At 42.4% G+C, this 274,078-nt stretch overlaps 2 protein-coding genes and 2 non-coding genes across 5 annotated transcripts; 1 reads left to right on the top strand and 3 right to left on the bottom strand.

Annotated features, from left to right (window-relative positions):
- Positions 1-19,636: 19,636 nt before the first annotated feature.
- Positions 19,637-37,423, bottom strand: ECHDC3 (enoyl-CoA hydratase domain containing 3). The gene is made up of 5 exons (XM_068987212.1): positions 37,158-37,423; positions 31,797-31,918; positions 30,280-30,377; positions 26,569-26,769; positions 19,637-23,243 (listed from the first exon to the last, which is right to left on the bottom strand). Exons 1-5 carry the CDS (start codon positions 37,325-37,327, stop codon positions 22,932-22,934), a joined length of 903 nt encoding a protein of 300 aa, XP_068843313.1. The 5' UTR covers positions 37,328-37,423; the 3' UTR covers positions 19,637-22,931.
- A 33,203-nt stretch (positions 37,424-70,626) lies between these two features.
- On the bottom strand, positions 70,627-70,730 carry LOC138091950 (U6 spliceosomal RNA). The gene has a single exon (XR_011145975.1). It is a non-coding gene; the product is annotated as a U6 spliceosomal RNA (small nuclear RNA).
- A 51,432-nt stretch (positions 70,731-122,162) lies between these two features.
- Positions 122,163-122,234, bottom strand: TRNAW-CCA (transfer RNA tryptophan (anticodon CCA)). The gene has a single exon. It is a non-coding gene; the product is annotated as a tRNA-Trp (tRNA).
- A 47,213-nt stretch (positions 122,235-169,447) lies between these two features.
- USP6NL (USP6 N-terminal like) lies at positions 169,448-268,936 on the top strand. 2 transcript variants are annotated; one of them, XM_068987286.1, is made up of 14 exons: positions 169,448-169,520; positions 217,300-217,367; positions 219,153-219,235; positions 226,826-226,865; positions 240,277-240,357; positions 246,243-246,350; positions 250,224-250,333; positions 252,450-252,498; positions 254,129-254,249; positions 257,333-257,427; positions 258,113-258,178; positions 258,272-258,371; positions 261,137-261,289; positions 267,064-268,936. In XM_068987286.1, exons 1-14 carry the CDS (start codon positions 169,448-169,450, stop codon positions 268,419-268,421), a joined length of 2,505 nt encoding a protein of 834 aa, XP_068843387.1. In that variant the 3' UTR covers positions 268,422-268,936. The 2 variants fall into 2 exon arrangements, with proteins under 2 accessions (XP_068843387.1, XP_068843388.1); XM_068987287.1 differs by lacking the exon at positions 169,448-169,520 and adding an exon at positions 213,460-213,511.
- The last annotated feature ends 5,142 nt before the right edge of the window (positions 268,937-274,078 follow it).

The following is a 274,078-nucleotide window of genomic DNA, read 5'->3' as shown; positions in this document are numbered from 1 at the left end:
CACTTTGGGGACCGCCAGCTATTTCTACTCTTTAGGCTTCCCTGGATAAAGAAGGAAAAAATTGAAAAGAAAAAAAGATATGGACTGTGGGATACAAAACTGAGTTTAAAAATTGAACAAAATCTTCAATGTGGCATCCCCAGGTGGAGTCTTATGTCTTACTCATTCTCAGATATTGACTCCTCTCTTTTTCTACTTTAGTCCCTTAAAGCAATCAACAGAGACTTCCTTGTGGTCTAGTGGCTAAGACTTCACACTCCCAGTGCAGACAGCCCGGGTTCAATCCCTGGTCAGAGAACGAGATCCCTTGTGCCACCACTAAAGGTTTTGAATGCCACAACTAAAGCCTTCCTATGCCACAGCTAAGACCTGGTACAGCCAAATTAACTAATTAATTTAAAAAAAAACCAACATCAACAAAAAAGAAAAAAAAAAAACAACATCAAAACATAACTGAACATGGGCCAGTATTGGAGATTTTCCTGTTGAGTGGGCTCAATTCTTTACCCAAAAGTGAGTTATTTCACTACTTAGTGCCTTGATTTTCCATGTGCAGAACTGTTGGTCATGCTAGCCGTTGTCTCCTTGCTCAAAACACCATCAGGGACATTCAAGCTGAAAAAAAGATTTAGGTTCTCAGTAAATATTTGTTAAATCTTTTGCTCCAACATACTTACTGGAAGTGAGAAATACAGTGACCTGAGACTTACATTCCCCTTTTTAATTTTTTAACTTGAAGGAAACTACTTATTGTTTTTTATGGAAAAAAATTCATTTGGCTCATTAAATTGTTATGATTTTCTTTTTAATAATAGGTCTGTAATAGAAATTTCCTCCAAATTGTGGAAAGTATGGCTTCTCATTGCCCTATAATTTTGATAATTATAGCTAACAGCTGCTCATTTAGTTGGCATCATTTGGGAGAACTGAGACTTACCTCTTTATTGTCCTCACTATAATAGTTCATGTTTTGATAGAATCTCTTCAAAATCCATTAAATATCCTTTTATCTTCCTAAACATTGTCCGCTAGATATATAATTCAGTGCTACTGAGTCATCTGGGTCGCTTTGCACCATCTCCCCCATCCCGTTACCAGGCAACAGTCGGGCAGTTGAGGGGGCGAGGGGGGGGGTACCATTAGTAGTCCTGTTCAGCCATTGGTCTGGCACCAGAGTGGGCCCCTCCCCCAAGCAACCAACTGTCAACGAGCGACCGTTAGTGGTCTCGCTCAGCCATTGGTCAGCACCGTAATGGCCCCTCCCCCAAGCAAGCAACTGTCTGTGAGCTACCGTTAGCGGTCCAGCTCAGCACAGGGTCGTCAGGTGGGAGAGTGAGGTAAGAGGCGGATCCTGGCCCTCTCCCAGGGACCCTCCAGATCATCTGGCCTCCGGCTGGCAGATGAACTGAGGGGCCCAGGAAACAGGTTGGGGGCCGTGTCCTGCAGGCTCCAGAGCCCTCAGCAGGTGCCACCCACTGGCCAGGCCCAGGCCTTGAGGGGACCGTCTCCCCACCTCTGCAACCTCATGGCAGCGGCCGTCTGCCGGGGTCACCGTCTGCGGGACCTGCCCTTCCTTCGCCTGCCATACAGGCAGCCTGAGGGGCCTGAGCACTGGTCGCATCCTGCGCCCCTGGTTTTCTCAGTGATGACGGCTGGACGGGGTCTGGAGACCTGGCCCTGAGGGAGCCGCCAGCTGAGATCTGCCCCTCTCAGCCAGGACTGGACCTCAGAGGGTGACGGTTGTCCCTGGGGACAGTGTCCTTTCTTGTCAGAACAGAGAATAATATTCACTTGGTGGAGGTTTATAGGAGCATCATTCCCTGACCATGACCTGACCTCAGGAACACAGGCTCTGCCACCAAAATGTTGGCAACAACTCACTAGCCCCTCCCTCCCCTTCCCTAGAAAAGGGCTTTGCTGAGAGTTCCCACGGAGTTTGGGGTTTTGGGGGGCTTGAGCCATCCGTCTCCTCGCGTGGCCCTGCAGTAAACCTTTCTCTGCTCCAAACGCTTTGGTGGTGTTTGGCCTCACTGTGCATTGGGTACACAGACTGGTGTTTCGGTAACAGATACAGCTTAGAAGTGTCATTCCTTCAGGTTGTCATACCATTCCTGTCACACTGAGGTATAATCGGAGTGTCACTGGTGAGCCACTGTGTTGGTCATTTTGCTCTTGTGGGTGGTCATGTTTTCAGGACTCTTGGGTCAACTTGGTGCCATTGCCTATTTTTGTCAATCTATCTGCTTTGAGTGCTCTGGGCTGGGAGCAGACATGAATTTTGCTAGAATATGTCTACAGTTGGATAAACTTACTCTGACCTACATGGGTCGGGAGCACTTCGGTGAAAGGGGACAGTGGACATTTGTGAACACCATCCCAGCTTGCATCACTGCCTTTTCAGTCCTTGAGTTCTTTTTTAAAAAATTTTATTGACGTATATTTGATTTACAATGTTGTGTCAACTTCTGCTGTACAGCACAGTGATTCAGCTGTGCAAATATGTATAGATATAGATATACACACACACACGCATATACATTCTTTTTCATATTCTTTTCTGTTATGGTTTATCATAGGATATTGACTATAGTTCCCTGTGCTATACAAGTAGAACCTTGTTGTTTAGTCATTTTACATGTAATAGTTTGCTTCTACCAACCCCAAAAACCCAATCTATCCCTCCCCTTCCTTGCCAACCACGAGTTTGTTCTCTATGTCTGTGAGTTCGTTTCTGCTTCATAGATGGGTTCATTTGTGTTATATTTTAGATCCCACATATAAGTAATATATCATATGGTATTTGTCTTTCTCTTTCTGACTTACTTCACTTTGCATGATAATCTCTAGATCAAGCCATATGGCTGCAAATGGTGGTACTATTTCATTCTTTTTTTGGCTGAGTAATATTCCACTGTATATATGTACCACATTTTCTTCATCCATTTCTCTGTGGATGGACATTTAGGTTGCTTTCATGTCTTGTCTATTATGAATAGTGCTGCTATGAACATCGGGGTACATGTATGTGCTTATGAATTTTTAAAATTGGGACTTTATATGATAAATTTCCTTATTGTTTAAGCCACTCTGAGTCAGCCTTTCTGGTATTTACGTCAAAGAGAGTTCTAACTGACTGATAATAGAAAAGAATTTAGTACGTAAACATGACAGAAAATCTATGTTGTTACTTTAGAAGATATCACAGGTACACTTCGTGGAAGTACATGGATGTGCATGGAAGTACATGGATATTCTTGGATATATTCTTTAAATTGTACATATGCATTATGTGCATTTTTGTATATATGACCTTTCACTATCAGAGAGAAAATAGTTAATATCATTATCCACCCAAGCAGCCAGAATAACCAATAGCATTCATTCAAAAAATATTTATTGAATGTCTATTATTTGTCAGATACATTCTAAGTCTTGGGGATATGGTTAGGGAACAAGAGAAAAATCCCCATTCAAACCCAGAGGATCTATAGGAATGTCAGGGAATGATATGTGCTATGAAGGAAAGTAAAGAAGGTTAAGGGAGGCACAAAGAAGTGCTGTTATTTTAGGCAGTGTGGCTGGGAAGTTCTCTCTGATGAGGTAACGTATGAACAGAGACCTGAAGAAGTGAGGGTGAGCCTTGCAGATACTGGGGGATTCAGAAAGAGCTCTCCATGCATGGGAGCAGTGTGTGCAAAGGTCCTGGGGTAGGAGTGAGCTCAGAGCACTCTGGACACAGCATGGAGACAGGTGGGCTGGAGTGCAGGGAGTAGAGAAGTGGGCATCAGTAAAGGAATCCAGGGACTTCCCTGGTGGTCTAGTGGTTAGGACTCTGCAATTCCACTGCAGGAGAAAGGGGTTCGATCCCTGGTCAGAGAAATAAGATCTCTCATGCCACGTGGTATGCCTCCGCCCCTGCAAAAACAAAAGGCAGCCAGGAAACCCAGCAATGACAAGGACTTTGATTACCTCAGAGAGAGATGGGGTCTGTTGGGAGGATTATGAAGGAATATTAGGACCCAAATCAGCATTCAAAAAAATTACTGTTGGGATTTGAGGCAAACAGTCTGTAGAGACTAAGGACATGGGGGCTCTGACGCTGTGGGCTCTGACGCTGCTTGCTTCAGCAGACTTCTAAATAGCAAAAAGCACTGACCTGAAAGAGAAGAACACACAGGTCATTGCATTTATTTTTTGTCCCCAAAGTCATTCTGCAGGATACCCTTCCCCCTGACAACTAGGGAGCCTGTAAACACAGCAGGAGTGGTGCCTGTGACTTTGCAGAATGTGGGAGTGCCTGCCCTGGGTGTTGGGTAACCTCTGACCTGGAGGCAGCCCTGGGCAGCCAAAGCAGCAGTGAGCACGAAATTCATGGTTCTGCTGGACCCCTGGGCTCTGGTTCTCTTCTGTCCAACACATCTGTAGTTTAGCCCGTGGGCTGGTTCTATGTAACATGGTTTCAAATGAATATTTAACATAATGTTCTAGGAGTTGAAATTTAAAATGCTCACTTAACCTAACCAGATTTCTTCTACGTTTTCCAAAAGGGAGAGGGCAAAGAGAAGAGATTTGAAAGAGCATTAATAACTCTCCAGATGATCTCTGAATACTCCTTCTATGGAAGGATTAAAGGTTTCTTTGAGGCAACAAGCCAAAATGCCCCCCTATGGTGCTGCATTCAAATTAATGAGATAAGCCTCCTGTTTTAGTTTCCTGTCTTGGGTTATAATTGCTGCTGCAGCCTCACTCATCATTTCCTGCAGGTTTTCCTTCTCTGGCTGTGATAAATATTAATGTCTTTAATTTTTCATTCCTCCCTTGGGCCTGGAATTCTGTGAAAAGTGAGATTTTCTTGTTCTTGAGGCTTTTTCAGCGATGAGCAATTTTCATTTTCTGTAACAGATTCTCTTAGGTTAGTTTTAAATTTAGACCTGCACTTTGGTTTTCTTTGACTGTTTTAAAAAAGACTGAGAAGCCTATCACAGCCAGAGCTGAATTCAAGGATTTGAAGCTCATCATAGTTTCTTTTTCACTTTTTTCTCTTGAGAGTCCTTCACCTGGGTTGTCAGTTCCCTGTGATTCTAGACAGCGTTCTGTTTGTATAGGAGCATGTCCTTTACTTTGCCCAGATACAAATGTCATATCTTTCATCAGGTTTTCAAAACATTCTTACTAAAATAAATTTAAAACATTCAGAATCCCTGCTTAATTAACCATTCTGGGGAGTATTGCTTTGGGCAAATCTAGTGACTAATCCTTGAGATACGTGGAAGCAAACATAATCGTATCTTCTAGAGACTGTAGGGAAAGGCTCTCTCCTCCCTTAAGAACCACAGGGCATTTGAATTAAAGATGACTTCCACTTCCCCACTCCTTCTGCACTGCACAGATGCAGAAATGGATTTCTCAGATCTCACAGCTCTAAAGCAGCAGAGCTGGGATGTGGGATTCTGTTTATCACCAGAAGCAAGGTGACACCCTAGCACTCCGCCTCCCAAACTCTTCTTTATTTGGACACACTAGTTTATTCCCTCCAATGTTGGCAATTTCATTCCAAGTACCTAAGTAACATTTAGTAATGGACAAGAAACCTAACAAACCACACAAAGGGTCTGAATGTCCTAAACCTGAGAAATTATTTCTTAAAAAAAAATTATTTATTTGGTCATGCCGGGTCTTAGTTGCAGCACTCAGCATCCTCAATCTTCACGGCAGCGTCAGGGTCTTTAGTTGTGGCATCTGGCCTCTTAATTGCAGCATAGGGCATCTAGTTTCCTGACCAGGGATCGAAACTGTCTGTGCTCCCTACAAAGGAAGCACTGAGTCTTAACTGCTGGATTGCCAAGGAAGTCCTAGAAATCATTTCTTGTCCTTTGCAGCCTTCAGAAAATAGCCCTGTGCTTATCACGGGCTCCAGCCATTGCATTGTTGGTTATCTCTTTGTATCCATGTTCCCCATCTCCCCTGGGATTTGGGGGGCCCTGAAGATAAGGACCTTATTATGAACGCTTTTCTGTCCGAGAAGATGTGGCACACAGGCTTGAGCACTGTTTGTACATTCCATTGCACGTTTAAGGCCTTGTCTAGGTTTTCACTCTGGATCATTATTCTTAAGCTCAGTGCCTTCAAGGGTGGGGCAGATAATGAAGCACAAGCGTAGAACCACACTGACGCTGGAAACAACAGAAAACCAGGACATTCTTGCTGCATCACAAACATTTGAGAAAATACTTCTGAGGTCAGACTTCCAACTATTATGGCATGAAAAGGTCAGTAAATCCTCCCTTCCGCAAACAGCATGAAACTGGACAAAAAACTGGGAAGCATTTACTCATGAAAAATAAATAGAGCTTCGGGCAAGAACAGCAGGGTCTGCAGCCTCTGTGTCTGCCTCCATCCAAGCCCTCTTCCCAGTTCTGGTAGAAATTTTATCAGCAAGGGATTGACCAGAAAAAAAGGCCAAGTTCACTGCCAAAGGGTCAAATCAAAGTTGGGCAATGGGTAGAAACCTGCAGCATTGACAATAACAGGAGAAACTGGCAGGAGACAAATGGGGAAAACTCCCATCTCTGCAAGTTGGAGAATGTCTCCTGATTGGGGTAGGTGGTGAGCGAGCTACAAATTTAACAGAAAATCATGGAATGGGAGAGCCAAAGGGTTGAAAAGGACTCCCCACACATCCCTGCCGGCTGGGAAACTGTGCATGTGTGCAGGAGGGACCCGAGAGAGCCCAGCAGAACGTGGATGCTATTGCTCCAGAGCCTCCCACAGAGCCTGAAACATAGGAAGTGCTCCATGCGTGTCGAATCCGTGAGTGCTCATTGCCATATGCAGTATAGCTGTGAGTTGCTATAATTACTTTTCAGAACAATACAGGGTATAAATAAGTATATTAATTAAAAGCTGTATTATTAAATAACATATGTTGGGAGAGGGCTCAGGAGAAAAGACCCATTAAAGATGTGGGAGCAAATCCAGGGAGAAGCGATGGACATGGTAACAAAGCATTTGCTCACCTGGAAAAGCTCTTTTCCTGACACCCTAAATACACAGGCCTGACTCTTGGTGCTTTTCTCAGTGCAGGCTGGCTCCTTCATGTTGTTGAAATCTTGCTTGGGAGGAAAAAAAAAATGTGATGTGCTTAACACAGTGTTGCAATGAGAAAATTCAGTATAAGTGTTCGGTTGTTAGGAATGGTATAATAAAGTCTTAAAGACATTTCTGCCTTGATCCAGATTTCATGGCTCCATATCATTTTGCCAGGAATGATAAAGACCCAAATATTAAGATACCTCCTCCATTGCCAGCTTTTGCTTTGTAACTTCCCTCAGTTCAGTTCAGTTCAGTCGCTCAGTCGTGTCCGACTCTTTGCGACCCCATGAATCGCAGCATGCCAGGCCTCCCTGTCCATCACCATCTCCCAGAGTTCACTCAAACTCACGTCCATCAAGTGGGTGATGCCATCCAGCCATCTCATCCTCTGTCATCCCCTTCTCCTCCTGCCCCCAATCCCTTCCAGCATCAGAGTCTTTTCCAATGAGTCAACTCTTCGCATGAGGTGGCCAAAGTACTGGAGTTTCAGCTTTAGCATCATTCCTTCCAAAGAACACCCAGGGCTGATCTCCTTTAGAATGGACTGGTTGGATCTCCTTGCAGTCCCTAGGGAACACAATAAAGCCCAGTAGACCAGAGGTTTGCTCGGAATTTGGGGCTGATTCAGCCTGGTTCTTGGGCAGAAGACTGGCTCCATGTGTGCCTGGGGCTTGTGAGACCAAGAAAGACCTTCTCTTGAGACTGGAACAGGGCCCAGAAATATGTGAACATTTGGGTGTGTTGGGCTGGCATGAGTGACTGATGACCCCCAAAGACACCCCACTTCCCTCCTCAGGGTACAGTGGCTTGTATTTACAAGGAGGCAATGAACCCCTAGGAGAAGAGACACCCAGCAAATATCGGGTGGAAAGCATCCAGCCAGGTTCCTAAAGTGCAGTCCTAAAGTGCAGATATTGGGTGCTTCATCCTACCATACTCAGGTTCCCAAGAGGTACCCCAGGAGGCCAGCAACAACACTATATTTGTACCACCAGCCCTTCCAGTGAACCACCAAGATGCTTCTTGGCCCTGAGGGGCTAGCCCCTTCCTTCTGAGGAGTGAGGTCATGTGACGGGTGGTTACAGAGTAGCAGGGGTATATACAACAGTAAACCACCACTCAGTGTCTGTGGGCTCCAGGGAGAGGAGTTTTCATTTTGATTTTCTTCCACTGCTCTTGAAGCCTAGCCAGGATCTAACCTCATTCCTCTGTACACAATTCTGGGTTTCAGATAGCTAAAGTTGGGGACCTCCTACAATATTGTGCTCAGAAAGTGGAAAGGAGGGACTTTGCTGGAGATCCACTAATTAGGACTCCACATTTTCGTTGCAGGAGGTATGGGTTCAGACCTTGTCATGGAACTAACATCTCACATGCCACATGGTGAGGCCAAAAAAAATAAATAAAAATAAACTCAAGTAAGCATCTAACAAAAAAGTGGAAGGGATAAGTAAAGAGGTCAACAGACACATTTTCTCACTGGCAGTAAAATTCTCTGAGAGGATGCCAAGGGCAATATAAACCCAGCCCGACCAAGAAATCAAAGCATCATTTAAAAAGCAAACAAGCTTCACGGGCAAGGATTTCTACTCCCTTGTTAAAGGCAACTTTAGGACTAGACAAAACAAACAGTAGTGGAGGTGGGTTATTAAATGCAAACTTGTGTTGCTGTACAGAAATATTTTTTACTTGATCACTAGGTCTGTCTGTCTCCCCCTCTTGATATTCTGTATAAGGATCAATGGAGGAACTTGTTAAAATTGCAAATACCTGCATTCCTCCAAACCCTGAGGTTCTGCTTCAGCAGGTCTGGTATGAAACATTCCAGGTGATTCTAATATGCATGGCCCTAGGAGGAAATTCTGACAATCATTGATGATTGTTTCTGAGCTACCAAAGTGAAGACAGCTTTAATCCACTCTTGGACACTCTAACAAGGAGGACCCCTCATACTTCTTTTGATTTCCTGCAGTGCCTCTCTCTACAAACTTTTATTAGGTGCATAGTAGTTCTCTAATAAAAAATAATTATTTTTGTTATACAGCATCATGTTATATAATGCTGACTTTAAACATGCTGAATCCAATGCCTTTTGTATGTAGCAATCTAGTTTTCCCAATTAGGCTTCCCTGGTGGCTCAAATGGTAAAGAATCTGCCTGCAATGCAGGAGACCTGATTTCAATCTCTGGGTTGGGAAGATCCCATGGAGAAGGGAATGGCAACCCGCTCCAGTATTCTTGCCTGGAGGATTCTATGAACAGAGGAGCCTGATGGGCTACAGTCTTTAGAGTTGCAAAAAATCAGACACAACGAAGCAACTTAGCAGGAGCAGCAAGCCAATACTATCCTGTTTTGATGGCTGTTGCTTGTAGTATAGTTTGAAATCAAGAAGCATGATGCCTCCAGCTTTGTTCTTCTTGTCATGCTTGCTTTGGCTATTTGGAATCTTTCTTGGTTCTATACAAATGTTAGGATTATTCTATTTCTGTGAACAATGCCATTGGAATTTTGATAGGGATTGTATTAAAGCTCAAGGTGGCTTTGGGTAGTATTAACAATATTAGTTAATATGGGCATATTAACAATATTAGTTCTTCTAATCCGTGAGCATGGAATATCCTTCCATTTATTTGTAGCATCTTCAGTTTCTTTCATCAGTATCTTCTAGTTTTCGGGGTACAGGTCTTTCACCATCAAGGGGAATTTTCGAGTTCCCATGCTTCATCCTTGTTTCCCCACCTCTTCATTCTCTTTCTCTGTTAAGAATTCTTTCTCCTTGACCTTTCTTCCTTTTGTAATCCTTTCACTAATTGTAAAGAGCTCTCCAAGCAAAGCCAGAAACTGCTGAACCAAGATAAGAAGCCTTCTCCTCCTTGCCAAGAGCTCACTCATTCATTCACTCATTCATTTGTTAATTCCACAAATAATGGTTGAGTGCCTACTTTATGCCAGACTTGTCCTTAAAATGAGAGGTACAGAGGTGAAGAAGACAGGCAAGGTGACTGCTCTCATGAAACTGATAATTGTAGTGCAAGAAAATAGACAAGAGAGGGAGTAAGAGCAGAGGAAAGAAAGAAAATCAGAGTTGTAACTGCGGAGAAGACAAAGTGAGATGGTGGATGGTGTGACCAGAGGACTCCAGACTGGGTGGTTAGGGAAGAGTCATCTCAGATTAAACATCTGAGAAGCATCTCAATGTCAAGCAATCATTATGCTAATATCAGAAAGATGTGCGTTCAGCCAACAGGGACTATGTGCTCAGGGAGTTTAAGATGAGACCAAATGAAATACAATTAATGGTATAACTTTGTGCCCCACTAAGTACATTTTCAAAAAATCTTATTTCTCTTTTTCATATCTCCATTAAAATGGACTATTCAGAATCATAGCCAACTGTGGAGAAATGGAGCTTAGCGAGTAAGAGAGCCTACTAAGAAACGTTAGCCACTGAACAGAATAATCAGTTCTGATAGATTTTCTTCCACAGTAATTAATTTGCCACCCTTCCTAGGTGGGAATCCTGCCTTTTCTTGTTCTCAGAGTAGAAAAGAACAAACCCAAGCCCAACCCAAAACATCCCATCTCACTCCAAACAGCTCCAGCCGTGAAAGGAGAGATTGCCATCAGGGTACAAGGTCATTAAATTCTGTAGTGATTGGAGCAAAGGAACAGAGAAGAGGTGAAGTTTTTGGCAAGAATGCTCCAGGAACTACACCCTTCCTCCTTTGTTGTTTAGAGCAAACTTGCAATAGAATACTAAAGATATACGTTATAAATTGTTTGACCAATACACCAGCTGCGGACTGGATTGTCACTCCCAAATTCATGTGAAGTCCCAAACCCCTCATGTGACTGAATTGGAGATGGGGGCCTTCAAGGTGGTGATTGAGGTTAGAGGGGGTCATAAGAGTGGAGCCCTGATTCCATGGGCCTGGTGCCCTTATAAGCAGAGGAAGAAACACCAGAGATCTCTCTCTGCCACGTGAGGACTCAAGGAGAAGGCAGCCATCTGTAAGTCAAGAGAAGCACTCGCCAGGACCGGACTGTGCTTGCTCCTTGACCTTGGACTTCCAGCCTCTAGAACTCTAAGAAAATAAATTTCCATTGTTTAAGCATCCTAGTCCATGGTATTGGGTTGGCAAAAAAGTTTATTCAGGTTTTTTTTCTGTTATGGAAATATTTTGTGATGCTGCCTGAGCAGACTAAGACATCACTCATCTCCCACTGGTACAGAGATGGTGCGTAAAAAGGGTGGGGGAACAGGATTCCCCCAGCCCTGCTCCAGGGCTGGAAAAGTATCTAATGAGATCACAGTGCCTCAAATTTAAAAATATATAGATCATTTTCATTACTTGTAACTAATGTAGCATTTAAAGTGAAAGTTTAATAATTAAAATATTTTTTCATTTACAGCAAGCTATTTGAAATGTTCGTTGAGTGAATAAATGAATATGAAAATGATACCATAATATGACCCCACAATAGATAAGACCTGTACGTTTACATTTTTCTGCCGGTATTAAGGTCAGCTTTATGTTGGACCAAGACTGGACCTGTATTAAGCAGGTGTGTAGCAAGAGCAGAGCCCAGTGTTGGGGTGCAGGATGACTTTAGGGACCCCAAGCACTTTAGGCTTGATGGGCTCCTTCCTCCATGAAAAAAATTTAAAATTATATTTTATGATGACATTCTTCTGATTTTAGAAGAAATGAACATGAAAACATTTTTTGTGAGCTGGTTAAAGTATCGTGCGCCCTGACAGAGGTTCTTTCTCTGCACCTGGAGTCTTGAGTCCTGTTTCCGTCACTTCTTAGCTGTGAGATTTGGGAACATGCCCTTGACATCCTTATCTATAAAAATGAGAAAAAGGAAGGTGTAACAATATGGAGAAAAATCTTTGTTAGCAGGAAATTTGTTTGATGGAGGGGTTCTTGGATAAGGGTCTCAGAATGGGGTACCCTGGAGGGGTCATGTTGCCTCGTGAGGAGTGTGGAGTGAGCTGGAGCCAAAGACAGAAGACTCTGCCCCTCCTCCACCAGGCCTGGCCAAGGAACTTCGGGCTCAAGGACAGAAACGTTAAAGCCAGAGTCTTCGGAAGAGGCTTATCTTTATCTACTCAGGTCATCCTCAACAATATTCCCATTTCCCTTAATGCTTTCTGAGCACTGAATCTATGTTGGGAGAGAGAAGGGTGCTGAGCTCTGCTCTGAGGGCCTGGGTCTAGCACAGAAGCAGCTTCCCTCTTCCCCTGCCTCGAGTTAAGTGGGAAGCTCTTGGCCCAGTGGCTGAGAGCTCTCAGTACACACTAACCTCTGATGTGAGCAGCCCAAGGCAGGCATGAAAACACGGTTCTGGCCTCATTTGCAGCATCAGTACTATGTTTAGCTAATAAACTAACTGGCCAGATGATTGTCCAGAGCAGAGCTTGTCAGTTCAATTGGCAGTGCTCTTGTCTCTCCGTTCGGCCCAGAAGACATTTGGCAAAGTCTGGAGACAAAATCGGTTGTCACAGCTGCCCAGGGAGGGTGCTATGGGCATTGAGCAGACAGAAGCTGCACTGCACAGACAGCTCCATGACAAAGCCTCATCTGGCCCTGAATGTCCACAGTACTGAACTTGAGAACCCTGATATGAGGCCTTTCCTCTGATGGCCACCCAGAATGAAAAATCAGGGAGCAGTCTTTATAGCATACTCTGAGGTCAGCTTTTTCATACTGTTCATGGGGTTCTCAAGGCAAGAATACTGAAGTGGTTTGCCATTCCCTTCTCCAGTGGACCACATTCTGTCAGACCTCTCCACCACGACCCGGCCATCTTGCGTGGCCCCACATGGCATGGCTTAGTTTCACTGAGTTAGACAAGGCTGTGGCCCATCTCAGCAGTGGCCACAGGACTGGAAATGGTCAGTTTTCATTCCAATCCCAAAGAAAGGCAATGCCAAAGAATGCTCAAACTACCACACAATTGCATTCATCTCACACGCTAGTAAAGTAATGCTCAAAATTCTCTAAGCCAGTCTTCAGCAATATGTGAACTGTGAACGTCCAGATGTTCAAGCTGGTTTTAGAAAAGGCAGAGGAACCAGAAATCAAATTGCCAACATCCGCTGGATCATGGAAAAAGCAAGAGAGTTCCAGAAAAATATCTATTTCTGCTTTATTGACTATGCCAAAGCCTTTGACTGTGTGGATCACAATAAACTGTGGAAAATTCTTCAAGAGATGGGAATACCAGACCACCTGACCTGCCTCTTGAGAAATCTGTATGCAGGTCAGGAAGCAACAGTTAGAACTGGACATGGAACAACAGACTGGTTCCAAAGAGGAAAAGGAGTTTGTCAAGGCTGTATATTGTCACCCTGCTTGTTGAAGTTACATGCAGAGTACATCATGAGAAATGCTGGGCTGGAAGAACCACAAGCTGGAATCAAGATTGCTGGGAGAAATATCAACAACCTCAGATATGCAGATGACACCACCATTATGGCAGAAAGTGAAGAGGAACTAAAAAGCCTCTTGATGAAAGTGAAAGAGGAGAGTGAAAGAGCTGGCTTAAAGCTCAACATTCAGAAAACTAAGATCATGGCATCTGGTCCTGTCACTTCCTGGCAAATAGATGGGAAAACAGTGGAACCAGTGGCTGACTATTTTTAGGGGCTCCAAAATCACTGCAGATGGTGATTGCAGCCATGAAATTAAAAGATGCTTACTCCTTGGAAGGAAAGTTATAAGCAACCTAGACAGCATAGTAAAAAGCAGAGACATTACTTTGTCAAAAAAGGTCCGTCTAGTCAAGGCTATGGTTTTTCCAGTAGTCATGTATGGATGTAACAGTTGGACTATAAAGAAAGCTGAGCACTAAAGAATTGATGCTTTTGAACTGTGGTGTTGGAGAAGACTCTTGAGAGTCCCTTGGACTGCAAGGAGATCCAACCAGTCCATCCTAAAGGAGATCAGTCCTTGGTGTTCACTGGAAGGACTGATGTTGAAGATGGAAACTCCAACACTTTGGCCACCTGATGCGAAGAGCTGACTCATTTGAAAAGACCCTGATGCTGGGAAAGATTGAGGGCAGGAGGAGAAGGGGATGACAGAGGATGAGATGGTTGGATGGCATCACCGACTCAATGGACATGAGTTTGGGTAAACTCTGGGAGTTGGTGATGGACAGGGAGGCCTGGCATGCTGCAGTTCATGGTGTCGCAAAGAGTCGGACACGACTGAGCAACTGAACTGAACTGATGAGGTCAGCTATTTTTTATATTTATGAGCTTTTTCCTCTCCACTGCCTCATAACATCCGACAAACTTACTAGTATTAAACCTGCTAAATATGCTTTTTAGTCTCGGGATTTGGAAGCATATGTGATTTTTCAGTCCAGGTAACCTGATCCTGGAGAAGGAAAGGGCAACCCACTCCAGTATACTTGTCTGGGAAATCCCATAGAAAGAGGAGCCTGGCAAGCTATAGTCTATGGGGTCGAAAGAGTCAGACACAATTTAGCAACTAAACAACAAACCTAGCTGCATTTCAATTCAGTTCAGTTCAGTTCAGTTCGTTGCTCAGTCCTGCCTGACTCTTTGCAACCCCATGGACTGCAGCATGCCAGAAGGTATACTGTCCATCACCAATTCCTGGAGCTTGCTCAAACTCATGTCCATTGAGTCGGTGATGCCATCCAACCATATCATTCTCTGTCATCCCCTTCTCCTCCTGCCTTCAATCTTTCCCAGCATCAGGGTCTTTTCCAATGAGTCTGCCCTTCATATCAGGTGGCCAAAGCATTGGAGCTTCAGTTTCAGTATCAGCCCTTCCAATGAATATTCAGAACTGATTTCCTTTAAGATCGATTGGTTTGATCTCCCTACAGCCCAGGGGACTCTCTAGAGTCTTCTCCAACACCACAGTTCAAAAGCATCAACTCTTCGGCGTTCAGCCTTCTTTATGGTCCAACTCTCACATCCACACATGACTACTGGCAAAACCATAGCTTAGACTAGATGGACCTTTATCCGCAGAGTAATATTGCTGCTTTTTAATATGTTGTCTAGGCTTGTTATAGCTTTTCTTCCAAGGAGCAAGAGTCTTTTAATTTCATGGCTGCAGTCACCATCTGCAGTGATTTTGGAGCCCCCAAAAATAAAGTCTGTCACTGTTTCCACTGTTTCCCCGTCTATTTGCCATGAAGTGATGGGGCCGGATGCCATGATCTTAGTTTTCTGAATGTTGAGCTTTAAGCCAGCTCTTTCACTCTCCTCTTTCACTTTCATCAAGAGGCTTTTTAGTTCCTCTTCACTTTCTGCCATAAGGGTGGTGTCATCTGCATATCTGAGGTTATTGATATTTCTCCCAGCAATCTTGATTCTAGCTTATGAGTCATCCAGCCCGGCATTTTGCATCATGTACTCTGCATAGAAGTTAAATAAGCAGGGTGACAATATACAGCCTTGACATACTCCTTTCCCAATTTGGAACCTGTCCATTGTTCCATGTCTGGTTCTAACTGTTGTTTCTTGACCTGTATACAGATTTCTCAGGAGGCAAGTAAGGCTCTATCTAGGTCTGGCTCTAGGTGAATGATCACCCATTGTGGTCATCTGGGTCATTAAGTTCTTTTTTGTATAGTTATTCTGTGTATTCTTACCACCTCTTCTTAATATCTTCTGCTTCTGTTAGGTCCATACCATTTCTGTCCTTTATTGTGCCCATTTTTGCATGAAAATTTCCCTCTAATTTTCTTGAAGAGATCTCTAGTCTTTCCTGTTCTATTGTTTTCATCTATTTCTTTGTATTGATTACTTAGGAAGGCTTTCTTATTTCTCATTGCTATTCTTTGGAACTCTGCATTCAGATGGGTATATCTTTCCTTTTCTCCTTTTGTCTTTCATTTTTCTTCTTTTCTCTGCTATTTGTAAGGCTTCCTCAGACAGCCATTTTGCCTTTATGCATTTCTTTTTCTTGGGGATGGTCTTGATCCCTGCCTCCTGTACAATGTCAGGAACTTCCGTCCATAGTTCTTCAGGCACTCTGTCTATCAGATCTAATTCCTTGAATCTATTTGTCACTTCCACTGTATAATCATAAGGGATTTGATTTAGGTCATACCTGAATGGTCTAGTGGTTTACCCTACTTTCTTCAATTTAAGTCTGAATTTGGTAATGAGTTCATGATCTGAGCCACAGTCAGCTCCCAGTCTTGTTTTTGCTGACTGTATAGAGCTTCTCCATCTTTGGCTGCGAAGATATAATCAATCTTATTTTGGTGTTGACCATCTGGTGATGTCCATGTGTAGAGTCATCTCTTGTGTTGTTGGAAGAGGGTGTTTGCTATGACCAGTGCGTTCTCTTGGCAAAACTCTTGTTAGCCTTTGCCCTGCTTCATTCTGCATTCCAAGGCCAAATTTGCCTATTACTTCAGGTATCTCTTGACTTCCTGCTTTTGCATTCCAGTCCCCTATCATGAAAAAAAATATCTTTTTTTGGTGTTAGTTCTAGAAGGTCTTGTAGGTCTCAATAGAACTTCATGGCTGCATTTAGGCCACTGAGATTTCTATCTAGAGCTAAGCTACCACTGCCCTCTTCTGGAGACATTTGGAACTGCCACTTTAAGTGCTGAGACTAAGAGAGTAATTCAACAGTGGTCTTGCGCCCGGTGATCACACCAGGACTCCCTCCCTTTACTGGATTCTTGGAACTCTCTTCGCCCCTCCCTTGGGCTGGCATCTCAGCCTGGGTTTTCTCAAAAAGCAGAGCCTGAGCCCAGGTCTGCATGGAGGTAGTTATTTTGGAAAGTGATCCTTCGGAACCTCAGGGAAAGACATCCAAGGGGGTTGTTGTGAGATGAGAGAATTTGTGCTTGCTTGTCATTGCCCGCCCTGGTCCTGGGTGCAGGGCTCCCGAGACTCTTGGGATATCCTGGGAGACAGCAGCGGTTTCTGTTCTGAGAATGGGACTCTGGGATCCACTTCAGCACAGTCAGGGGTTGGCTGGGAGGAGCAGGGATAGGGCGGGCAGCACAAGATTGGCCATAACGGCTATGAAAGCTGGGCCATGAGTGCCAGGGTAGTTTATCACTCATCCTCTTGATTTTTCCCTATGTTTGAAATTGTTCATAATAATTTAAAAATCCTGTTGGGGGTAAAAATAGTCATCCAGGGCAGATTTATGTATCTGATGGTAGGGAAGATGGAGGAGGGTATATGAAGGCTGACATCCATACTGATGAATGACAAGAGCCTCAGATGTTCCCAGATGCTTTCCTGAAGCATTGCTGTGTGCAGACAGTGCATGTCAGGGGCAAGATAAACAGTCCGTTAAGGAAACTAGACACCTTGCACCAATACCGGCTGGTTCCAGACTTTTCCAAGGCAGAACTTGTCATTCATGGTGAGATCTTGTCGTCTCTGAGAAGTGAATCCTAGTGATCATTTCACCAGCAAGTTCTCTGTAGTTCATTTTAAAAAGAAACAGAGAATCAGACCTGAAATATGTCTTTAAAGGGATGGGGAGCACCACGCTGGAAGCTGGCTGGTTGTCTGAAGTCAGTGCCAGAGCCCCAGGGTGGCTGTCAGCCCAGAGGAGTATTTAAGTGGGATTATCTGAGCTCCTTGCTGCTGCAAGGATGGATGTTTTCTAAGTGGAACCTCTTCTCACAGTGATCAGGCGAGTCTCCGAGTAAAATCGTGATCACAAAGAACATCACCAGGCCCATAATGAGAAGCTGTTGACAGAAAAATCACTCTGACATTCATCAAGACGCCAATAAATGTCAAGGGAGGGACTAGAGACACCGCAGATCATAAATTCTTTCTCCAGGGGCCTCTAGAGCAGAGTTTGGGGATGAAACTCTTGCATTGCCTTTCTCCTGAATGGTGCTAAGGAAACTTCCAGAAAGTTTGGAACATTTATTGGGCAGTTCACCCTGATGGTCTGGAGGAGACGTCACTAGGAGGGGCACCCCAACTTTTGGTCAGAGCATCCTGTGTTGGGTACCAAGACTGGCTAGGTCTGTATCTCTTTAGTCATTTAGACTTTGTCTGTGTGATGTCACAGTTTGTAAGGTAGCTGGGTGCTGAGATCCCTCCTGACTCGAAATGCTAAAGCTTCACATAGAAGGATCCATCTGCTCATGAATAAGTCAGAATTTATTTTTCCTCTTGATTCCTGTAGTACTTACTGCCTGTGGTGTTCATTTGGCAACCGTCCTGATGGCCTCATTGTAAGATGTGTTCTGTGGCTAAATCCTGTTTCTACCTTTTTTGTGAGGGGAGGGGATGTTCTTTACCTCTTGCCAACTAACCATAAGTTTTTCTCTCTCTGTTTTATCACCAGAAATGTAAGCATTTGGAGGCCAAAACACGTGTCAGCTGTGCTTTAAAGAAAGAAAATGGACTTTTCGGAATCCCCTGGATCTGATTTCATCCAATGTGACTCCTGAATACTAACCTACACAGAAACTCTATAAAGCTTTCCTGGACATACAGAGAAAACATGGATTTCATTCACATTCTGTTCAAGTGCTTAACTTTGCAAAACTGATTTAGAAAATATGGTCTGAGAATTTTCAAGAAATTTCTCATGTCTCTATCTTGAGCTTGGATGGGGTTGGGGGGAACTGTGCCCTGCCTACATTGAAGTGGACCCAGCAAATCTCATGGGAGATCTGCTCCGTGCTGGGCAACGTCCAGGCTCTGAGAAATAAGTGACAAACACGACTGGTGTGGCCTGCAGTGCTGGAGCGCAGGGGGCATGATACGCTAGACTGTGAGTTAAAATAACAATTCAGCGTGCTTCCTGCACAAGAGTGTCTACAGAGTGATGGGATGTCGCCTCCACCTAAACGCCTGTACAAGGGGTGGAACCCCTGCATTTCAGACTCAACCCTGCTGGCTGTGTGATGACAGGCACGTCACCTAGTACCTTTGTGTTTTAGTTTCTTTTCTGTAGAATAAGGTTCATAAAGCCTAGTGCACAGAGATTTTGTGAGGATTTATGTATTAACATCCATAAAAATGCTTCAAATGGTGCCTGCCATAGAGCAATCACTTCATCAATCAAAGCTCTGGTAAGCTTTAAATCACAGGACACTTTGACCCACACATTCCCCCGCCTCTTTCTAAATTCCTAGAAATTTCTTAAAGTAGTAAGTACCACCTCGATACAAAATTTGGTAAGGTATATATTGAAAACATAGAACATAGAAGCGAGAGACTTCTTAAATGTGTAGACAAATACCTGCAAATTGGTTTTTGGGTCAAAGCTGAGACATCATTATTAAATCAATGGGGACTTCAGAACATCCATGGTGGGAACATGAACCCCACAACGCTGGAGTCACCCAGCCCCTAGTCTTCCTCCCTGCCTTGCCTGTGGCAACAGCCATCTCCTTCTCCCCCAGGGAGCCAGAGAGGGCCAGGCCATCCCATCAAGACACCCTACAGGTCCATGATAGCCTGCCAGTTTCTCTGGAGGCCTCTGTGTGGAACCTGAAAGATACATTTGGGGCTCCAGACTATGAAAGAAAACCCTTGCATGACTGAAATTTCACAAATTTATTAATGGTATAGGTCAACTTCAACCAACCCTGGCCTCTTGATGACTGCAAGGAAAGAATACTCATTCATTAATCAAATATTTAAAAACAATTTAAAAGCTTAGTGCAGTGGGTTTGCAGAAAGCAGAGAGGAAAGGTTGGGGGCCCCTAGACAAAACTAAGCTTCCCTGGTGGATTAGTCGGTAAAGAATCTGCCTGCAATGTAGGAGACCCAGGTTCAATCCCTGGGTTGGGAAGATCCCCTGGAGAGGGAAATGGCAATCCACTCCAGTATTCTTCCCTGGGGAAATCTCATGGACACGGGACAGAGGAGGCTGGCATGCCATAGTCCATGAGGTTGCAAGAGTCTGACATGACTTAGTGACTAAACCACCACCAGACAAAACTAGGGTGATTGCCAGTTTCGATAGAGCTCTGCCCACCGTGCTAGCCCGACACCTTTAAAAGGTTCAGGTGTGGCTCCCAAGAACGGAGGATCTGTGATGGAGTTCTTGTTCTCCAGGGTAATCAGGTGTTTTCACTCTTCACCACTTCCAGGAAAAAATCTAGCTTGTCCATTTGTAGAAGACCATTTTCTTTGGGCAAAGCTACCTGTTTTCCGGCCTTGTTTCAAGTTTCCAATCCAGTGCTGCAGAATCCACAATGTCACAACCAGGAGGACAAAAGGGTCCACGCGGCATTTTTACAGAAGGGGACCTGGGCGCTGAAAGAGGCCCCGTCACCCGCACCGTCACACGGCTGGTTAGTGGCAAACCTGGGACTTGAACCTGGTGTTCTTCGAGGTCAAACCTGTGCTTTCCTCGGAATTCCCTTGGTAAGTAAGCAAAGCTGTATTGCTGCGGCTTAGCAGTTTCTGATTGGTTTCCTTTGAGTGCGTCGGTCGTCTGTCTCTTTTGACTGGAACAGCGATCTTTTGGGGGAGAAGAGAACACGTACCGTGTCAGGGGCAGGGGATCCACAGTCAGCTAGATGCTGGTTCGACTGTGGCCACTGCCTTCACTGCTCTGAGCCTTCACCTACCAGGGCAGCACAGAGAGCTCCTTCCTAGGTTAGCCTGGCTCAGCGTATCTGGCGGGTCTCCGCACAGTCGCTGCGGTGAAATTACGCATCCGCGCTGTTTTCTCGGGGGCTCAGGCCGGGCGGGAGCAGATGCCCCTTTCACTGACTTTCCAGCCCCGTCCCCTCCCGGCGCGGGGACCCCTGAGCTCAGAGAAGCTCCCTGAGCAGCGGATGGTGCAGAAGGAAAGGTGAACACACGCTTTCCAAAAGCGGTCGTCGTGTGTGCCAACCAGAGAGCTTTCATTCGCTGTCCCAGTGGAAGGAAGTAGAGATGCAAATTAACCCCCAATTTATATCTGCCTTGGGGATGAATTATGTGACACTGGTGGTTGGGTAGCAGGTTTTATTCCAGGATTATTTTCCGCTCTGACGATTATTAGGATTTATAGTGCGTCCCCCGAGGGCACTTCAGCTCACAGGCTGGGAAGCCAGCCTGGAGGCCTGAGAATTTCCTGGTTGGAAGCTATTGTGCAGCGCGTACAGAAACTGGAAAGGCAGCTTTTGGTTTTCACTGGGACGTGGGAGAAAGTTTTGCTCTCTTCACTGTGGGGTCTGAGATGGCCGCACAATGACCCCCACGGCGGGCAACCCGAAGGCGGCGTTATTAGTGAGCAGATCATCACGGCCAGTCCTTCACAGCCTGGTCTGGAATATCAGCCCGTTGTTTGTCAGATTCCTAGTAAAACAACAAAACGGCACTGGTGGTTTGCCAATAGTAAAATCCCACGTCGCCGGTGAGCTTGCAAAGTCCTCCAGCAGGGGGCGTGCTTGATCCAGCTCTGGGTTCTGAAAGGCTGCCCGGAGGCAGTTAAGTCCGCAGGCCCGCCTCACTGCAGCCCAGGCTCCCCCACAAGGTGGGCAGCCTGGGGAGGGCACCCACAGCTTTATCAGCAGACAGAGCCTGGGGCACTCACTCTACCAAGTCTCCACCACTCGTCTGCAAGCTGGAGGTGATGGTGGCCCTGCTCAGCGTGGTTCTGGTGGGGACTGAATGAGGACGTATAGGGGTCTGGCATGTACTGGTGGTGGCTCTGATGATCTCTCTTCATCTGAGGAACATTCTTAGTAACAAGCTTCTCCTTTCCAAGAAAACACTCTGTCACCTTTCTAGACTCTGGCAAGAAAAAAAAAAAAAATCCAATCTCAACAGAAACCCACTAGGAGACTGCCCTTCCAGGGGCTGCTTGCCCCACTGGCTTAGAATGAGAACCAGTTGGTGGAGCCTCAAGGTTCTGTTTTTCATACTAATTATACTTACGGCCACTCAACGGGTAGGTTTAAAAAAAAAAAAAAATCAGCCCCAGGCATGACCAGAGGTCTAGGACATTTCTGGAACCTAAATGGACCAGAAGCCAGAAAGTAAGATGTTCAGGTCCTAAACCATCTTTGGGGAACTCAGACACTTGAAGCTAGTCTGGATTCTTTGCTGGAAGCTGAGCAGAGCTTGGGAATGCTTCGGAGTAGATGATTCTTCGTGGGTACGATGTGTGTTCTGTGTCCCTCCTTCCCTTCTGCAATGCTCGAATTCTCAGTCCAGAGTCCAGGGCCCCAGTACCGGGACCTTCATTACAGAAGCACCAGGCACCGGCTAGATGTCCATTAGCACAGGCATCAAAGAAAGAGCTAACTGATCTTCTCTCAGCAGCTTACAGTTTGGTTGGGAACATAAAATGATTAGTCTCACTAAATAGGTAATCTTTCAAAGACCCCAAAGAGTATCCCAAAGCCACAGGTGTGATTATTTTTCAAAAGAACGAAGATTTTCAGAGTGAAGGGTATCTTGGTGGAGATTTGAAATGCTTCACCTGATGAAGGCAAACAGCAACACGTCCACCTTGGGGGATACTTTCTGGTAAGAGACAGGCTGAAATCCTTCCTTCCTGCCTCCGTTTACGGCACCTTCTCCCCTGCGGGGCGTCCTCTCACCTAAGGTCCCAGGAGGAGCATCACGGGTGGGCTTTCTCACACAGCCAGCTCAGCTGAGGTGCGCACGGCCCTTCTGCTGACACTGCTGCCCGAATCTCCAGGTCACCCCTCCCCCGAGGAGTCGTGGCTCCTAACACAGACCATGTTCACTGAGACCATCACTAATGCTGGAAAAGCAGACTGACAGCTACAGTCGCAAGGCAGCGGCGGTGGTTGGGGGTTGGAAGGCTGAGCATGGGGTGGTGGGGTCCTGAGCACTGCCCACTGGGCTCACGGCCCCCAGTTCCTCTGATAAGGCTGCTCAGTGTGACCAGATGGGCTTCCTCTTCTGGAGGAAGGCCTTGACCCCCTCCTGGCCATCCGGCAGGCCCAGGTTGTCCACCATGGTCTGGGAGGTGAGGTGGTAGGCAGTCCTGAGGTCCTGGGCCAGCTGCCGGTAGAAGGCGGCTTTGCCCAGTGACAGCACCGGCCGGCTCTGTGAGGCCACCTTCCTCGCAATCCTCATGGTCTCCTCCTCCAGCCTCTCCTCTGGCACCACCCTGCTCAGCAGCCCGTGAAGCAGGGCCTCTTGGGCTGAGATGGGCTCCCCAGTGAAGAGCATCTCTAAGGCCACCTGCGGGGAGATGGGGCTGTTACCAAGTCGTCCTGCAACCTGGGCCCCACCTGCTCCTGTTCACTCTCCTGACAGCCTCGGCCCAGTTACCTCCTCCTCAGACACTATGTCGCCCATCACCCCTAAGGTCCTCCGTCCCCAGACTCTGGCAGGGATGGCATCTGCAAGTGCCCAGATGAGGGGGACCCTCCTCATCTCCTTCCGGTCACATGTCATTGCAAATCAGACCCCAGCACCATTCCTCTTTCAGGCTGCATTTTCCTCCTTTGCACTTTCACACTTAATATATATTTTACATTTGTTTATTGTATTACCTCCTTTGTTGGCATGTGAACCTCTCTAGGTCAGAGACTTCTTTTTTCACTGCACCAGAAGAGTACCTTGTACATAGTAGACAGCTTATAGGATATTTATTGGTGAGTGTTTTTTTTCCCCCGACTGTGCCAGGTCTTAGTTGCGGCATACTGGGTTTAGTTCCCTGACCAGGAATCCAATCCAGGCCCCCTGTATTGGGAGCTTGAAGTCTTAACCACTGGACCACCAGGGAAGTCTCTTGGTGAGTGAATTAAGGAATAGACGGATCGAGGCAAACAGAGTACAGACAGGCGATGCTACAGTCCTTCAGAGGCCAGGTCAGAAGGGGACACAGCTTCCACGGAGACCCCCATTCCCCAACTCTCTGGTGATTTGCACACGGGCTGGGTAGCTGGGCTGTCACTTAACACTCTCCAGCGTGCAGGTTCTGATTAACTAGACGATTAGAACTCAGATTCCCCAGATACACAGAGCTCCGACTGTGTGGATAAACACGGGGAAGCGCGTGTTCCCACACGGAGACATGGCTGGTCTGGGAAGCGGGGGCTCTGGTCTCTCACCGTGCTGTCGGAGCCCATGGTACCCACTATTTGAGGGGCTGGGAGAGGCCAGCTCTGGGGGAGGGAGCACCCGCACCAAGAAGGTTGTTTATAAGGTGCAATGAAGATGCATGTTGAAGTCACGCCGGGGGCGGGGGCACTTTGCACGTGGGGTAAATGATTCACGCCCAGTTTCAGTCTGTTTGGTTCAGTCTGGTTGGCACACGAGAGCTCCTCGCCACGGATGCTGGTCCGGTGGACAAAAGGCGGCAGCCGCCTCACAGCCGGGCAGTTCCCTACGACGACCAGCAGAGGGCACTGGCGAAACACGCCTGCTGCCGCAGCCAGCGTGAAAAGGGCGGAGCTTCCGGGCTGGGCCGGTGTGCAGAGGCACCCGCTAGGTTTGAGAAGGTTTTGCTTCCCGGCGGATGTTTACCGGGATGCGCCCCGTCACCGGTATAGTCGGTGGCCGCTGTAACAATATGTCCCCGAGGGGTGCAGGCAAGTATCGACCAGGCAGGTGTGTCTGGGTCAAGTTTAGATCTCTATGACTCCCTGGTTTTCCTCTTAGAGGGGCCACGACCCAGGTGAAGTTTAAGCCACTTGGTTCGGTTCCCTGGGAATTTAAGGCCTGTTTTTGTCGCATTTTTCCCTCCTTCTTTCTTCTGAAAAACGAATTTAAAGGTTGACACATATGATCAACCTGTAAGTTTCCAGGACTCAATTGCAAGTCTTGATTTTAAGAGATTTTAAGCCTTGTTTTGAGAAAGAATACAGTCTTAGCTTGGAGAAGGAAAGGGCAACCCACTCTAGTATTCTTACCTTGAGAAGTCCCATGGACAGAGGAGCCTGGCAGGCTACAGCCCATGGGGTCGGCAAAAGAGTTTGTTATGACTGAATAACTAAACAGCAGCAGATTCTTATCTGGACAGTAAGGGCTGATTTAAAGGTATCAAAGGCCTCAACATAGAACCTTCCAGAATGTCAGGGGTTGAAACTGAGCAGTGGCAGGTTGGCCAAGCAGACAGCCACCATCTTTAATGTGCAAAAGGCCTGGAGATGAGATTTGATTGGCAATTATAACAATTATAAAATTGTTCATAAGCTCTGACAATATCTTTGTGATGTGTTTTAATTTAAGGTCCTGGCGCTGAATAGGGACTTAAGTATTTATTGAATATATAACACTTAAGGTAAATGTGTATCCTGGTGGGATCTAGACACCCCCTGAATCTGAGGATACTGGAGCAAGCTGTTGTGTTCTGAGGGTCACCTTCTCTTACGTGGAGCCCACATCCAGCTGGTTTTCATGGTGTGGGTGTTTGTAGGTACCTGTGATCAGAATTTTCTAACAAACCTATTTCTGTAAAAGCTAATGAGGAGGCACATGGAAGGCAAGCATGTGCCCCTGAACTTGGTCCCTCGGCCTGATTTCCCTTGGGTCTCATTTCTTTTGTGCCTCAGGCTATAAGCAACTGCTGATTTTCTTAGTTGATGCTAAAATGGAAAATATATTCTAGAAAGCAGTTTAGGTTCCCCACCTGCTATGAATCTGCATGCATGCATGCTAAGTCAATTCAGTCATGTCTGACTCTGCGATCCTATGGACTATAGCCTGCCAGGCTCCTCTGTCCATGGGATTCTCCAGGAAAGAATACTGGAGTGGGTTGCCGTGCGCTCCTCTAGGGGATTTTTCCTGACCCAAGGATCAAACGAAGGATCTCTTACCTCTCCTGCACTGGCACGCACATTCTTTAAAACTAGTGCCACCTGGAAAGCCCTATGAATTGACCCTCCTTTAAAAACAGATTTTCAATTGAGAATGAGGATGTATTTTTCTAGAACGAGGAAACCACCAGTTTTTACTTGAGATATTCAGTAAACACTCTCTTACAATGTTATAGGAAGGAGGAAACCTTTGTGAAGAAAGTGGACTTCACTCAGGTCAATGATGGCAGAACAGCTCTGGGCACGTTCAACACACCATGTGCAGGACGTTCCTCCAGCCACTACAAAAGTGACACACTCAATGTATCAGCTCCTTTCAAAGCATTCTGGAGCAAGACGGATTGTCAGCACACAGGAAGCCAGTGACACAGTGTCCTAGCCTCTTATACTGGCATATGTCACCATGCTATGACAGCTCATAGGCAGCCTTTCTGTGCCATAAAACTGTGTCTCAATTGCATTTCACATGAGTGCAAAAGATGTTTGCCTTTATGAAAACAAAGCAAATCTGGAAACTTAACCAGCTGTACTGAGGAGCAGGCAAGAGTGAAAAACAGTGATTTACAAACTGACAGCTACAGGGATAACCTGTAACAAGACATTAGCACATTAGCCAGCTCTGCTTTGGGCAGAATGTCCTGACTCACACTGTACTTTCAACAACGAAGCTCTGGAACTGACCCTCACAGGCACTCACGTCGCGGCTGGAGGAGGGGTGGGGGGAAGGGACAGGGAGTTGTTACCTTTCTCGGCACTGCTCTCCCCAAGGCCACTGCGGGGGTGGAGCAGAAGAGCCCTATGTTCACGCCCGGTGTGGCAAAGGAAGACTTGTCACTTGCCACGGCAATGTCACAGCTGGCAACCAGCTGACACCCAGCTGCAGTGGCCAGGCCATTCACCATGGCGATGATGGGGACTGGGTGGTTCTGGATCAGCATCATGACCTGAGGAGCAAACACACCTGCTTCACTTCCATCCAAAAGTGAGGTGGATGTCAAAGCTTGTTATTTTATGTGATTTTACTGTTCAGAGCCCATTTCAAATGCATAAGTGTATCAGATTCTATGACCAAGGAGAATAAGTTGCATGAAATCTCAACTGTGAATCAGACTGTATGATTTGGTCTCCTTGAGATCCAGGAGGAAGGAACCAGGACTCCAAGGCTCCCCAGGCAAGTGACTCCCTAAGGCCATCAGACCCAAGAGAGTGGGGCTGTGGGGTCTGAGCAGTTTCTGTCTGACTCCAGGCCCCTAGTCTGACCCTGAGCATGACTTCAGTGAGGGTGCTGTCCCCTGGACCACTCTGCTCACAACCTCCCTAGAGAAGACAGTTGAGTGACTGTGGGAAACAAGTAGCTCTGTTCCAATGGTGGCGGCGTGGAGCTCTCATGTTAAAAGCTGGGAGGCAACTTCCTTACTGATTACTTCTCCAGTTGCCACTGTGATTCTTTCTCACTTCTACTAAGATGGGGGGAACATCCTACTGTCATCAAAGTAAAATTCCAAAGTACACAGAGAGGGGAGCTGGAAACTGGCTCGCGTGAGACCCCTGCCTTCAAATCTCCCGAACTTTAACTCATTTTTGCAGCTTATGAAATAACTTGGCTAATTTCTCCATCTTTTCCCTGACATGCTTAACTGATTGTGTTGCTATGGTAACTTCAGTGGCAAAATGTTTGCCCTTCAATCCTGGCTGGAGGGAGAGGAGCAGGGACTCTGGGTTGACTTCCCAGCAGCCACTCCAAGGAAAATGACCTTCATGGGTTCCCAGGTTTTGCCTAAGGAACTCACCTTTTGTGTTCATGAACATTTGGCACTTGTCAGCTTTATTCTAAAATGACCAATTGTATATTTGGGGATATGATATCATATTCTTGACTTCAAGGGGGTCACCTTTTGAGATTCTGGTAAATACTAATGGCCCTCCTCCAGAGGAATGCACATATATACCCCCACCCTAAATTGCTGGTGGGTTTAGGGGGTTTGTGCCTATAGGTAGGGTGGGGATGGTGGGGACTATGGTAGCCAGGAGGCTGCATAAGAGCTTCTGAGGTCTGACTGCAAAGACAGAAAAGGCTGTTTCAGCTCTGCGTGTCATGTGTTGCCTGATCAACTGAGGGTGTGAAAAGTCCATTGGCTGTGACGGGCAGCACAGTCTGTCTCCCGCCTTTCGTCTAAGAAGGCCTGAGATTTCACACGAGCTGGTGAGTGATAACTTAGGCAATCCAGTAGATCGCTAACATTAAAAGTATCCTACCCTGACCAAGTGTTTCTTCTCCTCCTCAATTTGCCCCATTCTTGATGTGTAAGTAATTAACCCTCGTGTGGCACTTCGGTTCAGTGACGAATCTACTGTAAAATTCAGATGCGGAACCAGTCCACGGATCTTCCTTCCTTTCCACCATCCCCTCTTCTTGTGCATGCTTAGTTGTTCAGTTGTCTAACTCTTTATGACCCCATGGACTGTAGCCCACCAGGCTTCTCTGTCCATGGGGATTCTCCAGGTAAGAATACTGGAGTGGGTTGCCATGCCCTCCTCCAGGGGATCTTCCCAACCCAGGGATCAAACCCAGGACTCCCACATTGCAGGCGGATTCTTTACCGTCTGAGCCACCAGGGAAGCCCTCACCTCTTCTCATGCAGGAACAAAATAAGGAAGTATTGGCCTCATTCTGTGCCAATCTGCCTGCTGGTAACACTTGCAAACTGAAATCTTGCACAAGTTCATGGTGCTCAGACTTATCAGGACGATTTTATTTTCTTAGACAAAGTCTTAAAGAAGTCAATACACTTCAACTTCTCTTTTACTATGTCAGGACAAGGTCCTGTCTGTGTCTTTTTCAGTGATCGGGGGCATCCATATGGTAGAAGCTTCCAAGAAACCTCGCCTTTGTCCTCCGAAGAAGCTCGGCTCCCCTGTGGCCTTTTGCTGTTTAAGATCTCAGTTCATGAAGGTATCACAGCAAAGTGACAAAAGCAGGCCATTTAGGGGAAGATGGAAGGGCTCTGCTGGTTCTCTTTGCTGATTTTCTATTTGGCCAAACATATCAGTAGGAAATTAACTTTTAAAAGCACCAAGTCGTAGCAAACAAACAGCAGAATGTCCCATAAACATTATTAATGTGAAACGAAAGACCAGGTCTTGGCTCTGACTTGCTTCCATCTCTATGAAGTCAAGTCAATCACTTTTCAGGTTTGTCCCTCCACAAAACGAAAACTATGATCTCCTTAGGGGTTTCTGGAAGGGCAAGGAAAACAAGAACGTATCCCAGTCACCTTCCCCTTCCCCTCTCTGATGTTCACTTCTGTCTGGTCTACATTAAAGGTCCCCTCAAGTATTTGTTGCATCATTAATGACCAAAGAAATGAATGAATAAGTAAATGTATGAAGGAGAAATTAGGTGAAGTACTCCTAGGGTTCAGGTTATGAAACTGCTTTATACATCTTCTTTCTCAAGTCGATTTCCAGTTTTCAGGTCGGCTGGAAATTCTCTTTTCCCTCTGTTTCCCTCAGTATCTTGCAGGTATACATACAGCAGGCGCTCAGGAGATGCTCATTAAATGGACAGTGCGTTACCTAAGGTGGATTCTATGTTTCTGATTACCCGGTTGATCTGACACATGTATAAGTCATCCCCAGTTTTGTTCTTCCTCCGATAGGTTGTTGATGTTGTTTAGTCACTAAGTTGTGTCCCACTCTTTGCGACCCTGTGGACTGTAGCCCGCCAGGCTCCTCTATCAATGGGATTTTCCAGGCAAGAATACCGGAATGGGTTGCCATTTCCTTCTCCAGGGCATCCTCCCCACCCAGGGTTTGAACCAGCATCTCTTGCATTGGCAGGCAGATTCTTTACCACTGAGCCACCAGGGAACCCCCTTCCTCCTCTATATCTGTTGTCAATTTCCCTTCTTAATGTGGTTAAAGAGACAGAAAAAGGGAGAAGAGGAAAAATGAAGAGGTTAATTTTCCTACTTGGAGGCAGTGATTATAAAGGTTAGTTGAAAGAAGGGTTTGGAAATAATTTTTAAAATCATTATTGTTATGAATGCTCTCTTTCCCGTTGACAGAATTGTTTTAGTTTAAAACTTTAAAAATTGTAATAATCTTAGGTCCTTCTTTTCTAAAAAAGGTACAGTTCTACTCTCTATTTCTTACTTAAGACGTGGATACCAAGATGTATCCTGTAAGGCAGGGATGGCAACTCTTAGTAGCAATGTGTGTTTTCCTTTCTTTGGCCCACTGCATGATCAAATGCTAACCACAGTCACTTCTGAAAAGTTGAAACCAAATATTTGCTTGGAGGAAGGGTTCACCAGTGACCACAGAGTTTTCAGTAGTTCTGCAGTGGTGACATATCATAGCTTAGATACTTATCTGTAAACTAGAAGCCTAATTCAGTATTTAATACAGTTATCACTCTCAGGCTTGCAATGTTGACCATCACTCTGGCTTACCTCAGAACAAGTTTGAAATACTTCTGCATGATAATCTCGGCCTTGTTCGTCCGTCAGTTCCTTTAAATCATGTCCAGAAGAAAATACAGGCCCTTCAGCTGCAACATTTCCAGTTGAGAAAAGAAAAAACAAAGATGTAAACAGCCAGAGCTGGGACAGTCACTTACCTGTCCAGTGAATAAATGCAGGGAGTGATCGAATTGATGCTCTGGACACTTAGAGAAAGTTGTTTCTTTTCTGTTTTATATTTCTTTCACTATGGAAACAGCTTTAGAGAAAGTTAATGGCCTGATTTTGATAAGAATAATTCAAGCTAGCTGGAAGAGCTATAGCCAGTATTTTATGATGACCGCACAAGGGGAGGGCTCTCAAAAGGTCCCTGGTGGAAACCAGTGAAAATACGCATTATGAAAAGGAGAAGCCTTGGTAACCAACTGAGCTCAGCAACCAGCCATCTTCAGAGTTGTTCCTTTGGTCTCAGCTTTGTTTTTTGAGACTTGGCCTGGCCTGAGTGTATCAACTCACCCAGGGCCACAGAAATCCACCAGAGCCTTTGGCAGCATCCCTATCTATTAGTCTACCCCAAGGGCTGCAATCAGGAAGGTCAGGAGATGAAGAGAATGCCTTTGTTTTATAAACTAGGGACTTGAGGAGGTGGTTTAATTGTCGTTGTCATTAACAACAACAGCAAAATGTGATCCCATGATGAGCTGGTAACATTTTACATTTCCTCTGATCACGGCAATTGTGACAGGAAGTGCTGTTCCCTTTAAGCAAGCCAAGGAACAGTGTCATTTGGAAGTGAGCTGCCTTCAACGTATCTGGGTTACAGCAGTCAGAGGACTGCTGATCTCTACCAGCTGTATTTCTTTTTTCTTCACCACATAAAACAGTTGAAAATGTATATTCAACGACTTATAGAAGGTCACATTCTCCAGAAACACTGATCCTTAATTAAAGAAATACAAAAGCATCACAGAGCAGTTTCCATATTACTCGTCTGCGGCTGCTTTAAAATACTGATGTTGTTATTATTTATACCACCACCATCATTACCAGCTCATCTGCTAAAAATTCTTACTGGAAAAAAGAGCAAGGAAAGAACTGGGCAAAATCTGGCACACGTTCTGGCACCACTGAAGAAGGCTGTACATCTCAGCTGAGAGCCTGGCAAGAGTCGGAAGACAAACCCACCGTCTGTCCTAACAGCCTGGTCCTAGCCGACCAGGCAGTCTACCAAAAGGATTGGCGATTAAACCCATCGCATAGGGCCCACAAGGACATCAGTTCTCAGCATAGCCTCGTGTGGCAATGTTCAGTATCCACCAAAAATGGAAACACATACTTTTACTGCACAGTAATGTTTGCTATAATTTCCACAGCAGATAGTGTCAGGACCAAGGTTCCTGCCATGTACAATTTTAGGAGCTTCAAATTAATGCCCTAGTTAACTACAGAAATTTGAGACACCTCTTCTGGGTTCTGCAGAATGCTGAGGATGGACATTTCATCAATACCTGAAATGATAATGACCTTCAGATCCTGGCTTTCAGCTTCATGAAGTATGTCGCTCTGGAGAGATTTCAGCATGGCCAATGACAGCGCATTTCTTCTCTTTGGATCACTCAAGATGATGCTCCTGCAAAGAACATTTTATAATTACTGGGTTGGGTGCCAGTCAAAACAAATGAGGACCCCTGCAGCAATTTGGGAGTTGTTTTTTTTTTTTCTTTTAACTTTGTACTATGCATTGAGGTATGGCCAGTTAGCAAAGTTGTGGCAGTTTCAGGTGAACAGGGAAGGGACTCAGCCATACATATACATGTAATCCATTCTTCCCCAGCCCCTCCCATCCAGGCTGCCATATAACATTGAGTGGAGTTTCATGTGCTATATAGTAGGTCCTTGCTGGTTATCCATTTTAAATATAGCAGTGTGCACATGCTCATCCCCGATTCCCTAACTATCCCTTCCTCCTAACAACCATAAGTTCATTTTCTAAGTCTGTGAGGCTCTTTCTGTTTTGTAGTTAAGTTCTTTTGTATCATTTCCTTTTAAATTCCTCATATAAAGGATGGCATATGATATTTCTCCTTCTCTGACTTACTTCACTCAGTATGACACTTTCTAGGTCCATCCATGTTGCTGCAAATGGCATTATCTCATTCTTTTTAATGGCTGAGGAGTATTCCATTATATATATATGTATATGCCGCACATCTTCTTTACCATTCTTGTCGATGGACACTTAGGCTGCTTCCATGTCTTGGCTATTGTGAACAGTGCTGCGATGAACACTGGAGTGCATGTAACCTTTCGAATCGTGTTTTCTCCGATATATGCCCAGGAGTGGGATTGCAGGTCATATGGTAGTTCTATTTTTTTTTTTAAGGAACCTCCATACTGTTCTCCATAGTGACTGCACCAATTTACATTCCAACCAGCAATGTAGGAGGGGTTGGGGACCTATTTTTAAAACCCTGGAAAAGAGAGCTGTGGGCACTCAGAGGAGAGGGTTTGTTAACTCTCTGGAGTGACAGCTCAGTCAAAACAAGGGGACTACCTGAAATGTGGGGGCTTTTTTGCCCTTGCTCTTGAGTTGTTTCCCTTTTTTTCCCCGTCTGTCTCGGAACTATTACTGCCACCTCCACAGAAAGGGCAAGGCGCAGAAGTTTCAACACAATCACCACCCAGGCTGAGTGGCTGCATGGAGCGTAAGACAGGTGGGGGCTGGAGGAGGCCGACATGCAGTGCCACCTTTAACCTGCTTCTTTCCATTGTTCTTCAGAACGAATAGGTGGAAAAGGAGCCAGGAATGAAAACACGCCCCCCGAATCTCCTCCCCACAACACCATGGAAGAGGCAGCCGAGGTGCAGACGCCAGCCGACATGTGCATCTCCCTACCTTTCCTGTAGTGACACTGTGTCAGCCAGCAAAATCATTCCTGCTGTCTGAGAACGGGGTGCTACGTGCAGAACCGTTGCAGCAAGAGGGTCTCCCGGCCATGTTGTCCCTCAAAAACCAGCGTTCAAAGGCTTGCTTGCTGTTTTACGGTTCTCCATGAGCTGGTGGGAATAACCTGGCTTGTCACCTTGCTGCCTGCACGCAGAAATGTCTTGTGTTTGCTCTTCTAAGGGACGGTCAGCAAGCTAGACGCCAGGTGATTGTTGTGTGTTTTGTTTCCCAGCTGTCTCCGGCTGTGTTTTTCTGCCTTCCTCATTCTGTATCTGGTATTTCCACTGCGGTGTGTGTCACCTGGCATCCTCCTTAAATAGCCTCTGTGCCTCTGTTTTCTGGGAAACCCATCGATGACTGAATTTATTTTGGAGCATTAAGAATAACCATTTTCTCCAGAATGCCACTTTGGTTTTGCTGCCATCTTTAGGTGGTTGTGATAGTCATCATTTGGTTTCTCATACTCTCTCCTAAGCACAGAAATGACTCATAGCTGATATGCTGACAGCCCCAGAAACCTATATTCTGGCGGTGGTGGAGACTGCTGATAAACCTTCCAGTAAAATAATTAGTGTGCTCACTGTGACAAACCTAAAAAGCTGCCCTCCCATCGGTGACATAGGCTTAAATTAAATCCTAAGGCCTTGGGCAAAATTGTGTAAAAAGATGCCAGTCCTCAGATGCCCGTGGTTTGCTGTGTGTCCCATTAATCCTTTGGCCTGAGCGTCACACACCCTGTCAGTGTGCTCTGAATTGCGAGTTTGCTCTTCAGCCCCGTATCACCAGCCTTCTGTTCCTGCCATTCCACTAAGGCTGTTGCCACCAAGAATCCCGATTGCCAAAACTAAACCCAACGCTGCTGTGATCCCACCTGCCTTCTGGAAGCACGTTACTCCTCTCTCGTTTTTTTGGTGCTTCTCTGGCCACTCCTTCTTGACTTTGGGGATGGGCTCCTCACCCTCTGCTCACCTCTAGATGCCACAATCCTCAGGATTCTCTTCCTGTTCCATACACTCCTCCCAGGCAACTTCCCAGTGGCCTTAGCATCAGCTACACCTCTGTGCTGACCATGCCCAATCTTCGCCTCAGTTCAAACCTCTGAGCTCCAGACCCACAAGTTCACTAGCATGGCTTCTGGACTCTCCCGCCAAGGTGCCCCTTAAGCCTCCTTTTCCCAGTGACCAAACAGACCCCCTGTCTTTGCTTATCTCAGAAAGCCATCCTGGATTGCTGTTCAACGGGTTATTGAGACCCGATTGCTCCGTTCCATGTCAAAGGTCATCAAACCCAGTGGGTAACACCTCCTGAGAATCTCGCTGGTCTGAATTCCCCAGCAGCTACCTTGTCTTGCACCTGGAGCTTTAACACCACCCCTTTCGAAAGGGGATCTCCTTTACAGTGAGGTCACCACCAGGGCAGGTGATAAAAATGTAAACTTTCCATTTACAAGGCAAGAGATGGTCCCTGTATATGCTTCAGTGAGCTGCCTGGAGTCTATCCCGTTGTCTTAAACCACTCACAGGTCTGTGGGGCAAGACGCTGCCAGGCTCCCATGCGGAGGAGACACTCAACATGTATCTGTTGGTTGAATTCATGACCAAAAAGAGCACTTCTATTTTGCAAGGCCAGTTCCACCAATTGCTGTGGATTTTCACCTCGTCTAGTTTCCTGGCATCTCTTTTAAACCCAAGTGGTGAGCACCCTGGAATGGCTCAGCAGGAGTGGGGGCAGCTTTGGAGGCAGATGGGCCTTTCACTGTCAGCCCTCCTGCCTCCTAGTTGTGTGGCCTCCGGCAGGCCGTCCTCTGAACTCATTTCCTCACTGTCAAGCAGGGATGACGTGATCTATAACACCTGGTGGCTGTAGGGAGGGTTGGGGGTGAGGAGCGTGCAGCACCGAGCACAGCACCACACTCAGCACTGGCCCTCACAGGAGGCAGCACAGGGGCGGCTGTTGAAAGGGACACTTCAGTGAGTGGCTGCAGCTCACCCCTCAGTGCCTGACATCGTTCTGCTTTAGTGCTGGCTTGCTTCCCTCCTACTAAACCATTCCTGACATCCTCCTTTCTTATTTATGTATATTTTACCTCTGGAGAATCGGGGAGCCTCCCCAGTGATTCAGTGGTAAAGAAACCACCTGCATTGCAGGAGACATCGGAGATGTGGGTTTGGTCCCTGGGTTGGCAAGATCCTGTGGAGGAGGAAATGGCAACCCACTCCAGTATTCTTGCCCAGAGAATCCCATGGGCAGAGGAGCCTGATGGCCTACAGCCTATGGGGTCACAGAGTCGGACACGACTGAGCAACTGAAAACACATACACACACACTGGAGAATCAACAACATCTTCTGTCATCTGGCTGCCGTGCCAAATGGGCAGATTTGAAGAAACAGAGTTTTTTAAGGGCCCTACTTCACCCGTAAAAATGGGCAAGTAGGGCCCCTGCCCTGGCCCTGCACTTTGGAGAACTCTGCTCCGATGGGCCCCCTTCCAGCGGTACCCCTCCTGGCGAGCAAGGAGTCCAGTGGGATGTTGAGATGTGTGCACCTGGAAATCACCACACCCTTCCACACCCCACTGCAAGTCACCTGAAACCCTGGAATTCCATGGCTTTGCAGTGGGCACCCTAAGGCCTACGGGGTGGCTGTGAGCAGCTGAGTGTAGGGGGTGAAGGAGTGGACAGACTGTGGGCATGCTGCACAGGATGTCTGGGACCTGTGTGCCAAGACCCTGACAGAGCATCAGGATGGAGTGGGGGAGAGGTGAGGAGTGCCAGGGCAGGGTGGGAAGCACAGAACAAAGCTGCAGGCCAAGAGTGCTCTCCACTGCTTTGGGGGAGCTCCTCGGAGCCTGAGGACTCAAACAGCCTTCCAAGTCTTGGGCTTCACTGCTGGCTCAGCTGGTAAAGAAACCTTGCCCTCTAATGCAGTAGACACAAGAGATGTGGGTTCAATCCCTGGGTAGGGAAGATCCCCTGGAGAAGTAAGTGGCAACCTACTACAGTATTCTTGCATGCAAAAGTCTATGGACAAAGGAGCCTGCTGGGTTACAGCCCATAGGGCGGCAAAAAATCAGGCAATTCAGCACTGTGCACTCGCACACACCAGATTTTAGGACTGCCTACTTGTCAGGACAGAAGGAAATATATTGACCTATCTTGCAGTTTGCTTGATTTGTAAGGTCTAAATACTCAAGACATGTCAGGTAGGCCTCCCTCTGCACTCGTGCTTGGGCCAGGCAGTCGTCAAGGTGAGGCCTGGATGGAGCTGAAGGCCTTCTGCCTTTACCACTCCACAGTCCAGTTTCAAGTGTGCGCCCAGGTATGTTTTTGTAAAAGGGGTTTAGGCTTGTTGAGCCAAAGGGCAGAGCTCAGTACAGTGTGTCCTTCGTCCTATTTATTTACCGCCCACGTGGGCACTTCTGGCTGCGGGCCAAGGAGCAGCTCGGCTAAGCCTGACTGCGCCTTGGAGCCACGTCACGTTTGTGAGGCCCAGAGCCCTCTATGAAGGGCTTTCTCAAAGGCACAGCAGCGGAGGGGCCTCCCATATGGCTGCCCACGCTGAGTCCAAATGCGAGGTCGACTCGGTCTGGGGTTTAGGAGCAGTGCTGGCACCGTCGCAGGCAGCCCCACTTAAATCCTCGGTGTGAATCCTGCAGGGTCCCAGAGGCCACTGAGACCAGCCAAGGGACCTCTGTAAACGCCGCATCCGCGGATTCTTTTCACGTCGGACACTCCCGCCGAACAGATGGACTGCGATGGATAAACTGGGCTCTGCGGCGGGCGGAGCTGACCACCGACGGAGCCGCTCTGGACTCTGCGTGGGGTGGCACGGTTGGCAGCCGGCCTCCTGCGCCCCTCTCTCTTCCTGGGTCCCGCCGGCCACCCCCCGGGGAACAGCCCCGCACCCAGGCGGGCCGCTGACCTGATGCCGTCCCGCTGCCGCACGATGGTGGGTCGCGGCCCCGGCTCCGGCCGCCCGATCCCGGCCGGCCCCCCGCTGCAGAAGCCGGTGGTGAGTGGAGCCCACGGACCGCGCTGGAGCCAGCCCGACCCCTTCGCTCCCAAGGCCCGCAGGCCCGCGGTCGCAGCCATGGCGGCTAGAGACGCGCCGGAATCGGACGCTGCTGAGCTCGACGCCGGGGCCCGCGGGCTCTGGGCCCTCCGATGGGCCTGGGTGCCGGCCGGGCCGCTGCGCCTCGATCGCTCCAGGCCGCGGGCAAAACTGGATCCGGGACCCCGGGCCCAAGCTGGGACCCGACTCTTCTCCCCAGTCCTTTCCCCTCCGCCCCGCCCCGCCCCTCCCCGTCCAGCGCTGGGGCCGCGAGTCCTCCGGGTGCGCCCCGAGGCTCCGCCCGCGTAACACCGCCCCTGGCGCCGCGTCCGCCCTTGCCCCGCCCCTTGCCCTTGGCGCCCCGCCCCCGAAATCCCTACCTCGCCTATGACCCCGCCCCTCGTGTCGCCCCGCCCCCGAGGCCCTGGCGCCCTGCCCCCGGAGGACTTGAGAGGTCGGGCCTGGGGTGAACAACTCAAAACCTGCAGGCGCGCTCTGAGGTTTGTTTGCCTTAGCAAGGTCAGATGAAGGGGTTTAAAGGAGGCGAGGCGTGGGCTGGCTTGTTCCCTTTTGCTACAACATCAAGAACGTGGTGGTTTGCCTAGATCAGAAGAAAAATGAGCGCCATCAGGAAGCGAATGATGTGAGCTACAGGACGCTGCTTTTTTTTTTTACAAACTGTTTCATCCTACTCATCCTATCCCGGGCCTTGCAGGTGGTCCCAGGTCACTACAGGACCTGTGTCCCACTCGGGCACTGGCTTTTGAATGCTCTGTGTCTTCTCTTATGGAAAACCTGTGGGATCTAATTTGTATCCAGTGTTTTTTCAGTGCACCAAGGAGGGTGCATTTCAATGCTTCTAGGCCTTTGGCTAACATCACGAGTAGTATGGGGGCTTCCCAAGGTGACACAGGGGTAAAGAATCCGCCTGCCAATGCAGGAGATGCAGTTTAGACGTGGGTTGGATCCCTGGGTTGGGAGGATCCCCTGGAGGAGGGCCGGCAACCCACTTCAGTATTTTTGCCTGGAGAATCCCATGGACAGAGGAGCCTGGCAGGCTACAGTCCATAGGGTCACAAAGAGTCGGACATAACTGAGCGAGGGAGCACACACACAAGGAAGGAGAGGGAGGCCCTTTCCAGGCTCCAGGTGTCTGGCACCAGACAGCAGTCCTGTGGCTGAAAGCTCAAGTGTGATGAGTCCCGGTGTCACTGTGGTCTTTCCTGTGGTCATGTATGGATGTGAGAGTTGGACTGTGAAGAAAGCTGAGCACCAAAGAATTGATGCTTTTGAACTGCGGTGTTGGAAAGGACTCTTGAGAGTCCCTTGGACTGCAAGGAGATCCAATCAGTCCATTCTGAAGGAGATCAGTCCTGGGGGTTCTTTGGAAGGACTGATGCTAAAGCTGAAACTCCAGTACTTTGGCCACCTCATGCGAAGAGTTGACTCATTGGGAAAGACTCTGATGCTGGGAGGGATTGGGGGCAGGAGGAGAAGGGATCGACAGAGGATGAGATGGCTGGATAGCATCACTGACTCGATGGATGTGAGTCTGGGTGAACTCCGGGAGTTGGTGATGGACAGGGAGGCCTGGCATGCTGCAATTCATGGGGTTGCAAAGAGTCGGACACGACTGAGCGACTGAACTAAACTGAACTGAACTGTATTCACTGAATTCACAGAGTCTGGAGATTTGCATGACCCTTGGAAGGGAAGGTCTGGCCCTCAAGATTCCTCCCTAGTCTGTAGAACGACCCCTCCCCTTACAGCGCCCCCACCCCCACCCCCAGCAACACACACATAAGGAGCTTTCACACTGAAATTTTGCAAGGATCACAATTATACAAAGACATCCTCAAGTAGGGCCACTGAACTTTCACAGAGATAGGCTGGATTCCTTTGAGTGCTGCTGCTAAGTTGCTTCAGTCGTGTCCGACTCTGTGCGACCCCATAGACGGCAGCCCACCAGGCTTCCCCGTCCCTGGGATTCTCCAGGCAAGAACACTGGAGTGGGTTGTCATTTTCTTCTCCAATGCATGAAAGTGAAAAGTGAAAGTGAAGTCACTCAGTGAGGCTCCCTTTAATTCTCAGCTTCATGATTGCTCAGAACGCTTCTGTACAGAATAATATTTTGAAATATCAATTGAGATCTCTACCAACAGCAACTTTACTTCATCTCTTTGGTCCTTGTTCCATTCAGGTAGAACTCAGACACACAAGGGCAATTCTTGGCTTTTGATTTGTAAAAGCCCAGCCCTTGGAAGTCGGAAAGAACAGGCATGATATTGGTTGATTTGGGAGGCCACTGATGAATCAAAACAAGTCTCCAATTTGAGACCAGATTAAGATCCCCTAGGTTTGAGGGCAAGGATAGGGCAAGTAGGACTTGTAGGAAAAACCAGAAGATGGTAACTGGCTTTCTGTGGGATCCTTGAAAAAGGAAGCCTCCTGGAGGAGAAGTGGGAAAAAGACTTTGAGAACTGTAAAAAAAAAAAAAGAAAAGAAAGAAAATTTGTTTAAACATAGTAACTCAACTATGCTTCAATAAAATATATATATTAAGAAAAAAATTTTTTAATTTAACAACAGTCGCTCTATACAAAGCCCTGATTCCTAGCCAGTGCGTGCACTTGGTCCTTTACCTATGACATCTCAAGATCACTTATGAGACAGGTACCATTAACCTAGTTCAGAGGTTTTGCAGCCCTGCTCGCACTCAGCAGAGCAGTCACAAAGTTGGGACTGGGAGCTGGAGGTCACCTGAAGGATGGGCTGTGAGGGAGGTCTCCGTGCTCATCTAAATTCCTATGCCTGCTCTCCCGTCCCTTTCATGTCTCCTTCCTCCCCTCATGTCTTTTGGAGCCTCTAGCCCTGGTTTTGGGGAAGTGGCGCTGGACAGCCATTGTGTTATTCATGCAGGAGTCAGTATCACTTGCTGAAATGCTCGTCCATCCTTAAGCAGTGCAAGAATCTTTTCTGTCAGGCTGTTTCTCCGGGCCTCCTCTGCCTCTCATTAATTTTAGTAGGGGCTGCCTGTCTTTCTTCTCTCTTGTTCAGTGCCCTTCTAATCTATTTTTCCACCCGGGCCTTCTCCCTGACACAATTTGATTTCCAGGCTGCTAACGGGCTTCTTTCTGGCTTTGATTTATGTGCGCCGTGCCTGTGCTACATGTCTTTGCCGAACGGATGTGTCTTCGCTACCTTTTTACAGTCCCTTTAAAGACCCACCGATGCTTGGCAGAACGTCGCAGAAATAATACAGAATAAAAGACAGTTCTGGGGAGCCTGGTGTCTCTGGCTTGATGTTGGAATGAGGGAAGGTTTAGAACTCCTCAGGGTACAGGGAAAGAAAAGTGAAGGGCAGATTTTCAGCTGCCTAAGGAGCAGTTTTTGAACTTCTTTTATTTTATTGATTTCAGCCTTTCGAAGATAGGCATGAACTGACACGGTTCAGAGTACAACGTGGAAGATCTGGGGCTTAGTTTCAGCGGAGATTCCTCTGGCACCTGACTGATGCCCTGCTCTAGCTTTTCTCCCTCATTCTCCCCCAATTTGTTCATCCTCCCCCCGCCCCCCAAAAAAGTCATGGGAGGATCAAGCACCCGCAAACCAGACACATTTCAGACGTTCATCATTTCACACAGCTGCAGATGGTTTTCAGTGCCCCAGCTTTATTTTATATTTTATTTATAATCCACCAGTCATTGTCCAAATGCCTTTTGCAAACCTAAAACTTCTTCATAGAGATCCATGCCCCAAGCTGGGTAAAAATTAATTTAGAAACGAAGTGGGATGGGGAGCATGGATGAAATGAGCTTCCTTTATCCCCATTTAATTTAGTACAAATTCTTGAGTTTGCTCTGATGCCTTAACCCAATGAACTCAGTAATTTCAGGTAAAAGTTATGGAAAAGTGGTACAAACATACGAAGAGGATGTATGGATGATGTTTTGAGTGAGCTTGCCAAGTTAAAGGGTTCTATTAGTCGACTTGACAGAGACCTTTTGGATGGCTAAGATTCACTTAGGAGGGGCACGTTGAATGTTTGCTCCATTAAATGGCGCAACAGAAAGAGCCACGCAGCTCAACACTGTTCTGGTCCCTGAACAGAGCATTGCAGGGGCGGGAACCACTGGTTCCTGTCCTTCCCACCTTCTGCAACTGCGTCACACCTCCCAATAATTAGTCCTGCAACAGCAGAGGAGGTTAAGAGGAGTCAGTACTTTAAAAAGAAAGGAAGAGCAGTGGATATCCTGGCACGCAACAGGTTAGCCTCCGGTCAGATGGAACATTCCGCCGTGCAGAGTGGTCTGCTGCCGAATGATCCCAGATCGCTTCAGCAGCAGCGATTTAATCGAGTGTTTAAGGGGCGGGAGGACGGAGGCAGGTTTGCTTGACTGGAAGTGGAGCCCCTCTATTTCTCTACCTACTGAGTGGTGATAATAGCGCCACCTACATCACAAGCGGGTGAATACGTGTGACAAACTTAGACCCCTGTCTGGCATCTGGCTAGTGCCCTATACCTCTTTGCGGTTGTCACCTTCCATGATACACATGTAATGTATGCGTGTACATATATGTGTAGTATGAGCTGGCACAACTCAATGCTTGGCTGCTATTTATTTATTTTCAACAAAAATTTACTGAGGTAAAAGGCCAAGGTTATGAGGACATAAACCAAAAAGATTCTAGTTCAGTTGTCCACATGCTCATAAATTAGGGGGACATGAACCTAGAGACAATAATTTGCATATGATAATAGTACAGACTTCAGTGGATACTTATGCAAATATGAAAGTGCCTATAGAAAGATCTACATACATTTGAGAGGTTGTTAAGGAAGGTTTCCTGGAGAAGGGAGCATATGAACTAAGCCTTAAAGATGAAGAATCAAAGCCCCAAAGAAGAAACGTGGCTATGAAGCCACACGATTGAACAGCAGAAGATGCGGAAATAAAACACTGCAATTGCAGAGCTTACAAACGGTGTGGGAGGGCCAGCAGGTGAAGCTGATTCCTCTGGCGTTTTTGCAGGGAGATTGGGTCCTTACAGAGTAAAAATCTCAAGAGGATGGGTGTGAGCCAGCCCCCCATTTGGCAGCCTTCTGAGTCTGCGTCCGTCCATATGGTAAGCCCTGTGCAGAGCTGAGCGGCTCTAAGGCTCTTGGTCTCCTTTTTTAATTGACATGTAACATTATATTCGTTTTAAATGTGCAACATAATGGTTCAGTGTTTGTATATATTGCAAAAAGATCACCACAATAAGTCTAGTTAACATCCATCACCACAAATAGTTACAGCCTCTTCTTGTGATGAGAACTTTAAGATTTACTCTCTTAGCAACTTTCAAATATATAATATATTATTGCTAACTATACTCACCATGCTGCAGATTACATCCCCATGACTTATTTAGCTTATAACTGGACGTTTGTGCAGGGTGATCACCTGCACCCATTTCACCCACCCTTCAGTCTCTGCCTCTGTAACCATCAATCTGCTCTTTGTGAGTCCGTTTTTTGTTTTTAAAGATTTCAAATGTAAGTGAGATCATACAGCACTTGTCTTTTTCTGTTTGACTTATTTCACTTAGCAGGACGCCCTCAAGCTCCTTCCATGTTGTTGTGAATGGCAAGATTTCCTACTTTTATGGCCAAGTAATATTCCATTACATGTGTGCACCATATTTTCTTGATCCACTTATCCGTGATGGACACTTAGGTTGTCTCCATGTTTGGGCTATTGTGAGTAATGCCTGAAATGCACGTAAGGGGTGCAGGTATCTTTCAGATTTAGTACTTTCATTTCTTTTGGATAAATACCCCAAATACAATTGCTGGATCATATGGTAATTCTATTTTTCATTTTTTGAGGGGATACCATTCTGTTTTCCATAGTGGTCGCACCAATTTATATTTTCATCGGCAGTGCACAAGCATTCCTTTTTCTCCACATTCTTGCCAAAATTTGTTATTTCTTGTCTTTTTGATAATAGCCTTTCTAACAAGTGTGAAGCTGTGGTTTTGATTTGCATTTCCCTGATGGTTTAGTGATGTTGAGCATCTTCTTGTGTATATGCTGCGGCCATCTGTATGTCTTCTTTGGAAAAATGTCTGTTTATATCCTCTGCTCATTTTTTGATTGGGTCTTTGTTTTGCTGTTGAGTTGTATGACTTTTATATTTTGGATCCCTTTATCAGATATATGGTTTGCACACCTTCTCTCTCATTCAGTAGGTTGCCTTTTCACTTTGTTGATCGTTTCATTTGCTAGGCAGAAGTTTTCCAGTTTGACGTAGTCCCGCTTGTTTATTTTTGCTTTCCTTGCTTTTGCTTTTGGTGTTGCTGCTGCTGCTAAGTTGCTTCAGTTGTGTCCAACTCTGTGCGACCCCATAGACAGCAGCCCACCAGGTTCCTCCGTCCCTGGGATCCTCCAGGCAAAAACACTGGAGTGGGTTGCCATTTCCTTCTCCAATGCATGGAAAAGTGAAAGTGAAGTCGCTCAGTCGTGTCCGACTCTTAGCGACCTTATGGACTGCAGCCTACCAGGCTCCTCCATCCGTGGGATTTTTCAGGCAAGAGTACTGGAGTGGGGTGCCACTGCCTTCTCTGAGGCTTTTGGTGTTAAATCCCCCTAATTGTTTGCCAAGACTGAGGTCAGGAAGCTTACTGACTGCATTTTCTTTTAGGAGTTTTATGGTTTCAGGTCTTATGTTCAAGTCTTTAATCCATTTTGAGCTGTGGTTATTTTTATAGGCCACAATGTAATTCTATTTCAAAGTAGGTGAGAGTGATTTTTGGTAACTTAACGTGCATCTGTATTTCACTTTTAGGCAGAGCTACCTTGGGCAGCTTTCTCTTCTCAAACCCCTCACCCTGCCCACAGTGATACCCTGACTGGTCCTCCGGCACCCTACACCCCGTCTGCCTCACCCTCCCACATAGGGGCATCATCCCATGCTCCAAGTGAGACAGTTTCGTCAGAGGTTAGAGAATCACAGTCTATCGTGAACCCACAGCCTCCGGCCTCACTTCTCACTCCTTTCTGGACATCTCCCCAAAGTTGAGAGGCCCCAGTCCAAACTCATCCTCTGCCCTCACTCGATCACACTTCTTCCCTTTATTCCTGCACAGATCCAAAGCTTTCGTGTCTCTTTGAAGGCTTTGAGTGGCTCCTTGCTTCTTTTTGGCCAGCGTGTGGGATCCTTGTTTTCTGACCAGGGATTGAACCTGTGCTCTCTGCATTGGAAACATTTGTCACTTTTTACCTCTTTTTTTCAGGTTTCTGTGTGTCTGATTTTCTTTATGAACCATGAGTCTCTTGAGGGCACGATCTGTGTTCTGATCATCTGTGTATATGCCTCCATGATGTTTCAGTCTAAGTAAAGTAAAAAAAATATGGATTATGATTCAAAGTGACTGATTTTTCAGACCTTAAATGTTAGTTCCCTCTAGAGACACGTGGGGGCGCCTTAACCAAGCAAAACAACGTGAACTCTTGGATTCCTTTCTAAACTATTTTATATTTATTTTTATTCAAGTATAGTTGATTTACAATTTTGTGTTAATTTCTGCTATAGAGCAAAGTGATTCAGATATATGTGCACATGTATTCCATAATTGCTGGAAAAGACCGTGATGCTGGGAAAGGTTGAAGGCAGGAGGAGAAGGGGACGACAGAGGATGAGATGGTTGGATGGCAACACGGACTCGATGGACATGAGTTTGAGCAACCTCCAGGAGTTGGTGATGGACAAGGAAAACTGGCGTGCTGCAGTCTATGGGGTCGCAAAGACCAGGACACGACTGAGCGACTGAATTGATATGCACGTGTTCATTTTTTAAAATATTCTTTTTCATTATGGCTTCTCATAGGATATTGAATATAGTTTTCTGTGTTACACAATAGGACCCTGTTATTATTATTATTATTATCCATTCTCTAAATAATAGTTTGCATCTGCTAATCCCATACTCCCAGTCCATCCCACCACCACTACCCCTTGGCAACCAAAAGTATGTTCTCTGTACCCATAATTCGGTGTTTCTAAACTATTTGATAAAGAAAGCTGAGTGCCAAAGAATTGATGCTTTTGAACTGTGGTGTTGGAGAAGATTCTTGGGAGTCCCTTGGACTGCAAGGAGATCAAATCAGTCAATCCTAAAGGAAATCAGTCCCGAATATCCATTGGAAGGACTGATGCTGAAACTCCAATCCTTTGGCCACCTGATGCGAAGAACTGGCTCCTTGGAAAAGATCCTGATGCTGGAAAAGATTAAAGGTGGGAGGAGAAGGGGACGACAGAGGATGAGATGGTTGGATGGTATCACTGACTTGATGGACATGAGTTTGAGCAAGCTCCGGGTGTTGGTGATAGACACGGAGGCCTGGCGTGCTGCAGTCCGTGGGGTTGCAAAAAGTCGGACATGACTGAGCAACTGAATTGAACTGAAAATATTTGATAGATGATGGAGCCTCTTCTGAATTCTGTCTCACTGATCATCATTTTGACTGAATGTGGATGACAAGAAAGAAATGTAAGAAATGATTTAGTGGGAAAAACCAGAGAGTTAATACATCAAATCCAAAGGTTGCATCTGGTCAGAGAGACAAGGCAAAACATAGCACCTGCTTCTCTGAATGAGGGGCCCTGTGATCACAGACTGTGGATATGACATTGATATCATGGACCTCCAAGTAAAGAAGGACTGGGGGTTGTGTTATGGAATGAATTGCGCCCTCTAGAAATTCCTATGTGGAAGCCCCAACTCCCAGTGGGGTGGTATTGGGAAATGGGGAACTGCAAAGGTGCTTAGGTTCACATGAGGTCACAAGGGAGGAGCCTCATGGTGGGATCTCTGCCCTTGAAAGAAAGAGGCCAGAGCTGTCTGCTAGATTGCTGGCCATGCTGGCCCGCTGATCTCCAACTTCCAGCCTCCAGAACTGTAGGAAAAGAAGTCTGCTGTTTAACCCCCTAGTCTACAATGTTTTGCAGGGCATCCCAGGCTGATGCAGGCAGACTACGTGAATGGGAGGGGCTGCCTTTCAAGCTCTTTTTCTTGTCAAGGAAAAATTGATAGATAAGAAAATGCTGAAACACAAGTCAGGATTAAACAATGAGATTTCAAGCCCCTATCAGATCCTCTGATTGTATTTACTTAAAGTATATGTGGTGTTTTGATACTTATCGTATGTGTCATAAAGAAGCGCTGTTAGCCTTTTCTTTCCTAACAGGCATATTGGTGTCAAATCTCTTTCATTAGTTTGTTTAGACCAGAATTTTATTTTGATTAATATTTTTGAATGTAAACCTTCCCATTCTTTTTTTTTTTTTTTGGTGGTGCTGTGCATCTTGTGGGATATTAGCTCTCCTACCAGGGATCAGACCCAGGCCACCTGCAGTGGAAGCTTGGAGTTCTAACAACTGGACCACCAGGGAACTCCCAGAGCTTTCCATTCTTTCTATTGGGACATTGGGCGGGAAATGGGCTCTGAGAGCTTTGTTACCTGTTTTCTTTCTTTCTTTTTTTTTTTTTTTTGCTATTGTCCTAAATGTGCAAAGCATTAATTATAATTGATCAAGGGTTGTCTATACAACAATAGCCATAGAAACTGCCACCCAGGGCACTTGAAAGGCCTGGATTTACAAGCATCAGACCATCGCTTTCCTGATTCCTCCTCACTACCCTGCTCTACTGTTCAGTTCAGTCACTCAGTTGTGTCCAACTCTGCGACCCCATGGATTGCAGCACACCAGACCTCCCTGTCCATCACCAACTCCTGGAGTCTACCCAAACTCATGTCCATTGAGTCAGTGATGCCATCCAACCACCTCATCCTCTGTCATCCCCTTCTCCGCCTGCCCTCAATCTTTCCCAGCATCAGGGTCTTTTCAAATGAGTCGGCTATTTGCATCAGGTGGCCAAAGTATTGGAGTTTCAGCTTCAACATCAGTCCTTCCAATGAACACCAAGACTGATCTCCTTTAGGATGGACTGCTTGGATCTCCTTGCAGTCCAAGGGACTCTCAAGTGTTTTCTCCAACACCACAGTTCAAAAGCATCGCTTCCTCAGTGCTCAGCTTTCTTTATAGTCCAACTCTCACATCCATACATGACTACTGGAAAAACCATAGCCTTGACTAGACAGACCTTTGTTGGCAAAGTGATGTCTCTGCTTTTTACTATGCTGTCTAGGTTGGTCATAACTTTTCTTCCAAGGAGTTAGCGTCTTTTAATTTCATGGCTGCAATCACCATCTGCAGTGATTTTGGGGCCCAGAAAAATAAAGTCAGCCACTGTTTCCCCATCTATTTGCCATGAAGTGATGGGACCAGATGTCATGATCTTAGTTTTCTGAATATTGAGCTTTAAGCCAACTTTTTCACTCTCCTCTTTCACTTTCATCAAGAGGCTCTTTAGTTCTTCTTCACTTTCTGCCCTAATGGTGGTGTCATCTGCATATCTGAGGTTTTTGATATTTCTCCCAGCAATCTTGATTCCAGCTTGTGCTTTATCCAGCCCAGCGTTTCTCATGATGTACTCTGCATATAAGTTAAATAAGCAGGGTTGTGCTACTGTAAAGACTTCATATTTTTAAAATTTACATGTTTGTTTATTTGGATGCACTGAATCTGAATAAGATGGATATGTTGGTAGAGTTCAAAGGTCCAATTTAAGGTGGTTTTCAAGCTGAAATGGGGCTTCCCCAATGGCTCAGCAGGTAAAGAATCTGCCTGTAATGCAGGAGACACAGTAGATCAGATTCGATCCCTGGGTCAGGAAGATCCCCTGAAGAAGGAAATGGCAAGCCAGTCCAGTATTCTTCCCTGGAAAATCCCGTGGATGGAGGAGCCTGACAGGCTACAGTCCAAAGGGTTTCAAAGAGTCAAAGATGACTGAGCAATTAAGCAGACATAAGCTGAAGTAGAAAGCCCTCCTTTCTGTCCTCCAGCCCTCCTCCGCACTCCTTCCACCCTCCCCAATGGGCTGGGCTATTGAGTGCCTGTCTCTGTGTGTGGGTGTCTGTGTATAATTACACTCTGCACAAAGACGGGGCTGAGTGTCACATCTCGGTCAACCGGGTGTAGCCATGATAACATAAGTGTCTTCTCCCTCATCCTTCTCCTTGGGAATCATAGGAATCTCAGGGAAGGCTCTGAACTTCCGTATGCATGGACATGCTGAGGGGGTACTGAACCCATGATCACTAGATCTTCAGAAGTAGAGAGGTCCAGAGTATAGCTACATCACAGATCTTTTCTAAATATATATATTTTATAACATATCATATAAACAGAATAATACAGTGTAATGTTTTACAACCTGCTTTTCCCCCTAATAAATTATAAATACTTACATGACACTGAATATTCTACAAATGGCTTGAATGGCAGGCAGCAGGCTATTTTATTCTATTTTTTTAAAAATGTGCTGCCATAAACCCATCTATTTGTTTGTTTATTTTATTAGGGGTATAGTTGTTTTTCCAATGTTGTGTTAGTTTTTGCTGTCCAACAAAGTCAATCAGGTATTTGTAGACATATATCCCCTTCCTCTTGGACCTCCCTCCCATACCCCGCCATCCCACCCCTCTAGGTCATCACAGAGCACTGAGTTGAGCTCCCTGCACTATATAGCAGCTTCCCACTGGCTATCTGTTTATACAACAGCATGCTATTTTATAATACTGCCTTACCATAATTTATTTAACCATTCAGCTCTTAACCGACATTTAAATTGTTCCTAATTTTTAATATGATAAGTAATATCACAATGAGCAACCTTTTGCATAAGTTTTTCTGCACAGCTCTGGTATTTCTCTAGGATGAATTGCTAGAAGCAGAGTTGCTTGGACTGAAGGATAAGAACATATCTGATGGCCTCTGGTACTTGTTGCAAAATTGTCCTCCAAAAGTTTGGTTCCTCTGGTCTCAACTATTTTAAAGAGAAAAGGTATAGGACCTAGGATCAGACTTAGTAATTATCTATCAATATGGTTTTCCTTGTAGCTCAGCTGATAAAGAATCTGCCTGCAATGTAGGCGATCCCAGTTCGATTCCTGGGTTGGGAAGATCCCCTGGAGAAGGGATAGGGTACCTACTCCAGTATTCTTGGGCCTCCCTGGTGGCTCAGCTAGTGAAGAATCTGCCCGCAATGCAGGAGAGATCCCTGGGTTGGGAAGATCCCTTGGAGAAAGAAACGACTACCAACTCCAGTATTCTGGCCTAGAGAATTCCATGGACTCGCAAAGAGTCGGACATGACTGAGTGACCTTCACTTTCATTGATATGGTTCATTTTCTTCAGGGAGATTAAAATCCCCATTGGATGCCTCACACGTACGTGTACATGCAGCCATGTCTGTTGAACAGTTGTTCGGATAAAGACTTCCTTTGCATTTACGACAATGGAGGGAAATGCGGACGTGATGTGGCTGGGCAAAGGGTGCACAAGGAAATCTCAGGATCACTGCAGCTCTGCGATGTTTCTTAACAGTTCCAGGCAGTTCACAGATTGATTAGCAAAAACTCCAGAGAAAGACCCAAATGTTAAGACTTTGAGTTTAGATTACCATTGATTTAAGAAACAGAAGTTTACAAAATGCCCATTTCCATAAGTAGGGTATCGCAGTAAGTCATGCCCCTTTGGAGCAAAAGTGGGGTGGTCCTCCTGGCCCACCGAGCATCCTCTCCCCTGTCCTCAACTCATGAGAAAGGAGTCTCCTTCTCCTTGTCTGCACTCCCCTAGACACGAAGGAAATGCCTCTGACATCCTGCAGTCAGATATTGTTTTTTGTTTAGTCGCTCAGCTGTGTCCGACTCTTTGCAACCCCATGAACTGTATAGCCTGCCAGGCTCCTCTGTCCATGGGATTCTCTAGCAAGAATACTGAAATGGGTTGCCATTTCCTCCTGCAGTGGATCTTCCCAGCCCAGGGATCGAACCTGCGTCTCCTGCTTGGCAGGCAGATTCTTTATCACTGAATCACCTGGGAAGCACTGCAGTCAGATGGGCCCCTTTGATTTTCTTCTGTTTTGTAAGAATGTTGCTCACATCCACCTATTGCCTTCTGTCCTTATGCCCCCTCCCCTTGCTGACTTCCGTCACCCCATTATTGACAGCGGCTCCCATTGTTCTCAGCCTGGTGTAAAAGGAAAGAAAGAACTGAGTCAGGAATCAAGACATCCAGGTTCTACTGATCCTTGTCTACTCATCTCTCAAATGAAAGCCTGAAGCTAATTAGGATTGTTTAAGAAAACCCAGAGCTAGACTGACTCTGGTTAAAGCAGCAAAACCATATTTTATTGAGGATTATTGCAACAGAGAAGAAAGACCTGAATATAGAATCAGACAAATCCAGCATTTGCAGTGGGAGTGGGTGGGGTAGGTGGATGGAAAATTCCTAAGAAAAAACATTAGGGGAAGGGGGGATTCTGACTAACCTGGCCCAACAGGATTCTTGCTGAGGGCAGGCTAGGATGATCAGATATTGCCAGGGGGTGGTAGAGGATGAGGAACCCAATCAGATGTTGAGGGCCATCACATATGGAGGGTTGGGAGTCTAGCTAAACCAAATTAGCAGTTTTCTTGCTAAAGCAGACAACCCAGAGATGAAGACAGAAGTCCTAAAAGTGAGGCCTGGAAAAGTTCAGGGAGCCTGTGTAGGGTTTTATCAAGAAGAGATCTTTGTCAGGATATTTTCAAACAGTCCTGAGAAGCCCCAGGGGTTCTGAGGAGGGGCCTTAGGATTGTGGCTTGCAAGAGGGTGGGGCTGAAGGCCGGACAGACCAGCCTCACCGCCAGCCCAGCAGTTTCGCTCTTACCTTGCTGATCTGTTGGGCTCTAGCCAAAACTCCTCTGTTTGTGTTGTCAGAAGAACCCTTTCTCCAAACTTAGAAAAACATTAAACCAGAAGGTGTGTGAAGACCCTTCCAGACACACATTTATAGGATTTGAAGTCAGCCTCCAGCCATTTAAGCACTTTTCTTCCTAACAGACATCTCAGGGAACTTTGTATGAAAGGGAGGGAGGCTTTTTATGAGTTACAGAAACTCAGAATGCTCAGAGTACCCCTTCCTTCTGTCAGCAGCATCTCCTTCAAGGACACACCTTTCTTAAGCACATTAACACAACCAGCCCCAAAACATCTGAGCGTGTCTCTCCCACTTCCCAGAGATGAGTATTCTTCGTTGCTCCTGACTTGCATTTTAGGGCATCCGTCCTCTGTGGGAGGCCCTGATTATTCATCCATTTCCATAACATATGCTGTAGTATGATTAGAGCCTGTCCTGCAGAAGAGGAAACTGGGGCACAGAAGGAGTGAACAACTGACCTCAAATAGCACGGATTGTCTCTCAGGGGGAGAAAATCAGGGCTGGCGCTTCCCCAAATCAGTTCCCTTCCTACTAAATGCCACCCTGCTTATTTCTCTTTTCTGATCTCTTGATGGCACCCAGAGTGCTTCTCTGTTTTGCTTTTATTCGTCTGGGAAGCCAGCCCATCACAGTTTGGTTGCAGCACATAAGGAGGCAGCCTCTCGGCTTGGAGGGCAGGGCTCAGAGCTGAAAGACACACCTCCTTGGCACGCTTGGGTGAGTGACACCTTTCCTGTGCAGTTGGGTCAAAGGAGATGGTTAGTGGGGTCTGGCCACGTTGCTCCACCTTTACCCCTTTTTTTTGTTGCCATGGGGACAGTCGTGGGCTGCGGTAAGAGGATATCACAGAATAATCTGGAGGCAATCTAGCTCTTGATTGCATCTCAAATAACATTTAAACTCATCATCGTCAGTCATGACCTAAAAGTCCAGTCATTTGCAAGAGTTTTTCTTTTTTAAGTTAATAGATTTTACAGTTCCAAAAGTTTAACTTTCAATCAAGAGGGAAAGCCCAAAGAGCTCAACAAAGGTTTTATTGTAAGAACACCCCCAAAGGTTTCCATTTTGTGGCACACAGAGAAAACAGTAATACCGTATTTGTACAGTATACTGGGCAAAGCCGCCGGCCACCAACTCAGGGTGACCAACTCAAGGTAGACCCACTCAGTCTGCTTTGCAGTCCGACTGACCACCTAGAGGCTGAAGGGATCCACATCTTATCCCACCTGTAAAGAAAAGAATATTGCCTGTCATTCAAATTCTATAAGGATCAAGCCATCAGCCACTGTAGGGCACCCTGGGAGGAACTGAGGATGGAAAAGCCCAGAAGGCATTCTGTGCTTGGGAGACGCGTCCTAGATGGTTGAGGTGCATATCCAAGGAAAAATTTCAGTAACCTCGGACTTTTGCATCTTCCCATATACAGAAAAGCACTAGAATCATTAACTTGAGATATCTGGTTGTGTGTGTATGTGTGCGCGCACGCGATTAGCAGTAATCTTTTACCAGGATGTGTGCTTGACTATACGTATTTCCCAGCCAGAAAAAAATTGTATACATCCTGGCTGCTTACCTATCTCTACAGAGCAGTTCCTCAGAGCTATCTGAGAGGCTTGTCTCCTGGGCTATAGTCCTCAGTAAGGTCCCCAAACAAAACTTAACTCACAGCCTCTACACTGTGCATTTTTCTCTCAGCTGATGCACCCATCCTGGTTACTACTCAGCACAGGGAAGCTCTGCCAGATAAACAAGAGTTGGGGAAAATCACACTAATATTTCCCATAAAAATAGACATAAAAATTACATTAAGACAGGAAGGAAGGGAGTGAGAACCTGATGTGGATACCCTGAATGGGACTTTCTCTGGGGAGGGAGGATGGTCTTGAAGGTACTGGAAATAAATTTTTAAATCTTCAAGATAGGACCATGGAGGGATACCACCCCATACCCACTAAGATGGCTACTATATAAAATAAAATAACAAGTGTTGATGAGAATGTGGAGGAATTGGAACCACTGTACACTGTTGGTGGGAATGTAAAATGATGGAACCAGTATGGAAAACAGTATGGAAGTTCCTCAAAAAGTTAAAATAGAGCTACCCTATGATCCAGCAATTATATTTCTGGAAGTACACGCAGAAGAATTGTGAGCAGAGACTTGAAGAGTTATTTGTATACCACATTCATAGCAGCATTATTCATAATAGCCAAAATGTGGTAACAAACCAAGTGTCCTTTGGCAGATAAATGGATGAGCAAGACGTCTTATGTATATTCAGCGCAATATTTTTCAGCCTTAAAAAGGAAAAAAAATTATGGCATATGCTATAACATGGATGGACATAATGTCCTCAAAAGGACATTATGCAAAGTAAAATAAGCTAGTTCCTAAAAGACAAACACTGCACAATTCCACTTATAAGAGGCAACTGCTGCTGCTACTGCTAAGTCGCTTCAGTCGTGTCCGACTCTGTGCGACCCCTAGACGGCAGCCCACCAGGCTCTCCCGTCCCTGGGATTCTCCAGGCAAGAGCACTGGAGTGGGCTGCCATTTCCTTCTCCAGTGCATGAAAGTGAAAAGTGAAAGTGAAGTCACTCAGTCGTGTCCATACTCCTAGCAACCCCAAGGACTGCAGCCTAACAGGCTCCTCCGTCCATGGGAGTTTCCAGGCAAGAGTACTGGAGTGGGGTGCCACTGCCTTCTCCGATAAGAGGTGCCAAGAGTAGTCAAATTCATAGAGACAGAAAGTAGCATGAAGGTTGCCAGGGCTGGGGAAGGAGGTGAGAGAACAGGTTGTTTTTAAAGGGTGCTGAGTTTCAATTTTGCGACAGGAAAAGAGTTCTGGGATGAATAGTTTCAAAACAATATGTGCTTAATTCCACTGAACTGTACACTTAGAAATGGTTAATAACCTTTTCCAAGAATATTCTTTTTTAATTTTAATTTTTTGGCTGTGTGGTATGTGGGATCCTAGTTCCCCAATCAGGGATCAAACTCATGCCCCCTGCATTGGAAGCACAGAGTCTTAACCACTAGACCTCCAGGGAAGTCCCTAAGATAGTCAATTTTATGTTACATGTATTTCAGGACAACTTAAGAAAAAAATCAACAAGTGGGATTAAAAAAAAAAAATCAAGATAGATTTTGGGAGGATCTCAAAGAGAAAGGGCTTGTGTCTTAATTTTCTAGAAAAGCACCAGAAGGCTACAAGTCTTGGAGAGGAGTCACTTTGCTAAAGCAAGTGACATCTCTGCAGAGGCTCATAGGACAGAAGGTGGCCCCCTCACTATCCCCCTACATCTTCTGACCAAAGGAGAAGCCAGGGAAGGAAACTTGATCTGACTGACTCAGAGTGATGGGGGTGTCATTGAATTGTCTCAGGCTGCTCTGAATTGACTGGATCAATTTCTGCCAGCAAGACACAAATCAGGTTATAGATATATAGAGAGCACATCCTTCCACATTTGAGGTCATGACCCTAAACTCACAATCCAAACAAAGAACAACACATGCCATGAGAAAATAAGACAGCGGCTGAATTTGCCCCAGAGCCCTCAGTCATCTGACCTTGACCTTGATGGTATCCATCATATCCTTTCCTTCATGGGGTCCTACCCACATGAGCTTCCTTAGTAGATGTGACCGGAGGCCCAAGGAAAATTATCATTTGGGTCCCCCCACGGGTACAAAAAGAACCCTTGTCCATTTTACAGAGTCCAAGAGTTTTAGCTGTGTCTGTGATTGGTCCTGGTAGAAAACTTTAGCTTTTGTGAACTCCTGTCAGACCATAGTAGCAAATCTTTTAAAGATTATGTTTGAATGTTTTATTATAACCGGTGTGCGCTAAACATCCCCAGGCGATCAGGCCTCATATACATTCACGTCTGTACAACCACATGGCTGTGTTTTTATCTTGCTTACCTAGAAGAACTTCTTTCCTAGGGTTTCCTCCTGAAGCATTTCTGGGGCTTTCCAAGGACACTGACATGTTCTGTGAATCCACACTGGTGCTCCCTGCCCCGGGGCCCGTGCAGGACTCTGAGGTGGGACAACTGCCACCACGGCTCCCTCCTCTTTCTGTGCAAGTTTCTGGAACAAGGAATTCCCTTCAGCTCCCACCCAAGGTGGGCGTGAGCTCTTCCCATGCCCCTCTCCTGCAAAGTGAAAGCTCAAGTCAGGTTGTCACTTTGGCAAGACTTTTATTTTATAAATTAATTTTTACTGGAGTATAGTTGCTTTACAATGTTGCTAGAAGGCTATTTTTAAGAAAGTATAACACAGAGATTAATATCAGGATGGTGACAGGCACAGGGCCCTGAATAGGTACTGGCCGAATCAATGAATTATGCCCACAGTCTATAAGGGTTCTAGGAGGCAGAAACTGACTTACCCTTGAACCAATCTCGATGATAAAGACTGGGTCCAGCTTTCTCTTCCAAGGAATCTAAGGGAGAAAGCTGTTTCTCTGGCACTCTTTCCCTCTTTATGGGTGGCTTCTAGCATGACAGGCAGTGGGCACACTCACCCCTTACGCATGGGGGTGGGGTCTTGCCCAGCAACAGCCCAAACCCAGCCTCTTCCACCTCTTCAATCTTGGATGACCTGGTGGTTTTCACAGCCTCTCCTTTCCCCATGTCCTTGCCCCACTAAGAATAAACAACTCACAAACACAACAACAACCAGAACACCCAATATTCCAACCAAAGAATAAGCAATGTTTCCTGCAAAACATCCTCTCAACCTATGAGCATTGCTTTCCAGTCATCATTTGTTGATTCCAACCACCCCCTTCCAAAACAGTTGGGGAAAAAAAAGTTATTCTTAGTATACTTTCCCTTTTCTGGCCATCCTTTCCTGCCTGCTTGCTCTCTCTCTCAGAGGTTGGACACTGCTGTATCAGGTGGAGGCCTTGATGCCTCTTTTGTGTTGAAAGGGGGAGGGGGGCTTCCCTGGTTAAGGCTCCGCACTTTCACTGCAGGGGACACAGGTTCGATCCCTGGACAGGGAACCAAGATCCTGCATGCCCCACAGTATGACCCAAATAGAACAAACATAGTAAGAAAAGAGAATGGGCATCTCTGATTTCTGCTGTGGGGGTGGTTGGGTCAAGGCCCCGAGAGTCTTCTCCTTCGGCTCCTACTGGGTCAGCCTTGCTCTGAGGGGAGCGGGTGGGGAGGTCAGGTACAAGGGTGGCCCCTCAGACGGCTCTTGGGAGTGCCTGGAGTGCAGACTTCTCCTCTTGTTCCCAGTGCCAGCTGGCCTCCATCCCCAGCTGCTCACATCTGGCCAAGCCAGCGCAGAGTGTCTGAACCTTGGGTCCACTGCAAGCTCCCGGAGAGGATCCTCTTAGTGAAACTTTCCGAGGCTTCCTGCGTGATTGCAGTGTTACAGATCCTTCTCGGCGCGTGTGTGGATGTTAGTGTCTGTGAATGCATGGGCAGCATCTTGTCTGTATTGCCAGGCCACCCAGGCCTTCCTCCCACTAACGTTTGTACACTCAGAGGGGTAGGAGGCCAAACAAACCCACTCCTGGCCAAGGCTTCATGCAGACGTCTCGTGGGCTCCCTGAGATGTCACACAAGAGCAGTGCTTCGTCTGGCTCTCTGTACTTCGCGTTCTGGAAACACAGACAGCTACACCACAGCAAGCTTCCCAGCAAGGGCTGCCAAGGGGAAAGCTGGAGCCGCTGGGTGTCTGTGGATGCCCCCAAATAGCAGCTGTTTCTCACACAAATATAGCAAGTATTCTGTGGTTTTTCTCAGAGGCCTTTTCATCAGGAAAGAAAACCTAAGTTGATATTTCTACTGCTTGGATGATGAAGATGCTTCTGTCAGTTCAGTTCAGTTCAGTCACTCAGTTGTGTCCTATTCTTTGCGACCCCATGGACTGCAGCACGCCAGGCCTTCCTGTCCATCACCAACTCCTGGAATTTACTCAAACTCATGTCCATTGAGTCAGTGGTGCTATCCAACCATCTTATCCTCTGTTGTCCCCTTCTCCTCCTGCCTTCAATCTTTCCCAGCATCAGAGCCTTTTCCAATGGGTCAGTTCTTCCTATCAGGTGGCCAAAGTATTGGAGTTCCAGCTTCAGCATCAGTCCTTCCAATGAATATTCCGGACTGTTCTCCTTTAGGATGGAGTGGTTGGATCTCCTTGCAGTCCAAGGGATTCTCAAGAGTCTTCTCCAACACCACAGTTCAAAAGCATCCATTCTTTGGCACTCAACTTTCTTTATAGTCCAACTCTCACATCCATACATGACCACTGGAAGGGCCATAGCCTTGACTAGACGGACCTTTGTTGGCAAAGTAATATTTCTGCTTTTTAATATGCTATCTAGGTTGGTTATAACTTTTCTTCGAAGGAGTAAGCATCTTTTAATTTCATGGCTGCAGTCACCATCAGCAGTGATTTTGGAGCCCAAGAAAATAAAGTCTGCCACTGTTCCCACTGTTTTCCCATCTATTTGCCATGAAGTGATAGGACCGGATGCCATGATCTTAGTTTTCTGAATGTTGAGCTTTAAACCGATTTTTTCACTCTCCTCTTTCACTTTTATCAAGAGGCTTTTTAGTTCTTCTTCACTTTCTGCCATAAGAGTGGTGTCATCTGCATATCTGAGGTTACTGATATTTCTCCCATATCTGGCAATCTTGATTCCAGCTTGTGCTTCATCCAGCCCAGCGTTTCTCATGATGTACTCTGCATAGAAGTTAAATAAGCAGTGTGACAATATACAGCCTTGACGTACTCCTTTTCCTCTTTGGAACCAGTCTGTTGTTCCATGTCCAGTTCTAACTGTTGCTTCCTGACCTGCATATAGGTTTCTCAAGAGGCAGGTCAGGTGGTCTGTTATTCCCATCTCTCTCAGAATTTTCCACAGTTTATTGTGATCCACACAGTCAAAGGCTTTGGCATAGTCAAAAAAGCAGAAATAGATGTTTTTTTGGAACTCTCTTGCTTTTTCCATGATCCAGCGGATGTTGGCAATTTGATTTCTGGTTCCTCTGTCTTTTCTAAAACCAGCTTGAACGTCTGGAAGTTCACGGTTCACGTACTGTTGAAGCCTGGCTTGGAAAGTTTTGAGCATTACTTTACTAGCATGTGAGATGAGTGCAATTGTGCGGTAGTTTGGGCATTCTCTGGCGTTGCCTTTCTTTGGGACAGATGTTTCTGTGCAAACTGATAAACTGATCTCTGAGCTCTACTGCCCCCTGGCTTCCAGGTAGGGGAGAGCGAGACGGCTGAGGTCAGCGGGCCTATTCCTCTGCCTGGCTCCCCTCCTGTGAAGTCCCTCCACCCTAATGGAAAGTCAGGCCCTTCCCTAGACTAGAATTCACAGTGGATACTGATTTCACTTTCTTCTGAAGCAACTTCAGCTTCTTTGGAAAATCTGTAGATCAAGAGACACTTTCACTACTGTAGCAATGGTGGCAAATGGTGGTGCTTCTGGTTTTCAAAAGTCCTAGATTCTGAAGGTCTGACTTAAGAATGAAGAGTTGGGGATGATGGCAAGTTATTTATTTTTTCTGATGGCAAAAGAGACTGTCGACTTAGAAACATGCACAACGTGAAAGTTTTATTTGTGGCAAAATGAGGACAGTGGCCCAGAAGACAGCACCTCAGACAGCTCTGAGAGACTGCTCCAGAGAGGCAGGGGGAAAGGACAGTATATAAGTGATTTTGGTGAAGAGGCAATACATGCAACCAGGCACATATTTGTCCGGAAGGTTTCTACTAGCTTTGTGGAGCTTTTGCAAGTTATGAGGAACAGTCGTCACCATGAAGGATTTTAGTGCTTTTCTAGATACGGAGAGACAGAGGAACTGGGCTCACAAAACTGGCTCCTGAAAATATCTAACTCTTTGAAGACCTGTCCTGGCAGTTTTTCCCTAAGCGCAGAGTGACTCATTTCTGCTCGCCACCCTGAACTCCATTCAAGGGGTGTTGAAGGTCAGCACATGATTTAATCCTTGTAGAGGTAGATGGTAAATGCCAATTTGTAGTTGACACCACTGTGAGCCAAACTTGGTTTCATCTCTAATAACGAAATCATGTTCCATTCTCCCTGGGATGGGGTACAGGAGGCGTCGGAACCTTGTACACTCAGGGCAGTCTGTGCAGAGCAGCAGACACTGTTCTTTCCCCTTGTTTTCTGGATGGCCTGCTTCCTCAGGGGCCATTTCTCAAGAGGAGGGTTCTTGACTCAAGTCGGTCTGGGAAATGCAAAGCAAAAGTAAAGTTACACTGGCAGGTTTATTGCAGAACTTCTGAGTCCTTCATTTGCTAAACCAGCCATGCTGGTGTGTGATCAGCATTTACCTGGCTTTGATTTTCCAGAAAGATCCCTGGCAGGGGTTCTGAGACTCTGTCTGCGGTTGCCACCTCTCAGAAGTTGTTGGGGAGACAGTGCCATAACTTCTTTGAGCCTTGTCTTTCTTACCAAGAAAGCCACCTACCTCTCGACCACCCAGTCTGGGTGATGTTGTAGGAGGTGCTGGAAACACGGGGATGAGAAGTTTGGTATGAACTTTACTTGCCAGCAGCAGCCAGATAGGAAATAACTACTTCTCCACTGAGAATGCAGTTGTGACTATCAATAAGCACCACACAGGAGAAAAGCCCGCTGCTGTGAGAACCTATCCCTAGGTCCCGATCAGCCTGGGGAATCCTGGAATGCCTTTTCTGGGGAGATAAGGCTCAAGATAAGCTCTGAAGAAGAAGAGGCTGTGGACCTGGAGGAAGAGGTCTGGGTGTAAACACTCTCAGGCATGAGGCCGGTTTATGCAAATGTCTTGAGTAGGAAAGGGCTGGGCATCCATGCTGTGTTTTGGAAACAGATCTGGTTTCTGATCAGAGAGCTCCTTCTCTGCAACCCTCCCACCCTGCCGTGTGGTGTGTGATCAGCATTTACCTGGCTTTGATTTTCCAGAAAGACCCCTGGCAGGGGTTCTGAGACTCTGTCTGCGGTTGCCACCTCTCAGAAGTTGTTGGGGAGACAGTGCCATAACTTCTTTGAGCCTTGTCTTTCTTACCAAGAAAGCCAGGGGCAGACAGTATGATTCTGAAGATCCTTTCCAGCTGCAGCATGCTACAAGTTCATGGGACTGAGTCTCAGTTTCTCAGGGTGGAGAGAGAGGGGCAGTCAAGCTCACATTACACAGAGCTCACGTTAAAAAGCTCAGAGGCTAGGAGTGCTTCCCCGGTGGCTCAGACGGTAAACAACTGCCTGCAATGCACAAGACTCGGGTTCGATCCCCAGATAGGGAAGATCCCCTGGAGAAGGGAATAGCCACCCACTCTAGTATTCTTGTCCAGAGAATTCCACAGACAGAGGAGACTGGTGGGCTACAGTCTATGGGGTCGCAAAGAGTTGGAAGCGACTGAGCAATTAACACTTGAGGCTAAGAGTGAAATAGCTCCTTACTGCCAAGTCTGAGATAGAAAAATGCAGCATGTTGACCATCCTTAGGCCTGAGGCAGGACGTTCTGTACTCACTGGGGCCCCCTGTCACCACACAGTTATCGTTTATCAAAGAGCTGCTCTTTCCCAAGTGCCCTTGGGGGATGCGGGGCCTTGCTGCGAGTTAGGAGGGCAACCTGGAGGGGGAGGTCTTCGCCCTGAAGGCATTCTCCTTTCAAAGGCAGGATTTTCAGGGACATGACGCCTAAGGGGCTCTACTGGGAACAAACGGCTCTGCTGTACACTGGACAGGCCAGAGGGCTGTCCAGGAGGGACTGGCATCTCTTCCTGCCATCTCACCCCCATTCCAGGAGACCCTGGAGCGGGAATCCCAGAGAACTCAGCAGGAGACTTTCAGAGGAGCATTTATTTGGCAAAGTAACAGGTGCACTCAGAATGCTAACCAGTTCTGTTTTTCAAACTCCTGCAGGTCAGAAAAGAAGACATCCGGCAGCACCAGCCTACAAATAAGGAATGAAAACCTGATCTCCCAGGATCCCTATTTCTCTGTTTTTCCACTTTTAATCTCTCTCCCTCTCACTTTTTTCAGCTCCTCAGGGTCAGATGCTTTGTTCCATCTATTCCTCCCTGTCCCAGAAAACAGACCCTGGCTTTTCTGCTGCTTTCAGATTACTTTGCTGGAAGAACTTGGTGTGAAAGGTTTTCTCCCTGCTCGGAGGGAAATGGAAGCCTAGTCCTGTCTTTGAGCTGTGCCTGGGAACATTCCGGGTCCTGCCCCCAGGCCCATGGAAGATAAATGTCCTGCAAAGGTGGGGCTGGTGTCTTTGTTCACTTTGTGGCTTAAACAGCAGGCATTTATGATCTCTCAATTCTGGAGGCTGCCAACCTGAGGTCAAGGGGCTGGCAGTGAGGGGCAGTGAGGGAGGGTCTGTTTCAGGCTCTCTCCTTCTTCCTGTGTCTTTTCACATCATCTTCCACCTATGCAGGTTTCTGTGTCCCCATTTCCTCTTATAAGGACACCAGTCATGCCGGATTAAGGTCCACCCCAAGGCCCTTGTTTTGACCTGATTATCTCTTTGAAAACCTTATCTCCAAGTAAGGTCCCATTCTGAAGTCCTGGGAACTGCAACTCTGACATATGAATCTTGGGGAGGTGCAGTTCAACCCATAAGAGCCAATAAGTCTTAAAAAAAAATTCAATGGCATAGAGTTGCTTTACAATGCTATATTACTTTCTGCTGTATAGCAAAGTGAATCAGCGATAAGTATACATGTAGCCCCTCCTTCTTGGACTTCCTTCCCATTTAGGTCAGCACAGAGCACTGAGTAGAGTTCCCTGTGCTACACAGTAGGTTCTCATTAGTTATCTGTTTTATGCACAGTATGTATGTCAACCCCAATCTCCCAAGTCACACCACCCGGCCTTTCCCCTCTTGGTGTCCATACGTTTGTTCTCTACATCTGGGTCTCTATTTCTGCTTTGCAAATAGGCTTATCTGTACCATTTTCTAGATTCCACATATGTGCATTAATATACAATATTTGTTTTTCTCTTGCTGATGTGCTTCACTATGCATGACAATCTCTAGGTCCATCCGTGTCTCTTCAAATGGCACAGTTTCGTTTCTTTCTATGGTTGAGTGATATTCCATTGTATATGTGAACCACATCTTCTTTATCCATCCTTCTGCTGATGAACAGCAACAGAGTAAGTCTTAAATGTCAGCGTACAGTGCCGGTGACACTCCCACAGATTCTGACTTGATGGATCTGGGGTGGAGATCAGGACTTTGTGTTTTCACAGCCCCCGCCTAGGGTAAGTGTGATATGTCCCCTCTCCCCATAAAACGCTCCTAGATTTCAGACAACAAAGCCAGCACCTTGCTTACTGAGGGCTTATAAAGGCGTTGTGCCGATCACCTCAAACTGCAAAGAAATGACTTTCTCTTGTATCTTGCTTTTCCTGAGTCCCCACTGCAGGGCCAGGCCCCGCTTACATGTCACTGCACACCCTCTTGAATTTTCTAGTTAGACTCTTGTCACATCTGGAGGCTGCCAGGGCCACTTTGATAATCACTGTCCTCTCTGACTGACAGGTGTATGGTGTGACTTGAGCTTGGGACACTGTGGCCCAGCTCTGCTGCTTACTGGCTGGTTGACCTTGAACATATTCCTGGGCCTCTCTGAGGGGTGAGTTCATATGCCTCTGCATTGAGGAGATTCCTTGCCCATTTCAGAGAGCCCCTGCCTGTATTGAAGGGTGCAGTGTTTTCAAAAGGTAGGTTACCTGGTGTGTAAAGAGGATAGAGTGGACATTGATTACTATTATAATCCTCTACCGGCCTCAGATGGAAAAAACCAGATTTAGCTCATTTCTTTGCAGTTTGAGGTGACTGGCACAGCAGGAGGAGGTGGGTTGGCCTATGGGGTCCAGAGCTCCCTGTCTGACCACTGCCTCTGAAACTGGGAGAGAATGATTTCTGTTGCTTGAAGCCACCCAGTTGGTGGTCATTTGCTATGGCAGCACGAGGAGAACTCACATTTGGGGTCCTCCAGGCTGGATTTAGTCCCGGGGAAGTGGCTGACCCCACCTCTAAGGGCCCAACCCTCCTGTGCTCAGCTCTGGCCACAGGTGGACAGCTATGGCTGGTGGGATCAAGGAGAAACAGTTTCCAGCAGCAGTACTGGATGGCTTCCAGCAGCAAAGATGTTTTAGACTTAATGCTTTTCTCTGCTCAGGTGGTGTGGGTCTCTTGGGGTGAAGAGGGGGAGATCCCTGAAGGAAGTAAATGAAACTCCTGAGAGTTACACAGGGTCTGAGTATTAATGGTAAAAAATAAAAGGGCTGTGACCATGTGTGCACACCGATTGGTGCAGTTTTTACTGGTCACACAGGACTGGACCTACCTGGGTAGGTCTGCTCTCGGCGCTGCCTTTGAACATGGAGATTCCTCACGTCTCTGTTTCTGCGATCACGTCTCAAACAAATGCTATCACAGTGCCGGCATTCAGATGTTTGAAAGAAGACAGTTACTATTAGTGAAAGTAGACACGGAGCGCTGGACTACTGTGGGTGCCCTGCCCCTCCCCCGGCCTGTGCTCCCTCTGAGCCAAATACCAGACCAGATGGCTCCCTGGCACTGCCAGGTGGGGAAACCACTGCTTGTTATGGGAGCGTCTGTGGCCAGGAGTCAGGTGAGGAATTCCCAGCAACTCTGGCAGGCGTAGGGGTGGGTTTGCCAAATAGCGGCTCTGCTTCCAGCCAGATTCCTCCTGCTGGCCAGGAGCTGCGCCCAGCTCTAGGTGTCCGGCTCTTCTCTCTCCATTCGGCAAATTCTTCCTTGGTTTGCTCTGTGCCCAGGCCCACTTCATACACTATGTGAAGGAAATCATGTAAATTAAGGACATAGGTGATCATGCCCCACAGGGGTAGGGGAACCTGGTGTCAGGAGAGGCTGGAGCCCCACCCGAGGGCTTGGAGTCAACCAGGAGCCTGCCTGGGACAATGTGAAGCCCAAGTGAGGGCAGAGAGGCTGGGCTAACACTGGATGCCAAATTGCATAGGGTGCAGATTTTTAAAAGAATGGCTGTTCGTTTGTTTTTGCCACATGACAGTGTGTGCTTTGTCGCTCAGTCATGTCCAACTCTCTGCAACCCCAAGGACTGTAGCCCACCAGTCTCCTCTGTCCATGGGATTTCCCAGACAAAGATACTGGTGTGGGTTGCCATTTTCTCCTCCAGGGAATCTTCCCAACCCAGGGATCGAACCCATGTCTCTTGAGTCTCCGAAAGTGGCAGGTGGGTTGTTTATCACTAGTGCTACCTGCAAAGCCACACAACAAGTGGGATCTTAGTTCCCTGACCAGGGATGGAACCCATGCCCCCTGCAGTGGAAGGAGGAGTCTTTACCACTGGACCACCAGGGAAGTCCTGAAATAATGGTTTTAGAAGGACTGTAAAGTCCTAAGCTGGTAACTCTTAAGGAAATGCCCTACCACGTTCCTTGCCTCTCCCATCCACACCTGAGGGCAGCTTCATGCTGGGGTGGCCAGGTGACCCCTGTCCCTGTGTCAGCCTCGGTGGGCACCGGGGTTCAGGGAGGGAACTTTGTCTATGTAGGAGTCACTCTTCCTTTGCCATCCTGTATATGGTTGTTCCATTGGCCTCAGAGCACTTTTCATATTCCAAGCCTCAAGAGCCAGAATTGCTAGTTACCGCCTTGGGGAAAGATGCTCCCTGAGGGGATAGACGAACTCCTGTGCACCTGGAGAAGGACTAGATGGAGGGATCGGAGAAGTGGGTCCTTGAAAAGGACCCACCGAGGTGCCAGCCATAGGAGCCGTCTGTACGGGTGGAGCAGACAGATTAACTGTGAGGGTGGAGGCTCCTAACAGAAATGAAAGGCTTCCTTTTTCTCCGATGTCAGCTCAGTTGAAAACAGGTCCCTGTGTTTCTGGCTCTGGCTGAGGCCATGAGGACATCTGTCGCTGGGTAGGGGACTAAGGGCTGACAGAGGTACTGTGAGGATGTCACTGTCCCAGAGCTGGGAGATGGTGACCCCACAGCCTGGGTGCCTGTTCTGTTCTCGGCTGCCCACACCCTGCTGGGTGGAATGCTGATCTCTAATTTCATGGATCTACATTTCCCAAGAATAAATGAAGTCAGACCACAACTCTCTCACTCCCCAAAGCTTAATGAGATCAGAAGAGGATGGTTGTGTCCAGCCTCAAATCCCACTGTCAAATGGGGAAAAGGGTACGATCCCACACTGTAACCTTTGAAAAGTGGTCGCTGGGAGAAGAAACATGCCCCTCATTCCACCTGCATCCCCACCAAAGTCCTACAAAAGCAAAATGTAAAAAGGATGGTTAATCAGTAAAATTAGGAACATTCTCTAGTGACTGAAGCAGCTTGACAAGTGTTGATAAGGAAACTGTTGTTATTCAGTTGCTCGGCTGTGTCCAGCTCTTTGGACATGCAACCCTATGGACTCCAGCATGCCAGGGTTCCCTGTTCATCACCATCTCCCAGAGTTTTATCAAACTCATGTCCATTGCGTTGGTGATGCCATCCAACCATCTCATCCTCTGTTGCCCCCTTCTCCTCCTGCCTTCAATTTTCCCCAGCATCAGGGTCTTTTCCAATGAGTCAGCTCTTTGCATCAAGTGGCCAAAATATTGCAGCTTCAGCTTCACCATCAGTCCTTCCAATGAATACTCAGGGTTGGTTTCCTTTAGGATTGACTGGTTTGATTTCCTTGCTATCTACGGGATTCTTAGGAGTCTTCTCCAGCACCACAGTTCTAAAGCATCGATTATTTGGTGCTTAACCTTCTTTATGGTGCAACTCTCACATCCATACATGAGTACTGGAAAAACCATAGTTTTGATTATATGGACCTTTGTGGGCAAAGTGATGTCTCTGCTTTTTAACACTCTGTCTTACAAAAGCAAAATGTAAAAAGGGAGGTTAATCAGTAAAATCCGGAACATTCTCTAGTGAATGAAGCGGCCAATGAGTGTCCATAAGGAAACTGCTTGGGGACAGAAGCTCTTACCCAGGCCCCTCTCCCCAGGCTCAGGGTCTCAGCCCCTTTCCAGAACCCCACAAAATCGGGGGGAACGACCCAAAGACTCAAGGGATCCATTCAGTAGTTAGAAATACCCTCAATGAGGTGGTGCGAAATCTAGGACATTGCACAGGATCTCAGGAGAGAAGGCCAGATGCAGCATTGCCAGCAAAGTCTGCTCAGAACTCTCAGAAACACCCCTGTTCCCATCCTTGCCAAATGACTGGGTACAGAAAAATGGCTATGAGTGCAAAACTCTTGTCAGAACTGTAGCTCAGAAGGGGGAGCATAAAAATGATCTGATAAGGACTGAAGTATGTCTCTGAATGGACATTCAGCCACTCTCTAGGAGAGAAAAACGGAAGCCTGGAACACCAAATGTGCAAAAATAATCAAAGAAGAAAAGGCGGGAAGAAATAAACATCCATGCAGATGATGGACTAAGAAACCAGTCTGTGAAAAAACCTCATCAAAGGAATAGAAGTAGACTGGAAGCCATGTTTCCGGCCGGAATAGATCCAGGTGGTTCTCCAGATTGCCTCTAACCTAGCAGGCCGTGTTGGCCACTGACTGCCCTTGACTGCCCCATCTGCCTTGCTGCAACAAACCGCCCCCCCCCCACCCTGCCCCTGCCCTTGAGTCCCAGGCAGCTGGAAGCCAAGGCTGCCTCAGGACGAAAGTCTGGCCCCTCGCCTTAGGTGGACCAACTCCATGTTCAGTGCTGGCTTGTGGGGCTCACAACTCTACCCATCACTTTGTGGGCAGAGCTGGAGGAATATATGGGGGAGACACTTCACACCCATTGAGACTCACGGGTCACGTATTTCTCAACAAGCACAGGAAGTCTTGCTCTTTCCCAAGAAGAAATAGTTCTAGGCCCTTGATGTGGCTGTAAAGGGAGCTTCTCTGCCTAGGAACTGGGTTTTGCTGAGGCTCTTCCTAGACCTGGCATCCAAGCCCAGCAGGCTGTGAGCAGCGAGCCAGTGTGACTGGTTCTCTGGGCGACGGCAGTAATGGGGTCACTGACGAGCCATCCCTCCTGTGTGCTTCAATGGCACAAGCCCAGAATACCTGTATTCCTCCTGGGGACATACCTGGGGCCAGTGTGACTCTGCCAATACCATTCTCTATTTCCAGATACTTCCCTCAACCCTGCGTGTGAAGCCCTTTTATAGGGAAGATCTCCTTTCCTGGGAGTCAGTTTTTCCACCCCCTAGCATGGAGCACTGCTAAACTGTGGGTCACTCTTGTCCTATAGTTAATTAGCTGATCAAAGGTGGTTTCTCCTGAACAACTGGTCTACCCCATAACACCTGGCCTGGTCCTGTGTGTGACTCATGTTGGTGAGCCCTCCTCCGTGTGACTTCAGAAATCCTCTGTGGCATTCCTCCCTACCCCTTGCCTTGTCCCATAGCTCCTCCTTCTGACATCTGAAATTCCAGTTAGACCATATTCCTCTTTGTATTAGTCAGCTTCTCCAGAGAAACAGAACAAATAGGATATATATAGACAGACAGATATACAAAGGAGATTTATTGTGAGGGATTGGCTTGTGTGATGTTGGAGGCTGAGAAGTCCCACAATCTGCCATTTGTAAGCTGGAGGCCCAGGAAAGCCAGTAGTATTGTTCTGGTCCAAACCCGAAGGCCTGAGAACCAGGGTTCTACTGGAGTGAGTCCCAGTCCGGGTCTGGGAACCAGAAATGCTATTGTCTGAGGGCAGGAGAAGATGGAAGCCCCAGTTCAAGGAGAGAGAGCAAATTCATCTTTCCTATGCCTTTTTGTTCTATTCAGGCACTTCATGGATTGAATGATGCCCACACACATCAGAAAGGGAAATCTTTATGTTCTCTAGACAAATGCTAATGTCTTCCGAAAACATCCTCCTAGGCACACCCAAAAACAGTATTTTACCAGCTATTTGGGCATCCCTTGGCCCAGTCAAGTGGACAGTTAAATTACCCATCACTTAAAGTTTTGTCAAGAATGCAGATGCTGTTCAGAGAGGCAATAGCTCAGCTGCCCAAGAGCAGCTATGGACATCTTGATGAAAGACCATCACATTTTCGCTTAAAGCCTAAGCTTTAGGAGTGCATAGGGCTGGGCTGGGGCCTGCAGGAAGAAGGAAAGGAGTGAGATGTACATTTGGGTGGGCAGATAGAGGAAGCTGAAGATTCCTTTCTCTACTTTACAGTTTGTCTCTGGCTGGGCTAGCTTTGGACCAGGTGTGAGAGAGAGGGACAGAGTACAGAGGTCCGCTGGGACCCTAAGTCCTTCTTCCCAGACCTCTGCCAAAGCTAACGATGCCTGAAAAGTAAGGTCGATGCACCAGTGAGCTGGGTGAGACCTGAGGGCTGTGGAGGAACCCAGCCTGGCCGCCCCACCCTGTCCACTGAAAACAAGGGGGAACCCGGAGTGCAGGGGCCATGGGCTTCATATTCTGTGGATTAGCCTGGCCGCCCCACCCTGTCCACTGAAAACAAGGGGGAACCCGGAGTGCAGGGGCCATGGGCTTCATATTCTGTGGATTAGCCTGGCCGCCCCACCCTGTCCACTGAAAACAAGGGGGAACCCGGAGTTCAGGGGCCATGGGCTTCATATTCTGTGGATCTGCCTGATGACTAAGGACACCTTCTCTGAGTCAGGTTTGTTGAGCTTGGCTCCTGGAGTGCATTGTTTTCTTTCCTTTTTAAGACATGTGAAGTCCTTTGATGAGCTGATGTTTTATATTTCATGTTTTCTCATGCCAAATGAGCACTTATTATTATCTACAATTACGAAAGCATTTGGTGTTTTCTGAGCTTCGCTAGCTTCAGATTCCAAGAATATTTTGCTTTTTATACAATAGAGGGGTTCTGAAGCAGTTGTATGTAAATTAGATTTCTGACAATTTAGTAGTGCTTAAAATTCACTGGTGACCAAAAGGAAACTTCTGGTGGATTTTTTGGGTGAGAAATAAAATTAACATTCTGTAATGATAATAGCTGCCCCTGTTCTAGACAAAGTGTCATTGAGATTTCGGGTTGGCGATTTTTTTCATTAATTAGTTAAAGTATTAATTTGTGTTGGGGGGTCTTTGTTGCTGTGCATGGGCTTTCTCTAGTTCCGAGGAGTAGAAGCTGCTCTCTAGTTGTGCTGTGTGGGCTTCTCACTGTGGTGGCTTTCTTTGCTGCAGAGCACGTGCTCTAGGGTTGCATTGGCTCAGTAGTCGAGGCACATGGGCTTAGTTGCCTTGTGGTGTGTGGCATCTTCCCAGAGCAGGGATTGAATCCATGTCCCCTGCATTGGCGGGTGGATTCTTAACCACTAGACTACCAGGGAAGTCCTGGGTTGGTGTTTTTATTTTTTTTTAATTTTTATAAGCATCTTTTTATTTTTATTTTTTTTAATTTTTATTTTTACTTTATTTTACTTTACAATACTGTATTGGTTTTGCCATACATTGACATGAGTCTGCCATGGGTGTACATGAGTTCCCAATCCTGAACCCCCCTCCCACCTCCCACCCCATATCATCTCTCTGGATCGTCCTTGTGCACCAGTCCCAAGCATCCTGTATCCTGTATCGAACATAGACTGGCGATTCGTTTCTTACATGATAGTATACATGTTTCAATGCCATTCTCCCAAATCATCCCACCCTCTCCCTCTCCCTCAGAGTCCAAAAGTCTGTTCTTTACATTTGTGTACCTTTTGCTGTCTCGCATACAGGGTTATCATTACCATCTTTCTAAATTCCATATATATATGTGTTAGTTAAGCTGTATTGGTGTTTTTCTTTCTGGCTTACTTCACTCTGTATAATCAGCTCCAGTTTCATCCACCTCATTAGAACTGATTCAAATGTATTCTTTTTAATGGCTGAGTAATACTCCATTGTGTATATGTACCACGGCTTTCTTATCCATTCATCTGCTGATGGACATCTAGGTTGCTTCCATGTCCTGGCTATTATAAACAGTGCTGCGATGAACATTGGGGTACATGTGTCTCTTTCAATTCTGGTTTCCTTGGTGTGTATGCCCAGCAGTGGGATTGCTGGGTCATAAGGCATTTGCAATTTTTTAAGGAATCTCCACACTGTTCTCCATAGTGGCTGTACTAGTTTGCATTCCCACCAACAGTGTAAGAGGGTTCCCTTTTCTCCACACCCTCTCCAGCATATATTGCTTGTAGACTTTTAGATCGCAGCCATTCTGACTGGTGTGAAATGGTACCTCATTGTGGTTTTGATTTGCATTTCTCTGATAATGAGTGATGTTGAGCATCTTTTCATGTGTTTGTTAGCCATCCGTATGTCTTCTTTGGAGAAATGTCTATTTAGTTCTTTGGCCCATTTTTTGATTGGGTCATTTATTTTTCTGGAATTGAGCTGCGTAAGTTGCTTGTATATTTTTGAGATTAGTTGTTTGTCAGTTGCTTCATTTGCTATTATTTTCTCCCATTCAGAAGGCTGTCTTTTCATCTTGCTTAAAAATATGGAACACTTCACGAATTTGCGTGTCATCCTTGCACAGGGGCCATGCTAATCTCTGTATCGTTCCAATTTTAGTATATGTGCTGCCGAAGCAAGCACTGGGTTGGTGTTTTTAGAGGAAGGCGTCCTGTAACATACATGCTTACTGGTCTTGTATCCTCTATGGAGTTCTGTCTTTTCTGCAATTTTTTTTTCCTCCGCCACTTTTATTTTAATTGGACTATGACTCACAGAACAAGTCAAGCATGTTGAAAGCCAGACTAAGACATTCACGGATAGTCCCCAGAACCCCCAGGGCTGGCAAACACCTTGGCTGCAGGGGAAGCCATCCGTTTCCTCAACTGGTCCAACAGGCAAAATATATTAATAATTATAGTTTGCAGTGCTTGTTAAAGCAGCTGGTGGAGGGAGAGCAGGTTGAGCTGCCTTTTCCTTGGGCTCCAAACAAATGAAACACCTCTTGTTCACTGCCACATCCTAGGCGCTGGTGCAAAGGCCTTCTCTGGATCTTTAGAAGTCAACCTTGAACATGGGTCCCTGCTGCCTCTGAATGCTTATAGGTGAGTCCCTCCAGGAGGCAGGGGTGCACAGAGCCCGGCCTTCTCCAGACCTGACACCGGGCTTCCCTTGCTTCCCTCCTCTGAACCAGAGTCCCAGAGTCCTGGTAATTGGTCAGGCTAGTTGTGGTTTGAAGGTGTGGGGAGCCAGCTCCTGGGCTTCCATAAATGAAATGCAGCCTTCTCTTTTCCTTCCAAGAGGGAGCAGCCAGAGCCCTGGTTCAACACGGGTTAGACAGGTACCAGAAAGAACAAAGAACTCTGTGCCTGCTGATCTGGTTTGAAAGCTGCTTGTGCAAGTGGCCAGGGCAGGGCCACCTCCTTATTTCTCTGCCCAGCCCTCCTGCAGTTCAGCTGTCCTGAGGTGGCCGTGTGTGCTGGGATGAGGCCATTGGCCCATGAGGGTACTCTTATCTCAAGGATCAAGAGCAGGCCTGGAATCTAAAGGGCAGAATCTTTTCCTTCTTGTTCCAAACGTGTGTGTATGTGTGTAAAAGGAATTGAGAGCGGGGGTGGGGGTGGGACGTGATGAGGGAAGTCCTGCAGGGGAAAGAGCAGCATCTCCCACCCGCGATGGGAATGTCTCTGTCCTGTCTGTTTCACTCGCATTGGAGCTGGGCCGTGCACGAGTCTGAAGTCAGTGCTCCTCCACTAACAGAGAAAGAAGCTTTTGAAACAAATTGGCTCAGGCCTCGGTGATGGGAGGCAGAGGTGTTGTTAATAAAAGGGGCGAGATAGTAAAGTTGTCCTGTTTCACGTGGCCCAGGGACCTGGGAAGATGAACACTCGGGAGCTGGCTCTGGAGAGTGCAGACAGGATGACGGCAGATGGGGCTTTGCAGCTTTGTGCCTTTTTAGGAGGTCAAGCTCTATCTACTCAGCGCCTTCTCCAAGAAGCAGGCTGGGGAGAGCAGCTCAAATGGCTGGATTGAGCACGGGATGGGGCGCGGAGCCCTGGCAGCCTTTGGGAGAAAGTCAGGACAAAAGTCAAGGCCAGGCCAGTCAAATAACAAGGGTTGTTTCAGCTTGTTAAATCAGCTCTGACCCCAGGATGCTGTGTTGAGAAGGATTCTGAGTCTCTATCGTAGCAGTCTTTCCTGTTCCACCAAGCCTGTCTGGGGCCTGGGAGGTCCTCAAGCAGCAGACCACCCAGCTCATGGAGCTGTGCGTCTTTCCTCATCTCTGACATGCATGTGACCCTGGTCACACAGAACTCTGATTCCTGGGATGGGGGACCCCTTTTGCTATAGGGCAGCCATACTTGGGCTGGGAAACAGGGGCAAGCCAGGGCCTGGAAGATTGAATCCAGATCTCTTCCTCGTCAATGGACAAAGAGCTGGTAGCTAAAAGTGGGGCCCCATCTCCGGAAACACTGGCAGGTTGGGGCAGTTTTTTGACCATTGCCCTGGGGGCAGGGGCTTATACCGTGGCATGTACACTCCTCCCAGAAAGGCCAGAAGTCTAGAATGGAGGGTGGTCTCTGGACACCTGACCAGATGTGGTTGCTGACTGCCTTGCACAGAATCCGGGGGATTTGTTTGGGATGTTAAATGAACATCAGTTATGGTGGTACTGATATATGCTAGGTGTTCCATGAATATAAATTCACTTTCCCTTTCTTTAAAAAAAATCCAACAAAAATATACACAATGAGAAATTTACCATTTTAAACATTTTAAGGCTACAGTCAAGTGGTCTTAAGAACATTCACATTGTTGTACAACCATTACCACTGTCTGTCTCCAGAACTTTTTGATCTTCCCCAATAAAAATTCTGTCCGCTTTAAACACTGCCTCCCAGCCCCCGGCAACCTCCATTCTACTTTCTGTCCCTATGATTCTGATTCTTCCAGGAACTTCATATAAGTAGAATTACACAATATGTCCTTTTATGACTGGTTTATTTCACTTAGCATAGTGTGTGGGCTCCGATGAGTCCCACTAAACATCCACACCCTCCCTGGTTGGACCGTTCAGTAAAGCTGAAGGTTAACAGAAACACTGAGGGCTCTTCGAAAGGAAGAAGCCACTAAAGGATGTGATATAATTGGAAGTTGTATGTGGAGCATAGTGGGGTGATGTGGCTTTGTAAGGGTTGTTTATACAAATTTACATGCACAGATCTGTGTGTGAGTCTATATGTGTAGACTGGGCTCTACAGGAGTCTTGGTGTTTTCTCAGTAGCCGTGAACAGCACTGCCTTCCTGACTTGTCCCTTGGTCCCCATGGTCCCATGGTGGGGAATGGGGGAGGGGAGTGGAGGGCAAGGTTAAGCTTTGCTCTGTCCTGGGAATATTGCTTGCTCCATCTAGGTTGTGACTTACATACTAATAACTCTGTTTCTTGCTGTCCTCAATCTGGTAGTTTGGTCCTCCCATGGGCTGCTTGCCCTACATGTAAGCACATTCTTCCTTGCTCTCTGCAATAGTTCAGACTTAAATACCACCCTTTGCAGAGAATGTGAATGCTAGGATGAGAAAGCACAGAGTTGTTGTTTATAACTAGTGATTAGACCACTTTCTCAGTCATACCTGCCAACAGTTAGCCCTGTGTATGTGTTATACCCCACATATGGGGGCTGCTTCAATCTCCTCGGTAGAGACAGGCTTCAACTGCAGCTGCACTGGTTTTAAAATCAGATCAGTTTAGTGTGTGAGAGCGCATTGTGTCACCGGGAAGCCAAAGTCACTGTGACACAGCTTGAACCACTTAACCTTTGAGTCATTGCAACAGGGATTGAACCATTGAAACTTGAGGTCACGGCAGCTTTCGTCTGATGGGTATTTTTCTGTTTTCAGTATATTTAAAAAAAAAAAAGGAAAGGAAAAAAAAGTCACACAAAGCCCTGTGTGAGGAGGACAAACCTTCCTTTCGGTTTATCCGTCTCTCTGAGGCTGGGACGAGATAAGATGGAGCTCTCCAGAAGAGGCTTCTATGCACAGGCCAGCTCCGCTGTGGTCCTTGGGCTGCTCTCATTTTGTTGATAGTCCCATCCTAGCTGGCATTCCATTCCCAAGTTGGGGTCGTTCCTCAACCTGTGGGATATTGCAAGAGAATTCCCCACCAGCCCACAGTATATCTTCCCTCCACTCTTTATTCTCCCTGGTCTCTGCCCTTAGGAAGTTCGCAGACACACAGGAGATCATTATGGTAATGGTGGAGATGAATGCAGGAATGCAGGAGAGCCAGCCGGAGCGCCCAGCCCAGGGGAGGGGAGCAAGGCAGGCATTTAAAGGAGGTGACGGGGCTGAGGGGCACAATAGAGAGCACTTCTCAACTCCTGATGCTTCCTACCGTGTAGAGGAAGCTTTGGTAGTGTAACACTCCTAGTCGACTTCTGCCATGTAGCTTAGAGGAAGAGGAATTCCTTACGTTTGGAAAGAGATACTGGGTTTGCAGGGTTCAGATTTGTCCTCTCCTTTTTTTAGAGAATCAGACTGCAGAGAATGAAGGTCTTCTCTGCCCTTCCCTGCTGTCAATATTCCAGGGGCAAGACCCCCACATGGGGAGGTGTGCTCTGACATAGCCCAGCCTGTTACTGGTGGGGGCAGGTCTATTTGAACCTGGTGATAGTGTCCAGAAGCCACTTGTTTGCAGATAACATAAGCCACATTCTCTGAGATCTATTTTATCTGTTGTAAAGGCAATATTTCGGTTTCCATCTGCTTGGCTCGTTTGACTTATTTCTTAATGACTCAGAGCTTAGATAGAGAAGGGTGCCATTTGGGGGGCCATGTTGAATTCTAGTAGTGACAGTTCAGCCCCAAACCCTGATCACTTAAAGAGAAAGGAAGTTGAGAGCATGCTCTATTGTCAAAGTGGCTATCTGTGAAGTATGTGGGGGTGCACTGTGCAGACACAGGGAACAGAAACCCAGAGCTCAGAGTGGAGAAGGGTTAGCATGCAAAGACTGGAACATACCAGTGTGGCTGGTACATTGTGACTGAGGAAGAAATAATTGAGCAAATGCTCGAAAACGTACCCGACCAGACCGTACAGGTTTTGCAGGCTAAGGAAGAAGAGTTTGAATTTTATTCTAAAAGTGATGGTAAGTCAGTGAAGGTCTTGAAAGAGCAATGATACAGTCTTATTTACACTTCAAGTCATTCTTTGGAATGGTCTGTGGGCTGGGTAATGACAATAGAATTGAGATGAATCCTAAATCTGGCTTGATGCATGGATGGATGTGCCATTTACAGAGCTGGTGAAGACCAGGAGAAAATTATCCAGAAGGAGTACGGGGAAGGTAATTAAATTTCAGTTGTTCTGAGACTTCTCAGGGGCAATGTCAGATCAGCAGTTGGATATGGGCTCTGTAACTCAGAGGATCTGGAGGAACCCAATATTTAGAGGGGTGTGTGTGTGCATGTGCGCGTGCATGTGTGTATACAACACACCGGAGACAAATGAAAACATCCCTAGCCAAGCTGTGTCGCCCTGCCTGGACACTCACTGACAAGGAACACTAGCGAAACATCATATTTTTAAAAAGTTTTTATTTTTATTTAACAAGGTTTGGGGCTAGATAATACAGACACCATCCCTTGGAAAATTCTGTATAGAAAACCTAGCATTATAAAGAACTATCACATGATTTTATTTGGGGGAAATTTTCATAACTTCCAGTATATTTTTTCTTCTCCACACAATAACTAGTTGTCAATCATTTTCCCGTTGAGGGCAAAGAATTCAGAAGAATTTTTATTCATTACAATTGATGTCTTTTGCAAAAGGACCCCTTAATTAATGTTTATATAGGGGCACATAGATTTTTCAAAGACATCTGGCCCTTCCTAACACACACAGCTGTGTTTGAGAGCCTGATTTTTCACCCAGCCAAAGGACCCCACAGGGATCCACTATTCAGCTCAACCTCTGCCTTTCCACATTTTTCATAATGGAGCCACTTTCCCGCAATGCTCCTGCTGGCTGAAACCCATTCAGCTCCATGAAAGGGGCTGCAGATATTTAAAGTTCATTTCAGGAAGGTTTCATAATAAGAACTGGGGAAAATAACATAATCTCATTTTAAAACATTTCCTTCCTCTGTTCTGCTGATGGAATCAAACAATTCAGAGTTCCATCTGTCCTGTAACAGGTCCAGATTGCCTGATGGGGTTTTGAAGTTGTTTGTTTGCTTTGTTTCAGGGCACCTCTGGTGGGATTCCCTCCCCTCCGTGCTGTATTCAGACTGTGCCATTTGATCCTTGGATTTGCAATTCCAGGAGCAAAAATAATGAGCCAGCATTGTAGGAAAATGTCACTCACCCCCAACATGGTCAGAATGCAGGGCTGGTGAGGGATGTCAGACTCTAAAAGGCAGGGTGGATTTTTGCTTAAATGAACATTTTTTCTCTCTCAAATTTTACTTATTTTTGGCTGTGTTGGGTCTTTATTGCTGCGAGGGCTTTTCTCTAGTTGGGAAGAGTGGGGGCTCATCTTTAGCTGTGCGCGAGCTTCTCATTGCAGTGGCTTCTCTTGTTGTGCAGCACAGGCTCTTGGCATTCAGGCTTCAGTAGCTGCGCCTCCTGGGCTCTAGAGTGCACGCTGAGAAGTTGAGGTGCAGGGGCTTAGTTGCCCTGTGGCATGTGGGATCTTCCCGGATCAGGGCTCGAACCTGCATCTCCTGCATTAGCAGGTAGATTTTTTACCACTGAGCCACCAGGAAAGCCCAAGGAACATTTTTTAAATTAGCATAAAGACAATCATCAAACAACAGCAATAATAATCCAAATGTGAGTCTATATGAAATGTGCTGACAGGCTGTATGGTATGCTCATCATTTTCCCTTCCCTAGGCCTCTGAACAACCAAGGCATTGTAAGGTACTACAAGCCTGACAGAGAGACCCTTTTCTGATGTCAGCTCAGTCCTGGATGAAGGTGGGATGGGACTACCTTCTACAGTTTTGCCTGACTCTTCCTTTCTTGAGTTTCTGACCTGTCCATTCCCTTTAACCTTGAGGGCTGGCAAACCTCTTCTGTAAAGGGCCGTGTCTTATTGATTTAGGCAACTATAACAAAAATGCCACAGACTGGTGACTTGTAAAGAGAAATTTGCTTCTTACAATTCTGGTTACCAGGACATTCAAGATCAGGGCACCAGCAGATTCAATGTCTGGTGAAGGCCCACTTCCTAGTCTGTGCCTTCTATTGTACCTTCACGTAGCGTAACAGAGGGGCAGAGGGGTGAGGGTGAGGGAGCTCTCTGGGGTCTCTTTCATAAGGGCACTAATCCCCTTCATGAGAGCTCCACCCTCATGACCTATTCACCCCCAAAGGCTTTACATCCTAATACGATCACATTGGGTGTCAGTTTTCAACATAAGAATTTTGGAGAGATACAAGTTCAGACAAATACAGGCCAGATGGTAAATATTTTAGGCCTTGCAGATCACGCATCTCTTGCACAATGACCCAGTTCTGTCTCATAGCATGAGAGCACCCCCAACGAAGGGTGATCCAACAAGATTATGGACATTGAAATTCGAATTTCAGATATATTTCACATGTCATGAAATAGTATTCTTTTGATTTTTAGAAAACCATTTAAAAATGTAAAAGGCATTTTTGACCCATGGGTTGTACAAAAACACATACAGGCTGTGGGCAGGACAGATTTGACCTGTGGGCTGTGGTTTGCCAACTCCTATTCAAGTTTGTTGCTTTTGTGCTAGTATTCCTCCTGGCCACTAGGGGCACATGACTTTCTCTTCACACTGATCAAGATTCCTTCTCTACAAAAGCAAGAATGAGACAGTTTCTATCAGACTGGAGTTGAAAGGTGGAAGGATCCTTCTTATTTTAATTTTTAACTCTCCTTTTTCACTCATTATCCTCGGTAATGTGGTGAGCCTCACCCTATCAGTTCAAGGCCCAAACAGAACAAAAGGTTGATTTCCCCTGAGCATGGAGACTTCCTCCTGCCTGAAAGTCTTTGGACTAGGACATTTGCTTTTTTCCTCTCTTTAGACTCAAACTAAATCTTTGGCTCTTCCTGGATCTTAAGTCTACTGGACTTGAGACCAGACTACACCATCAGCTCCCCCTGGGATTGGAATTATACTCTCAGCTCTCCTGGGTTTCCAGCTTGCTGTGTCATCCTTCAGGTATTAGGACTTACATGCCCCCAGAAACTCATGAACCTATTTCTTATAATAGGTCTCTCTCTCTGTATACACATCCTACTTATTCTGTTTCTTTGGAGAACCATAACTAATACAATCCCTTCCCATTCTAATTATCTGTAGCAATCTGATCTTTCAGTTCCTTGAAAGCCCTGGGTCCCTTCCCACTGGGAGGACCCTCTCTCCCTCCTTCATGTCCTGGCTAAGACCTAATCTACCTCAGGCCTCAGCTTAAGCAATATTTCCTTAAGAAAGCCTGACCCCTTGGCATCTTCACTCCCACTGCTAGACCAGCTCTCTCTAAACTTCTTTCCTAATACTTACCATAGTGTGAAGTGTTAGTTGCTAAGTTGTGTCCAACTCTTTGCAACCCTTTAAACTGTCCAGGTTTCTCTGTCCTTGAATTTTCAGCAAGAATAGTGAAGTGGGTTGCCATTTCCTTCTCCAGGAGAGCCTCCTGATGCAGGGATCGAACCCAAGTCTCCTGCATTGCAGGCATATTCCTTACCATCTGAACCACTAGGGAAGCCCAGTTCTTACCCTAACCGTAATGTAAATGTTTATTTGTGAATTTTCTTGTTTAATGTCTTGTGCCTTCCAGGACAGGGCACTTCCTAAGGGCAGGGACCACGCCTATTTTGTTCAACACTGTGGTCCCAGCACGTGGATGTGGCCATGCACGAATTGATTAAATGATTACGTGGATTCCTGTGCCCATGGCTGGTAGTGTTCCGGAACTGATTAGGTTCTGCAGAAGACAACAAATGTGTCAGGGCAAGGTAAAGAAATAAACAACCTGCCTGCCTTCATCTGTATCAAGAAGTCTAGATCCTGAAGAGAGATGTTTTTTTTCTTCTAGTTAGAAATATCACTATTACTCAGTCATTGTTAAGATGAAAATCAATCTTATTAAGGCAACAAGGTATTTTCCGGTTGAATAATTTTATTTGTTGTGGTTTTTAAAGTGTGTGTGTATAGCTAGGTGATAATACATGACTAAGAGTCAGGAGAGATGAAATTTTAATGTTTGTTTCTTCAGTTTTATCCATCTTCCACTTTCTATAATGACTTCCATGTGGGGATAAACATGATTTATAACTCATGTTTTTAAGTTAAAAATGTATAAACAGTAGCTCCTCAGTCTGCCTCATTTGTTTCAGTTTACAGAGACTTCCTCTGAAACCAGGTTGTCCTTGATTACTGAGGCTTCCCTGGACAGAGGGCAAAACGGAACTGAACTCCCCGAGGCTGGGTTTCCCCCAGAAAGACTTTGCAGTTCCCTCCTTCCATCTTTTCCGTCTACCTTCTTCCTCCCACACACCGGCTTGACTGGTTTCCATCAGAGATTTGGAGTGGGATATTTCTTTTATTCCCTTACTGTGTGCTAAGTTCTATTTACAGTTTTCCAAAGGACATAACATGAAATCAAAAGAAGAAAACGTTTCCAAAATAGTGGTGAAGATTTTTATAATATTAAAAGTATGAACGTATTAGTCACTCAGTCATGTCCAGCTCTTTGCAGACTCCATAGACTGTAGCCTTCCAGGCTCCTCTGTCCATGGAATTCTCCAGACAATAATAATGGAGTGGGTTGCCATTCCCTTTTCCAGGGGATCTTCCCAACCCAGGGATTGAATCTGGGTCTGCTGCATTGCAGGCAGATTCTTTACCATCTGAGCCATCAGAGATATTTTGATAATATGCAAGGCCATTAAATAATAAATCAGTTAACAGACTTGATTTTGAAAAAATTTTTATTCAAGTAAGATTGATTTACAATGTTGTGTTAATTTCTGCGGTACAGCAAAGTGATTCAGTTATATATATCCTTTTTCATATCCTTTCCATTATGGTTTATCTCAGAATATTGAATATATTTCCCTATGCTATACAGTAGGACCTTGTTGTTTATCCATCCTATATATTAATATGACAGGTTGCATCTGCTCATCCCAAATTCCCAACCCTTCCCCCCACCCCCTGGGCAAACACAAGCCTGTTCTCTATGGACAGACGTGCTTCTGAGTGTCTTCTTTGAGATCTGTGCTGCAGCAGACAGTCGAGAGATATAGAAGTACACAGTTATCTGTTTGCTCCCCTACCTAATATAGTATGCATTGGACATTTGCCTTAAGCAATGTGGAAGATTGTGTTGGAACTGGAAAGCCCCACGTGCTGAAGTAGGGTGTGTCTGGAGGAAAGGAAAGGAGAAAGCCAGAATCATGTCCTCTGGTGTGAGTTGCTGCATGCCTGAGTGCCCACACTTGAGAAGTGATACAGCCTCACTAAGCTCACCCCCCCCTACTGGGTTCCTTTTGCATGGCTGCCCTGAATGCTGTTTCTCTAAGTATTTCATGGCCGACTCCCTCATTTTCTTCAAGCCCTTATGCAAATGTCACTGTCTCAATGAAACCGCATTATATGCTATGTTCTGAATTTTGTATTTGGTGTCTCCCCCAAAATTATATGGTGAAACCCTAATCTACAATTGTGATAGGTATAGGAGATGGGGACCTTGGGAAGTGATGAGGTCGTGAGGGTGGGGGCCTTATAAGTGGAATTGTTGTTTAGTTGCTCAGTCATGTCTTACTCTTTTGCAACCCCAGGGACTATAACCCACCAGGCTCCTCTGTCCATGGGATTTCCCAGGCAAGAACACTGGAGTGGGTTGCCTTGCCCTCCTCCAGGGGATCTTCCCAACCCAGAGATTGAACCTGAGTCTCCTGCATTGCAGGTGGATTCTTTACCACTGAGCCACTGGGGAAACCCCTATGAGTGGGATTATCACCCTTATAAAAGAGATGTGTATTAGTTATGTTTGCACCCCTGCTCCCCACAGAATATCTGCTCTTTGAGGGCTTGTCTGTATTATTCATTGTTGTATCTTAAGTGCCCAGAAAAAGCACCCGCATAGGTACTCCATCGGTTTGTGTTGAACAAACACACGGCAGGGTCACGTACTCTTAGCTAATTTGCCTTTGTGTTCCTCTAGAACATCACTGCTTTGAAAGTGGTAAATAATTTACCTTCCAACACCTGTTCAGTTGATGCTTGTTCTTTTCATCTCCTAGTTTTTAAGTAGCTGAGAGGGAATCACCGAGGTGGTAACTTCATTGAGAATGGAAATGCTCCATTTGCAGGCTAGGAGCAAGTGGGTACTCCTTCTGGACGTATATGGTTTGGACTCCAGGTGCTAAAGACAGGGGATGAGTGGGGGCAGCAAGACGTAGGCTGGACTGGAATAGCTGGACCTTAGGTCAGTCATAGGAAACACCTTCCTGGCACGATGCCCCAGGGGCAGAGATGCATGATAAGACAGGGCATTGGTGAGCAGACCAGCTCCTGGATGATGGGGACCAAGGAGAAGCAGGAGGGAGGGCTGGATGCTGAGAAGCAGGAGGGAAAGCTGGGCAAAGAGCTTTGACATTTTGTGATGAGCCACAATGAGACAGGGAGTGGTCCAAAGACAGCTTATTTTAGAAGAGACATGGAGTTACAGAAGCCAACCTGCAAAGTGGAGTCAGAGAAGGTCAGAGCCATCTGCCTCTAAGTTATTACATATGAGAAAGCCAGAAAAAGGTGTAGTAGTACTGGGGTCACCTCGAAGAGATTTTGAAAGAAGCAACAGAAGTTCTCCCAATTTTTATTATGAAAAATTTCAAATGTCCAGAGGCATTTGAAATATAGTGTATTACTATACATATATGTATATACACACATTGCCTGGACTCAGCAACTGAAACAACATAATTTAAAAAAATTTTTGTGTTATTTTTAATTGAAGGATAATTGCTTTACAATATTGTGATCATTTCTGCCATACATCAACATGAATCATCCACGGGTATACACATGTCCCCTCCCTCATAGACCTCCCCCCCCCTCCCTCCCCATCCCACCCCTCTAGGAAACAACAGAATTTTAAGTGGGTTTTATTTCATTTACCAAGAGCCAACAAATGGGTTACAGTAGGGACACAGTATACACAGAAGAATATTTTTCCAGTTGTTGCAATAAGACCTTCGATTCAATATATGATCACATTGCCTCATTATAATTTCAATGAGTCAAGACTATACTACTACTTTTAGGAAACTTAGTTTTTGAATATGAACCTCTATGTGAAGTCACAAGTCATTAAATTAATGAGGAAGGCAATGTGATGCTGTTTGGTTCAGTGCATCTGTGATTGTAATTTCTGCCAGCAAAATATTTTTTAAATGTTCCTGTTAGCTGGGTTGAGATGGAAAATATTGTTTTGTTCCCCTCTAAAGAAAATAAAAGCTTGTGCAGCGATTTTTTATGCCAAACACTCTGAGGATAAAAGGCTCATTCATGCTTCAGTATTTTCACCTCTCATGTAGGAAAATGAAAAAGTAAAAGCGTGAAGTATGAAGGTGAAAATACTGAGGAAAATGAGACTTAGCAACTTAACACGGAGGGGTTTTGTTGTGTGTGTGTTTTTTAAAAATCAGGTTTCTTCCTTTCCCCAGTCTTCTGATTTAGGTTGTTTTTGTTGCTGTTTATCTGTGTATTTTTTTTTTCTAGTCTTTCCATCTGAAAAGGGTTACTTTCTGTGCCCATCAATTCATAGGTCAGCTTTGCCACCACTTCTCTTGTGGGTGACTTGTTAAAGAGCCAGTTCAGTACATTCAAACTAGTCTGGTGTATCTGTTTTAAAACCACAGATACTGGAGACTCACTGAGACTGAGGGTTTTTGAATTCTCTGTGTAACAAATCAAACTCCCTTGGAGGTGAGTCAAGGAAAACGGTGAGTTCTAAAACTATAGGTTATCGAGTTACAGCGAGGACCTAGCGGGGAAGTTCCCACAGCGATCGTTCTTAGTCCAGTGTCCTCCTCATTCTGCAGAGGGTGGGCCAGTGGTTTGGGGTACCGCTGCTTCAGAATAGATTGCTAGGGCCACCCAGCCAATAGAGATGGAGGGGTCCGTGTGTTAAACACCCAGTCAGCGCTGAGCAGAGGGTGTGCGGGCGAGGAGGAAGTGGGTAATTTTGCTTTGTTCCCTGGGAAGAAGCTCCATCCTTCTCAGCAGTCAGCTGTATTTGTCTGGCTCATGAAGACAGATGCTCTGTTCATTCCCCTCATTCTTTTTCTGCTTTTATTTTTTAAAAAATTTTATTGAAATATAGTTTACTTACAATGTTGTGGTAGTTTTAGGTGCACAGTGAAGTGATTCAGATAAATACATATGTATATATATTCTTTTCCATTATAGGATATTACAAGATATTGATCATAGGTCCCTGTGCTACCAGCAGGTCCTTGCTGGTTATTTATTTTATATGGAGCCACATGAATTAATAAAAACTCCTGATTTATCCCTCCCTACCCTCTTTCCCCTTTGGTAATAAGTTTCTTTTTTGTTCTTTTCAAAAAGTTAATTAATTTTTGGCTGCCCTGGATCTTCACTGCTGTACATGGGCTTCTCTCCAGTTGTGGTGAGCAGAGGCTTCTCTCTAGTCGTGGGGAGCAGAGGCTTCTCTCCAGTTGTGGTGAGCCGAGGCTTCTCTCCAGTCGTGGGGAGCAGAGGCTTCTCTCCAGTCGTGGGGAGCAGAGGCTTCTCTCTAATTGTGGTGAGCAGAGGCTTCTCTCTAATTGTGGCGCGTGGGCTTCTCATTTGGTGGCTTCTCTTGTTGTGGAGCGTGGGCTCTAGACCACTGGCTCACTAGTTGTGGCTCAACAGCTTAGATGCCCTGAGACATGAGAATCTTTCCTGACCAGGCATCAAACTCACGTAAGAGAAAATTCTATACAGGTAAAGACAAAAATCCCTCTGAATTCCCCACTCCCCAACCTACTTACTCCCCTAGACATAATTGCTAGTATCAGTTATGGTTTGGTATAAATGTCCAGATTTTCTTGTTTTCATTTGAGTGATCATATTTACATAGAGAAATAGATAATTTAGTGTATGTATTTGCATGAACAATGTCATGTAGCCTTCTGCAACTTCAATTTGCAGTCAGTGATATATCTTTGAGATCTTGACATAAGACTATTGATGTGGTCTTTTCCATATGAATTTACTTCATGTATTTATTTATTTTTTTTGCTGCTACAGTGTATTCCATGGATGTGCAAAGATTTAACTAGTATCTTTAATGATAGCTTTTCAAGTTGTTTCCTTTTTTTTTTTTCAAATTTTAGACACTGCTGTAAGAAACATTCTTTGATTCTTTTGTGCATACACTTGAATAATGCTCTAGGACAGATGGAAACTGGGACAGACATCCACAAGTGAATTGCTGGCTGAAAGGCATGGGCATTTCATAAAGATAGATCCTGTCAAATTCCCACCCCCTAAAGTGTTATCAGTAGACTGCCAGTGTATGGAAGAGAATTTATTTCTCTACCTTAGCTATGGACAATCTTGAATTTTTACCACTCTGTTTTGCAAAGATGTAGTATCTCACTGTCATAATTAAAATCGGTGTTTAATGAAAATTAGTGGCCACTGAACACATTTATTGGCTATATGCTCTCCATCTTCTTGTTCCCTCATTAAGATGCCTTAGATGTTTCTTTTAACAAAACGTGCATAATTATGGGAAGATGTGTGTTATTTGAAGGGGTTGAAATGAGATGCTTCAATCTGGGACCCAGACCATCTCTACAGGTGCATTATCTGTATGGGGTCTGGACTGTGGTGGCACCAGGGTTCTACCTGTGGTCTAAAAAGGTTTGGAAAGCTTGTAGTTATTAATTAGCAAATCTGATGACTTTTAAAGACAAAATTCTCTTTTCCTCTGGGGGCTTCGTGACACCAAGTCGGGTTTGATACTCACCCCTATCCTTTTCCAAGGCCTGATTGTAAACTACAGTCAGCGGGTCAGCCGGGATGTTCTGGCCCCTGTTCATTCCCTTCTGAGTGGTTTTCACTCATCTAGAGAAATACCAAGGGCTTTGCTGGGGTCTCCTCATCCCCGAGAGCGGATTAAAGATTCTCCTGATACCTTTGATCCTGTCACTTGTCAGGACTCCCTTTGTGCCCTTCACTCCTTGACTCCAATTCACGCGTGTTAACCTCATCGGGATCCTCCTCTTCCCCACCCCCACCCGTCACAACCATCCTGGGGTCTACCTGAGGTCCCTTAGCCCAGTGGAAGGCTGAAGAGACACCTTGGACTTAGAGGCGTGGGTGGGGCTTCCAGCGACAGCTGTTCTGTTGTGTTCTTCTCACCTGTCCCCCTTTCTCTGCTTCGCTGACCTCTGCTGGCCACACCCTCACTGCTTGCCCTCTGCCCCCTCCTCCTCCAGCCCACTGTTTATCCACAGCTTCCTCCCTCCTGGCAGCAGTCTCATCCCACAGCCTGCTCTGCCGATCTCTTCCAAGAGACATGGGCAGCGTCTGCAACTGAACCCAAGGTCCCTGGGAAACTCGACAGCCGCTCACCCCCACACGCTTTCTCCTGGCTCCCCACCCCGAAAATGCACTGCCATGGACCAGATGAACGCTTCAGTGGCCAGCCACTGGTATGTTTTCAAGTTCCCACCTGCTGTCATTTTGTCCTGAGCCTGTTTATCCAGGTGAATTCTGCTTACCTTAGAAGGTGAGGTCTTGAAAACAAGAGAGAGACCAGTTCTAAGCAATTACGTCTGCACAGAGCTTAGTGCAGAACCACAAGCACTTAGGTATTTAATAAATGCTTCCTGATGGTAGAATACTACAGGAAATCTTTTTATCTCAGACTTTCTTGGACTTATGAATTAGGTGGAAAGTAGGTGGAGTAAGGGTGAGATGGTGGTGATTATGTTTTAGAACTTTTCCCAAGGCTCAGACTTCTAATTTGCATATACATGATTGCATAGAATGTCTGATTTGACAGACATTCTGATTGCCTGGTTCTGGAAAAGTGAAGTGTATTCACTTCATGCCTTGCGTTTCAAATGTGAAGCATATTCATGGGCTTCCCAGGTGGCTCAGTGGTAAAGAATCCGACTGCCAATGCAGGAGATTCAGGTTCAACCCCTGCAGAAGGAAACGGCAACCCAGTCCAGTATTCTTGCCTGGAGAATCCCATGGACAGAGGAGCCTGGCGGGCTACAGTCTGTGGGGTTGCAAAGAGTTGGACACAACTGAGTGACTGAGCGCATACACACAAAACATGTTCAAAAAGCCAAGTCACATTCAGTGCCCAAACGAGCTGCCGTACACAAATCTGAACAAACGTGAGTGAAGTCACCCCATTCTTGGCCTCGAGTGGGTGTACTTCTGCTTTGGAAACTTGTTGTACCAAAGCAAATAAAACAGGAAGGGCAGGCTGAGGAGGGAGGAGATGTACTATACTTATATATGATTCATGTTACTGTGCAGCAGAAACCAGCACCACATGGTAAAGCAATTATACTCCAATTAAAAATAAAGTAAATTTACAAAATACAGAAAAAAGCCCCACGAAGGGCGAAGAGCATTTCCCTACCCTCCACCCCACCCCCACCCCCAGACTGTCTTAGGCAGCCAGGACACCTTTCTTTATGTCTGAGTTTTCATTTTTAAATAATAAACTTCTGCAATTTAAAGAATTTTTTTAAATTTACACAATTTAAAGTTTTAACTGTGACTCTTTTGTTGGGGAGGGATGTGGGTGTGTCTGTTGTATTATTTAAAGACTAGATAAATCAGAGGAGTTCTATAGGCTCCGGGCTGCCCAGGTGGCAGTAGTGGTAGAATCCACCTGTGTTCTTCCCAGGTGGCAGAACCCACCTGCCAATGCAGGAGAATTAAGAGATGCGGGTTCGATCCCTGGGCCAATAAGATCCCCTGGAGGAGGGCACGGCAACCCACTCCAGTATTCTTGCCTGGAGAATTCCATGGACAGAGGGTCTATGGGGTCGCAAAGAGTCAGACACGACTGAAGTGGCGTAGCATGCACCCATAGGATTTGGAATCAAGAAAGCTAAGAGTTTTTGTTGTTTGTCTGCTCTAGTTTCGGCAACTTAACCTTTCTAAGTTTTGACTCTCTTACAATAAAACAGGTGTAACGTTTTTAAAAAAAGCCTGTGAGCAGACTGTTGTTATAATGGCTCTCATAGCTTTAAGTTTAAGGCATCATCAGAGTGTCACCCCAACAATTAACCTGGGCCTGTTTGATAAGACCTAGATCTGGGGCCTGATGCATTCTAATCTTGGCCTAACCCAGTGACTCACTATGTGACCAAGAGACGGTTGGTTTCCTTATTCAACTTTTAGAATTGTGAGATGGGAACCCTAACAGTGATCAAGTTACTGTCTGCCACCCTGATCTACTCAGAATAAAAAGCTGCTGCGTGAGTGCAGAATAGAAAACGAGCTCTGTGTTGAAAGGACTTGCCCCCAGACCACATGTCACAGCTAAAAACAAGTGCTCGGGACTTCCTGCCTCATGGTCTAGTGCCCAGGCCAGATGTTTGGTGAGAGAGGAAGTAGAAGTGACCCACTCCAGAACTGTCTGCTCTCACAAGCTGCCAGTTGGCTTGGCATCAAGGGACTTTCCCGGTTACTTAGTGAAGATGGTTTCTGCTTGGCTCCATCCATGAACAGCCTTCTGGTGAGGACCAGGGACACTGCCCAGGAGCTGGATGCTTGAAGGAGCTCGTGCCAGCCCCATATCCCTGCTCAGCCTCTGTGTGTGTTCCTGAGGCCCCTGACTTCCTGGGCTTGTCATCAGAGCAAGGCACAGGGACCTCCAGGAAGGACCCCTTTGGCGGATGGGAAGGGGCAGCGTCCCACTTGAGCCTGTTGCAAACAGAGCTGGGATAGGAAATCCACCTGGAATTTCCTCACCTGGAAGGAGAGGGAGCAGAGAAGGGGAGGGAGAAGGGTCTGCGTTGCTGAGGCCAGGAGAAAGAAAGTGCGCGCTCCTGTCTCTTTCAACTTAATTTTTATTTCAAAATTCTTTTCCTGTCTCTCTGTCCTGGGCTGTATTTTCCACTCTCCTTGCTGATGTCCTGACTCTCGGCTTTGGTGCATGTAATCGGCTGTCAGCCTTGCCCTCTGTTTGTTTCCCACATTCACCACATGGATCCAGGTGTTTTTTCGGTCTCTCTCTCTTTTTTTGCCTTCCTGCAGTTTCCAGAACACACTTTAGAGACAGCAGTCTTCTCAGGTATTGGGTAAAATCCCTTTTTTGATTTTTTTGTAAGACCATACTTTTCCTTCCTCCAAGAACTCTCTTGATCCCCCTCTGATTTCTCCCAACCTCGCAGTCCATTTCCTCCTATGCTCACTTCCTTTTCCTCCTTTCTCCTCCTTTCCTCCTTTCTCCTCACTGTCAGCTGTGTTTTGGTAACAGCCTTATGGAGATACAACTCACGTATCATACCATTCTCCCACTTAAAATGGACAATTCAGGGACTTGCCTGGTCATCCAGAGGTTAAAACTTTGCCTTCCAGCGCAGGGGGTGCATGTTCGATCCCTGGTTGGTAGCTAAGATCCCACATGCCTGGAGGCCAAAACTCCAAAACATGAAACAGAAGCAATATTGTAACAAATTCAATACAGACTAAAAATGCTCCACATAGAAAAATAAAATCTTTTTAAAAATGGACGATTCGGTGGTTTTTCGTATAGTCATAGAACTGCATACCCCTCACCCCTCAAAGAAACCCTGCACTCATCAGCAACCACTCCTCACGCCCCCCACCCCCAGCCCCTGGCAACCAGTATTTTGCTTTCTGTCTCTAAGAATTTGCCTGTTCTGGATACTTCATATCAATAGAGTCACCATATAATATTTCATCTTTTGTGACTGGCTTCTTTCACTTAGCCTGGTGTTTCCAAGTTTCATGCATGTCATAGCACCTGTCAGTTCTTGTTCTTCTTTATTGCTGATACCCAGAAATTTCATGCATCCATGTAGCATGGATAAGGCTGGGGCAAGTGTCAGATGTGATAAGAGGAACATGCATCGTGAGGAAAAAAATGCAAAGCGATAGGTTATTGAAATACAGTGTGGAGCTTTGGCCAAAAATAATATTCAGTGCTAAAATCATATTCAGTCAGTTCAGTTCAGTCACTCAGTCTTGTCTGACTCTTTGCGACCCCATGAATCACAGTACTCCAGGCCTCCCTGTCCATCACCAGCTCCCGGAGTTCACTCAAACTCACGTCCATCGAGTCAGTGATGCCATCCAGCCATCTCATCCTCTGTCGTCACCTTCTCCTCCTGCCCCTAATCCCTCCCAGCATCAGAGTCTTTTCCAATGAGTCAACTCTTCGCACGAGGTGGCCAAAGTACTGGAGTTTCAGCTTTAGCATCATTCCTTCCAAAGAAATCCCAGGACTGCTCTTTAGAATGGACTGGTTGGATCTCCTTGCAGTCCAAGGGACTCTCAAGAGTCTTCTCCAACACCACGGCTCAAAAGCATCAATTCTTTGGCACTCAGCTTTCTTCACAGTCCAACTCTCACATCCGTACATGCCTATTGGGAAAACCATAGCCTTGACTAGATGGACCTTTGTTGGCAAAATAATGTCTCTGCTTTTGAATATGCTATCTAGGTTGGTCATAACTTTCCTTCCAAAGGAGTAAGCGTCTTTTAATTTCATGGCTGCAGTCACCATCTGCAGTGATTTTGGAGCCCCCCAAAATAAAGTCCGACATTGTTTCCATATTAAGGACCGTCAAATAATCCTGGCAGAAGACATGAAATAAATCTCCATAATTCAGGAAGGGCCCAGTCTAGAAAACTCCTTCCATGCACATCTCAAAGCTCCCAAACTCCCTCCTCTTATCCCTTCCTTCCTTTTTAACTCTGCTCTGTCTGTACAAAGCAGCAACACCACCCTACTTGGAACAGTGTGCCTGTGAGTTTGGTCCTCGTGCCTGGGAACTTCAGTTCAGTCTTGGTCAAGAAAGAGAGATGTGCTTTCTTTACTGGGAATTTGGAAGGGCTCACATGAGAAAACACTAGTCAATAGATAGGTTGAATTGGCTTCTTATGGTAACAAAAGATGTTATTGACTCAGGAGGAGATGAAAATGGCCAAAGATATAGATGGGCAACAACTTAAAGATTAATTGGCATTGGGGTCTGATGTCATAACTAGTCACTCAAGAGCCAGCAGGCGCAGGATCAGGAAGTAAATTTTGGTAGGTAGGGGTGGAGGGAATCGAGGAAATGGTGTCTTGAATTTTCTTCATTTTCAGGGCAGGAAGCCATTCTTGCAGGCTCCAGTGCAGCTGTTGTAAATGGGAACAGCCTCCGGTGCAACTGTGGTAAACAGGAAGAGCTGGCCACGTTTAAAGCTGAGGAGGAGATCCACTGGTGTTAATATGAACCAGAAGCTGAGAAGCTGAGAAAGGGATAGAGGGGCAGGATGGAAAAGTGCTCCTCTTGAAAAAATATCTCAGAAATTATATTCAGTTCAGTTCAGTCACTCAGTTGTGTCCAACTCTTTGCAACCCCCATGAATCACAGCACCCCAGACCTCCCTGTCCATCACTTAATCATAACAAAATCCAATCAACTTAAATTTCAAAAACTTGATCCATGTGGCTCTAAAACATTAATATAGAAAGAGAGAGAAAGACCATTTTAAAGTTCTGAGAAGGCTGATGTTAGGATATTTTGAGGTTGGATTGGAAAGAAAGCAGCAAAGTCAAGGTGTGGTTTGCCATGCTCCACTGGCAGGTGATGCTGCTGCTGCAAACTCTGAAATCCTGAGGCTCAAGACCATCCCAAAGGTCCTCCTCCGCCTGCCACGTTCTCTAAAGAGCCCAAGTGCTGTTGCTCATGCCCTGGAGTTTGACAGAATTCACAGTGACAGTTCTTTTATTAGTAGTCTCCTGTGAGCCCCGAGAGGGCAATGGCACCCCACTCCAGTACTCTCGCCTGGAGAATCCCATGGATGGAGGAGCCTGGTAGGCTGCAGTCCATGGGGTCGCTACGAGTCGGACACAACTGAGCGACTTCACTTTCATTTTTCCTTTCACACATTGGAGAAGGAAATGGCAACCCACTCCAGTGTTCTTGCCTGGAGAATCCCAGGGACAGGGGAGCCTGGTGGGCTCCCGTCTATGGGGTCGCACAGAGTCGAACACGACTGAAGCGACTTAGCAGCAGCAGCAGCAGCCTGTGAGCCCAGGACCCGTGTGTGCATCCCCAGAAGTGGGCAGGAACAGGGATGCTCCCCACCACCACATAGTGTTCTGAATCCCTTCACTCCCTTAAAGAGGGAGCGGGCAGGCATTAGTGCTGCTGATAGTGGGAGTCAGCTGGGTGGAGGGCGGACAGAGCCTTGAATAAAATAATCATGGTCCTGCCTGTGAACCGAATGTGCCTCCGCCTCCGCTCCACAATTTACGTGTTGAAAGCTTGACCTTCGGGGTGATGTGTGGCCTCTGGGAGGTGATTAGGTCATGGATTAGTGTCTAGAGACCCCAGAGAACTCCCTTACCCCTTCCACCTTGTGAGGATGCAGCCAGCAGACAGCTGTCCATAAATAAGAAAGTGAGTTCTTACTTAGCACTGCCTTACAATTTTTTTAAATTTTCTTTACAATTTTTTAAAGTTACTTTACATTTATCACACAATATTAGCTCTACTCCCCGCATTATATAACACATCCTTGAGCCTATCTTATGCCCAGTAGTTTGTCCTGCTCTCACCCTCATATTGCCGCTCCCCACCTTCCCAGTGATAACTACTAGTTTGTTTTCCGTATCTGTGACTTTGCTTCTTTTTTTTGTTATGTTCACTAGGTTTTTATTTTTTATTTTTGGTTCCACATATAAGTGATAGTATGTGGTGGTAGTCTTTCTCCATCTGACTTATTTCACTCAGCATAATGCCTTCTAAGTCCATCCATGTTGCTGCAAGTGGAAAAATTTCTTTCTTCCTTTTTTTTAAATGGCTGACTAGTATTCATTGTGTATATGTACACACACATCTTCTTTTGGAGAAGAAAATGACAACCCACTCCAGTATTCTTGCATGGGAAAGCCCATGGACAGAGGAGCCTGGTGGGCTACAGTCTATGGGGTTGCAAAGAGTTAGACACAACTTAGAGACTAAACAGCAACAACGCAGACATACTCTTTAGCCGCCCATTTGTTGATGGACACTTAGATTAATTCTATACCTTGGCAATTGTAAATAATGTGGCTGTGAACGTTTGGTACATGTCTTTTTAAATTACTTTTTTTCCCCAGATATACACCCAGGAGTAAACTTGCTGGCTCATATGGTAGTTCTAGGGCTTCTCTCATGGCCCCGCTGGTGAAGAATCCCCCTGCAATGAGGGAGACCTGGATTCGATCCCTGGGTTGGGAAGATCCCCTGGAGGAGGGAAAGGCTACCCACTCTAGTATTCTGGCCTGGAGAATTCCATGGGCTGTATAGTCCATGGGGTCGCAAAGACTTGGACACAGCTGAGCGACTTTCACTTTAGCAGCTGCCTGCCTAGCTCAGTCAGTAGAACATGAGACTCTTAATCTCAGGGTCATGGGTTCAAGCCCCATTTTGGGCTTCTCTGGTGGCTCAGATAGTAAAGAATCTGCCTGAAATGCAGGCAACCCAAGTTTGATCCCTGGGTCTGGAAGATCCCCTGGAAGAAGAAATGGCAACCCCCGCTCCAGTATTCTTGCCTGAAGAATTCCATGGACAGAGGAGCCTGGTGGGCTACAGTCCATGGGGTCGCAAAGAGTCAGACACGACTGAGCGACTAACACTGCTACATATGGTAGTTCTATTTTTAGTTTTTAAAGAAGTCTTCTTACTGTTTTCCCCAGTGGCTGCTCCAATTTACATTTCTATCAAAAGTATATGAGGGTTCCTTTTTCTCGCCAGCATTTGTCATTTGTGTCCTTTTTGATAACAGCCATTCTGACAGGCGTGGACTGGCATCTCATATCTCACTGTGGTTTTGATTTGCATTTCCCTGATGATTAGCCATGTTGAGCATCTCTTCAAATGTGTCTGTTGGCCATCTGCATTTCCTCTTTAGGAAAATGTCTATTCAGTTCTGCCCATTAAAAATTTTTTTTTCTGCCCATTTTTAAATTGAATTGTTTGGGATTTTTTTGATGTTGATTTGTATGAACTGTTTATATATGTTTGATGAAAGTGAAAAGTGAAAGTATAGTCGCTCAGTCATGTCCAACTCTTTGCAACCCCATGGACTGTAGCCTACCAGGCTCCTATGTTTGATATTGAATCACTTGTCATTTGCAAACATTTTCTCCCATTCAGTAGGTTGTCTTTTTGTTTTGTTAGTGGTTTCCTTTGCTGGGCAAGAGCTTTTAAGTTTAATTGGGTCCCATTTGCTTATTTTTGCTTTTATTTTCTAAAGTGTAAAAGATAGATCTTAAAAGATACTGCTGTGATTTGTGGCAAAGAGTGTTCTGTCTGTTTTCTTCTTGGAGTTTTATAGTATCCAGTCTTACATTTTAGGTCTTTAATCCGTTTTGAGTTTATTTCTGTATAGTGTTAGAGAGTGTTCTAATTTCATTCCTTTACATGCCGCTGTCCAGTTTTCCCAGCACCACTTATTGAAGAGACTCCTTTTTGCATTGTGTATTCTTGCCTCCTTTGTCATAGATTAGTTGACCACAGTGCATGGATTTACTTCTGGGCTCTCTACTCTCCCCCACTGATCCACATGTCTGTTTTGTGTCAGTACCATGCTATATTGATTACTGTGGCTTTTGAGACTACTGAAGTCAGGGAGTTTGTGAATTTGCAGATGTCTTGACCTTGGATTTCCCAGCCTCTAGAACTGTGAGAAGTAAATGCCTGTTGTCTATAAGATCCCAGGTTATGGTGTTCTGTCACAGCAGCTGGTATGGACTAAGACAGGTGTGCTCATGCAGTTTGGAGTGTGTGGCAGTGACAGGCATTAAATACATCTTTCGCTATAATTGCAGGAAGGGCTATAAAGACGCTAAAGGGAAGGGTGTACTCAAAGACTGAAGGAGAGAGTGTACTCTGTGGGCCCCTCCCTGAATTGGAAAATTGCTCTTCCCCTGTTCAGAGCCAGACTTTGTTTCTGGATCAGCTCGCTGGTGCCTGGGTCTTCTTTCCTTTTCAACGAGTTCCCAGTCCTCTTGCAAGTAAAATTCTTTCAGGCCACCCCAACATTTCCCCAAATCTGCCCAGGTATATCCCACCGCAGGACAAGGTTACAGTCTGAACTCAAGCGGAGGTCCCTATTGTGTGACAGGAATTTTAAAAGTTTTCTGGTTCTTTTATTTTTAAATTATGGTTTAAAAAATACATAACATGAAAGTTGTCATCTTAACCATTTTTATATACCTGGTTCAGTAGCATTCCTGGGCTCCCCTGGTGGCTCAGCTGGTAAAGAATCTGCCTGCAATTCGGGAGACTTGGGTTCAATTCCTGGGTTGGGAAGATCCCCTGGAAAAGGGAAAGGTAACCCACTCTAGTATTCTGGCCTGGAGAATTCCATGGACTATATAGTCCATAGGGTGGCAAAGAGTCGAACATGACTGAGCAACTGTCACTTTCAGTAGCATTAAGTACATTCATATTGTTGTACAACCATCACCACCATTTATCTCCAGAGTTTTTCCATCTTTTCAAGTGGAAACTCTGTGCTCATTAAGTAAAACCCCATATTCCTCTACCCCCAGCCCCTGGTAACACCATTCTACTGTCTATCTTTATGTATTTGACTATTCTAAGAACTTATATGGTAAAATCATGTATATTTATCTTTCTGTGTCTTATTTCACTTGCCATAGTGCTTTCAAGGTTCATCTATGTTGTAGCACGTGTCAGAAGTGTATGTGTGCATGTGTGCTTAACCCATCATGCCAAGGTTTTATTGTTCTTTGTAGCCTCTGTTGCAGGCAGTAAGTCTCACTTCAATCTTATTCTGCATACAAACTGAGAAGACTCATGGTAGGAAGGCTTTCTGGTGATGACAGAGCCCATAGAATAAACCCTCCACTCTTATGCACCTGTGACAGGTACGTTTCTTTATATGTCAGTTTCCACAGAGAATTGAGGTACTTTCAGGCATTGCTGGCAATAGTTCAAAGCAGCTTAACAACTAAGGAGGAGGACCTTGTAACATTTCACAAACATCAATGGGTCTCACTAAACTGAAATGAAGGTGTCAGAAGGTCTGCATGCCCTTTGATCCAGCAACTCAGCTTAGACTAATTTATTCTGAAGAAACAACCTCCCAGATGCAAAATGCCACATGAAAAACGTTATTGATTGTGGAATTTTTTATAACAGTGAAACCCTGAAGGCACAACCAAAGTTCTTGTCCATAAGAGGCTGGTTGAATCCATCATGGAGCAGTCATGTTATGGAGTATTGTGCAGCTATATAAAAGAATGACTGCATCTGTATGAACTGATGTGTCAGGATTTATAAGCTATATCATTAGGTGAAAAAGCAATGTGGAAAAGAATGTATAAAGCAAAAAAAAAAAAAGTTTGTAGGGAGATGAGTATGTGTGTGTTTGCTTGTTTCCACCAGAATCATAGGACAGGTAACCCAGACACAAATGAAGATGATCACCTATAAAGCATAGGTGTGAATGGAGTGGAAGGAATACAGATGAGAGTAACAGTTTTCACTTCTTTGAGGTTATAACTATTTAACCAACTAAATTAAATCTAAGTGGAATTTTAAAAAAACCCTTGAAGCTGAATGCAAACAGATATAAAAGGATCTATGTGGTTAGCAAATTGATGGTATAACAACACAGATAAGAACTACGTGTAACTTTTGAACCTCGTGTTCTGATTTGTGCTCCTGCTCAGCTGCTCAGTCGTGTCTGGCTCCTTATGACCCCATGGGCCGTACATGGAGCTCCCCAGGCAAGAACACTGGAGTGGGTTGCCATTTCCTTCTCCAGGGGATCTTCCGGACCCAAGAATCAAACTCACGTCTCCTGCACTGGCAGGTGGTTCTTTATCACAGAGCCACCAAGGAAGCCCCAGGGTCTGACTAGTGGAATATACTCTACGAGCAGAAGACCTGCAAGAAGTTTATGAGTTAGGCTGGTAACTGAGAGCAGTGTTGGGGTCATCATGTGAACCTCTCCTGTGCATGTTGTAGGGTACAGCAAATGAATCAATGTATTAACTGTGTGGGGGTGACCTAAGGCTCTCATTGTAGTTGGGGAGAAGTAACATAGAATGGAGGTAAATATGGAATGGTAAAATGATCCTGCATGAGAAATGGAGGTATCAGTAGGCATTCATGGTGTTCCAGTTCGATCCACTGTTAAAGACAAAGGGGAATATTAGTTAAAGCTGTGAAAACATATTTTATTCAGCAACTAGTGACCGTGGGGAAAAGAACTGAGATCGTTTTCTTCCTTTCTTTCTTTCTGTTTGGCTGCGCTGGGTCTTTGTTGTTGCACATATGCTTTCCCCACCAGGCTCCTCTGTCCATGGAATTCTCCAGGCAAGAATAGTGAAGTGGGTTGCCATTTCCTCCTCCAGGGGATCTTTCTGACCCAGGGATTGAACCCAGGTCTCTTGCATTGCAGGCAGATTCTTTACTATCTGAGCCACCAGGGAAGTCCATACAGAAGGAAGGGAAGCCACATGATAGGAGATTTATTAGAACAAATTCCATGATAAATCATATAAAATAACCATTTTTTTTCAAAGACATCCATGAAGACCACCCGAAGATAAACTCACAGAGATGCCTCCAAGAAGCCAGACGAATAAGTACCAATCCCAAAGTGAAGGCTGGAGGAGAAAGGGGCACAAATCTGTGAATAAAAAAAGTGTATAGTGATCATCACGGGGGATGAGGGGGCAGGGGGATGGAGGTGATGTGGATGGACAGCCGCTGCTTGTTTCTGAGGGACAGCTGTGTGAGGCATGGTCGGGGTCGGGGGCAACACCTCCTCTGTGTGGACACAGCAGACACAAGGGTGGGGCTGGGCATATACAGCTATTCTTGTACTTTTCTTTCGCTTTGCTGTAGGAGAGATATTTTTTAAAATAAAAACTTGGGAGAAAAAGTTTTCCTAGCAGAAGTCACCTATCAATGAGAAACATGGTAACACATCAAGGGCAAGAAAGCCTCTCTAGGTTGATGGGCAGGACCCCGGAAGCAGCAGACATGCCCCCTGGCACTTCAGCATCGTTCAGATTGTCTTCCAACCTGTGTGCCCAGCACAGTCAGTCGTGGTGAGCAGAGCAGAGCTGACAGCAGACAGGGATGTGAGATGGGCCCTTTCCCCATTGTGGGCTAACAAGATGAGCCGAGGCCAGATTGGTAGATCAGCTGGCCAAGGGCAGAGGTTCCTTCTGTACAGTGAGAAAGGAGGAAGTCAGGTGCCACTTCAAGCTTGGACAACTTATTTGGGTCTTATTTGAAAACTGGGGGAAATATAGTCTCTTTATTTATGCAACAGAGATCAAATAAGATCTTGTACAAGGCAAAACAGTCTTCACAGATTTTTATTATCTTGTTTTGCAGATTATCTTATTTCATTTTATAGATTTTTAATTCTGGAAATATGATAGCTTTTTTCATATCTGGGTTGTTACAGATGTCCTTGCTCTTTGTAGTTCTATTACAGTTTTTTAACACAGAATTTATGCTTTCTATTTCACATGATTCCCATCAAAAAAGAAAAAAAAAGAAGCACTATGTCTAAAAGAAGCCATTCCTACACTAGGGAGGCCGATAACAACCATACAGCCAAGTGATTGTGAACCACATGGGATCCCACCAAACTCAATAAGATGTATCCCTAAGTCAACTGACTTCCCCTTACCTGGAATCCAAAATGCCATGGCTTTCCAATGTATCTGTGCAAGGGGAAGGAGGATGGAGAAGAACCCAAGAGGAAAGACAATGATCTTAATTAATTACAGTTAAAATATCTTACTTTAAAGAGAGAGAGGGGGAGAGAGGGTCAGGGAGAATTCCTTAGTGTTATATTTACTAGGAGGTAGAGAGGTCCATCAGGCAGTCAGAAATGTGGGTCTGCAGAGAGAGTGAATGGTAATACAGAGGTTAAGGATGTCCTTCCACTATCATAGCTGCATGAGTGGATGAATGAAGAAAAGAGAACTGAGGACAGAATATTGGGCAATGCCTAAATTTCACTGTGAGGTGTAGGGGAAGAGACGGCTATAAAATCTCAGTCCAGGACACTGATCACAGACAGGATATGAAGAATGAAGACAGGTTGGTTTGGGTTTTTGTCATTGATAACAGAGAGACTTTTGATAATACATACATTGGAATATTAAAATGAGCTATAAACCTATATTTATAGCTCTTCTACAATTATAAAATCAAAACATATTAAGTACAAGCAGAACTACAAAACTCAAAAAATAGAAATTGACATTCTGTATGACAGATGGTGTTGTTTTGCTGAAATAAAATTGCTGGTATTGGCGTTAATAGTAGAAAATCTATTTATATGGTTTAGATTTCCTTTGTTTTGTTATTTTGATTTTGAGCATACTTCCCATCATTTGGGTAATCGTCATGATATCTCTGGTGATACTTTTCCTTTTGACAGTTTATTTTATAGTTCCTATCCATTATTCAGAAGAGACCGTCTAATGCTGCATCTCAACTATGATGGCAAAAGTATCAGATAAGAACATTTATTCATTGAGTGTTCACTATACCCACTAATGGCCTCCCAGGTGGCTCACTGGGTAAAGAATCCTCCTGTAATGCAGGAGGTGAAGGAAACGTGGGTTCAATACCTGGATCAGGAAGATTCCCTGTAGGAGGGCATGGCAACCCACTCCAGTATTCTTGCCTGGAGAATCCCATGGACAGAGAGGTGCTTATAGGGCTATAGCCCATGGGGTCACAAAGAGCTGGACATGACTTGGCAACTGAACAACAACTGTCAAAAAAATGTCTGCGTCAACCTTTCCACATCAAAGCCCTTATGGGAGTCAGTGTACAAGGAGTATGGGTGTGGAGGTCAGACAGTTTAGAATTTGGTGATGTTCTCATTAGCTTTAACATTGGGAAGTTGTTCAATCACTTGTTTTTCTTATCTGTAGAGAGGTGTTATGATGATTAAATGAAGTTACGTAGCTAAAATGCCTCAAGCTGCCTGACACATAGCTGGTGTTCGGTAATAGTAGCTATTATCAGTTTTAGACATTTAGTAGGGCTAGGATAAATGTGGAACTCAAAATGCTGGTAGATTAGGTAAGTAAGGCTCAGCGGTCTGATAGGTCTGGACCAATCAAACTAAGGGCGGGCGTTGGCACTTAGGATGATTCAGAGTCTGTATCCAGGTTGTTGCTTGTTCTAAATTTTTGCACTGTGATGTCCTGCTGTGTTTGTGTCTAGATAATGCACCTGCCCCCCCAGCTGTTCAGAAACCCAGAGTCACTTACTCATCACATCTTTTTGGAAATTTCATACCTCCCGTTCCTGGGAGGTAAAGTGATTCTTTCCTTCATCTTTGAAGATGGTAATCCTTTTGGGTTTCTCTGGACTTTCTTCTTTCTTTTTTCTTAAAGAACTAATTTCTATTCTTGTTGTTGTTGTTGTTGTTGTCATTGTTAGTCTGAAGAGTTCAGTCCTAATCATGCAGGAGCAGAGATTAAGTTCATGCAGACCTGATTTCATCCTGGGTCTGTCACTTCACCGTTGCTTGATCTTTCTGAGTATGAGTTTCCCCTGCTGGCAAATAAGGAACAACAAAGCTCACCTCCTGAATTGCTAGGAGGATCAAAGGAGAAATGGCTGTGAAACCCTGGACCCTTCAGCACTGTTCACATCTTCCTAACTTCTCCCACCCTACTTAAAGAGCTCTTTGCAAGATCAGCAGTTCTTTGACATACAAAAAAAGCATTTTTAATTCCTGTTTGGAAAATATGAAAAACGATAGCACCAAGCTGAGTTTTAACCACTCTTGAGAATTGGAGAGGAGTTTTAAATTGGAAGCTTACTTTATTCAGGATGAAGAAATACTGAAATCAAGGGGGGAAAATCTGCTGCTAACTTAAATACATAATTATTATCATAATTTCTTTCTTTATTTAAAACTGAGGAGTACAACTAAAACACAAATGATTTCCAAAGATTGTCTGCAAATGCATTTAGCATGAGGCAGGACAGTGCAGGGGCCCTGCCACTAGTGAGCTCTAGAGTCTCAGCAGGTCCCCCCTCCCTCTCTCCTCAGTTTCCCATCATAAAATGAGTTGGTTGTGCTTAACTGGGAAGAGGAGCGGGGCTTGGGTATGTGTGGAATGTTCTGCTCTCACAGGGGTGATAGGTATATGGTAGCCAGCTTCCCAGTTAGCCCCCACCAACCCCTAGCTCTCTAGCCACCTCCTCCCCAATATTGCAGCAAGATTGATCTGTGTGACCGTCTTCAAAAGTGAGGGCCATTCATCTATCGATAGATACTTGGGTTGCTTCCTTGTCCTGGCTATTGTAAACAGCGCTGCAGTGAGCATTGGGGTGCATGTGTCCTTTTGAATTATAGTTTCCTCAGGGTAAATGCCCAGGAGAGGGTTACTACATCATAAGGTAGCTCTGTTTTTCTTTGTGTGTGTGTGTTTTTTTATTTTATTAATGCATAGGAATTGTTTATCCATGAATATTTACCTAAATGATACATGAAATATATATATGCATATTTATCAACATATTCGGTATAATTAATTTTATCAAATAAGCCAGTAGCTCTGTTTTTAGTTCTTTAAGGAACCTCCATACTGTTCTCCATAGTGGTTGTATCAGTTGAGGGTTGGTGGGACGGGGGGTCCAAGAGGGAGGAGATATATATATATTCATATAACTAATTCACTTTGTTGTCCAGCAGAAATTAGCACAACATTGTAAAGCAATTGTACTCTAATTAAAAAAAAAAGTGAGGGCCAGTCATTCTGAGATAAGGTGAGGAAAGGTACCACGGCCTCTGTCTTGGGCTTCCTCCCTCCTTCCTCTCCCTCCCTTTCTATCTCTCTGTCTCTCTCTCCATTTGATGTGTGGAAACCCTACTGTGAGCAGCTCTGGGAAGAAGTTCACATGACGAGGGGCTGAAGCCTCCTGCAAAACGGCCATGAGCGTGAACTTGGAAGCTGGCCCTCCAGTTCAGTCAGCTCACACCTTGACTGCAGGCTCATGAGAGACCCTGAGCCTGGAGCACCCAGTCAAGCTGCTCCCAGGTTCCCGAGCTGCAGAATCTGTGTGATAACATCAATAAGTGGATATTTGTTTTAGGATGCTAAGTTTGGAGTGATTGGTTTTTCAGCAATTGGAAACTAATATAGGATACTGATCATGATCTAGCTGCTAAGTCGTGTCCGACCCTTGTTCTGTAGCCTGCCAGGCTCCTCTGTCCATGGGATTCTCCAGGAAGAATACTGGAGTGGGCTGCCATTTCCTTCTCTAATATAGGATGCTACTGGCTTTTAATTAGCAGAGTCAGGAATACGAAGTATCCTGGTGTCTGTGGGACAGTCCTGCTCCCCAAATTTCTGTATTGGAATCTAATCCACAAAGGTGATGGTATTTGAAAGTGGGGCCTTTGGGAGGTGATTAGGTCGCGAGAGTGGAGCCTACATCAGTGGGGTTAATGCTCTTACAAAGGGACCTCAGAGAGCTCTCACTCCTCCTGCCATGGGAGGACACAGGGAGAAGACAGATGTCTATGAACCAGGAAGTGGGCCCTCACCAGGCCCTGAATCTGCCAGTGTCTTGATCTTGGGCTTTCAGCCATAGCTGTGAGATGTAATTGTTTATTGTGTAAGTTGCACAGTCTATGGTATTTTTGTTAAAGCAACATGAATGGATTAAGACACACCCCCAGAGTGGACACCAGGCCTCTCCCAACACTGGCACGACCTCTCTCAGCTTGAAATATGTATGATTATCTTTGGTGAGTATCCAGTAGCCCAATGGATTAAAAAATTCTTTTTTTAAAATCTATTCTAAGAAATCCTGGCAGATGTGGACAAAATAATGTACAGAGATATCTCTTGTCCCTTTGTTTGCAAAACTCACTGAAAATAACCTAAATATCCACCAACAGAAGATTGTAAGTTGTAGTATATCTGAAATATTCTGCAACTCCTAACAAAAATGAAGTCTATCTTTAATGGCATAAAATGAGCTCAAATGCTAAAGAATGCTCAAACTATCACACAATTGCACTCATCTCACACGCTAGTAAAGTAATGCTCAAAATTCTCCAAGCCAGGCTTCAACAGTATGTGAACCATGAACTTCCAGATGTTCAAGCTGGAGTTAGAAAAGGCAGAGGAACCAAAGGTCAAATTGCCAACATCCGCTGGATCATCAAAAAAGCAAGATAGTTCCAGAAAAATATCTACTTCTGCTTTATTGACTATGCCAAAACCTTTTACTATGTGGATCATATCAAACTGTGGAAAACTCTGAAAGGGATCGGAATACCAGACCACCTGACCTGCCTCTTGAGAAACCTGTATGCAGGTCAAGAAGCAACAGTTAGAACTGGATATAGAACAATAGACTAGTTCCAAATTGGGAAAGGAGTACGTCAAGGCTGTCTATTGTCACCCTGCTTATTTAACTTATATACAGAGTACATCACAAGAAACGCTGGGCTGGAGGAAGCACAAGCTGGAATCAAGATTGCTGGGAGAAATATCCAAAACCTCAGATAGGCAGATGATACCACCCTTATGGCAGAAAGCAAAGAAGAACTAAAGAGCTTCTTGATAAGAGTGAAAGAGGAGAGTGAAAAAGTTGGCTTAAAACTCAACATTCAAAAAACTAAGATCATGGCATTTGGTCCCATCACTTCATGGCAAATAGATGGGGAAACAGTGGAAACAGTGACAGACTTTATATTTTTTTGGGCTCCAAAATCACTGCAGATGATGACTGCAGCATGAAATTAAAAGATTCTTGCTCCTTGGAAGAAAAGTTGTGACCAACCTAGACAGCATATTTAAAAGCAGAGATATTACTTTGCCAACAAAGGTCTGTCTAGTCAAAGATATGGTTTTTCCAGTAGTCACGTATGGATGTGAGAGTTGGACTATAAACAAAGCTGAGCACCGAGGAAGTGATGCTTTTGAGCTGTGGTGTTGGAGAAGACTCTTGAGAGTCCCTTGGACTGCAGGGAGATCCAACCAGTCCATCCTAAAGGAAATCATTGGAAAGACTGATGTTGAAGCTGAAACTCCAATACTTTGGCCACCTGATGCAAAGAATTGACTCATTGGAAATGACCCTGATGCTGGGAAAGATTGAGGGCAGGAGGAGAAGGGGACGTCAGAGGATGAGACGGTTGGATGACATCACCGACTCAATGGACATGAGCTTACGTAAAACCCAGGAGTTGGCAATGGACGGGGAGCCCTGGTGTGCTACAGTCCATGGGGTTGCAAAAAGTTGGACACGACTGAGCGACTGAACTGAAAGTGAATTATTAAATGAAACATTTAAATCACAGAGCACTATAAGTGGTATACCATTTAGGTTTTTAAAAGCAATAGGCTGGTGTGTGTGTGCGCATGCATGTAAATGCAGATAAATAGGTGAGATATGTATGTTTCCCCTCACACCCTTAACAGTAAATTGCTATGCGGGAAGGAGCTGTGTTAAGTAGAACTTTGTCTTTCATTCTCCAAATCACTGTTCTGTTTGAATTTTTTACAAAAAAGCATTACTTTGTCATTATAAAATGTTTTTTAAGTCATTATATTCAGTGACATTGGTAATATCCTGTGTGCTTTGGGTGCCACTGAGGTTGGCAGGGCAACAGAATTGAGGCCATTGGTGTGGAGCATGTTTCACACTTTGGCCACAGCCCCCTCAGCCCTGTGAATTCCAAGGTCCCTAAAGGACCCATTACTAGCTGGTCTGGAAGCATTAGAAGCAGCTTCGCCTCCAGAGATCGAACTGGGAACACTTGCACTCAAAATGTCCTAGAGACCCTCCGTTTCCTCTTGGCTCCTTTAAAATTGAAGCTGTGTTTCCACCAACATTTCCAATTTAAAAGTGGAGTCAAAGATTTCAGAAGTATGAAGTAAGAAGTATGACTTTACATGGGTCGGACTGGAATGCGTCTACTCTGCTCACAGCTAGCCTCCCCCTGCTCATTGGCTGGCTGCATTCTTACCTCAGCAGGTCCTTGCCAGATAAAACATACGGTGATAAAGGAGACCTCACTCATTATCAACCAACGGAAGCTCAGTGTTATATATCCAAAGTCCAAAAATGTACATACAGTGAGATGAAAATTAGAGTAATAAATATGACTAAGGAAACGCCAAGTTAGATTTATGTGTGAAGATAAAACAATAAGGGGCTAGGGCTTCCCTCATAGTTCAGTCGGTAAAGAATCTGCCTGTGATGCAGGATACCTGGTTTCAGTTCTTGGATTGGGAAGATCCCCTGGAGAAGGAAATGGCAACCCACTCCAGTATCCTTGCCTAGAGAGTCCCCTTGGGCAGAGGAGCCTGGCATGCTACAGTCCACAGGGTCACAAGAGTTGGACAGGACTTAGCAACTAAACCACCACCACAATAAAACAATAAAGATAAGTAATACAGACATCTCAGATAATGATAAATAAGATCCAAAGACGAGAAGGGAACAACTATAGAAAAAAAAGTACATTTTCGAAGACCTGGTTGATCACTGCTTGACCATCATCTCAGAATCATATGAAATCATGTTTTTTAGGTTCAACAAAACTTCAAAGAACTCCCCCGAGGCCCTTTGGTTTGTTACAAACAACACTTGTTCAAGATGTGTGGAGCTGAAGATGTTGTTTTTCTCCACAATCCACAAACCCCTTACTCAGGACAGGAAACGTATATTCAGCGAATGACTATGTCGAAAACACAGTAAAAGAATGGGAAAACCTTACTTTTTTCCTTTGTATGGAATTAAACTGTTGGAAGGAAGCAAAGGAAATGACACATCTCACCTCTGTTCTGGCTAAACAACCATTTAATCATTGATAGCTGTTAATCAAATTGTTTAGGGTCTTAGAGACTGTGGGCTAATTCACTTATTTTCCAGCCAACCAATTTTAATTTTTTTGTATTTCCATGAGGAAATGAGATATAGTGCTTTTATGTAAATTATAAATCTGTACTACTTTAAAAATGAAAACTAGTGGAAAATTATCCTTTGAATCATCTACCTAAGTAGTTGTTTGGTTACTTGTGCTGATTTTTAATATCTTTATTTAAGTAACTTCTCTCCAACCAAGTCAATGTAGAGAATAAGTCTTTTCTTTCCTTTGTTTTTCTGAATATATGGGGTTGGCCAAAAAGTCTTTTGGGTTTTCTGTACGATGTTAGGGAAAAACCCAAACGAACTTTTTAGCCAACCCAATACTTGACTTTTCACTTTACCTCTCAGTCTTAGTTTCCTTATCTGTACAGTATAAGTGTTTACTGTATGAGTCACAGGTGTACTTTATTTACTTTATACTAAAGAGATGGGAATACCAGACCACCTGACCTGCCTCTTGAGAAATCTGTATGCAGGTCAGGAAGCAGCAGTTAGAACTGGACATGGAACAACAGACTGGTTCCCAACAGGAAAAGGAGTATGTCAAGGCTGTATATTGTCACCCTGCTTATTTAACTTCTATGCAGAGTACATCATGAGAAACACAAGCTGGAATCAAGATTGCCAGGAGAAATATCAATAACCTCAGATATGCAGATGACACCACCCTTATGGCAGAAAGTGAAGAAGAACTGAAAAGCCTCTTGATGAAAGTGAAAGTGGAGAGTGAAAAAGTTTGCCTAAAGCTCAACATTCAGAAAACAAAGATCATGGCATCTGGTCCCATCACTTCATGGGAAATAGATGGGGAAACAGTGTCAGACTTTATTTTTTTGGGCTCCAAAATCACTGCAGATGGTGACTGCAGCCATGAAATTAAAAGACGCTTGCTCCTTGGAAGAAAAGTTATGACAAACCTAGATAATATATTCAAAAGCAGAGACATTACTTTGCCGACTAAGGTCTGTCTAGTCAAGGCTATGGTTTTCCCTGTGGTCATGTATGGATGTGAGAGTTGGACTGTGAAGAAGGCTGAGCGCCGAAGAATTGATGCTTCTGAACTGTGGTGTTGGAGAAGACTCTTGAGAGTCCCTTGGACTGCAAGGAGATCCAACCAGTCCATTCTGAAGGAGATCAGCCCTGGGATTTCTTGGGAAGGAATGATGCTAAAGCTGAAAGTACTTTGGCCACCTCATGGGAAGAGTTGACTCATTGGAAAAGACTCTGATGCTGGGAGGGATTGGGGGCAGGAGGAGAAGGGGACGACAGAGGATGAGATGGCTGGATGGCATCACTGACTCGATGGATGTGAGTCTGGGTGAACTCCGGGAGTTGGTGATGGACAGGAAGGCCTGATGTGCTGCAATTCATGGAGTCGCAAAGAGTCAGACACGACTGAGTGACTGAACTGAACTGAACTGATACACACATGTCTATAGATGAAAGCACTTTATAAACAGTAAAGTGATAGAAAAATACTAATACTTTGTTTCCTGTTCAGTTTATGAAATTGAATATTTTTTCATAATTCTAGGATAGGATATGTCTAGAGCCAGACATCCTGGAATGTGAAGTCATGGCCTTAGGAAGTATCACTACGAACAAAGCTGGTGGAGGTGATGGAATTCCAGTTGAGCTATTTCAAATCCTGAAAGATGAAGTTGTGAAAGTGCTGCACTCAATATGCCAGCAAACTTGGGAAACTCAACAGTGACCACAGGACTGGAAAAGGTCTGTTTTCATTCCATTCCCAAAAAAGGCAATGCCAAAGAATGCTCAAACTAACCACACAATTGCACTCATCTCACACACTAGCAAAGTAATTCTCAAAATTCTCCAAGCTAGGTTTCAACAGTACATGAACCATGACCTTCCAGATTTTCAAGCTGGATTTAGAAAAGGCAGAGGAACCAGAGATCAAATTGCCAACATCCGTTGGATCATCGAAAAAGCAAGAGTTCCAGAAAAATGTCTACTTCTGCTTTGTTGACTATGCCAAAGCCTTATACTATGTGGATCACAACAAACTGTGGACCACAATAAACATCTTCAAGAGATGGGAATACCAGACCACCTGACCTGCCTCCTGAGAAATCTGTATGCAGGTCAAGAAACAACAGAACTGGACATGAACAACAGACTGGTTCCAAATTGGGAAAGGAGTACGTCAAGGCTGTGGATTGTCACCCTGCTTATTTAGCTTATATGCAGAGTACATCAAGAGAAACGCTGAGCTGGAAGAAGCACAATCTGGAATCAAGATTCCCGGGAGAAATATTAATAACCTCAGATATGCAGATGACACCACCGTATGGCAGGAAGCGAAGAAGAATTAAAGAGCGTCTTGATAAGAGTGAAAGAGAAGAGTGAAAAAGTTGGCTTAAAACTCAACATTCAGAAAACGAAGATCATGGCATCTGGTCCCATCACTTCATGGCAAATAGATGGGGAAACAATGGAAACAGTGGCAAACTTTATTTTCTTGGGCTCCAAAATCACTGCAGTGCAGCCATGAAATTAAAAGACGCTTACTCCTTGGAAGAAAAGCTGTGACCAACCTAGACAGCATATTTAAAAGCAGAGATATTACTTTGCCAACAAAGGTCTGTCTAGTCAAAGCTATGGTTTTTTCAGTAGTCACGTATGGATGTGAGAGTTGGACTGTGAAGAAAGCTGAGCACTGAAGAATTGATGCTTTTGAGCTGTGGTGTTGGAAAAGACTCTTGAGTCCTTTAGACTGCAAGGAGATCCAATCAGTCAATCCTAAAGGAGATCAGTCCTGGGTGTTAATTCGAGGGACTGATGCTGAAGCTGAAACTCCAATAATTTGGTCACCTGATGCAAAGAACTGACTCATTGGAAAATACCTTGATGCTGGGAAAGATTGAAGGCAGGAGGAGAAGGGGACGACAGAGGATAAGATGGCTGGATGGCATCACTGACTTGATGGGTATGAGTTTGAGTAAGCTTCAGGAGTTGGTGATGGACAGGGAAGCCTGGTGTACTGCAGTCCATGGGGTCACAAACAGTCAATCACAACTGAGTGACTGAACTGAACTGAACTAATACATATAAGAAAGCTAATCAAACCTAAGTGAAAAGTGAAGATATTGAAGAGCCAAATGAATATATGCTTTTTAGATGAAGGATAGGAGTCTGAGCTGAGAGGAGGCATTTGGCAGTTTTCAGCCTCTCTATGGCAGCTGAAGACAAAGATGTGGCTGAGGTCACAAAAGGAGAGTATGCAGTGTTAGAAGAGGTGAAGGTGTGGCTTGAGGCTGAACCCGAACTAATACTAGTGGCTTATGGCAGAGGTTTTTGTGATGTGTTAGTTGTTCCGTCTGGAGAAGGCAATGGCAACCCACTCCAGTACTCTTGCCTAGAAAATCCCATGGATGGAGGAGCCTGGTGGGCTGCTGTCTATGGGGTCGCACAGAGTCGGACACAACTGAGGCGACTTAGTAGCAGCAACAGTTGTTTCGTCATGTCTGACTCTTTGCAACCACGTGGACAGTAGCCCTCTAGGCTTCTCTGTTCATGGAATTCTCCAGGCAAGATTACTGGAATGGGTAGCCATTCCCTTCTCCACGGGATCTTCCCAACCCAGGAACCAAACCTGGGTCTCCTGCATTGCAGGCAGATTCTTTACCATCTGAATCACTACGGAAGCCCACATCTTTTTACGTCAGAGGTCTTTAAACTGGGATAAATTCCTCCTAGTGAAGGCTTTCTAAGAGATGCAAGAGTATGGATGTTTTAAGGGGATTCCATTTATAGATCCCCAGCTTCCATTCCTAAATCTGTGACAGTGGGCAGGGCGGGGTGGTCGGTGAGTTGGGGAGAGGGTCTCCTTTCTTATTTTTTCACAATCGCCTTTCTTCTACTTTTCAGAAGAAAGGCACAGTCTTTACCGCACCATGTTACATTACCCTGGAGGATGAAAAACCTCAGGGGTGTCAAACAAAGAGGTAGTTGGAAATACTGTTGGCACTATTTCTGAGGAAGTGAATGACTCTACTGACTAAGTAACAAACCCTCTGCCACAAAAGTGGCCTCCAATCCTGTGCGTTAGCAGAATTGAAGTTGTCAACCTTACTGAGTAGTTAGCTGTTAAGCCATCACAAGTGATTTGTGATTATAGATCACTCTGCAATTTGGGGTACAATGAAAAAAGAGTTCAAAGATTTGAGAGACATTGCTATTTAAAGAAACAACAATGAAAAACAACTTTTCTTTTCCCATCCATTTATTTATGTGAAAAAGGTTTCTCAAAGCTTCCATCTGTAAAAGTGAAAAATAGGGATGGAATTAACACTGGACCCTGTCTCATTCTGGTGGCAAGTCATACTTGCCGACAGATGACTACGCTGGGGGAGCAGAGCACAGAAATATATATCTCTGGTAGCATAAGTTAAGAGGTGCCTTTCTGTCGCAGTCTGTTCAGGCTGCTATAGCAAAATACCACGGACTGGGTGCTTCACTAACAACAACTTTATTTCTCACAGTACTGGAGGATGGGAAGTCTAAGATCGAGGTGTCAGCAGATTCTGGTCTGCTAAGAGCATAGTTCCTGGTCCATAAATGGCACTTACTATGTCTTTACAGGGTGGAAGGGTCAAGAGAGCTCTCTGGGGTATATTTTATAAGGGCACTATCCCCATCATTAGGGTTCCATCCTCATGATATAATCACCTCCCAAAGATCCCACCTTTTTTTTTTTTCCTTTCTTAAATATTATACCCTGAAAGAAATCAACCCTGAATATTCACGGGAAGGACTGATGCTGAATCTGAACCTCCAGTATCAGTGGCCACCTGATGAGAAGAGCCGACTCACTGGAAAATCCCTGATGGTGGGAAAGATTGAAAGCAAAAGGAGAAGAGGGCAGCAGAGGACGAGATGGTTAGATAGCATTACCAACTCAATGAACATGAATTTGAGCAAATTCCAAAAGATAGTGGAGGACAGGGAAGCCTAACGTGTTGTAGTCCATAGGGTATCAGAGAATCGGACATGACTTAGTGACTGAACATCAGCATATCCATAAATTCGTTGCTGAGGTCTCTTTTGTTTTGATTTTTTAAAATTTATTTATTTACTTATTTTGGCTGCACTGGGTCTTCACTGCTGCCTGAGGGCTTTCTCTAGTTGCAGCAAGCAGGGGCTACTCTCTAGCCATGGTGCCCGGCCTTCTCATTGTGGTGGCTTCTCTTGTTATGTTGCATGGTCCCTAGAGCACAGGCTTGGTAGTTGTGGCGCACAGGCTTGGTTGCCCTCAGGCATGTGGGATCTTCCCAGAGCAAGGACTGAACCCGTGTTCCATGCATTGGCAGGCAGATTCTTAATCACTGGACCACTAGGAAAGTCCAAGGCCCCATCTTTCAATACTATTATATGGGCATCAGGATTTCAAAATCTGGATTGGCAGAGATAACAACATTCAGACCATAGCAACTGGCAAAAATAGTCCCAGAGAGCAGATTAGTGGCTGCCTAGGGTTAGGGGCAAGAGTTGGTGATTGTCTGCAAAGAGGCAAGAGGAAATTTTGGAATTAAGAAAATGTTTTAGATTTTGATTTTGATTGTGGTGTTGGTTACATAACGAAGACAATAGTCTAAACTCATCAAAATGTACACTTAAAATGGATGAATCATTTTTGGATGAAAATTATACTTCAGTGAAATTGTGGGAAAAGTTTACTTTTCTATTAAATATCTATCAAATTTATAATATTTTTATTGTTTTGACCAATTATATACCAATAATTATTGTCATGACAACTCAGCACAGAAGTCTTTTTTCTTTTTTGCCTTTTTGGTTCTATGTATTTTATATTCACTCTAGATCTTAGTAAAAATAATTACACAAATTATACTGTAAACCAATATAACTATGCTTTTCCATATTTCATCAAAGAATAATATACATACAAAAAAGTATATATTTCATAAAGTATTCAGTCATACAATGAACCTGGACATAAATAGTGAAATAGTCCAAAGAATTCTTCAATGAATATTAACTATTCAAAAGATCAAAACACCTAATCTTCTATATCATTTATGATAGTAAATGCTACATAAGGCTAACAAACCCATTGAAATTGAACAGAACCTTTAGAATAGTTTATCTTATAATTGCATCCATTAAATTTATTAATATTATTCTTGGAAATCACTGCAACAAAGTCAATGAAATCACAAGAGAAATCGTTAACACTTAGAGGCTTGTGGATATGGGAAACACAACAAATTTTAATTTACACTTTTTTTGCCAGAGAAGTAAGAAAGTGATCAGTAAAAGGCTGTAAAGTATAAAGTGTATTAAGGAAAAATTCTTTGGGAAAGTAAATGTGATATCAAAGGGGGGAAAAACATATAAAATGCCATCTATTAAAAAAGAGATTGTTCAAATATTTAAAAATGTGATAATAGTGGATTATCATATAGTAAATCACCATATTTTATAGATTTCATTAGATTTATTTAGAAGAATGATTATAACAGCTTCATTTGAAAACACTTGTATTTATGCTATATTAGAAAACTCATTCTTGCAGCTATTTAGAGTTGTTGTCATTGTTTAGTCACTAAGTGAAGTGAAGTGAAAGTCACTCATTAGTGTCCAACTCTTGGGACCCTATGGAGTGTAGCCAACCAGGATCCTCTGTCCATGGCAAGATTCTCCAGGCAAGAGTTCTGGAGTGGGTTGCTATTCCTTCTCCAGGGGATCTTCCTGACCCAGGGATCGAACCAGCATCTCCCACATTACAGGCAATTTCTTTACCACTGAGCCACCAAGAAAGCCCATTTAGACTTAAGGTAACATTTTTTAAAATGTCAACTTCAAAAGGTACAGAGAGAGAGTATAATCTTTCAAAGTACTTTTAGGAGAAAAAAAGGAGAAAAGAACCATTGATTTAGGGGTAGGTAGAACAAAGAGGACTAAGAAAGAATAGTCAGGAGAAAGAAGGAAAACTCAGGAAGCATGTTCACAGAATTCAAAGGAGGAGAGGCTTTGGAGGAGGGGAGATTGTTCTGGGCCTCAGAGAGCAAGCAAGGCAAGTTCTAAGAGCTAATCTACTGAGTGTATAGGTCAGTGGGAGATAGTTCACTTTCCCCTGCTCAAGGGGCATTTGAGTTTGGAGATCAAGGATATCCTTGTCCCCTTAGGGGCTCAAAAGGAGTTTCCTTGTTTTAGAGCAGAGGAAAGGCTCCAAAGAGGCTGCAAAATTGAGAGTGGACCTGTTAGCAAGAAGATGGTGTCCTGAGGGATGGAGAACTGAACTGAGGCCCGTGGACTTGAGAGCAGTGGGGCCCAAGGTCTCCCCACTTAGGACCAGTGGGCCCATGACAGGTGCAGTGTCCACCGAAGGGAAAGCCAGTTCATCTAGTCTAGACAGCACCCCCACGCCCAGCCTAGAACAGAAGCAGGGGGGCCATCCATCCCTGATGGAAGCATATGGGGTGGACAAAAAGCAGATCACTCCAGACTCTAGGGAACCAAAGACCCCACCCTCAGTGTTGCATGCTATCTAAAACTCTCTGGAATCTTGCTGACCCAGGTCCCAGAAAGAGAACCTCAATAATAGCAGAAATTGGATTTCCTCCCTGTCTAGTGGGAAAGGGAGCTTAGATTAATTTTTAGAAAGGGAAACATAAATAGAACATTTCTTGAAGTCTGCCTGTTGTTACATATTCAAAGCTGCTCCGTAAGGAAAGAAAAGCATTTGCTTGTATCTGACAGCTAGGAGGTCATAGGTACAGTTTCAGCAGAGTTTGGGGGTGAAATCTAGATTTTATGGAATGAGGAATGAGTGGGAGGTGAGGGAGCAGAGGAAACACACGCAGATGGCTATTCCTAGAAACTTGGCTGTGAACAGAAGGCGAGATGAAGGATGCAAGCTTGAGAGGATGCAGAGGAGAGGGTTCTCCCGTGAGGCCCCCACAGCAGTGTTGGAACCTCATTCTTGCTGACTGTGTTCCTCCCATCCTGCTTCCTTGGGGATCGTTTTGTTGTTTCCTTGGTATTTATAGAGAAATGTATAGCAATAATAAAGATACTTAACAACAAGGTCCTACTGTATAGCACAGGGAATTATATTCACTAACCTGTGATATGCTATATTGGAGAAGAATATGAGAAAGAATGTTCAGTTCAGTTCAGTTGTTCAGTCATGTCTGGCTCTTTGTGATCCCATGGACTGCAGCATGCCAGGTCTCCCTGTCCATCACCAACTTTCGGAGCTTGCTCAAACTCATGTCCATTGAGTAAGTGATGTCATCCAATCATCTCATCCTCTGTTGTCCCCTTCTCCTCCCACCTTCAGTCTTTCCTAGCATCATGATCTTTTCCAGTGAGTCGGTTATTCGCATCAGGTGGCCTAAGTATTGGAGTTTCAGCTTCAGCATCAGTCCTTCCAATGAATATTCAGGACTGATTTCCTTTAGGATTAACATATAAAGAATGTATACATATGTACAACTGAATCACTTTGCTGTACAGAAGAAATTAACACAGTGTTTGTAAATCAACTATACTTAAATAAATTGTTTGAAAATCTAAAGAAAATAAGGATATGCCAAATTCAACAACAACAACAATAATAACAAAGCTGTTTATTGTTAAGTGAGCTGCTTCAAAAAAAGGAACTGCCAAGTCTCAGTGGCTTAACACAGTAAGGTTTTCTTTCTCATGAAGATAAAACCCTCTTGGGTTTTCCTGCTGGGACCCAAGCTTATTCCATCCATATCATCTTCCACACTTGCTTCCAAAGTTGCTCTGGAAAAGGAAAAGAGCATAGAGAACTACCTCTGGGAAGGTTCAGTGGGCCACGACTGGAGGGGATGAACACCACTTCAGCACACTTTGAGCAGAGCTCAGTCACATGACCACAGGTAATCACAAAGGGGCTGGAATGAGTGTATAACGAGACAAGGCTGATGAATGTGAATGTCTCTCCACTACGTTACTTGCTCACTCACCACTATGACCCACTTAGCCTATGTCTTAGCCTCTCAGGATCTTGCCTAGGGTGCTGCTCAGATCCCTGTCCTAATATTTCCAGCCTGATGTATTCAAGTCTCAGAGTTTATCATATAAACAGTAAGGAAAGAAGTTAAATCACAAAGCTCCTACATTCTGGGCTTGAGAAGTACCAGAGGGGAAGGTCTGGGGACTGGGCAGCAGGATCACACACCCTGCCCACGAAGCGTGGGCATTTCACTTTCTCCTGGGGTTCTCTAGTGTGATGACTACTGTCACCGCCGTGGCACAGATGCTTTCTCCATGAACATCCTACCCCCCAATGTAAGAAACATAAAACCCATCTTCACACAGTTGAGACAGAAATGGCATTTCAAAGAGACTTTACTACATTCTACTGCCACCTAAGTGAAGAGCTGACTCTTCGGAAAAGACGTTTATGCTGGGGAAGATTGGATTGCCCAGGTGGCGCTAGTGGTAAAGAGCCTGCCTGCCAAGGCAGGAGATATGAGATGCGGTCGATCCCTAGGTTGGGAGATCCCCTGGAGGAGGGTATGGCAACCCACTCCGGTATTCTTGCCTGGAGAATCCCATGGACAGAGGAGCCTGGCGGGCTATGGTACACGGAGTCTCAAAGAATCAGACATGACGGAACTGACTTAGCACACGTGCACCCTGGGAAAGATTGAGGGCAAAAGGCGAATGGAGACTCAGAGAATGAGATGGTTAAATAGCATCACCGACTCAATGAACGTGAATTTGAGCAAACTCCAGGAGACAGAGGGGGACAGAGGAACCTTTTGCAGTCCCTGGGGTCGCAGAGGGTCGGACACAACTGAGTGACTGAGCGATAGCAACAAGGGATGACAAATGGAAATGAACAAGGCTCCACCAGCTTTTCCTCGTAAGCATCCTGGTCAGCCTATTGCTTACCTCCAGCTGCCACCCTCAGTGTCAGGTAGCTGCAACATTAAAGACTCCGCATTGTTTTGCAATCCAGGCTGCTGGGCAGCCAGCATCTGGAGCCTTGCTTTGCTCGCCGTCATCATTCGCCGTCACTGTGACGGAGAGCTTCGAGGGTCGCATGCCAGCAATCCCGTGTTTCACACAGAAGTTACACATACCACATTCTGTTCACAACTCATTAGCCAGAAGGACCCCACCCAACCCAAAGGGGCTAGGAAGCAATCCTACCGAATGTCTAAGAGGTAGAGAGCCAGCAATATTTACTGAACATTACTAACAACTGTCACACCCACTGAGCAAACCCCAAGGGGAAATGAAACTCAGGTGCAGAGGCAAGCTCCCCATTGTCAGCATCTTTTCCTCCTGAGGAGTGTCTTCTCTCAGAGATAGGGAGACAGAAATTCCTTGTATTTGTGGGTTTTTTTAATGTATATTTTAAAAATTTTATTCCATGTGTTTTGCTTAACATGCCTTTTCAGATTATTTTTACTAGTATTAATTTTTTGAGGAAGGATCACAAGAACTCCAAGATTGAATACACAGGTTTCACTACTGCTGAAGCAAGTGACGAGATTCTTTTTAACCTCAACATAGTTACATCTTATTAATAGTTTTATTTGTACGTGCCCTGTTTACTCAAAGACACTCACAGTTTATACCCAAATTAGTACACAGTGTAGAAGGGTTATCACTGGCTGTTATCTATAACAACTGCCAGCTTGAGTCTGCCTCCCAGAGCAAATTTCTTTACATTTTGGTCCATTGATGTAATGAAAATGAAAACATGGTTCTATATTGATTTGCTTCCTAGATTTTGCAACATTGGAAAAGATGGACCTTAACTTTTTTTTTTTTTTTTTTTTTGTCAAAAAGAGTGTATTTGGTATTGTTTGAGAGATGTCTTGATGCTGGTACCACACATAGGTTCGTCATTAGCCATTCTTCCACTGGACTGCATCTGCTTAGCTTCTTGAGGATGATGTCATGTCAGAATCTTTGTTGAAGAAAGGTGCTGTAGATTATAGTTATGGCTCCTTATCAGCACAGCCTCCACTTCACTCTAGAAGGAAATGAAATTGCGCTTGCACGTTTGCTCTGTTCAGAGCTCTCTTCTATTGTACTTTTCTCTGCCCCTCAATACTTATTTTTGTGGCTGTTCTCCCTTTTATTTGGCAATGGGTTATTTCATAGTTATCTTAGTATCTCCTGGTAGCAAAGATGTAAATGTGTGATTTGTAATTCCAGGGTTGTTTTTTATTTTTCCACTTTCAAAGGGCCTCCCTCCCCCAGTTGTATGTAATATGGGCCTTCCATTGTATCCACAAAATAATTGTCATGACCGCATAATATACTCCAGGGTTCTCCTTGTACTTCTTGGTGAAGAGTGAAAAATTAACAAATAACGTGTAAAAAAACACCTGGGAAGAGCATTAATGTACAAAGGACATCTGTTTTGAGTCTTTACCTGGAGACCAGCAGGGATTAGGTTATCCTAAAAAAGGATTTTTAGCCCAAAGTTATCCCAGATGAGGAAAAGATTGACAGTCTTGAGCTAAGTCCAGTCATTCCTTTATTCAGTCAGCCTGTCAATCATTTACTGAGTGTTCACATGCACTTTGCTTTGAAACTCTGAACGAGCAGCTAAGTGACACGGTCAGATTTAAACAGCAAGCAAATCACGCTGTTAACAGTGTGAGCCATAGCTGTGTAGGACAGAGGGAGGAATAGACAGGAGATGAAGAGATTTGTAGTAATCCAAATGCAAAGTGATGAGAAATTGAATCAAAAGAGTGATGGTGGTGGGAACAGATAAGAAGGAAATAGATTCAGAAACTATCTGAAGATGGAACCTGTTGACTTGTTGGAAATGGGGACGGATGAGAAGGAATGGGAGGGAGAATGCCCCGGTGGCTGGCTTGGGCAGTTAGGTGGATGGTGGTGCTAGTTATTGAATGTGAATACAAAAGGAAAATGGTGTGTGTGCGATGAAATTAGTAGTAGAGGAGTTGCTGGGAGGGATATGATGAGTTAATTATGTGGATCTGCAGATGAGCAGAAAGTTTCATTTATTTAGTAAATTACAGTGTGCCTGGGCTCCAGCTACAAGTGGGGCAATCAGATCATTCTCATATAAAGTGAAAGTGTTAGATGCTCAGTCGTATCTAACTCTTTGCGAACCCATGGACTGTAGCCCACGAGGCTTCTCTGTCTGTGGGATTCTCCAGGGAAGAGTACTGGAGTGGGTAGCTATTTCCTTCTCCAGGAGGTCTTCCTGACCCAGGGATCAAACCTGCATCTCCTGCATTGCAGGCAGATTCTTGCCTGAGCCACTTGGGAAGCCCCATTCCCATACAATGTGGTAGTTAAAAGTATGGTGTGGATGAGATTGAGCTAGACTGTGAGTGCAGTTAGAAGACCCCCTCTCCCCTTTACCTTCGATCTCTCTCCTGCCCCTGGATGTTATCAGCAGTGAAACAAGCTCTCAGGTTTCCCACCTTGAAGATCTTCTCTGGACCCCTCCTCCCTTCAGTTCTGGCTTCACCCTCTCCTGAACTTGCTGTTTCTAAGGCATCTTCAGAACGCTCCATTTTCTGCAATGCCGTTGGAGCAACATCACTGCTCCATTTCTAGCAACGTGAGGATGATCCCACAGATCCTCACTGCCCCTCTGGCTGCTCTGAATGTAGGAGAATGACTCTTTGTCTTCCTCTGGGTGACCTGCCATGTGCACTATCTGGGCACTGAAGTTAACACTGTTTATGCCTCTTTGTCTCACAGTGTCCCCTGGGAAAACATCCCTTTTGGTCCTTGCTTGCAACCTGTTTTGCCGTTAGGCTTGACTCTAGTCTGGGGGGCCTGGGCTGCAGGTTAGACCATGGCTGTCCCATTTCTCCAGCTTCTCCATACCCCTCCCCATCTCCTCCTTATAGAGGCATCCCCAAACTGCTTTAGGCACTTCTTCAATGAAAATTCCCATGCAAAAAGGTGTAACATGTTTGGATGTTTATTTCACAAAATGCAGAGTTTTAGAGGAGAAGAGATGTTTCTAGTAATACAAGCTCACTGTAGAAGTTATTCAGAACATGTAAAAATGTATAAATACAAAAAAATGTCCAGTTATTATTATCCAGAAATGACCACTCCACATTTTCAATGGGCTTCCTTTCCTTCACACTTTTGTTTATGTGTCTCATATATATTTTACTCAAAATAAGATTCTACTATATATGTAGTTTTTAAAAAGTCAGTTAAAGGTATATTTCCATTGTTAATAAATACAGATGGACACAGCTTTTTAAAAACTTGTTTTATTGAAGCATGATTGATTTAGAGTGTTAATTTCTGGTGGACAGCACAGTGACTCAGTTATACATACGTGTATTCTTTTTCATATTCTTTTCCATTGTGGTTTATTACTGGATGTTGAATATAGTTTCCTGTGCTATATGGTAGGAACTTGTTTATCCATTCTGCGCATAATTGTTTGCATCTGCTAACCCCAAATTCCTAATCCATCCCTCCCCAACTACCCCCTCAGCTTGGCAACCATAAGTCTGTAGATGGACATAATTTTTTTTGGACATAATTTTTAATGGAATTGCATTCTGTTAGATGGGTTGCTCTATTTTAATCAATTCTTTATTGGCATGCAGGTGGCTTCTGATATTTTCATATCAAGGCTGTGATAAATGGCCTCGTTATACATAGATTTTTGTGGGGCCTTTCTATGTGTGAGTTAGTTCCTTTAAAAATATGGCTAGAAAGTAAATTACTGGATCAATGTATTTACATTATAAAATCTAATACACACTGCAAAATGCTTTTTAGTTAAAACCTACCAGTTAATCTTTGACCAGCAAGATATTCTCAACATATTCAGGGTGTTTTAAAATCTTGGCCAATATGATAGATGAATAATTAACATTCTATTGGCCTCAATTTAGGTTTGATTACTTGAGAAACAGAACAGGTGGTTACTAATCATCTGTGTTTCTATTTCTTATGAATTTGCTTGCCATGGACGTTGGTGGTTGCCCAGTTTGCTCCTGGCACATCCGTACTGACTCTTACTGCATCTAGACAGGGTAACAACAATGATTACTGTCATTACTTAGGGTAAAACTGACTGAATCTGATGAACACATTCATATAAGTTCTGTGAGGGCAGGAACCATATGTGTCCTGTTCATTTTTGATGTTATAATGTGTTTCACAGTACTTGGCATATCTAGGGAATTAACAAATATTGGTTGAATTAATATAACCCCCTTTTTTTCCATTTGTTTAAAAAAATAGACTTTATATTTTAGAGTAGTTTTTAGTTCACAGCAAAATTGAATGGAGGGAATAAAGATTTCTCATATGCCATATATCTCCTGCCCCACCCCAATAGTGAAAGTGAAGTCGCTCAGTCGTGTCCACCTCTTTGCGACCCTGTGGACTGTAGCCTACCAGGTTCCTCCGTCCATGGGATTCTCTAGGCAAAAATACTGGAGTGGGTTGCCATTCCCTTCTCCAGGGGATCTTCCCAACCCAGGGATCGAACCCACGTCTCCTGCATTGCAGGCAGAGGCTTTAACCTCTGAGCCACCAGGGAAGCCCTAGCCTCCCCAGTGTCAGCATCCCTCACCAGATGATACATTTGTACAGCTGATGAACCTGCGCTGACACAGCATCACCACCAAGAGTCCTTAGTTCACATCAGGCTTTGTGCCAAGCCGTTTAGTCATGTCCATCTCCTTTCGACCCATGGAATGTCACCTGGCAGGCTCCTCTGTCCATGGGATTCTCCAGGCAAGAGTACTGGAGTGGGTTGCCATGGCCTCCTCCAGGGACTGAGCCCATGTCTCCTGGGGCTCCTACACTGCAGGCAGATTCTTTACTGCCGAGCCACTCTGATTTTAACATGATAATATTTGGGTCAGCAATGAGGCAAAGCAAAATTGAGGTAAAGAAGTTCTTTACGTGTACCTCCTGTCCTTTTATCCAGTTAGGGCTAAAGAATGAACTCTCTGTAGTGAAGTATTAACCAGACGCAGAAAACTCGTGATAGGAATGGATAAATTTGGCAAAGAACATGGAGGTCTTGAGAACCATCTTGGTCTCTGAACTACCCCTGATCAGGTTTGTTGACTATAATTTGAAGGCTTTGTTACCTTGCTTTCCACTGGCTGTGACTGGTTAAGTGGCTGTAATTCTCTTCTGGTCCAGGATTTAACCAACACTTTCCAAAGGCAGATGAAACATTAGAATCTGATGACACGAAGAGTTCTTCATTGACTAATACCCTACCCAAAGGTGATGACAGTTCTTTTGCCACTGAATCACCAGCTCTTGCCATTACAGTACACAGCACATATTAGGGACTCAATGAATATCTGTTGATTGAATGAGTGAATGAATGATTTTCCATAAATGATTAACATGAAATACCAAGTCCTTGCATTAAAATGTATTTTCCTAAATTCTTTCTTTTTTGATTTCACCTCAAGGCATGATATTAATTCCTTGATCAGGGATCAAACCCACACCTGCTGTGGTGGAAGCATGGAGTCTTAACCAATGGATCACCAAGTAATTCTCTTTTAAATAAAAAAAAAAAAGGTTTATATTTTTAATAAATTCTTTCATTTCTATACAGTTTTAATTAAAGAAACCTCCCCCCTTCTTTTTCTGTTCATAGTGTTTTTTTTTAAACCCCACACCATTTTTGCTGCTATTTAGTTAATTAACTTTAGTGAATTAAGTCTAAACTCATTAGTCAAGCATTTGAAGTCCTCCATAATGCTATGCTCTCAAACTATCTTCTTAGGGTTACTAATTTTCATATGGGCTTTCCTGGTGGCTCAGATGGTAAAGAATCTGCCTGCAATGCAGGAGGCCTGGGTTTGACCCCTGGGTCAGGAAGATCCCTTGGAGAAGGAACTGGTAACCCACTGCAGTTTTCTTTCCTGGAGAATTCCATGGACGGAGGAGCCTGGCATGCTACTGTCCGTGGGTCTCAAAGAGTTGGACATCACTAAGCGACTACCACTAATACTACTCCAACTCTTCTGGTATTTGGCTCCCACTGACCAGGTCAAATCCCATCTCCTCTGTTACAATGCCTGTAAGATTACCTGTGGTGAATACTGTGACAACCTCCCCCGTAGCCATTCCTCTTTTCTTTGTCATCAGCCTAATTTTGCTTGGGAGAACCATGCCTTCCCCATGTGGGAAGAAGCCTAACTCCATTTTTGGTGCTAAATGGAGTTGAAAGCAATTAACACAATCGTATATCCTGGCCATGAATATTGATTCAGAAATGGATATGTGATTCAGTTCACACCGAGCTTGAGACAGACTAGGTTTGCTGGGAGTTGTTGGTTTTTTCTGAGATAAGGAGGCATGAAACTGGAAATTGTTGGCAGCCTTCTTGCTTGGGTGCAGCTGACATGATGGGAAACAGAGAAAGAAGCTGGTCCTTGACAATATCATTAAGTCCTACAAAGCCCATCTTCTGGTAGATTTTCAGTGACATGAGTGAAGTGCAAGTGGCTCAGTCATGTCCAACTCTGCAACCCCATGAACTGTGTAGTCCACCAGGCTCCTCTGTCCATGGAACTCTCATTGAAATACTGCAGTGGGCTGTCATTTCCTTCTCCAGGGGATCTTCCCAACCCAGGGATTGAAGCCAGGTCTCCCACATTGCAGGTGAGTTCTTTACCAGCTGAGCCACCAGGGAAGCTCCCAGTGACATGAGATGAGCCAATAATTCAGCTCTCTTTTTTAGCCTAGTTAGAGCTGGGTTTTTTATTGTTACTTGGAAAAGTGAAAGTGAAGTCACTCAGTCATGTCGGATCTTTGTGACCCCGTGGACCGTAGCCCACCAGGCTCCTCTGTCCATGGGATTCTCCAGGCAAGAATACTGGAGTGGGTTGCCATTTCCTTCTCCAGGGGATCTTCCCAACCCAGGGATTGAACCCGGGTCTCCTGCATTGGAGGCAGACGCTTTAACCGCTGAACTACCAGGGAAGCCCTTTTTTGTTATTTGGAAATATATTTAAAAAAGAAAAGTATTAGGAGAGAGACTGGATTGAACTTAGGAGAAGGCGGGTAGAACAGTTGCAAATAACAACAAAAACCCAGCTCTAACTAGGCTAAAAAATAGAGCTGAATTATTGGCTCATCTCATGTCACTGGGAGCTTCCCTGGTGGCTCAGCTGGTAAAGAATTCACCTGCAATGCGGGAGACCTGGGTTCAATCCCTGGGTTGGGAAGATCCCCTGGAGAAGGGAATGGCAGCCCACTCATATTTGTTGTTGTTCATTCACTAAGTTGTGTCTGACTCTGTGACCCCTTGGACTGCAGCACGCCAGGCCTCCTTGTACCCCACCAACTCTTGGAGTTTGCCCAAGTCCATGTCCATTCAATTGGTGTGGATCAGATAGTAAAGAATCTGACTGTAATGCAGGAGACCCAGGTATCTGGGTCAGTCCCTGGGTAGGGAAGATCCCCTGGAGAAAGGAATGACAACCCACTCCAGTATTCTTGCCTGGGGAACCTGGAAAATTCCATGGACAGAGGAGCCTGGTGGGCTGCAATCCATGGGGTCACAAAGTCAGACACGACTGAGCAGCTAACACTAACAGTTATTATATAGAAAAAATGCGCTGTACTAATAAATATACTAACAAATATACATAGATATATGTATGTGTGGATTGAGTTTTATTGATGGTAGGTAAGATGGACAAGCCTTTAAATAGCATTGCCTTTCGTAGTGAGAAATTTAATTTCTTTTCAGAGATTTCAGTCACCTGTTAGTCCTTGTGAATTCATCAATGACAATCTCCACCTATTGCCAGTAGGTTTAGTACTTTTAACATCTCTCATACATGCTAATCTCCCTTTTCAACAAAGAGAACAGGCTTCAGGCTCAGAACCCTCTAGGCAATGCTATCTAAGTGGTTTTAATATCATTGTTTTCCGTGTGTTCATTTTTCCTTTATCTTCTGTTTATGTCACATGACATCTCTTTTCTACTTCAGTAATTTGCATTCTACTTTGGATAGTGATGCTAAATTTCCTCTTTAGATTGGCCTGAGAAATGTGAATCAATAATAATATAAATGGTATGAAGATTTAAGGGATAAAGTAGAGCTCAGATGATTAAATAGGACACTCTGGTGTAAACACACACTTTCTAGATCTGGAGTACAGGGACTGGAGTCTCTCCTTCCCTATGCAACTCCAGACACATCACTTAGCCCCTTGTGCTACAATTCCTGCCTATCTCACTGCTGCTGCTAAGTCACTTCAGTCGTGTCCGACTCTGTGAGACCCCATAGACGGCAGCCCACCAGGCTCCCCTGTCCCTGGGATTCTCCAGGCAAGAACACTGGAGTGGGTTGCCATTTCTTTCTCCAATGCATGAAAGTGAAAAGTGAAAGTGAAGTCACTCAGTCGTGTCCGACTCTTAGCGACCCCATGGACTGCAGGCCACCAGGCTCCTCTGTCCATGGGGTTTTCCAGGCAAGAGTACTGGAGTAGGGTGCCATTGCCTTCTCCATGCCTATCTCACAGTGCTTTACAAATGCCAATTATCCTTATCAAATTACTGTTTGTGTTGGGTATTGCCTATATTGGGCTTCCCAGGTGGTACTAGTGGTAAAGAACCTGCCTGCCAGTGCAGGGGACAAAAGAGATGTGGGTTCAGTCCCAGGGTCAGAAAGATCCCCTTGAGGAGGACACGGCAACCCACTCCAGTATTCTTGCCTGGAGAATCCCATGGACAGAGGAGCCTGGTGGACTACAGTCCTTGGGGTTGCAAAATGTCAGACATTGCCTGTGTCTCAGAGCTGCATTTCCCAAAGTCCTTTGCCAGCAGGTTCTGATAAGGTTTAGATGCTGCCAGTGAGATGCACTTGGGATTTGAACAGCACAAGGATCGTGTCATTCTTCCTCCTGCAGCCACTCACACGATATAAATTTGTGCCATGAAGCTAGATGCCAAGACTGCTCCTGACAGGCACTAGCTTCTAAGCTGCAGGGTGGCTATGACATTCGCCATGGTTTCCTGTCCTTTCCTGCAATTTCTGATCTCTGGGTGCAGTGGCTTCCTGACATCAGGTCCACAGCTGATGCGGAATAACCTGAAAGTTACAGGGTATCCCTCTTGACCTTCACCCATCCACTCCTTCCAAAGTCCTTGTGGCATCTGATTTCATGTGTTAAATATCTTTCTGCTGGTAATACCTTCAGTCGTCTCTTTTTCCCTCACTGAATCCTAACTGAGATATTATTTGTTTCATTGATTTTATTTTTAAAAAACCCACTTATGTTTAATAATAATACAATAAGCATGAACAAAAAGTTATTATTAATAGTAGTCACTTGGGCTAAGCATTTTGTAGGCATAACCTCCTTCTGTCCTCTTAAGAACCCAATGAGGTAGTTTTTATTACTATCCTCATTCTGCAGAGTAGGAAACTAAGGCAGAGGGTTGCATACTAACCCAGGTCTCAGAGGTGGCCAGCGAGGGAGTTGGAGTTTGACCTTCGGCTGTGTGAATTCAGAGTCCTCAAGGACCTTGTAGTAGACTGTCCTTCCCCTCGCAATAAAGAGTCTACTTTAGGTTGCCTATAAAGTCAACTTCAGGTGTGAAACTAGAAGTGTTTTTGAATTCAGAAGTTTCAATTTTTAGAAGGGTGACACAGTACACCTACTGCATGTTACTTGCGGGGACAGCACAAGTGGGGTCTGGGATAGGATGTTGTAATCAAACATACTAATTCTGTAATGAAATGAGTGTTCATTCAAATAAGATAAAGCCCATAATAAATAGTCATAGGACATTGCAGTTGCTACCCAGTGAGTTTAGGTGGCAAATTATTTACAAAAATATTTTTGGTTTTCAGAGCTTTGTTGATTTCAGAATCACAGATCAGGAATTATGGACCTGAATTTGTTTTTAATTTTTGTTTTTTGCCACCCCGCATAGCATATGGATCTTACTTGCCTGACTAGGGATCGAATCTGGGCCCTTGGCAGTGAGACAACAGAGCCCAAACCACTGGACTGCATTTTTAATTAAGTATTAGCGAATAGAAAAGATAAGCTGAGCAGATTAAAAAATTTTTTTTTCATCTATTGTCTTATTTTAAGTGTGTCTTTGGTCTAACTTTTTGTAACCCCTTTTGTAACCACTCCTTTAGCCAAAGTGTTCGGGCAAAGACTTATTTCATATCTATTTATGTCAAATGTACTTACAAGTATATTTACTTTATAGACACCAAAAGGTTGTCTGTCATGTTTCACAATGCCCAGCATATCACTCTGCGTCAAAGGAAAGAACCAGACAAAAAATCAGCAACTTAGTAGTGAAAAGCATGATCGAAATATGTTAGGTTCTCCTTCTTCTAATACAACTTGACCTTCTGATATGGCATTTCTGTTAATCATAAGTTATTTGTTCATCAACATCTTAACTAAAATATAAGTATAGCTTTAACACCATGTTAATAAATATATTCCAGTTACTTGTACTAAACTCAATGGCTTAAAATAGTTTATTATTGCTCTCGTGGTTCTGTGGGTCCCATGGGTTGACTGAGATGGCCTCATTTGGGGTTTCTCATGCGGTTGCACAGCTGGGGCTAAAGGCACAGTGAAGGTTTGGCTGTGTAGAATGTCCAAGATGGTGCACCCATCTGGCTAGCAGTTGATACAAGGGCTCAGCCAGGGTTATCATTCAAGCCACCTGTGTGTGGCCTCTCTGGCTTGGGCTTTCTACAGCATGATGGCTGAGTTCTGGGAGAAAGCCCACTAAAAATACATATTCCAGAGACCCAGGTGGAGGCAGAAAGATTTCTTATGATCCAGCCTTAGAAATCACCTAACATCACTTCTACCTGATTCTTTTCATCAAAAGAGAGTCACAGGCCCAGCCCAAAATCAAGAGGAGGATGATAAGAAAGGATGTGGATGTTCGGAGGCATGGCTCATTGAGGGGTGGGGTCATCTTTGAAAACAACTTTCAGACAACATATATAGATATATATTTACAGAGTTTAAAAGTAAATTAAAAAAATCATATACACAGAGACAAAAGTTTTATTGCCCTGCAATGGAGACAAAAATGCCTTGAAATTGTACTTCAATTTTTTTTTTCAATATCTTAGAACTTTTGAACACAGGCAAAAAACAAATAAATGGAATGACTGACATCTAAGAGGTAGTCAAATGTAGAGCTGAAGTAAGGAAACTCTGAGTTGAGCAGACAGGAGAAATTCTCTAAAGCTATAAAAATATAAGGACAGGCTTTTCAAATGCTGTGACATTATTATAGGTCTCTGGCAAACCATGATAACCCTTCTGGTATATAATCAGGATCAGTTTGGCTTACGAACAAAAGACGGGAGGAGATAATGAGGCAGTCCCTGTAGTTGTAAACCAATCATTCCTACCTGTTTTTTTTCTTTTGAGTCACACACCCTATTGAGCATATGAGAAAAGTTAGGAAATTGTTTTCCAAGAAAAATAATGTATTTTTAAAATTTAAGTAGAGTTGATATACAGTATTATACAGAAAAAATGTATATTTGTTTACTTTTGTTCCCTCCTCCATTCTTTCTTCCCTTGTTTCCTTCTCTCTTCCCTCCTTCTCTTCCTTCATTTCTTCTACAGTTATTTATAGATCACTGATTTTATATTTCAGACACTGATCTGGACCAAGGGATAGAGTAGGGAAGACAGATCCCTTTTCTAGTCTCACAGCATGTCCATTCTTATGATACAGAGACAGAAAAAACCCAAGTATACTAATAAACAAGACAACCCCAGAATGTTATAAGGAACAAACTGTGTACACAACATCTTGCCTACAATTTTATGGGGTTCACCGTCATGCCATCGACCCTTCTTCCTTACTGTGCAAGCAGTAACTTCTCTTTTAGGGTAAGTTTTCAATATAAGTAGTGTGGATATGGGTGCTGATTATCCATTGCTTTGTCATTTATACACAGTACAAAGATATTGACTGGCCTAAGCTGTTTTCAACAACTAAGGACAATTATATGCAGTGTCATTTGAGCTGATTTTCCTAACCAATGGAAAAGCACTGATGGCTTCTGATGACATTTCAGAAAGTACTACTGCTCGTGAGCACAAAAATGTGCATTGCAAGGCTTTCCATAGCTTTCAGTTCAGTTCAGTTGCTCAGTTGTTTCCGACTCTGTGACTCCACGGACTGCAGCATGCCAGGCTTCCCTGTCCATTACCAACTCTCAGAGCTTACTTAAACTCATGTCCATCGAGTTGGTGATGCCAACCATCTCATCCTCTGTCGTCCCCTTCTCCTCCTGCCTTCAATCTTTCCTAGCATGAGTCTTTTCCAATGAGTCAGTTCTTCACATCAGGTGGCCCAAGTATTGGAGTTTCAGCTTCAGCATCAGTCCTTCCAATGAATATTCAAGACTGATTTCCTTTAGGATGGACTGGTTGGATCTCCTTGCAGTCCAAGAGACTCTCAAGAGTCTTCTCCAACACTACAGTTCAAAAGCATCAGTTCTTTGGTGCTCAGCTTTCTTTATAGCCCAACTCTCACATCCACACATGGTTACTGGAAAAACCGTATCTTTGACTAGTTGGCAAAGTAATGTCTCTGCTTTTTAATATGCTGTCTAGGTTGGTCATAGCTTTTCTTCCAAGGAGCAAGTGTCTTTTAATTTCATGGCTGCAGTCACCATCTGCAATGATTTTGGAGCTCAAGAAAATAAAGTCTCTCACTGCTTCCATTATTTCCCCATCTATTTTGCCAGGAAGTGATGGGACCAGATGCCATGATCTTAGTTTTCTGAATGCTGAGTTTTAAGCCAATTTTTCACTCTCGTCTTTCACTTTCATCAAGAAGCTCTTTAGTTCTTCTTTGCTTTCTGCCATAAGGTTTCCATAGCTTTACTAAAACCAAAAAACTGGCCCCTCTAGGGAGCTATCTGCTTCCCCTTATTAAAACAATTAAATTAATCCATTAGCCTTGGGTTCACATTTCAAATTCTCATTTTACAGGAGACTCTAGGAACCCACCATTTCATCCATATTCTGAAGACAATAGTGAAGGGTATATGATTTGCTTTGGAGATTTTTTTCCTTTATGTCCTATGTTCTTCTGTTCTCACCACAAATTGTGCTTCTGGCCTTGGTTATTACGACATCCTATGAGGATTTAAACATATACTTTAACCTTTGGCAACATTTTAAGTTTTTTTTCGTTAGTGTAACTTTTGCAAAAATGAAGTGCAAATAACCATTTATCTTATTCCATCATAATATATGAGACATAGCTCTAAACTGTTATTTGAGAAACATTTTAATTGGTAACATGAAACTCCATTTTTTTCCTACTTTTTGGTGATTTATGAATATCAGGCTTTTATGCTTTCTTCAGTTAAAGGGTATTTTAATATCTGGCATTTCATTGGAATGAATGTAAAACTGGAGTGAGTATAATCCAAATAGAATTATTTAAGGGATTGGTAAAATACATCCCTGTGGGTCAGATCCACCTATTTTCATAATGAATTTCTAGTGGAATACAGGCACACTCATTCTTTTACATATTGTGTATGGCTGTTGTCATGTTTGCTCTTTCCCCTTTAAAAACAAGTTTGCCCATACCTGATTTAGAGGAAAAATGATTCTATTTCCTTGCCAATGATTGACACAAATTCTATGTATTTATCATATGCCCTAGATAAGTGAATTTACATGACTACTATGTGTCAAACGCTATGCTGGGGATATAAAGACAGAAATTTGTTTACAGGTTAACAATAGCTCTAAGATGATTAATTTTAAAAAATTATGGTAAGTTCCTAAATTTATACCTTCCTATCATAGCTCAGTTGGTAAAGAATCTACCTGCAATGCAGGAGACTCCTTGGGAAGATCCCCTGGAGAAGGGAAAGGCTACCCACTCCAGTATTCTGGCCTGGAGAATTCTATGGACTGTATAGTCCATGGGGTCGCAAAGAGTTGGACAGGACTGAGCTACTTTCACTTTTCAAGAATGAATACAGGTTTTATACTGAGATGATACAATTCATTGGTGACACTTTGACTTGGGAGAAAATGTGGGTTTTTCTGAACTTTAATCATGCTATAATTGCAGTATAAAATTGAATCAGTGCTGCCCAGAATTAGGTCTAAAGTTTTCAAAAAATTACCCATATAAATTTATGGAAAAAAACATCTGAAATTTCCACTTCATTTTGCCAAGTGAGCCTGGGACTGGGGTTGTTCATCCAAAATCCTATTAACTCATTATCTGGTGACTCCAGGTCCTTGTTTATGAAGTTCTCAAGGAAGTCCCTTGAGTAACATCTCCTGTGAGTCTGTGGTCCCCAAGGCCACCGGAAATGAGAGCTCAACCACAAAAACAGCGATTTAATTCAATAAACATTTATTGAGGGCCGACCATGTGGGAAGCAATCTACTCGTGCAGTGGGGGCTCCTGTCTTTTAGAGATTCAAAATATCCCAATCTGCAGCATCCTCAGGAAAGCATTCTACAGCTTTTGGAGAAGTGTTTAGGTGTTGAAAAAGTTGCCCATGTCCTGCCAATTCCCGATCTGTTTTTACCCCAATTCATTTCATGTATCAGACTGTTCATGGTTTTTGGCTGTTCCTTGAAGGATGTGGGATCTTAGTTCCCGAACCAGGGATGGAACCTGTAGGCTCTGCAGTGCAAGCACTGAGTCCTAACTACTGGACTACCAGGGAAGTCCTGCTCTTGTTGGATCAGAATAATTAAACACTAGTCTTCACAAATCTGGCTTAAATGTATGAAGGCAGACCCAAAGGGAAGTATACAATTGTATTTTCTTAAAGAGTGTACAAACAAGGTCAGGACACTTGTGAGCTATAAGGAGACTGTTTGAGACCTAACCAACCGTAGGCTCGGTTCTTGAAAAAGAATCCTTTGGAAGAGCCCAGTGACCCTGCCTCCTCCTCCACCCCTCCTCTCCCACAACACCCAGTTTCTTGGTGTCAGTTTTCAGAAGCTGGAAAGAGAGATAATAGCAGCCATGCAGAGTTGCCAGCTTTAGTAACTCTAGTTCCTGGAATGAAGGACAGGAAGCCTTTAGATATCAGCACACCCTAACTCTGCTAGCTCCTATTGCATAAATCATTTAGCTGTCAGCTAATTACAGTATTGGAAAGTTTACATCATTCATCTTTTTATGGAGCCTCTTGATGGAAGATTCTGGAGACGAAAACTCTTGACAATTTCCACGATCTTAAAAAAGGAACGCTGACCTAGAGAAAGATGGGACAAAAGAGGAGCATCCGAGTTTCAAGCAGCAATGGGATCTTACACAGCAGCCTATTTAAAGTGGTGCTGATGAGCACTTAGACTAAGTTCTTGGAAAAAGACAGAAATGTGACTGTCAGACGCAATGCCATTTTATTGAAAGCATGGTTATTCTGCACTTACTGAGTATCAATACTATGCACTTGCTTCCAGGTAACAACCCTATGAGGCAAGTATTAAAATGCCACTTTACAGATAAAGAAACTGAGGCATACAGAAAATTAAAGTGTCCAAGCTCTGACAGCTGGTGGGTAGTAGAGCCAGAAACGAAACACGAGGCAATCTGGCTGCAGAGCCCATGGCTCTCGGCCACTGCTCTGCTGACCTCACCCCTGGTCTCAGCCATTCCGCGACCTGCCAGTGGACACCAGCTGAAGCCTGTCGTTTTCGTGCAATTACTCGAAGCCCCGCTCCAGGTCCTAGCTCTCCAGTCCCGCCTGGGCCCTTTCTCTCTCTCCCTCCCTCGGGGTCCGGGGGGCCGCTCCTGGCCACGCTTCCCGGGAAGCGGCGCCAGCACCCTGCGGCCCTGGCAGCGCGCCCCCGCGGCCAGCGAGAACACGCGGGAGCAGCGCGCACGTGCCGCCGGGAAGGGGCCGCCCGGGCCGCGCCAAGATGGCGGCGGCCGCGGCCGCAGCGGCGACGGTTGGCGGCGGCCCGTGAGGCGGGCGGGGCCGGCGGCTCGGAGGCGGGGTCCCGGGCGAGCCGCTCTGGGAGGCGGGGGCCCGTTTCCATAGCGGCGGCAGGAGGTGTCGCGCCGGGGAACTTCCTGGTTCCCGGGCTCGGCTTTGCCGGGATCCTCTCGGAAGGGAAACAATGGGGTGGAGGGCACTGCGGTAGCCGCCGCCGCTGCGCCGGGACCTGCTCGGCCCCCGGGGACCCCCCCGCCCGCAGCCTCCGCCGACGGGACCGTTCGGAGGTAAGTTCATTTTCCGCTTTCCCACTGCGAGGGGCTGGCGGCGGCGAGGCTCGGCGGGCTTCCCCCGGGCACGGACTCGGAGGTGGCCCTGGGGAGCCGGACGCCGCCATTCGCTGCCGCAGGGGAGGCGGACGAGCGGCGCTCCCGGCCCCCGCCCTCGAGGGGCCGGCTCCGGAAACGCGCGCGGCCGCCCGGCCCCCGCCCCCTGGAGCCCGGACGGCTGGGTGCTGCGGCTGTGATTGGCAGGTCGGCGGGCGAGGGGCCCCGGGGGGCGTGCGGGCCGGATCTGGCTGGGACGGCGCGGGAGGGGGACCTGCCGGCCGGTGAAGGGGGCTCGTGGAAGGGGCGGGGGTCGGCCAGATCCCGGGGTAGGGGAGACCCGCTGCCTCTCCACCCTCCCCCCCACGGCAAGTTTCGGTCCCCGGGAGACGTGTCTCCTTTGCAAGTTTCAGTTGCGTCCTCCAGAGTCCAAGTGGGCAGGACTGAGGCAAACTTCGTGCTTTTAAAATTATTGCCTTCCTGCCGCGGAACTTCGTTTCGACTAGGCAAGGGGAGGATGGGGCTGAATGAGGGCTTTGGAGAACCTGGAAATCTGTGCGCCTTTGCAAAGTTTGCAAAATACTTAGGAGCTCACAGCCGGGTGGTGTTGGTGCGACAGTTGAGATGCGGGCGAACGGTTACTCGGAGGTATTTTAATTGAAATTGTGAGGAGTCTGTGGATCTACGGGTGAACATTTCTATACATTGAAATGCCCCCCGCCCCCTGCCCTTCATTTTAATCCACAGATGCTTTATAATCGGTAGATTTCAACATGAGCTAAATGAATCGCTTACGGGACTGGGAAGGAGTTTTGAATTGGGGCAATAACAAGTCATGGAAATAATGTGACATATAGAAAAAAAGTGGGGACTCGGTTTTAAGTACTTTGCTAGAAGAAAGTTATTTCAGTCGTGTATTAATCCATTTACAAATAGAAGTAAGTTTTTGGAATACTTAATATTTCATAGCGCAGAGGTCGGACAAAACTTTAGATACCATCCTGCCCAACTCCCTCATATATTGAATCTATGGGAAGTTCTGTTCAGGAAAGTCAGGGTGCTTTTTTCTTTTGTGAAGTCATCTTAATAAGACTCAGATTAGGCAGCATTAAATGGACGGTGATTTATTTGCCTTTATTTCTCACTCTGTCAGACCCTAAAGTTAAGAAAAAACGATACTGAGCTTGCTTTTTTTTAAATAGTAAAGTTTGTAAACATCATCTAGTGTGTTACTTAAAATGGATGTTGTTTCTGTGTTTGTTCTATATAACCAATTGAAATATGTAAAAATGTAAGAGAAAAGAAGCTACACGAATAAAAGCAGAAATTAAAAAACCAGAGCCTTAATTGCCAGTACAGGTATTCTGAGTTACTAGAAATTCCTTTGCTGATTATGTCTTTAAAGAATCACTCAGGTGTTACAAGGGCATCCGAGAAGCATCATTTCCCAAACATTAAGAACCTGGGCCCTAAGTCTTGCTGTTGATGCCTACTTGATGTTTTTAACTAGTAGACCTGGCTCTCTGGGGTTAGGGTTATGTTTCTGGTGAGAATAGCCCATTACCAGTTATAACATTGTTTTGATATGAAATAGCTCCTTGGAAGGACAGCTGCCATTGGTTAAACAAGCCAGTAGGTACAGGTGTTGGCTTTGGCACCATCTGTTAATTGGCTGGTCATCCTTGGGAACTGAGGCAACTTCCTGGTATGGCAGATGCAAGCTGGGTCCCAGTGCCAGGCAGAGGTTGCACGGTCAGTTTGGTTTTTGGTCAGTTCAGTCTTTGCCCATGGTGTTCCCATCTTATCTCAAGTTACTGTTACATTTTGTAGCTATTGAAGATGAGTGAAAAAGAGACCAGCAAATTTAAGCTAGTGGCAAATTGAAAAGAAACAAAATTACTTTGATTGTAAATGCTAGGAATGTTAAGGCAGTTTGAAGTCCTGCAAAAACTTAGACACAATACCAGAACTTTTAAGAATTGCTACTTCAGTTAGAAAGTGGCAAGTGATTATATTTTCTGGTTTATGCTTGCAATTTGACTTCAACCATTTTTGTTTTGTTTAGTGAAATAGTACCGTTACCAATAATACTCTGATCGTTTATTACCAGAAAGGTATAGTTTGTCCCTTCAGTGTGATTTTTGCAAGGTGTATTGCCTTGCTAGATATGATTTATTTATATTTAGTGTCTCATTTTTTCATTTAGAAAGTGTCTCCATTTTTACAGTAAAAAATACCAAAGTAATATTCATTTGAAAGAAATCTGACTTCTACAACACTTCCTTATAGTATGTGGACATTAGAGCCTGAGACTCACAAACACTTGAAGTCTCAACTGGTCTCTCCCATTTCCAGGTTATGGCATTTCATGAAGATAACTTAGTTTTTAAAGATTGTTTCTTTGTAAAATTGGGGAGAATTATAAATTCACAATTGTTTATTCAACAGATATTTTTTGGGTGGCTTCTTGTATGCACAGCCTTGTGTCATGTACCTTGTTCTGAACAACTAGAGGGATCAGTCCTTTGAAGTACGGTACATGGAACTATAAAACCTGTCACCAGGGAACCTGACTTGATTGGGAGGGGCAGGGCAAGCTATCCTGAGGAAGTTGCTGGTAGGACCTGAAGGATGAGGAAGAGGTGGCAGGTGGAAGGGTGGGACACTGAGGATGAAGGAGTGTGTGTAGAGAAGAGAATGCTTGTGGGTGAGTGAGTGCTCTGTGTGGCACCTGCCCCACCACTGTTGCTTGTGGAGGGAAGGTTGGCTCTTGGTCTCATGAACTGTCATCGTCTGAACCAGGTGACTCAGCCTTGGTAGAAAGAGTCTGTCCAGATGACTCTGACCTCGCTAGACTAGTGATGACTCTGCGCACTTTGGTGTCCACTACTATACAACTCTGGCACTGACTACTTGATAATTTCTATATCTGTAAAACTGGAATTAAATGTTAAAAGGTTCTTTGATTTCCTTAGACAGACTGTATAATATTGGTGTTTTAAAATTTTGAGAACATTTTCCTTGGAAGAGCTTAGACTGCCTTATTTAAAATGTCTACTCACAAAATGCAAGTAGCAATTCACTGTAAGCTCTGGAGTTTCACATCTGGTTTGGTTAAGTATTTGGGGCTGTAAAAGGATTACTTAATTATCCTCAGAGAGAGGTATACATTGCACCTGTGTCTTGATGACATTGATACTAGTGTAGAAGTTTTCATTTTATACTGGAATTTTCCTTCACTGAATTAACAAGGGAATTAAAAACTATTAGAGTAATGCTTTTCATGAAATAAGTGAAAGAATATCATTTTAAGCTTCTTAATGTATTAATTTTGGTGGTCCTGTGTGCTCAGTCGTGTCTGACTCTTTGCAGCCCCGTGGACTGTACCCTGCCAGGCTTCTCTCTCCGTGGAATTTTCCAGGCACGGATACTGGAGTGGGTTGTCATTTCCTTCTCCAGTGAGTGTGAACTCAGTGCAGAGTATGGAATTTTGCAGGCAAGAGTAAGGCAGTGGGTTGCCATTTCCTACTCCAGGGAATCTTCCTGACGCAGGGATTGAGCCAGCCTCTCCTGCAATGGCAGGCAGATTCTTTACCCCTAGTGCCACCTTAGAAGCCCATACAGTACATAGTCAAAATCCCAGCATACACGTAGTGCCAGAGGAGAGGGAGAAGAGTAAGACAGAGTCAGTATTGGAAGAGATACTTCATGTAGAAGTGTTCTAGACCTTAGACTATTTCAGAATGAAGCCACAGACTGAAGAATATCCATAAGACAACCCTCTTCCCCCAAATCTAAATACATCACAGTAATCTAGAGAAAACAAAGACAAAGAGAATATCTTAAAAGTGAAACCATTTACCTCAGATTGGGACTCAAACCCAGCCAAAACCCTGCTTGGAACTTGAACCCATGTGGCTGGGACTCAAACCCAGCCAAACCCCATGGTACCTGATTTAAGGACCTAGTAAAGCTCAGATTCTTGATGTCTCATCGCATAAAGAATTCAGTGAGAGAAAAAGTGATAGATAAGAAGTGGATTTATTCAGATTCAGAGAGAAGTCAGAGTGTGGGGCATCACAGAGGGAGAGTGTGCCCTTAGAGATATTACATAGATCAGTAATGGCAGATTAATATTTTATTGTGGAATTAACGCAGCATTTGTAAGCCAGTTAGTTCTCTGGGGTGTTTTTTTTTCCCCCTCCTTGTTTCTGTTTGTTTGTTTTCCTTTTGAATCTTTTAATGCTTGTCACCATATCTGTAGTTAGAAAAGAAAAGGTGAAATAAGGCTTTGAAACCTGAGTGACAATGGAAATAAATGTGGAAAGTAAAATTTATAAAGGTTAGGTATGTGAGTGGGGGACAGATATTTCTGTGTATTTTGCTGATGCCTGTTATAAAACATGAACTGGCAGATAATAGCACTTGATATGAATGTTTAGAAATTAAGAGTAATGTATTTGCCTCACCTGTTCCATGTTCCTTTTTTCTGGATTTGTTTTGTATTGATTTAAAAGAAATAATTATTCCATTTCCTCCTTTTTTAAATTACCTTGGGATTAAATATTCTTTTACTCTTCCTTAGTATTTGCCTAAGAAATTCTAATCGTTTCTCTTCTTATCAAAGTGTAATATTGAGACTTTCACCCTTTCTCTCGATAACGTAAGTCAATTTTAAAACATGTAAGTCAATTTCCTTCCTTTTTTTAAAAAATTTCATTGTTATTATGTTTTAAAATGAATATGTTTTATACCCCCAAAGACCTATTTCTATTGTTTTGTACCATTATTATTCAATTAGGCTTACTGCCCTTCTTTTCTTCTTTCTTATGTTACTGACTTTCTGTCTGGAAAAATTTTCCATCTGCCTGCAGAATACCCTTTAGTATTTTCTTTAGAGTGGATTTAGTATTGACAAAATCTAAAATGTTTAGTTTGAGAATGTTTGAAAGAAACATTTTGCTGGGTATAGAATTCTAGATTGGCAATACGCACATACATAGATTTGTATATTCTTTGGAGAAGATATTATTCTATAATATTTGTCTTTGTTGCTGTTGAGAAGGCAGCTGCTGTTTGTCACTTTTTTGCTAATTTCTTTCTTAGGCTATTCTCAGGCTTCCCTTGTGGGTCAGCTGGTAAAGAATCCACCTGCAATACAGGAGACCTGGGTTCAATCCCTGGGTTGGGAAGATCCCCTGGAGAAGGGAAGGGCTCCCCACTTAAGTATTCTGGCCTGTCCATGGGGTCACAAAGAGTCGGACACAACTGAATGACTTTCACTTCACTTTCACAGGCTATTTTTAAGATTTTCTTTTTGTCTTTCAGATTTGGTTTCAAATGATCTCTCTCTCCTCTCCTCCCTTTTCTTTTCACAGCTGTTTATGCTGTGACCTGGTGTCTTTCATCTGTCTTGGATAGTTTTCAGCTGTCATCTCTTCGAATATTGCCTCTCCCCATTTCTCCTGCTTTATCTTTCTGAGACTTCAGTTACCCAGTGTTAGGTCTCAGTAACTCCACTGTGTTTCACCTGCCTTCTAGGTTTTACTTTTTTTTCTAGTGGTTCAGTTTACCTCTGGCCTTTCAGTTTTGTCTTCATCTCTAATTTGCTCTTCAATGTATTCACTTTCTGGATTCTTTATTTTCGTTACTGTATTTTTCATTCTAGAATTTGTTTGGTTCTTTTAAAAATCTGCTATGCCACTTCTATAGTTTATAATTCCCTGTAAAAACGTGCAAGCTCTTCCCACGTCTCTGAACAGAATAAGCAGGTAACTCTGTCCCAGAGTCCCGCAGAATTTCTCCTGTGGTCTGTTTTCATTTGAGGAGTGTCAGCTCCATGTATGCATGCTCACTGTGTACTGTTCACTGTATTTGAAAGATTATTTCTAGAAGTAAATGTAGATTTAGATGAGGATTTTTCCGTTGCTTTTGCCAGGCAAAAAGCAACACCTTGATTCAAATTAGGATCACCTTGATTCAAATTGAGATTTATTTTAGTGTCTGTGCAAAGACTGGTTTAGTTTACTTTTTGTGTTATCCTTTCTTCTGGGATTCAGCTTTTTGAGGTCTTATTACAGTCGGGGGTGTGGCTCCCTTAGTGGCTCTCGTACTCTGATTTGCTGTCTTCTGAGCCCTCAAGGCTGCTTAAGTATAAATTAGCCCCTCAGGCACCTTCTTTGATTGGGTAAACATTTCCAGGAGGAAAGAAGCTCCAGGCTTCTTTGTATTACAATTATTTCTCCATTCTACTTTTAACAGATATTTGCATTATTTCCAATTTTGGACTGTTAAAGTTGCTATGAACATTCTTATATATGTATTTTGTTGAACATATGGACTCCTTTCTTTTGGAAATATCCCTAGAGATAGAATTGTTGAATAAATATTTAACTCTTGTAGTTATTATCAGTTTTTCAAAGTAGTTGTACCCTTTGATATTTTTAATAATTAAAAAATATACTTTACATATATATATTTAAGTCTAGGTTTCTGTCTCTAAGAATGTTGTTGAGTATTATGTGGCCTACCTTTGTTGGAAATGCAGGCCCCTTAAAGCTGAAGCTCCAGTATTTTGGCCACCTCATGCGAAGAGTTGACTCATTGGAAAAGACTCTGATGCTGGGAGGGATTGGGGGCAGGAGAAGAAAGGGTCAACAGAGGATGAGATGGCTGGGTGGCATCACTGACTCGATGGACGTGAGTAGTCTGAGTGAACTCCGGGAGATGGTGATGAACAGGGAGGCCTGGCGTGCTGCGATTCATGGGGTCGCCAAGAGTTGGACACAACTGAGCGACTGAACTGAACTGTCTTTTATGTAACTCTCATGAGACTGTGTTTTACTCTCCCAGCTGATGCTTAGTTATTGGTAAATAGAGGCCTAATAGGATAATCTGGTTGTGAAATAGTGGACTCATTTTGAAAGCAGCATCTTAGAATCTGCATTCAAATTAGTACTAAGTATAGTTACCATTAGTAGACCATATCAGTTGCTGAAGAGAAATTTCTTTTTAGAAGTGGCTTTTAAAAATATTGAACCCTATTTGTCATCAATTTATATCACATCTTATTGTTAGTTTGAATTCTCAGCTCCTTCACCAGACTTGGTTGGGAATATTTTTCTTTTACAAACCCTTTTTCCTCCAGAGTTGATGATTTCTCGTCACTGAGGATTACCAAAGGAATATCATCTGGATTCCCCCTTCAAATTTAGGGTTACCTTTGATTACTTCACTATCAGTAGTCTTTTTGACTTCCTCCCAAGTGTCCTGTGAGTCTGCCCTTCTGTCCCCCTTTCAGACATAACCAGCATTTCAGACCAGTTGGCTCGAGTTCATACTTGGTTTATTGCAATAATTTACTAATTGATTCTAGTGATAATGGTGAGGGGTTAGCATCTTCCTCAGTTGCCCATTGAATTGAAGTTGATTTTTAGGTCACAAACCTTTTAGTGCTTGAAAGAGAACTTTAAAATGGTTTCAACTCCTTTATTTTATAATAAGACCAGAAATGGACCCATGCTAATCCATGTGCCAAATATATGAGATACTTAGTTTAAGAAAGCATTTTTTTTCCCCATGCATAATCCCTTGACTCCCATCTTTTTAGGACTTTTGTCCTGACTGCGTTCTGTTAGCTGGGACCAGGTTTGTGTCTATTGCGGTATCTTGAGCCCTTTGAAAAGTTTTACATGTTGCAGAGCTGAATTAGTATCTGTTGAATGTGGATGGATACATACTTGTGTTTAGAATCCAACTAGATGTAAATCCTTAATGTAGGGCCTAGAATCCTGCGTACTTTTCTTTGTAGTTCTCATGGTATCTGCTATAGGGCTTACTATTATAGTTAGTTGTCTGGAATTTTTAACTGACTTCTAAACTCAATTTTTATTTATTTATTTTTGGCTGTACTGGGTCTTTGCTGTGCATAGGCTTTCTCTAGTTGCAGTGAGCAGGGGCCACTCTTTGTTGCTGTGTGCGGGGCTTCTCTTGTTGCAGAGCATGGGCTCTAGAGCCTGTACACTCAGTAGCTGTGGTGCAGGGGCCTAATCGCCCCTGCAGCACATGGAATCTTCCTGGACCAAGGATTGAATCCGGTGTCGCTCAGTCGTGTCCGACTCTGTGACCCCATCAGCTGCAGCATGCCAGGCTTCCCTGGCGATCACTAGCTCCCGGAGCTTATTCAGACTCATGTCCATCGAGTTGGTGATGCCATCCAAACATCTCATCCTCTGTCATCCCCTTCTCCTCCCACCTTCATTCTTTCCCAGCTCAGTGTGTGCTGTGGGCTTAGTCGCTCAGTCGTGTTTGACTCTTGCGACCCCACAGAGTGTAACCTGCCAGGCTTCTTTGTCCATGGGATTCTCTAGGCGAGAATACTGGAGTGGGTTGCCATTTCCTTCTCCAGGGGATCTTCCTGACCCAGGAATCAAACCCAGGTCTCCTGCATTGCAGGCAGACTCTTTACTGACTGAGGTATCAGCGCTTTTTCCAGTGAGTCAGTTCTTCACATCAGGTGGCCAGAGTATTGGAGTTTCAGCTTCAGCATCAGTCCTTCCAGTGAATATTCAGGACTGATTTCCTTTAGGATGGACTGATTGGATCTCCTTGCAGTCCAAGGGACTCTCGAGTCTTCTCCAACACCACAGTTCAAAAGCATCAGTTCTTCAGCGCTCAGCTTTCTTTATAGTCCAGCTCTCACATCCATACATGACTACTGAAAAAACCATGTATTGGTAGGCAGATTCTTAATCATTGGACCACCAGGGAAGTCCTTAACTGACTTTTAAAATGAAGCCAGATCCCTGAAAATCAGAGATACTGTAGCCTTCATTTTAATTTTTATCTGTAGACCTCACGCATTATGTATAGTTCTGATAGGATATATTAAGTGCATTAGGCAAAAAGCCTCTTGATGAAAGTGAACGAGGAGAGCAAAAAAGTTGACCTAAAGCTCAACATTCAGAAAACGAAGATCATGGCATCTGGTCCCATCACTTCATGGGAAATAGATGGGGAAACAGTGGAAATAGTGACAGACTTTATATTTTTGGGCTCCAAAATCACTGCAGATGGTGACTGCAGCCATGAAATTAAAAGACGCTTACTCCTTGGAAGAAAAGTTATGACCAACTTAGATAGCATATTCAAAAGCAGAGACATTACTTTGCTGACTAAGGTCCGTCTAGTCAAGGCTATAGTTTTTCCAGTGGTCATGTATGGATGTGAGAGTTGGACTGTGAAGAAAGCTGAGCACCAAAGAATTGATGCTTTTGAACTGTGGTGTTGGAGAAGACTCTTGAGGGTCCCTTGGACTGCAAGGAGATCCAACCAGTCCATTCTGAAGGAGACCAACCCTGGGATTTCTTTGGAAGGAATGATGCTAAAGCTGAAACTCCAGTACTTTGGCCACCTCATGAGAAGAGTTGACTCATTGGAAAAGACTCTGATGCTGGGAGGGATTGGGGGCAGGAGGAGAAGGGGACGACAGAGGATGAGATGGCTGGATGGCATCACTGACTCGATGGACGTGAGTCTGAGTGAACTCCGGGAGTTGGTGATGAACAGGGAGGCCTGGCATGCTACTATTCATGGGGTTGCAAAGAGTTGGACACGACTGAGCGACTGAACTGAACTGAGGCAAATATAAGCTAGTTTGGAAAGACCTGCCTATCTGTAACTGAGATAGGAAAGGAAGCCGTGGGGAGGACATTTGTTTTTCCTAAATACCTAAGAAGTTGCCCAGTGTAAACGTGAACGTAAACGTGAACGTGAAGTTGCTCAGTCATGTCCGATTCTTTGCCACCCCATGGACTGTATCCTACCAGGCTCCTCTGTCCCTGGGATTTTCCAGGCAGTAGTACTGGAGTGGAGTGCCATTTCCTTCTCCAATGAGTCTTCTCAACCCAGGGATCGAACCTGAGTCTCCCACATCGTAGACAGACGCTTTACTGTCTGCGATCTCAGCCTAAAGGCCGAGAAGCAAAAAGGCCCAGTGTAAAGCTACTAGAATTTGATAAGTCCTTCTGGAAACCTAACGTAAATTCTACCTGCAGAAGGGGAAATCAGACCTCCTTCTTATCTGCTGTTTCATTAACATACATGTGTAAACAAACCTAGGAAACTGGATGATTTCTCATTTTGCCCATCTCCTTCTCTGATTTTATTAGTAGGAAGTATTTGGTTAATTCAGTGAATGGGCTAAATAAACCTCTTTTTACTCTAGCTGTAGTAGAAGATTGGCTTTACTTTTGAGCAGGGAAAACACAGAAAGCCTTGAAAATTTAGAATTGTGTTTCGGGGTGTAAATTGCAGAAAGAATGAATATTCTTTATAGAGAGCTCAAGAATTGTGAAAATACATTGGTGAGACCAGCCATGTCAATGAATGACTTTAATAGTCATCATTCATTGGACTACAGCCCTCCAGGCTCCTCTGCCCATGGAATTTTACTGGAGGGGGTTGCCATTTCCTTCTCCAGGGGATCTTCTCGACCCAGGGATCAAACCTGCGACTGTTAGTCTCCTGCATTGGCAGACAGTTTCTTTACCGCTGGCGCCACCTGGGAAGCCCACTCTAATATTAACTGAAGTTATTTCTTTGTCTGGGATAAGAAGATATTACCCTGGAATGCCCTGACATATTTATTTCAACTCATGAACTGTGCACCTGAATTAAGGGGAGGTACTAGAATTGCTGGGATGTGAGTTTCATGCAAAAGGGGTCTTTGTTTTGTTTGTGGCTGTGTCTGCAGAGCCTGGAACACTCCCTGGCCTGTAATAGCTGCTCAGTAAATATTTATTGAATGAATAGTAAATTTGTATATTATCTGTTTTATTGTATATTATTCTGTCTGTTTTAGATTTAAAAATTGAACATTAATCATTGTAAGTTTTGGTTTATGAGCCTTTGGGGTATTACATTTAAATTGGCTGAGACATCATTTCTGATATTTCTGATTGGTTGTGAGAGGGTTGCACAAAGCACATTGGAGAGCATTCATTCACTTATTAAATCATTTTGAGATATTTTTTAAGTGGATACAGGAAACTCCATTCCATGTAAATTAACAACCATTCATTTACACAGTCCCTCATTATTGCACATTTAAGTTTATAATTTTTTTTTTTTTTGCTGTTACCAATAATGCTTTAAATAAGAAAATTTTCTTAAGCTTTTTCTTGGGATGGCAGTTCAGTACATAGTAATTTAGCAAAACAGAGTTTAGGAATTTCTACTAAAAAATGAACTTGGGTTATACAGCTATTAAGGTGAGATCAGAATCTCCAGTGATCAGATAGCTGAGCAACGCAGCTCATTGAGAAGGCCAGCTTCTTCTGCATCTGGATAAAGGATGATCATCAGTCTCTTCACGTCAGTTCTGTCTTGCATTTTATAGAGAACCTGGCTATCACTTGTATTTGTCTCTTTCTCTTAAAGAACAGGAGAAAGCAATGGCACCCCACTCCAGTACTCTTGCCTGGAGAATCCCATGGACAGAGGAGCCTGGAAGGCTGCAATCCATGGGGTTGCTAAGAGTCGGACACTCACTTTCATGCATTGGAGAAGGAAATGGTAACCCACTCCAGTGTTCTTGCCGGGAGAATCCCAGGGATGGGGGAGCCTGGTGGGCTGCCGTCTATGGGGTCTCACAGAGTTGACTGAAGTGACTTAGCAGCAGCAGCAGCTTAAAGAATAAGTGAGTCACTATGACTCTTTCTGCCTCTTAATTATGGCTTAAATATTATAAATACATTCACCTCTTTTACACATGTGGCTACATAAATTTCTTTTATAATCATTTCTGAATTTTGCTGGAAAAGTTTTGCCTTACGTATTAAAATATAAAACATTCTGTTCATACAAAGGACTATATGTAATAAGTGTGTTATATAAGTCTAATAGAATATGTGTATGTCCCTTCTCTGAGCTTAAGTGGTACAGTGTTAGTCCTACCCTCTTATATCTTCCTACAACTCCTCTTGTCTTACTTTTGTCCCCAGAAAACCATCACCTCAACTCTGCTTTTTTCTTTTGCTTTGCTTTATAGTTACATATGTTCATGTCTTATTAATTTTATTTTTGAACTTTATATAAATAGTACCACTTTGTGTGTATGTATACATATATGTATTTGTGTATATATGCCTATGTTTGCAAACTTAGTAAAATTTTTTAGTTAAACTAACTCAAATATAATTTGCATATAAAGTTAGTAGCTTTGCCTTTTGTATTAGTCAGCTTTTGCTGTAATAATGCTATGTAACAAGTCACTGTGAAACTTCAGTGATGTACAGTGACAGACATTTATTTCTAGCTCACAGGTTTGGCAGTCTCTGCTGGGTGTGGCTGGATTTAGCTATGTGCTAGGTGTTCCCTCATTCTGGGACCAGCAGAGACTGGGGTGCAGTGTTAGGAGTACAGTACAGGGGAACACAGCTCGGTGCTCGTAAAGCCTTTGGTTAGAACTGGTGCAGTTATGCTCACATTCCTATCTGTCACGTGCCCAGGCCCTCAAATCCACGAGGTGGGGAGTATCCCAGGACGACAAGTGATAGAAGGCATATGAGCAAAAGATAGTGTCTGCTTCACCTTCCTCCTAAAAAGCAGTGTAAGAGACTTGGGACAGTTCCATTCCTGTTATGCTACCTTCTTCCTAGATTACATGCTGTTTTTGTTCAGTACTTTAGGTTTGTTTTTATAACATCATTTCGAAATTATGCCACTAATATTTGCATTTAGCATTTTTACAGTTCTCTTTTCTCACCATTCTTTCCTGTATTTCAGACCTCCTTTCTGGCATCATCCTCCAGCTTTATGAACTATAGTTTTGGAAGCATCCTTAATGATGATCTGCTTACAGTATATTCCCTTAGTTTATATTGGAGTTTTCTTTATTTTGCCCCTTTTCTTGAAAAAATAGTTTAGCTGAGTTGGTACCTAATTACAGCTTAAAACTTATTTTCTCTTGGAACTGTGGAGATACTGCTCTAGTGTCTTCTGGCTTCCATGGTTGCAGTTGATCAAGCAGAGTCTGATTGTTCCTTTGTAAGTGGTCTGCTTTTGTTTCTGGTTGGTTTTAAGAACTCTTTGTCATCGATGATGTGCAGTTTCACTGTAATATCTCTAGGTGTCTGTTTCTTTCTTTTCTTTTTCCTTTGAAATTTATACCTCTTGGAATTTGCTGAACTTGAATCTGCGCATTCACATTAATGTGCAACCATCACCATTCATCTCCAGAACTTTAATCTTCCCAAAATGAAACTTCACTCATCAAACACTAACTACTCATTTTCTGCTCCTCCAGCCCCTGGCAGCTTTCATTTTACTTTCTGGCTCTGTGGATTTGACTTCTCTAGTCCCTCATCTAAGTGGAATTATAGAGTACTTGTCCTATTCTCCATGGCTGTGCTCAGTCAGGTTTGAGTCTTTGAGACCCCATAGACTGTAGCCTGCCAGGCTTCTCTGTCCATGGGATTTTCCTGGCAGGAATACTGGAGTGGGTTGCCATTTCCTACTCAGGAAATCTTCCCAACCTAGGGATCAAACCTGTGTCTCTCGTGTCTCCTGCATTGGGAGGCGGATTCTTTACCAGCGTGCCACCTGGGAAACCACTTTTCCTGCTATGACTTGCTTATTTCACTTTGCACAATATCTTCAAGATTAAATCTGATTTTTAAAAAATTATACTTTGTGATGAGATTAAAAATGAAGATCACATCAGCTTTTAGTGGATATTGGGATTTTTTGAGTATTCTCTTTTTAAGAAAAGTTATTGTACAATGAAATAAATTAACATTAATTTGTTCTCTGGGAGGAATACTGTTAGAGACAGTAGTATGTGATCCTGTATGTTGTGATTTATAATTCTGTTAAATTTAAGTTTTAAGTGACCAAGAGTGATGGGAATTATTTTTAGCTCATGTTTGGTGCCTGCAGTAAGAAAAGGGTATGGTGGCATTTCTTTCCTTTAACTAGAACCTGAGTTCCCTGAATATGGCGTTGTCACAAAAGTTGGAGGAGTCACTTGAAAGTACCCTGGCTCCAGTTCCTGCGAAATGCGCTGAAAGGCCAGCTTTTGCAGAAGCACCCCAATAATGCCTTTCATGTGAAACTGGATTTGAGACAGAGTACTCTTTCCCTCTTAGATAGAGTAAAAAATAACATGGAAGATTCTCCTTTCTCCTTTGTATGTCCAGGCGGTAGCATTTACAGGAGGAGAAAGGAAATCTGAAAATGTTACCTTTTGTGCTACTAAACTGCCTCATTGGTGAAAAGAATCGGTAGTCCACCTACTTGTGCGTGAAGGGTTTAAATAAGTATTTATTTGGCAGTTCAAAGCAATAGTTAGAATTGGACATGGAACAACAGACTGGTTCCAAATAGGAAAAGGAGTACGTCAAGGATGTATATTGTCACCCTGCTTATTTAACTTCTATGCAGAGTACATCATGAGAAACGCTGGACTGGAAGAAACACAGGCTGGAATCAAGATTGCTGGGAGAAATATCAATAACCTCAGATATGCAGATGACACCACCCTTATGGCAGAAAGTGAAGAGGAACTAAAAAGCCTCTTGATGAAAGTGAAAGAGGAGAGTGAAAAAGTTGGCCTGAAGCTCAACATTCAGAAAACGAAGATCATGGCATCTGGTCTCATCACTTCCTGGGAAATAGATGGGGAAACAGTGTAAACAGTGTCAGACTTTATGTTTTTGGGTTCCAAAATCACTGCAGATGGTGATTGCAGCCATGAAATTAAAAGACACTTACTCCTTGGAAGAAAAGTTATGACCAACCTAGATAGTATATTCAAAAGCAGAGACATTACTTAGCCTTGACTAGACGGACCTTAGTCGGCAATGGTTTTTCCTGTGGTTATGTATGGATGTGAGAGTTGGACTGTGAAGAAAGCTGAGCACAGACGAATTGATGCTTTTGAACTGTGGTGTTGGAGAAGACTCTTGAGAGTCCCTTGGACTGCAAGGAGATCCAGCCAGTCCATTCTGAAGGAGATCAGCCCTGGGATTTCTTTGGAAGGAATGATGCTAAAGCTGAAACTTGAGTACTTTGGGCACCTCATGCGAAGAGTTGACTCATTGGAAAAGACTGTGATGCTGGGAGGGATTGGGGGCAGGAGAAGAAAGGCACCACAGAGGATGAGATGGCTGGGTGGCATCACGGACTCTGAGTGAACTCCAGGAGTTGGTGATGGACAGGGAGGCCTGGCGTGCTGCGATTCATGGGGTCGCAAAGAGTCGGACACAACTGAGCAACTGAACTGAACTGTGGGTAGCGAGGGTGCATGGCTTAGTACAAAGTGCTTTGATGTTGCCATTTAGGAATTTTAAATTTAAGATAAGAAACTTTGATATAAATATGAACAGAGAGAGCAGTCCCTGGGCAGAGAGAGCGGTCCCCACAGGTATGAGTGAGCTGCACGTGAGCTCCCGGGTCCTCTGAGTGTGTGGTCTACTCTGTGTCACAGGGCGGTGGCCCAGCCACCCTGTGACACCAGGAAGCCTGGCCCACCTCCTAGTCTCCTGGGTGGGCTCAGTGAAGCGCCAGGAAGACAGTGTTTTCATGGTGAGACCCTGTTGTCATGTGGATTATTTTAGATTTTTCCATACAGCTTCTCATTTAGGGGAGAATAATCGGGTTATCTGGAAATGGAAATCCTTTCATAATAACCAGTGCACGATGCAGGCGAGCCCGTGTGGGAAGGGGACCAGGTGATCATGCAGCGCCCCCTGCAGTGATAGGCCACGGCTAACAGAGCACATGGGCTCTGCTGGCGTCCAGAATTGGGCGTCCTTTTGTACGTTTATACTGCTTGCATGTATCACATGGCGTGAGTAAAGATGAGTTAGAGACGGGGCAGGCATATTTCTTAAAAAAATGTTTCTTGACCTGTAATCTGTTTCAGAAGCAGGGGTGCTTACTATTGTGGTGTTTTCTTAATTGACGTAGAAAGTTATCACCCCTTCTTGTGATCCTGAGAGGTAGCTGATCAGCTTAGGAGGGCAGCTCCCTGAGCACAAGTGTAAATTTTGTATCGAATCTGATATCTGGTTTGTGGAATTTCATATATTAGGTTCAGGGAGACACTTGTGCAGCCATGGTGATGTGTACATGTTCCTTTGTGCCTCATTTTCTTTAATATCGTGTCAAAAAGGAAAGTGAAGTCACTCCGTGTGTCTGACCCTTTGCGACACCATGGACTGTAGCATACAAGGCTCCTCCGTCCATGGGATTTTCCAGGCAAGGGTACTGGAGTGGGGTGCCATTTCCTTCTCCAGGGGATCTTCCCCACCTGGGGATCGAACCCGGGTCTCCCTCCTTGCAGGCAGACGCTTTACCGTCTGAGCCACCAGGGAAGCCGTGTTGTCAAGGGAGGAAGATTTATGATTACATCCTAACAAGGGTTAGCTTTGCAGTTATAAGTAATACAGGGCGATGTGTTAAGCTTTACTCAACTGAAAAGAACCAAATACAGAATTTTGTATGTAGTATTTGTAAAAGTACACTTTAAAATATATATACAGAAAGTTCTGGAAAGGAGACATGCCGCAAATGATTGGGTAGATGTAGTGGCATTGTACTATTGGGATAATTTGTTCTTTCTACTTAGCTGTTTCCAATTTTTTTAAACAATGAAGTCATATTACTTTATAATGAAGAAAAGGCCCATTATTAGAGAAAGTATAGGAGTAACTTTGATAACTTTTATTTGGTGGTGTGTATAAATCATTTATGTGCAGTCAGAATACGTTCAGCAGGTGTGATGTGTTTAATTTACCCAAAATGGGGTGCTTTCTTCCTCTGACTTATTTATGTGGTGATGGAGGAGGGAACTGAAGACGGATTAATAAGTTTCTGTGGCAACAACTTTATACATATTATTTGCTTTTGAGGTAACTTCTTACAGAAAAAGGAAAATATGAACAGAATCATGATGTTCCAAACATTGATTGGTAATTTTTTACATTTAGATGATGTCAGGGTTTTTTTTTTTTTTTAATAGTAAAGTTTTGTAAGTAAATTATTTTTATTTTCTTTTAGAAAATTTTAAATACTGACCTTTAGAAAATATGATTTCTTTCTCTGTTTTCTTCCCAGGACATGCATTCCTCTGAGAAACACTGGACAGCAGATTTGGGTGTAGCGCCTGATCGGGACCACATACAGAGACATCTCCAGTCATGGGTAAGTGTCCTAGGTAAATTGGAATTATGTCATTTCATCAGTGATTGAATATTGTGGTGTGGCCCAATACCGTGCCTTTGTCTCTATTTAAAAGAAGGTGATACTGTTTGGTGTGTGATTTATCCTAAGAAGTTAGATGTGAGGATCTCTTTGTCATTAGCTTCTTGGCTGACTTAGTTTACCATCTAAACTTTTCTATTGACTATTAATTGGAAAGTGACTCTTTAGAAATATGAAGCGGGAAGATGGCAATTGACCATAACTAGCAGAGATTTATTATGTGACATTTAATCATTGGGTAACATGAGTTAATGTTATTTAATCAAAGGTATATCAGTGTCTTTGGATCAACGAACCAAGTCTGTCTTATAAACTTATCTTTTGAAATAGATTTTATCTTCTCAGTTGTAAGGAGGTAGTATATATAATATTTTCTGTCATGTCATTCTACTTCTGTTCATGAACAAGAGAACTAGACTTTATTGTTTCAACTGTTTACTTCTAGAGAGTGAGGAAAGAATTAAGATTTTATCTTGATCGGGATCCTATGACAGTTGAGGTGTACTTTTAGATACAGCCTGTTTGGTAAGGGAAACTGGGATGAAGTGAATATTTTCTTATTAGAATATAGTAGCACAGAGTTGAAAACTTTTCACGTACTGATTGTATATACCTTGATAGGAATACAGTAGCTTTTCTCATCAATTTGAGTAATCAGGCAGAAGTTGATAAGCGAAAATGAAGCTGCTGTTATTGTGAGATCTTTGAGTACTTTCTACTCACAGTAATACTCCAAGCTGTGGTCTTGGGTTTTGGAGACTTTTCAGTGGGTTACTTTTTTGGTGGTGTGCTTTGAATAAATAAGGATAGTTGCCAGATGAGTTCAAATACAGATTGAGAAAGACGCAGCTTTTGTTATTTCAGCTCCACTCATGTGAAATTTGATGAGAATGTTTCTCTCCTGTAGAGTGCCAACTCTAGTAAAGATGGTAGGTAGTATGAGCTCATGAACACTAAGAGCATTTTAATTTAAGAAATGCTTACTTTTTTTGAAATTTAAATTTTGTTCTACTTTGTAATGTTAGTGGTCTAGTAGTGTCACTTACAGATGGCAAGTTCTTTGAGGACAAACAAATACCCAGGTGTCTTTCAGTTTTGAATCTTGGAGTCTGACACGGCTGTCCCACGAAACTCAGAGCCCTGTGAGCCTGAAGGTAGAGGGAGGGGTGGCTTATTAGGCATCTGATGATGAGTACTGGAACCACAGACAAATTTTTATTTATAAATTGCAATGGTTATACTTCATCTGCAAGATTTTTAATCGGGTCTTTTTTATATCCACTAGTTCATTTCTCATTTCCAGTTTGTTATTTATCTCTTTGAGCGTCTTTAACATGTTTATTTTAAAGTCTTTTTCAGGTCATTTGATGATTTGTTTTGTCTGCAGTGAATTTGTGTTCTGGTTGTTGATATTATTGATGTCGACATCATGTTCTGCAATTTTGCAGGCACGGGAGTTTTCGTTTTCCTGTCTCTTTCTCTCTCTGATTTCCCCTGCTGGTCTGGCAGTTTTGCCCTTGTCTCTGCCTGGCTTCAGAGTTCCCACATCAGAACTAGGTCTTGTGTTAGTGGACCAGGCCCTGGCCCCGGTGGCGTTGGCATGTCACAGATTTGGTCACTGGGTCATCTGGCATGAGGTCAGCCGTTTCCTACGCTGTGGCCTCAGTGCAGTTAGCAGAAATCTTTTTTGTTCTAGTTCCCTAGACAAGGCAGAGTGCCAACCCAGTGCCTGATTTTCAGCAAAGTGCCTGCTGCCGACCCTAGTTCACGTGGAGCCCTTGCTACGCGATCCGATCAACTCATAGTTAATCCCTGAGAGCCCACTGCCTGCCTGCTGCCTTTTCCTGTCTGGGGCCCAGAGCCCAGCAGACCTTCTGGCCTTGCCTACGCTTACACTTTGTGTTCCTGGGAGATTTCTGATCCGTGGAGATGTTTAACTTGTTCGGGGCATAGGTAATGTCCTTTTTTGGTCATTTGTCTTTATATTTTATTGGTGATTTCTCAGCATTTGTTGTGAAAACAGGGAGCTGCAAAGCACGAACAATGCCATTGGGGGTTTAACCACTGGGATTATAATGAAGTCTCATATCCTTATACATCACATTTAAACTAAAAAAAATCAGTTTCTGTTTAGTGCCCTGGATCCTAGAGCTCCTCTGCACCATCCATGCACACCTGCACTTGCTGGGGGAGCCCCCAGGGTGCTGCTTCTCCAGAGCACACTGCCTGCCTCACTCTTGCAGCTGACATCCTCCAGGGAAATCACTGGCCTGTTCGCTCCAGTCTTCATCTAATCTGTAAACTCCTTCAGGGTAAAGACTTATTCCTAAGGCTAAGCAGAGTTCCCGGCACTCAGTAGATGCTCAGTAAATAGTGCATGGATTTGAGTGTTCCTTTGTGACGCCCTAATTGTGTGGTAACTGTTCCATGTGTTATTGTTCTTAGGTGAAGTTTGAGCTGCTCCCATGCAGAGTGTGTGTGTGTTAATAGGCTAAAGCATTCCAAGTAGGGGAAGCACTGTGAGAAAGACGTGAAGGTTCGACCACAGGAGGGTGTTACTGAGTGGTTGAACATCCTGGAGTACAGAGCTGGCGAGGAGCTTGTGAGATGTAAAGCTGGTGTAGATGGAATCAGGGTCCATGGTGTACACATTTCTGGAGGTTTGGACTTAGGTTATAGTGCCCAGCTTAGGAACTGTTGAGGGACGTCAGTGAGGGGGACTACTTAAGATTTCATTCTGGAAAAATTACTCTGACAAAGAGACATTTTTGTTAGATACAAATTAAAAAGATGGGTCACAGGCAGTGTTTGCCCTTCCTAGTTTTGTTCTTAGTTTCCAGCTCTTTCCTTCCTGTCTTGGAAATCACGCTTTGAGTCTCTCTCCCTTGTCAACTCGATTTTCTCCAGCAGTGGAAGTCATTCTCGAGTGGATGACTGGGACCATGGGTTAGGGAATGGTGCCATGGCCTTTGCTGTGCTGCAGTTCCCAGGGGCTCGTCAGTTTCCATAAAGGAGGGAGGGAGCTGAGTAAGTCAGTTCCTGTTTTTGAAAAACATATTGGAGAAGACATGGTAAAATATGGCACAGGTTAAGAAATAGGAAGATACGTCATTAAAATCTAGGTAGGATTCCCAAACCTAGATTTGGGTGAGATTGTTGGGTGACTAGAAATTTTGTCAGTGTTTCTCCAGAGATTACAAGAAGGATTGGGTACTCGTGTGTGCCTCTGTGGCGTTGCCTAGCCCTTTGCGCGTCATGAACCGGGTGGGGCCTGGCAGTGGCTGTACGGCACGTGGGATAAACTGGTGCAGACGTTGGGGTCTTGGAGGCAGCCAGCTCTGACACCTCAGGCCGGGCCCAGAGATCAGGTTCTCCGTACATCCTGACACATGAATTGGGATGCCCCAACTGTAAGACCTAGAGAATTTGTTAAATGCTTTAAGATGTTTTTCGGCTTTTAGTCTAGATTTTTATATATCCTGTCAAGTTCTGAGGCTGAATATGTATCTTGTGAAGTACGTTGTGCTGCTGTGATGTGCATTTCATTGTGAATTGTTAGCTTTGTTACAGTCGACAAAAAGCCTTTTGATTTTTCAGTACTTAAATTGGTCTTAATTTTCTATATTTGCCATATTTAGCAATGTTTAGCATTTACCACATTTATTAAACATTTTATTTTATCAGATGGTGTCAAAGATGAAATAAAGCTGTTAAAGTCTGGCTGTAATTTAAAATGGATTTTTTAATCTTTGATGGAGATTGTAACAGTAAGAGTAGTTTGTGTAAAGAGCAGTGCTTAATAATTTCTAGATAAATTTTGATAATTTCTAATCAAAACATTTTTGATTAAATGTTTTTAAAAAAGCCAAAAAAGCAACAAAAACCAAAAGTGATAATTTAGGGTACTACTTATTTTTCTTTTCCCAAGTTTTAAGTTAAAAAGATAGCATATTGAAAAGCAGAGACATTACTTTGCCAACAAAGGTCCATCTAGTCAAGGCTATGGTTTTCCTGTGGTCATGTATGGATGTGAGAGTTGGACTGTGAAGAAAGCTGAGCGCCAAAGAATTGATGCTTTTGAACTGTGGTGTTGGAGAAGACTCTTGAGAGTCCTTTGGACTGCAAGGAGATCCAACCAGTCCATCCTAAAGGAGATCAGCCCTGGGTGTTCTTTGGAAGGAATGATGCTAAAGCTGAAACTCCAGTACTTTGGCTACCTCATGTGAAGAGTTGACTTATTGGAAAAGACTCTGATGTTGGGAGGGATTAGGGGCAGGAGGAGAAGGGGACGACAGAGGATGAGATGGCTGGATGGCATCACCAACGCTATGGTCGTGAGTTTGAGTGAACTCCGGGAGATGGTGATGGACAGGGAGGCCTGGTATGCTGCGATTCATGGGTTTGCAAAGAGTTGGACATGACTGAGTGACTGAACTGAACTGAAGTTAAAAAGATAAAGTTTCTCCATTCTATTTTAAATTATTAAATATTTACTTCTGTATTTATTTCACTTTATTTGGAAAAGTTTTGCTCTGTAAGTAATTACATGACATGTTTCCTAAGAGAGTCTTTTTGGCTGTTGACTGGGCAATTCAGGAATGAATCTATTGTGTTGGGAGTGTTTGATTTTGCCCTTTGGCCTAAATGGTGGAGTGAGTTTTTTCAGTCACTTCTGAATATGAAATATTTCTCTTTTATCTGAAGAAAAAGTAATGGTGGTGAATAATTTGGGATGTAGTGTATTTGTGTCTTTCTAGTAAGAGGAACAAATATCATTCATTGGAGCGTAGACTGAGAGACGATGCTGAGGTGAAGAACACTTAGTTTAACATTCATTAGAGCAGATGATGCTATAACTGTTGAGTAGGTTACTAAACCCCTGAGTGGTAGCATAAAGATTCTTCTGAGTTTTATTAAATAGAAAAACAATGCAGCAAGTAAGATAAGGCTTTTCTTAAGTATTGTCTTCTCTCTACAACAATAGTCTGTCTGGATATATGTCCTGTCTTATGGAATAGCTGTGTACCACAGAAGATAAAGAAAAGAAAATATAAGTTTAACTACATTTTAAATACTGACATATCTGCATTTAACAAAATCTTGAGAGAAATCTCTTTGAAAAGGATGCTAATTTCAGAAAACAGGATTTGATTTTTGCAGTTTCTTGAATCCACTTTATTAGAACTGATGTACTGGTTTGAAAATTTCATAAACTTATCTAAAATGAATTTCTATATGAAAATATTATAGGTGTGACTTTTAGTATTTTTCATTTATCAAAAGATAAGTCAAATAGACATTTTCTGTTAAAGGAATTGGAGCCTGTGACTGTATATGATGGATGTCATTGTATAGTTGTCCTCTCATTTCTCAGATGTGTGAAATTTGTATTAAAATTTCTCTAGCCTCTGTCTTCCTCCCTCAAAACTGATCTAAAGTGGTATTTTGGTGTTAACCTTTTTTTCCCCTTTTTTTGGAGATAGAAAAGTGATTATGAAATAATTATTTCTAGCCTCTCTTTAAAACCTTGGGCTGAGAGGGTCAAGAACAGAGTGAAAAGATTTCCCCATGTTCCCTTACCCACTTCCCCGATTCCCATTTTAAGCACTGAGCCATAGTTAGTTTTTTAAAACAGGAAATGTTGCATATGTTTCTGTCATGATTGTGGTCCAGAAGTTAGGAAGCCAAATGGGGTTGGATACTTTTCTTTTTTCTATTTAATTAAGCTAGTTAACTTATGGCTGCACTTGTTCTTTGTTTTTGCACAGGGTTCTCTAGTGGGCGCTCCTCTTTGCTGCAGTGTGCAGGCTTCTCGTGGTGGTGGCTTCTCTCATGGAGCACAGGCTCCAGGCTGTGGACCTCAGGGGTTGCGGTTCCCGGACTCCAGAGCACAGGCTCAGTAGCTGTGGCGCACAGGCTTAGTTGCTCTGTGACTTGTGGGATCTTCCTAGACCAGGGATCAAACGTGTGTCTCCTGTGTTGGCAGGCGCATTCTTTACCTCTGAGCCACCAGGGAAGCCTGTGAACACTTCTTATATGAGTTATCTCTTATTCAGGTTCAAAGATGGTGGTCATTGTATAGGCAGATGGTAGTAGAGTGCTGTTTTACCCCCTAAGTTCAGAAGCTGACTTCTGCTGGCATTACCCAGGTACCCCTGGAGCTACAACAGTTTTCTTTGTGCTTACACATTTGGAGCGGTCAGGTATTAAGCTTTAAACAAGGGAATGCAGAAACATTACAGTTAAATACTAGTGTGCACTCGTATACATCTTATATTAAATTGTGGGGCATTTGGAATCGCAATGCCTTTTAAAAAGTGCCATTGCCTGCTTTGGATTCTAGAAGAACGGGGTAGAATGGAGTTTGTTGGATGCGTGGTAAAAAGCTTTTAACCCTGTAAAGTACTGTGTTTGATCTCACTGGTTAACCTTGTTACGTTCTAGTACGTGCAAAGTAGAACAAAATATGTTTGCTTGACTATAACTTAAAAAAATTCGAAAAGCAAAAGTGTATTAAGTTTTTTGTAAATAGTTGATCTTTTCTATTTTCCCTTCAGGACTTTCTGCTATTTCCTTATGTGATATGTAGATATAGCTCAAGTGGGAAGTGTTGTGTATCAGGAAAGGAGGAACTAGGTATTATCAGTGTTGGAAGAACTCTGCAGACTTGTTTGTGACAATTATGGCACAACAAAATTTGAATTTCCAACTTGCTAGAATTTATTGAGCTGCATTCATTCTCATGGACAGTAATGACCTCTAGGTTTTAAAGTTGTCCTTCTTAAGTTATTTTTTTCCTGTCTAAGTGTGTATCTGTTCTCAGCAGGTGAAATTCTATCCCTCCTTCCCACCTGGTCCAACTTTATTTTTCCCATGGGATCAATTCTGTATTCTATTTTTAAGTATCTGAATGTGTGTTATTAAAACAATACATGTTACTGATTTTGGAACCATCTGAGAATAGGTTGCATATGTCATGCTCTACTTTGTATTTCAGTAAGTAGTCCTGAAGAGGAGGGCTCTCTTAACGTGACCACAGTAAAACTAACCTAATAGATTGTGTTTATCTGGTCTGCAGACCACGCCTCATTGCTTACAGTCTCCCCAGTCCCTGTGGCACTCCTGTCCCTCCAGCGCAGGGTCCAGCTGAGTGCCGTTCACACCTTGCATTTAGTTTCTGGTGTCTTCAGTCTTCTCTAATCTGGAAGATTCCTCAGACGTTCTTTATCTCACATGATATTGTGTTCTACAAGAATGTAGGCCAGTTCTCTCACAGAGTGTCCCTCAGGTTAGGACTGTCTGAGGCTCCCCTGCCGGGATCCACCCTGGCCTGTGTGACAGATTTGGGGGCATTCCTTCAGGAAGTCTTCTGGAAGGGACAGGGCGACTGTGAGGTGATCGCTCCATTTCCTTCCCATTTGGTTCTTTCACAGAAAATTTTCCCATTTCTTCTTTAATTGAAATAGAATTCAAATCTCTTCCATAAGAATAGGATTTATCGTTCTGCTTTGCAAGTTTCTGTTTTGCTTAATTATGAAGGTTTTGAAAAATGGCAATAAAATATTTTCTAGAATGTGAGATCTTGAAAGGAGACAACATTTGGCTTTTATCAAGAGAAATTCCTTTCTGTATGGTTTCTGTTTTGAATTACACTGATAGAAATCTCAAGATGCTCTTGAACAGGTACTGTGAAGATAGAAGGTATAGCAGTGTTGAATTTAGTGTGTGTTTTTTTTTTTTTAATAACAGTAAACCAGCTGCAGCTCTTCATCTATTAATTGAATTTGCTTCGCTAAAGATTAGCCCTTCCCATAACCTGGTGCTTCTTTGTCCTAATAAGTTTTCTTTAGCTAAAATAGAATAAATGAACATATCAAGGCTCCAGTTCTCATTCTGCTTTAGAGATTTATGGGTTACATTAGATTTAATGTGAAATGTCAGAATACTTACCATCTATAGTTATAACTCTTAAAAGTTTAATAATTGAAAGGCATATTGGAAGCTAGAAAATTGATGGACTATTGCAAAAGTATAAGAGGTTCAAACTTGTTTTTAGACAACACTGAGACAGGTGATATAAATTAATTTCTTAAAATATTTTAAGAGTTGCGTTTGAGTCTGATTTTAAAACAGATTTTAAGGAAGAGAGTCCATGACTTGGAATAAATATTAATAATGCTTTTGTTTAGTACTAACAAGCATTTAGTGAGCACCTCCCCATGTGCTACTGCTGTGTTGGTCTTGGGGATTTATTAATAGACAAGGACAAGACCAGCATCTCATGGAGCCCTTAACTAGTGGGGAAGAAGGACACCCCAGTGCTGGGAGTGCAGACAGAAAATGTAGGTGTCTGCAGGAGCCAGGAGCCTCTCCCTGGGGGGCACGGGAAGCCCGCCCTGGGGAAATCATCTTCCAGCTGAGGTTGGCTAAGTGGAGAGCAGGGGGAGAGGGTTCTAAACAGAAGAAATGACAGGCGTAAAGATCTGTAGTTGAGAGACTAAGAAATGGAGGTGAATTCAGCATTGGTAGAAATAGGTGTTTGGCGAGGATTAAAGTTGGCAACTTTAGTTTAGATGAACACTCTCCATTTTGCCTCCATTTTGTACTTAATTTTACCTAATCGCATCTAAACTAATCTGTTTTCTTCATCTTCACTAATCCCCTTTCATTGTTGTTTTAAAGTATAACTGTAACATTAAAATAAGTCCATTTGGAAAGGGGAGAAAGTCTTTGGTAACCCCATTCATTTGCTTTTTTGCATATGACCCTCTGGTATTGTCTCACTATATATATTTTGATATAATTGGGTTCATAGTGTATATGTACTTTTATATTTGGATTTCTAACATTGATTTTAGACAGTTACCATATTTCCATAATAGTTTTTATAATTAGAATTCATAATTTTATTCCTTAAAGGTAACAATGCATAGTAACTTGTTTAACTATTTCCTTTTTTTGTTTGTTTTTTAAGATGGTTTATTTAAAAAAAGGTTTGCAAAATGAATATCATTGGTGATTTTGCCCTATTTCTATAAAAAAAGCTTGTAATTCCTTAGGCTAGATTTATAATACTGAAATATGTTTGCTTATATTTTCCTGTTTTTCTTAAAAAATGACATCAATTTATAGTGACCTTGGTAATCGATATACAGATTATCAGTTTCACCATGACTAGCTTAGTAGGCTCAAAACAACATAAAGTTGCTTTCAGTTGCATATTTGATTTTTAGACAGGATAACTTAAAAAAAAATTGTGGTAAAATATCCAAAACGCCAAATGCCATCTTAACCATTTTTAAGAGTACAGTTCAGTTGTTGTTCAGTCATTCAGTCATGTCTGATTCTTTGCTACCCCCATGGACTGCAGCATGTCAGGCTTCCTTGTCCTTCACCATTCCCAGAGCTTGCTCAAACTACGGCCATTGAATCGGTGGTGGCATCCAACCATCTTGTCCTCTTTCATTCTCCTTGTCCTTCTCCTCTTGTGTTTAGTCTTTCCCAGCATCAGGGTCTTTTCTAATGAGTTGACTCTTTGAATCAGGTGGCCAAAGTATTGGAGCTTCAGCTTCAACATCAGTCCTTCCAGTGAACACCCAGGACTGATTTCCTTTAGGATGGACTGGTTGGATCTCCTTGCAGTCCCAAGGACTCTCAAGAGACTTCTCTAACCCCACAGTTCAAAAGCATCAGTTCTTTGATGCTCAGACTCCTGTATGGTTCAATTCTCACATGCATACATGACTGTTCGAAAAAACATGGCCTTCATTATATGAACATTTGTTGGCAAAGTAATATCTCTGCTTTTTAATATGCTTTCTAGGTTGGTCACTGGAGAAGGCAATGGCAACCCACTCCAGTACTCTTGCCTGGAAATTCCCTTGGATGGAGGAGCCTGGTCGGCTGCAGTCCATGGGGTTGCTAAGAGTTGGATATGATTGAGGACTTCACTTTCACTTTTCCTTTCATGCATTGGAGAAGGAAATGGGAACCCACTCCAGTGTTCTTGCCTGGAGAATCCCAGGGACAGGGGAGCCTGGTGGGCTGCCGTCTATGGGGTTGCACAGAGTCAGACACGACTGAGGCGACTTAGCAGCAGCAGCAGGTTGGTCATAGCTTTTCTTCCAGGGAGCAAGCATCTTTTAAGTTCATGGCTGTAGTCACCATCTGCAGTGATTCTGGAGCCCAAGAAAGTCAAGTCTCTCACTGTTTGCCATGAAGTGATGGGACCCGATGCCATGATCTTCGTTTTTTGAATGTTGAGTTTTAAGCCAGCTTTTTCACTCTCCCCTTTCACCTTCATCAAGAGGCTCTTTAGTTCTTCTTTGCTTTCAGCTATAAGGGTGGTATCATCTGCATATCTGAGGTTATTGATATTTCCTCAGTATCTGGCAATCTTGATTCCAGCTTGTGCTTCATCCAGCCCTGCATTTTGCATGATATACTCTGCATATAAATTAAATAAGTAGGATGACAATATACAGCCTTGACATACTCCTTTCCCAATTTTGAACCAGTCCGTTGTTCCATGTTCTATCTGCATACAGTTTTCTCAAGAGGCAGGTAAGTTGGTTTGGTATTCCCATCTCTCTAAGAATTTTCCAGTTTGTTGTAATCCACATAGCCAAAGGCTTTGGCGTGGTCAATAAAGCAGAAGTAGATGTTTTTCTGGAACCTCTTGAGTTTTCAATGATCCAATGGATGTTGGCAATTTGATCTCTGGTTCCTCTGCCTTTTCTAAATTCAGCTTGAACATCTGGAATTTCTTGATTCAGGTACTGTTGAAGCCTAGCTTGGAGAATTTTGAGCATTACTTTGCTAGCATAGTGTTGAGTATATTCACATTATAGTGCAACCAATCTCCAGAACTCTGTGTCTTGCAAAACTGAAACTCTGTATTCATTAAACAGCTTCATGTTCCCCTCTCCCGATCAACCACCATTCTACTGTCTCTATGACTATGACTGCTCTGGGTACCTCTTGTATGAGGGAGCAAATAGTATCTGTCTTTTTGTGACTGGCTTATTTCGATTAGCATACTGTCCTCAAAGTTCATCCTTGCTGTAGCATGTATCAGAATTCCATTACTTTTTAAGGCTGAATAATATTCCACTGTATGGCTTACACTTTGTTTATCTGTTCTTCTGTTGATGGATACTTGGTTTGCTTCCACCTTTTGGTTTCTGTGAATAACAACACTGTTGTGAACCTAGGTCTACAAATATCCCTCTGAGATCCTGCTTCCTGTTGAGTACATGCCCAGAAATGGAATCGATGTATAACATGGCAATTCTATGTTTAATTTTTTTAGAGATTGCCATACTGTTTTTCATAGTGGCTACACCATTTTGAATTGTACAGGAATTCCAGTTTCTCCACATCCTTGCCAACACTTGTTATTTTCTGTTTTTTGGACAGCAGCCATCGTAATGGTGTTGAGGTGGTGTATCAGGTTAGGATATCTTTTTTCATGTGCTCACTATTTACACTTTCTGTTGTATCATATCCTTCTAAAATAGTCTTCCAGAATTCTTCCTGAAAAATCACAGATTTTTAACCTTGGATAATGCTTTTGTGTCTCCAAAAATTTATTATGGAACAGTACAGTTTCTGTATGTTTATTGGAGCTTTATTTGTTTCTTTTGGGACATGCATCATTTTGCAGTGATCAGAGAGAGAACTCACAGTATACAGAAAAGGCAGAGGAAGAAGAAGGTTTCAGAGAGAGGACGAGCAGAGAATGATAGGATCATTTTTGCTTAATGTACTCTTCTGTCAGGGACTCACCTGGTGGTTAATGTGCTATGGTGATTGCAGATTTTACATTGAGGAAACTGGAAAGATCTTTTTGAATGTTGAAGGGACTGCTATGTTTATATACACAAGCGCTTTTGTGAACTCTCTAGAAATACCTATGTCTTCTTATTTGTATGTTACATATATGTATATGTATATCCACATACAAATATTTGATGCTAAATGTGATGAATTATGATTTATTCTAAATTGAGTTGTGATTTAAGGGATAAACATAGACGTAAATGATTTTTTATATGTGTTTTCTTAATGGTAATGAATTTTTAAAAACTACTAATGTTATTTTATAGTTTTGTTAGTATCTGGAGTAGGTCAGATTGCCTGGATGTTGTGTTTTCTTTGAATTCTTGATTTTGAAAATAAAGTCATATTTAAGTTTCCTTATTATGACTAGCAAGCCTCTTTTCTTTCCATATCTGCATTCATCTATATGTAGCTTGGGGAAAGTCAGAAGAGAGGTCATTTCTGCATAGAAGGAAGCTTACTTTAAAAATTTGATATGTGGTAACTCAGAAATTGGAATATGTTCAGTTATAATGTACTAGGTATGGCCTTTAATTCACACTTTTTCCACTTAAGGACACATGCTCAGTCATCTAGTAATTATTCACAGTAGTCAATTCAGTTGTCATTCAATAATTAATTGTATAATTACTTAATGCCAGTTTCTCTTGGAAGAAAGGAAGTGTGGAAGGTCGATCACCCCTGTAATAACTAGCAGTTGATGTTGTTATCTCCTCGATGCCTGCTAGGTGTTGTGCATACGTCCTGAGTGCTTAATATTTTGTATGGATTAATAAGATTTTATTGCCTTTTATATGCACTTATGGTATACAGACAGTATGTCAAGAATTTGTGAAGTTATATTGGGATAATATGTCTATATTTCCCTTGTTTGTAAAGCATATTTTGTGCATATTTATGACAGTTTCCACTGAGCTACAGAGTTGAAAAGTTTCTTGGTTGCTTTTTATAAGTAAAATGGATTGCCCTTTGGTAAAATATTTTTTAAAACTAGTTTTGAAAGAATCACTAGCTTGATTATATTAATACAGGTACTTCATTCATAAGCAGTTACTATATCTAATATTCTTGGAGATTATGTGAAAGAAGGATAATGTTATCATCCATAAACACATGTTCTGTGGCTCCTTCCACACCCTACAGTATCAGGACATTTACCTTTATACCTGTGAAGAAAATCTGTCAAGATAGGAGCTTTTGGCAATGTTAACTTTTAAATGCTCATTATGAATTGTTAGGGACACTGGACAGAAAATAGTATAGTTTTAGGTATAGAAAGAATGTGCAACTTTTATATTTTATAAACAATATATATTGTATTCTATATTGATGAGTTTGTAGAGATTGGTTTTCAAAATTCTAGAGCAAAGTGATTATATGTCATCCTTAAGGTAGAATGACAAGAAAGTGAAGTATATTAACTGGTTTATTAATCCAAGAGGAGACCAGTCAGAGGTGGGTTTATAGCTTAATATTCAGTAGTGTTTTTCTATCTGCAGGCTGACTGACATCTTGAATAATTACAGATTATTTTTGTCATGAGAAGGGTAGCCTGTCACAGTTTTTCTTCTCATTTATCTACATGTTCTGAAAAAAGAATGACAGTAGTTTAATTCTGAAATATATTTCCAGGAAAACCAAAGAAGTTTTCTGAAAATTGGGTAGAAAAAGAATCTGAATCTTTGCCAAGAATGAAAAGATGCTGGGCTGTTATTTATTTGATAAAAAAATTTTGTTGACAGAGCACAGAGCAAATAGCCTTGTCTGTGTTTATTTTATGAAAAAGATGTTGATGAAATAGTCAGAAATGTGAAAATACAAATTAGTTCCAAAAGAGTATGCATACTGTTACCTCATTTTTGCTAAATCAGCAAGCAGAAAGTACATGAAAAGTCTAAAAGGTTGTTAGCAGTGCTTATCTCTATATAGTGGGCCTGAGAAAGATTTTTATTTTCTTTTGACTTATTTTTGGATAGTTTTTCCCTACAATAAGCATGTATTCTTTTTGAAATAAAAACTATTAAAGATGTAAATTGAAAAAAGCAGAGACTTTGTTAAATTAGTGTTTGTGGTTCTTTAATATTCTAAGGAGTTGGTTTGAAGTATCTGTAACAGTATTTGTTATGGATAGTGCTATAATTCTGCTTTAGAATATATGATTCTCTTATATTTTCACTTAGGGCCACGAAAGATGCTTCAGTGAACTTGTTCATGGTTTTATTAAATGAACGTGAGAAAGAATGTACAAATGAGATCAAATTCAATCTTATTCTTTCTCTCTTCCTGTTTCTTTTGTTGTTTTGTTGAACGAGATATGGTGGGAAAAGATTAGTTTCCTCTGCCAGACTGTTTTTTCTTTACATCATTTGTTACACAGTTCCTGTTCGTGATCCCCTTTCATCTGAAAGAAGTTGATTTTTGCCTTGTATTCTCCTTTGGAGAAAGGAAAATGGCACAGTTGAAATGTCCACATAGAAGCAGATGGAGAGTGCTGTCTCTCCAGCCTGCTGGGTTTCTCTCTCTCTCATCATCTTTCTCATTTGCTCTTGGGTTTTCTCCCTTGGTTCTGCTCTGGCGATGCTGGATTTGGAAGTGATGGGAAGGAAAAGTAAATCAGCAGTGTTGAGGCTTGGCCAAAAGTTAGTGGTTTTAGAGGTTTTGGCCTATAGAAATTCAAATGTAGGATCCAAGATTGAAGGAAGAGTTTTTCTGTTAAAAAAGAAGTAGCTTACAAGTGTTTGTAGGCAGCTTACAGTAGCTTACAGTGTTTGTCTTAATTTGAAATTCTCTAATGACCAGATGTTGAGCCTCTTTTCCTATAGTTACTTGTTTTCTATATCTGTCTGTCTATCTATCTTTTGGTGAGATGATGCAGATGATTAAAATCACAAAGGTAATTATAATATTCCTTGTCCTCTAGGCCACGTGGGTCTCATGTATATAGGCAGTTCAGATTTTTGTGTTAAGCAGTTTCTCTGCTGTTAAACTCTGTACTCTTTGGATTTATCTTTGCATTAAAGTCTGAAGAGTGGGATGCAGATTAAATATATATTAAACATAGATTAATTCCTTTGTAATTTTTTATAAAGAGTTTTTTTTTTTTCCAGAAAAGTTTAGGTTTATAGAAAATTTGAGTGGAAAGTACCAAGAGTTCCATTATACTGCTGTTGCTAACATCTTACACCAGTGTGGTACATTTATTGCAATTGATGAGCCAATATTGAAGCAATATTGTTAACTAAAGTCCATAGTTTACTTTAGGGTTCCCTCTTTGAGTCATTTGCTCTATGAGTCTTGACAAATGTATAATGACATGTTTCTGTCATGACAGTAGTATACAGAGTAGTTGCACTGCCCTAAAAATCCACGTATTGATTCTTTCTTCCTTCTTCCCAAATTCTTGGCAACTGCTGATCATTTTATTGTCTCTATAGTTTTTTTTGCCTTTTCCAGAATGTCAAATGGTTGGAATCATGTACTGTGTAGCTTATTTCAGATTGACTTCTTTGACTTAACAATATGCATTGAAGATTCCTCTATGTCTTGTTATGCTTGATAGCTCATTTCCTTTTATTGCTGAATAATATTCCATTGCCTGGATGTATCACAGTTTGTTTATTCAGAATTCACCTACTGAAGAATGTTTTGGTTGCTTCCAGGTGTTTGTCAATTATAAATATAAAGGTTTTTATGTGAATGTAAGTATTGCACTCATTTGGGTAAATACTAAGGAGCACAATTGGTAGATCATATGAGCATAGTATATTAGCATATTTAGTCTTGTGAGAAACTGCCAGATTGTCTTCCAGAGTGACTGTGCTATTTTGCATTCCCATCAGCAGTTTATGAGAGTTCCTGTTGCTCCACATCCTTGCCAGCGTTTGATCATCAGCACTCTGATGCTGTCAGAGTGTTGGAGTTTAGCCATTCTGATAGATGTGTATTGATATCTCATTGTCTTAATCTGAAATTCTCTAATGACCAGATGTTGAGCCTCTTTTCCTATAGTTAATTGTTTTCTATATATATATATCTCTTTTGGTGAGATGATGCAGATTATTTAAAAAAAAAAAAAAAGCAAAGTATAATTCCTTAAAAAAAAAAGTAGTAAAATGTGTTCTCTGTGGAAAAGTCTAGCCAAAGAAGACTAAAAATTTATTTATAATGCCACCAGAGGAAAAATCATTGGTATCATTTTGATGTTTTTCTTCATACATCCAACTCTCGCTTCCCCTCATGTATGTATAAAAGTGGTGATAGGGCATTCATGACATTCGGTACTTTTCATGCTTGCTTATTCACATATAGTTAGCTTTTCCTGTGTCATTCTTCTAGAGTGGTTCTACACTGGTTCTTAACCTTGACTGAATGTTATCATTTGGGGGAGCTGTTAATGTTTATGGTGCCCAGGCTGCACCCCAGGATAGTGAGGTCAAAATCCCTGTGGATGGACCTAGACATCATACTTTAAAAAATTTCCCAGGTAATTACAGTGTGTATTGAAGATTGAGATTCACTGGTCTAGAATGTAATAGAATTAACTTTAAAGAAAAAATATCTAATTCCCAAAACATCACATAAAATATGATGCCCTTTTTATAAGGTTCAGAGCAACCAAATAGGAACAAACAGGGTTTTGTGTATGTGTAATAACATATAAAGGAAACCAGTGGAATGATAGCTACTGGATTCAGGATGATTCTTACTTTGAGTTGAAAGTAGGGGGGAATGAATTGGTGGTTGGAGGAACTGCAGGTTACATGTAGATTATTAAGGTCCTAGTTTTTGTTTTGATGGTTGCTTTGTGGCATTAAGTGAATAAATAAAACTGGGCTAAGCATGAACCAATGATTAAAAGACTGTGAGTAAACCAGTTCTTCGTGCTAGAGGGCCGATAAGGAAACATATTAAGTAGCTGAAAACTGTTAGATGCCTCTTGTAAGTTTATCCAGCAGGGTTTAAATATCGCAGTGGTTTGATACCCAATTCCATCCATCTAAAAAAATTGAAAGGCTATTCCTTGGTTGCTAGAGATTCTAGGTACTATCCTTTATTCCCCCCTGAAATATACATTCATTCCACTTTCCTCCCAGAGTTTTATTCTAATGCAGTTGGTTGAAACAACAAACCTGATAAATCTTGATAATTATTCACTATAAAGTAAAATTTTATTAAAAACTCATATCTTAATGAGTTGAATGGGCTCATGTTACCTGTGTCTTGATCAGAGGAGCTGTTGAATTTTCTTTGTCCCCACCTCCCACGTTTTACCCTTTGGGGCTCTGCGCCGTAGTAAGATGGGTGACGGTTGGCCTTTTTCTTAAGATGGGAGGAAGGAGACATCCTTCCTGATGTAAAGGACATCAGAGTGGAGGACCGCTCTGCTGAAGGCGTCTCCTCCAGATTAGCTTCAGTGGCAAAACTAATTCTTTTAAGACTACCTGTGCCAGAGTTAGCCCAGAGGTTTGTGGGCCTTGAAAATGTGCGATCCAGGAGGGTTCAGAATGATTTCTGGGGTGAAGAAAGCAAATATGAAATTGCCCATGTATGTATTCCCAGTGCACTAGTGATAAAGAACCTGTCTGCCAATGCAGGAGACAAAAGAGACACAGATTTGATCCCTGGGTCAGGAAGATCCCCTGCACCAAGGGCATGGCAACCCACTCCAGTATTCTTGCCTGGAGAATCCCATGGACAGAGGAGCCTGGTGGGCTACAGTCCATAGAGTCGCAAGGAGTTGGACATGACTGGAGCAACTTAGCATGTACAGAAACACGCACCTGTATGTATGTAAACATGTATATACGTATACAGAATTAACTGAAACACGGCATATATACAAATGTATAATTCTTTTTACATTGTTTATCTTATTTTAAATTACTGTCCTTTATGATTTAAACGTATTATAAACGTGAAGTGAAGTCGGTCAGTCGTGTCCATGGGAGTTTCCTGGCAAGAGTACTGGAGTGGAGTGCCATTGCCTTCTCCGATTAGAGAGTAAATGAATGTATTTACCCTTAAGTACTTCAGGGTATATTTCCCAACATCCAAGATATTCTTTTACATAACTGCCCTTGAGTGGTCATAGTCAGGAGATTAACATTGATAATCTATAGATTGTATTCAAATTTTGCCAGCTGTCTCAAAATGTCATATATTTTCCTTCATCCCTTTCTGGTCCAGTATCTGGTCTGGAATCACGTGTTCTGTTTAGTTATCCCGACTCTTCACTCTTCCTCTAATCTGCAAGTGTTCCTCAGTCTGTCATTGTATTCTGTGATCTTGGTATTTTAGAGTACAGCTCAGCTCCCTATATTAGAATATATGTGCAGATATTTTAAGTGATGCAGTGTGTGATAAAAGCATGAGAAGCGAATGAGAGAAACAAGAACAAACTGTGGCTTGGCAGAGGTTGACAGTGGTGAACCAGTGTGTTCAAACTGGTCGTTGTATGATTTTTATTTACAAAATCAATACTGATATCCGTGAGGACAGGGAGTGACGATAATCACAATTTATGGAAACACAAATACAGATGTTCTTCTCTTCACTGGTCAGATATGGAGAACAGAGTTGACTGGGAGGATGATGTCCTGTATGATGGAAAGAGAAAGCAAAGCTCCCAGAAAGTACTTTTCACAAACATCTGTTCTTTCCTAGGAAAATGGAAGTACTTTCTCAGGAGCTGGACTTGCAAAGGACTGGAAAATAAAGCCACTAGATATTTAACCCCTGTTTCTTGCTCAGGCTTCCCTGGTAGCTCAGACGGTAGAGAATCTGCCTGAAGTGCAGGTGACCCAGGTTCGATCCTTGGGTCTGGAAGATCGCCTGGAGCAGGAAATGGCAACCCACTGAAGTATTCTTGCCTGGAGAATTCCATGGATAGAGGAGTCTGGTGGGCTACTGTCGATAGGGTCACAAAGAGTCGGACACGACTGAGTGACTATCACTACTACTACTTCATGTTCAGAACTGCCCTAGGAAATGGGGCAAGGGATGGAAAGAATGAGGGGAATTTTTGAAGGATTTGACCCAAGTGTTGATTTGCCTGTTTCAGATCTTCAAAGGGATGCATTGAAAAGCACAGTTTTGATTTGAGGTTTAGAATTTGATCTTTGACCCATTTGAAGTCTTATGTTGATTTGGTTTGCAAGTACAGACAAGCTCTTTAATAGTTAAGAGAACTGCTGGGTTTTGTCCTCCATTTGCCTGTATTTTCTCACTACCAAGGGTTTGTAGCACTTGTGGGCTTCCCAGGTGGCACAGTGGTAAAGAATCCGCCTGCCAATGCAGGAGACACGAGAGACTCGGGTTCTATCCCTGGATCAGGAAGACCCCCTAAGGGAATGGCTACTCACTCCAGTATTCTTGCCTGGGAAATCCCATGGACAGAGGAGCCAGGCTGGCTGCGATCCATGGGGTCGCCGAGTCGGACACGAGTGAGCACACACATCTTCCGTTAACACCCATATCAAGAATACGTTATGGGTGGGTGTGTATGCACACGTTCTAACACTTCTCTGAAGAGCTGACAATTTTATCCTGAATTTCGGAACTGTACATTTTTTCGCAAGAGGCTTGGTGCCATGGCAGGCAGAAGCCTTTGGCTTGGAGCCTGTGTTATACTTCCAGCCATGGTTGATTCACCGGGTACCTCAGTTGTCCATTTGGAAAATGGGAAGGTGACAAGCAAGCCTTTAACTGTGTGGAGGTAAAGGAAACTGCCTTTGATTTGCTCCAGGGTCTATTATTTTATGATACATTAAGAATATCAGTAAATGGGAAGGAAAGACAACTAGGAAAGTCGACAGTACAGTAGGAGGAACACATTGCTGGTGAAGAATCACTTTAGTAAATGAAACATTTGACCGTATTAACCTAAAGCTTGTTTCTCTCTTTTAATCAGCTCTGTAGGTTTACTGTGAAAGGGCTGCTGTGTGATGAATGGTGCATGTGGCAAAAGTATTAAATATTAATGAGCGCAGTTGCAGCTTGGCTGTTAAAAATTATATGGCAGAAACAGTGGTTATACTTGATTTGCTATTCTCTGGCCCACGCCTCAGATGGTGAAACCAGTGAATTTACAACCTTTCTGGGGGTTTCTGGTGTGCAGTGGGACCAAGACCTCGCTGCAGGGGCTAGACTGTCAGTGAGGCCTGTGTGAGGGGGTGGGCAGAGGGTTCTTAGGGGATTTTTTGAGGTACCATATCTTCTATGCAGATCTGAAAGCTTGGAGTTAGCAAGATAGAGTTGTATTTTTATCCACATTTTATTTTCTGTATTTCAAATAAGAGATTTTTGAGAAAATTGAAAAAAAAATATCAGGGCTTTGACAGTGCAGGGTATTTTGGTTGACTGCTTCTGAGTGTGTTTTTTAAAACTTGCACACAGCATCTGTGATCCACAATGTGAGAGGATTTATAGCGTAGCACTTTATTTTCCCTGTCGTGACTTTTGTCAGAAAATGTTTTCACTGTGCTCAGTACTTCACGGATTACTTACATTTTGTTTTGTATATAACTTGTTAATGCTGTGCAAAGTTATACATTTTGGACTCTGAGGATGGTGGTTTTCACATGTGGCAAAAAATCACTTTGAAGCCTTCATTTCAAGGAGATGCAGCCCATCCACTCCTGTATCTTACTAACTGCTTCAGAGCCTTCAGGGAGAGCTAAGCAGAGCATGTATTCCTCTGGAGTTGAACTGTGCTCATTCTGAGCTTCCTGAAAGCAGAGATGCAGTGAGCTCGCGCTGGTGAAACCTGTTGGATTCCTGGGGGACGCAGCTGGAGCCTCTGGCTTGTTCGCTAGCAATGATTCAAGTCTTGCAGATTGTAAAGGAGCTGGTGACACCATCCAGGCAGAGAGCAGCCAGAGCGAAGGAAGGTAGGAACCGCAGCAGGATGCACAATCGGAGCACTTTAAGGCACTTAGAGATTTTTACGGATATCGATTTAAGGAGCAGCTATCAAAGAGGAGTTTGAGTTAGACTGTATGCTTTTGCTCTTCTGATGTATTTTGGTATCTGAACAGGATCAGGTAATGGCATAATTGTTAATGCACCTCATTATTACTGTTCTGAAATCACAAAGGAGAAGCATATCATTTTATTATGAGGCCTGAAGAGAGAGGAGAGGTTGTGACATATCCATTGCAGCCGTACTTTCCTGCTGCCGGGATCCTCTCACAATATTTATTTTGGGGGTGAGAAGAGTAATTTATATAATCCTTATCTAATTTTAAAATCTAATGTTCATGGCAGAAATCAGAAGAGAACAAGCTTGAATTCCACCTATAGCAGAGCAGAAGGACTGCTTGGTTCTTATTTGTGTGAATAAATGATTAAATAATAGTAATAAATATGAATGTAGCCAGTGAAAGGTAGATCTTATTGCTTTTTTCAGTGAATAGTTGCTTTTTTCTGTTTATGATATATGCTTAATTCTGTTAAAATAGTCCAATATTTATAGTCTGTGACAGTTTAAGATAAGCTGGAATACATTTTCAAAATCTTTTTTAATTGCATGCCTGACTTACGGATCTTAAAATAAACTAATGCAGATAGATCTTTGAAGAAGTATTAATACTTCTGTATTTTGATTTTTAGCATTTGAAGTAGTCTAGTTAATCTCTAAGATGACAGTTAGGAATTAATTTAAAAAATATAGGCCTTCAGCGAAGTTTGTAATACTGGCAATTTAACTAATTTTATCTACAGCTTAAAATCAGCCAGTTGATAAATTTATATGCCAGCTTTTTCATATGAAGGGTATATCATTCTGTTTTTATATTATCAGAATAGCATAAGCATACCTCAGATGATATAAAATATAGAATATTTTGGATTTAAAAAAAACTTGATATGATCTATGTTTAAAGTTAAGTTTATGAGATTCCTACAAGTCCTATGTAAAATGATTGAGGGTGATATTAGATAATGTAACATAAAATTTAATTAGTAATATACAGAATATTACAGCTGAAAGCAACTATAGAAATTTTCTTGTCCTCATTTCATGGAAGAATGAGGTATTTAAATGGACAAAAATGATCTCACAAATCAAAGAAACTCTTTTCATTATAAAAATGTGATAGTATTATCTAGGATGCTTCACAGTTATTTACCTCCTGTTTTCTCCTTCACTTTCTTCTGAAACAGAAGATTGTTTTTTATCTCTGAATAGCAGGATTCTAACAATTAGGCATTTTTTTAAAAAGCTTGTTGCTTTCACTATTTCAGGAAAATATAAATTAATTAAATCCCAATCTGTTTGAAAATGTCAGATTCATACAGTTTGACCTTTACAGACAGAATTTTTTTTAAATAACTAGTTTCTTCTAGTTTATATATTTTCAGGCACAGTCATTGTTACTTGGGATATATGTGGGGAAAGAATAATAATATTCTTCTTGCCTTTCATAATGCGCACATACATATACTTATAAATAATGTTATCATATTGACAGGAAATACCATATGAATAAAGGAAATATAGTACTAAAAGATACTAAATACTAAAGTAGAAGAATGGTTTTTGCTTTCAGATTTTTTTCACCTATATTTTCAGATAGAATTTTCCATGAAGCAGCTTATATATATAGACATTTTTCTTAGAAGCTTGTTTCTATCAAACCTGTTCTAATGGTGTTTTTAATCATTTAGCTAATATGTTTACTGTTTTATCTTTTTGCAAAGTAATGTTGTATTTTACCAATTTTTAATATTGGTAACTGCTTGAGTAAGGTAAAGTCCTACAGACAAATATAAAATAATGACTCATTGGAAGAGAGTTTTAAACTCAGTTCTTTAACAGGTAGCATGAACTTGGATGGCTGCAGGGATTGCAACATTCCAAAGTATTGTGTTCACATTAATAGTAAATACTATGGGAAAATTGATTTGTGAGCAGAAGTATAAAAATTGGGGATGAAATAATTATGATAGATGCTTTGAGAAGTTTTCATCAATTAGTTTTCCTTGATATGAGCCAGTAAACAAACTTAAAATGTTTTAAGTAAGATCCAAGGGTACGGCTAAGAATTACTTTGGAGGAGAGAAATTACAGAATATTCATGAATATTTTCTCTCAAATTTTTCAGAATATTTGCCAGATCACTGCTTTGTCACTTGGTAGAAAAGCTAATCAAGTATCCCAGTCTACCAAAATGTAGTGAAGTGCAGTGCTTATTCACGCTAATATTCTTTCAGGGATTTGGATTTTGCAGCAGTTAGCACTGTAAGAAAGGGAGAGAACTGGTGGTAGTACTATCTGAAGGATAATTCTCATGGATCCACACTCTGTTCTAACGATGCTGGGGGAACTGCTGGAAGTGACTGACATTTGTAAGATAGTTGAAGTGGACAGGAATAGACGTTTTGCAGTATAGCCTTGGAAGACTAGGCAAAAGACAGCTGGTCTTCAGGAGAGTACCTTTGCTTTAAGGGAAGGGGGTGCAGACATGCATGTGTATGTGCTCATTTGTCTGCCATTCTCTCATTTATTCTCCTTTGTCAGGTGTCCTCTATTTGGAATACACTTTGCTAATCAATCACTGGGGATACAAAATAAGGTATGATCCCTGCCCATACCTGAGACAGAGTAGATCCCAGCTATTTACTGAGTAAGGAATGAATGGAAGAATATATGTTTGTTTGTACAGCCTAGTTGACAGGTTTTTGTGTAGTCAGGGCAGTATTGTGAGTTGTTTGTTTTGCCATGAGGTCCTCATGGGCAGGATTCAAGCAGTTTAGTTCTGTGGACAGGGAAGGGAATGGGATAAGTGATTCTACGCTAAATGGAAAAATAAAGTATCAGTTTACCTCTAGAATGACCTGGTTAGCCTGCATCTGCAGGGCCCAGCTGACCAGATTGGGAAGGAACCATGTCATAGAGTAGACTGGAGGTAAAACCCTACAACCTACTCAGATGTACATCAGGCACAAATGTAGTCATTGTAACTGTGTATTAGAAAGGCATCATGTTTATTTGAACAAAAATATTTTGAGAATATTAAATATTTATCTTCTGGCTAAACAGAAGTATGCTGAATATATATCTTTTCTTAATGATTCAAGTTTCTTATTAAAAATTTTTTTTTGTAGTTAACAAAACCAGATGACCATGTTTATCAAAATTACTCTTAAAATCTGTAGATTGAGAGGGAAGCCCTGAAAATCTCTCCTGCTAGTAAAACATATGAGCTTTTGCTTCTGTCTTAATCTTTTCATTCTCACTTTCATGCCTCAGCACCTCTCCTCTAGATTATTAAAGTAGCTTCCTCCTTTTATTTGATAAACATGCATTTAATACTTATCGCATCTTAGATGCAAGGGTACAGATTTGTAAACTCTAGGAATTCATGTGCAGTTAGTAAGAGATGAAAGACAGTGATTATTGTAATAGATGAGATGTCATGGGAACCCCAGGGGGGAACTGGCCCTGGTTTGGTAATTACGAGAGTGAAGGGATTAAACTCTTTGGTAAAGTGACAGATACACTTATTTGAGCTAAGTAGCAAAGGATGTTTCCAGAAAAACATCTACTTCTGCTTTATTGACTATGTCAAAGCCTTTGACTGTGTGGATCACAACAAACTGTGGAACATTCTTCAAGAGATGAGAATACCAGACCGCCTTACCTGCCTCCTAAGAAATCTTCATCCAGGTCAAGAAGCAACAGTTAGAACCAGACATGGAACAACAGACTAGTTCCAAATCTGGAAAGGAGTAAGTCAAGGCTATATATTGTCACCCTGCTTATTTAATTTATATGTAGTGTACATCATGGGAAATGCCTGGCTGGATAACTCATAAGCTGGAATCAGGATTGCTGGGAGAAATATCAATAACTTCAGATATGCAGATGATACCACCCTTATGGCAGAAAGCAAAGAAGAACTAAAGAGCCTCTTGATGAAAGTAAAAGAGGAGAGTGAAAAAGTTGGCATAAAACTCAACATTCAAAAAACTAAGATCATGGCATCTGGTCCTATCACTTCATGGCAAATAAGATGAGGAAACAATGAAAACAGTGAGAGACTTTATTTTCTTGGGCTCCAAAATCACTGCAGATGGTGACTGCAGCCATGAAATTAAAAGATGGTTCCTCCTTGGAAGAAAAACTATGATAAACCTAGACAGCATATTAGAAAACAGAGACATTACTTTGCTGACAAAGGTCCATGTAGTCAAAGCTATGGTTTTCCAGGAGCTATGGTTTTTCTCACCGTGTGTGGAGATGAGAGTTGGAACATAAAGAAAGCTGAGCACCGAAGAATTGATGCTTTTGAACTGTGGTGTTGGAGAAGACTCTTGAGAGTCCCTTGGACTGCAGGGAGATCAAACCAGTCAATCCTAAAGGAAATCAGTCCTGAATATTCATTGGAAGGACTGATGCTAAAGCTGAAGCTCCAACACCTTGGCTACCTGATATGAAGAACAGATTCATTGGAAAAGACCCTGATGCTGGGAAAATTGAAGACAGGAGGAGAAGGAGATGACAGAGGATGAGATGGTTGGATGGCATCACCAACTCTTTGGACATGAGTTTGAGCAAGCTCTGAGAGTTGGTGATGGGCAGGGAAGCCTGGCGTGCTGCAGTCCATGGGGTCACAAAGAGTTGAACACAGCTGAGCAACTGAACTGAGCAAAGGATGCATAAAGCTTGCCGGGGAGGGGAAGGAGAATAGGCATCTCAAGCAAAATAAATAGTGGAGGAGAGCTCAGTGCTAAACATGAGCTTCTATCCCCTGTGAAAACGTTTGGAAATATTCCTAAGGTGACATTGGAAGAAAGTGAGAAAACTGGTCAGGTGTATTTGGCCATCCTCCCATTGCTGTCTGAGCTCATTTCGTGAATTTGCCATAGAACCTAAAGTTGGGACTTAACCTGTATTTCTAGCTGTGATGATCACTAGCTCTCTCCATGCACCCTCTGTGCCAGCAGCGCCAGAATGCTTGCTGTTGCCCAGATGTGCTGCTCCATCAGGATGGGAAGTCCTTCCCTTTCTTCTCCAGCGACTTGCCGTCCTTATCAGATCAGCCTCCAAGGCTCAAAGGAAACCCTCACCAGGAAGTGCTTCCTGATTTTTCTTCTCTCGTCTTTCTGTGTCAGAATTAATGATTTCTTTCTTTGTAATCTCGTAGCGTTTTACTTTTGCCTCTGTTACTAGATCTTTAAAATTCTACCGTACCTTACGATTGTATTTATTAAATCGGCCAGTAAATGTTAACTGGAACAATGTTTTGACTTACTTAACATTTTAGTTTCCATTCTGATTTTTAGCTGTGTTTTAGATAGTTGAGATTGTCATAAACTGATCATTAGAAATATTAAGTGGAATATTATAGCTAATAACATGGCAATGGACAGAGAAATGTGTGATTTTTCCCTTAAGATATTTTGTAATGGTTTGATAGGTAATGGTTTTCAGCTTCAGTTCAGTTTCAGTTCAGTCGCTCAGTCGTGTCCGACTCTTTGCGACCCCATGAATCGCAGCACGCCAGGCCTCCCTGTCCATCACCAACTCCCGGCGTTCACTCAGACTCACGTCCATTGAGTCAGTGATGCCATCCAGCCATCTCATCCTCTGTCGTCCCCTTCTCCTCCTGCCCCCAATCCCTCCCAGCATCAGAGTCTTTTCCAATGAGTCAACTCTTCGCATGAAGTGTCCAAAGTACTGGAGTTTCAGCTTTAGCATCATTCCTTCCAAAGAAATCCCAGGGTTGATCTCCTTCAGAGTGGACTGCTTGGATCTCCTTGCAGTCCAAGGGACTCTCAAGAGTCTTCTCCAACACCACAGTTCAAAAGCATCAATTCTTCAGTGCTCAGCCTTCTTCACAGTCCAGCTCTCACATCCATACATGACCACTGGAAAAACCATAGCCTTGACTAGACGGACCTTTGTTGGCAAAGTAATGTCTCTGCTTTTGAATATACTGTCTAGGTTGGTCATAACTTTTCTTCCAAGGAGCAAGCGTCTTTTAATTTCATGGCTGCAGTCACCATCTACAGTGATTTTGGAGCCCCCCAAAATAAAGTCAGACACTGTTTCCACTGTTTCCCCATCTATTTCCCATGAAGTGATGAGACCAGATGCCATGATCTTCGTTTTCTGAATGTTGAGCTTTAAGCCAACTTTTTCACTCTCCACTTTAACTTTCATCAAGAGGCTTTTCAATTCCTCTTCATTTCCTGCCATAAAGGTGATGTCATCTGCATATCTGAGGTTATTGATATTTTTCCCGGCAATCTTGATTCCAGATTGTGCTTCTTCCAGCCCAGCGTTTCTCATGATGTACTCTGCATAGAATTTAAATAAGAAGGGTGACAGTATACAGCCCTGATGTACTCCTTTTCCTATTTGGAACCAGTCTGTTGTTCCATGTCCAGTTCTAACTGTTGCTTCCTGACCTGCATACAGATTTCTCAAGAGGCAGGTCTGGTGGTCTGGTATTCCCATCTCTTGAAGAATTTTCCACAGTTTATTGTGATCCACACAGTCAAAGGCTTTGGCATAGTCAAAAAAGCAGAAATAGATGTTTTTCTGGAACTCTCTTGCTTTTTCCATGATCCAGCGGATGTTGGCAATTTGATTTCTGGTTCCTCTGCCTTTTCTAAAACCAGCTTGAACATCAGGAAGTTCACCGTTCAGGTATTGCTGAAGGTTTTCAGGTTATGTATGTTTATTTGTTGCTTTTTTCCTCTTATTTTCTCTTCAGCTTATGTTTAAACTATACCGATATTTTGCTACATGTTGACTGTTTTAAGTTTGAGAAACTGAAGTCATAGCATCTAGTGTGCTTTATTTCTTTGAAGTTCTCTGTGACTTAAGGAGAGTTTCATGCTCTTGGCCAAGAAAGAAGATGCCATGATAATTATTTCATGAGAAGCTGAGAAACAGCTGCTTGTGGCAGACACTGTCCACCCAGTCTCCCTTCAGTCTTTACTAACAGTAGGGTCTTGATTTTGTTTGTAGTGAGGTTGTGCTCAGTTAAAAGACAAACCAGCAGATAAACTGTTTCCTGAGATTTAAGCTACAGCCTGCTGGAGACTTCTGGGAAAGTTTTCCTTTTTGAGACAGTTGTCACCTCTGCTTCCTTGTTACATCTTTCTTTCCACCTGTTACGGGAATGTAATTCCTGGAGTTACAGCAGCCACAGTGTGACCGTGAGGACAGAAGCAACATGGTGGAAGAGAAACATAGAAGTCTGGACTCCAGTGACGCCAGTGAGACCAGTGAGCATTTGTGTCAGCCTTGACTTGCCTGTAACTTTTTGGTTTAGTACTTGTAGTGAAAGCGATCCTCCCTAGTGTGGTATCCAATGTGGTTAAAAAAGTTAAAAAGCAAGTTGCATCTTTTAAATGCATTTCAAGCACTATTAACACTGTACTTTGTTCAGTGCTGGGGTTGGTCAGTGTTAGCAAGGAGTAGCATATATCCATCCCAAGTTAAAGCGTAGATATGGCCATTTTAATATGATGGGAGGGACACTGATGATTTGGGAATCAGAAGACTCATGATCTAGTCATACCTCTGTGTGAGTTTGGGCAACTGGCTAAATGTCTTTGTGTCATGGGATTTTCCATCTATTAGATGAGTTTTCCCCTAAGATCTCATAGAGACCTGACATTGATATTCTACTACGTAATGCCATTTTTGTGTTTTGTGATAGCCTCTTAGATTAAAATATCAAATTTATAAGACCTGCCTGCCTACATTTACTCTTTTAAACACACGCAAACACATATACACAGTACATTGGGTTGTGTAATTGACTTAATGATGGAGAGCTCTTAGAGATTTCCCACGGTTTACTGCTCATGAATGACAACAGCCCAGGGGAGGCTAGTTGAGAACACGGCAGATTGGGTCTCAGTCTTGAATTTACTACTCACTTATTAGCTGTGTGACTTTCGGCAAGTTCCTTAACCTCCCTGTGCAGCAGACTCTTTATCTGAAAAGTAGGAATAATAATAACACGTATTTCACAGGAGTGTTGTGAGGATTGAGATAAGCCATATGAAGCACATAGTATGGGCTAAATATAAGCTGCCATTAATATTTTTGTTGGTTTTGATATTTTTATCTTTGTTATTACTGTTGATGCTACATTCCTGATCACTTAGATGGCTGATAGTTTGTTTAAAGGAGTTTATATCTGAGACAGAGTGTAGGGTTCTGTGGACAATGATCTGATTCAATATAGTGATATTTGTTACTATTGTGGTGTTGGCGGTGAGTTTCTTCTTTAGATTTATAATATTGGAAGTTGCAGTTGTATGTGTGTCTTGTGGGCAAAGTTAATTGATAAAAGTTTTATCAAAACTTTGTTTTAGGGAAATATACTCCTGTGTACACATCCTAATTAATAACCTTGGTTTACTTTTATTTTTTAAACTTTTTTTTTTGGGGGGTATAGCTAATTAACAAACGATGTTGTGGTAGTTTCAGGTGAACAGCAAAGGGGATTCAGCTGTACATATACATGTATCCATTCTCCCCCAAATTCTCTTCCCATCCAGGCTGCCATGTAACATTGAATGGAGTTCTCTGTGCAACACAGTAGGTCCTTGTTAGTTACCCATTTTAAATACAGCAATGTGTACATGACCACCCCAAACTATCCCTACTCCCCCACCCCAAGCCACCATAAGTTCACTCTCTAGTTCTGTGAGTCTCTCTGTTTTGTAAGTTCATTTGTATCATTTCTTTTTAGATTCACATGTGAAATGTCATATGATATTTCTCCTTCTCTGACTTCCTTAATTTGTTGCTGCAAATGGCATCATTTCGTTCTTTTTAATGGCTGAGCCCTATTCCATTGTATTTTGTACCGTGCCTTTATCCATTCCTCTGCTGATGGACATTCAGGTTGCTTCCATGTTTTGGCTATTGTAAACATTGCTGCAGTAAGCTTAGTAACTTTGTTTTAAATGTTATTTTAAAGAAAGATAGGTCATTTTATTTAGCTCATTAGCCCAGTGTATCTTTGTCTTAACTTTGGTGAAGAATTTCAAGAATAAAGAATGAATTTTACAGTCACTTCTTGAAGCCCAGTTATTAGGTATTCTGGCCTGGAAAACCCCATGGACGGAGAAGCCTGGTAGGCTACAGTGCCTGGGATTGCAAAGAGTCCGACACGACTAAGTGACTTCACTTTCACTTTGAATTGTTTAAACTTTAAAAATTGAATGCAATGGACTAGCTGCTTGGCCAGGGTTCCTCTCTTGCTTGTCAGTGGGCAGTGCTCTAGTGTGAAGAAGAGCAGAGTCTGATGCTCTGTCTGGCGTGCTACACTAGCCACTAATATGGGATAATTTAAGCTTAAATAATTAAAATTAAGTAAAATAAAACATTCAGTTCCTCAGTCATGCTGGCTGCACCCTGAATACTTGTTCCATTGGGCCTCACTGGATAGACTGTATGGGCTTCCCAGGTGGCACTAATGGTAAAGAACTGACCTGCCAATGCAGGAGGTATAAGAGGCTGGGATTTGATCCCTGAGTCGGGAAGATCCCCTGGAGGAGGGCATGGCAACCCACTCCAGTGTTCTTACCTAGAGAATCCCAGCCTGGCGGGTTCCATCCAGTCCATGAGGTCGCGAAGAGTTGGACATGACTAGAGTGGCTTAGCACTCATGCCTCCTGCATGGATGACTGCTTGGGTTCGTTTCCTATATTCACTGCTTAATAGTCATGTGACCTTGGGCAAGTTAGTTCATTTTCCTGTGCCTCAGTCTCCTCATATGTAAACTTGGACAAAAGTTCTCCTGAGGTTGTTAATGTGGATTATGTGAGTCAACATTTGTAAAGTGCCTAGAACAGCACCAGGCATGTTGTATGTGCTTGTTAAATAAACAAATACGCATCGTGTTCAGATTTACTATGCTTCATAACTTGTGTAGTGATTATCTTTTTGTCCTTAATGTATCTTTTACTGCCCTTTTGAGAAAAAAATTATATATACTGACCTGCTTGAATAATTTTTTGTATTTGAATTTTTATATTTGACTGCGATTTAGAGTAGTGTTTCTGTCACTGGCTTGAAAAATTTACTGGGAACCCTCGCTGCTTTCAAGGTGAAGCACAGTTTTCCTTGTCAGGCGCTTTAGGAGCTCCAGCCTACCCTTCCCAACTCATTTTCACTGCCTTCCAGTTCTATCCCTTTGTTCCACTTTTCAGGTAATCACTGCCTTTGTTGTTAAAAATATTTAATGGTGCTGGTTTTATCTCTTCAAGTGGTATGTAAGCTCTCCTAGAATGTGTAGCATTATTATTTGTGCATTTAGTAAATGCTCAGGATATGCTTGGAGTAAAAGAATCTTCTGTTTTTGAAATGCAATCAGTATTTCTATTAATATCGAAACAGCTATTTGTCATCTCTGAAGTAAGGGGAATTCGAAACCCCTTTCACCGTCTGTGATGTCAGCACCAGAAATGTGCTCCATTTCTTAATACTCTGCTGCTTGGCTGTGCTTGTCTCCGTCGGGGGGATCTGGACCACGATTCTGACCACTGTGGGTCACTGCCCTGCAGCATGCTCATGACGTGCAAAGCACCGATTGGTGACAGATGTGGTGTTTTTCTTGGTTATGCATTCTGGAAGCATGGTGATTTTATCTTGATTTCCTCATATCTTTAGGTTGTTTCCCATATTCTTTGGTTTGCTTTTTGTTACTTCTTTCTGTGTTTTTCCTGATTATTGTTGTTGTTGTTTAGTCACTAAGTTGTGTCTGACCCTTTTGTAACTCCATGGACTGTAGCCCTCCAGGCTCCTCTGTCAATGGGATTCTCCAGGCTAGAATACTGGAGTGGGTTGCCATTTCCTTCTTCAGGAGATCTTCCCGACCCAGAGATCAAACCTGTGTCTCCTGCATTGGCAGGCAGATTCTTTACCACAGAGCCACCTGGGAACAATTGCTTATCTCATGAATATAACAAAGGAAAAAAGTCGTTTAAAAGGAAAAATGTACCATCTATTTTAATAAGCAAAACTTAGTTTTCATATTTCTATAATAATGATACCTACGTATAATTAAGTATGCAGGTCAGGAAGCAATAGTTAGAACTGGACGTGGAACAACAGACTGGTTCCAAATATAAAAAGGAGTACGTCAAGGCTGTATATTGTCACCCTACTTATTTAACTTCTATGTAGAGTACATCATGAGAAACACTGGGCTGGAGGAAGCACAAGCTGGAATCAAGATTGCCAGTAAAAATATCAATAACCTCAGATATGCAGATGCCACCACCCTTATGGCAGAAAGTGAAGAGGAACTGAAAAGCCTCTTGATGAAAGTGAAAGAGGAGAGTGAAAAAGTTGGCTTAAAGCTCAACATTCAGAAAACGAAGATCATGGCATCTGGTCCCATCACTTCATGGGAAATAGATGGGGAAACAGTGGAAACAGTGTCTGACTTTAATTTTTTGGGCTCCAAAATCACTGCAGATGGTGACTGCAGCCATGAAATTAAAAGACGCTTGCTCCTTGGAAGGAAAGTTATGACCAACCTAGACAGTATATTCAAAAGCAGAGACATTACTTTGCCAATAAAGGTCCGTCTAGTCAAGGCTGTGGTTTTCCAGTAGTCATGTATGGATGTGAGAGTTGGATTGTGAAGAAAGCTGAGCGCTGAAGAATTGATGCTTTTGAAGTGTGGTGTTGGAGAAAACTCTTGAGAGTCCCTTGAACTGCGAGGAGATCCAACCAGTCCAGCCTATGGGACTATCAACCAGTAATTCTAAAGGAGATCAGTCCTGGGTGTTCATTGGAGAGACTGATGCTGAAGCTGAAACTCCAATACTTTGGCCACCTGATGCGAAGAGCTGACTCATTTGAAAAGATCCTGATGCTGGGAAAGATTGAGGGCAGGAGGAGAAGGGGACGACAGAGGATGAGATGGCTGGATGGCATCACCGACTCAATGGACGTGGGTTTGGGTGGACTCCAGGAATTGGTGATGTACAAGGAGGCCTGGCGTGCTGCAGTTCATGGGGTCGCAAAGAATCAGACACGACTGAGCGACAACTGAACTGAACTTACACTTTAAAGAGTTTATTTTCTCCATATGAGGAAAAAAGTGTAAAACCTCTGAACCTCTACTATAGAATGGTGTATGCCTGTGGTCTAAGGTCATACAGAATTCCCATTTGTTGTTACAAGTTGCTTAATATATAACAACATCAGTGGCAAGCCCATTATTTCTGTGGATAGCTGCATTTTGGACTCATATACTATATTGCAATATATTGCATCTGTGTTGTGCAGGTTGCCTTGAGTTATGCTGATGGAGAAAAGAGTGGATATTATAAAACCTGAATAAATGTGAGTAAAATTAGAGTAATGTGAATAATGAAAGTTATGTGTATAAAATTCAGGTGTAAATTGTCTTGGATTGTAACCGGAGGTACTCGGACGTCATCTCTGCGACTTTGATTCAGTGTTGTAGTGTTGGGTGTTTGGAGGTGGCCTGGGGGCAATTGGGAACTGGAAGACAGAAGCACCAGGTTCTGCTCAGGAATTCTTTAGAGTTGCCCTCTGCGTGTATCCCTGCTTGTTGCCCTGTGACGTGATACTTAACAGTTGCTTTTCAAAGTGCTGTGCCTTCATCACTCTCTGAGCTTCTTGAGGGCAAGGACCACAGTCCATTCATCATTTTGGAGAAAAGTGAATTCTGAGAAATGCAGTGGTTTGTGAGCTTGTCTGATATTTGTTTCTCTCTAGCTTATCATCAAAGTGATGAATGCATATATGGGTAATAGGTAATTGGTATATTTAATCAGTTACCTAATTACTGAGAGGACTCAATTCTCACTTTATATTATTTTATTACTGAAACAGACTGCCCAGTAGATGTTATAAACATCCTCTAGAGAACAATTAGGTTTACAGTGACTTATTGTGCTTCGAATGCTACTTGGAATTAAATGTTTGTTTGTACCGCTATCTTGGTATAATTTAAATGTAATTTAGAAGTGCTGCAGTGTCTTGATTCAGATAACTTGCTACCCTTTAAAAACTGGCTGCTTGAGTATTGCTTCTCTCCCATTTGGCAGACGCCAGATGCAGTGATTAATAGAGGTCATTATGCTACTTAGTCATGGAGCGCTTTTAATGGCTATTACCTGAACATCTGCTGGTTTCATCACTGTAGTTACCCAGAACATCCAACACAATGTAGATACTATGCTTGGAAAATTTGACTTAGGCTAATCTAAATTTCTACTTTAGAACATCTTAATATTCCTTTACATGTTAAATAATTGTCAGAAAACACTGATTTTTCTGTAAAGTGAACAATAAAAAATAGCAAGAAAAGAGTTTTGGAACGGTTGTTCTGGGTAGTCCTGGAGTCCCATAGGCTGAGTTCTCAGTGTCTGGTTGTCTGTGCACAGAATTGGGTGGGAGAAGCAGTGACTTTCTCATGCATTCTGTTATGTGAAGCCTTGACTGAAAATGTGGGGCTTGGAGTGGAATTGAAAGGAAGGAAAATGGTTACCCAGAGTCTGCTGGAAGAACGCCGGAAAGTGAGAAAGGGTCTGTTGATGATGGGATTTTCAGAAATAGGAACAAATACTTTTAAAATTTTAAAACAGGTTCAGTGCTTGCTTTGGCAGCACATATACTAAAATGGAAATTACTACAGATTCCCAGAAAATTGCAAAATATGATACTGAGAGGTCCCATGTATCCTTCACCCAACTTCCCCCAATGGTAGCACATTATAATAGTTGAATGATAGTTGAATATTATTCACACAGAATGATAGTTGAATAGCAAAGAATGATAGTTGATATCACAGAATGATAGTTGAATATCAAAACCAAGATATTGACGTTGATGCAACTCACAGACTACATTCAGATTTTACCAATTTTACATGTACTTGTGTGTGTGTGAGGGGGATAGTGTATAATTTATGTAGTTTTATCACACATAGAGGATCCTTATAACCACCGCCAGTAAGATACAGAGCTGTTCCTTTGCCTTCAGAGCTGCCCTTTTATAGTAATGCCTTCTCCTTTCGCCCTGCCTGCCCTTCCTGAACCCCCTGCAACCACTAATTTGTTTCTCATCGCTCTAATTTTGTCATTTTGAGAATATTATATAAGTGGAATAATGTAATGTTACTTTCAGGGATTGGCTCCCCTCACCCCCCCAGGATCCATGCAAACTGTTTCATACATGAACCGCTAGTTTAGTTTTATTGCTGAGTAGTATCCCATAGTATGAATATACCAGAGTTTAACCATTTACCCATTGAAGGATATTTGGATTTTTTTCAAGATTTTGACCAATACAATTAAAGCTGTTATGGACATTCGTATCAAATATAGTTTTTTTGGTGGATATAAGTTTTCATTTCTCTGAGATAAATATCCAATATGATTGGTAGATTAATAGTAAGTCTTATTTTCCAGGAAACTACCAAAAGACCAATATTTTATTTCTCCAAAACTTAATTACTAATGCCTGATAAAACTGGGACACTGAGAAATTAGTCAGTTCCCATATGATTGTGTTCTATAAAATTCCGTGTCTACAGGTCAAGAGACAATCAAGTGGACATTTAGCTGATATAACAGATAAATTACAGAGGTACGTACGGCTAGTAACATATGAAGGGATTTTGAATGTTACTGAGAATCAGACAACTGTTTGTTGATGGGCTTGTATTTAGATGTAAGTAATTTAAAAGCAGACGGAATGGCTGGAACAGTCCAGAGTGGGTAGTACGGCAGGTACATTGGGCAAGAAATGCCTTAAGCAATCCAGATATTTTAACTTTTCTCCTCAGTAACACTCAACCTTTGTCCTTTTATCTGCACGGTGGCTGCTGCGTCCCCACCCTTGGGTCCAAGAGCCAGTCAGGAGAAAGGGAAAGGGGGAAATCTACAGCGAGTGTCACCTGTACAAAGAAAGCAGAAACTTTGCTTAAACCATCAGCTAGAATTGCGTCATGTGCTGCCAGCAGCTGCAAGGGGACCTGGGGAGCAAGCGTTTTTTTGTTTTTTTTTTTTTTTTACTTGACGCATTCTTGCTGAAAAGACATGGGGTGTTCTTAGTAAGGAAGATGTGAGAATCTTGGGTAGGCAGCTAGCAAACTTTGTCGGATAATACAGATACAAAATGTCATGTGTGCTTAAGACTGACTGATATTTAAAAATATGAATATGTTATGTAAGAGGTTCTAACACATTGTTCATAAGAGAATAAGGTTTATGATGGGTAATATATTCTTTATCAGCATTAAGGGTTGTATTTCATCCAGTCTGTCAGTACAGATTTCTGACTGTTCTGTAGAAATACTGTCCCTTGCCTGCACAAGTGCAGAAAGATCTCCTTTCTGTAACATTGTTTGCATAATATCAGACCACTAGGAAGTATCTGAATGTCAGTGAGAGAAAAACTCTTGCATCATGGTATATCCATACAGTGGAGTACAGGAGAGCCCACGAGTAAAAATAATACTTGCTTTATGAGAACAGGTTTGGAAAACAGCCATGAAATATATGTTAATAGGAAAAAAATTTCGTAGATTATGCCAAGCAGAGTTCTACCACCTACCCTCTATATATATGTATGTGTTCTTGCGCATGTGTGCGGGTGTATACGTGTGCGGGTGTATACGTGTGCGGTATGATTACATCTTTTTTGGCCTATTCAGAAGAGAAGGACTCTATAGGAGAACACCAAGAACAGTTAATATTGGAAAATGGGTTTGGGAAGGGAGAATGTGGAAAGAGATCTCTTTTCTATATATACATCTGTATTGCTTGAATAATTTACAAGCTTGTAATAATTGTTCAGTTAGCAAATGTAAGTTTTGTATAATGTAAATTTTTGGATGCTTAAAGCACATACTTTTAAGTTATTCTGGATGAAACTATGTAACATATCATTTCACCATTTTATGCCATCAGTTCAGTTGCTCAGTCGTATCCGACTCTTTGCGACTGCATAAATCACAGCACACCAGGCCTCCCTGTCCATCACCAACTCCCAGAGTTCACTCAGACTCACGTCCATCGAGTCAGTGATGCCATCCAGCCATCTCATCCTCTTTCGTCCCCTTCTCCTCCTGCCCCCAATCCCTCCCAGCATCAGAGTCTTTTCCAATGAGTCAACTCTTCGCATGAGGTGGCCAAAGTACTTTCAGCTTTAGCATCATTCCTTCCAAAGAAATTCCAGGGCTGATCTTCAGAATGGATTAGTTGGATCTCCTTGCAGTCCAAGGGACTCTCAGGAGTCTTCTCCAACACCACAGTTCAAAAGCATCAATTCTTTGGTGCTCAGCTTAGTGTACTAGATATTTTTTCTTAGTAAGGCAAAGAAAGGTTGAAGGTGGGAGGAGAAGGAAGTAACAAGATGAGATGGTTGGATGGCATCACTGACTCGATGGACATGAGTTTGAGTAAGCTCTGGAAGTTGGTGATGAACAGGGCAGCCTGACATGCTGCAATCCAAGGGGTCGCAAAAAGTTGGATGCGACTGAGAGACTTAACTGAACTGAAGGCAAGGCCTAATGAGATACTCGGGGCTGGTTGAATGTACTCAAAAAAGATTTAGATTAAATGTTTTTTAACGCTTTCTTATACATCTTTTAGTTTTGACTTCTTAGACAGCCGTACCTCTTGTATTTTACCAGTGTTTCTGCCTCTAACAGTTCTTCTTATTTCTAATTTCCTGCTTCAATCTTCTTTGACTGGAGAATGAAGCAATCAGCAACCTGGTTTTAATTGTTTCTGAAAATAGTTCTGAATACAAACAGGATAAATTTATTCTGAATGAAGGTTTAGAGACTCTAGGTACCTAAAGTATGTGAATTTTAACTGCTATTTGAACACCCCCCCCCCCCCCCGTACCCGGCCCCCCCCAACCCCCACCCCAGTTCAGGGCTCTTTTTTTCTTATTTACCTTTGCTCTCAGCTGTATTTTAGTTATCTGAGATGGCTTGATACATAAAGTTTGCCAAATCCAGGGATGTTTAAAAAACAGATATCCTATCCCATCAGTGTTCCTCTTTTAGAGGATCTTATTAACAGCGGTAAAGCCAGGAGAATAGAGTGTTTTAGGGCAGAGTTATATAGGAAAAAAGCCCCTGAGCCTTCAGGTATTTGCCTTTCCTTTCTGTTCCTTCATAGTAGGATGATTCTTGCCTTTGTTGACAAGTTAATAATTAACCTTGTGTAAGGTAGTGTGCGGAGCACGCAGAGCAGGCTAGGGTTTGAATCCTGATTCTGTCATGTCCGTAGCTAAGTGACCTTCCTGATCCTCCGTTTTCTTACATTTAAAAGCTTGTTTTGCTTAATATTAGACATAGTTTATATAAATGCCTCATTGGCCCATTCAGAGATTTCTGTGAGCCCTGAGCAAAGAAAATGTGTCTGTGTGCTTGTATAATGTATCTGCACACAGTATTCAAACAGTGAGTGCTATTAGGAAGGATTATATGAAATTTGAGATATTGTACTTTTTTTCTATAATAAAACATTGTACTTTTTCCTTTTATTTTTACAGAATTATTATCCTGGTGGAGAAAGCTTATACAATGTAGAACGTATAAGGGGATTAAAAAAAAAACTTCTAATTTCCTCACTCAGGAAAGATCTCTATTAATATTTTATAGTCTCTCTCAGTTTTTTTCCCATGTGCAAAATACTACTTGCTTTGCAGACTGTTAAATCCTGCAGACAACCTTACGTGGCGTGGGGTTGACTCAGTCTTCGCTTACTGGAAGTGAGGCTGAGAGGTTGAGATCAAGTTGCTGGTCAGTGGTGGAGGTGGTGTTCAGGATCAGAAGTGAGAAGGGGCTCCCCTCCCCAACCAGTTGGAAGCAGTCATCTCTCTCCATAATCAGTTTGCCACAGTCTGTGTTCATAAGATGTTTGATCAAGATTTAGGTTGTACTTTGTATTGTTTAAGAAAGCGAAGTAAATTTGGACTTAATGCATTGTATGTCTATATATTATTGCAGTTTAATATTACTTAGGTGATAACATGTTTGGCCCTCCATAAATGTTAAACTCTAATAATTGAGGTCAAAATGAGACTTTGTATTACTCCATTGTAATCTTTAAACTACTCTTTAAGCTGTAACATGCCTTACTGTGGTGCTTGGAATACACATGTTCACTCTGGATGTTGAATGAATTATTGAGTGGTCTGGAAATTGATCTTAAAGTTGCCGTTTTATTGTACTCAGAAAATGATTAAATCAGCCATATCCTGATTTTTATGTTTTAATGTTATAATTTCCATGATCATGTATTTTTAGGGTAAGAAGTTGTTATTTGGGTCAGTAAATATTGCCTTTAATATAAACATCCTAAAGCATTTACAGATTTATTTATAATCTTCAGAAACTGCCTGAAAAACTAGTTTGTATATTGTACTGTTATATACTGCCTATATAGTACCTTTAGATACACACACACACAAATCTGTTTTCTTATGAGAATTTTCCTTTATTACACTATTATTCGTGGACCAACTTCAGTATGTTGCAACTTTCAACTTGATTGGGATTAAGTGGCCGTAGTTTATATAAAGTTAATGAGGTGACTTTAGATACCTGTAGAGGTGTGGACTTGTTAAAGAGCTGGGTGTGTGTGAGGGAGAAGTACGATGTGTTTTAACTATAGAGGTGTGTTTGGAATTCCACAACCATGGACTAGGACCAGACCGTCAAGGGTTGTTTTAGACACATTACGATTTGGCCTGTAGATACCCAGTGTAGACATCCAGAAAGCGTCAGGAGGGGAGTTTAGCATCTAGGTAGTACAGGGTAGATAGAGGGACCTGGTTACAGGATTCGTCGTTTTGGGAAAGCATATGATCACTCATGGGAGAACTTGATGACACAGGGCATAAAGACAAGGAGAGAGATCCGAGGGAGCCCTGTTGGTAAAGGATACCCTGGGGCGGCGATGGTCCTCTGTGCATGAGCGCTGGTGCTTCTCCCGGTAAAGGAGGAATTCAGCTGGAGCGCAGAGGGAGAGGGGAAGAGGAGGCCAGGGCTTCAGAGTCTGTTTGGTGACTCATGACTTGTGACTTCCCGACAGGCTCTGGCCGACTTGATACCCACTTTGCGAAAACCAGTGCAGCTACATGGGGCTGGAGAATACACCGCCTCTGACTACTTGTCCTGAGTTTTACTCTCCCTGTCAGTCATATTAAATTACACTACTTCATTCGTGTCGGTGACTGTCTCATTTCCCCCACATTTCTCAAACCTTCAACCTCTCTTTGGCATATCAGCTCTCTTGTCTTTGTTTGTAACTGAGAAACTTGAAGCTAATTGCTTCAGGGAACTGTCAGTTCCCTCCATCAGCTGAACCCATGGACTCTGCCTGTTCCTGCCCTGTGTGAGCTTGCTGCTGCCACGTAGGGTAGCCTCTGCTTGTGTGCTAAATTCTCTGTCCTCATCTGCTCATAAACCCTGCTCACTCAGCTGTCCTTTCTCTTGGCATCAGTTTCTTCCTCCAGTTCATCATTCCCATCATTATTCCATGTGCTGTTATTTCTCTTATCAAATTAAAAAAAAACTTCATTTGACTCTGCTCTTCTTGCCAGTAACTCTTCCACTTCTCTCTTCCCTTTTGCCGTAAATCTCCAAGGAGTTGTCTGTACTCACTGTCTTCAATTTATCCTTTGCCATTTTTCTTTTAAATTCACTTTGGTCAGACTTTTAGCCCCGTGACTTCGATTTAACGTTGGCAGAAAGTCAATTTAAAATTTGCTTTTAAAATCATAAGTCTGATTTGAAGTGGGATGTTATTCACACCACTTTAATCCCCTTTGCTAAATGTACTATATTTTGAGAAATGTGTAGACTTTACCATCCATCCATAGTTGCTATGGTTATATCATAAAGAGGTATTAAAAATGGTAATAAAAATGTAATTGCTGTTGTATTATATTGAGTATCATACTTGCTGGCTTTGTAATACTGGTCTCTATATGTCTTTTTTTGGTGACTATTCCTTAATCTTTCCTACTATTAAGAAGTTACCTAGTTTTGACCAAGAAGATGATTTCAAGTTTCTCTGACATGTTGAATGAAGCTGTGAATGAAGAACTGAGCTGAGTGAGCATGAAGGAAGCATGCAGGAACTTTGGTACAGAAGGACAACAAAATATTAAGCAGAGTTAATGAAATGATATCCATAATTGATAATGAGTTGTATGCTTCAGCTTTAGTAAATCATTAAAAGTTGTTTTGAGTATATGGAGTTGCTCTAGAATTCTTTTAAAATTGTCTAATTATGACCTCTAAGGAATTCTTTCATGCAAGGATTATAAAAAATCTAGGTTGTCAGTTGGTGGTACCTCTAGAATTGAGAGGCAGATCAGTTTACTCAAAAATACTGAATATGTTCAGTTTGTTAAGAGAGGTCTAGCGAAATCTAAGACTATCTGACTTTTCTCTATATTAAAATATTCTACTATGAGTTTGAGTTGAAGAACCTTAAAATACTTTACCTGGTCTGTTTTTCCTTTTAATTTTATTGGTTTTTGTTTTATGTATTTTGAAGCATACTTAGGTTTTCCACATGGATTGATTCTTTTGGTGCTGTGATATGTAACTTTTTATCTCTGCTAATGATTCTTGTCTAAATCTGCTTTGTCTAATCTAAGTACAGTGATAACTTTTTTAGATTTGTGTTTGCATGGTATGCCTTTTCCCATGTTTTGTTTGTTTTCTTTTTAACTTTTATGTCCTTATATTTAAGATACGTTTCTTCTAAGTAGTATATATCTATATGTTTACATTTTTCTGATTATTTTTATCTTTTAACTGGAGTGTTCAGTCTGTTTACATATGTTACTATCATGTATGAGTATAAATCTGCTTTTCTGTCTTCCCACCTGTTAACAGTTTTTTTTCTGTCATTGCTAGATATCTTTTAGATTATTCAAGTTTTTATTATCCATTGTCACATTTATTAGCTTGTTATAAATTCTTTTCCTGTTTGTTAGTATTACCCTGGATTGCATTTTTCATCCTTGAGTTATTTGAGTATATGATAAATTAGTGCTGTTACCCATTTCCCAGCAAAATCTTAAACTTTAAGAACCTTAAAATGCTTTACCTGCATTTCTATCTTCCTGCCTTTGGGTGTTACTCGTGTATGGTTTGAGTCTAGCTACGTCTTGAGTCCCGTGTGTTTAATAACCTTGTCTTGGCTTTTTATATTGCTCTTTATTCCTTCCTTCATGTTTGTTCTTTCATTAAGGCTCGTATTCTTCTGCTTGAAGAACTTTTATTATTTCAGTGTATGTATATGGCCATTATATATCTCAGTTGTTGGTCTAGGAAGTATCTCTGTTTTTGGATTCAGTTTTAAAGGATGTGTAAAGAATTTCTTGAAGTTTTGAGTTGCTGATTATTTTCTTTCAGCACTTTAAGGCATTGTTTCATTGTCTGCTGACTTTCATAGTTTCTGTTTAGAAGTTTGCATTAGTCTTGTTTATTGCTGCTGCTTTGAAAGTTCTCTATCTTTTCCTCTGGCTGCTTTTAGGATTTCTTCTTTAGATTTCAGAAGTTTTACTCTGATGTGTCCAGGAGGTTTTTTCTTTGTATTTATCCTGCTTGAGGTTTATGTTACCTTTTGAATCTGTGTTACCATTCTTGCTTATTGGCTCTTTAAAACTGCTTCTACAGTATTATATCTATCTTCCCTTTCCGAGTCTCCAGTTATATGTGTGTTATACCATTTCTTGTGTCTCATATGTGCTTCATTTATTTTCTGTGGGATTGTTTTTTTTTTGGTCTCTCGTTTCAGTCTATATATTTTCTACTGATTTGTCTTTCTGGATCATGAATCCTCTTATTAGTTATATCGAATCTGCTGTTAAGACTGTTGAGTTTTTAATTTCAGTGATTGTATTTTTTAGTCCTAGAGTTTTCATATGCTTCTTTAAAAAAGAGTGGGGATTCCAAGTCTTCAGTGAAATTATCTATCTTGTCATTGATCTTCCTGAACATTTTAATTACAGAATTTAAAAAAAAAGTCTGATACTGTAATATCTGACTTACCTTGTGGGTCTCTGCTTCCTTTTCTTTTTTTTTTTCTTGGTACTATTTCTTCCTATGCCTGATTTTTTTTTTTTAATAGAATAGCAGCTATTATGTAAAATATTTGTAGAAGTTTTGGTTAAACTTTTGCTTCTGGCAGGCAGTTAGAGACAAGACATGGTAACTTAGTTCACTGGGTTTGAGCTTGAGTTGAGTATTTATTAGGCTTTGTGTATTTACAGTTCTCCATTAATCCTAATGTATAGTCATTCAGTGACCTCACCTGAAAGTCTGGGCTACCTACCAGGTTTCTTTTCTGATGGTGGATCTTGAACTGCAGTTTTTAATCATTTCAGGACTGTGAGGTTGCCAAAAACTATTTAGCTTTTTAACTGTTATTGCTACTCTCTACTTGGCTTCTCTCAGTCTGTGCTGCTTACGAATGGGCAAATGCATTGCAGAGTTAAGCAGCCGACTGACTGACTGACTGCTCTTTGCTTTCTTCTTCTGTGGGGTTTTGGCTCTGTTGTAGGTGCTGTGAGCACCAGTGTTTGTCTTCCCAGCCCTGTGAGACTGCTGCATTTTCTGCCTCTTAGCAGGTTTTCATCTGGGCAGGTAGTGTTGTTAGTCTCTTCCTTCTGTACACTCCTGCCTCCTCTTGCCATCTATCGTCCTTCATTTCTGCTGTCTGAAACACAAAGTGACGGTTGAAGATCCAGCAACCATTTTGGTCCATGAGGTGACTTTGAGGATGGAAGTCGTGAGGGAGATAATGGAGAAGAAAGATTGAAGAGCCTGGAATCCTGTTGACTCTAGGGTCATCATATCAGACCTAGATGGCTTAGATCTGGATTTCCTTGGCATCCAGAGGAAAATCAATATCTTCTTTCATTTCCGTTTTGCTATTTTAAGTTTTATGTTGTACCCAGGCATATCTAACACTAATTAATGGAGTGAGGGGGTTCAGTGAACTAGTATAAGTATACACTCACATAGCATAGTAAGGGTCATTGATTTTTAGCCTTTTATATGTTTATAATATACATAACAAGAAACAGTCCCTGGAGTGAAGAGTCTCATGGACAGCTTGTCTGTTATGTCTATTGCAGTTGCCCAAGTGCCATCATTTTATTTTCTGCACAAGGCAAGATAGAAATCCAAGTTAGAGGAACTTTACTATAGTGAAAGACTCAAATTTGAATATTATTATGCTTGACAAGTTACTTATGACATGCCTACCAAATGATCCCAATAGACCGCAGTTGGGAATTACTGGACATTATCTTGGAGCAACATTTTCCTTCCATTCAGCAAATATAATTCCATGAACAAAATATGGTTGTAGACTAATGTGGTAGTGGGGGAAATGAAAAAAGCAAGGGATGATTGAAAAAAAAATCAGAAATTAGTGGAAAATTACATGTAGAAGAGTGAAAGAAAAAGAAATGTTAAAAATGACACTAAGCTTTTGAACCTAAAGTCTGGCATGGTGATACGATTGGTGGAGATGGGTAAATTTGGAAGCGTTTCTTGCAAGAAAAGAAAGTCTCATTACTTAAAGTTAAGAATATGTTTAATTGATGTCCTTCCTCTTGGTGTGTGTGAATTCTCTTTGTAACATGCATTGTATTACACCAACATAAAAGGATTTCTTTATTTCATCACCCCCCCACCCCCCCGAAGGATATTACTGAACTTTACCAGACCTTTGGTTGGTGTAGTACCCTTATATATTCCATTATATATTCCCTGGCTGCCCCTATCCATAGATGGTATTTCAGGAACTAATCTTAAAACTATTTGCAATTCTAATGTAGGTGGCAAAACTATAACCCCATTGAAAACAGGAATTCAGCACAAAGCTACATTATGTCCTTATTTTGACAATGATTATAATTAGCTGAATCTCAGGACCTGCGGTAGTATCTGTTCACATTTTTGAGGTACACACGAATGACTCACTATCCTGACTCACTTGTTCAAGTTCACTGTCATTCAAAAGCTCTTTTATTCTGCTGTCCTTTTTTTAGCTTTTAGTTTTTTTTTCTTGATGAATAGAATTATTGTAGTAAGTCTCACTTTGCTGAATATAACCTTTGTTTTTTCTTAATTGGTGTGTATATGCCACGCCTCTAGGCATATTTGAGCCTTTTACTTACGATGGCTGGCATCTTGTTGTTTGGTCTTGGCAGGAAGTACAGTGGAATGAGAGCTGGTAGTGATAAGAGCCGTGAGACTGCAAGCTCTGTGGTTAATAGGGTAAGCGTACTTTAGTGAAAATACACACCTATTGTTTAGGAATGTTCTATACGTTTAGTCATACCCAGTTAAAGCCTTTTCCAGGAAGTACCATGAGGCCTAGTAAATATTAATAATTGAGCTGGCCCAATTATTTCAAAGAATATTTGATCAAACAAAATTCCAGGGAAATAACCTGAATAGTCCTTGAGTTTGTGATAGGGTTTGACCAGTAGTTTGAGACTAGATGAGTAGGCCTCAACAGCCCATTACAGAACCGCTTGTAGGCATTGCCGCATAGTGAGGTGCACAGGATTTGGAGACGGAAAGACCTGGGTATGGTTTGTGGCACCCCCGCTGTGTAATGGCCAGTGTGCCCCCCTCCAAGTCTCCAGTGGTTCCTGTGTCACTGGTGCTGTGATGAGGATTAAATTAGGAATTTCTCGTCTGTTCACTTAGTCATGCAGTAAGTTCAGTGGGCATCAGCTTTGTGTCGGACACTGTACTGGCACTGGTTTACAGTGGAAAATAAAGCGACACGGACTAACCTGTGGGTTCGGTGGAGAAGACAGAAAGAAAACAAACCACTGACAGTGGTGGTGCTTTCTGTCAAGGAAGATACGCAGGCGCCATAAGAGAACCCCTGAAGATGGCCCTGAAGAGGCGGCTCTGGGACTGACGAGGGAAGAGTCGGCATGCAGAGGAGAGCGCCAGCTGCAGGGGACGGGATATTCGCTGGCCCTGAAGCAGAAAAGCTGAACGGAGGCGGGGAGGGGAAGGTGCTCCTTGAACTGGAGTAAAGTCTGGTGCGTGGGAGTATCATGGGTGAAGAGTAGGCTAAATAACCATGCATGCTCTGTGTGGCGCCTGCCTGGGTGGAGGGGCAGGGGTACGATTAGTGTTAGTTGCCATCATTGTTCTTTTTATAATAATCCGTTACTTTATTTAAAGGTTATTTCATGGGCTGAAGGAAGCTAATAGCTTCTGAAGTAGATGCTATGAAGTCAGTGAGTTAAACTCATGCATGCTGTTTAGAGAGGGCTCAGGCCCTCAGTCAGAGCTTGTTGGTGATTATTTTTCATACTGTTTGCATAAATTTAGTTATTTGATTTTTCTAACAACTTAGACGTACATATAGGGGCATGAATCTAGAGGTTCTCCAAAAGACAGCAAGAAGTTGCAGTGTAATAAAGACAAAATTTAAAGTGATTAGTTATTAAAAGTGTGAGATGATGAAATCTTTTCCCTCCAGATTTATTGAAGTATCATTTATGCACAGTGAAACGAATCCATTTGAAGCATAACTTGATGGATTTTCATAATTATATATAGTCACATAGCCACCCCCTTGTCCTGATATAGAAAAGTTCTATCAAGAATTCTGAAAATTCTTGTTTTCTTGTGTCTCTCTCCCTTGGCCATCAGACTTAAGCAGCCTCTTATCTGCTGTCACTATAGTTCTGTGTTTTCTGGAATTTCATGTAAATGGAATTGTACATCATGAGGTCTTTTGGTTTGACTTCTTTTATTCCTAGTATTGCATGTGTTAGTAATGTGTTCCTTTGTATCATTTCGTTGACTGAAAAATATTGCGCAACCTAAAAGCTGAGAGTTATGTTTTATTCAGTGGACACACTGAGGACTTCAGCCCAGGAGACAGGCTCTCAGGTTGCTCAGCTAAGGGAGGAGCCAGGATATGTGGAGTTTTTGCAAAAACAAACCAGGTAGTTGAACATCAAAAGATTTCAGCTAATTAAAAAACACATCTCAAGGTAATGAATTTAGTGTGTCTGGGCTTGCTGAAATCATTTCTTTGATACGTACCGTAACTACCTAGGAACAGTCTCCTCTTTTTCTCCATCTTGAATTCCCTCCGGTGTACAGTTCTGGGCAGCTGCGTGGCTGATGGCTTGATGGCCACAACGCCCTTTGTTTACTGATAAGTCAGGATCCGTTCATTTGAGTTGTTTTGGACAATTTATGGACATTTGAGTTGTTTCTCATCTTTGATTATGGACATTTGAGTTGTTTCTCATCTTTGATTATGGATATTTGAGTTGTTTCTCGTCTTTGATTATGCTGAATAATATTTGTATGTACATTCACATAAAAATTTTTTTGACTATGATTGTGCTTTGGGTAAATACCTTTTGGGTAAATACCCAGGGATTGTATTACTGGGTCGTGTGGTAAAGTTCATGTTTAGCTTTGTTAACTACTGAGTGGTGTGGCATCCATCTTTGGTGGATCTCAGTGTGATTTTAATCTGCATTTCTCTGATAACTAGTGATACTGAGCATTTTTTTATGTTTGTTGTATCTTCTTTGTGAAGAAATCTGCTTGGTATTTTAAGTGTCTGTTAAATCATTTGCCCATTTAAAAAAAAATCTTATATTCTGGACACAATCTCTTTGGTAGATATTTTACAGATATTTTCTCCGTGGCTTGTATTTCATTTTCTTAACTGTATTTCTTGAAGTTGAGTTTTTAATTTCGTTGTTCTATTTTAATTTTTATGAGATCTATTTTATAAATATTTCTTTTATAGTTTGTGCTTATTTTAGTTAAAATAAATCTGTGTTTAACCCAATGTCACAAAGATTTTCTCCTGTGTTTTCATCTAGAAGTTCCATAGTTCTTTCTTATACATATAGATCTGTGATTTATTTCAAATTAATATTTGTGTACTGTTTGGGGTAAGGGTCAAAGTTTATTCATCTCTCCCCATATAGATTTCTAGTTATTTCAGCACCATTTATTGAAAAGACCATTTTTTCCCCATTAAATTATTTTGACACCTTTGAGACTGAGACTTTGATGTCATTTGTAACCATTCTTTCACCAAGAATTTAAGCCTGACAACAGTGCTTATTCAAATGTAAATAAATCCATCTTGTATTCTTACTGGTAAGTATATGTCTTAGGATGTTACAGGAACAATGAAGGGAATTACTTTTCAGGGCTAATTCAAGCGCTTTTCAGGCCTAATTCAAGTGAAGAAGTGGGTGTTTGTTGGTAACGTAGAAGTGAGGGTAACTTCTTAGAGTTTGTCAAATTCTAAGGAAAAAGTCAGTACTTAGTGATGTATGATTGTCTTCAGGAAAGTAAGTTAGAAAAATATTAGCATGAAGGTGAGCTTGTTTATATTCACAGACTCTAAAAGGAAACCTGGATCAGTGAAAGAAGGATCTCCAGTGGCTACTGATTCTAATGAGAAAGAAAGGATAAAGGAATTTGCACAAAATGAAGTAGCTTCTTAAGATACTTTTTGAATTCAAGGTAGAAGAAAACGTTTGTAGCCAATGATGAATGAAAAAGAGTAGTAGGGACTTGAAACACCAGGGTCGGAAGGATCAAGCACAAATGAGCTGACACCCGTGAGCAGTGTGGTGGAGCTCATGCTAAAAACATCTGAAGAAGCATAATTTGGATCCTGGAGGTCGGTAATGACCAGACAGATAGGCCTGCTGTTCAGGGCAGGTCATGTCATGTAAATGTGAGAGAGTGCTTCTGAGTCTTGACTCTTGCCTCCATCTGCTTTTTTAAAAAAGTAAAAAGCAAGAAACAAAATTATCTTCAAAAAAAAAAAAATAAGGGAATGGACAGAAGTGAGAGGTAATTGAAGCCCAAGGTAGATTAGGACATGGTAACACCCTTTAAGTCAGGTCTTTAGGATAGGTTGAATAATATAGTTTTAGACTATTGGGAATCACTGTAAATAGTCTTTTAAGAATAAGAGAACATGGAGAAGGTACCTGAAGAGTGGACTCAGAAGAGGCACGAGGGTTGACTCTGGTAACTAGAAGCCATTGGGTTTCAGGATCATCTGAATCAGAATTCTAGCTTCGTTTTATTAAATAATGGCTTATGAGTGGGTTTAAAAGGAAGCAATTTTTAGGACCTTTTCTAGATATAATAAGAATAAACTAATGTTGTTGTCATTAGACAGACGCCCTGAGGAAATGTTAGAGATAGGTTTTATCGGTATTTGGGTGTTAGAAAGTTATGTGATATGAAGTCTTCTATGACGCCACCATCGACTAGAACTCATGTTGAGATTTATAATTAATTGATGAATCATGTTTAAAGTAATTATGTCAGAGTGAAGGTCTTTGCCAGTGTATCCTATGGTCTTATTCACAGCTTTTCAGCAGCTTGGATAAAAATTCAGTTACGGCCATTGGAATTACGGCAGAAGGAGGAGTGTAGAGAGTTGGCAGAGCTCAAAAGGTTATGGGATGGAGATTCACAAAGGCCTTTAAAGGCTAGAATATTGGACCAAAATGAAAGAAAGTTTGATGGAAAATTATAAAATGTCAACTTCTACACTGAGGTTGAGACAGCTCCTCAGAGAAGATTGAGAGAGCTTAAGTGTTTGCTAAGTTGGAGCCCACTATGCTGATTTACCAGCTGGTTTGGTTGCAGATCAAGGGAGTAACAGAGCTATTGTTCCCCTTATCTCAGACTTTTTTTGGGCTATCGTGTTGGATTTAGGTGTCGAATTTCAAATGAGAACTTTAATAAAATGTCATGTGTCACACAGTGTGAATATAACAGTGATTTGTATTTGTAGGTTGTCAGGTGGAAAAGCTCAATTTTGTTAAGAGTTAAAAGGAAGGAAGACATTTCTAATAATTAGAACATTTTAAGATGGAAAAGGCTGACTTGTGAACTTGTGAGGTCTCATCTCCGAAAGCTTTGAAGGCCACTGAATTCAGTGACCACTTATTAAGAATGTTATAGAGGGGAAGTAGAGCTAGATACGCATTGAGGTTCCCTCCAATTCCTTTAACTTTTGTTTTTCATTTTAATTTTTACTTAGGTACCTACACAAACTTAGGTACCTACTTAATTTCTTCAATCTTGTCTTATGTTTATATGGCACTTAAAAGTTCTAGAATGCTTTTTATGAGCCTAATTAAGTAGGATGTTCGCAAGAACTTTACAGGTTGGACAGGAGATGTTTTAGAATTTTTAAGAGCAGTATCTTAATGATTCAGAGTCTGGGTTCTGGATTCCAGACCTTTGGGGCTCTGGCGCTTGCTGTGAGACCTTTGGAAATTTCTGAATGTCTTCATTTTCCTCATCTCTAATCTGGTGACAATAATAGTGACTCTACCATAAGGTTGCTTGAGTTTACATTTGATCATATGCTTGAGAATATATGGCTAGGATATTATGCTCTGCTTAGAGCCATACCTGACACGGTAGATGCTGAGTAAATGTTAGCTAGCATGCTTGTTCTTAGCACCGGGTACCTCTTGTCCAGGTAAGGAGACATACTCACACAGGCTATGGCCCAGGTTTACATAGTGATGGAGCAGTTGTTAAGAATTCTGTTGAATTGGATTTAAACAATGGAGTGGGATGGCTGTATATGGACAAATCTGTGAAACAGTCAGTAATGACTTCGCTTAGTTAAGACCTGTCATACTGTTGATTGTAGCCTCACATTCCAGACATGATTCAGTAGGAAGGCCTTTTCTAAAGCACATTATAAATAATCACAGTTTCCAGAAGACTTTGGTGCTTGATAGTAGTGTTTGAAAGGAAGTAGGCACTTCAGTTTCTGTCAGCATTCTAGCATACTTGCGAAGCAGTTGAGCTTCTGATTTCTAGATGTGCTTAGATTTCTCAAGGATCATTAAGTCAAACTGAAGACATCTCCTAGAAGAAAAATCCAAGTAGGCTCTACCGTGTAACATTGCAGTAAATAAAAGTGATCTCACTCAAAGTCTGTTCTGTCTTCAGGTGATCACCTCTTAGAATGAGTTCATAAAATGCTCCACAGTTTTCTGGTCACCTTAGAAACAATTTGGGTTCTGTGGCAACCTCGTTGTCCTCCGTAGAGGGTGTGCTGTTGTTTAAGGATTGTTTCTTCTGCCTTCCTTCATTGCTGGTGAACACATCTCTTAGAATAAGGATCCTTTTATTCATTTACAAGGTGTAAACATCTTGAGAGCAGATACTATGTTTTAATATTCTGTGTTTCTCAGTACTTGCAAAGAGCTTCACACATTGTGAGTTTGTGAAATTGTCAAAGCATTGATGGCTTTATTGGAATCCAAGGAACTCATTAATCTGGCTCAATTAAAAATGGTCAATTAAAATAACTTGGCATTCACAACAGATTACGAATGTAATCTATTTGTCAGCAAGTTTATTAAAGTTATGTTCTTGAAAAGGACCGCTGTTGGTAAAACAGCAGTTGGCAAGATCAGTGTCATAAGGAAAATACATGTATAAAGGAAAAAAAAAGAAAAAACACACTCTAGATGGCTTTAAAGGCATTTCAGAAACATTATAAACATAAATCCTGTAAGACATCCGTTTTTAAACAGCCCAGATTTGTCAGTAATAAAAACCTCCTTTGGTCAGTGAATTGATCAGGAAAGTAGTGTGATCTGCTCAGGCAGATTCTCTGTCAGTTTCATTGTTAGGTTTGTGCTTATTTTTTTTTAAGTATTTGAACCAGCCCTTAACAGTGTAAAATGTAATGTACTATCCTTTGTTTAATTTTTACAGTTCTCAGTACAGGTGATCCTTTCACAGATTATTATGGTGGAAAGGATAAGTTTCTCTGGGCCTCATTTTCTATTCATTTATCCAGAAGGTAGAATATAGACTCTTGATCTCTTTCTGCGCTGACACAGGTCCCCTGCCTGCTTGGGCTGCTGGAGGTGAAAGTATTAATTGGTTTTCTTTTGGTTATTGGAAAGAGATCGTCCCCATCTCTTTGAATTTCTACTCTTCCTTTCCTTCCTTTAGAGCAGGAAAGACAACTGGAAGATGAGGCCATTCCATCAGGAAATGCTGAGGTGGCCTTGCACTTGAGAGGGGTCGGTCAGTCAGTTCAGTCGCTCAGTCGTGTCCGACTCTTTGCGACCCCGTGAATTGCAGCACACCAGGCCTCCCTGTCCATCGAGTTCACTCAGACTCATGTCCATCGAGTCAGTGATGCCATCCAGCCATCTCATCCTGTGTCGCCCCCTTCTCCTCCTGCCCCCAATCCCTCCCAGCATCAGAGTCTTTTCCAATGAGTCAACTCTTCGAATGAGGTAGCCAAAGTACTGGAGTTTCAGCTTTAGCATCATTCCTTCCAAAGAAATCCCAGGGCTGATCTCCTTTAGAGTGGATTGGTTGGATCTCCTTGCAGTTCAAGGGACTCTCAGGAGTCTTCTCCAACACCACAGTTCAAAAGCATCAATTCTTTGGTGCTCAGCTTTCTTCACAGTCCAACTCTCACATCCATACATGACCACTGGAAAAACCGTAGCCTTGACTAGACAGACCTTTGTTGGCAAAGTAATTTCTCTGCTTTTCAATATGCTATCTAGGTTGATCATAACTTTTCTTCTAAGGAGTAAGTGTCTTTTAATTTCATGGCTGCAGTCACCATCTGCAGTGATTTTGGAGCCCAAAAAAATAAAGTCTGACACTGTTTCCACTGTTTCCCCATCTATTTCCCATGAAGGGATGGGACAAGATGCCATGATCTTCATTTTCTGAATGTTGAGCTTTAAGCCAGCTTTATCACTCTCCTCTTTCACTTTGATCAAGAGGCTTTTCAGTTCTTCTTCACTTTCTGCCATAAGGGTGGTGTCATCTGCATATCTGAGGTTATTGATATTTCTCTCGGCAATCTTAATTCCAGCTTGTCCTTCTTCCAGTCCAGCGTTTCTCATGATGTACTCTGCATAGAAGTTAAATAAGCAGGGTGACAATATACAGCCTTGGTGTACTCCTTTTCCTATTTGGAACCAGTCTGTTGTTCCATGTCCAGTTCTAACTTGCTTCCTGACCTGCATACAGATTTCTCAAGAGGCAGCTTAGGTGGTCTGGTATTCCCATCTCTTGAAGAATTTTCCACAGTTTCTTGTGATCCACACAGTCAAAGGCTTTGGCATAGTCAATAAAGCAGAAATAGATGTTTTTCTGGAACTCTCTTGCTTTTTCCATGATCCAGCGGATGTTGGCAATTTGATCTCTGGTTCCTCTTCCTTTTCTAAAACCAGCTTGAACATCAGGAAGTTCACGGTTCACATATTGCTGAAGCCTGGCTTGGAGAATTTTGAGCATCACTTTACTAGCGTGTGAGATGAGAGGGGTCTCTGGAGGCTAAAACGAGGGTTCATCTGCTTGTGCAGAAGCAGCTATGTTGGATACACAGTAAATCTCAGTCTTTTCCTGAGGAAGGGTTTTTCTCCTGCTCATCATCGTTACCGTTGTTAACACTTTCATGTGTAGGCTTTGAGAAGGTGGCACATGTACATGCTACACAGTTCAAGGGTGTTGAAGGTTATCCAGTGAAAGACAAGTGTCCTTTCCACTCATCGCCCCCAGACAACTGCTGTTAACTTTGTGTATTTATGTTCATCCCTGACCCCCGTCGTGTGTTATGTACACTGTTCTGAACCTTGACATTTTCCCCCTCTACTTACAGTACATCTTGGAGATGAATCCAAGTCAAATCAGTACAGAATATTGCTTCATGATTTTTAGTAGCTGAATTGAAGGACATTTTAATCATTTCCAATCATTCTGCTGCTTTGTGAAGTTGGCCGTGTTTATTTACTTATAAAAGAGGAATTGGATTACTGTCCTAAAGGCATTTTGTAATTTCAGATAGTTTACTCATTGAGTGGTTAACAGTGCTTTCTAAGAAGTACTTCCTACAATGAGAAGGATGGCAGGTCTTTAATATGAAGTGTGTTTTTATAGTTAGTCTTCTGGAGTATGGTAATCTTTTATGTGGAAGTTTGTATAACTTATCATGCTGGAAGAGGCTCTCTCCCACTTAGTGACTTCTTAAAAGAGTTTTATTGCTTGGCTGCTGTGTACCAAGAAAAAAAAAAAAAAGAATTGTTTAGCATCTGATCGAGCCTGTGTATAGGTTTTTGAGGTAAGTTGAGAGTGAGGCGTTGGGGTGGGAATGGGATTTATAGGTTACTGACGAGAAAACTAGATGTTTTCAGGGTCTTCAGGCAAGTTGTTACCGGGAGCCCAATGGCCGCCTTTCCCCCTTTTCTTTCATCAGTCAGTCGCATTAAGATTGTTGTCTTATTTTTAAACCTTGAATGTAGTGGTGCAAGTTTCTTTGGAAATCTGTATGGTACTGCTGCTTTTTTTCTCAGGTTATGTTATATACATTATCTGGAAGGTAATGTGTGCAACATTATATAGGCCTTTCATAATATTAAAGGAATATATCTTTGGATGTGGTTAGACTTGTTTTTAAATTTTGTGAATGCATCTGGTCTTTCTTTAAATTGTGCACATTTGTGTTCCAAGGTAATACTCAGATTGGACTGATGGACTGCTTTTAGCGAGTAAATACTGTGAGAAACAGCTGTGCCTCCATTGGAACAAAGGTGTGAGAAATTCACTGCTCTTTCCTTTAGCTTTGGTGAACAGTGTCTGTTTCATTTTATTAAGGTGTCTTTGTCAGGGAAACTCTGGAATCTTTGTACAAATAACCAATAGATGTGTTGGGAATATCTTTTTTTAAGTTTGATATACTTTAGAGCTAATGAATCTTTACTCTGAAGAGCAATATGTGTTGTATATAGAAAGAAATATGTGGTTGAAAGGCTTGGAAAAGAAAAACTGCTGGACGGGATTATAGTGAATAGACAGTATGTAAGATGCCGTTGGTGGGGAGCCCGTGCTCTCCTGTTTTCCTGCCCAGGGTCTGGCAGTTGATAACTAGTAAAGCTTTTTTTTTCTTTTTTTTTCAAAGCTTACTTGTATCTAGTTGTGTGTGAAAACAATATTTAGCTGCCTCAATTTAAACTTTGAAAAAATTTGCTTCCTTGTTTATGATACTGTGAAAATGCATTTTATATCCATAAAAGTATGGCAGCTTTATAGTATCAATGGAGGAAACCTTGGACACTTGGGTATCTGAAAGTGTAAGGAATAAGTAACTCTGGAAAGTAATCATTTTCAGATGTAGGACGACTTTTCTTTTTATTAGAATAGGACGCTCACTGTGGAAATACAACCAGAACAGTAGTTTTGAGCACACTGGAGTTAACTAACCCACTCTCTGGTGACCCTGCACCAGTTTCTAGGTAGCATATACCTTATTAATTTAGACACACACACACTTTTTCTCTCTAGCATAGTGGGCAGGTGGACACAGACTTTGGAGCCTTTCAGATGTGGGTTTGAGTTGAGCTCTGATAATAATGTAGACTTGGACAAATTGCTTGACCTCTGCATTTTATATTTGTCATCCGTAAAATGTAAAAGATTATAGAACTGTTTGCAATTTTCTGTGTACCTAGCACAGTGCCTAATGAGCTATAAAAGTTCAACAAACAAGTGTGAGCTGTTAACAGGCAGACTAAACCGTTCTTCCTTCCTACATGTGTGATAAGTCGCTTAGGTCATGTCCAGCTCTTTGAGACTCTCTGGACTGAAGCCCGCCCGGCTCCTCCATCCATGGGCTTCTCCAGGCAAGAAAACTGGAGTGGGTTGCCATGTCCTCCTGCAGGGGATCTTCCCGACCCAGGGATCGAACCCTTGTCTTATTGTGTCTCCTGCACTGGCAGGCTGGTTGTTTAACACTAGCGCCACCTGGGAAGCCCCTTCCTTCCTGAGTGGTGGTCAGTTTCTCCACAGCTTTTCTGTTCTCTCTTCTCTTCAGAAACATGTTGACTTCCTGTTGACTGGAGAGCATTTCCATGGCCTCTTGCCCTTGTTAAACACTGCTCTGAGCATTCCTGTTGACAGATCCTCTTGATAAACCTTTGTTCATTTTCCTTTTTTATTTATTCAGAGACCATGTGGAGTGGTTAAGAGCACTCTGGAGCCATATTGCCTTGGTCTGAATGCCAATTCTGCAACTTCAAAGCTGTGTAATCCTTGCAAGTTCATTTACCTAATAATTTTCTTGTCTCTTAAATGAATGCTAATGATACCTACTTCTTAGTTTTGATGTGAAGACATTAAATGAAATAATATACATAAGGCTTAGATTGTGCAGATAAGTGCGAGCTCCTACTTACGAGCCTGGCTCTTTGTTGGCACTTAATTCATGAGGACTCCTGATCAGTGCTGGGCCCTATTTGTATAGCATTTTGATGTTTGTTATGCAAAATCGGGTCACTCAAACACAACATTGTTAACACAGTTACGGTAAGCAGGTAAAGAGACATTTCATATTAAACACACATACACATGAGAGGTGTATAGATCACATTCTTTGGGTTTGTTAGGTGAAGTGTGCTGTATGTTGTGAGAATTCTGTAGTATTGTGTCGGACTTCAGGGCTCTCTGTTTTACTTAATGAGTGAATGAATGGCAGCTTCAATATGATGTGAGCACGTAAAACATTTATCGTATCCCAGATTTCTGACTTGTGATGGGCTTATGTCCCAGTTTGAACCTAAGGGCCATCTGGGGACCGGATCCTTGCATAGTTCATACTTTGGCTTATGGTTAATGCAGTTCTTCCTCTGTGCGACTTAGTTGTTCTGGGTAATACTTAGTTCTTATTTTCGTGTGCCATTTTGAGCACAATTTGGTTTTTACACATTTGCATCTTTGATTTAAAGAGTGGAAAAGTTACCTTTGGGTGAGAGTAAAGCTTGCCAAACTACTTGTGGGATTAGTTATTTGCTCTTAGGATGAGCAGTCTGTGAATTCTCTGTCTTATATCTGGCCTTCAAGAATCTGCTGTAATTGCATTATTTCTTATTAAATTCCATTGAGCTGAACTCAGCACAAAGTTTTATTGTAATTAATAAAACTGTACATGCTTATAATTCTGAATGAGCGGAAGAGAGTTGTGAAAGTTAAGTAAATGGAGTGAATTCAACAGAATTCTTTCTGTAATCATAGAAGTTAATCATGAAGGCATTTGATTATATGATACTACGCACAGCAAATGCATGGCCAGTGTCTGGTACCCGTGAAACCCTCACTAAGCAGGATAAAGCCTCCACAGACAGGGAGTTGTTGCCGACCAGCCTTGTGTCATCTGTTAGTACAGTCATGCTCTCGTGCTACTGGAAGAACTGCTCAGGTGTAATCTTGAGTTTGCCAGCAACTGTAGGCGGGTTGAAGTGAGTAAAATGACTCATATGCTTGTCTTGGTTCTAAGGATCTGTTGCAGTTTTGTCATTCAGCCCTCCCGCCAAGTGTGGGAGTTAAACTCACATTCAACAAGTAATAATTACGTTTCTCTCCAGTAGTAATGGCATTTAAGCATTGTTACATCACGTCACGTCTCTGTGAATCACCTTACACATAAACGTTGGAGTTACTAGTCTGATTTTGGGAGTTCTAGGGAAGCAGTAGGGATGCTCTTTCTCTTTGAGAACTAGGGCAGGAGAGATTGACTGAGAGCAAAATGCCTCCTGTGTTGGCTGATGGAGGACATGACATTAGATCCAAAGTGGAAAGGACTTATTAGCCTCTCTTGACTTAGATTTACCCACCGGGTGACTAGCACAGCCAAGCCAACCACCAGCTTCTGAGAGGAGTAAGGGGAGAGAAGGGGGGAGTTGGGAGCGTTGCTCTGGTGAAGGCCCTTTGTGAAGTATGATGTGGGCCACACACAGCCAAGTGAGCAACACCTTCCCATAAAGCAAGCGAGACAGCGATGGTCTGTGAGTAGGCTGGGGAGCTAGAAGAGGGGAAAGTGTGAGGGGTATAGATGGGAACACAGGCATAACAAGGCTCTGGCTGCTTCATCTTTCAGGAGCCACACACGCACATACACACACTTACGCATGCATGTCTTCATTTGTTCCTTAATGAATATGAGGATCTTGTAAATAATCACCAGTGCTACTTAGATTGTGACTTCTCATGTCTGAGTCTTAATAAAATTTCAAATACTCCCATGAAATAGTATTAAAAAAAAAAAAACAAGAAAATATGTGAGAAATAAGAATCTTTAGCAAGTTCAGTTCAGTAGTTCAGTCGCTCAGTCATGTCTGTCTCTTTGCAGCCCCATGGACTGCAGCACGCCAGCCTTCCCTGTCCATCACCAACTCCTGGAGCCCACTCAACCTCACGTCCATGGAGTTGGTGATGCCATCCAACCATCTCATCCTCTGTCATCCCCTTCTCTTCTTGCCTTCACTCTTTCCCAGCAAGGTGGTTCTTCGTATCAGGTGGCCAAAGTATTGGAGTTTCAGCTTCAACATCAGTCCTTGCAATAAATATTCAGGACTGATTTCCTTTAGGATGGACTGGTTGGATCTCCTTGCAGTCTAAGGGACTCTCAAGAGTCCTTTCCAACACCACAGTTCAAAAGTATCAATTCTTTGGCACTCAGCTTTCTTTATAGTCCAACTCTCACATCCATACATGACTACTGGAAAAAACAACTGACTAGACAGCCCTTTGTTGGCAAAGTAATTTCTCTGCTTTTTTATATACTGTCTAGGTTTGTCATAGTTTTTCTTCCAAGGAGCAAGTGTCTTTTAATTTCATGGCTGCAGTCACCATCTGCAGTGATTTTGGAGCCCCCAAAATAAAGTTTCTCACTGTCCGTTGTTTCCCCATCTATTTGCCATGAAGTGATGGGACCGGATGTCATGATCTTCGTTTTCTGAATGTTGAGCTTTAAGCCAACTTTTTCACTCTCCTCTCTCACTTTCATCAAGAGGCTCTTCAGTAAAGGCGTTTTTGTTTTTATTTTTTATTTTTTTTTGCAGTGAAGCTATATAGAAGTATTTAGTGAGCAGCTACTGTGTGCCAGGCACTGTGGTAGACAAAAGAGATGCCAAGATGAGTGAGGTACAGTCTTTTGTTTGTGTAGATTACAGTTTAATAGGAGTGATTTGGAAATAAGTGTGTTCAGTAGATTGTTGTAGGTAAATAGATGGTAAAAGTACAGTGGACCAATTCTACCTAAGTCTGTAGACATGATTAAATTTGAGGGGAAAATATCCTCTCTGTTATAATAATGAAACTTTGTTAGTAATTGTAGGACTTTAAAATGATTTTGTTTCTCATCCTTCTGGAAATCAAGAAGCAAGTAATAGAAGCATGCGCTGGAACTATTCTCGAGATTATGATTTAAATTTTATTAGTAACAGAAGTACTATAAAGAAAGCTGAGCACCGAAGAATTGATGCTTTTGAACTGTGGTGTTGAAGACTCTTGGGAGTCCCTTGGACTGCAAGGAGATCCAACCAGTCCATCCTAAAGGAAATCAGTGAATATTTATTGCAAGGACTGATGTTGAAGCTGAAACTCCAATACTTTGGCCACCTGATGCGGAGATCTGACTCATTTGAAAAGACCCTGATGCTGGGAAAGATTGAGGGCAGGAGAAGGGGACGACAGAGGATGAGATGGCTGGATGGCATCACCGATTCTATGGACATGGGTTTGGGTGGACTCTGGGAGTTGGTGATGGACAGGGAGGCCTGGTGTGCTGCGGTTCATGGGGTCGCAAAGAGTCAGACACGACTGAGCAACTGAACTGAACTGAAATATTTCTCTGATGCTGGGTGCTCCATTTAAAAATATTGGAGAGTTGTCCTGTTCTTACAGCTTTTAAAATGTATATGCTTACAACTGAAACAGAACATACAGATGACCTACCAGTTATAAAATGTTGACCTTTTTGTTTGTAAAAGCAGGAGGAGGACCTGGATAAGTGGGGGGACCCTGTGAAAGGAGGCTGTGATGGCAGCTGGGAAAGTGTTGGAAGGAACTCAGTTGAGCAACAAGGTACAGACCTGCTCACAAGGAGGACGTTCACATCTCTCCTCAACCCCACTCACCCTCCTTGTTGAAAACTGGGGTTCTGTATAAGAATTTGAAGAAATGTATTCTGCATATTTAATGAAAAGTTTTAAAATGAGAGCATGACATTGTGGAAAATGTTGACACCATGCTGCTTAATGAGATAATAGAAATATTTTGAATGGAAAGGTACAAATCCTATTTATGCTGACAAATAAAAGCTAAAATTGAGGCTTTAGATTTGTTGTTTTGAACACTTATCGTCTCAGACAATGCATATTACCCGAGGAGGACTATGAAGATGTATGTGGAAGCTTGTGTGGCTCTTCTGAAGTGGAGGTTGGGGCATTTTTGAGGACCTTTGGGTTTACGGACTTGGTTCTTTCCTGAATTGACTTTCTGTCTTTGGCTGCCCCTGCCCTTGATCATGACTAGTTATGCTGTTTTTATAATTATAATTGCAGCTATGATGAGAATCTTGTTGTTATGTTGTTTCCAAGTTAACATGGAAAGAGGGAAGGAAGCCAAATGATTTTTCTAAGATTATTGCTCTAGTGGGAGAAGGAAGAAGGAGAGAAATGGGTTCTTGAGGTGGTACTTTTTTTTTTTTTTGATGAGACACTTGTTTAATGTGGAGTTAACAGAGTTGTGAGAGGCGGGGGTGGGACTGTGCTCACAAGCAGAGGATCAGAGTCCCTCCCAGCGGAGGGGTAAAAGGATTGGAGGTTCTGGATCATTCCTCACAGGACCACCAGGGGGAGCTAAGGATGTCAAAGTCTCCTGGGATGCCACTCCAGAATAAATTTGGTTGCAGAGCAGGCATATGTCACTTTAAGTGCCGAATTTAATTTCATCTCTCACAGAATGACCGTTTAAAATAAGTGGTATTTCAGGTTCTCAGGTGTGCCTTCCTTTATTTTGTTTGTTTTTAGTTGTATTTTGATGTTTCTAGGATTTCTCCTCTGAGCAGTCCTTCCAGTCTTGGATCTAGAACACGGCAAGATAAATGCTGAAGTTTTTACCAGTGGTGCCTATTAAGATTTTTATTATTAAAAAAAACTTTATTATTGAGGTGTCTTAGTTCATAATCCGACTCAGTGGACATGAATTTGAGCAAACTCTGGGAGATAGTGGGGGACAGGGAAGCCTGGCCTGCTCTCGTCCATCGGGTCCCGAAGAGTCAGACACAACTTCGTGACTGAACAACTACAAGAACAAAGTCTGTACTAAGAAGGTGATCACAAATAACTGAAACATTGTTTAGGCACCATTGATACTCAGGGCCTCTTCTGGTTTGAAAGATGAGATGGCGTTAAGGAACTCATAGACATGGATAATTTACTCAGGGAATTTCAGGAAAAAAGCACTTGCTGCGTGCATGCATTGCACGGGAAAGGAAAGCCAGCAGCAGCAACCCAGGGACAGGCTTTTATGTCTTATTTTCAGGCTGAAAGGTCTGTATGATAGTGACTCTGCTGTGCCCTGCACACTGGGCACCGTTTTCCTCCCTGCAGCCTCTTTCTCTCAGCTTGCTTGTGGTTTCTGCTTCCTCATTTTTTCTGCTTGCCTTTGGTCACCACAGCTGGTTAAGCTCTTTACCTCGTAATGTTTCATCTTTAGCTCTCACTACATATTGACTCTCTGCTTTATCCTAGTCACGTTCCTAAGAGAGGACTGATAGATAACTTATGTTAGTGCATTAGGAAACTTCACAGCTGTGAAAGAGGGTTGAGAGAGATCCACTGACTTATTGGAGCCAACCTGATCTCTCTATTCAGTGGCATCACGTTGGTATCTTAGTAACTGGCCACTGCGGTGGGAATCTTCACAGCATGGAAATTGGCAAATGCCACAAACCAGAGCTCACAGCCTGTACTTCTTCCCTCCGGGAACTGGTTGCTAAGCTTTTACTGGCATACCACTGGGTAGGTGTTGATATGCATAAGCTTGAAGATGCACTGTTAAGCAAGAAAAAAGTAAGATCTAGAATTATATATAGAATGGTTCTAGTTTTTAAATAGAAAAGGGACATTTAAATATATGTGCATGTGCATACATCCTTGCAGATCCTTGTACAGTGTGGAGAAGTGTTTGGGGAGAGAATGGTGGCCGCTTCTAGGAGGGGGACTTAGGCTGGGGGTGGAGCGTTCAGATCAGAGTTCAGTTTCAGACACTGTGTGTGTAGTTGATTCTGGACATTAAAAGCCAATAAAGTTCTTATATAATCGTAATGTCAGTAGTCAGTATGGTGTACTCCAGTGTTAAACATGATGATGAGGTGTGTAGGAAGGAAGTGCAAGCCTGGCCCTGACAGCGTCGTGGTCAGGTGGCTTCACTCTTCCCATGTGCGTCAAATCCATAGCCACGCCCCTTTGTATATTACTTCATATCAGTATTTGACCATGACCTTTCATCTCTCCCTGCTTTGTGTGTTCTGAGATTCCTAACAGTCCTCTTACCTCTTTTTGGTGTCTTTTATATGTAAGCGTTTACCATATTGCAATAATACCGTGATCTGTATGTTGCCTAGCATCCACTTTCTTCTTGAAGAAACTTTGTATTCCCTCTTCCAATGCAGTCTCGTAACTCTCTAGGCAGCTACCCAGTTGGCATCTGGAAATGTCCAATTTTAGCCTCTGGAGATTTCACGGATCCAGTGTCTGCTCCTCATTTTGATTCTGTTAAAGAAAAAAATTATTCTAACACTTACTACAACAATAAAGAAGACTTTATTCAGGGCTGTTGCAAGGAGTGTCAAGAATATCACATTAGGGGAGAAAGATAGGGCTCAACTTCAAGTACAGTAAGGGATTTATCATTAATTCACCAAATGAGGGCTTTGGTGGGTGCAAAGGGGGAATCTTGCTAAACCTGTGTAACAGGATTTTTGGTAGAGACAGGCCAGGGTTACTAGATATCAAGGGTGGAGGAGGAGAAATCTGACCAGATAGCAAAGGTGATTAGGTATCAAGGGTGGGGGAATTCCCTGACTTAGCAGGATTCTTGCTACAGCTGGGTGAGGCAGGCTGAAGACAGGATGGAGGCCAAGGTCAAGGCTTAGTAAAGTTTGGACAAGGAGAGAGTCTTTGTCAGAGAAAAAGGCAGTACACTGTTGAGGCAGTAAACTGTGAATCATTGTATTAGTTTCCTGTTGCTGCCTGTCACAAACTTGGCGGCTTAAAGCAACAAAATTGATCCTCCTACTGTTCTGGAGGATGGACGTAGTTACACTGGGCTAAAGTCAGGCGTCAGCAGGGCTGATTCCTTGGGGAGACACCAGGGGAGATGCTGGGATGCCTCAGGGTGGGGGGGTGGGTAAGCCCTTGTCCTTTTGAGCTTCTGGAGGCTGCCTGCTTTCCTTGGCTCCTGTAAATGTAATTAGACTGGCATCAAATTTCTAATCAGCCAAAAGGCAACAAAGTTCTGAGGGAAAAAAAAAAATTATGAGCTTGGAATTCTGTATCTAGACAAATAACTGATTAAGTATGAAGGAAAAATAAAAACATTTACAGATAGTACAAGGTGTGTTGAGCTGAAGATTGACTCCCCACAAACACCCTAATCTCTGAAAGGTGTGGATGTACCTAATATGTCAAAAGGGATTTTCAAATGGGAAGGTGATCCTGGATCATGAAGGTGGGCACAATGTCATCACAGGAATCTTATGAGAAGAGGACAAGAAGGTCAGAGGAGGGAGGAGATTTGAGGATGGAGGCAAGAGGTTGGAGTGATGTGAAGGAAGAGGCCAGGAGCCAAGGAAAGCAGGCAGCCTCCAGAAGCTCAAAAAGACAAGGGGACACCCGCTGCCCTGCACCCCCATGTCCTGGTTTATGATTTGGACTTTTAACCCTCTCCCTGAGCTTCTTGGAGAAGGAAATGGCAGCCCACTCCAGTATTCTTGCCTGGAAAATCCCATGGACGGAGGAGCCTGGTAGGCTACTGTCCATGGGGTCGCATAGAGTCGGACACGACTGAGCGACTTCACTTCATTTCACTTCTGAGCTTCTGAGATCTTTTGCCTATGTTGAATGTTACAACTGGCTTAAGCTTAAGTGTAAGTTAAGTTTGATTGTAAACTTAATTCATTAGTGTAATTAATGTGCATAAGCATGCCTTTCACATGGCTGTTTGCAAAGTAGTTTCCATATTGTAGGTCCCAACCCATTTTTTAAAATAGAAAGGACACAATGAAGGGAAAAAGGCGAGACTCAACACTTCACAGGGCTGCCTTGCAGTAGTTACGCATATTGTATCATGAAACTTTATTTCACTTGTAAATGTGTGCTGTGTGAAATATTTCCCAAACCCTCCAGAATTTAGGCATTTGCTTAGTGTCTGAAATGGGCTGAAGCTTTCACATTAAAAAGTGTCATTAAAATTGTTACAAAATGTACTTGAGAAGAGTATTCATACTTAGTTTGTTTTAAATAAACATTTTTTTTGTTGCTCCAAGACAAGTTTTGTTAAAAGTAGTAAGAATGTGGCTAGTTTTGAAGTGCAAGATTAAGGCTTAAAAGCCCCTGTTTGTTACTAGCTGGAATGCTGGGTGTAGGCTGGTGTGGCTCATACTTGGGATGGGGCCTGAGAGGCATGTTTTTACCCTCAACAAACATCATCTTTGTTTGAGTATCTATAGTCTGTGTAACCACAGCAAGGTCTTTTTTTCTCCCTTAGAATATATCTCAGACCTTTTCTTTCTTGTGTTTGTTTCACAAATAGTTTAAAATAGAGCTGCCTTCCACTCTTGTGTTTGAGTTTGTTGCAGAATGTGTGAGGGACCACCTAACACTCTTGGTATGCTTGCAACTGGAAAGCAGTAATGGAATCTTGGTATAGATAAATTTACTCTATGAGGACTGAAGCCGTTAATTCCCAGGGCCAGACTGGTTATCTAACAAAGGGTAAAGTACTTTTTACGTTAAAATGTATATTTATTTAACATTCATCTGTCAAAATGTGTACAAGGAAAAATGGTCTGTCAATTTTGTGTCATTGGACTGAATTTAAAATTTAAAACCTTAGAGTGAATTGTTTTTCACAGTCTGGGGCTATTATAGTTCAGATGGATGCTTGATTCTTAAAAGTTCTTATGTTTACATGGAATTAGAGGTGTTCTTAAAATGCTGTCATTAATTTCTTCTGTACACTTGTGCCCCGAGATGTTTTATATGTTCTTGAGTTTTTAATCCAAATGTCTTTCAATCCTTAACTGCTTAAAATGTGCCTCTTACACTTGAGACATTCTTATATTAGATGGAAAATCAATTAAAATAATTTGTTTGTATTTGAGTTGAATACTGTGATAGGTTTCTTGTTTGATGACATGTGGTGTGAGTGCCCAGGACCACTACTGTTGTTTAGTGGTTGCCTGGAAGTCGGTGCACACTTGCACAGACACAAGACAGCTGCGATGCCCTCCGTGGTCAGTGTTTTTAGGGCAAACTCTTTGTTCTGCAGTGGAATTTCTAAATAAGCAATCAGAACAAAACCATAGGGGTTATTCTATTATAATTTCTAGTAAACTTCTCAACTGTAGATAAGACAGTGTAAAGCATAATTTAACTACATTGAATTCTGCATAAGGACACTACTTACTGGAAAGATGATTGCCTTAAATGATGTCTCTAAACTCAGTGTCGGGAAAGATTGGCATTGCCATTTAGTCTCTTCAAAGAAGCAGGTTTGGCTAATTTTATAAGATAAGTTTGACTTTAAATCTGTTCTCTTTTACATTTATTAATACCACAGCTTTTTCTCCTCATGGGGAAATAACAAGAGCTTTCTAAAGGAATTTAAGACTAGCACTTAATTGATTCAGGATCAACTGCGCTAATCATTTTGGTCATTTTTCTTTCGTAACATTAGAGCACAGTTTCATCCAGTTCCAGTACAGCCTCTATTATTGGCTAGGTTTTCCTTTCTAGAAATTTCTAGACTGGAGATGGATTCATGTAAAGGATAGTATCTTAGAGCCACAAAGATGTTTTCTTGGGATGTTTTGTGTCTTCATTTCCCAGCTCTATACTGTTTCCAGTTCTTACCTTTATACTTTTATTAAACTTTCCCTTGTTAAGTTAGAAATAGAGTTGAGATTCCTAGGACTAGTAGCAGAAATAAGGACTGGTATAAAATACTTCCAAGAAAGCCCTCATTTATTGAATTTTGCCCAGTCACCATAGAAATTCATGCTTAGTTGTTCTGATAATAGAAATGGAATTTACTGTGTGGTCAGGGTTCCTAGTTTGAGTTTAATTTCTGTTCATTTGCTTCCCCTGCCCTTTTGGTAGCTGTATGAATGCAATGTGTTAAAACTGGGTAAAGGAAGAGGGGGAAAGGAGTTGAGGAAGGTTCCTAAGTCTAAAATAAGGTAATTCGTATGTGTATAATTGAGCTGAGTATCCCAGACTTCTGAATGCATCCCGTGTATGCCGAGTCACTTCAGTCATATCCAACTCTTTGCGACCCTGTGGGCTATAGCTGGCCAGGCTCTTCTGTCCATAGGATTCTCCAGGGAAGAATACTGGAGTGGGTTGCCGTGCCCTCCTTCAGGGGATCTTCTTGACCCAGGGATTAAACCTGCATCTCTTAGGTCTCTTGCATTGACAGGCGGATTCTTTACCGCTGGTGCCACCTGGGATGTATTAGTTTACTGAAAATCATTTTTCGGACCATTGTGTTATTTATTCACATCTCCCTCAAAGGTTCTCAACTGACACTTTGAGAAAAGCAGTGGCATAAACACTTTTTCCCCCAAATAAGCTTTAAGAAATAGACAGATTTCTGTTTTGCTGTTTTTACTATTATAAACAGCCTTGTGATTATCTCCGTGTCATAAATTCCTAGAGGTGGAACTGTTGGGTAAAGGAGATGCCTGTTTTGAAGATTTTTGATATGTTTTATCAAGACGCTTTCCAGAAAGAGGAGATGCATTTGTGAGTCCACCGAGTGTCAGTGAGGGCACATCTCCCCACACTGTATCGAGCCTGAGTAATGTCAGTGCATTTTGGGGTCAGTCTGAGATAGGTGCAAAGTAGTATTTTAAAACTTGTATTTCTTTAGTTTCTGATGATTTGATTCCCCCTGGCCCCGCCCTGCATGTCTTGGGTTTTAAAATTAGCTTTTATTTTTGTCAGAACTTTACTTGGCGTAAAGATTTAGGATCTGTAAAACTTATTTTGAAAGATAATCTCACTTCCACACCCCTCCCCACCTGGCTGCCCACCCATAGAAGTAACTGCTCTCCTCCAGTCCCAGCTGATTGGTTTTGTATTTACTTCCAAAGCACCAGATAACATGCCTGAATTGCCACTTCCTGTTCTGCAGATTTAGTCATTGTCTCATGATTTCCTGCTTTGGAGGGTGAGGATGGCTTCTCTGCACTCAGCCTCTTACAGATACATATGCCTCCCTTCAACTCTTAGGCACTTGACTTCTTTAGTCAACTGCTTGTTTTCAACCCCACCCTCACCTCTTCTCTGGAACCTCCATTGCTGTGCCACTGAGGGCAAGGATTTAAAGAACCCCCATGTTGTCAGTTTAGTGGGGTTTTAGGAGGAATGGATATAAAAGTGTGTGCTCCATTTGCCATCTTTCACTGGACATCCTTTTTGTGTCTTTCAGTGATCATTTAATAGAGTAATGGTTAAAATTATGGGCTGTAGATTCAATATCGTCTGAATCCTACTTGTTTTGCTGTTTACTAGCTGTGTGACCTTACACAAGTTGGTTAAAATCTTTAAACCTTGTTTTTTTTTTTTTTTCCATCTGTGTAATAGAATTAACAGGATAAAGCCCGGAATTAAGTGTGATAAGGCACGTAAGGTCTCCGGCAGGATCTTACTGTCTGCCGGGCGCTTCCTGAGAACAGGTTTGTTTCTGCTGCTGTTGCTCCTGTGAGCTTCTTGCTCATGACCTTTGCCCAGTTTCCACTGGAATGCTTGTCTTCCTTCTTGACCAGAGGTGCCTTTTACATACGGCCGGTCATTGATCTTTTAATTTATGGGAGTTGGGTGTGTAATCATATCCATACTATTTCATATTTTGATCTCTACTCATTGTCAGACTACGTTTTTGAAAGCTAACGTGATGGGTAATAATAAAGAAGGGTGTGTGTTGTGGTAAAACTGCACATTATGATAATAGTTGGGACAGCTGATAAGGGGGACCTCAGAGGCTAAATGTAAAGAAATGATTATATTCATCATGTCAGAGAAATATGTTTTTAAAACCCTTAAACTCTATCTTGCACTAGTTTATTTTGTGAGTAAATTGCCTACATTTTTAAAAGCCTTCTTGAATGTTCTTCTCATCACCTGCCCAGGTGGATTTCCTCTGAAAACTTAGAACTCTCATTTCCAGTTTCTACTTTAATTCTTATTTCTATGAAATTAGATCCAAATATAACTCTTGAGGGATAAGATTTACATATCCCCAAGTTAATGCTGTGTTAACAGATTTGCTTTCCTTTGAGGGTGGTATGTAATATCGAAATAGTAGATAAGTAGATATTTCAAAGTTGTAGTTATGGATACATAACTCACCCTTGTAAGTTTATTTGATTTTTTCTGATTTGTCATTTTAGGCAGCATCAATTTATTGTTTTATTTCCACTTGTTTTGTCTTAGTTTTATGATTAATTAATTTTATAAATCTTTAAGCAAAAGTTCACTGAAATTTGATCTCTCCGCAGATTCAAACCAGGATGTAGCACTGAAACTTGCCCAGGAGCGAGCTGAAATAGTTGCTAAATATGACAGAGTAAGTATTCATCATTACTCTTTAAGTAATTTTTACTTTCAAAAATATAAATAGAAGAGGGTTTGCTTTTTGGAGGGCTTAAATTACAGCGGCAGTTTGTTTACTTCCCACGACTGCTGAAGTCCTCTAGTTTCTCTGGCTTTGTCTACGTAGTTTCTCTCCCTCCATCCCTCTTCTCCAGCCACGCTGGTCGCCTATTATTCTTCCAGGCTTGCTCCTGTCTCAGGGCCTTTGCACAGGTTGTTTCTTCTGCCTGGAGCACTTGTGTGCTGGATACCCTCAGGCCCTTTTGCCTCCTCTTTTTCTTTGCCCCTATGCTACCTCTTAGTGAACTCTTCTCTGACCACACTGTTGAATATCTCCCTCCATCGCCTGGCTATCTCTGTCCCCTTTCTCTTCTTTATTTTTCACCATAGCTTTTAAAATGTCAGCATACTTTTTATTACATTTTGTTGCCTGCTCGCCTACCTAGAATGTGAACTCTCTGAGGGTAAGAATTTCTCCTGTTTGATTTGCTCTTGTATCCTAAATACCTACAACAGTTCTGGCTCATAGTAGGTATTCAATAAATGTTTTAATTACATTAGTATATAGAGTTAAATACCCATTTTATTTAATGGATATGTGATATTGAAAATTGAAAACATTGATCTGAAATTTGAATTGGTACATGATGTATAATCTCAAGCTTTTTATCCTTAAGGTAGTTGTGGAATCTGGCTTTTGATGCCCCAGAATATCACAACTGTTGACAACATACATACGTCCTTACTAGTACCTTTTATCTCTTGAGATCTATAATGAGTTGTAGCTGTGATCTATAAATGTCATGTTCTGTATTTATATTGGTTGCCTGTAGTTTTGTATGTTATTTTCGGTGATTTGTGAGAATAACAAGAACATGAAATTACAGAAGGCCATCTGGACTGTGCCCCACAGGAACATGCAGGCAGGGCTCCACTTAATCTGTTCTCAGTTTGTTTTTAAGTTGCTTGTTTGAAACATCAGACACAGTTTCCTATTATTATGACTAGGTTTTAGCATACTCTGCAAGAAACCTAATTAATTTATTTAACTGCTTAACTAATTTAAAACGAATAGAACCATCATTCATTCATGCTTGTGTGCATTTTTTTCCTGCGGTTAACACTAAGTGACCAGGTCAGGTGTCATGCTAGGCCTTGGGGAATCACTGTACCAATAAGAGTTACAGGGGTGCTTTGCCCACAAGGTTCTCAGGCGTGAGCTGACTGACTGTTGTACATACCCTCAGTGGAGACTTCATGGGACAGTCAGGTGCAGTGTGTGAAATGTGGGGGATGGAATAGGCCCTTCTGGGGCTCCTGCTCTCAGTGGTGCTGGTGCTCACAGCTCAAGAGGGGAATGTGACGGGCAGTGGGCTGAGGACAGAGCCCTGGGCCCGCCGGCCCTCAGGGAAGCCAGCGCAGAAGGGTAGGGCAGGGACGGGAGAGCCAGGGCACGGTGGTGCCGTGAGGTTGCGTGAGCAACACTGATGAGTGCGCTGCAACAGTTCATCCGATGAGGATGCTGGAGTGTCCATGGACTGATGGTGGGAGGCCATTTTGGCCTTGGGAAGGATGGTATTAGGGCCAGTGGAGAGGGAAGTGGGGAAGAAGAGAGGCAAAGTAGGTGGTCTGCTCTTCTGAAAAGTTAGGATGAAAAGGCGAGACATAGTTTTTTTCTAACCCTTGTTTTTTGGTCTTTTTAAGAAATTATTCAGTTTTATACATTCCCAGTAACACTCTTCTTTGTCCCTTTCTATAGGGACGTGAAGGTGCAGAGATTGAACCTTGGGAAGATGCTGATTACCTTGTTTACAAAGTCACGGATAGATTTGGCTTCTTACAGTAAGTTGCATAGTTTGAAAGCTAGCTGACTTTTAAAATTATGTTTCTGTCATCACCTATTGCATTGATTTTCTTTGTTTTTAATAGCATTGAGTGATTAAGACTCCAGGATTAGTCCTTCAGCCTGCTTTTCTTTTTTTTTAAGTTAAATTTCTGGCATTTTTTAACCTCTATGATTGAAATTGAACTATAGCTAAGAATATAATCTTTAATATTCATTGTGTTTTAAGAACATTAAGTGCAATAAATGAGTTGTATTAATAATTTAGCAGAATTAAATGGAAATCAATAACAACTTGTATTTCAAAAATAATTATAAGGCATTTTATTTTATATAAGTGCATTTAAAAAATAATTAGCAGCCAGAACCTCAGTGTTATGCAGCCTAAAAATGAGCAATGGAAGAAATGCCATTTTTCTTCCTTACAGTTGGAAGTCTGTTTGTGTTATTGCTTCTCAAAATTAATTCCATCTATCCTGAATTTGTTGTACAAAGAGTTGAGAAAGGTCTGGTGCACTATAAAGTAGTTAGAGTGGTTTTGACCCTTGTCCTGCACTGGTAGGGGCCTGCGGGTTCTGGTTCCAGCTTTGTTTAAACAGATTCCCCAGGCTGGCGACTCTGCTACATCTCTATAGTTCGTTTGGTTCCATACAATTTATTAATTACCTTTGCCACTTATTCACATTTTCCCCAGTCTCATTTATTATGAAGAGGAAAAAGCCAGGGATTTTTAGTTTATGACACATGATTACATTTTGAAGAATAAATAAAAATTTTTAGGGGGTTCCTGGCAGTAACTTTATAGTACTCAGACCTTCTTTTTCGTTTCCGTTCAGTTTTTTTGCATTTACAAGATATTGTGTTGGATCATGTTTTTCTCAGGGTCTCTCAAGCAAACCGAAACAGTTGTGGGAGTTAGAGAGTGTGTGCTGTTCTTCTGGCTTTGCTGGTCTCAGTTAACTATCTCATGCCTTATCTGTGAAACAGAAATCATTAACTGCCTGCATACTTAGGGCTACTTGAAGCTTTGAAGAAATAAAATGACAGAATACTACCTACAGGTCTAGACAAACCTCAGGTGTTGTTATGCTACCTAATGATACCAGCATATCCGAAATGTTCTCCTGAGTAGTTGCAATTAGAAGACTTTGAATTCCAACAGACCAACAAGAGCAGTCTTTAACTGTGATGAAAATACTATTCTTAAAGGAAACCCCCACTTTCACTTTTTTTTAATAAGTAAATCATACTTGGCCACAAATGTGGCAGGAGGTGATTTTTACCCTTGTGTGGGTTCATGTGCAGATCTGAGGTATGTGAATGCTGTTTGAAGGACACTTTGAGCATTTGGCACCATCAAGATCAGTGGGTCCCCAAATTTCCTGCATGTTAGAATTAGCTGGAGAATGTTTGTTTAAATAGATTTCTGGGTTCTATCTCAGATTTTGATTCACAAGGTAGGCTACAACTCAGCTGATTTTTGACCTCTCCAAGTATTTGTCATGGCAGTGAACCACTCTAAAAGATGTTTTTATCAAAAAATGGTCTAATACAATACAAAATAACATGAAAAGGGCTTCCCTGGTGGCTCAGAAGGTTGAAGAATCTGCCTGCAATGTGGGAGACCTGGGTTTGATCCCTGGGTTGGGAAGATGGCCTGGAGAAAGGAATGGCAGCTATCTTGCTGTATCTCACTGTGCACACTGTTCGCTGAACCCAGGATAGGCAAGGCACGAGCTAAGAGGCTGGAAGAAGACTCGGGGAGCCGTAGGAACTGCAGACACATTTATTCTCTCCTCTCATGGCTGATGCAACAGACATAGCATAACCTAACACAACACAACCTTTCTCCTGGATGACGCAGCAGCTGTAGCAGCAGACACGCTATATTCTCCCCTCTCATGGCTGACCCAACGGACACAGCCAGGACACAGCACTAAATGCTGCCGCTTCCTAGCTCACGTATGCATACAGCACCTCCTGACACGCATGTTCAGTGCTATAAATGATATCAGCTGTTACATAGTCATTATTTACAAAACGTGGGGCAAGAGGGCCTGAACATGCCATCTTGGCTAATTTGCTGTCTCCCCACAGCAACCCAGTCCAGTATTCTTACCTGGAGAATTCCATGGATAGAGGAGACTGGCAGGCTACAGTCCATGGGGTCCCAAAGAGTGGACATGACTGAGCAATTAACACTAACACATATGAAAACCTCTTACATTCCAAAAGGGCCTGTGAGTTACCTAAATTCTCTTTCCTCATTGCTTATAACAACTAGGTTCTGGCCCAGAAACCTACCCTGTATTTGGCAATCTAAAAATCACACTCAGTTATTCCACATTTGTTTTCACCTCTGTGCTCAGGTCCATTTGTCTCTAGTGGGAAATAGACCAGTGATTTACCTTAATAACATTAGCTTGTATTTATTGAGCACTTACTGTGTGCTGGGCACTGTTCTAAGCTGTTTACATGGATTATTCCTTTCTAAACCTCTTAGACATAGGTACTCTTTTTATCTTTCTTAAGATGAACGGAAGCACGGAGAGGTCAAACAGCTTGGCCAGGTTCTGCTTGCAGTAAGTGTCAGCTCCGAGGAACTGACTTTGGCAGCTCACGGCAGAGCCTGAGTTTGGAACTTCTGCGTTCTGCTGCCTGTTACTATTACTCCTCTGTAGTTTTAATAAGAGAAGCATCAGTGAAGCTCTTTGAAATGCCTGGAGGAAAATTAAAGGGGAAAAGAAGAATGCCTAAGAAGGGGGCCTGTTTGAAATGATTCCTCTCATTAGATGGACGCTTAGATAGTGGTGAGCTCACCCAGTTTTTGGAAACAAGGCCAAACCAGTTCTCAGGCCAGCCCACTGAATTTTTTATTTACTCTGTGATGCAAACCTAAATCAGGCCCCACGAAGGAAAATGATGAACATAGAAATTGGGTTTAGTGTGATGTTGTACTTTATGAAATTTCACACAAGCATTGATTTTTGTTACAGCGCCTCGTTTCAGTGAGACACTCTGTTTCAAGGTTGCTGCTGGTACCTCTGATCACTGGTCACTGAAGACTGGGTTTTTCTATGCTATTGAATAAGTTACCTGGTGCAGGCATCTAGACCTTGCTCCCTGTCATACCTCAATCAAAAGAGCGTTTCTTGCTGCTGTTTTAGTTCTTTGTAATTTTTTTATTGGTTCTATGGTAAACATGGGTTTTAAGTGTCAATAAAATGATGTAAAGTAACTTTGTAGCCTTCTCTGAAGGCTGCTGACTTCATGTATAATGACAGTTTTTGTAACTTAAATTACTTGTTATATGTGAAGAAGGATGACCATAATTAACAAACACTGCACAGGACTAACTTGGTTTTATAGCAGATTTCACAATAAATATAAAAACTGTTGGCAAACCAGCCTGGCTTGCTGGTGGAACAAGATCATCTTTGTTTAGTATGCAGAAATGGGAAGCTGTCCCCAGCTATGTGCCTGTGATGCATCTGGAGAGTGGAGAAGTCCAGCTTATTTAAGAACTTAGAGAACTTTCAGCATTTGAACTTTCAACTTTTTTTTTGTTTTTTTCAAAAATAGTCACTGCTCAACAAAGAATGCTTGGTATTTGGATAATGATAGATAATGCTTTTAGGCCACAAGTTATTAATAGAATTACAAGGAAACTTTTTCAAAAAAAGATAAAATTAATTCCAAGCCTCAGATTTTCAACCACTTCTTAAAAACATGTTACATTGTCTGAAGTTTAGTATAACTATATAAATACTTGAAATCCAGAATAATGGCATTTTTGTTAAAGAGTATCTGTTTTAATGACAGGGCCTTGGGAACTCCTTCTACCCATCCAATAATTTTGACTAGTGTTAATCTAAGACAAAATTTGCTACAACATCTAAAGTGAAATTTAGTCAGTATATTGAGCTAACTGATTTTAACAAGTTAGTTAACTTTTAAGTTTCCAAATGAAACTTTATCTTATAGTTACAAAAGTACACAACCTGAGCTATTGAAAAACCGCAAGTACATAAAATCTAGTAATTCCTTTAAGCTTACTAGCAGATTGAAAAAACAAATAGATCCAGGTAAGGTCCCTGTATTTCCAGCTGTGACTGTAGTTTTTACTTAGTGTATTTCTGCGAGGCATAGCTTCTTGCTGTCATCTTGGTGTTTTCTTTAAGCAGTCTGTAGGTGCCTCTTTTCATTAGAGTATAAACCTTTGTTTTCTAAAGCAGGAGTAGGCATACATTTCCATGAAGACTAGATCTTAAGTACTTCTTGGCTTTGTGAACTGTATGGTCTTTGTTACAGCTATTGAACTCTACCATGGTAGCATGAAAAAAAGTCATAGACAATACATAAATGAGCATGGTGGTGTTCCATAACATCTTATGGAATGAGCTTTTTGGGCAACCCAAAGTGGCTTAAAGACTTGAGCATAAGACCTGAAACTCCCAAAAGAAAATTTACGTGGTACGCACTGACTCGATGGACATGAGTTTGAATAAGCTCTGGGAGTTGGTGATGGATAGGGAAGCCTGGTGTGCTGCAGTTCATGGGGTTGTAAAGAGTCGGACACAACTGAACAACTGAACCTGAAGCTCCTTGTCGTTGGTCTTGGTGATGATTTTTTGGATTTGATGCCAAAGCAAAGTCAAACAAACAAACAAAAAGCAAGTGGAACTACATCAAGGTAAAAACTTTCTGCGTAGCAAAGGAAACCATGAACAAAATGAAAAGGCAGTCTACTGAATGGGAGAAAAGACTTGCAAATCATGTGTCTGATAAGGGATTAATACCCAAAATATATAAAGAATTGCATAACTCTAGCCAAAAAAACCCTCCAAACAATCCAAGAATGAGCAGAGGATCTGAATAGATACTTTCTATTCAATAAATAGATACTTGATGCACAGACGACGAACAAGTCCATGAAAATATGTTGAGCATAACTAGTCATGGGGCAAATGCCAAGCCAAATCACAGTGCAGTGTTACATTGCTCCTGTTAGAATGGATATCACCAAAGAGACAAGAAGTAAGTTTTGGCAAAAATGTGGAGACAAGAGAACCCTTGCACACTATTGGTGGAAATTGATGCAGTTGCTATGAAAAATAGTATGGAGGCTTCTCAAAAGTATTGAAAATAGTACTGCCATCTGATCCAGCAACTTTAACTTTTGAATATGTATCTGAAAGAAATGAAAACACTAACTCAAAAATATATCTGCATCCACTGTGTTCATTGCAGCATTATTCTCAGTAGCCAAGACACAGAAAGAAGCTAAATGTCCATCAACTGATAAATGGAAATGTGACATTTATCTACAGTGGAATATTATTCACCCATAAAAAAGAAGGAAATTCTACCACAACAAATTCTAGCAACAACAAAGAGAAACCCTGATGGAATTCTACTAAGTGGAATAAGTCAGAGAAAGGCAAATGCTCACTTGTATGTGAAATCTAAAAACAGAAAAACCCAAACTCATCCATACAGAGAACTTACTGGTGGTTGCCAGAGGTGGATTCATTCTTTAGCATCTGCCTGACGCAGACCGTGTAGCTGAGCAGATGGTTCCCATCTTTCCACAGACACATGCAATGCTTGGTTCTGGTTCAGTGTTGACAGCAGGCACAGTTAGGCCTGTTAGTCTTGTCTGGTGAATGGGAGGGTGCTGAAGAACTTGACCTGTGGTGGCAGCCAGAGATGGCACTTCATTTGCAGTTAGGAATGTTCAGTGTTAGGATATGTTCAAGTCAGCCACGCAGAAGGTTGCTCTTGCCCAGGGCAGCCCACTCACCCCAGAGATACCACTCTTGGTGCACCCAGAGGTTGCCAGATGTTCTTATTCTTTCAAGATGTCCCTGCTGACCCCATCACTTAGCAAGTATGTTCCAGTGATGTCCACAGGCCTTCTTCTGCCAGTCAGTGAAGAATGGATGCGTGCCATTCATACATCACTGACCCCAGTAGTCAGATCACAGATTAGCAGGGAAAGTTAGACTAAGAGCATAACAAAAGCTATTTTAAAAAGGAAAAGAAAAAGATGAGTAGCCATTTATAAAAAAGCAACTTATATTCTTCAAAATTTCTTTTCTTCTTGAGAATTAATTTCTTAGCCCGTTTTTCATACACTCTTGCACAACTTGAATATAGATACAAGTCTAAGTTTGAACCCACTGGGTTAGATACTGCTAAGCATCTCTGTATTAGGGTGAGTGATGGTGACTGAGTGAACATGTTAGCTTTCTCATCTGTGAAATGAGGGTTGTACCAGCTCTCTGAGGTCTCTTTCAGCTCTTAACACTCTGTGGTCAGTTTTGTTGCTATAGCTTTATGCTTCACCTAAGAGCTCTTCAGAGTAGCAAAATAATGCTTTTGAAAACACTGGTGGGAGGCGAGAGGGGGGATTCATGTTTGGGAACTCATGTACACCCGTGGTGGATTCATGTCAATGTATGGCAAAACCAATACAGTATTGTAAAGTAAAATAAAGTAAAAATAAAAAAAAGAAAACACTGGATACAACATGTGTTCTTAAAAGTGTTAACTATCAGGTATGAAGAGAAAGGCAAAAATATGTATAGATCTTGTCAAAACCAGACTTCCCTGGTGTCTTAGATGGTAAAGAATCTGCCTGCCATGCGGGAGATTTATTTCCTTATACTGATTGTTTTGAACACTAATTTGTTACGGGCTACAGTTGGAGACAGAAAGTGGAGGTGATGGTCTTGGGTAGGGGTGGGCAAATGATGGCCTGTGGGCCAAATCCAGCTCTCCACCTGTTTTTGTAAACGTTTTATGGGATCTAAGCCACACCTGGTTTACATGCTGTCAGCATCTGCTTTCACAGTATGACATCAGAGTTGAGCAATTATGAAAAAGACTGTATGGTCCACAAAGCCTAAAATATTTGCTGTTTCAGTATTTACCTTTGCAGGAAAGGGTTGTTGACCCCTGGACTAGAGCAGTCTTGTCCACTGGAAATTTGTGCAGCCTTTGTGGAAGTGTTCTCACTGTATCCATACTGTTCAGTGTGGTAGCTGAGTTATGGCTTGTGAGGCTGATGACTAAACTTTTAATTTAACTTCATTTTATTTTACATTTTATTTTAATTTATTACACCTGTGGCTAAAGATGACAAGATTGGGCAGAGTGGGCCTAGAGATCTGAAGATAGGAGGTGTGGTTCCAGAATGTTGTTGTTGAAGTCTCTCAGTCATGTGTGACTCTTTTGCGACCCCATGGACTGTAGCGCTCCAGCCTCCTCTGTCCTTGGGACTCCCCAGGCAAAAATACTGGAGTGGGGTTGCCATTCCCTTCTCTAGGGGATCTTCCTGACCCAGGGATATAACCTGCGTCTCCTGCATTGGCAAGCAGATTCTTTAACACTGAGCCACCTGGGAAACCTGTTTACAGAATAGCTCATTGTTTCATGTTGAATGTGGTGGAATGGAAGCTTACATAACTCTTGTGATGACAGGTAGATGGTTGGACATCATGTATACCTACAGATTTATATATATATATTTTTTTTAAATTTGCCCTGATTTCAACTGTTTCACACCCATTGTTTTTCCTTTGCAGTGAGGAGGAGCTCCCATATCACAATGCAGCTGTGGAACGGGTAAGTCCAGTTCTGTGTTCATTTTTTGTTACCGAGGAATTACATTCCTCAGAGGAAGAAAAGTTGCCACTTTTGTGATTGAGGGTGCCTTTATTACCTGTCAGTGCTGCTGTCAGCATTAAAATTTGACCCTCTGAATATCACTGTAAGAAAATAGTTAAATTAATGGTGAAACAACTTTAGATTTTATGGAACTTGTGTAGGTACTTGGAAGAAAGGAGGGGTGGCCCTTAGCAGAGCCTGCACGTGGATGGTGGTTATCCATCAAGGCCGCCTCGGGACATGGGCCTGGTGAGAGCACATGCTCAGGAGCACAGACCCCTATGCTGTAAGGCTGCCTGGGCACCTTTCCGGCACCACATGGCTCCTACAGCTCTGGTCCAGACCAGCCGCTCTTTGCAACACAGCTGTGTCATGAGGTTTCCTCCGCATCTCCTGCAGATGACTGCAAAAAGAGTTTGCTGTAGTCAAATAAGTATGTTTGCATTTTAAAGACTTAAGTCTTATATATAGTAAACCTGGCGGGCTTTGGTAACTGAGTGGTTCCCCTTTCTCATCGCACTTGGCTGGGGCCTGGCTCCACAGCTGGGTGTGCTGACATTTAGGGACTGATCATTCGGGGTCCCTTGGAGTCCCCCTCCCTGCCTCCCATTTTCTCATCTACCAAAAAGATGAACTGTAAGGATTCATGAATGGAGAGGGAGACTGTTGATCAGGGACACTAGTCTGTTCGTTTATGTTTGATGGGTAAACGAGGCTGAGTTTCACAAAATGGAGGTAAAATTGGAGCTGGAATTTGAAAAGCATTTTAGGGAATCTAAAATAAAAATCTTCTGAAAATTAATACTGTAGTATAATGTTGGATAAAATTGCTATTTTACATATGCCATGTAGAGAACCATGTAGGTATTTCCTGAGGTTGAATTCTCCAGTGACTTCCTGGTTCTCTTTGTGTCATAACCTTGATGTTTGGCCAAAGGAATTTCTTTTAATAAAGCTGTATTACTGCTTAGCAACAATGTGTCAAGCAGGGGCCTAGAATCAAGGCAGTAGCCTGGAATATCAGGAAAACATGACATGGTTTCTGTTTCTGTAATGCTAGCTGTTCAGCAGTGACTGGAGGCAGGCCAGGGGAGACAGTTGAGGGACATAACCGTGGCTTTCAGGGCCTGGTATTCATGTCATGCGAGGGCAGTGCTGCTGGAGAGAAGGCTGGTCCCTGCGGCCCTGGGTTGCTGGAGAGGGAAGTGTTGGTGCAGCACTTTCTACCAGCTCCACTCCTGGGGAGCTTGTACTGCCCCACTTGCGCATGGACACACAGGGTGGTTCCACCCTCTGGCCATCCTCTCTGTTAGTGCCCTGACTTGGCTTATCCTTGGACCCCCTGGATCCCATCACTGTTAGGTCTTCAACCCCCTCTCTTCCTGCCACAGGTCAGGACCTCCCCTGTCCTGCCTCTTCTGAGCTAACCTTCCTGTCCTGCAGCGCCCGTGTGGCTCTGTACAACTGGGGACGACTCCCAGCCGGGATGAATGGCTTTACTTTGCATCCAGGATCTCAAACCTCAGCTGCACGTTTATGCTGCCTGGACTCCATGCCATGCCTTCCTGGTGAATTTCTGCTCCCAGTTTAGCTAGTGCTCTTTCCTCTTCCCTCTCAAGCCCCCAGTGCCTCCTCCTCCAGCCTTGCTTGGCTGATGTGCTTGCTTGTGCTTCTCATTTCTCATCCCTGTACTGTCACCCCAGGTCATCAGTTCCCAGCTCCCTCCCACACTGTGATGTGGTTGGTTGACCTCTCACTCTCTCACATTCTTTTTTTATTATTATTATTATTAATTTATTTATTTTAATTGGTGGCTAATTACAGTATTGTAGTGGTTTTTGTCATACATAGACATGACTCAGCCATGGGTTTGCATGTGTCCCCCATCTTGAACCCTGCTCCCACCTTTCCCCCCATCCCCCCTTTCAGGGTTGTCCTAGTGTACCAGGACAACTGGTGTTGAGTGCCCTGTTTCATGCATTGAACATGGACTGGTGATCTATTTCTCATATGGTAATATACATGTTTCAATGCTATTCTCTCAAATCATCCCACTCTCACCTTCTCCCACAGAGTCCAAAAGTCTGTTCTTTATATCTGTGTCTCTTTTGCTGTCTCGCAGATAGGGTCATCATTACCATCTTTCTAAATTCCGTATATATGTGTTAATATACTGTATTGGTGTTTTTCTTTCTGACACTTCACTCTGTATAATAGGCTCCAGTTTCATCCACCTCATTAGAACTGATTCAGATGTGTTCTTTTTATAGCTGAGTAATATTCCATTGTGTATATGTACCACAGCTTTCTTATCCATTTGTCTGCCAGTGGACATCTAGGTTGCTTCCATGTCCTAGCTGTAGTAAACAGTGCTGCGATGAACATTGGGGTACATGTGTCTCTTTCAATTCTGGTTTCCTCGGTGTGTATGCCCAGCAGTGGGATTGCTGGATCGTATGGCAGTTTTATTTCCAGCTTTTTAAGGAATCTCCACACTGTTCTCCATAGTGGCTGTACTAGTTTACATTCCCACCAACAGTGTAAGAGGGTTCCCTTTTCTCCACACCCTCTCCAGCATTTATTGTTTGCAGACTTTTTGATAGCAGCCATTCTGACCAGTGTGAGATGGTACCTCACTGTGGTTTTGATTTGCATTCTCTGATCATGATGTTGAGCATCTTTTCATGTGTTTGTTAGCCATCTGTATGTCTTCTTTGTCTGTTTAGTTCTTTGGCCCATTTTTTGATTGGGTTGTTTATTTTTCTGGTATTGAGCTGCATGAGCTGCTTGTATATTTTTGAGATTCTTTGTCAGTTGCTTCATTTGCTCATATTTCTTCCATTCAGAAGGCTGTCTTTTCACCTTGCTTATAGTTTCCTTCATTGTGCAAAAGTTTTTTAAGTTTAATTAGGTCCCATTTGTTTATTTTTGCTTTTATTTCTATTGCTCTGGGAGGTGGGTATAGACCCTGCTGTGATTTATGTTAGAGAATGTTTTGCTTGTGTTCTCCTCTAGGAGTTTTATAGTTTCTGGTCTTATGTTTAGATCTTTAATCCATTTTGAGTTTATTTTTGTGTATGGAGTTAGAAAGTGTTCTGGTTTCATTCTTTTACAGGTGGTTGACCAGTTTTCCCAGCACCACTTGTTAAAGAGATTGTCTTTTCTCCATTGTATAGTCTTGCCTCCTTTGTCAAAGATAAGGTGTCCGTAGGTGCATGGGTTTATCTCTGGGTTTTCTGTTGTTGTGTCAGTACGATACTGTCTTGATGACTGTAGCTTTGTAGTGTAAAGTCAGGCAGGTTGATTCCTCTGGTTCCATTCTTTCTCAAGATTGCTTTGGCTATTTGAGGTTTTTTGTATTTCCATACAAATTGTGAAATTATTTGTTCTATTTCTGTGAAAAATACCATTGGTAGCTTGATAGGGATTGCATTGAATCTATAGATTGCTTTGAGTAGTATACTCATTTTCACTATATTGATTCTTCTGATCCATGAACATGGTATATTTCTCCATCTATTTCTGTCATCTTTGATTTGTTTCATCAGTGTTTTATAGTTTTCTATGTATAGGTCTTTTGTTTCTTTAAGTAGATTTATTTCTAAGTATTTTATTCTTTTTATTGCAATGGTGAATGGAATTGTTTCCTTAATTTCTCTGTTTTCTTATTGTTAGTGTATAGGAATGCAAGGGATTTCTGTGTGTTAATTTTATATCCTGCAACTTTACTATATTCATTGATTAGCTTTAGTAATTGTCTGGTGGTGTCTTAGGGTTTTCTGTGTAGAGGATCATGTCACCTGCAGTGAGAGTTTTACTTCTTCTTTTTCAGTCTGGATTCCTTTTCTTTCTTTTTCTGCTCTGATTGCTGAGGCTAAAACTTCCAAAACTAGGTTGAATAGTAGTGGTGAGAGTGGACACCCTTGTCTTGTTCCTGACTTTAAGGGAGATGCTTTCAATTTTTCACCATTGAGGATAATGTTTGCTGTGGGTTTATCTTTTATGGCTTTTATTATGTTGAGGTATATTCCTTCTATGCCTGCTTTTTGGAGGGTTTCTATCATAAATGGATGTTGAATTTTGTCAAAGGCCTTCTCTGCATCTATTGAGATAATCATATGGTTTATTACATTGATTGATTTGCAAATATTGAAGAATCCTTGAATCCCTGGGATAAAGCCCACTTGGTCATGATGTATGATCTTTTTAATATGTTGTTGGATTCTGTTTGCTAGAATTTTGTTGAGGATTTTTGCATCTATGTTCATCAGTGATATTGGCCTGTAGTTTTCCTTTTTTGTGGTATCTTTGTCTGGTTTTGGTATTAGGATGGTGGTGGCCTCACAGATTGTTTGGAAGTTTACCTTCCTCTGCAATTTTCTGGAAGAGTTTGAGTAGGATAGGTGTTAACTCTTCTCTAAATTTTTGGTAGAATTCAGCTGTGAAGCCATCTGGTCCTGGGCTTTTGTTTGTTGGAAGATTTTTGATTACATTTTCGATTTCCGTGCTTGTGAGGGGTCTGTTAAGATTTTCTATTTCTTCGTGGTTCAATTTTGGAAAGTTATACTTTTCTAAGAATTCATCCATTTCTTCCAAGTTGTCCACTTTATTGTCATATGGTTGCTGATAGTAATCTCTTGTGATTCTTTGTATTTCTGTGTTGTCTGTTGTGATTTCTCCATTTTCATTTCTAATTTTGTTGATTTGATTCTTCTCCCTTTTTTGGTTGATGAGTCTGGCTAATGGTTTTTCTATTTTATTTATTTTCTCAAAGAACCAGCTTTTAGCGTTGTTGATTTTTACTACAGTCTCCTTTGTTTCTTTTTCATTTACTCCTGCCCTAATTTTTATGATTTCTTTTATTCTACTAACCCTGGAATTCTTCATTTCTTCTTTTTCTAGTTGCTTTAGGTGTACAGTTAGGTTATTTGTCTGATTTCTCTTGTTTCTTGAGGTAAGCTTGTATTGTCTTGTCCTTCAGAACCCCTTCTTTCCTCACTGGCCACTCTTTCTTGGTTTCCTCTGCTTGTTCCTTCTCATCTTCATCTTTATTCTTTCTACTATGCCCCGGGGCTCAGGCCTGGAACTTCTCTCTCCTCAAGTACCTCTGTGAGCAAGCTTCCTGTCTCAGCCAGTGGCAGCTCCACCCATCCAATTTGCTGTCTAAAATCTCCCGAGTTGTCTTTGATGTCCTCTTTCACCCCACGCCTCCTCTGTTAGCTCAGGCTCGCTGTGAATTCAGTCTGACGCCTTCTCAGCATCTCCTCCTGTGCCACCTGGTTCACTGGAGCCTCTTCAGAGCTTCCAGCTCCCTGCTTCTGCCAGTGCGCCGCCCCTTCTCCCCACAGGCTGTCTGCTCACTGGAAGAATAAGCGGGATCATGTCACTTCTGAGGGGAACGTAATGCCGACCCCCATCTTATCCACAGTAAAAGGGCAGGTCCTCAGAACAGCCTCAGAGCTACGCGCCTGGTTTCTGTCTCTCCCCTCCTCCTGTCTCCTGCTCTCCCGCAGGCCTCCTCAGTGCCCCCTGACTTGCCTGGCAGGTCCCTCGACAGCCCCCCGACCCCCGAGAACTACAAGACGGGGGCTCCTCCCCCACGCAAGCTAGCCACCCGCTCCACCTTTACTTCTCTCTTAGCACTAACACTGTCCAAGTCACTCAACATTTCACTTACATCTGTACTTTGTCTGTTTCCACACTAGGATGTAACCTCTCTGAAGGGGGTTTCCTCTGCTTTGTTCACTGTTGCAGCCACAGAACCCAGAGCAGGGCACGTAGCGTGTGCTCAATAAATGGCGGTGAGTGAATGACCCGGTGAACATAAGGATGTGTCCTGTCATGAAACACGGAGTTAAAGGCTGGCGGAGCTTGTCCTTTCCAGTGTGACAGCGTGCTTTATTTGAAAAATTAGAAAAGAGTTGGAAGGTGTCTTTCAACAAAATATGTCCGTATTAGGGAGAATAAAAATCTGGCGACCCATTACAATCCTGGCTTTTCTCTCCAGAGCCTCCTCTCTTCCCCTTTCAAAACGATTTCCTGGTCCAAAAAATTCAGACATATGGGAATCAGAATTTTGATGATTCAAAAAATGTGACAGTGAACTAAAGAAATAAGAGACAAAACGTTGTAGAGGATACATGTTTGAGGGAGGTTGTTTGTTTTTAAATTTTTTTAAAGAGATTTGCCTGTACCTAAAAGACCTCTTTACCCAATGGAATTCAAGTTACAATTAATGGATGTTCAAAGAGTTTAATATACTAGGACACCACTAAGAAATGACATGCATACCTTAACAGTTTAACACAAGACAGTTTTATATTCCCTGTCAATCTGTCTCTGGGAGAGGGAGTTCTGAGGCTGCTGACTGAGATTCTGTTCTACCCTCATCCATAAACTGAGCTCACATTGTGTGTGACCTGCCTTTCACAGCTTTGGTTTCTTCAAAGTGGGATGAGAACTCTAGACACATGAAAAGCAGTCTGAGGCTGGAAACTTTTTAGTTTATCCGGATTTCCCCCAATTTTCCTGGTTTCATCTTAGTCCATGTGTTCTTCAGTGACTGCGTAGACCAAATGTTCCAGGTCTGCCATTTCTAGGAGACTCATAAAAATTTCTGCATATATTGCTGCATTGAATAAACCAGTGGAAATGATAGCCTTGCGGAAGCTGTAAGTGTTTATTAGTCTTCACAGAGCATCCACCTGCAGTGTGAACTTCCTGCCTGCCATTTGAAAAGACTTGTACACTGATGCATAGTGAACTCAAGTCTCAGGGCTTTAGTTCCAGCTTTGTGGTGGTGGGTGTTTGGTTTTGTTTTAACATAGGCAATTCTCTGTTGAAAATAGGGGTAGTAGAAATCAGGCCTTCATAAGAGGATTGGTGTTGGTATTTGCAGAGTGCTTTGGATTCCCCCAAACAGACACATTAACAAATAAACAAACACACTTATTATATTTGCTCTGCAGAGAACACTATTAATAATGGATTATATTGTCTCTTTGAGCTTACTGATGCTTTTAATAAGGAGGGAAGTATATGTAAAACTATGAATTTTCCTGGATTCAGCTATTCGTTTTTGCAGTGTGGTATTTTGCATAGCTTAATGGAATATTGGAGCCTATTCAGATTTTAAAAATTATATCTTAATTTTATGTGCTGTGAAATCTTACTCAAAATACATGACTTTTCAATGTCATTCTTCTGTCAAAATACGTGTCTGACTCTTGCACTCCTTATCCTCTCCTGACCTCTGCTGGTGAGGTCGAGGAGTGTGTGGCGTGGCTCAACTGTCTTCAGTCACATATCCTAATATTCAAAAAACATTGAAAGACTTGAACTTAATTAAAGTTCTAAGATTTCTTATCGTAGAAGAGAAGACTTTAATATTCATCCATGCATCGTATATGTGGTTAGCCTTTACTGTCTAGGTTATTGATCATGTTAGGAGTAGGAGGAGTGTTGGACCCAATACAGGGTTACTGCATACTCGGTGGGTGACACAGCAGTTGTTGCTGCTACTGCTGAGTCACTTCAGTCGTGTCCGACTCTGTGACCCCATAGACGGCAGCCCACCAGGCTTCCCCGTCCCTGGGATTCTCCAGGCAAGAACACTGGAGTGGGTTGCCATTTCCCTCTCCAATGCATGAAAGTGAAAAGTGAAAGGGAATTCGCTTAGTCGTGTCCGACTCTTAGTGACCCCCTGGACTGCAGCCCACCAGGCTCTTCCATCCATGGGATTTTCCAGGCAATAGAACTGGAGTGGGGTGCCACTGCCTTCTCTGGCAGCAGTTGTTAAGTACTTCCTATTCAGCTGGTCCTGCATGGGCTTAAAGTATAGTCTCCGATCACTAGAGATTGAGGCAACAAAGAAGATATTGGTCCCATTTTTAATCCTTAAACCCTACTTGCCCCAATGTGAGGGGCCAGTCTTGATTCAGAGGGGATGCCAATTTAAGATGATCAGGTATTAAACTGCAAGCTTCAAATGGAAGTTTTTCCTTTTGATAATGTGTTGTCCTGACATCCTCAGGGGAGTAGAATTTTCTTGTGCTGGGGTCTCCTGTGTGATTTTTAAAACTGCAATGATGAGCACATCTAGTAGCCATTCCCCCTGAAAAAGTACCCCTGTTTCTTTAAAGAAATGGATGATCTAGGTCTAGGATAGAAAGTATAAAGTGAACCTGAATTAATTTGTGCCAGATTGGGCATGTCTAAAGGATCCACTTGAAGAGGGGAAATCTACAACCAGGTAAGAGGGAGTCCAACCAAATTTGGGACGACTTGAGCCTCAAAAGGAATAATGATGATAATAATGGGTTATAACACAATGAATGAATAAAATAGTTCTTTATACCATCAGTTCAGTTCAGTTGCTTAGTCGTGTCTGACTCTTTGTGACCCCATGGACTGCAGCACACCAGGCCTCCCTGTCCATCACCAACCCCCAGAGTTTACTCAAACTTCTGTCCATTGAGTCAGTGATGCCATCCAACCATCTCATCCTCTGTTGTCCCCTTCTCCTCCTGCCTTCAATCTTTCCCAGCGTCAGGGTCTTTTCAGATGAGTCAGTTCTTCACATCAGTTGGCCAAAGTATTGGAATTTCAGCTTCAACATCAGTCCTTCCAATGAATATTCAGGACTGATTTATTTCCTTTAGGATGGAGTGGTTGGATCTCCTTGCAGTCCAAGGGACTCTTAAGAGTCTTCTTCAATACCGCAGTTCAAAAGCATCGATTCTGTGGCACTCAGCTTTCTTTATGGTCCAACTCTCACAGCCATACATGACTTCTGGAAAATCCATAGCCTTGACTAGACTATCTTTACTCCATAGTGATATTAAAAATTGGGTGGGACTCAGGAGGGAAAATGTTTTAATAGAAAAATATCAGTAATATAGAAAGAATGAGAGGGGGAAAAAAAACCCACAAAAATGGTTTAAAAAAAAAATTACCACACACACATGAAAAGCATAAAAAACCATTTTACCACCATCAGAATTGATTCAGGCAGAAATTATAGAGGATGAGAAGACCACTGAGTAGAGCTGTTAAGGAGCAGGATGTCCACAGTATCTTAAAGTGTACCACCCAGATTACATATTAGTTACAAAAGGGAATGTCTCTGTTAACAGAGAAGTTGGGCAAATACCACTTAACCAAGGCATCAGCAGTTACATCACAGATAATGGTGCAGATCAGCACGAGCTGTCAGTGGGTGCCATAAGGACACAAAATCTGTTATGTAGTATTCCCACCAAAATCTCAGGGAAACAATTAGACAAAGTCAGATAGTGCAGACTAGACCCTTCAAAAATCAACATCATGAAAGACAAAGGCCAGGAGACTGTTCTAGAGTGAAGGAAACTAAAGAGGTGTCTTCTCTCCACCCCACCTAAGAAAAAACAGCTTTACAGACATTTTTGAGACTAGTGGGGAGTTTGGTATATGGATGGTTTATTATGAAATAATGAACCAATTTTAAATTTCTTGAAGGATGTCTGATAGTGGTGCTATGATTATGTAGGATAATGTGTCTTATTCTTAGGTAAATATTTGGAGTGTTCATGATGTCTGTGATTTTCTAATAGATCAGCCCCCCAAATAAAAAAGCACCCCAATATAAATAGATTAAATCTGGCAAAATGTTAGTAATTGATGGATTTTGCCAAAGCATATAGAAGTATATGGTGCATTGGTCTTCCAACTTTCTGCAGGTTTGAAATGTTTCAGTAAAAATTAGAGAAAGTAAGATGTCGATGTATAAAGTCAACAGAGCTATTTACTAGCAGTTTTGTATAGATTCCTAACAGAGGCATGAAAATACATTGTGTGTTGGGAATGACAGATAGTTCAAGATGACCAGGTCATCAAAGCAGCAGAAAACTGGAAGGTGAGTTTGTGTCATCCTGTGTTAGAGCCATCTGTGTAGACATTTGAACTTCATTTGTAGATAATGGGTAGCCCTTGAAGGATTTTTTAAACTGGGACTCACAGGAAAGGTCACAGCAGTGTGGAGGCTGGCTTGCAGCCACTCCGGGCTGCCTGTGCGCTCTTGCCCTTGTCTAGGGATGAGCACTGCCTCAGTCCCGCCCCGGGACAGGCAGAGGAAGTGATGGAAGCAGGAGATACGGGCGGGGCCGGTGAGTGCCCTTTGGGTCTAGCAGGAAGGTAGATGGAGACTGCAGAGCTAAGCTTGTAGGCTGATTGCCTCAGTGGCTGGTGGCACTGTCAGTCCACAGCAGGGAGGGAAGGGTGGTAGCACCGTGGTTAGGGAGTCCTTTCGGGTGCGTGGAGTTTGACCTGGCTGCTGAACTTCTAGGTGCGGTTCTCCCTTGCTGCTCTTGTTCTGGTGTCTTGGTGTCAGTGAGTCCGCGGCAAGCCTGCTTTTCTAGAGCATTTAAGTTCATACTTGTCACGTGTATTTTCAGAATAGATTCTGGAGTTGATAAGCTGTAGCATCTTTGCTGATAAAGTATATTTTATCCTCTTATTACAGATTCATGAGTGCATTCAAATCTGGTATAGTTGATCTGACAGTGTTACAGAGTTAACACTTAAGCCTGATGGAATACCAATGTATAATTTTATACTGGTGTATAATTTTAAAATCTTACAGCCTGGGAGCTTTACCCAAAATTTTTCCTTTTTTTTTTTGCTGTAGGGGAAAGAAAAGCATACTTAATAGTTCTTAAAATTGTGCATATGTGTTTTATGCTTGCATGTAAGAATGTGAACCATTGAAAATAATCTCTCCGTATATATGATGAGTGTTAGAATACAAAAATGTGCCTTTTTAAAAAAAGGATAGCTGTTTCTTAAAGAGAGTTACTGACAATTTAATAGTCATAAAAAGGAAAGATAGCAGGAGGCCTGCTAGACCTCAGCAGGGCTTTTCCTGGAGGATATGTTACCATGCTCTTGGCTTGGCTTGAATTATTTGGTGCTTTCCTGTTGGTGGAGAAAGGGATTGAGCTTTGAGGAAGTCGGAGGAGGAAGTGCAGAACAGTAAAGTGACTGAATAGCTCCTTAGATCCGTCTTAATTTTTCACAGTTGGCCTTCTCTGAAGTCACATTCAGCAGAAACATTAATTAGATTTCAGTGCCCTGCTGAGGTTTAAAATTAAACATATTTCTGGAACCATCTGTAGCATTTTATCACTAATAATATAATGAAGAATATGCTTAATCTTTTGAAAAATGAGAAGCATAACAGAGTATCTTTTGCTCACAAGTGATCATCTTTGGTTATGAAAAATCCATCAAAATTTTTAGAAGAGCAAAGAAGTAATTAAAAAGTTTTAAGGATATAATCCTCCCCCCACCCCCCGCAAAAAAAAAATTGCGTCAAAGTATTCTGATTGGTGATGGAGGCCTGGTGTGCTGCGATTCATGGGGTCACAAAGAGTCGGACGCGACTGAACCGAACCGATTCTGATTGGTGAGAATCTTTTCCAATTCAGGATTTCTTTGGGAATTTATGCTTCTTTTGCATCTAAAAATGTTGATGGTGGGCCTGTGCCATCTGACTGTTTGGGGCTGGATTTGTCCAAGAGCTGAGATTCCTGCAAGGAGAGTCAGGTGGAAGCAAGGGCCTAGGACGGAGCGACCCAGCGCACAGGTCCTGGGGCCAGACAGCCTGGCTTTGACCTGACCAGAGGGGAACGTGGAGAAGTCGGTTGGCTCCTGTGGGCCTCTGTCTCCTTATTTGTGAAGTGAGGAGAGCTATGCCTACCTCATAGGGGTGTTATGAGCATACAGTTTTGAGCATAAAACGTCCCTTCAGAACTGTTCTTTCCTGTGTGGTCCATTGTTTCCTTCACTCTTTAGATGCGCTTAATACACTTACAGAGGCCTTCAGGGAAGAACATGCTGCCATTGAGGAGAATTAACAAAACAGCAGCAGCTCACTTGCTCCTAGGAATTCTGTTGTTTTGTTCTCACAAAAGCGTGATCACTAGGTGTGGGCCCTGCATCTCTTTTCCAGGCAGTGAGAGGCCACAGGCACCTTGGCCTTCGTGGAGGGAGGTATCGCTGGGGGAAGGAGGTCAGGTGCACAGCAGCGGGTGGCCGCCTGGAGAGAGACTCGCTTCCCGGGTCGCGGCCCACCCACATGTGCTTTCTGATGGGCTGTACACTCAGGTCTTTTTTTCTGAATGTACCAATCAGGTAAGTCACTCTACCACCGTGAGAGTTAATAAGAGATTGGAGGGCAGGCTGGAGGACTTAGGAAAAAAATCCCTTCTCCTGGAATCCAGAGTGAGGGAGAAGCTTTTTCTCTATCATCTCCCCCCTTCCCTTATCCCCCTCCACCCCGTTCCCATCTTTGCCCAGAATCTTAATTTAGTGACAGTCGAGACCTCCGACTATGTGTTCAGCCTCAGCTCGGGAAGCGTCCTTTTTTAGCCCCTGTGGTGCCGCATTGTCTGAGAAGTGTATCTGTCCGAGCTTCTCGGAATTTTGCACTTGATAAAAACCCTAACAGTCTTCCAGCTCTGCACTCAGGCGCACCTTCTTTGCTGTCCTGGGTGGGTGGCATTGCTCCCTCCACAGGATTTGAGTCGCCCTTTCTGCCTGTAGGCCCAGCACTGTGTGTTCCGTGTCAGGCGCCCTTGAGCAGATGGTGAACTTTCCCAAGGGCAGCAACAGTTACTTTGTACAGTTTTCACTAGCATAATGCTAGTTATGTAATGATCTCCCAATAATATCCAGTTCTCCTTTACAAAAACCACCTTTGTCACTGAAAGAATTAAAATGCCACAATTCAGTAAAATGTTAAAGAAGAGAATGGAATTTTGAAGTTGTGTTAAAGATATTTCAAAATATTTTAAAATTTCCTTTTGGCTTAACTTTATAAAATACCAAGTGCTTAGTCACCAAGTCATGTCCAATTCTTTGCGACCCCATGGACTGTATGTAGCCCGCCAGGTTCCTCTGTCCACAGGGATTCTCCAGGCAAGAATACTGGAGTGGGTTGCCATACCCTTCTCCAGGGAAAATACCCAGAGTTAGATTAATTTGAAATGTTAGAAAATCTGAGTGACTCCTTTCTCTTTACCTATCTCTCCTGTGTGTTTTAACTTAAGCTGCTGCTGCTGCTAAGTCACTTTAGTTGTGTCCTACTCTGTGTGACCCCATAGACGGCAGCCCATCAGGCTCTGCCGTCCCTGGAATTCCGAGAGTACTATTGATACAGCAGTAATCAAGTGTCCAACTATTTTTTAAAAAGTTAAGATACTTGCTGTCCAATGTTGCATAACTTTTTTTGTAGTTCTTTTTTCAGCAGCATTTTCCTTGACATTTTTTGGTAATTTGTAAGTAAAAGAAGTCTGAAACAAACAATAACAATGAATTTCAATTTTATTTTTAGCAAAAGCACCTGGAAATTGAAAGAACTACTAAATGGTTGAAAATGCTAAAAGGATGGGAAAAATACAAGAACACTGAAAAGGTAATTAAAATATTACTTCCTTATGAAGTGGATTTTCCTAGTAAAATTTCCTCTCTCATGATAAGAATATTACATGCATATTCTTAAAAATTTTTTTAAATTTTAATTTAATTGCATGAATGAAGTCAAAGTCTCTCAGTTGTGTCCAACTCTTTGCAACCCCATGGACTATACAGTCCCTGGAAATCTCCAGGCCAGAATACTGGAGCAGGTAGCCTTTCCCTTCTAGGGTATCTTCCCAACCCAGGGACTGAACCCAGGTCTCCCACATTGCAGGCGGATTCTTTACCAGCTGAACCACAAGGGAAGCCCAAGAATACTGGAGTGGGTAGCCTCTCCCTTCCCCAAGGGATCTTCTCAATCCAGGGATCAAAGCCAGGTCTCCTGCATTGCAGGCGAATTCTTTACCAGTTGAACCACAGGGAAGCCCAAGAATACCAGAGTAGGTATCCTATCCATTCTCACAAAGGATCTTCCCAACCCAAGAATCAAACCAGGGTCTCCTGCATTGTAAGCGGATTTTTTACCAGCTGAGTTATCTGGAAAGCTCCTGAGTGGAATGCCTTGAATTAGGACTCTCTGTGCTGTCACAGAATACCCAGTTTAGACTGGTTGCAGGAATTGAGAGGACGTGGTGGGCAGCCCAGAGGTCGTCAGGCTTTCAAGGGTGACGGAATTCGGCTGCTTAGTTAACATTGCTGCTTGTGATTTCGTTTCTTTCCATCTCCCTCTGCCTCCTGTGATGTCAGCCTGCTGAACGTGGCTTCCCTTTGGGGTCAGGATTATTGCAGTCACTCTAGGTTTGGTATCCATCTGTCTTCCTGCTCAGAAGGAGAGAAGTTTTGTTTCGAAAAGTGTTCGTGAACAGGAGCATGTCCTGTCCTAAAGCATCTAGCCGATCACCCTCCTAAATCTTTTTGCTCGGCATTGAGTATAGGTTGTTCTAAATCAGGTTTGTTTGTTTTTTTTAATGCATACATCTATTAATATTCCTACTAATCTCATCAGAAAAGTTTTTCAGTATTGTTAAGCTGTGAAGTTCCTAGTAGTTGAAGTTTTCCAAATTCTAACTTTTGCTTGAAAGGGCAAACGTTATCAGTGGCAAAAATACTGTTAGGTATTTTCCTTAAGGGCTTCCCAGGTGGTTCAGTGGTAAAGAATCTGCCTGCCAATGCCAGAGACTTGAGTTTGTTCCCTAGATTGGGAAAATCCCTTGGAGAAGGAAATGGTAACCCACTCCAATATTCTTGCCTGGGAGATCCCTTGGAAAGAGGAGCCTGGTGGGCTACAGTCCATGGGGTCACAAATAAGTTGGACATGACTTAGAGACTAAACAATGACAACAAATTTTCCTTAAAGTAACAGGCTTACTTCCTTTATATATTTTACTTCATTTATTTTTGAGCAACTGTCTGCTAAACACCCAAGTCTAACAAACCATGGTTTGTTAGTCATTTTTTCAGATTAGTGTCCTTGTCAAAAGCAGTTGGTTCAGATTGCAGTTCAATTTCATAAATGCTCTTACTTGAGGCTGGCACTGTGCTCTGTGTGTCCTACCTCATGACCCAGAATATTAATAAGATGTGTCTTCAGGATTGAGATTGAGTGAAATTAATAGTTTCCACTGCTTCATCAAGGGCATTGAAGTGCACTGACCTCTGTTTTAAGCTGTAATCAAAGAACACAGTGAGTGCCCGCACAGTGCTTCTCCTGCCTTGGCTTGTGGCAAGGTGCCAGGAGCTTCAGCTTTGATGAGGGGCCATGAACTAAGGTTTTTCTGCGCCCAGTGCCAAAGTCAGCGCAGGGAAAGAGGCCAGTAATGTTTTAGTATCATTAAGAAAACAGTTTGCATGGCCCATGCCTTGAGAACTGCTGACAACTAAGCCTCTGTTTCCTCATCTTTGAAATGGAGATAATAATACCCATTTCAAAGAGATGAAGATTTCATGATTTTATGCAGGTAAGCCATTAGGCATTGCACCTCACGTGTAGTAAGCATTCACTACCAGTTTTTTGAAGGGAGGTTAGATAATTAAAAAAAAATTTTTTTAAGAGAAAAAAGAAATCTTCCATAATCCTACAACAAAACTGAGTTAACTATCATGATTTTTGTCTGTTTCCTAACGTTTTTTTTCTATGCAATATATGTACATTTTCCTATTTACATAGATATAAATTGTTGTGTGTCAGCCTTTGCCCACAGGAATTCCAGGGAGCATCAGTTCCTTGGGTTCTAACAGATATTTTTACATGGAAGCAGTGTTGCCTACTGATTAAACAGTAGACTATCCCAGGTTCAAACCCCAGCTCTGCCACGTTACTAGCCGTGTGACTTGGGGGAAGGTATTTAACCTTTTTTCTGCCTTAGTTTGCTTGTCTGTAAAATGAGAGTAATCACAATACTTCCTTTACCGAGTTGTTTTGAGGATTAAATAAGATAATATGCAAAGCACCTGACACTTAATATGCGGTCAGTAAGTGTTGCTTATTATTCATGAGAGAGAGGCTCTTCGGTTAAGTCACGTTGGGAAAATTAAAACTGAACAAAGGTAAGCAGATTTCTTTACTACAGGATTTTCAGCATCTTTAGTATGTGGTAGAAATTTTTTAAAGGGACATTAAATTCTGTGGCATTTATTCAGCCTTGAAAATCTTTTTGTCATGGGGTATCTCCCAGGAATAACATCACTTTTCTTTTGGAGCATCCTAAATATCCCCATTTAAATTCCATTAGACCGTTACTGTTTTATTTTCATCAGGAGTAAGTTCATTTCTGGGTTACTAATTTTATGTTTCAAGAAGAATCCTTTCCGAGTAGAATATTGGTCATGATCTCTGTGCTCTGGTTTAACACTCTGCTTCTCAGACTGACCTAAAGCTGACAAGTCCTTCACCTGATGTCTTTGTGGAAAGATCTTTCAAGTACTAATTACAGAATCTCTCATGATGCATTGTACCTACGCTTTAATCTCAGCTTCAGTCCAATAAAATACTTGTAGAATTATATGACTTTATGTCCTTCTCTAGTATACATATGTCTGTGAGAGTATGTAAGCCTTTGTTAAAATGAGCATTCTTCTCGGCTGTTATCCTGACAGCAGCTCTGCTAATGTACTTCTCAGTGAGAGAGATTTTAATGGAGCTTTCCTTCATGCATCATTTTAAAGCACTTTCTCACAACTATAATGAATGCTAGAATTATTTGATGATATATATGGTCCAACTGGTATGAGGCAGAATGCACCTTCTAAAAGAATTGCTGCTCTCAGTTTATACCCAGTCTTAGATTACACTGAAGTTAAAAAATAGTGTATATTTTTCTTCTCTTCCAAAGGAAAATATATGTTTTCTCTCAACAGAATCTTTACTTATATGGTAGTAGTACAAAGAAATATCTAAAAATATCTTGAAATAAAAATATATAGGTCTGATAGAGAATATTTGTATTTTTAGAATATAAGCTTTAATGAAAAAAATTGCCATTAAGGTTGCCTGTGTTTTCACAATGACTGCCCCCTATGTATAATCACACTGCATTTTTAAAATAATCTATTAAATGAAAAGATGAAGTTATCTCTGCTGGCAGAGACCATTCTGATTTAACTAGTTGTGATATTATTGTGTCTGGGCTCTGTCATAACAGTGTTCCTACAATGGAGATATATATATGTGTGTGTGTATTGGAGAAGGAAATGGCAATCCACTCCAGTGTTCTTGCCTGGAGAATCCCAGGGACAAGGGAGCCTGGTGGGCTGCCGTCTATGGGGTCACATAGAGTCGGACACGACTGAAGTGACTTAGCAGTGTGTGTGTATGTATGTATGTGTATATATATATATATATATGGTGTTTTGTTTTGTTTTGTCAAATAACTGAATGGACCTTTGTTGGTCAGGTAACTGACAGACTTGTATTAGCCAACATTTGATTCAACTGATAGGAAAATGGAGACACGATGTATAGAAATAAATTTCTCAAGGCTGTTTTTAACGATAAGCAAGAGATGGTGTGTCCAGATGCCGGGGCTTGCTTATTGTCTGTTTGCTTAGAAGTCCCTTTTAGTGTGTATCAGTTAAAGACCAGAAGGAAATAGAATGAGCCTGTTAAGAAGCATGGGGCCTCATGGATGGTTTAAAACTCTCAGATCCAGACTCGGGAGACTTGTGCTTATTTGGAGTCAGTAATTTATATATAATTGTTGAATACAGAATTGAACAAAAGCAATAAGTAATGTCTAAAATCTTTGTGAGTGATGCAGTATAAGAAATGCATGTGGTTCTTACTTTACTCATGGAAAAACATTTGTCTAATGGACATGCAAGTATGTCCATCAAAGGTGATCTCTTTACTTGCCATCATTGCTTATAGTTTAACATCTTTACTGTGGAAATTCAGGAGAGAATTTGAAGTCGCTTTTAGTGGATTATATTCCTTTAAAAAGTTAAGTTTATTATAAATTTGAAATGAATATAGGTGATAAACTTTCTCTGGAAAATCTTAAAGTCACTTAAAAAAAAAACCACACACACTCAGTTTGCAGTTAATGGTGCTAAGTGTTTAGCACATGGGAAATGCTGAAGCAGAATGGAATTTACACACAGCCTTTCTGTACATATTCTTCCAGTTACATCTACTGCTTGACTTAATGCTTCAGTGTTTCTAGTCACTGCCGAAATTTCAAATTTGAGACCGTACTGTGTTTATACCAAAGGAACAAAACTGAAATTATGTATGTGATTATCTAATTGAGTCAACCTCACAGTATGCACTGTTTCACAGGAAAAGTCATTCTACAGTGTTAATTATTTAAATTCACAGTTTCTTAAAGCCACATCATGATTTAGTAAAGGCTTCATTTTAAAAAATCTAAGTAGTATAATTGTAGAAGTTGAAGCTCTGCTTATTAGTTCATAGCTCATCAGCATTTTGGTTATTAGTTCTAATATCTTATTTTCTCAGCCATGCTATCGAAATATTATTTTGTTCGTAATGGCAACTGTGTACTTATTTTTACCTTGTTCCTGAAGTTTCTGCCATGATTTGTTTCATCACTTCCTTTTAAGTTTTACAGTTTCCTTATGTACAGCTTTGTAGTGAACATAATAAATATGTTATTTTGAATATGTGATTAGCTTTAAAGAAAAAGGTGAATCACAAGAAGCTGAAGAGGTATGCTGAGTCTTAAGATTCTTGGAGTGATAGCAGTGTCAAGTACCCAAAGAGTTAAGAGTTACTGATGTTTATACATAATTTCATTCAGAAGTGGTGCTCCTTCTTGATGGAAATTTATCACTATTTTTGTCTGGTCAGATAGGATCAGTGTCATTAGGAAAAGAACAAAAGTTTTCCTGAAGGAACTCTCCACAGAGTTGAGAAGAGAGGGAAAGAGGGAGTGTGTGTGTGTTGGGACAGGGGAGGGGGGAGATGAATAAAGACTGGGGGCCACAATGACTTGTGAGATAGAAGGTTCTGGAGAGACTCCATGAAGACACTGTGACACAAGAGAACCGTTTTGTTATTCTGAGCCTTCTAGATGTATGAGGGAAAGAAGGGAGGTGTGTGACTAGGTAGGCACATCAGCGGGGAACGTGTCAGACGCTCACAACTTCAGAAGGAGCCAACTGTGCTCCCATGTGTCTGAAGACGCACCTTTGCAGTGAATGAAAACGCTAATGTATGGACGTACTTGACATCTTCTTACTTGTTTGTTCTGTCCTTTCTGTGTATATGTCCCTGTTCAGATCTAAAGAGGAAAGGTAAGAGGATCCAAGAGAGTTAAATTTTATCAGTTACCAGGAATCCTTTGAAAAGAGTAACTGAAATGATTTAAGGGACTAGTCTGAGCTTTGTGTTTGTAACTTCTAATTTATGTTTCTTTCCATAAGTTTCATAGGAGAATTTACAAAGGAATCCCACTCCAGCTCAGAGGTGAAGTCTGGGCACTGCTCCTGGAGATCCCCAAAATGAAGGAAGAGACCAGAGACCTGTACAGTGTGAGTACCGAGAGCCAGCCTGGCGTTTTGAAACCCATCAGTCATGGTTGGGGCATATTCGTAAGGAAAATTAACACCTGGTTGCAGCTATTCATTTGCAGTGCAGTATTAGTAATAGATTTACAGTGTCACTTTTAGAGGTTTTAGGAAAATAATAGCAGAATTCAGTTTATCCAGCAGCTGCGTGTGTATGACTGACGGTTTTCTTCTTTGTCCCAAGATTGTTACGGCGTTTCTAGGTTTTATTATTCGTTAATAAAAGTGACCAGCAAGACTTGGAAATTGGCCAGTGCATTAAATTTACCTCCTTGTCATCTCAGCTATAGCCTTTCTAAAACCTAAATTTTATATTAACCTTGGGAAGGAATAAGAAATGTATATCTAAAAATAAATGTTCCTCTGAAAGTATATATAAATAGAATAAGTTAGAATAACTGAAATGAAGAAAACTTATAATTTAAACCCAGTATTAATTAGAAAAGGAACTTCAGAACGCTCTTTTTCCTGTTTATGTATAAGTAAAATTTCATCAAAAATAAGGTACCCATGGTGCATGGGTTTATTTCTGGGCTTTCTATCTTGTTCCATTGGTCTATGTTTCTGTTTTTGTGCCGGTACCATACTGTCTTGATGACTGTAGCTTTCTGGTGTAATCTGAAGTCAGGAAGGTTGATTCCTCCAGCTCCATTCTTCTTTCTCAAGACTGCTTTGGCTATTTGGTGTCTTTTGTGTTTCCATATGAATTGTGAATTTTTTTGTTCTAGTTCTGTGAAAAATACCATTGGTAATTTGATAGGGATTGCATTAAATCTGTAGATTGCATTTGGTAGTATAGTCATTTTCACAGTATTGATTCTTCCTACCCAGGAACATGGAAATATCTCTCCATCTGTTTGTGTTGTTTCTGATTTCTTTTATTAGTGTCTTATAATTTTCTGTGTACAGTTCTTTTGTCTCCTTAGGCAAGTTTATTCCTATATATTCTTTTTGTTGCAGTGGTGAATGGGATTGATTCCTTAATTTCTGTTCCTGATTTTTCATTGTTAGTATATAGAAATGCAAATGATTTCTGTATATTGATCTTGATTCCTGCAACTTTACTAGAGCTAATCAGTGAATATAGCAATTTTCTGATACTATCTGTAGGGTTTTCTATGTACCGTATCATGTCATCTGCAAACAGTGAGAGCTTTACTTCTTTTCTGATCTGGATTCCTTTTCTTTCTTTTTTCTTCTCTGATTGCTGTAGCTAGGACATCCAGAGTGATGTTGAATAATAGTGGCAAAAGGGCATATATGTATACCTATGGCTGATTCATGTTGAGGTTTGACAGAAAACAGCAAAATTCTGTAAAGCAATTATCCTTCAATAAAATATAAATTAAAAAATTTTTTTCATCAAGATGTAAAGTTATAAATATTGGTTAATTTAAGCAGTTACTTTTTTTTTTTCTTCAACAGTTACTTTTTTAAAAAAAATAAGACTTAAAATTAATTGTTTGGACCCTCCACAGATTATGAATTTTTGTCTTGGGATTTTAGAGTTTCAAATTATTTTAAATGGTTGATTAGATATTGATTTGGCTGGAAAGTTTGTTTGGGTTTTTCTGTAAGATGTTATGGAAATTCAATGAGAATAAAACTACTTTTCCTTCATCTACTAAGATTTTTCTCAAACAGTGATAATAGTGGTGGGTCCTGAGCCGGTGCTCTTACCTACTGTTTCTCCCATTCTTTTAACTGTATCTCCCTGTTATCTGTCTCTCTGGGGTCTTGTGATCTGTGTCACAGATGGCAGGGGGTCTGGCCACAGTGGTCAACAACCTCACCTGAAGCCTTAGCAAGGCTGAAGAGTGTTGTCGGCCAGACCCACAATGAGGTGGCTAGTTTTTCATCCAGGTGCTTTCCACTATACTTCTGCCCTCAGGTTTATAGGCTCATTGGATCCTATTTCTTTTAAGTAAGTGTTTATTCTTTATTATTGTGACATTCATGGACTCAGTCTCAGATTACCCGGGAAGTTGCTTACCTCCTTTTGTTAAGATAAATATGCTTAATTTCCTGTATTCTGCCCTTAGCTTGTCACCATTCTGGGGCATAAGTAATCTTTCTGTTCTGTTGTTTTTTTACCTGCTTAACTGGGCTTTGCTTCTGTCATGAGGTCTTTTTTGTGTTAAGTTTTCTTGTCCTCTAGAATAATTCATATTATAGATGTGCTTGGGTGTTTTTCTCCTTTTCAACTAAATTGTATTTTAAAGCATATTTTATCATGTCTCGTCAATCCTTTCCTTTCTGGGGAAGGGAGGATGAGAAACAGAGGGCCTGTGGGCTGGAGAGGGCACAGACACATGGAGGAAAATGCGGGGGAGTGGATGCCCTGAACTGGGGCAGACCAGCCTTTCCCTCCACTTGACTGCCAGAACATTAGCAGTTGGGCACTTGTCCTCCTGAGGGGGGATCAGAAGCATGTTTCCCTAGGAATCTGACCAGCCCAAGAAAATAACCCCCAAACTCCTAACTGCAGGGGAGGCCCAGTGAAAGCAGCTGGACCACTCTCCAGTGAAGACAATTGTGAAGCCCGTCTGCACACATAACTTTCCATCAGCTTTCTTGTGTCTTCTTTCAAATACAAGCAGACAGTGAGGAGAGGAGCTAGGAGCCAGCATGGAAAATAGGAACAAGTGGAAGAAGCAACTTATGAGAAACAGACCATAGAGCAAGAAAAAAACAGAAGAGCTATTGCTGATGTCTTCAGAGGGATAAAAAGAGATATTGCATCCATAAAACAAGTATAGGATGCTATAAAAGGAACATTCGAGAACAACAGAGCCTATGAATATAAAAGATGATAATAGAAATGAAAAATTCTAGAGGAGGGTTTGAAAATGACAAGTGAAGAAGTTTCCCAGAAAATAGATTGTGAAGTCAAAACTCAACTCAATGAGTTTTTAAGATTGAAAAGATCCATCAAATGCCCAAACCTGTGGTTAAAAATAGATCCAGACCAAACACAGAAATTGCAAGTTTCAGAACTTAGAGATAGAAGTTCCTTTCTTATAAAGAAGAAGGAATTAGAATGGCAACACTGGAAGCCAGAAGACAGTGAAGGTGGTGCCTTTTGAGCAAAAACATTTTCTAACTTAGAATTCTAAAGTAGTCAAATAGCTAAGAAAGAAGGTAGACTTAATAGACATTCAGAGCATCAAAAATTGATCTTCCACACGTCTTTTCACAAAATCTACTGGAGGCCGAGCTCCTCAGAACGAGGAAATAAACCAAGAAAGATGTGAGATGCAGGAGCCAGGAAACCTAAGCAAAGCAAGGCCTAGCAGATGTCTGTGAAGGGGAACCCCTGAGAAGTCCCACTGAGCAGCTGGTCCGAAGGCCCGAGGAGCCGAGTCTGCGGGGAGTAGAAAACAGGAGGTGCCAGAGGCTGACAGCAGCCTGAAGTGAACCTGGGTCAAATTAGCAACACTGCATAGAAAACAAGCCCATTGAGAAACGGGAGGCCGGGCAGTGATAAGCCCCAAGGCAAACCAGAACGCTATGTTGGAAAGAAGAAAGGAATCGCCGTGAACTGCCTGGCTTGCCTGGGAAGAGTCTTAGCAACGCAAACTCCAAACATTTTCCATCCAAATGAAAATCTAGCTGTCCTGAGAGGATGGGAGGGGAGGAGGCCAGGCAGGGTGGTGGTGTGTGGACAGAGGGAGGCCCTTCACTGTGCATCTTGTTACATTGTTTTTATTTTTGAACCATAGAAATGGCTTTCCTAAATCTAAAAAGTTTTTTAATGAGAATTATTTTCCTGTTTGTCATAGACTTTTTGACATTTGATTTCCATTCAAATGTGCTTTCTTCTCTTTTTTCCTCCAGAAATTAAAACACAGAGCACGGGGTTGTTCGCCTGATATCAGACAGATAGACCTTGATGTCAACCGCACATTTAGGGACCATATCATGTTTAGAGACAGATATGGTGTGAAGTAAGTAAAGTTTAATACTATAAACAATGAATAACATTTACAAATAGTCTTTATCAACTTGAAATGTGAGTGTTTGGAATATCTTATATAGGTGATAATTTTGCTTCCACCTCTGAGGGTTTAAATTTTGGTAGATCCTTTGGTCCATATCATGTAAACTTTAGGATATAAGTTAGCTTAAATTTTTAATCTTTGACATATCTGTGCTATATTATTTGCTATAATGTCATTTTATGATCTAGAAATTCTTAAATATATGGTAGATACTCTTATTAAAAATCTCAGAAAAGAAATGAGAGATTTTGTTACTTTTTGAGAACCATGTCAGTAATAAATGCATTCTTAGACCCTTGATTCCATGCATGGGTGAAACTAAAAAAATGGGAAATGAGTGAATAAAACGACAGTGACTGTTTAGGAATGAAATGTACAGTTTTGCTGTCCTCCGTATCAGTTAAGGTTCAGCCAGAGAAATAGAAACCAGTAAGAGATGTAAACTGAGGGATTTGCTGTGAGGAATTGGGTTCCAGTGTGCCGGAACTGACTAGCAAGTTCAAGGTCCATGGTGCAGATGTCAGGAAGGGCCTCAGGAGCTCTTACGACCTTTTGACCGATTGCACCAGGGCTTCCCAGATTATGGAGGGTAATCTCCCTGACTTCAAGTCAACTGATTGTGTGTTTTGGTTACGTTTACAAAAGACCTGCTTCACAGCCGCACCTCCATTAGAGTTTGCGTATCTGGGGATTGCAGCCCCTCCAAGTGCACAGAAGCAGCTCACTATCACAGACCACACTCATCAACTTTACTTTTGCATAAAGACAATAAAGTTGTACTTCCTTATAATATTCTGTACTTCCACAACTATTCTGCTTACAACTCAAAATATGCCAACCCCCTCCCGACAGAATGATGCTGAGTCCTTGGGGATATGTACTCTTTTTGCTTTGATATGTATAACCTAAATGCTGTGATATAAAGTCAGCTATTATGAAACATCTAATGGTAGATGGGGACATAGGGAAAAGAGATGGAACAAAGCACATTAAAAAAATATATATCCACAAACATATTGATACCAAAATAAGGAAAAAATACTCATAACAGATGTAGTCATCATCTCCGTGACTGGGCATGTGGTCGCTGCTGGTCATAACTAACCTTCCACTTCCCATCCCATGTATCCTTTGCCCTCAGCAGGTACTTTGGCTGCTGGGGGCCCTAAAGCTTTATTCCTGAAGAGTCTGCCATTAGCAGTCCTGCCTGAATTTGATTGTGGTGGCGTTCCGTGGACTTGAATCACTGGGTTTGGTTATACTCTAGAGGCACCTTCAGTATTCTCTGTGTTCCAGACGTGCTCTTGCTTACGTCCACCATGTCCTAGCAGCTCACCTTTCCCCTTAGTGACCAGGATCAGTCACTCCAGCCGGTACACTCGCCTTCTCCTTTGTCTACTGATTGAGAGGCATGAGGAGCCCATAGTGGTAGGGGTGGGCAACTTGGCTCCCAGTTCAGTGGAAGTGTTTGTCTCCTAGTGGGGACACTCCTCTCTTTGGAGCCAGGACCTCTAGAGCAGCCGAGCCTAAGGTTGATGGAGCAGAAAGCAAACATGTTGTTAGTGGACAAGACGTAACAGTGGGTGGAGCCACTCCTGTTCCCACGCTTGGATCCTGGGCCCTGAATCCTGATGCCAGTCTTGGAAGCTGATTTCCAGCAGACACTGCCCCCTAGGGGACATGTCCCCCCCACTGCAAGGTGCTGCAGGATGCTGGCCCTGTGAAGGAGGCTTCAGAATGTTGGTCCACAGCTCCATCCGGCCAGCCCCTTCTGTGGGGATGATTCTATGAGAACAGAAAGGGGACACCAAATTGAAGACATGGTGATGTGCTTTGTGCTTTTTGTTATAAATCCTTTCTGTCAAAATGAGTGTTATCTAGCCTCAAGTTTAGGCTGTGTATTGTTTAAATTTGAGCTTGGGGTCATTTCTTTATAATAATAGTAGCTTTATCTGGATTATCTATTTATCATCAGTCAAACTGTTGTTTATTTTTTTTAAGTTCCTAATTTTAAAAAGGTGAAAAAACTAAATTGTGTTCGATGTAAATTTCTTTCCTCTAGGCAACAATCCCTGTTCCACGTTCTTGCTGCATATTCTATTTATAATACGGTAAGTCAGCGCCTGCCTGTCCACAGCTCTTTGAGCTGTGTTCTGAGCACCTGGAGGAAATCTCTGGGCCTCCTTCCTGGAAAAGCCCCCTTGGCCTGTGTTGCTTCATCTCAGGACTGGACGGTCTGTGTGGACCTTCCCAAGGCTCCCTCATCCGCCCCAGGATTTCAGAGCAGAGTTGCTCGGAAAGTGGGAAGAATCACAGCATGACAGCAAAGCTCACTTCCCCCCCTCTTACTACAGGTTGCTTTGTTTTGTGGTGTTATTTTTCTTGTTTTTATTTTAAGCACTTAGGACTGGGAATCAGCAGGGCAAGAGGGGCAGGAAGTAGTGGCTAGATTAATTCTGCTTGATTCTTGGTGACTGTTCATTCCCCTAGGAGGTTGCCTTTCAGAATCACATTTCATTTATTTGGTGAGGTCCGGATAGCAGACCATAGGTACCTACTTGCTGCCTCCTGGAGTAAGCCAAAACTAAACGTTTTGGTATTAGAACATGTTATTCTTAAGGCATTGATTACTCTTGAGGGAGAGAGATTTGGAGGAAGAGATCAGCTAGTGTCAACGCCAGTATAGATGCCAAGTAAATGCTTTGCTGACTGGATTCCAGGAAGGACACCTTGAACCTTGAAGTGTACCATTTCTATTGTAATCAAAACCTTTAAGTTACAAGGAACAGAAATTCACTCAAACTAGGGCAAGTTAAAAAGGAACTGATTAAAGGGGCATCTCATAGAAATGAAGCTGGGGGTGGGTGTTGGAGCTGGAGGGTGAGAAGCCTACAGAGAGAAGAGCTCCTCTTTCTGTCCCGCTCGGGGCCACATGGTGACTCTGATTGTCTCTGGAAACTGTTCATTATACTGTTTCTCTCTTCAGATGTCTCTCTTTGCCTGCTTATCTGTTTTTCTTAGGCTGCTATTGCAGCCATAGCCTCAGTGTGGGCATTCTGTTCAGCTACATACCACCATGCATGTAGTTGTGGCTTTACTCAGTTTTCCTAGAGAAACATGTGATTAGTGAATGAGTAAAATTGTCATGCAGCTGAATTAATGGTTCCCTGGGGTTAGGCGTCCTCGTCCCCATGAGCTGTAGTTCACGTGTCATGACATGGATCCCTAAGGCCATGTGAAATGACACATAAGTGTCATTATGTGTAATTATGGGGAGAATGGGCAGTTCTCAGGGAAGGGGCTTAGACTGAAAGGGTCCCCAGAATGTGTCTCTGTAAGGATCTGGAAATCTAGAGGAGAAAAGACAGCCAACTGGGAACTGTGCAAGGAGAGAAATTTGCCAGCATCTGAGCAAAGAGGAGGAATATTGAGCTGAGAATCACACATAAAACAGAAATAGAAACAGTGCTCTTTACAGAAGGTGTAAGAACAGTATTGAGCAGAGGTCAATAAAGTCCTTTCAGGTTAGCCTTGTCCACACTTCTGCATTTATTCTTCAACACAAACATAGTCTTTGATAGCATGTGGCTCGGTACTGTGAAGATTGTAACATTTCTCTGTAGAACTGCACATTAAGTAATGTATTTAGGCATTTCTGTTTTCTACATCAGTTCTTCACACCTGCATGGACATGTACTTTGGTCTTAAACCCCCGGTTTCTCTGTTCTTGTTTCTCTTTAGGAGGTTGGATACTGTCAGGGGATGAGCCAGATCACAGCCTTGCTCCTCATGTATATGAATGAGGAAGATGCCTTCTGGGCCCTGGTCAAGCTGTTCTCAGGTCCCAAACACGCCATGCACGGTAAGAGGACCCTGAGGGGGCCATCAGCAACAAACAGGGAGGGGAGACAGGCACGCTCGAACAAAGTCAGGCTCGGGGCTGATGCTTGGTAGAGTCAAGTATAGAAACTTGTCTAGGGGCGAGTTTAATTCATTAGTACTTATTACTAATTCCTTATTTAATTCTTCTTCATTGAACGTTTCTGTTCAGATTTATATTCCTTCGTCTTTACTACAACATATACTATTGACCTTTTAAAATTCTTTCCTTACTTGCCCTGGTTAGGAGAAACTAGGTTTGGAAGAATTTAGGAAAAACTGAATTATTGGAAGCTTTTGATCGAAACTGTTAGACAGTCATGCCTTCAGTGAAATGTCTACTGTTGACTGGATATTGCAATTTATACCAGTTTGTCAGAGAATATTAATTGAGAAATGACACTGAGGTATTTAAAGGAAAGGTCCACAGTAATTTGGTATGTCAAATATTTGTTTTAGTTCTTTCAGGCCTAAAATTGATTCCATCTCACAGTAAAACAAGCTGGTAACGTATTCTGGGCACTTTGATATTTCAAAGCTTACATAATTTTTTGGTTTTCAAGTTATTACACTGTTTTGAATAATATTTTTATTATATTTGCCAAGCATATGCAATAAACTTGAGAGAGTTTGGATTGAAACTTCTCTTGAAAAAGAAGTGGCATTTGTCCATATAATGCAAAATTATTTTCTCAATGCCATTGAGTGTGATAATACCAAATTAAAAACAATTTTAATACTAATCACTCTGAGAATGGACCATCATTCTTTTTGTGAATGTTGAAGCTTCATGTGGTGGGGAACCTGCCACAGTTTTAAAGTGATGTTTTCAAAACTATGACCTTCCATAGCTGATTAAATCTCACATTCTTACCATGTGGTTATTGTTGAATCATTGTGTGTATGTATATGTTTGCATTTAGCTATCTCCTTCAGTGTTTGCTGTGGATTTAAAAAAAAAAATACTATCTGCATAAGTGTTTCTGGACACTTTGCATCCCATAAGTGGACTCCAGTAGTAAGACACATTACATTGAGCTGCCATTCAATAGTATTGTTGCAAAGGGCATCTTGAGGAAACACAACTCTTCCTTATCAGTCTTTATTTTGGTTTAGCGTGAGATGGCATTGCTGATAATCTTGGAAGTACAGTGGGATATTAACAGCTTAAGTAGTGTGTAATTATGTGGAATACTGTCCAGTTTTAGAAAATCCATCTCTTTTAACAAGCCTGATAACCTGCTTTCAGTAATTATTGTCACCAGTCTCAGCTATGTGTGTGTGTACTCAAGTCATGTCTGACTCTTTGTGGACTAGCCCACCAGGCTTCTCTGTCCATGGGACTTCCCAGGGAGGAATACTGGAGTGGGTTGCCATTTCCTTCTCTAGGGGAGCTTTCTGATCCAGGGATCAAACCTACATCTCTTGTGCTTCCTGCATTGACAGGTGGATTCTTTACCACTGTGCCACCTGGGAAGCCCCACACTAATGTACAAAGCAGTGTTTATTTTACTATTCTAACATTTACATTTACAAAGCAGTTTAGGTCATTATTTATGGATAAGTTTGTACCTAGAGATATTTGTTTCTAGATCTGCGTATGAAATTTTATAACTGAAAGTTACCTCAGTTCTTTGCATTTCGTATACGAAGCTGTTATCACTCACAGAAGTGTAATGTGAGGGCTAAAGCATGAGATTTAAAATACCAAGTCTGGAACCCCACTGAAAAGGGAAGCGGTGTTGGCTGTCTCAGCATCCTTGAGCTCATGTTTATTATTGAAGGAATTGCCTTTTTCAGAATCAGACTTTGTCTTGAGTTTCTTCCTCTCAAATTGGCCGTGAAAGTGGCAGAGAGAGAGAGAGACACATATAGATTTTTTTTTAATGAAATCATTTCACCAGAAAGGATTACTAGGGGAGGAATTTTCTATCTCTGGAGACTTTTACACACTCCTTAGAAAGCTGAGAATCAGTTAAGAAATAGCCCTCCCCCAAGGATCATAAAGCAGTTCTTCCCAGCAGTGTTCCTCAGTTTCTTGCAGGGACATAGTTTTCCGTTTTGGAAACATGCGTTCTGTGGGGAAATATTGGACTCCAAAATCAGATAAGTCTGGGAGATGAGGTAAACCAAGAAAAACAAGAGTCTTTAGGCTATAAAACAACTGAGAAACATTCAGAAGCTCATATGCCTGTGAACATATGCAAAAAAGGGTATATGTGACATACAGTATTTCTCCTGGATTCTTTTAAAAACATAGGACACTTATTAACGTCTTTTGAAGTTACCTAGAACCCAGGCTGAAAAACCCATATGGAGAAATCATAAATTCATTGTGTATGTGCCCTTTTTAATGGACTATTAGAATATCTGAAAGGAAACTTGTGAATAAAAATAGATGTAAATTTCCATGAGTTACATACACAAAGTTAATACTAACTTCCCATTTACAGTTACTTCCTAGAAATCTTATAGATTGTATTGCATAATCATTTCAGATAGACTATGTTAACATTGATCGTACAGTGCCCGTATGTTTTAGCTTATGTTAAATATCACTTATAAAAAGGATTAAAAAGTGATATTAACCTGGGAAGCATGGTTACTCTAATGATACTGTTAGAGTAAGCCTGAAAAGAGTAATACAATGTTTGTTTTATATATAATGGGGAGGCAAAATAAGTAATCGATTAGAATAATTTATAGAAGTGTGTGTTTAAGACATCACCCAGTACTTCAAGTAAACAGATAATCTTGATAAAAAGCTTCAGTTTCCATTTTTTCTTACTTTCTTAGTTTCCCTTTTAATTCAGAAATACTCTGTCCTCTTTTATATTTTTACAAGGTGATAGGTGATCCTTAGCAAACACATACTAGGCTATAAGTTTTTATTAATCAAAGCTTATACATAATTGTTTCCTTGGAGAGAAGTAAAAATATTTGGGTAACTAGTAGGTTTGTTTTTATTGTTGTTAACAGCTAAAAGATAAAGAAATATGTTGCATTTTAAACTAGGGATTTCTGTTGTTATTATTTATGAAGTATGTTTTTATGTTTGTATTCTAGGATTTTTTGTCCATGGTTTTCCCAAACTCTTGAGGTTTCAAGAACATCATGAAAAAATACTGAATAAATTTTTGTCCAAGCTTAAGCAGCACTTGGTAGGTAGATATGACCTTGACTTACACCCACCTATACCAAGAATAAAGCTGGAAGACTTGAGTGCAGCCATTGGGCCCCATTACTCTGTTGGTGCACAGTCTCATCCATTTCATTTACCGAGCGGTTACAGTTCCCAGTTGCTCAAATGACATTAGATTTGTGAAATTTAGTACCGATGAACTATCACAGCCCTAACTCATAGCATCAGTCGCCTTTGAAGCTGATATATAATAATACAAACAATATAGTTTTTAAGGATATGCGATTTCTCAGTGATTTAGGAGGTTTTTTAATTGCACTAAAGTATTTGCACTAAATACTTTAAGGGTCATACAGACTCGTCCTCAGTGAATCATATGCATACTCCTCTGAAAAAATACAGTAATTTAGTAAAGCAAGAATGCTTCCTTTTAGAATATATTAAAAGAGAATCAAAGTATTGTATTACAGTCTTATCTTATGAGGGGTTTATTCTCAGGATGATTTTCAAAAGTACACCTGAGGAAGAAGAAGAGAGAGTCAGAAGAGAAAAAGTGGAAATACTCCAGCACAGAGATTTGTAATGAATGGTTTTGTTCAGCTGTGACAGCTGCCTCCAACAACCTGCCTAACTTTTAGTGTTTATTATATTGCCGTGTTTTGTGTGCAGCCATCCAGAAATTGTGGAATTTTTGTTTTTTCCAGGATTCGCAAGAAGTCTACACAAGTTTTTACACAATGAAATGGTTTTTTCAATGTTTCCTTGATCGGGTGAGTGTTTATTTTTAAAGTCCAATCATAAAATTAAAAATACCAGACGAGGACAAACTGTTCATCTTATTTCTGTTTTGTTTTTAATTATAGACGCCCTTTACACTAAACCTCAGAATATGGGACATCTATATCTTCGAAGGAGAACGAGTTCTTACTGCTATGTCTTACACAATCTTAAAATTACACAGAAGTAAGAAAGCGTTTAATTATAAAGATTTCACAAAAATCTAGCCTTGTTTTAAGTCTTGACTTCTTGTTACCCACCCAACTTCAAGGTCATTTCCTTTTAGTAATGAGTTTAAAAATTCTTTAAAATCAGTGAAGAAATTATCTTCAGTTGCTGGTTTTCCCTCATTGGTTCTTCCTCGTGACCAGAAGCTTACTGCTTGCAAATGTCTTTTAATTCTTTTCTTTTCTTTTTCTTTTTTTTAAAAATTTTTTATTTACTTATTTATTTTTAATTCTTTTCTGTGTCAGTTCCATCTTCACATTTAAGTAGAATGCAGTATGTGGGTTTTACTACTAATATTCCTACTAGTTGTTTGTTTCCATGGTGTGTGTGTGGGGGGATGTCCCTTATTCTTTTTTTTTTCATTGCTCTGATTCTTAAATTTAATAGGAAAAGGGAGAGACCAGAGAAGCCAGGCCCTTTAGTTAACAGGTCTAGAGAGGGCGTTTTCTGTGATTGCTTCACCAGGAAAAGAGCATCCAGCCCCAGACCGTAGACCAGAGTTGGGGACCCTCCCCTATCTCCCTGTCTGGCTGCTTTGTGGCCTCTGTAGCAAGTACCCTCCAGGCCCACAGTTGTCCAAATGTAGCAAAAGGCCTTCAGTTGCAATATTGCAAGAAGTGAAGTGAAGTCGCTCAGTCATGTCCGACTCTTTGCGACTCCATGGGGTGTAGCCTATCAGGCTCCTCCATCCATGGGATTTTCCAGGCAAGAGTGCTGGAGTGGATTGCCATTTCCTTCTCCAGGGGACCTTCCTGACCCAGGAATCGAATCCAGGTCTCTCGCATTGCAGGCAGACGCTTTACCATCTGAGCCACCAGGGAATCCCTGCAATATTGCAAGGGCTTGGTAAATAGGATATGCTGTGCCTTACTCTGAAAGTCAAGAAGTGAGAGTTGCTCTTTATGAATATGAGGGACCTTATTCATCTTAAAGTCTTAAACTACCCTTAAAACTTACGGTACTCCTTTTGTGACCATGCAGAGAAGGGAAGAGAAGCTCCACACGGGTGCCTTCACCCAGCACCTCCAGCCTGCGGCACAGCCTGAGTTCACGTTCACTGTATACTCTGCCCTGCCTTGTTCTTGAGTGGTCATCTCTTCAGTTTCCCACCTCAGTGATACATTACCTGAGTGCTTGGGGTTGTGTTCTGTAGTTTTCCTCCCCGCTGTGGCTTTGTTCTAAGAACGACTTTGTTACTTTGATAGGAAATGGTTTGATTGCTTACTTGAAAAGCATGGTCTCCAGGAGCACCAGATTATTCAAATTCTGGATAAGACTGAAACTTTAAAATCACATCTGTGTTGTTTACTCTGAGAGAAGAGGATTCAGAAGTCTTGAGGTTCATTTCCCTGCCTCCCCAACACCAAACCACAGCCCTAAGATGAAACAGTTTGGCAGTGAGTCTCCCAAAATTCAGATCTGTGGTCAGAACCGCAGGAAGTCAGTCAGTCTCCCTCCCTCCCCTCTCCCCACCATGTCCTTCTTTTCTCTCTGGATTATGAACTGACCAAGATGTAGAACAGAAGCCTACTCTGTGTTAAAGTATATACTTACTAGTTTAACATTCTTTAGCAGTGAGAAAGCACCAAAACTCTCCTCCTCTTAAATTGTGTTTCACTTATGACTCTTGATTAATTTTGACAAGTAAAAAGTTTCTCTACTCTTTGTAAATTAACCTTAAACACCACAACTACTTTATATCCTACTGTCATTAGGTTAAACTCTGGAAAACTTTGCTGTTGTGTATATTTTCTTCATTAGGAAGACAGAGATCAAGGACTTACATGAAATTCCTTCATCATATAAAGCTTCAAAAACTGTGTCTGGGCCAATAGTTACCTGAGGCTCCTAAGATTTTTTCTTGTTTTTTTTCCTGATTCCCTTACCAATATTTAGAGGCATTGTTATTTAAAAAAAAAAAAAAAAATCACACTGTGATTTTAGACAGTACAAAAAAAAAAAAAAAAAAAGCAACCTAAATGCCCAGTATTAGAAGACCAGTTATTCATAAATTTAGAGCGTACACACAGTGGATTCTTATGCAGTTGTTAATAGTGACAGCATAAAATCATACTTGTTGAAGTGAGAGGTATCAATGATACACGCCGTTGACTGAGGGAAAGCAAAGAGGTGAATAATGTGTAAAGTATTGTTTATTTCCGTAAATTGAACTGCATGTACACACATCTGCTTGTAGGGCATTGGCATAAGTATCAATACAGATAAAATTAATAATCCAGATTTTCAGGAAATTTGGAGAGTGGCATTGGTGGTTTAGTGGTAGAATTCTTGCCTCCCAGATTTCTGAGAAATTCTGAGACAGTTAAAATACAGACCTAGAAGTGGCTATGCCTGTGGCAGTCACAGCCCTTATCAGGAAAACACACATCTTCCTGGGTGGTCTTTGTCAGTTTCCGGTCTCTAGGAACTCTTGCTCTGGGGAAATATTAATACCAAGGTATGGTTATTCTTAAACCTGTGAGAAGGTATTTAGCAGCGTTCACCATTCCCCAGTCCCCCGAGGCTACCTGCTCTTCTCTCTGACCTCCTTTTCTCTGTGCTTTAATATCAGGAAACAGTTTTGTCCTAACTGAGTTTTGGTGATATTCACAAGGCCATTTGGAAGTTGTACGCGGTGCACTCTTAAAAATAAACATCAGAATAAAATATGTTATCTTTTCAACCTAAAGTAGCCATTGTATATTTTTCTCATCTTTTCTTAGAACATCTAATGAGATTGTCCATGGAAGAACTTGTAGAATTTCTTCAGGAGACCTTGGCAAAGGATTTTTTCTTCGAAGATGACTTTGTAATAGAGCAGCTCCAGATTTCTATGGCAGAACTGAAGCGGGCAAAGCTTGACCTTCCAGAGCCTGGTAAGGAAATAGCCAGAGGCTTTATGTATAACTTACAGTTAAGATCAGGAGATACTGTGCAATTAACATGGCCCATTGCCGTGTGAAAACGTCCGCATACTTCTGATGACATCATGTAAATCAGTGTCTTGTTGCCTGCTTATGGCTTCATTATTTTAAGAAAGACCAAATATTCATTAAATCTGCCTCTCCTAGTGGGAAAATTAGGAAGTTTAATAGATAGATAATGTTGTTTCAACAGAAGTTAACCATGGCTTTAAGTTACCATAACAATCAGCACTCTTTGCTTTCACCATCACTTGTAGAATCCACATGCAGTATGGGAGCAAGCAGAAGTCCCATTTTATAGAAGAGGAAACTGACACTAAAATGCTAATAAATATGAAGCCCGCAGAACCTGTAGATAGCAGAGTCCGAGTCTGAGGTTCCTGACTGCTTATCCCTGGTTCTTTGCAGTATGCTGCAGTGTAGATACGGAGAAGGCGATGGCACCCCACTCCAGTGCTCTTGCCTGGAAAATCCCATGGACGGAGAAGCCTGGTAGGCTGCAGTCCATGGGGTCGCTAAGAGTCGGACACAACTGAGCCACTTCACTTCATGCATTGGAGAAGGAAATGGCAACCCACTCCAGTGTTCTTGCCTGGAGAATCCCAGGGACGGGGGAGCCTAGTGGGCTGCCGTCTATGGGGTCGCACAGAGTCGGACATGACTGAAGCGACTTAGCAGCAGCAGCAGTGTGGCTAATATATTTTATTCACTTATTCCAAAACATCTTCCTGTGCCTCCTGTTAGGTTTTCTGCTAGGTGCTGTGTTGGGGATTTAACAACTAAAAAGAGAGACATTCCTTCTGTTCTCAGGGTGCACGGAGGAGACCCAGAATTTACACAGTAACAAGAGTATGAGGAGAGTCATAATAGCGGTAGAAACAGGGTACATAGGGAAGGGTGGATGAAGGGCAGTACCGGATGAGAGGGAAAGAAAAAAGAAAATGCAGAGAGCACAGTCGAAAGAAATTTTCAGAACACACTTTTGCTAAAAACCAAGATGCTTTGCTTTTAGTTATTTAAGTACAAGGAGTCTAATTGGTGTTTCTCCAAGGTTTGTTTCGCATCATCAGGGTTCACCAGAAGTTAAGCCGTCACTGCAGTGGTGGCGTGTGGGCCTGGGCCCTGTGAGGCCAGCACTCTGCTCCGGAAGGTCCCTCCTCTCTCATGCACTGTTGTCCCTTTCTACTAATTCTTTCCTGTCACAGGGAATGCATTTGGAGTAGCAATTACTAACTATATTCTTGCTATCCCAACATTTATTTTTAAATGACTTACCTACTTTTAAAAAGTTTAAAACAAGTTTTAGTAAAAGACACATATATTGATAGAAAAAATATATATAATAGAGCTGCTTAAACATGAGAATAAAATATCCAAACCTGTGTAATGGGATGGACAGATTTAGCATCTAACTAGCAGCTAGTGTTTATTGAATGTCTGCTCTGTGCCACATTCCACACATTGTCTCATCTAATCCCTCAAATAACTTTTAGAAAATACTCAACCCCAATCTACACGAGGAAACTTGGTGGCAGTAGTTTGTAAGATGTTTTCACAGTAGAACAGAGATAGAGGGGGTGGGGGTGGATAAAAGGAGAGGGGTGGATAAATAACCCCGGAGCTGGGTTACTCTCCAGGCTGATGTTCTCAGAAAGCCGCTGCGGTCTTCCGAGGCAGGCCGGCTGAGGGACTTGTAGTTGCGTGTGATGTCCACTGGGTGGTGACAGAGACCTGAGTAAGATGAAAGATGGAGGAGCCAGAAGGGACTAGAGACTCCCCCCCCCCCTTTCTTTTTTTCAGGGGATGCTAAGGAGTGTTCTTTTTGTTGTTGTTTTAAAGAAAAAGGTGTTATTCAAGAAAAATAAGAAACTTTTTGCCTTTATTCTGAAATATATCAAGTTACAGTTCCTTTTCTTTTTTTCTTTTTTTTGAGCAGAGTAGTCTAATTCTTGGCAGTTGCATAAAGATATTTACCATTTATGTGATGGAACCCTAGTGAAAAGCGTCATTAGTGTGGTATTTTCACAGAAGCGTCCGTGTTGTGTGTGATGGGAATCACGCTGCTTTCCCACTTCTTCATTTAAACTCCTGGTTTTCATGGGAGGAAGTGAAGAATAGAATTTTAGGCAAGGAGCTAAAGTGAGGTGAGCAGAAAACAATCTCATGTCTATTGAAAGGAAGTCCAGAATGAAAGTATGGATAATAAATGTTAATACTTATTGCCTATTTATAGCCATCTGTTTGACATCAATTATGCTTCAGTCTTTTAGCTATACCCGATTGCTTAGGGGTGAAAGGAGATATTTAAACCAAAGAAAGACCAAAGGCAGCAGTGTGTGTATTAGGCACATTGGCAGGTGGGGCGGCGGGGTGCGTAGTTTGAATAGTTTAAAACTGTGAAAGATACTGTCCATGAATGTTTAATGCGTATACGGATCTACTTGTGTGGGAAAAGGGCAGAGAAATAATATTTATCAGCACATGAGACAATAGTATATGTACTTCAGAAAGGAATCACTTTATAATGAAGTTGGGGAATATTTTTTTTCCTGATCTCGTACTTAGACACGGAGGTCAGCTCTCCTGGGCGCAGGGCCCCTGGGTTTTGCTGCTGTGGTTGCCAGGTGAGGCCTGGGCCTCACTCAGTCCAGCAGCGGCCTCAGGAGGGCCAACGCTCTGCTGTGGGTATCTCCCCGCTCCCCGCCCCCCACCCTCCGCCCCCATTACTCTCCCTGATTCTGGCCCATCCTTCCCCTCCCCTCTTTCCCTTCCTTCTCCTCGGTCCCTCCTCTTGAGAGACAGGGCCCTTCCCACTGCCACGGAGGCCCTTAGAAACGTGAACAAGTGTACATTTGCTTGCCCTTGAACTGCTGAGGATTTGTGCTGTTCAGACGGATTGGGTCAGTCACAGGAATCCACTGAATGTGGCATGACCCACATGTCATCCGTCAGCGACTGCTGGTAGAAGGCAAAAGTGGGTGCGGAGTCACGGCCCTGTCCTGCTCCCCGGTCACAGGCCCCTGTGGACAGCAGCTGCTGTCTGATGCTGTTTTAAGTTATGCGGATCCCAGCACTGCGGTCCGGCCCTGGTCCCTGGGAATACGCTTGCCCCTCCCGTGTCGGCCTCCTGGCTTAACCTTCGGTACTGTCCATGATATGGGCAGGAGTGAGGGTTTTCAAGCACTTAGGTTTTAGAAGGCTCTTTCTTATATGCTTGTCTATTGCATCTTTCAAAGTGCTCTCCTTTTTTCTTACTTAGAATCTTTATGGGAGCTAAGGGGCTGTATCCTCTAAATATCTTTGTTCAGTTGAGGTATTCGTCGTCACCTCTTAGAGACTCCTCGTTCCTAGTGAGGGACTGACATTCAGCAGTTAATTATAGACATCATGTCCTTTTGTTTGCACTGAATTTTTTTTTTCCTCCAAACCCTGCTATATCTTGTTTCTTAGCTATATAGATCTTGGGTATTTATAACTGTTATGTTTCTGTACTGTTTATTTGAGTGATACATCATTACTCTAATTAAGATTAATTACATATGAATGAGTGGACATTTTGTCAAAACCTTGGTTGTGATTCTGTGATTTTAGACACTAGACTGCAAAATAAGTAGGACTGCACTTTGAGTGGAGTCAACTCCTGAGGTGAAAGGGAGATGTATTATGGGTGACCGTGAAAGACCTTTAAGAAGCTACTTTTTGGATGTTTTAGAACAGTTGCAGATTTTTTCCCTCCCAGTGTGGGTTTTGGCCTCTTGACCATTCAGTAAATGGAACATGCTAAAATTTTCTTTTAATTCTAATATGATGTGTAGATGCATAGAATATTAATGTCTCTTCTTAGAGATGTGCATATTGGCTTGAATATAAAGTAATGTTAAGTGTAAGGTGAATACTTTGCTTACTCTTTATATTGTAAAATTAAAAATCCCTCATATGTAAAACACATACCTTTCCATTTTGCTTCAGGCATGAAATTATCACCTCAGTCTATTACTTTCTCTTCATTTTTTCATTCCTTTTCCTGAGAAATACAGGCCTTATCTTTGTAATTCTGCATTTTACCATGCATCCTATTAGTGTTTGCTGATCCATGCCTTTTATGTATCCAGAAGATTTCAGGATGGAAATCTCTGGATATGAGAACATAGGGACAGGATATGATGTGGTATTATTTTCCCCAGATGTTCAATTCTCTCTTAGTCTTCTTTCCTCCCTACTTCTTCCTTCCACTTTACCTAGAGCAGCTTTGTTTATATTTTTTTATTTGGAGTTTCATATGAGAGTTCATTTGAGAAAGAGAATTTCCTTTTAAAAACTTAAAAAAAACCCCACTGAATTAGGGAAACACAAAGTTTATTTTTAGCTCAGTAACTCTGATTCTGGCAGCTTATCTATTTAAAGGTTATTTACCATCATTCTCTGCTCCCTTCCAAAGAAAAGCTCATTGAACTATTTTAATATCTTAAAATTATGATATGTGGGTAAATAATAGTTATCCTCACTTAAACCATGAGCTACATGAAAGCAAAGTGGCGTCTGCCTGTTCACAGCTGTGGACCCATGGCTTCCTCCTAACCATTTGTCAGGTGAGGGGACGTTTGAAGAGAGAAACAACTTATTTTTAAGTGAGAATGTATGATTTTGTAGTGACAGGTAGAAAGCATATATCTTAAAGTTTGGAACTTTTAAAAGTGAAGTCTGTCATCTTTTCAAGATGGTATTATTTATAGGTGTCCATATTATGGTGGATTGTTTTTAAACACTGTTTACTAAATGCACATTCCTTTAATTCCTCTTTAATTTTCTGATGTTATTTGAAATGTAAAACTAAAAGTATCTAATATGATTTTCTTTTTTTATTTTTTTTTCCTTTTTTTGCATTTAAAGTAGGATAGAATATTAATTTGTTAGAATACTAATTTGGAAGTACAGAGTATTTTTTCTTTTTATCCTGTGGAATTACTTGAGAGAATAATAATGAGCTATTTGGGTACAACTTGGAGTCACAATTGGTCATCAGTTGACCTTTAAACTTGGCAGACTTGCTTGAAGTTGATAGAAACTATTTTACTGAGATTCTAAACTCTTTTAGTTGAGGAATGCTTAAGTGGAAGGAATGTAATGGTAAGACTTTGAACTACTGACCTGCAAGATTGTTTTAGGAATAGAAATGAGAATATCAGCTTTGCATTTTTGAAAAAGCAGGTAATAATATAGCTTAACAAAATTTAATCATCATCTTATACAATTCTGTGACCCTTAATCATGGGGCTTCCCTGTTGGCTCAGACGGTAAATAATCTGCCTGCAGTGCAGGGGACCCAGCTTTGATCTGAGGGTTCAAAAGATCCCCTGGAGAAGGGAATGGGTACCCACTCCAGTATTCTTGCCTGGAAATCCCGTGGACAGAGGAGCCTGGTGGGCTACAGTCCATGGAATCCCAAAGAGTGGGACACTACTGAGTCACTATCACTTTTTCTTACTACTCATATAAGGTTATATAAAATCTTCCCATCTGCACATTGCCTAATAAGACTTTTGAGTTTGGGGATGTTTTCGTGTCAATCTCTAAAAAATGCTTTTCTTAAGCTGCTAAAATGCTGCATGTCTCTGTGTGGGTATGCATGTTGAGTGCACAACTGAAGAGTAAGCAGTGATTCACTGATGTAGGTCTTAGGTTTGCTCATGCACGTATGGCATTTACGAATGTGTCTTTCCCTTTAGGCAAAGAGGATGAATTTCCAAAGAAACCTTTGGGGCAGCTTCCCCCTGAAGGTCAGTCGGCTGGTGTTACTCACCTGAGCAATGGACAGAGGAGCGTGGGCAGGTCGAGTCCCCACCCTGGCGGTCGGAGAGGCAGCGGCTCGCCCCACAAGACCCACGAGCCCTCCCCGCCCCACCCGCGCCGGACCGGCACCCCCGAGAGGGCGAGGCAGCAGCGGCGGAAGTTGTCTGACGAGGAGGGTAAGCGGCTTCGCGACGAGGCGGAGGCGCAGGCGCAGAGGAGACCCCCGCCGGGCGCCCAGGATGGCTCCGGGTACAACCACGCGGCGGCCAACCAGAACAGCAATGCCACCTCGCGCGCCCGGAAGGAGTTCGCGCCCCGATGGCACAAGCCTTCCGAGGCCGCGGTTCTGGAGAAGACCGCCAAGTCCGCCGTGGAAGGCCGGAGCCGGGCCGCACCCCCCGCGCTCGCCGACCCCCGGGCTCCCCACGTGAGGCAGAAGGCGAAGGTGCTGGACGCAGATGAGGGCAAGCGCGGCTCCACGGCCTCTCAGTACGACAACGTGCCCGAGGACGGTCCGGGCGGCGCCGTGGAGGAGGCGCTGGAGCGCGCGCGGGCGCAGAGCCCCCGGAGGCCCGCCGAGCCCGGCGCCAGCCCGTCCAGAGCCCCGCCCAGGTTCGCCTTCAAAGTCCTGCCTTCGAGTTACGTCCAGCACCCGTTCCTGCCAGACGGGGAAGATCACGGGGCCGCGCACCCCCCTTTGTACAGTAACCCCCCCACCTACCAGAGCAGCTCTCCAAAACGGGTCCCTGCCGCCAACAGCAGCTTCCCGTTTCCCCCTGGGGCGCACACAAATCCTTCCCGCAGACCTTACGGCTCCACGCTTTCCGTCACTGCTTCTCCAGAGAAATCTTACAGCCGCCCGACTCCTGTGGTGCAGCCATCGAGTCGAATAGAAGTTCTCCCTGTTGATCTTGGTGCCGGCGGATATTCAGGCAATTCAGGGTCCCCAAAGAATGGGAAATTCATCCTTCCTCCAGGGGATTGTTTGCCTGATAACAGAAAATGGTCAGAAGTTGGTTACACGTGGAGACCAGAGATGCACGGACAGCCGTGGACAAGAGATGTCAACCGTGGCCACCTGAGCAGTTTCCCAAGACACCCCACGTTTCACCACGCCCCCTATCAGGACCACTCCCTCCCCTGCGTCTCCGTAGATGGTCCAGTGCGGTATAGAACTTCCCCGGCTCTGGAAGACGCCACCTCACCCGGGTTTCAGTATTCAGGGCCCTCACCTCCAGCGTATCACTACAGAAATCGGGATGGACTCTCTATGCAGGAGTCAGTATTGCTGTAAGAATTCATCTGTACTTGCTGCAGACAAGATAATGGAGACCTGAATTGCTACGTTTATAATTGCCAAAGCAGTATTTTATACGACTGTAAAGAACTCGCACAGTTCTCATGTATGTCAGTAATAAGAATATATGGAAGTGATTTCATCCCCACCTAGATGCTGCTTAAAGACGAGCTTTTAACGTGCATCATCACCGAACCCGTTAAAAGGAATTTAACCTGGAAATATAGCAATAGCATTTAGGGATGCACGCACAGTTTCATTTATATCTTTCTCCAAAATCTGAATATTTGTACTCTCTTAGCCCATTCTATTTTGAGTAATGTTACAAAGCACTGAAAAGCAGTAGAATAGATATTTTTAAGGCTCTACCTAGTGTATGTGTTTTTTAATAGCTACTATATAGGCATCTACCCATATACAGTCAAACACAGAACTAAAAAAATGTTTAAAGAAAAGAATTTTTAATCTAGATCCATGGAATAATTTATTCTTCTTTTCCCTAACTTATCTTTTAGTCAAGTTTTGTCTGTCCCCCCCCTCCCCCCCGCCCCCGTTTTATTTTTAACCCAGGTCCTAAACTGACTTGAGGGTTTGCCCTGACTTGATTCAGCATCTCATGGAATGCTCAGCTTTCTCATTTAGCTTTCAATCTGAAAATTAAAGACATTGGAGAGAAAGGCTAACCACTTAATGGTGCTTTAAAAAAATCAGTGCAGTTTAAGTTTTGTTTTCAAAAGTGCAGCACGCAGTGTGTCCCTGTGCGTGTCCCTGATTTCCCAGAGAAATCAGCTTTTGTGTGTCTGTGCCCTTTTTTCTGGTCTGACTCCTATAAAGCTCAGAGCAGAGTATGCTTGCCAGATGCCCAGGAAGTGTGTGCATAAACTCTCCAGTGGATGCCAGCTGAAGCTGCAAGTTACCAATCATCAGTCACTCATAGCAGAACCAACTGCTTTGAAATTTCATTTGAAAGCAGGATTAATAATATGGTCCTTTCTTACTTCTGTCCCTTAAATTCCTGTGAAACCTCCCTACAAAGGGCAGGGAGATGCTTACATGATCTTTTCCTGGCCCTCTTCCTTTAAAGAATGTAGTCAGTGGATATTGCTGCTCTTAGGCCATTAAATTATTGCTTTGTAAAATTGTAAAAAATGATCCTAATTATTACTAGGAATCTCAGATTTTGGTCCTTTTTTTTTTTTTTTAATAGCGTGGCTATCATATTTTCAGAAATCTTTTTTTGGTTGGTTGGTTCAGTGAAAAAAGTTCAGTTTCATGGTAACAAATCAGCAATGTATTTCAGAATATTCTTTTACACTACAGTGACCAAAACAGCGACCAAGTTTTGGGCACTCCAAGAAAGTATGTCTTTGGGTTTCACTGGAGAGCTTGTTTTCACCCTCTCCTTGCTCATGTTCGAACAGTAGAGAATAGAAAATCTAACATTGATGGTTCTTCTTGTAAGTTGAGGCTTTTAAGCTTTCAAGGTACAGAAGTATATGTTTTAAAATGAGAGTAACATTTGTTTAGCTAGTGAATGTGACAATATTTTTTATGTATATAATGAGTCTAATGTAATTTTAATCAACTTGGTAATGATGTTATTAAAGGGCAAAACAAATGCAGTGTATTAGCAGCTGAGCACTGCACAGAAACTCCGAAAAAATCCAGATACCACAAGGCTCCCGACTCAGATCATGTGGAAGCTGCGAAATAAATGTATATAAAAATGGAGCTGGGGATGTGAACTCCAATTTTAAACCATGATTCTGTGACTTGTAATAATCCAAGCTGTACAATTTAGTCTATGATAGCAGCATCAGAGCTGCTTCAAAATATATATATATCAACAGTGGTAAATACTGTAGATTTATATATATATATGCAAAAAATATATACACACACACTATTTTCTTATGTCATCTATGACATTTTTTATCTGTATGCTTTTTTTGATGTGACTGTTTTTAACATGCTGAAGAAGTATATGTTGTTTGTGTCTCTTATGTGCTTTGTTCATGTGGCATCTTTGATTTTTCTAAACCTCGTTCCCTTCTCACTGAGAGGATATGACCCAGTATCCGCCTCCATGACTATATGTATTGCAGTTCTATGTTACCTGCTGTACTAGTTTCCAGTAACTCTGTATTTAGAACCGTATCACCTGCCTTTATTTAATCAGCCATTTTTAATAGCTTACAAGTCTGTTAGTGTGTGAAATTCACTCAGTTGAGTCTAACTTGTTGCTACCCCCGTGGACATATATAGTCATGGAATTCTCCAGGCCAGCACACTGGAGCGGGTAGCCTTTCCCTACTCCAGGGGATCTTCCCAACCCAGGGATCAAACCAGGTCTTCCGCATTGCAGGCGGATTCTTTACCAGCTGAGCCACAAGGGAAGCCCTTTTAATAGCAATAAGGAATTATTTTCAGTTTTTCCCCATTGTGAAATGTCGCTGTTGGTTTTTCAAGTAGGAAAGTTTAATTTGAACTTATTTTGCCACCATCCACTTTTTTACTCTTTCAAATTTATCTTTTAATAAAAGATAAATAATGAAATGTTAAAAGACGGAATAATATTCGTATAGGAGGTTAAGTATATTTATAAAAAATCTGGTAAGGATCTTCATTTTTTTTTCGAGATATATATGAGGTAAATATTTTACCACTGTTAAGTCTTTTCTTCATAGCAGTTTTGCTTAACACAGCAAGCACTTTGATATAGTTTATATATATTTTTTTTAATAGTTTGAAAAATTAAAGAAAATAGACCTAGTGTCTCAAAGAGTTTTAAAACTTCAACTCTTTCAGGTGCTTATGTTGTTTCCAGGATGTTTAAAACAGAAGACAGCTTTGGGAGCCAATAGATGCCTATACTGTCAAACCAGGAACAAAATGACTTTTCCTCCTGCCGTCTAGGTTCTCCATCCCGACCTCGTAGATTGGGCAGATAAAGGACAGACAAGCGGGAGAAAAGCAACCAGAAGGTCATTAACTCTCATGTCCTGCCTTCAGGGGCTATCCAGTGATGAGTTGCTCCAGGGGAGGGTTAGCTTGGGGCCTCTCCACCCAGCTTAGTTGGGGAAAGGAGGGATGGGGAAGAAAGGGCACTTACATAAAAGCAAATGACTTTCTAGAAAATAAATGGGCCTTCAGCAAAGCAGATGGGAGAAATGATCATGTCTCCTGGGGGCTGAGTAGGGTGCCAGAAGAGGAGATTATATATAAAGTCGCCTGGGGAGGGGATTTATGACAACTGCGTTCTTTGGGAAGGCTCTGCTTTTAGGCAGGTAAAGGATTTCAGGGACTCCGATAACTTCAGCTCAAAAATCATTCATACCCCCAAAGTGGCCTACTTTGGGGTGACAGGTCCTGAGCCTCTTCACCATCAGTGACAGAATGCTTCTCTAAAGAAGGAAAAGAGATTCAGTCAGTGGGACATCTCCAAAGAAGAAAAATAGGTGTTTACAGGGTGTGATGTGATTGTTTTAACTTTTCTCATTTTAAGAAGATAAGTTTTATGTCACAGTGAGCGTCACTTTATATTTGTGATCATTTCCGATCTTTGTCTCAGGGCTCGTTACATCATAAGCACAAAAATGATGCCTAGTCAATATTTTGCTAAGATTTCTTTTCTTTACTTTTCCTATGATTAGAGAAAAACATTCCAGGTCCACAAACAGGGCTTTATTCACACAGGATCTACAGCTTAACCTTCTGGAAATATTATTACTTCTCAGTTATCTTTTAGATTCACACCTTTGTTTTCAGATGCTCTAGATTGTGGGTTATTTAAGATTGGTTTTGGCAGTCTGTTTCTTTGTTTTAATTGTCCTTTAATGGATTTTAAATTTCATTTCTAATACTAACATTAATACTTATCGATCAGACAGTTTTAATAAGTCAGACTTTACTTTTACAATGATGTAAGGTGTTGAGAACAGGAAGAAAGGACTCCATTTAACACTTATTTGTGAATTGTACTCTCAGAAGGGTTTTCAGTTGTAGATAAATCTAAGCATAACTGCCACCATTTTATCAGTAAGAATCCAGAAAAATAGAGGAAAAATAACAGATTTCATAAGAGTGGATCTTGACCCCTGCTGCTCGTTAGAACTAACTGGGGAAATTTTTTAAAAAATCAATTGTATATTCCCACTGTGAGCTGTCTCAAAAATTCTAAACAGACCCCTTTCAGAGTTTTGAAACTGATTTCCGGTAAGTTAGGAACATTTCCGCTGGAAAGATGAACATCCCCAGCCACCTCACGGTTCTGGTGAACTGCTGGCAGTGGTGGGAACTGGCAGTGACTTCAGCCCAAGGCCAGACCCTGTGCTTCCTCTCATCACCTCTTACAACAGTTCTTCCAAATAGATCAACCCTTACGAGGATTTCTGTCTTCCTGGATAACTTCTGTCACTTTTCCTTAAGTGACCTGCTGAAAAGAGGCCCAAGCTGTCAGGAAGCCCATGGAGAAGCCGAGAAGGTGCTGCACGCTGGTGTCCACCTGACCAGTCAACATTTCATTGAGCCCATACGGTGTACTAGTCGCCTTGGGACTGTGCTGGGTTCATACTTCAAGATAGGAGGTGTGTTTTATAGTCTGTGTCTCAGTTCAATGTTGGCGATGGAACGTGTACAGGTGACCACTGTGGGCACAGAAGAGCCCAGTGCTGGAGGGTCTGGGAGGGCCTGTGCGGGAGAAGGCTCAGAGTAGACGGACTGAAGGGAAGGGGAGGGGTGTTTGTAGAGAAGGGATGGACAAGTAGCCTCATGGCGTGTGTGGGGAAGTTCTCGCTTTGGTGTGTGTGTCTGGGATGGAGTGGGAGAGTCTGCAGAGACCTGTCCTGGGGGCATGTGTGCCCTGTGGAGGTGGACGTAAGGGTACAGGCCTGGGGAGGGGAAGTTTGGACAGTTGCAACAGGTGTTATTTCTAAAAGGTGGTACAGATCTCAGCACCAGGGAAGAAATTACCAAGAAAAGGTAATGAACTTGAGAACTATTTAAGTAAAAATCAGCAAAACTTGATAATTGATTGAATGTAATCATAACAATTAAGGATAATAGCTAACATTACTGAATGCTCGCTGTGTGTCTGGCATTGTGCTAGGCATATTACCCGTATTAACTCAATTCTCACAATAACTGAAGTGTATGACCTTAATTCCCAGTGTACATATGAGAAAACCAAGGCTCAGGGAGTTGAAGTGACTTGCTCCAAGTCACACAGCTGGTAGGAAAAGAGACCCAGGCAGGACTTGAATCTGAGTCTAGAACTTCCATTTCCTCACTGGCAATTTTAAGAAAGTATTATTTACCTACCATAAAACTCACCCGTTTAAGTATACACATCAGTGATTTTTTAGTAAATTTACAGAGTTGTGCAGCCATCACAGCAAACCAATCTTCGAACATTTCCATTACCTCAAAAAGCTCTTTTCCCCATTTGCAGGATCCATTCCCACCCACAGCTTCAGGCAACTGTTAATCCACCTTCTATCTTTCTGATTTGCCTTCTCTGGACCTTTCATAGAAATGGAATCAGACAATGTGTGGGGCTTTTTGCCTCTGGCTGCTGAGGTTCGTCCATGGGTAGCAAGTGTCAGTAACCACTTTCTTTGTTGCTGGATAGGATCCTGTTGTCTGACTCTCACATG

Source organism: Capricornis sumatraensis, chromosome 15 (assembly GCF_032405125.1).
Source record: "Capricornis sumatraensis isolate serow.1 chromosome 15, serow.2, whole genome shotgun sequence".
Lineage (NCBI taxonomy): Eukaryota > Metazoa > Chordata > Mammalia > Artiodactyla > Bovidae > Capricornis > Capricornis sumatraensis.
This window is presented reverse-complemented; position numbering and strand designations above follow the sequence as displayed.

Coding starts and splice junctions, on each gene's coding strand:
- ECHDC3 (XM_068987212.1), bottom strand. CDS start 37,327: ATGGCTGCGACCGCGGGCCTGCGGGCCTTGGGAGCGAAGGGGTCGGGC. Junction 26,770..30,279: donor TATTTCAAACTTGTTCTGAG/GTAAGCCAGAGT, acceptor TTTGCTCCTCAG/GTCATGATGCTGATCCAGAA. Junction 23,244..26,568: donor GGAGAGCAGTGCCGAGAAAG/GTAACAACTCCC, acceptor ATCTCCCCGCAG/GTGGCCTTAGAGATGCTCTT.
- USP6NL (XM_068987286.1), top strand. CDS start 169,448: ATGATTCAAGTCTTGCAGATTGTAAAGGAGCTGGTGACACCATCCAGG. Junction 246,351..250,223: donor AGACCAGAGACCTGTACAGT/GTGAGTACCGAG, acceptor TTTTTCCTCCAG/AAATTAAAACACAGAGCACG. Junction 252,499..254,128: donor CATATTCTATTTATAATACG/GTAAGTCAGCGC, acceptor GTTTCTCTTTAG/GAGGTTGGATACTGTCAGGG.